The sequence below is a fragment of the Mustela lutreola genome, chromosome 2 (genome assembly GCF_030435805.1).
Source record: "Mustela lutreola isolate mMusLut2 chromosome 2, mMusLut2.pri, whole genome shotgun sequence".
Taxonomy (NCBI): Eukaryota; Metazoa; Chordata; class Mammalia; order Carnivora; family Mustelidae; genus Mustela; species Mustela lutreola.
Genome location: NC_081291.1, coordinates 26458180 through 26673945, shown reverse-complemented (window position 1 = coordinate 26673945; position 215766 = coordinate 26458180). Strand labels below are relative to the sequence as shown.

At 39.3% G+C, this 215766-nt stretch overlaps 1 protein-coding gene, 1 long non-coding RNA gene and 2 pseudogenes across 40 annotated transcripts in view; 1 reads left to right on the top strand and 3 right to left on the bottom strand.

The window, feature by feature from the left end:
* Nucleotides 1–18776, bottom strand: part of LOC131824064 (uncharacterized) — a 19540-nt gene extending 764 nt beyond the window's left edge. Inside the window, exons 1-3 of the long non-coding RNA XR_009350739.1 lie at nucleotides 18317–18776; nucleotides 7244–7305; nucleotides 1–196 (exon numbers count right to left, since the gene is read on the bottom strand). The exon at nucleotides 1–196 is cut by the window's left edge and continues 764 nt beyond it. This is a non-coding gene — a long non-coding RNA (uncharacterized LOC131824064). The remainder of the gene's footprint in view (nucleotides 197–7243; nucleotides 7306–18316) is intronic.
* A 22936-nt stretch (nucleotides 18777–41712) lies between these two features.
* Nucleotides 41713–185900, bottom strand: SLMAP (sarcolemma associated protein). Of its 39 annotated transcripts, none has more exons than XM_059161267.1 (24): nucleotides 185459–185900; nucleotides 123852–124005; nucleotides 107551–107623; nucleotides 103897–103933; nucleotides 102138–102200; nucleotides 98522–98617; nucleotides 98200–98271; nucleotides 96725–96865; nucleotides 95479–95616; nucleotides 94052–94220; nucleotides 93916–93966; nucleotides 93371–93421; nucleotides 88871–88933; nucleotides 74753–74866; nucleotides 69181–69261; nucleotides 68839–68898; nucleotides 57613–57735; nucleotides 56498–56572; nucleotides 54629–54949; nucleotides 54060–54177; nucleotides 51007–51178; nucleotides 47015–47149; nucleotides 44969–45058; nucleotides 41713–43596 (listed from the first exon to the last, which is right to left on the bottom strand). In XM_059161267.1, the coding sequence occupies exons 1-23, from the start codon at nucleotides 185654–185656 to the stop codon at nucleotides 44975–44977; spliced, it is 2589 nt and encodes an 862-aa protein (XP_059017250.1). In that variant the 5' UTR covers nucleotides 185657–185900; the 3' UTR covers nucleotides 41713–43596; nucleotides 44969–44974. The 39 variants fall into 39 exon arrangements, with proteins under 39 accessions (XP_059017250.1, XP_059017257.1, XP_059017248.1 ...); XM_059161274.1 differs by having other exon boundaries at nucleotides 74807–74866; nucleotides 123858–124005; XM_059161265.1 differs by lacking the exon at nucleotides 44969–45058.
* On the bottom strand, nucleotides 118895–123416 carry LOC131826022 (rab GDP dissociation inhibitor beta-like; annotated as a pseudogene).
* LOC131826021 (pyruvate dehydrogenase E1 component subunit alpha, somatic form, mitochondrial-like) lies at nucleotides 144472–148956 on the top strand (annotated as a pseudogene).
* Nucleotides 185901–215766: the final 29866 nt, after the last annotated feature.

Genomic DNA, 215766 nt, shown 5'->3' with positions numbered 1-215766 from the left:
GGAGAACAGAGAGCGTGCTTTCCCCGGCCCTACGGGCCCACAGGGAAGGGAGGCCCTTAATACAAAATCACCCCCAAACCTAAAGAGAGTACCAGAGCCCTCAATATTCAGTTAGTTGGTCACCGTGTGTTCACTGAGCAACATCTATCAGTCAGGACTCTCCCGGTGGCCAGCAGCAGAAACTCAGCTGAAACTCCTAAAGGAAAAAGGAAAATTGACAGGACGCTGTAAGCAGACAGTGCGAGGTGGGGAGGGAGGTTCAGGCATGTCTGGACTCAGGGCCCTAGTGACCCCACCATGATCTGCCTCCCTCTGTGAAGGGCCCCGCTTTTCCCTCTGTCGGCTTTCTTCTCAGGCAGGCCCACCCACATGGTGATAAAGATGCCTCCCAGCCATCCAGGCTGACCTGCTTTCCCAGAACTTCTAGCAAAAGTCCAGGGCTGAAGCTAGCTCACTCTGGTAACTGCATCCCAATCCCGGGATATGGGCCTCACACTGGCCAGCCCTGGACTGCATGCTCTCCCCGCGTGAGCCCTTGATATAAAGAGGTATAAACAGATTTACTGAGCCCTTCCTCTGCGAGGGACACTGTTCCAGGAGCTCCACAGGTATTTAAACCTCCCAGAACCCCTTGAGGTCAGTAATTATGTGTCATCGCCATCAGGCAGGTGAGGAAACTTAGCACAGAGAAGTCAAGTGACTTGCCCTGATCGCACAGCTGGGAGCTAGCAAGGCTGAACGTCACACGTACACATCACAGAGCCGGTTCTCTCGGCCTCTGCACCACACGGTATCTGCCGTTTCTCCCTCCACCCCAGTGCTCTGTCCAGACTGAATCACTTCAGTTCCTCAAATGGCTGAGCCCTCCCCTGCCTCCTGGCCTTCGCACGCACGGCTTCCTCTGTCTGGCCCCATCCTGTCCTTTCCCTCCTGGTGAATTTCTACTCACCCTCCCACCTCTGCTGAAACAGCTTGTGCTTAGGGCGTCGTCCTGACCCCTCACACTGAATAGGGCCCTTCGCCGTCCCCCTCCAGGTGTCCCCTGTGAGAGGTCACTCTCGCCTGCATCTTGACGATGTCCCCTGCCAGGTGACAGCCCCATGAGTGGCTTGGGCACTGCTGTCGCCAGGAATGTGCCACAGCTGGGCAGCAGTGGGAGGTGCGCTGTGTCCCCCAGCGGTTCTAACAATGCCCTCCAAAAGCAGAGGCTTAACAGAACACAAATGTGTTCTCTGTTGGTTCCGGAAGCCAGAAATCCAAAATCAGTTTTGCTGAGCTAAGACCTGGCTCCTTCTGGAGGCTCTAGGGTAGAATCCGTTTCCTTGCCTTTCCCAGAGTCCAGAGGCCACCAGCAGCCCTCGCCTCCCAGGCCTGTCTTCCATCCCCAAAGACAGCAGTGCTGCACTCCGAAGCTCTTTCTGTCCTTCTGTGTCGTCATATCATCTATTCGAAAGGACACCCTCTTATGAGGACTGTTGTAATTGCATCGGGCCCACTTAGATAATCCAGGATAATCTCTCCACTTAGATAATCCAGGATAACCTCTCCATCTCAAGATTCTTCACTTAATTACGTCTGCACAGCCTCTTTTGCCAGAGAAAGTAACAGTCACAGGTTCTCGGTGGTGACGTGGAGAGGGTCTACTATCCGGCCTACCACAGGGATGAAGGGTCAGGTCTCGAGGCCTGGGGGCCCGCTCTTGAACCAGAGGATGGTTCAACCTCCAACTTGCGGTGTGACCAAGGGATTGAACCTCCCTGTGCCCCAGAGGGCAGGGGGCAGGCGGTGAGCACTCTGAGGAACTGAGAGCACTTCAGGCTGGAGGACGGGTCATTTGGCATCAAGCCTCAGCTCTGAGTCAGTTTCTGTGTCTGTGGAATGGAGAGGATACCAGTCCCTTCCACACAGCCCTTCCTCACAGCCCTGGCTGTCACGGGATTAAATGAGTCAAGACACGGGAAGTACTGAGCAGGGTGCTTGGCACAGAGAAAGTGCTGGATAAACACTGGCAGTTAACTGCTGTCTTCATTAGGTTTCCGCAGAAGCAGACTCAGAATTTTTTTTTAAAGATTTTATTTATTTATTTGATAGAGAGGCAGCGAGAGAGGGAACACAAGCATGGGGAGTGGGAGAGGGAGAAGCAGGCTTCCCACTGAGCAGAGAGAGCCCCATGCAGGACTCGATCTCAGGATCCTAGAATCATGACCTGAGCTGAAGGCAGACGCTTAACAACTGAGCCACCCAGGCGCCCCACAGACTCAGAATTCAAACGCAAGGTATTCTTTCAGGAAACTATCCTGGGTTGCACGGGGAGGGGTGAGGGTTGTGGTGAGACAGGTAAGGAAGGAAGCCTCCCCAGGGCATGTTAATGAGGGGGTTGCCCCTGTGAGGGCTGAAGGGGGAGGGGCTGGGGGACAGGCCCTCAGTGTTAGGGGAGCGAGGCTGCTCCACTGTGGCTTCCCCGCCTACCCTGTGTGCAGGCAGAATGTAGGGTTGTCCTGACTAAATTTAGTCCTGACTTCATGATAAGCACTCACCCAGCGACCAGGTGACGGGGGAGCAACTGGGCATCAGGACTGGCTCAGGCTGAAGGGGTATGGGTGGACCCCAGTGTGTGGTACAGACATCACACGAGGTTGTCTCCACCGAGCCTGGGTCCTGACGACTGTCCACAAAGTGGCATTCCCCAGAAGAGTGTGGCTCCTTCTGCATTGGAAGAGGGCAGGCCAGGTCTGAGGCCTGAGCGTTTTGGGCCCCGCAGAGCAGTTAGGAGAGGCTCTTACTCACCATCATTTACTTTCTCCAAAATGCAGGTGTTTTCCAGGGCAGGCTGAAGTGTCAGCGCTAACAGATCTCCACAGTTCTGGGGGAGGTCTTGCCTGCACATGGCTGACAGGTGGGCTGGGCAGCCTGGTGCCCCAGAGGCTGACAGGAGGATGATGTCTGTGGGTGAATTCCCGGGGCACCCCTTGAGGCTGGAACACCAGTCAAGTCAGGCCCGGGTAGGGGTCAAATGGTGAGGGCAGGGAGGAAGATGATCTTCTGAAAGAGTATGGAGTCCTGGGTGGAGGGCAGAACTGTCGTGACTTGCTGAGGTCTCTCAGACATGAATAATGCTCGGGTTACAGGGGTGGACACAGAAAAGAAAGTCGGAGGTGGGGGGGACACGTGGATGGCTCAGAGGGTTAAGCGTCTGCTTTCCGCTCCGGTCAAAGTCCCGGGGTCCTGGGATTGAGTCCCACATTGGGGTCCCTGCTTCTCCCTCTGCCTCTGCCTCTCTCTCTGTCTCTGTCTCTCATGAATAAATAAAATCTTAAAAAAGAAAAAAAGAAAGTGGTGAGAAGTCTTAAGAGACAAGGCAAACCAGCTGATCTGTAGCAGCTGCCCTTTAATGCCCCAAATGCCCCTCCCCCCAGCGGTGAGGGAGGAAGGTCATCTCCCATTTCAGGGAACCAACAGTTACCTCATGGCAGAAGTTGGGCCCACGGGAAGATCGTTGGTGTGGACGTCAGACCCCAAATCTTCCCAGCCCCCTCTCTGCCCTGAGCCCTGCAGGAGCCCAGCACATAGGAGGTGCCCAATGGCTCAGAGCCTGGGACTCAGGACGGACCTTGAGCTCATCTGAGATTCCAAAAAGAGGCTTTTTTTTTTTTTGAGGTGCTTCTGCAACCCTAACACCACACACCCCCACTCTCCAGGCTCCACTGTCTGTAGATATGACCTCATCTGTCCTCTGAAAGGTAGAAGAAGAACATTTAGTGTTACCTGTTAGTCTCCCTGATTTAAGAGAGCCTGTGGTCAAGGGTTGGAACACTTGCATTCTGATTCCAGCTGTGCCATTCACCAGCTATGTGACCTTGGGCAAGTTACCTGACCTCTCTGAGCCCCCACGACCTTTCTCTCAGTGAACAATTGATTTGTTTTTTAAACACTCTTTAAAAAAAAAAAAAAAAGAAGATTTTATTTATTTATTTGAGGGGGGGGGAGGGGCAGACAGAGAGGAAGCAGCAGACACTCCACTGAGTGGGGAACCTGATGTGGGGCTCTATCCTAGGACCCCGAGATCATGACCTGAGCCAAAGGCAGATGGTTAACTGACTGAGCCACCCAGGTGCCCTGTTTTCTTTTTTTAAAGTAAAGTTTATTGGGCTTAAACTCCTCACCCCAAGGTCAAGAGTTGTATGCTCTAACAACTGAGCCAGCCAGGCACCCCCTCAGTAAATGGTTGATTGGAGCAGTTTCCATCTGATAGAATTGTGACGACTAGACAAGTTGGTTCTTGTCCAACACTCAGTAGTGCCCAGCATATAGGAAACCTTCGGCTTCTCTACCTAATATTTAGTTCTGAAGCCCCTCGCTGTTTCTGCCCAGAACCCTGTATGTCCCACCAGAGCAAACCACCTTGCTTTAATGGATGATAACTTCCTGCTAACTTTTCAGACCCCTCCCTAGAAGCTCCCTGAGCCAAGAATTAATTCTATGTTGCTTGCTATTTTTCCCAGCACAGCACACAAATATTTTTAAAATGTTGATTTTGAAAGTATTCCTGTTTTACAGACCAGGAAGCTGCTGGTGGAGGGTTTCAGGGACATAGTCATGATTCCCCAGTAATGGGGGGAATCCAACATACAGAGTCCAGCCCGTGCCATCCTGTTCCATCCACAATTCTTGAGCGCCTTCTGTTTGTCAGGTCGTGGGGTAGGCATCAGAGAAAAAGAGAGAAAAGCAGCTCCCTCAGCCCTGTCCTTGAAGAGCTCACAGTCTCGTGGTGAGAATAAATTCATGAAAGTCTACAGTACACAGGGCATTCATTACCTGTGGGGATTCTCATGTTTAGTTCAAGCTGGGTCCCTACATTCTGGCACGTAGTTGGTGCTCAGGAAATAGTTGCTGAATCAGTGAATAAAATAAGACAAGGAAGTTACCTCAGGGAGTGGAGTAAGAGTCAGTGACAGGTACTGGGCTATGACCTGGTGCAGGCCTCACGGTGAGTGTATCGCAGCCTCATTGGATCCTCACAACACCCTACCTGGTCAGCGCTGCTACCGCGCCCACTTCTGAGACAGGAAGAATAAAGCTCTGGGAGGCGCGGAGACCCCCTGAGGCCAGGCAGCTGTGGAGAAGCGTTTGAACCGGGACTGCCGTTGGAATCTGCAGCTGACATTGGCCTCAACTAAAGGTGAGACTTTTTAAATGGTGCTGAGATGAGTGTGGGCATTTCAGGGAGAGGAAACAGCATGGATGAAGTGTGGAAGGGAGAAAAAAATGGTCAGGGACTCCCGAGGGTTCTTTTTTGAGAGGAATGAGTGAGGAGATCAGCAGAGACTGAAGAAAACAGCTTCAAAGGCCAGGCAGAACAGCGTGGAGATTAAAAGTACAGGTTCTCGGGGGGCCAGGTAGCTCAGTCAACCAAGGTCCGCCGACTGATGACCAGGGAAAGAAAATCTGCATTGGACTATTATTCAGCCACAATAAGGAAAGACACCCTGCCATTTGTGACCTCATGGATGGACCTCGAAGGCATTATGCGATGTGAAATAAGTCAGAGAGAGAGAGAAATACTGTGTGTTCTCGCTTATGCGTGCAGTTGAACACAGCTGAACTCATAGAAATGGAAAGCAGACTGGTGGTTGTCGGGGGCTGGGGCGCGGAGGAAATGGGGAGACACACTTGTAGCTATGAGATGAGTAAGTTTTGGGGATTTGGCGCACAGCATGGTGACTATCATTAACACTGCTGTATTATCTACTTGAAAGTTGTTAAAAGAGTAGATCTTCTAGGGGCGCCTGGATGGCTCAGTGGGTTAAGCCTTTGCCTTCAGCTCAGGTCAAGATCCCAGGGTCCTGGGATCGAGCCCCGCATCAGGCTCTCTGCTCAGCGGGGAGCCTGCTTCCCTCTCTCTCTCTCTGCCTGCCTCTCTGCCTACTTGTGATCTCTCTCTCTCTCTCTGTCAAATAAATACATAAAATCTTAAAAAAAAAAAAAAAAGATTTTCAATGTCATCACCACAAAAAAAGAAAGAAATGGTACTTACGTGAGGGGACGGTAGTATTAAATCACCACAGGGGCGCCTGGGTGGCTCAGTGGGTTAAAGCCTCTGCCTTCCTCTCAGGATCTTGGGATTGAGCCCCACATCAGGCTCTCTGCTCAGCAGGGAGCCTGCTTCCCTCTCTCTCTCTCTGCCTGCCTCTCTGCCTACTTGTGATCTCTGTCTGTCAAATAAATAAGTAAAATCTTAAAAAAAAAAAAAAAAAAATCACCACAGTGTGGTAATCTTTCCCCAGCACATACATGTATCAGATCAACCCATCGTACACTTTAAACTTGCATGTTGTATGTCAATAGCTCCATAAAGGTGTGGAAGAAAATGGTGTTCATAGTACCTCCCTCACAGGGGCTACCGTGGGATGAAATGAGCTCCTGACCACCCAGCAACTGGTGCAAGGCCCAGACAGGCACAAGGGCCTGGTAACCAGATCTGGTCTTGGTCTGTGGGCCTTTTTTTGTCCTCTTTACCTGAAGTGTCCCTTTTCTCCCCTCAGTGCCCCAGGCCTGGCTAACTCCCGCTGAGCTTGGTTGTCCCCACCTCCATGAAACAGCCGGGTGCCCCAGGCTGTCTTGGTCCCCTCTTCTGGGTCCTTGAAATACTCCAGGGTTTAGATGTTAGTTCCCCACACCGGTTCAGTTCCAGGTCAGAACACCGGGTCAGAACAAGGAGGGGCACACGTCCATTCCAGCCCCAGCTGCATCCCCCTCCCTGGCCCAGGGTCAGCCACATAGTAAACGCTGAGCAGATACAGGGAACACATGAGTGGTTAGGTGGATGGCTAGATAAATGGATGAATGGATAGATGGACGGACGAATGAGCGAGCAGGTTCCTGGCTGAAGGGCAACCACGTTTCACCCTGCAGCCTGTGAGTAGTGGTGGGGGTGGGGCATCCCCAAACCTGTGGCCTTGAGCCTGACCATTCAGGCCCAAAGAATCTACATCCTGTCCCTGCCCTGGGCAGGGTGTTTGCTCTACTCTTACTTCCACAATGCAATTAACTGCAACACCCTTAGTCCAGGGAGACAGATTCTAGAAAGTCAAACAGCCCTTCCCTCCCTGACCAGAAAGAGAGTGACGGGGTCTTGCCGTTCCCCTGTGGCTGGCTTCGGGATCCTCGAGATTGTGTTCCCCCAAAGCTCATGGCCGCGTCTTTTTATTTTTTTCTTACATACAGAGCAAAACATCATACTCACAAGTCTTCTATTTTCTCTCAGGGCTTTCTAGCTTCCTGTGACCTCTTCCGAACTTTATCCCCCTGAAAAATAGCATCCACCCAACAGAAATCATATGTACTCTGCACTTGACATATTACTTTTCCGTGATACCAGATACTATTTATTTGTGTAACTGCTGGTGGCCGTGGCCAGGCCCTTGCTATATACAGTAATGCAATTTACTTAGCCATCCGTCACGGTCAGATAAATGGCTGGTTTATGGGGTCTCGGTAGTCCAAGCAACACTGCGGTAGGCTGCAGAACAGTGTGGCTCGTGTGAGACCTTTGTGTACATTGGTGGAGCGAAGTATGTATATTTACTTGTCTGTGCATAAAATACTTCTGGAATGATTCGCAAGAAAATGGACACATTGTTGCTTCGGGGGACAGAGATGGGGAAGAGACTTTGCACCTACAGCCTTTGGCATCTTTTGTATTTTAAACCAGGAGTGTGATAATTTTTTTAAGACAATTAAATTCACATTTTAATAAAAATCAAGGTTTCCTCTTGGAAGCAGAGCCTAGTTCCGGCCCTCTTCCCCTCTAGGGTGGCATAGGTTTATTGATTCACTTCCAAAGAGCAGAGTTTGGAAGGTGAAACACAGCAACTTCACAGTGGAGGAGCCCAACGGACACCACCTTGACCTCAAGTTCAAGGTGAAGCTCACCGATGGTGTCCTGTGCATGTCACAGCCTCTTGATGGGATGTGGTAAGAAGTCAACTCACCTCTGCAGAGTTCTAAAAACCTCTAGTTCTAGCCTAATGAGAAAACCACCAGATGAACCCAGATTGGGGGATATCCAATAGAACACCTGCCTGTCCTTCTCAGGATGATCCAGATATGAAAAGCATGGAGAAACTGACACGGACTAGACCGGAGACATGAGGACTAAGTGCCACGTGCTTCCCTAGACTGAGTCTTGGAACAGAAAGAGAACATTAATGGAAAAACCAGGAAACCCAAATCACGTCTGGATTTTAGTTAACAGCAATGTGCCCACGTCAATTCTTGGTTTTGACAAATACACTACAGCAAAATAAGACATTAATAATGTGAGGGGTGCCTGAGTGGCTTAGTGGGTTAAGCCTCTGCCTTTGGCTCAGGTCATGGTCCCGGGGTTAGCCCCACATTGCATCTGGCTCTCTGCTCAGCGGGGAGCCTGCTTCCCCTCCTCTCTCTGCCTGACTCTCTGCCTATTTGTGATCCCTGTCTGTCAAATAAATAAATTAAATCTTAAAAAAATAAGACATTAATAAATGTGAGGAATAATGCTAATCTGATATTAATGTTATAAGATGTGAATACTGAGGGGGAATAATGGGTAAGAGAACTCTCTGTATTATCTTTGTAACTTTTCTGTAAACCTAAAATGATTCCAAAATATGAAGTTCACTTAAAAAAAATAAAGGTTTCCCACGTTCTCATGAGGAATAAAATAAAACAGGTGGCCCTACCCTAAGCCTTTTGGAAGAAAAGTTTGGGTGCCCTTTTTTCTCTTCTCCGTTTGGTGCAGGAGCTCTTGGTGGGCCGAGTAGGGAGGAATGGGGACACTTCCTGGATGGAGATCCGATTCGGGTCTGGTGTTTGTCTGGGGTTGGGTGAGTCTGTTTTAACAGGAGAAATTGCTGTCACAACAATATAAATAAAATAAATTCCCTTGATGTTGAGGTTTGAATCATTTGTGCATTCAGATGGTGTCCAGGTTCTTTCTTTGGTGGAAATGGCTCCAGAAGGAGGGGGGTCTAGAGGCCAGAGTTTTGGGGTCACAGAGGCTAATGGCCAGCAAGGTGCCAGCCCTGGTGGGGAGTTTCTGAATCTCAGTCTGCCTAGCTATAAAATGGGACAACTTCTCTCTCTCAAAGAACATGTGAAAGCACTTTGCAAGTGGTATGGTAGGTTCAAAAACAAGACCTCAAACCTTTCTACCGTGGGCCTAAGGGCAGGATGGATAATGAGTGGTTGAGGGTCGGGGAGGGTCTAATCCAGAGCAATCATCCTCAAGATCTGCTTCTGGGGTGGGGATAGGACCTCAGATTTCATGACAACCTGACATCTAGCCCATGTGAGGCACGCATGAAGGGTCAGGGTCAGCTTCACGGGCATGCGGCCCATGCAGGTGACCAGGTGACAGGGTTCTGTGCTCAGAAGGGCCCAGGACTTAATTTAATGTTCTGCTGTCACCATCTCGAAATTCTTCGTAATTTCTGGACCAGGAGCCCTGCATTTTCACTTTATACCCAGGTGTTGCAAATTATGTCACCAGTCCTGCTGATGGCACTCACTCAGTGGGTACCTGCGTGTGAGGGCTGCAAGCCACCTGGGGTTTCGAGAGCAAGGAGGGAAGGAGAGGCAGAGGGGCAGAGAGGAAGGAGGCTGAGGCCTCCTGATGTGGGGGGATACAACTCCTAGGGAAAGAGCTGGGAGGGGAGATAGGATTCTGTTAGTTTTCCTCTACCAGGAAACTTGCCTTTTTTTTTTTTTTTTTTAAGATTTATTTGACAGAGAGAGAGAGAGATCACAAGCAGGCCGAGAGGCAGGCAGAGAGAGAGGAAGGGAAGCAGGCTCCCTGCTGAGCAAAGAGCCCGATGTGGGGACTCGATCCCTGGACCCTGAGATCATGACCTGAGCCGAAGGCAGCGGCCCAACCCACTGAGCCACCCAGGCGCCCGGAAACTTGCCTTTTAATTTTCTAAGAAACCTTCAGTAGAACTTCCATTTCTAGTGGTGGGATGGATTTGTTTCTGGAGGGAGAGTGGGTCTGAGTCAGGATTGCGTCCCGCTCCGCGCCATGCAGGGAGAGGAAGGCCAAGAACGTGTATTTGGTGTGCCCTGTGTACCAGCTGCCATATTGGAGGTGTTTATCCTGAGAGAAGAGCAAACCAATAAAGTGAGTTGTAAGGGCCCCCACCCACTCTCCTGTTCCAGGCTGAGTCGGGGTGGGGGGGGCCGGGGGGTGCAAGGTGGGAGGGTGGGGTGGAGGATGGGGGTTGGGGGGGTAGGATCTGTTAGTTCTTCAGGTCTCCCAATTCTGGGATTTGGAGTGGTAGGGACGGTAGTTTCCACTTGAGAACCCAAGTCCTGTGGATCCCTGAGGGAGGAAATCTGGCTAACAGGAAAAGAAGGGGGCATGGATGGAGGCCTGGGCCTCACCCTCTTGCCTTGGGCCTGAATTCCACGTGGAGGCTGGCCAGCCGCTGACCTGCCCCTGACCGTCCCAGCACCGCCTCTAGCCACGCCCACTGGGCCCCGCCCAGACCACAGCGGACCTTTGCCCCCTGCTGAAACCGGCCTTGGCCTCTCCCAAAGCACCGATCCAAATCTTCCCTGGTCCTCAAGGGCCAAGGCCGGACCTTTCCTCTGCAGGCTTTTCCAGCACACAGAGCACAGGGGTGTCTGCCAGCCCACTGTCTCCAGGTCCGATGTATTGGGTTTCCACCTGCCCCCGGCCCCGTGAGAGTTCCGTGATGCCCCATGAGGGCAACGTAGCAAAGGGCTAAGGGTGTGGGCACTGGAGTCAGAGGGACCTGAGTTCCAATGCTGGCTTCATCAGGGTGATCCTGGGCACGGTACCCAGAGCTCCTGAGCCTCAGTTTCCCCTCCTCTAAGGGGAGGATGGTGGCCCGCGTTTTTTGGGAGTACAGTAAACTTGGCTGCTGGTGTGAGTGCTGTGACTGGACGGATGGAGGAGGAAGACCCTGGACAAACACAGTTAACACAGTGGTCAGTAATAGCCAGTGTGGACCTCTCTGCTCTCGGCAGGGGTCTAAGTGCTCTATGTAGGACTCATGTAAACCTTACGAGAATGCCTCGAGGGTGGGATTATCATTTCCCCTGTTATACAGAGGGAAACCAGAGATCCTCAGACGCTTACCCTGTGATTTGCGCACGTTAAGGTGGAGCTGGATTTGCACCTCTTGTACCTGCACCCACTGGCTAGGCCAGCCCTCAGCCCCCATCACACTCCGCCTGCCCCAGAGCCTGGGCCCAACCACTGCCAGCCTCTTCTGACCTGGGGCTGGGAGCCCCCAGTGCCTAAGGAGAAAGGCCTTTGTCTTTAAATACTTTTCGCTTTCCGGGTAGCTAATATTTATTAAGCAAAACCCACACCCCAGGAATTATGCAAAAGATGAAAGTGTTTCATTTAACCCGCAAAAGCAACCCTGAGTTAGGCTCTCATCATTAACCTCCATCTCAACATAGAGACAGCTTTTATGTAAGCTGCTCAGGGTCACGCATTGGACATGGCAGGGTGGGGACTGGAACCCAGATTTGGGTGGCCCTCCTCCCCCAATGGAAGCAAACAAATCCCTTCCAACAGCTGGTCCTTGGGGCCCACTGGACTCTCCTCCTGTCTGGAAGCCGGTTCACAAATCACAGCAGCAGACTCTGGGAGGCTGGACAAGAAATGGTCCACCTTCTCCGTGGCTCCAAGAATGTGATGAGGTCAGGATGAACTGGTCTCCCGCTAGCACCTCCTAGCTCTAGCTCCCCCCCAGGTTTCCAGAAAGGCAGGTTTTCCTAGAAGGCAGGGTGAGGAGGGAGCTGCTTCACTTTCCAGTGACTAGCAGAGGGTGAGTCAGCCCTGGGCCCGCTAGGTGCTGCCCTGCTTGGAATCTGGGGGCTGGACAAGGTGACAAACTTACAACCCCAGATCAAGAGTCTCATGCTCTTCCAGCTGAGCCAGCCAGGTGCCCCCTTTTTAAAAGTATTTTAAGCAAATCCCAGACATGATGTCACTTTACCCCAAAATCAGCATTCATCTCTTACAAAGTGGGGGGACATCTTCATGTGTAACCTCCATTGTACTGATCATACCTAATACAACGAACAATATTCTCTTTTCCTTGGAAGATTTAAAAATTATACCTGCAGGTCCTCGTAACACAGTCATACCCCGTGCTATTTTTCACTTTCTACTCTACTATAAAGGCTATTATGTGTATTGCTTTTCTTCTGTCGGCTTCCATTAGACTATGAATTCTACAGAGGCCGGAGTCTTTGTTCGCTGATGTATCCTTAGGCTTAGAATAGTGCCTGGCCTTATACTGGATGACTCACTAAATCCTGGCTGAACGAATGAGGTTATGAATGATTTAGGGCAATCTGAAAATATACCTGCCAGCAATTGAACAAGATAAAATAAATTAAAAGTAGGCAGGAAAAGAGAAGATGAAATGAAAATCAGAGTAAGCGGAGGCCCGAGAGAGGCTAGATCTGGACTAGTCCACTGAGACTGACTGACTACAGAGGGGTTCCCAGCTTGGCTCTGAGCTGTGATGCATACATTTTTGATTTTTTGGATTTTTCCTGAAATGAAGACTGGGGACACCTTTCCCATCAAAATAAAGAATTATTTCTTGGGGCACCTGGGTGGCTCAGTGGGTTAAGCCTCTGCCTTTGGCTCAGGTCATGGTCTCAGGGTCCTGGGATCGAGCCCCGCATCGGGCTCTCTGCTCAGTGGGGAGCCTGCTTCCCCCTTTCTCTCTGCCTGCCTCTCTGCCTACTTGTGATCTTTCTCTGTCAAATAAATACATAGAATCTTAACAAAACAAAACAAAAAAGGATTATTTCTTCTTAGAGTAACAGAGTTATCTATGTTTCAGAAAGCTGTTCCTTAATTGTCCTGAAGTGGGTGATGGCATCAGGCAAGGAGCCTGATGAGAGGAGCAGGAATGTTCTAGATGAGACTCCAGTGCCTGGTCCTTTGTCCTTTGGCCCTGGAAGCATCCCCTCCCCTCACCCGTAACAACTACCTCTCATATCTTTGCTTCTCTTCTTATTAAAAACCAAGGAGATACACAACTATTGAATTATTATGTTGTATGCCTGAAACTAATATAATGTTATGTCATTTGTATCTTGGTTAAAAACAAAGCCAAACCCAAGGAGGGCTCTTCCTGATGGCCACCACGTTTTCCAATCTAGGTATCAACAGTATGATTTCCGGCGTGAGGTGGGTGTCACATATGGGTAAAAATGGTAGTGAGGACACAGGTTTGGATACCAAGGGGCTGGGATTTCTGGGCCACTGGGAAGATTTATGCAGATGGTGAGAGAGAATATTTGAAATTAGGAGAGTTCCAGAAAAAGGGAGCTGGGCAGCCGCTGGAAGTGTGGGGCATTGCTCTTCCAGATTCTTCTACATGTGATTAGCTTAGCACACGGGTAGAGACCAGCTCAACTCCCTCCTTCCTCCCTTAAGCCATTCTAGTTTCTTACCCACTGAAGAGATGTATGCTTCTGGTGAGCAGACCGTGTTCAAAACTCTAGTCAACTCCCTTCTAACCAGCTGGGCATTGGGCTGGAAGCCAGGCAGGAGGGTGACTTCTCCCACACTGGACTGTTAGGACTTACCAAGGGGCCACCACATGCCCAGCATCGTGGCTACTACTGTTAACTTCTCAGCTCCCCCAGTACCCGAGTGCACAGATGAATCAGCTCGATTGAAAGAGCAGCCAGCAATGGGAGTACTAATGAGTAATAAGAGTAATCATAGTAGAGTAATAACAGCAATAATGATAATAATCCATTGTATCGAGTTCTTCTGTGCAGCTCCTACCTGTTTCATGTGTATTGGCTCATTTAAACCTCACCATAATCCCGTGAGATGGGTACTGTTATGGACCCCGTTTTACATAGGAGGGAACAAGGCATAGACGCTTAAGGACCCTTCTCCCAGCTCCCCCTGTGTCTAGAAGATAGAGGGAGAGCTCAAACCCAAATGTGGCTGATTTTAAAGCATCTGCGCTCTTCGGGGTCACATTAACTACAGCGGTCATTTTCCCCAGCTGCATCCATTGTCCAGCAACCCCTCCTTCACCCCGAAGGCGGCCCCAGCCTCCCTCAGACAGAGCCTTTAAGGAGCCCCAGCATCTGGTGGGATAAGAGCCGTGTTGGGCGGATGCTTAGTGTAAAGCAGTTTCACACAAGAAGCACATGGTGTGTAGGCTGTCCAGGGGCTGGGGACTTCATGAAAACCCTCTCGCCTTGTCTCCTGATGGAAGTGGGCAGAAGGCAGCCCTCTCCCAGTCTGGGACCTGATATGGGGCCCCCAGCTGACCCTAAAGGTCACACATTAAGTCAGACAGAGGAGAGTGGATGCCCACTGGTGGGATGGAGGCAGAAGAGTCTGGAGGGGAGAAGGGAGGAGCATGGGAGTCAGCCAGACTGGTGGTGGTGGGGGTGTGTGTGTAGGGGTTATTGTGCAGCTCAAACAGAAATAGAATGGCAGCCAACATGTCATAGACATCTCCCACGTGCCAGGCACTTCACATGTGATGTGACTGTGTCCTCACTGCCACCAAAGTAATGATGTACTATTACTATCCTAATTTCACAGATGGGAAAGCTGAGGCACACAGGGAGGCTGCAGGTCACTTGCTAGAAACGGGCAGAGTTGGGACTTGAGCCTTGACACGTCTGAGCCTAACCCCTGTGTTCTTATGTACCCCACGGACTCTGCTGCCTTCTGGGGCCGAGAGCTGGGCCCTGGCAGGGTTTAAGAGTCGGGGAGACATCGCCAGGCACTAGACTTTCCTGCCCCTGTGAATAACGGGCTAGCGGACCTGCCTGCTGGTCTACCTAGAGCAACTTTTTCTCCCCAGCATCTCAGACAACAGTGACTGAGAAAGACCTTGGTGCCGGGGCCGGAAACAGGGGTCCACATGCTGGATCCCCACCCCCCGCCCCGGACTTTCTGCTTTACAGCTCCTTCGTCTCTTTGGGGCAGTTCCTGGCACAGTATGTGCTCAGCAAATATTTGTCAAAGCGATGAGTGAGCGAACAAAAGAAGGAAAATATATAGCCTTTTCTCTCAACATCACCCTGGTTTTTTTTTTTCCTCTTGTATTACCGTATTTCCTATTTTGCCCATCATAGGAAGTACATTTTCCACATTTTATCACCTGAAATTGGGTCAGTAAATCTCCCAATTGCTGTCGGCAAGGTGACAGTCATGATAAAGCTGTCATTGCCTGAAAAATGTCTCGATCCGTTTATTTCAACTACACTTTCCTTTTTATGTACACAGAGATGATAGGTCAGGAGATAAAGGAATTCTTCCAGTGAGGAAATAGATAAACATCCTAAGTGAGAATAGCTTTCTGTCAGTTTAAATGGCACAGTTTTTTTTTTTTTCTTCGCGGTACAGGAAATAACGATGAGTTCTTATGATCCAAAACATTTTGGAGTCAACGACACACAGCATGTCAGGAACCTCTCAGTCCTGAGGATGAAAACAGCTCACAAGCACTGAGCTCTTTCCAGGCCTTACATTCACTCTCTAATTATCACCTCGATATTACTAGGTTCCCATCTTACCAGTGGGGAGACTGAGGCACAGAAGAGTCAAGTAACTTCCTCATGGTCACCCAGCCAACGGGAGGCAGAGCCAAGTCTTGGCCAGTAGCAAGTTCCTACCAGAGCCTGGGTGCCAACCATGGGCATCCCCTGCCCCCCCCCCCCACTGCAACAGTGAAGAGAAACAATGGGACTATCATTTTCTATTTTTAACACCTGCTGCAGTAAAGCATCAGTCTGTCAACATTTATGGAGCACGGGTGTGCAGAATGAGCCCTGTGCAGGGGGTTCATGGGGAATCCCAGGGAAAAGACCCCAAGCCTTTCTAAGTGTACCAGGTTGTTCTAGGTGGACAGAACTGTCACACACCATACTAACTTACACACCCAAGTAATGGTCACAGACGATTTCCATGCAAGCTGGGTATTCTAAGTACTAGTAGGAGTAGAATGGAGGGGCCAGCCAGTGGGACAGCCCAGTAATGCTTCGTGGAGGTGGGATCTTAAATCTGTAAACCTCCTCTGGGTTCAACAGTGCAGCCGCCTGCCCATGAGAGGAGGCAGATTTCACAGGGAGGTGGTGCCCTTGCCCACAATCTGCTTTGCCCCTGTGTAGCTGTCCCAGCTGGTACTTCAGCCCAGACCTTGGCCTTGGCTCCTCTGCTGAGCCAAGCAGGCTATGAGTCGGGAACACAATGCCTTGAGCCTCCTAAGGGGCAGAAATCCAGCCCAGCTGCCATGTACTTTCTGGGCAGCGACAGTCACCAAGTCTCCGATCCTGACAGAGAGGGTGGCTTCTCCATGTCAAGGCCACTGGCTCCTCCTTGGCCAGCCCAGATCAAAGACTGGTCAGTTCATGCTGCCTGATGACCGGTGTAGCTCTGGGTTCAAGTCCCAGATCAGTTATTTCACAAGCGTGACATTAGCTTGCCCTGCTGAGCCTGCTTCCGCTTTCTTAGAATGGGATGTTAGTAGAACGGACTTTGCAGTATTTCTGGGAGGATGCAGAGAAAAGGCCCACAGGCCCCGTGCTCAGCACAGTGCCTGGCAACAGGCAACACTTGGGAATGGGAGCTGGCTGATGGTGGGAGATGGCTGCAGGGGCCAGCGTCAGACTCTCAGTTGCCTGGGAGGAGCCCACAGATGACCTGCTCTGAGCCTCAGCTGAGGCCTCCAAAAAACGGTAACAAACTCGCATACCACCAGCCCTTAATCTCAGGTTTTGTGATGATCTTGCTCGGCTCTGGAAAATAACTCCTAATTGTCTCCAATTTGCAGAAAGGAGAAAGCACAGAGAAGTGGAGGACATCCCCTTGAGTCCTGGGAAGGCCTGACTGAGGGTCTTCAGGCTGCACCATTAGTGCCCCTGCCTCCCCCCTCCCCCCAGCTTTGATGAAGAATCAGAGTGTGCACATGATAAAGCTCAGGCTGTGACAATGGTCTCGGGTGCTCCGATCAGCTCACAGCACCCAGGACTTTGGACTCCTCGTCTGCTAACTCAGCCTGTCCTCCCTGAACAGGTCCTTGTGAGCTCTGGTGTGAGTGCCTAGGGGGACAGTTGCCCCCAGGGTCCCTCAGTCACTAATGAGTGGAGGGACAGTGAAACCAGTGTGTGTCCACCATGTTAGTTCTTTTAAGTCTCATAACCCCCTAAAAGCATGTGTCAGGCCCCATTGTATACAAGAGAAATCCAAGCCCCAGAGAAGTTAAGAAATCTGCCTGAGGTCACCCAGCTTGGACACAGCAGGTTCAGGCTTCTAACCGACCGAAAGGGGAAAAGCAAGGGAAGAAGGAGCAGGAAACTCTGGAGTTACTGAGAGTGCCCTACATTGCCTGGCCCCTTACCATTTCAGTGCCCGCTGCCAGCTGCCTGGACCTGACGTGCCCTGGAATTAGCACCCCTCCACCCTGGTGTCCTCAAGGGCGTGGAAGGGAGATGCAGCATAAAAAGTCCAGCTCCCAGGTCCCCCCACCGTACTGCTGAGACTCTACAATGCACAGAACAGTCCCGACAGTGAAGGATTATCTGGTCCCAAATGTCAAGAGTGCTGAGGTTGAAGCTCCCTCACTGTGAACTAAGACACTGAGTGGCCTCTTCCTGGTGATAACCCTCCAGCATCCTAGCCCGACCGGCATGGCCTCCCAGAGGCTGGGTGTGCAACGTCTAGATGGGTAGGGCCAGCCCCTGACACCCCCTGGCTTTGGCGTGGCTTCACCTCTTCCCCTTTGACCTCCCATCCATTCGGGTGGTTCTGCCGCTTTCCCGGCCCCACAACAAGATCCAGTGTCAAGGTGGGCAAGGAAGGCAAGGCCGGTTCAGTCAGGATGCCACGCCCCCAGGTACTGATGCGCTCAGGGAGGCACGTGACTGGAGGTGAGCCAATCAGAGCATTCTCTGGGACGCTTCTGCCAGACACACTCTCTGCAAAAGCCTAGGGCTTTTGGACAGGGGCAGGGGATAGGACAAGGGCCCCGGGGCATCCCGGACACCTGCAGACAGGTGGAGAACCCGCGGACCGCAGACGGAGAGGGAGCAGAGTGCCGACGACAAATGGGTGCTTCAGGGAGTGACTCAGAGCCTTCCCTCTTTTGGAATTGCTTTCTGCCTTGACTAATACGGCCTGTCTCTCCCACTGGGTTGGGAATTTCCTGTTCTTTTATCTCCTCCCCAAGCTCCCCGCCTGGCCTCCTCCCCTTCCATGACCCCACCAGTGGGTCACCCAGCCACTCATTTGTGAACTCAGGTTACTCACCTACTGTCTGGCTGGTGGGGACCGCCTGACCCCGTGTCTCATCCCATCACACGCACGAGAGAAGGGCGGCTGGGACAGAGCCATGTCCACCCCGGGAGGGTCCCCTGGGGCCGTGGTCAGTGGCTGTGGTCTCTTCAGGCTCCTTGGGGGACCTGGGGTCACCTAGAGACAGCTTCATCGGGGTTCATGACACTCCTGATGGCCATCACCTGCCCTTACATGGCTCCCTTTTGGTTTTTCAAGGGAACTGCGGATGAATCTTGGACTGGGCTTAAATCCCGAATCTGTCACTTCCTGGCTGGGTAAATCCCAGCCGGGCACGTCCTCCCTCCGAGCCTCAGTCCTCCTCCTGTGCACAAGGTGAATGCTGAAACCGCACCCCCACCCCCCGCCAGGGGCGGTACCAGGCACCGTTAAAGGAGTCGGTGCAGGCAAAGCCCTTGGTGTTTGGCACTTAGCAGGCAGTCAACACTTTGGGGAAAACCTCATATTCTGGAAATATTTTGTTTGAAAAATAACGAAGAGGTGCCTTGGGCCACCCCTCCCATCCTAAGCTAGCAGGGCATGGAAGCCTCCTCCGGGAGACTGGGCTGGCCGGTCAGGAGTGGGTGTGGAGGCCGGACACACTCCCACCAGGGGCCTCCCTCCCTGGCCAGTCGGTGTTTGGCGGTGCAGGGCCTGGCGCTGGCCACCTCCCCCCATCCCACACCCAGCCCCCCACCCCGTGAGTCAGCCCCACTCCTTAAGCCACAGCAACCCGCAAGTCACTTCCTGGCGGCCCCAAACAAAAGCCTAGAACCCACAGTCCAGGAACTAGCTTCTTATCGCTCCTCAGGCCTGATAAGAAGGGCAGCAGGGTCTGAGTCAGCGGGGAGTAGCTGTTTCAAGACTGGCCTCAGGCCCGCTCCCAGCCCAACCTGGGGGCTCAAGCCCCTCCACTTCGACCCTCTCCCGTCACAGCCAGGCTGCCCAGGGCACATCTCCTGAAGAAACGGACTGCAAAGTCTCTTAGAGCTCGGGGTCTATCAGATAGGCAGGCTCCCTGGGGCCCTGGGAGTGGGGCAGGGGCCAGGAGCAGGGTGAGGAGGGAAGGAGAAGGTAAAGTGAGAGGTGGGCCCATGCCCTTGGGCTGCAGCACTCCACCCGAGGAGGAGCTCCAGCCGCAGTCCCTTCAGTGGCCGCTCAGCTCCCACCCAGCCCCTCTCTGGTCCAACTAGCCTCCACCCAGCAACTGGAACCACCCTTTTTTGAGCCACATCTGCCTGTTCCACCCTTCCTCAGAATCCTGCTATAGCTCCCTACTTCTCCTGGGGGTAGAGGCCAGGTTTTCTTCTGACCTCTAAACCTCACTCTTGGCATGCTCCAGATGGGACTACTCACAAGGTTCCTGGAAAGGAACTTCTCACACACCTGGGTCTCTGCTGCCAGGAGCCAGAAGTGGGGGTTATCTGAACTTTCTAGGTAGGTGGGTGGAGGTATGAGGGAAGGCTTCCTGGAGGAGGTGGCATTTGAGCTGTCCCGGTATATTGGCAAGAATGAGAGAGGCAGAAGGAGAGCAAGGCAGGTGATTCCCAAGTAAGCCAACAACTCCCAACTCACCCAGCTTCCACCTGAGCCTAGAGCCTGGCTTTTGCCCAGGCAGTGGGTTCCAGTGGAAAGAGCAGAAAGCTCAGCGCGTATCAGTTCTGTGATGCTGGGTAAGTGTCCGTCCCTGATCTCCCTGTAAAACTGACTGAGGCCTCCCATCAGGGCCGTGAGGGGAGAGGAAAGCCTGCGAAGTGTATAAAGGCCAGTAAGTGCTCGAGCCTTTTGATCTGTGAGGACATTTTCTCCTGGTTGCTTCTCTGGTCCGGGTCAAGGGAAAGGGCCAGGGTAGGGGAAGCGGGGGCTGGGGCAGGGAACCCAGAAGCCAGGCCAACCCGGATTTTCCAATTGTTCCTGGCTGCTTGTTTGCTCCTTGCTGGGGGTGGGGGGAGGAAATTCTGTGCACAAAGACAGGAAAGCAGAGGTGCTCTGTGGCAAAAGCAAAGCTCAGGGGGGCGCCTGGTATGATCCAAGGCTCTGGGGCACCTAGAGACCAGCCAGGGGAGGGTGTGAGAGTGCGGGCTCCCTCTGCGTCAGCTCCTCCCCCACTGTTTTTCAAGTTCACAAGCATTGACTGAGGATATTCTATAGAGTCTCAGAAGATAGTACTCTCTCACTGATTGTGGTTTTAAAAGAGAGTTCCTTATCTATGTGTGTGTCTCTGTGTGTGTATTGTAACAGCTTCGTCAGAGAGTAATGTACCTGCCACACAGTTCACCCCGGTAAGAACACTGTATGATTAGTGATTTCTATGCAGCAGTCCAGCCACCAACACAAACCAATTTTTGAACACTCCCATCACCTTATGTGCCCATCACCTGCAGCCCCCAGGCAACCACTGGTCTGCTTTCTGTCTCTATAATTTTACCTTTTATAAATCTCTACCTTCTTAAAACAAACAACAACAACAACAAAAAAACCAAAGTAAAACCCCCAAAAGAACCCCCTGTCTCCCAGGCCTCAGGAGGGGAAGACTTTGAGAGCAAGACGGTTGTGTCCACCAGGGGGCCTGGAGATGTGTCCTTGAAGGCAGGGCCTGGCCTCTCCTGGTTGAACTCTGGGAACTCCCGGGGGAACTCCGTGTCAGGGAGGCCTGGGTGGAGCAGGGCCTGCATGGTCCTGCCCATGCCGTCATTCCTCAGATGGTAAGCAAAGTGTCAGCAGCAACGGTTCCTACTCAGGGCCTGGCCTGGCCCCCACCCAGGAAGAAAGGACAGGTCCGGATGTAGACACTCCCCGAGGACCAGCGTGCGAGATGCTCACTCAGCGCAGACGTCCTGTCCCACCCAACTTCAAAGGTGAAGGCCGGGCCCACAGGCCCCTAACCTGACGTGCTGGGCCCTGGGTGGTGGCAGGTGGCGCTGCTCTCTTGGCCTGGCCCATTCTAGTTCTAGCCAGAAAGGTCAAATTCCCGACTTTTGCCTCTGGGCCCCAATCCCCACCCCCAAGCTCACTATGGGTTATGAGTGTGCAGAAAGGAAATCACTAGCTGAACCGCTGTAGAAGTGACCAGGAGACCCAGAGTAAGTAGCCAAAAAAGAGCTCATTCACAAAAGCAGGGCTAAAGTTTGGAAGCAAGGCTAGGGGCTGGCCTGGCTTTTAACTACAAATCACCTGGGTAGATGAAAATCAGGTTGCAGGGGGTGGGGGGGGGCATCTTTGTCCTGATCAGGGACTTACTATGTTTCCTGGAGACTGGAGGCAGCCTATTAATGTTTTCTTTCTGCAGTGACCAGGCCCAGGAAGGAAAGGGAACTTTCCAGGGTCTCCCATAGGGTAGCTGCTCTGATCAAACAGGAGCAAAGCTGTCAGTCTGGGAGCCGGAGTGATTAGATCACGTTGATCACAGGGTGGTGGGTTCAAGCCCCATGTGGGGCTCCACACTGGCTGTGGAGCCTACTTAAAAGAAAATAAATTAAGGGGTGCCTGGGTGGCACAGTTGGTTAAGCAACCGACTCCTGGTTTTTAGCTTAGGTCATGATCTCAGGGTCATGAGATCGAGCCCCACGTTGGTCCCTGTGCTTAGTGCAGAGTCTGCTTAAGACTCCCTCCCTATACCCTCCCCCTCTCAAATAAATAAATTTTAAAAATATATATGGGGCACCTTGGTGGCTTAGTTGCTAAGCATCTGACTTCAGTTCAGGTCATGATCCCAGGATCCTGGGGTCAAGCCCTGTATCAGGCTCCCTGCTCAGTGGGGAGCCTGACTCTCTCTCTCCCTCTGCTGCTCCCCCTTGCTGGCTCTCTGTCAAATAAATGAATAATCTAAAGGTAAAAATTAATTAATCAATTTAAAATAGAATAATAGTGATGATAATAATAGTAAACACTTATCCCAGCTTCATATATACTGTTCTAAGTACTATCTTAAGGGGTACTAAGTATCTTATGGGGTCTGTACCACCGTCACCCCCCCATTCCATGGATCGGAAGACAAAATCAAGGCCCAGGGATATGAAGAGTCACACACGCTTGGAGGAATGTGGAGCTGGGAGCCGAACCCTCGAGCCTGGCTCTATTTTGGCCCTGAGTGGTAACGACTTCTGTCCAGGGAGACACCTGGCCCTCCCCCGAGCCTTGTTAGCAGGTCGACACTCCACCCTAGAACACTCCCTCCTAGAACACCAGAGAGCGGGTGCCGCTGACACCTGTGCTTCTGCTCCTTCCAGCGCCCCTTCCTGCCGCTGTGAAGCCGGGCACCGTGATGCTGACTAATGAGAACTGAATGTGGCAAAGTACCTGTGAGAAGTTGAACTGTGTCCCCCAGGAGGGGATGTGCAAGTCCTAACCCCCAGTACCTGGGAGTGTGACCTTATTTGGAAACAGGCTCTTTGCAGATGCAGTCAAGGGAAGGTGAGGTCATACGGGATGAGAACGGCTCTGAGTCCAATAGCGAGCGTCCTTGTAAGGAGATTCGGAAACTGAAGAAGCACACACAAGGGAAAGGCCGCTTGATCAGAGGCAGAGCGTGGAGGGATGTGTCGACAAGCTAAGGAATAGCAAGGATTGTCAGCAGCTACCAGCATGGAGGAGAGGGGCGGGGGACAGGGTCTCCCACGGAGCCCCCAGGATGAACCAACCCTGCTGACCCCTTGATTTTGGACTTTTGGCCTCATGGACTGGGAGAGAATAAATTTCCGTGGGTGCAAGCTCCCCAGTTGGTGGTCATTTGGCAGGGCCGTCCAAGCCGACTAACAGAGTCACTTTCTCAAACTCTTTTACCCCGGTTTGGCAGGTGGTTGCTCTGCAGGACAATCCCTTGGAAAAGCATACTTTGCCCCAGCAGCCCCTGAGCTGTCATTCACCCGACTCTGCCCACTGTCCGGTGAGCAGTGTTCCCCCAGCTGCCCATCCCCGGGGTTCCAGGCACTGGGAGGATCCCGGCGGAGCCCCCGGCTCCCCACAGATGGTGGGCCACACCTCGACGCAACACTCTGGCTTGGGTCATTTTTAGCAGCTGGAGGACGAGCCAGCCCGGCAACAGAAGGCTGAGAGGTGGAGGACGGTTGACCTTTTCAAATCTAGCTACATCCGAGGAGAGAGGCAGAGAAATCACTTACAAGCCCACGGCAGAGGTGCTGGGGCAGGGGCTCAATGACACAAAACAGACAGCCCACAGCTCGCTGAGGACAGTGAGGTCATTGTGAAGCTGACTCACTCAGATTGGCAGAGAGGAGTGAGCAAGGAGGAAGTCTGCTTCCCCTGCACCAGAAACCAGCGGGTGCACAGAGTGGGCCTGGGAGGGGGTGCGTGGCCCTGGGTCTTCTGGGTGAAGGCATGTGGTGGGAGACGGGCTACCTCGTCTCCCTCATTCACTCACAGTCTGATCAGGAACAAGCATCTGGCCATCGGTTGCCTTTTCTGGAAGATGCCCCACTTTTCCTATCGGTTCCCAGGAGGCCTCCACGGACTCAGGATGAGAAAGCCCCCAGCACAGGGCCTGCCTGGCATCTAATTGATGCATTCAGGCAAAACAAATAAGTTTTAAAAATTAACATTAAGTCATTCTCAAACACAACTCTCTTAGTTTTGGGGGCTAAGTCACTGAGCAGGACTAGACCTGCTAGACCTCCATTTTTTTTTTTTCCAGAAACGGAAAATGTATTTTAGTTTTTAAAAAAACTACTGCATGCCTTCAATTCTAAGATTTTCAAATTGGTTTTTTTTTTTTTTTTTTACACTTTAACATCTCAAAAACGCAGATGTGTCTTACTAATTGGTGACAGGTTAATTGGTAGCAGCTTTCCTTTATGGTACTATATAAAATAATGGTGTCTTTCAATCCGTGGCGTCTCAGGCTTATGAAATGTGGTGTGAAATTGGTATGCGCTCACTGTGTAAAGTTTAGACACACCGAAGTATACACAATAAAGGTTCCCCCCCTCCCCCGCACTGTGTTCTCCAGAAAACACCGGCGCCCCAATACGGCACAACCGTGTGAAAGGGCCCACTGCTGTTTTCATTCCCTTTAATTGCTAGCAAATCTCCCCCGACCAGTCGCCCACACCTCCTCCGGAGCGCCAGAGCCAAATTAAGGCTCGCCTAAAGCCGACAACACGTTACAAATTCGGATTTCGTGATCAGACACCTTCTGGAACCCCAGCCCCACTCGGCATGGCTGGCGCCCTCCCCTGCTGCCCAGCCCCGTCTGCAGCGCGGGGCCCTGCGCCGACCAGAAGGTGTGGGGCTGTGGAACTCCATGACTTCAGCCTTATTTTTTTTAAAGGTATGTGCGGTGCAGCTTGTAATTTTACTACTCGCAAGTGACAAAAATCAGGGAGGTGTGGGGCCTGAAGAGGGAATGCCTTGGCAAATCAGAAACGTGTGTCTTTGGAAAGGGCAAGCTTTTCTACCCATGACATGATTTAGCAAAACCCCCCAGGGGCCCTCGGGCGCAGCAATCCGCCAACGTTAGTAAGCAGACTGGGTAAAAGGAGACACAGAGTGGCACTGAGAAGCACACGTCGACTCTGATGAAAAGGGGGCCGCTGTCAGGAGCCCTGTGCGGGGAGAGAGTCTGAGAACCACGTATTTCAAAGGGGAAGGGAAAGTGGCCAACCCAAGGTCAGTTGGCTGGGGGTCAACAGAACCAGCCAGGTGCCCACTCTAGTCTATCGACAAGCAAATCTAGGGCTCTTCCGGCTGTGCCACGCCGCCCTCCCGACGCCCCCCCACCCCCAATAGTAATGAACAAAATCTGCTTTGGCCTGACTCTAGCTCCGTGGCCTTCCGCAGATTACCACTGCCCTGAAGACTGAAATGAGAGGCGAGGGGAGGGAGGCGGGAAACACAGCAGCCTGGGGGCCCGCTGGCTATGAATGAGACTTCTGTTTGCCTGCCCTGTGCGTCTGGAATTTTGTATGAAAACAATGAACTGGAAGGAGGTGAAAGCATGTTCCCCAAAGCAAGGCTGCCACACACCCCTCCCTCGCTTTATAAAAGACCTGCTTTGTCTCAAGGAAAGCCAAGGAGAAGCTGGGGGATACGCTTAGGTTCGGGGGCGTTCCGGCGTTTGGGGTCGACATGCCAACGCCGAGGAGGAGGCAGCTATCCGAAAAATCAGGAGCCCCACCAGAACCTGGGATTTCAGGCTCTAATGATCTTTGTAAACTGCTCTCGTGTTTGTGTGAGGCTTTATACGAACTTGCAAAATGCTTTCTCAGATGGGTTCTGAACAGAGCAAGGGCTTGGGGAAGGACAAAGAGCTCTTCAGCCTTCTCTCTTGCTGTCTGGTGGTCGTGGCACGCCACGCACTGCGGTGTCGCCTCTCTGTCCACCACTGTCCCCAACCTCAGGAGTCAGGCAGGCTGAGCGGGGGTCGTGGCTCCCGTGCCTGCTAGCTCAGGACCGCGTGTGAGTTACTGGATCATGGTGCCAGCTGCAGAGGGGAGAATGAGAGGGGCTGCTGGTGAGACGGCTATGAGGACTGGGCGAGCTCCTGCGGTACGGGCCTGGCTTACAGCAAGACCTCAAGTGATGGTGGGCCATTCGCTGCACAGCTAGTGAGAGGCTGGTGGTGAGGCTGGGCCTGTGGCTTATCATGAAAGCATCAGGGGATGTTGCCTGGTGTGAGTGCCGTCCAGAGAAACAGGATGTGGGGTGTCATGGGTCAGGGTGGACAGCATCACACCAGGCAGGCTGTGGACTGAGTTGGTGCTCCAGGTTGGGGGGGGGTGTCATAGGGTTGGGAGGCACTGGTTGACAGAGTCCAGGGAGATGTGCCGCTGTTCACATGGACACGACACACGAGCACTGAGGTCTCCTGAGGGGAAGATTATAGCATAACTCCTTTCCCTCAGCTCTCCCTCGGGTCCTCATCTCACTCAAAGGAATAGCTACAATCCTTCCAGGGGCCAACTGTATTGGGACCCACTACCATTCCAACCTCCCCTCCAGCCCCTCTCTTCCTTACTCACCCTCCTGACCACAATGACCTCTTTGCTTGCCCTCAGACCCAGTATCATGCTCCTTCCCCAGGGCTCTTGCACATGCTGTTCTCTCTGCCAGATAATTCACACAGCTTCCTCCTTTCCTTCAGACTTCTGCTCAGATGCTGGCTGTTCCAAGAGGCCTTCTCTGACCACTTGATACGAGATAGCCACCTGCCAATGGTGTCTCCATCTGTAGTACCATGCTGAACTTTCTTCTGGATGGTTTACCAGACCATGACATACTTTATCATATATACAAGTTTGTTAACTCCCCTTCTCCCCACTAAAGCATACGTCCCATGAGGGCAAGGATTTTGTTTGGCTAACTGGCTAGTGCTTAGCACTATGCCTAGCATATAGTGGGTGCTCAGAAGAATATTTGTTGAATGAATAAACCACTATTAAGAGAAAAACGCTGGCTGCCACACAGTGGTATGGCATGAGTCATTTTCGGTTGTCTAGAACGAACATTCGTTGGCAATTGCTTTGTGTCAGGCATTGGACTAAGCCCTTGACCTGCATTCGCTTATTTGACCAGATACTATTACTATCCCATGTCGTGGAAGAGGAAAGTGGCTCTCAGAGTTTGGTCCCCTTCCTCAGGTAGTAATGGTAGAGCCAGAAATAGGTCTAGTTCTGACAAACCCAGGTGGTGGATTTCTAGCTACCCACATTTGTCCCAAGTCACCAGGACTCCGAAAGGACAGACACCAGAACTACAACAGGCTTACAGGGGACCTGTGTCCTTTTTTCCTATTTGTTTACATTTATGATTTTTTTTTTTTTTTTTTTTTTTTTGCAAAAGCAGGTATTACTTTCATAATCAGAAAAAGGTTGATCTGCCTATCCACGGATCTGCCAGGCCTCCCCAAAAACATGGGGCTGCTAAAAATGGAGCGGTTGCCCACAGCTCTCCCAGGAGCCTCTGAATCCTGGAATCTCTGGGAACCTGGTTGAGAGGAGATGACTATGGCAGGAAGGGAGCTTCCAGACCAGCGTGAGGACGGCAGCTACCACAGGAGCCAAGGGCTGAGATGGAAGAGAAACCGGCCTGCACCAGCGCCGCTGAGCCCCTCCTCCTGGCCTCCGGCCCCGCCCAGACAGCAAACACACAGCAAGGGCTGAGGCCCGCTAGCTGAACTGATGCCACCTTCCCTAATCACGCCTGGCTTCGGTGCTGTGCGGAGGCTCATATTTCCACCCAGAAACGACAGGCAGACTTTTCCAAGTCACAAAGATGCTCCGGTCCCACACCTTGGCGTGGGCTTCTGTCACTGCAAAGTCTAGTTGGAAAGGGACCGCTGTGACAACTGTGCAACTAAATTCTTCAAATCCATGAGAACAGCCCCCCCCCCCCCCCCCCGCCATTTCTCAGTAAACACCTGTCAGGGCCAAGAAACTGGTTTACATTCCTGGTAAGGAGTACAAAACCAAGTGAATGTCCTTGTTTTTAGAAAATACACACTAAAGCTTACTGGGGGAAAGAAACACCACACATGAGCTGACTTTCTCAAGCAGTTCAGAAAAAAAAATATGTGTACAAATACACAGAGTGATAATGCAAATGGGGCAGAATGTAAACAACTTGCTGAGCTGGGTGAAGGGTACATGTGAATTCCTTGTGTTAGTTACTCTTGCAATGTTAAGTCTGAAGTCCCATGAAAGTAAAAAGTTACAAAGAAAAGGAAGTACACCTGTGCTTAATTAACGAAGGCTCTCAGCTTGGTGTCTGGAGAAGCCAAGCAAAGGGTGCAATTCCTTTTCTTGTGCAGAACCACCCAGGAACCAGAGAAACTTGTGATCACCTCATTCCTCTTCCCATGGGTCACTCTTGTCCCTCTTAGGCTTCCTGGAATGAAAAACATCCTGCCTGGACAAAGAGCTTTGATTGTAGAGATGCAATAAATGGTCTGCCTGAGTCTGGAATCTTTGCAAGGGACTCTAGGGCATAATACAGAAAGGGAACGTGGATACCTCCCCATGGGGATGCCAAGGCAGGGCCAACATGGAGGAAATCTGAAACTCACAGGATATGCTTCCGGGGCAGTGGGAGCTGGAGAGCAGCGAGGGTGAGTGAGGCACAACCCTGCCATTGGAGGTCACTGATGACCGAGGGAGAGAAGCTACACTCAGGGGACTCCTGCGACCGGAAGTGCTTGGAGGAAGAGGGTCATAGAAAAAGTCCCCCAGGGGCTGAGAGCAGGAATGCTGCCTCAGGACTTTTTCTTTTTCTTTTTTTAAAGTAGGCACCATGCCCAGCGTGCAGCCCAACTCGGAGCTTGAACTCACGACCCTGAGATCAAGACCGGAGCTGACAGCAAGAGTCGGACACTTAAGCAACCGAGCCACCCAGGCGCCTGCCTAGGGAAATTTTGAAGGACACCGGCAGGGACAGAGCGACAGAAGCAGAAATGCCCTGTGGTATGGCTTCGTGATAAATTCTCTTTTCTGCTTAAGCCGGTTCGCCGGCTCCTCACAACCAAATACACGAATCCTCCCCTGCAGCGGGGCGACCTTGGCACCGTTCAGGGGCACACCCAGGTCCCTCTGCTTCAGCCACTTCAGCCACCTGAAAAATCTCCTCCTCCTGGTGTCCTCCCAAACTCAGTTCCTCCAGGGAAGCTCCAGGCTACTGGAACCCACTCATATGCTTTCCTGCCTTCCCCTTGCAATCAGTGCCTTTCTGTTACGGCCCCAATAAAATCTTTCCTGTCCTTCAAGCCCGTCTGCAAAGTCTTGCCCCCCTCCAATTTCTCAAGCTACTCTCCCAGAGAAGTCATTTGTTCCTGCAACAATGTGAGCCATCGGTATGTTCTGGTTGTTCAAACACATAACGTTCCCTCCTGGCGCGTGGACAGGAAGCTATGTGCAACTGACCAATCCCACCATGCTCTACAGTCTTGAAAACCTCTACATTCTTGAAAACCCCGACGGACTACCTTCGCTCCAGAAGGCACTGAGCACATGGAGGGTAACTTTGTCACTTGAGAAAGGAGGGAACCAAGCTCGAGGGGCCTTGTGACAGTTTGGAGAGGTGCGTTCCAGTAACGGAAGTGCCCTCTTGAGAGAAGTGAGCCCTGGGTAGATGGGAACAAGAACCAATGCAGCTGGAGCTAGAAGGACCTAGGATCCCTTAGCAAGGAGCACTTGCCATTATAAAACACTGCCACAGGAGGGAGCCAGACGAAGGTGCTGTCGGCTTCCATCAGAAGCTCCCAAATGTCCAACCAGGAGAGCAGTCTCCAGAGCTCTAGGGTGACCTGAGAGAGAGGTAAGGGCAACATGCTAAGGTTTTTATAAAGCTCGTCCTTTTAAAGGAATTTCCCTTTTTGATACAGGTCCACAGTCCAAAAAGCTCCGAAACCAGGTTTTTCAGTTTGGCCCCAAAACTCATTTGGCAGGAAATCCTGTCCTGAACTGACACGTGGTTATTTATAGCCTTTACTGATTCCACTTCGTCTAGTATTCATACAGCTCGCTGCAGAAATTTTACATTTTATTATGGGTTGTTATGTGTACCATACTACCTTTCAAACATGTAAACAACATTTGATTCCAAAACGCATTTGGCAACCAGAGTTTCAGAAGGAATTGTGGACCACTATTAGGTAGGTGAATCCTACTTTTCAGGTGTGTAATGGACTTTCTTTAATGACATGGTTAAAGTAAATAGTAGCTGGTTTTTTTTTTCTTAAACAAAGCAAAAATGTTTTTGTCCAGTAAAATAAAAAGTTGGCATAAATGTTGCCTAGCTGCAAGATTTCTGGAACATTTTATTGTTCTGTGAAGTCCGACTCTGGCATAAGGTGCTTCTAGCTCTTTATGAATCTAGTCTTGATTAGAACAGAGGTTGCCAGCTGGGAGCCCCACTGGCCCAAGGGAGCCTGCACACGGGTTTTGTTTGCCTCACACACTACTCTTCCCTCCTCTTCAGTCTGGAATGGGACCATGACGTCCAGTGTCCAGTTTCTCCTGAAAATGCAAAGGATTTTTTGCATTTTCCTGCATGGTGTACCATCCGCCGGGCCAAGAGGCGGACAAGACCTGTCTGCTTTCCAGCCAGCCCCGCTCTGCAGACCGCAGGGCGCCCGCAGCCTCACCGCCACTGGACGCACAGGCAGGCAGAGGCTGCTCTTCCTGGTTAGGAGGGCGGGCCACCCCCTGCGTGCAGGACCCGTGTCCCAGCCAACACCTCCCCACAAAACAAGGAGACTGCTGCTCCAGGGAACACCCGGGAGGCCAGAGAACCTCCAGTGGTTTGCCTGGCTCGGTGAACTCCTTGGCTGACACCAAAGAATTCGCTTGATTGGGAATCCGTCTCCTTGATTGGGAACTCCTCCTTTTCAGGGAAACTCCTGAGTAAGCTGCAATTCTCAGGAATATTGTCACAGCCTGCCTGAGGCAAGCTGCTGAAAGAAAGCCTGTGTATAGTATGTCCTTTGTCCATAAGGATGGCAGTATTTTGAAGAAACAGCTTCAAAGGATGGTATAGTGCATTTAAAACACCTCTTTTTTTTTTTTTAAAGGCACAATATCAAACAAAAAAAGAAATAGATAGTGAGCTTTGGTCACTCAGCTGACACCTGCCCGGGCCAGCTAGCTAGCACTTGCACGGGGAAAACAGGCTTCTCTTTCTTAGGGACAGTCTGCTCAAGGGAAATAGCAGAACTCTTCTTCAAATGCAAAGCATGGAAGACAGTACAAGAAACACACATGTACCTGTCATCAAAAATGAACCTTTCTTTTTCTTTAAAGAAATAAAGGACCCATTTCAGTTAGAGCTGGTGTCCTTTCTCTTTCTCCTTCACGTCTCTGAGTCTTATTTCCCTTCCATCACCATCCCAGAAGCAAATATACCAAGTTAGTATTTCTTTCTTTCTTTTAAGATTTTATTTATTTATTTGACACAGAGAGAGATCAGAAGTAGACAGAGAGGCAGGCAGAGAGAGAGAGGGAGAAGCAGGGTCCCCACCAAGCAGAGAGCCCGATGTGGGGCTCAATCCCAGGACCCTGAGATCATGACCTGATCCAAAGGCAGAGGCTTAACCCACTGAGCCATCCAGGTGCCCCAAGTTAGTATTTCTACTGTCACAGTTACATTTTTGCTACTTAGGTGATGGAATGGTGGTTCTCATTCAATATTGTTTGAACCATAGCAGAGTTGATACACAGACCCATTCATTAGTTGTTAACATTTAATGTTGGATAGTGCTCTTTCACACAGCCACAAACCATAATTTATGTTTCCTTATTGATGGACATTTAGGTTCTCAGTTTTTGCTATGATCTATAATGCTTCCATGAACAAGGATCCTTGCACACACACATACACATGAGTTTCCCTAATATATATAATCAGAAGGGGGATTGTTGGTCAGTCTCACACATTTTTTTAAAAAGATTTTAATTACTTATGTGACACACAGAGAGAGAGAGAGCACAAGCAGGGGGAGCGGCAGACCAGGGGAGAGGAAGAAGCAGGCTTCCTACTGAGCAGGGAGTTGGACACAGGGCTTGATCCCAGGACTCTGGGATCCTGACCTGAGGCGAAGGCAGAGGCTTAACCCACTGAGCCACCCAGGTGCCCTCATTGCATAAGTTTTTAATGTTAATATAATTGAATTTATTTTTACCTTTGTAAATTAACCCAACACCAACGTCAAACAATTACTTGTCCCACCCTCTTTTTTTCCCTAATAATGTGTCTTTAATTTACTTGGCATTTAATGTTTTATATAAAGACTGGCTTTTATTTTTTCCATATGGAAACCCAACTGTCCTCCAACTATTTATTGAATTATTTCTCCATGGCTTACGATGTAATGAGATCTATATTACAACGTACCAAGATCCCACAGGTGCTTGATTTCTGAGCTCTTTTGTATGTGGATGTATGTGTCTATCTCTGCTCTAATACTGTGTTCTAAATCATTATAGCTTTGGGGGCACCTGGGTGGCTTAGTTGGCTAAGTGTCTGCCTTCAGCTCAGGTCATGATCTCTGGGTGCTGGGATCAAGTACAGCATGGGGTTTCCTGCCCAACAGGAAGTCTCTGTCATTCCCCTCTTCATGCTCTCTCTCAAATAAGTGAATAAAATCTTAAAAACAAAATAATGATAAGTCATTATAACTTTCCTGAAGCCTTGAAGTTTGATGGAGCAAGTCTGTCCTTTATCTTTTGCAGAAGTTCTTGGCAATTCTTAAAACTTTAAATTTCCTCAGAAATCTATCAGTTCTTTTTATTTATATTGTCAAAGAAAAATCCCACTGGAATTACATTTATAAATTAATTTTGGGAGAATTGACATTTTTAGGATACTGAGCCTTACCCTTCACAACCACAGCATATTTCTCCATTAATTCAAAGCTTTACTCCAGGTAGTTCATAGTTTTTTTTGTTTTTTTTGTTTTTTTTTGTTTTTTTTTTTTTTGGCAGAGAGGCAGGCAGAGAGAGGAGGAAGCAGGCTCCCCACTGAGCAGAGAGCCCAATGTGGGGCTCGATCCCAGAACCCTGGGATCATGACCTGAGCCAAAGGTAGAGGCTTTAACCCACTGAGCCAACCAGGCACCCCGTAGTTCATAGTTTCTGATGCTATCATATGAAGGCTCTTTTTTCCTATTATATTTTAAAACTAACTGTTACTGGTATTTAGAAACACTTTAAAAAATATTTTATTTATTCGACAGAGAGACAGAGAGAGATAGCAAGAGAGGGAATACAAGCAGGGGGAGTGGGAGAGGGAGAAACAGACTTTCCGCTGAGCAGCAAGCCAGATGCGGGGCTCAGTCCCAGGACCCTGACCTGAGCCGAAGGCAGACACTTAACCAACTGAGGCACCCCTAGAAACTCTTGATATTTGTATATTTGTTTTATACTGAGCAACCTTCATTCTACTCCTGTGAGTCCTAATAATTCATAGATGCTTTTGGGTTTTCTGTACGGATCAGTAAAAGATCTGAAAATGACAAATTTTATGTTTTCCTTTCCAGCCCTCTGTTGCATTTCTTATCCTGTATAGCATTAGCTAATACAATACCAAAGATTTGGGGTCAGAATGAATATTAAGTCCAATTCTTGACTTTAATAAAAATGCTACTAAAAAAAATACACTTAAAAAATTATTGTGGGGGGATGCCTGGGTGACTTGGTCATTAGGCATCTGCCTTTGGCTCAGGTCATGATCTCAGGGTCCTGGGATCAAGCACCGCATCAGACTCCCTGCCAGTGGGGAGTCTACTTCTACCTCTCCTTCCTCCCCGGCTTGTGTTTCCTCTCTCACTGTCTCTATCAAATAAATAAATAAATATAATCTTTAAAAAAATTATTGTGGGGGCACCTAGGTGGCATAACTGGTTAAGTGTCTGACTCTTGGTTTCTGTTCAGGTCATGATCTCAGGATCGTAAGATGGAACCCCGAGTCGGGCTCTACTCTCAGTGGGGAGTCAGCTTGAAGGATTCTCTCTCTCTCTCACTGTGTCCCTTCCCCGCTGCTTGCACTCTAAAATAAATAAATAAATAATTCTTAAAAAAAAAAAAAAAAACCACTGTGGGAAATTTCAAACATACATAAAAATAGAGCAAATAGTATAATAAATCTTTGCTGGCCCTTTCCAGTTTTGACAAATGCTGTTAATCTCTTTCATCTACTTTGTATACTTTTTTTTTTTTTTTAAAGATTTTATTTATTTATTTGACAGACAGAGATCACAAGTAGGCAGAGAGGCAAGCAGAGAGAGACAGGGGAAGCAGGTTCCCTGCTGAACAGAGAGCCCGATGTGGGGCTCAATCCCAGGACCCTGGGATCATAACCTGAGCTGAAGGCAAAGGCTTTAACCCACTGAGCCACCCAGGCGCCCCTACTTTGTATACTTTTTAAAAGAAGATACTCAGGACTCCATTGATCATACAGAATACATTTTTTAAAGACTATTTTCTGGGGCAATTTTAGGCTTACAGCAAAATTGAGTGGAACATACCAGGCACTTTTTAAAAAGCCCTGAGAGAAATTCCTATTAAGTTCCCATACATCTCTGTAATTTATTATTAATCTTATGGACATGGACTGTGGTAACTGATTCGGATTTTGTCTTGGTTATTAGAAAGCTTAGAGCCATACGTGCAGGGGAGCATAGAATAGTTTCTCCCCCTTCAGTTTTCACTCTACTTTATATCCTCATTCTTTATTTTGTTCTTTCCCCCTCCCATATTCATTTCAACCATGCTATTCCTTATCTTAGGTATCTGTATAGGCTACTTTAAAACCTCATTGAGACAAAGCAGGGGATAAGTGCATATTCAGTACCTTTCTGGTGACAATAAGGTCCAGCTTTTCTCACTGTAGTGTTTAACTGTACTTTAAAAAAGGCCAGGGATGCCTGGATGGCTCAGTTGGTTAAGCGACTGCTTTTGGCTCAGGTCATGATTCTGGAGTGCCTGCTCAGTGGGGAGTCTGCTTCTCCCTCTGACCTTCCCCCCCTCTTGTGCTCTCTCTCAAATAGATAAAATCTTAAAAAAAAAAAAAAGGCCCCAAATCTGTGAAAACAAGGCCTTCTTCCACAGTCAAATTTACATCCAGGGGAACAGAAGTTTGCTGCGACTAATTGATTTTATTCCATACCAATGAGTACACCATCACACTATCAATCAATGGCTACCAGTAACAACTAGAAAAGTAGTGTTTCAAGTCCACCTGAAGATAGCTTCTACTTCCTTTACCCAACAAATATTTATTGAGTATCTAATATATGCTAGGCACTGTACTAAGCTCTAAGTATACCAAAGTGAGTAAAGACCCAGTAGTAGCCCTTGGGGAGCTTCTAGTCTGGGGGTGGGGGGAGGCAGAGAGAGAACCAGCAGTTAACAGCGTAGGGGAGGGGTAAGCTGTGAGGAGAGGTGCACCTAGCTCAGAGTGTCCAATAGAAACTATTTCCTTAGCTTTTCACATAATGGTTGAAGGACATAGTTTTAAGAGATCTACTTGGAGAAATCTTGATAAAACCTGTTGAACTTAAGTGGTAGGTATGACAGTTACCTTGAGGAAGCACAAGCTTGAAAATTTGTCACCCAAAGAAATGTACTTCCTAAGTGCTCTCATTTTGGACTTTCTACATTAATAATGATACGAGGGAAAGATGTAATTCTTACAAGTCTTTTAAATTTGTCCATTTTGATATTTTTTATAAAATTGAGTCTGCCAATAATTCATGTTTCCTAATGGGTTAGGCGAGGAACCAGTCTCCAAACTGGCTCCCAGTGATCCCTGCTGCCTCTCGGTATCCACACCCTTGTACCTGGGTTAGTCTGTGTAACCAAGAGAATATAGTGGAGTGACAATATGTCACTTTGGAGATTCAAAAGACTTTCATCACTGTTCTGGGGGAAGCCAACTGCTGTGTCTGAGCAGCCCTATGGTGAGAAACTAAAGCCTTAGGCTGACAGCCGCCTCACCGAGCTTGTAAAGGACTCCTCCAACCCCAGCCTAACTGCAACTTCATGCGACTCTGGTCCAGAACCGCCCAGCTTAGCTGCTCCTGGATCTTCAGAAATTGTGATAATAAAGGTTTGCTATTTCAAGTTGACAGCTTTGGGGATAACTTGCTATAGGAAACGGGTAACTAAACAACAGGTTTTAAGGATCTTGCTATAAAACTAGAGCAGAAAAATGAATGTATTTTAAGTATTCAGACAGATCACTTGGACATACAGAAGGTACTGTTTACTCCAGGTGCAGTACTTACTCATTTTCTTACTCATTACTGATAATATGGGCTGTATGTGGACACAGCACATATGTAATTCTACCACCTAATTTAAAATACAAAGCTTTTTCCCTAAAGTTACATCACTGAATAGATTCATGGATTCTCTAAGAAATAGTGGGCCTGTTCATATCGTTTTCTCAGAGCAAGAAGGTCCATTCCTTCAATTATGAGTGGTGCAATGTATCAAGACCAGAAGCATTTAAAGAATCATTCAGGAGATGCTGGCTATGTAGTATTTGGAGTGATACTTTTGCTGTGGAAACTCTTACCACCTTAGTTTATTTCTGCAGAGTTGGAAATGCTACAAATGACCTTTTAAGTAAACCATTATATGTATGCAGAGAGAGATATGGAGAGGGCAGGGAGAAAGAAATGTTCTGAGAAAATAACAGGGTAAACATTTCATGGTTTTGCTTTTTGTGGTTTTTGTTGTTGTTGTTGTTGTTTTTGCATCAAATGTTTATTGAGCTCCCCTTAAGACCCAGAAATGGTGCTGGACACCAGGGATCTACAGATAAACAAAATTCAGCCTCTGCTGTCAAAGAGATTGAGACCCAGCAGGAAAGGCAGTTATGTAAACAGTAAGAGTATGGAGCAAGCCATGGTTCAAAAGGCACAAAGGTGGAACCCAGGAAGAAGTGCCCATCTCTGCCTGGGAGCATCAGGGACAGGCTCCAGGGCAGAGCATACACTTCCAAGGAGCATTGACCCCAAAGTACAATTTTTTAAAAAATATTTATTTACTTGAGAGAGAGAGAGAGAGAACAAGAGCATGAACAGGAGGGGAAGAAGGGAGAGCGAATCTCAAGCAGACTCCACACTGAGTGCAGAGCCTGCCATGGGACTTGATCTCACAACCCTGAGATCATGACCTAAGCTGAAACCAAGAGTCAGACGTTTAACCAACTGCACCACCCAGGCGCCCCCATGAGTACAATTAGAACACCCATCTCAAACTGCATGAAACTTAAGTATGTTGAAAATCAGACCACTATCTGACATTGGGGGTTAAACATTTACCTGGTGTTGTGTGGATTAAAACATGTACATGTTGAAGTATTGAGAAGAAAAACATTTGGTGTGTTAGGATCAACTAAGATGGAAATGGGGCTGTGGGGAGGTGCAGAGGTGGCCCCTCCAATAGGCACTGGCTCCCACAGTTCCAGTCATGGTTTTTTCAAAAATGTGATTTTATAAGTCAATCAGAAAAAGACCATTATCATATGCTCTCTCTGATATGAGGAATTTGAGAGGCAGGGCGGGGGTTCATGGAGGGAAGAGAGGGAAAAAGTGAAACAAGATGGGACCAGGGAGGGAGACAAACCTTAAGAGACTCTTCATCTCAGGAAACAAACTGAGGGTTACTGGAGTGGAGGGGTTGGGAGGGATGGGGTGGCTGAGTGATGGGACACTGAGGAGGGTATGTGTTACAGTGAGTGCTGTGAAGTGTGTAAGCCTGATGACTCACAGACCTGTATCCCTGAAGCAAATGATACATTATATGTTAATAAAAAAATAAAAACTAAAATGTGATTAGCTTTATATATACCGACTTTATAAGGAAATAAAAATTTGGTTTAAAATATCCTATACATGTTAACTCTTTATAGTTATGGAGTACACAGCTGGGGATGGGGAGAGGTGTGCGAGGGGGTGGTTAAATGAGCACCCTAGGCTAATGAGCTCAGAGCAAGTTTTTAGCCACAACTAGAAATGGCATAATTATGCGAAGATTTGATCAACAGTGTAGTAATATACAACAGAAACCTGGGGTTCAAAAAGTGGAAATGGTTGAGGTTTTTAGTGCCTTTGGTGCTCCTTCCTTGGCTGCCTGAAGAGCCCACCACCAAGAAGTGTTCTCAGGCTCTCAGAAATCGATCCCTGCCAACGTAAAAGGGACGGGAATGCTGTTCAAGCAGGCATGCCTGCTTCAAATTCTACGTGGAACAAGATGATGGGACATGCATAAAAATTCAGGATAAAAAACTCCCGTAATCTGTAATTTTATAGAATAGAAGTCTGAATCTCTGCTAAATGAAATCTGGCTACCTAGATGTATTTGGGCCAATTCGAGAGGTCAAAATGAAAAGCATCTGTAGACAGCAGAAGCATAACCAGCAATAATTCCTTTACTCCTCTATCCCCATCCCCCACCCCAGACAATTTTGCTTTTATTTTCAATGTTCTTGTCTTTCTCATAGGCTTGATCTCAGTGTCCTTATATGACGAGGGTAGTAAACGATGTATTACAAGATCTGGGCTGAAACATGCTGAATCTTTTTTTTTTTTTAAGATTTTATTTATTTGTCAGAGAGAGAGCACAAGAGTGCAAAGCAGGGGGAGTGGCAGGCAGAGGGAGAGGGAAAAGCAGGCTCCCCACTGAGTAGGGAGCCCAATGCAGAGCTCATCCCAAGACCCCGAGATCATGACCTGAGCCAAAGGCAGATGTTTAACCAACTGAGCCACCCAGGAGCCCTGAAACATGCTTAATCTCTGGGAAGAAATATGCAGCTGCCTCATCTCCTGAATGAGCAGCACTATAAACACTTGCATTAAGATACAGTGAACACATGACTCCATGCGCAAGGGACTTTTGGCTCCACCCAATCCACAACCCAGCCCATTAATGGGAGAATCCTTTCAAAGAAGCTGTCTGCTTAGGACACTTCACTGGCTTAAAAAAAGAACCCAAAACACCTTAATTTTAACCCGTTACTTGCAAGGTACGGTTCAGACTATTTAATAGGGCAAAACTCCAAGACAGATCATAAAGCCTTAGAAATGCTCTCCAGAGGCACCTGGGTGGCTCAGTCAGTTAGGCATCTGACTCTATTTCAGCTCAGGTCATGACCTTGGGGTTGTGAGAATGAGTCCCAATGGGGCTCTGTGCTCAGCAGTCTGCTTGAGATTCTCTAAGAATAAATAAATAAATCTTTAAAAAATGCTTTCCTTGGGGTGCCTGGGTGGCTCAGTGGGTTAAAGCCTCTGCCTTCAGCTCAGGTCATGATCCCAGGGTCCTGGGATCGAGCCCTGCATCGGGCTCTCTGCTCGGCAGAGAGCCTGCTTCCCCCTCCCTCTCTCTCTGCCTGCCTCTCTGCCTACTTGTGATCTCTGTCTGTCCAATAAATAAATGAAATCTTTAAAAAATATATATATAAAAAAACAAATAAAAAATGCTTTCCAATCATAACGTCTCTTCTAGGAAAATCAATCTCAGATCTTATTGGTTTGCAAAGCCAGGTACTTCGAGAGAAACCAGTCCTGTTACCCTGACCTCCTATAAGGGAAACTTACCTTTGGCCCCACAGCCAGGTGTTTCTGGCTTGGGTGGCTGGGTGGCTGAAAGTGAGAGGAAATGTACCTCTTTTCTATGGTCCCACTGGTTCTTACGTCTTCCTCTCCTACCCAGTATTGTAAATGCCAACTTCCTTGCCTGTATTTCTCCTCTATACAAAAGCTCTATAACGACAGGGACTGAGTAATGTCAGGATCCAGTACAGTGCATCTTACCAGTCACTTCAGTAAGTATTTGTTAAATGAATGGATATAAAACCACTGAAGCCTGGGATACAGTGTGGTGTAGCAAAAGACAAAGTAATCATCGTAATTCTCAACTTTGTAACAATTATTCTTACTCTGAGTCAAAAATTCCCTGGATTTTCTTCCCTGATAGGCAAAAAGGTAAGCATGGATAGTTAAAGGCTCTTCTAGAATTCTACGTACACATATGCACAAAGCATGCTTAAAAGTGTAAGTCCAATTTTGAAATGAACACACTAGAATTCATTAAGGGCAAATGAACATTAGTCCCTTTAAATGTAGGTACTTTGACACGCTACTTACTCATTCAATTATGGAAACCAATTTGGAATTTTGCAGAATACTTTCTGTTTGTAATTTAAAGTAAAACAAAAAAAAACTTTAAAAAATTTACAAAAGCAACATATATTTACTACAAAAAATAAATCAGGAATTATAAAAGGAGAAGATAACCAACCCACAATCATACTGACAGAAGCACTACTTACTTAGCCTGGGTATAAATCTGAGTCCTCCTGCTTTTATAAACATATTCTAGATGTCTACATTTTTTTCTTTAAAACCAGGGTTATTCTATACCAGCAAACTCTTTTACCCTAATATACCTTATGAATATCTTCCCAAATACTTTGTAAGCACAGTCATCTGTAAGGTGTCAATATTAATTTATTTAACCAATGACCCACTGCTGGATATTTAGGTTATTTACCCATCACTATCAAAACAAACAAACAAACAAACAAAACAAACAAAAAAACCCCACCACATTAAATGTCCTGATAGTCAAAATTTAGTGCACATAATTATGTTTTCAAAATTTCTAGAAGTGAATTTTTTGAAACAAGGCTGTACGTTTTTATTAAAGTTATTTTATTAAAGTTATATGTAGTTTATTTAAGTTATTAAAGTTGTATGTGGCAGACTTCCATCCTTTTGACAGCAGATATAATCACTGGAAAAAGCCGAGAAACACTGGGGGTCAAATCTGGTGATAAAAGCGAGAGATCAAGCGAGGTAATACTATTTTTAGTCGCAAGCCTCTGACTGTTCAGCAGTGTGACTGGTTTTCATATGTGACCCAGAGTGACTCTGAAGGCAGTTGCAACAAGAATACCAAACTGTTGTAAGCCTTGGCTCGTTATCAAACTAAGCATATTACTTCCCAAAGACACAGTCATGAAGGGGATGAACAGAGCTAGGTGACGATGCTTTCTCAGGATTCATGATACTCCAGTTACGTCTAATTCACACATGTAGAAGGTCTCAACAGTTGAGTTACCCAATTCATTTTAAATAGCTGCACTGGTTCTCCTGAAACTTAAATATGTGCAGTTTTTCCAGTGTGACATTCTCATAAACATTTATTTACCACTCAAATGACACCCCACGTGTTACTTTTTAATTTTCATACTATGATTAGGCATCTAGATAGTACTCTCTTCATTTTATAAATGAAGAACCGGAGACTCAAAGAAGGTAAGTGATTTGCCCTCAAGGCAAAAGCTGCTAAAAGGCACAGCCAGGAAGCTAGGAAGGATCTGTTTAGCTTCGGTGCCACGTTCCTTTTCTGAGCCAGCCACGCAGTACCTCTGGGTAATTCTTAAATATATCATTATACAGTTGTTCAATCTTAACTACTATGATTAAAATTTCTTAACAAATATTACTACCAGTGAATAATCCTACTCTTTATTTAACCTGGAAGTGAACTGAATGAAACTGGAGGGATTGCTTATGAATAAACTCATTTATATTCTTAAGAAAAACTGGCAGTAACTGCAAAATCCCATTAATTCAATTTGAATAAAGTAAATATTGATACTAGACTCTACATTTAAAGAGACTTGTCTGGCAAGTGAGTCACGTTTTAACAATAACCATCGTAAAAGGGGGAAAAATTAGAGCAGTAAGTTGAATAAAAGGCTAATAAAACTCAAAGGAAACAGCTCAGTGTTTTCTTTTAAACCCTGAAGAACACCAAATATATATTATGTTGCATTAAGAGTCATTTCAAGAAAAGATTATTAACAATCTAATAGTAAACACTAAGAATTTCAATGATATCCAACTCAAAAATGCATAGGGAGAGTAAAGTTATTTTATTAAATCATGCACATCACGTGTGTTAGTGCAAATAGTTTAATCTGTACTCCAGAAATTCTATTGTACTTTATATCTTTACAAAATAGATTTAAAACAATTATTTACTTTAAAAAATGTAATTCTGAAGTTAAGCATTTCAGAACAATATTTGCAATAACCTATATACAAGAGGTACTGGGTACCACTGGCATATTAGCATTCTGTGGTGGAGTGGCTTCCTGCAACAGAAAATGATGAAATGAACTATATGACAGCATTTTCTACAAGTCGTTTGTGACTAATTCCTCCATAAATCTAGTGATCCTCCCAACAGCAAATCCCAAATAGCTTAAAATATAACTTTTAAAGTATAAACAACGACTGCCAAACATCACAAGGCAAATTATATCCTAAACTTCTATTTCAACATTTGGCTAGGCCTGTGGATTGCCACAGAACAATCAAGCCAATTCACTGACATCCCTCCCAGTCTTCATTGACTGAAAAATTTAACTATGTGATACTTTAGGATATTCTATGACCTAAATAAATTTTATTGACATAACTGTGGTGCCGCACAAAACCATAGCTAAACTTTCACTTCTGTGTTTTAAATTTATAACATCAAGCAGTGTTTAGGTGCCTCACTGTGCATGGAACACTATTAATCTTGGGAATAATGCTTCTCATAAACAGAAAGTCCCAATTAACAACAGTAAAAAGAAAATAACCATTTGCATACCCGACCAGGAAATCTGTTGGTAGGTAACAACAGCTCACCTTGAACATGAATTAGCTTTGAAATATCATAACCAAATTAAGTCAGTAAAAGCTTATCTAAAGAGATATTAATTCTTTCTTCAATTAAACATGCTTGGAGGAAGAGATGATAGAAAAAAAAATCATGCTTCCTAAAATGCTGTATATGAGAAAGTAACTTGGCTTTTAAAGAAAATATCTCTTTAAATACATGAGGTTTAATAAATTACATTCCAATTGACTCAACAGTTTGGTTTACTGCACTGAAATTGTAGGATTGTTTTTGCTCCCAGAAATACTTCAGTTTGCTCAAGAAAATACACACTCTCATGGAAAGTTTTTCTAAGTTGATGTCCTCCACATTGTCAAGTCACATTAAGGCTGAACAAGCGTGCACATATTCCCCAAATTATCACTAGAACAGAATATTTTCCAAGTGTATTTCTCTTTAAAAAAAGAAAGAAAGAAAGAAAATCCACACAAATAGTTGTCTCTAAGTCTTGTTCCCAATAGCTCAGTGGTTTTATAACAAGTAAAAATGGCGTAAATATGTAAAAAAAATATATATATGTGTATATATTTCAAACTGATAGGCACTGAGCACACAGGGCCTCTCTTCCCATGTATGTACTGGTTGTTTGGTTTGGGTAGTTATCGAATCAGAAAAATGAATTATCTGGCCATTAGAATTCAGAGTAAAATACCCATAAATTTAATGTTATAAATAATTTGGTGTACCAAGAAGCCTACTTTAGGCCACCATAATATTCAGAATCTCAACATACTAATTTAAAAATTACATGAAAAATTGCAAGCAAATTATTGCTTACAGTAGAATAAAGTCACAATTTTATATCCTCTTTATAGATAGATACATTTTATATAATTTAAAGCAATGACCCTACAGCTGTATTCTTGCACTTCTGCTGTCTTAAGAGGTAAAAAGGAAGAAAATGGTTCTGTTTGTCCCCAGCATGAGTGTGATGCCAGCTTCTAAAGGGAGGACGGTGTACGGACTCAAGAAACGCTCTCATGGAGACGCTCTGGCAAGACCTGGCACGTACAGCACGATGGCTGTCACCGCAACCAGGGCAGCCAACATGGGCATCCAGGGCCAGGGTTTCTGTGTGGAAAGAAACCAAGAGTCAATATCGCATTCTTCCCTCTCTTTTCATACCTATTAACCCCTTGGTTCCAGAGAATCCTGAATACTTAACAGAATATTAGAAAAACCTTATCTTTGCAGGAGAATACATTTTAAAAAGCAAAGGAAAAAGGGTGAGGGAGTACAGGTGTGAGGAGAGCTATGACAGCAGGAACGCTTTTAGAGGACGGTTGTGTGCAAGTCTGATACAGCTCAGGAAAGTCTTAGCCAGTTTTCAATTTCGTTACAGTTGAAACCTAATAGTGACTTCTAAGAAAACCTGTGGGCTCAGCCTGCTTTACTTATTCCAGTATCCATATATTACAACTAACGGATATACACGGATGCCTGGAATACATGTCTGCCTAAATGTTTATTTCTTGATAAAAACCAGATTTGTATGTTGGGGTAGTTTTATACAAGCAGCTAGTGGGTAAGGTGGCAGAAAGAAAATGGTCTAAGCTTTGATTCTCTAATGTGAGACCACAGAAGACAAGCTCAGATGGGGTTCAAGAAAAGGAAGTACTAATAGGACCCTGCCTCTTTGACACTTTTGGTAAAGACCATGTCCAATGTAGTAATGTCATGGATTATCTTGTATGTTCTACTAACACACATGCTTGTTGCAGGTAAGCATGGGTGGGCGACTCCCTATTAACTTTCAGAGGGCCTTATGAAACTAACGTGCTCTGGCAGACAGCTTTTACTTTCACTAGCGTACTGAGAGTCTTAATGACAAAGCTGGCTTTTAAAGAAATATTCTGATTTGCAGATCAAGGCTCAGAGAGATATGGAATAGGTTTAGACTCTCATAAGTATGTACACATTGGGGTTGAGATTGCAAGCCAATGGCTCATTATGCTAATCTTATCCTTTTTCGTCTTCATAGCCACAGTGTAAATACAGGTAAAGAGTTGAAAGGAAGAAACTCTACACTATGGAATAGAAGAGGGAGAGGAGGAAAGCTGGCTGAAAATTTCAAAGAGGCAAACGCTTCATTTCTCATTCAAATCTGATTAAACACTTAATGGGGGGGGGTACCAATATTGCAGCAATTCTTAGTTTACTCCAGTTTGCTAGAGACAAAGACTCAGTTAAAGGCAGCACATTAACAACTGGTTAGGTTGGAATTAATTCATGGTTAGCAGTACTACAAAGGAAACAAGACAAAATGTTATGTGATTAGTTGATTGTTCAAATCATTCGTATGACAAAATACATGGCATACTAAATGAAGGATTTGCTTCAGGTAACGAAATACTTGTGTGGTTTTGCCATGCACTATATTACAAATATGGCACAAACAGGTGACGGGGACAAACAGACAAGGACTCAACAGTAGTGCTTGTACCTTTCTCTACCACAATGGACCGAAACACCAAAACAGGAAAGCCAGGAATAGGCCGATGAATACGGCTGGGACGGGTTGTAATATGGAAGGCTAAAGAAGGGAAGGGATATTAAAATCATTTTATGCTATAAAAAAAATCAGATAAGATGATTTAGACCCATGGTGGGAAGGAGGGTAGGAAGACTGAAGTAATAGAAGTAAAAGCACTCAGGTTTTGTACTGATTCAAACATTTTAAAGACATCTAATACAATCTAGAATGATGGGACTGTGGTACTAACTACCAGTTTAAAAGGGACAGCTGGAGGCAGTGGACAATGTGGGTGCCCCTAATCCCTAATGAAATGTAGCACTTCAAGACAGAGCAATGGCAACACTTCACCAACTAATGCTCTGCTTGACCTTACATTACTTTTGTTCCACAGCTGGAATCCATTATTTGATAATGTAGTCTCTTAGAAATGGCTAAAGTTTATTTTATCCCTCCATTGAAACCTTTTTTTAAACCAAAATTGTCTTCTTCGAGATGGTGCTGCTTTTAAGTTTAAAAATAAAACGCCTTGTGATACATGCTTCCTAAACCACAAGAGATCTGACACAATGTGTGATAAACACTGGATATATAAAGACAGCCAGCTGAGTCTCAGGGTTTTCAGTTATCAGAATATAATACATTTTTAAAATTGGAAAGAGTTACTACAGTGAGTTTTATTTCAGAGAAAAATTTAGTACCTTAAGTCTAATACCACAGAAAAAGGAAATTCACCTTTAAGGTAAATTCTTGGTACAGCTATAAATAATAATAGCCAGGTTACTTTTGAAAGCCTCTAAATAGTACAGAGGCATCCATTCTGATTATGCTAGATGTCTTCATAGGTTAATTTAGTAGAAGGCGGACTGAAATTCCACACTCAGAAAGATATGAATTAACACAAAAGAGAGAAGTAACCAAACCATTATAATCTGATTTCAGAAGAGTTCTGTAATCTACGTTTCCAAAATAAACACAATTTTGCTTATAGCATTAAGCCTCCATACCTAATTTATCAACTTCTGAAGGGCTTCTACCTAAGCAACAAGACTTCTTTTTCTAAAAAGCTAAGACTTTCTTTAGTGAAGGACAGCTGGACACAACTCATGAGCATTCTGTGTGCAACTGTGTAACTGGATGGCCATGCAACGTCACTCTTTCATACTCGTGCGGCAAAGTTAAGCAGAGTGCTTTCCTCTGTAGGAAGGGTGTGGCTTACGCCACTGCAGTGTCCAAGCCATGACAGGAATTTGAAATAAGTCAGAGCGCAACCAACTACACTGAACAGCCATCAGTTAAGGCCCACAAAGGCAATGATCACCAAAACGTAGAACACAACACTTATTTAGTATATGTAACATCTTTTTAAAGACCATCTGCCTTTCTAGTAAATGAAAAACAAACTAACAGTAAGCTCAATTTATATGAAAATGTTCCAATTTCTCACACACACACACACACACACACAGAGCCCTACAGAAACTCAATAAATATTCCCTAATATTTATAGGAGGTTAAAAAGACACTAAGCTTTTTAGGAATATGCTTTAGTGATAACATTATTGGTATAAAATGAAAACTGTAATTAAGTTTCCATTTTTTGATATAGCCAAATGCTAAGGAGTCAGTATGTACTACTCTTTCTTAGGTGGGTCCCTGGTGGTACAGTGCTTCATCTCTCAGCAGGAGAAATGAAGTGCCAGACGATGGCTTGGTGACAGAACTTCAGATTCATCTGGGAAAATCTGACAGTTCTTAGGTAAATTATTTTCTTGTAAAAAAGGCTCTTCCTCCAGGCAGTCCTCAGGCTCTTCTAAGGATACTGGTTAAAGGGGCAAATTCTTACTCAAAAATTTGACAGCACAAAGATTCCATCATGGAATTTCATAATGAAAAGTTTAGTTAATGTACTACAAGCCTTAATTTCTCAAATCAGTAATAAAGTCCTCTGAAAAATCCATTTCAGGGCTCTCACCTGCCTCTCAGTCAAAGCTAAGCCAGTTTGCAAAGACTTACATTATTTCCTTTCTCTCGGAGCAGCTTCAGGTTGTCTTTACATTGTTTGAGCTCATCTGTGATTGATTGTTTTTCCTGCTCAGTCATTTCAAACTTCAACTTCAGTTCTGAGAGTACAGTCTGTGTCTTTTCATACTAAAGGCAAAGAAAAAAGAGTGTGCAGACTCAACTTAAAATGGGTATGAAGTTATGGTTCTAGTCAGGCTTAATACCAGACCTTATTTAGCCACCTGCAACATCAAAGTCAAGCCTTTTTGTTTTCAGGAGGTTAAGAATCATTTGCACTAATAATAGGAAGTCTTTAATGTTAACTTTATTCTACGTAAGAACTTTATGGCCCTGGAGTTAAAAAAATAAATAAATAAAGAGAAATCACCACTGTGCCATCTGTTTCTAATCTAAAGGGTCACTCTTTTTCCATTGAGTGAGTTAGAGGAGAAAAGTAAAATAATTTTCAAACTGACCCAAAGAAAAGCAAGTATAGAAAAAAACTCCGTAGGTTAATTAAATGGCAAAGTTAGGAAGTCTGAGTTTATATCCTGGTAACCAATGTCAGCCAAGCTATTTTAGTCCTAAGTGAGAAGTACTAACTCCCATTATGCTTTCCTTCACCCAGGCATCACTGGGTAGTAAAGTGTTCTGGATAAATGAACTTCTAGGCAAATGATGTAAAGAAATACATATATATACATACATGGTACTAACCACTATGCTTGGGACATTTCTATTTTTTGACCTAGAACTTGTAAGCATTAGTAAATAATTTTTACGAATCTATTCCTTACAAATATTTTTCTAGAGTGAAACATGCCACTTCCTACTCTGACAAACTGTTCATTGAATATAATTTGATGTTCAGACAATATGTTCAGACAGATAAGCTCTCCTCTGAATGCAGGTGACATCAAAGCTGGACAGTATGGCTTGTTTCTATTTAAGTGCCAAGGAGGCAGGAATTCTGACTGGTTCTACTTCTAGATATTGCATTCTATGTGCAAGCTTCCGGTCAAAGAGCAAAACTGTTTTGCTCCTGGCTATGCCTCTGTCTCAGCCTCCGCTGCCCCACTCTGCCATCTCTGAAGGTTTTAGAAGGAAGGAAGAAAGACAAGGGCCGAGTATAATAAAAATGCACCATGGGACCAGCATACCACAGAGGTTTCTCTTCTTTCAGCCTATCTCCTAGAAATTTCTCAAGTGAGGACACCTTTACGTGGTGCTTCTGATAATGAAAATACTCTGGAGTGATTAATTAGGAGCTCATCATTATGCACTCCAAAGAGAAATATTAAGGAGGATGCAAATGTATAAAAACATTAATCAGAAGAGGTGGAGGCAGAGGGATTAGCGTCAACAGAGAGATCACTAGTAAGTGGGAACAAAGACACAGGTACTGAGTGGGAGGTAAAATGTGAAGGAACTCCCTGTTACCTAACAGTGTGCCCAGAACAAGTCCGGGTTCTATGCCAAACAATGAACTACAGAGTAAGATTCATGGACAGTTTTTTTTGTGGGGTCTATGGACTTCCTTCCAGAAGGCAGAAGGTTGCCAGCAGGCTGCCAAAGCAAATTCAGTATACCTAGACTAGTCTCTTAGAACATAATCAGTTCTCAATGATCTGATTCTTAACAATGACTAATAAAGGATAAGTGAAAACTGCTTTGCTGACCTAAATTCTCCCTTACTTTCCTTTCCCGCTATTCTTACATCCAGCCTGCCCTTTATACCAAAGCACTTAATCATTTCTCCATTCCAGGGACTGTGAAGCAGAGTGACAGGAAGGCAGCTCAGTCAGGAAGAGCCTGCTGTTTACCTTCAGCATGTGAGCAGGGTGGGAAGGGCTCTGGCCCCAGAGCTGGGTGGTGAAGCCAGACAACTTTCCTGAGTCGGTCTTTGCACCATGGACTTGTGTACTCAACGTTTTATGAGTTCATAAAGTACAGATATACCTACTAAAGTATAAAGAATCTTTTCTTAAGTCAGATATAAAGATGACATATCATTATTTTTCTCCTAATACTTGAGGACTAAAATTTACTTTCTCATGTACTTTTTTGGTTAAATGTTCAAATACAAGTTGCCATACATATGAAATTTAATTGTTGGAACAAAAGGTCACCTTCTGCAGCCTTAATTTCCAACCTGGCTTGGATAGCATTTTTGCTCCATCTTGCTTTCTAACTCGAAGGTGAGATAGGAGCTCAGTTCTGATTAAGAGGAAAATACCACAAAATATTACCAACACCTTTGGTTCTTCTTCACAAAAATAAGCATATCTGGCTTGCTTAGCTCGTAATATTTTAGCCTGTTACAGTGCTGAAGATACATGATACTGTGCACATTAAGCATGATTCTATGAGAGAAAGGAGAACAAAGGGGAAATGTTGAAAGAGAATGTATGTGCATTAATAAAAGGTAGTAATTCATTTGCAGTGGATTACACAGATACAAGAACATTTTAGTTACAGACTAGTATCCAGTAGTTGACATCAGGACAAACAGAAAGAGAAGCAATTTTACATTACAAAGGAGTGTGATGACCACATCATTTCACAATGGAAAACACTGAACAAGAAAATAGAGAAGAAACATATTGACAAGTTCACACATGTTTTTAAATGTGCTGCATTTAATGCAATCCAAATCAACAATTTAGATGCTGTGACAACATGCCACTGCCATTTGTGGAAGCAGTTAAAGCATTTCTCACTGATTGCTCAGTGACCAAAAACAGGCAAACAAATAATGCAACAAAACGGCCAGTGCATTCAGAGTAACATACAACAGAATCATCTTCCAGCCACAGCATTCTTCCCAGATTTTGAAAGAATTATGGCATATGAACTGGAAGGACACAAAGTGCTTACAGTATCAAATACTAGGATATTTGGCACAAAATGTGTGTTCCAACTAAATAAAATGAGATTGCTCCCAGAACACATATCCTTAGCAAGAAGATAAAAACGAACATATTACAAAATCAATATGGCCACACATAAATAAAAAATGTTACAGGCTTTTTTTCTTTAAGAACAAACATGAAGACAGAAGAACAATAATCATGTCCACGTTCAGGATACTACAAGGAAAGGGAAGTGCAAAGAAAAACTGCATTGACTGAACAGATCTCCGAAAAACAATTTTGAGGAAATTTGTTATTAAAGACAAAGAGTTGTCTTCAACTTCCTTCTACGTATAATGAATCCTTCATTTAAAAGAATCTTCTGGTCGGGGATGGGCCCCGACCAGAAGGTCAAGATGCATCAGCCTTCCCTGTCCCTGAGCTGGCCAGGACTCAATGCAGGAAGGATAAGGTGGCAGGACTGAACGCAGCTCTCCTTGCCCCGTTGTTCACTTTGTTTTCCTCAGAAAGAAGCTGGGTGGGGTTTCCAGTCCAAAACCAGCCCTCACCATTTTTAACGTGATTTTTTTTGAAAGCCACCCAAGTCAAGGTTTTAAGCAAAATGACATGAAAAGTGAGCATGCATATTTGTGAAGAAGGGGAGAAGAAGGGGGATAAAGGGGTGGGAGTGCAGGAGAAGAAAGTAAAAGGTCACAGAACACATGTTTGGCTGGCTGGCTATGAAGTGAATTTTGCTTAACTTTCAGGCCAGTGTTACTGAGGGCTTTAGACAGCATTACGGTGTGGCCCCAGTTTGTTTCCAAAAGTATTCTAAGTTAAATACGATACTGTCTTTGAAAGATAAACAATGAATTGAGTAATCTGGTATACAAAGGGCTTCTCATATAGGTCGACTAACTGGTAGAGAAAAAGTTTTAATGTAATTTTATATATTTATATTTTTGAGACCAAACCCTACTGATGAACCATGATACACAGCTAGAAATCACCAAGTAGAGACGCTCCAAGTATCAACTTTGTGACAGGTAATGTGACTTCTGCTTCCCTTTATTTCTAACTGGCATGAATATCTGATTTGGTTTTGGCTTTAAGTCCAACCATAATTGGGCTCATAATGTCTTTTCGCTTTACCTCTTTCTGTACATCCTTTGCTTGGTTTTCAGCCTTACTGAGAAGCGTTTTTAAATCAGCTGAATCCCGAAGATGCTGTTCTTTCAAGGATCCCACTTGATTCTCAAGCTGCTTCCTAGTCATTTGAAGGATGCTGAGATCACTGGTAAGCTCTAAACTCTGCTTCTGAGAACTGTAACATAAATATCGACAGTTATTCAATTCACAAAGAAACTAGACATAGCAGGAAGTCCAATTTCTTATACATTTCATTAGGAGGGATGGGAAAATATATAAAAGAGAATAAGATATGTTCAATAAATAAAAAATATTAAAATACTTTAAAAATTGCATGTTTAAAAACTGTGTTCTATTTTCAGATTGAAATAATGCCCAGAAGCTGAAATCTTAAAAGTGGAAGTAGGAGGTGGATGACTGTGTATTTTGTTATGTCACATATTAATTGTTTCATAAAAAGAGTCAGAGTGGGTCTTTCCCAGGAAATCAGCACATGTTTCAACTATTTTCTTATTTAAGTTTAAGTACTTGACAGACAGGATGGGGGACAAAAACTTAAAGCTTAGGAGCCACTGTCAATTCAAGTAAAGATAAACTTACTTTAATGAAAAGACACACCAAACTGGGGGAAAAGCATGAAACAAAGATCCAGGAGACGGGGTTCTAGACCCCAGCGCTGCTACTGTTCAGTTGTGGGACACTGAGCAAGTCACTAACCGGTGCAGTTTCCTTCTCTGAGGAACCTTTTCCTGAGCTCTAAGAGCTGTGCCAGGCACCTCATTACACACACAAATAACACAAGGAGAGTCTCAGTGCCCTCCGCTGTCAAGTAAGAAGATTGAACTCAATAATTTCTGAGGCTGTTCTCTGGCTTAAATTCTACAATTACTTTTATATTTGATGTAAATAATCCAATTTACACACTAGGAAAACAGCTTGATAGGCAGGAACAGAAATCTGTGTTCAATCCCCTCTACATCACAAACAACAAAAAACAAAGACCTACATAGTGTAGCTGTTTGAAAGAATGTGGCTCCCATCTACAATAGGAATAGCTAAAGGAGAATAAAATTTTCAAGATGACAGTTTTATGCTTCTCAGAATGGATCATAAGACTCAGACTCAATAATATTAATGAAGGAACTATGGAGTATAAATCCCATTCTGATTGTATGCCAGGCAGATTCTTAAGGGGTATGATGTCAGCCCAATATAGCTAGGAACTAAATGGCATAGAAGACTCTGTGAAGAAAGACTAACTTCTAAATACTACTGAAGTGCTGAGGAGGCTTGCCAAATAAAGTCAGAGTGCCACTAAACCAGAAAAGTTTAGGGAACAGAATTTGTCTTAAATAGTTGATGTGAGTTTAGACAGATAACTGCAACTAATGATATATATTCCACCTTTCTGGGACCTAATTTTTTAAACTGCATACTTCTAACTCATAAGGAGTTTGCTGCTTTTCAACACTTCAACAAATCTGAAATAATTAAAAAAACAGCATTTAACAACCTGCCAGATTCCAATTAATTACATCACAAAAAAGAAGGATTAGCTTAAATCTTTAAAATATCAATAATCCCAAGGTGGAAACAATTTAGGATAATCAGTATTAGTAATCAAAGATTACTATTTCTCACTTAATAGAATATCAAACTAATGGATTCCCTAAGATTCCAAATATGAAGTATTTGAATGTCTGCATCATCTCACACTCATTTTAAACCAATCTACCCAAATGTGCTGTCAACACAGATGATCAGTTGGTACATACATATACACTCACATGTGAATACAGTTCTGTTTGGGCCTTTATTTTGTCCTACTCAGATTTTGGAATTCTTTTTATAAAATTATATGTTATAAACATGTTTACATTTTGTTACTAATTACCTCTAAACATTTAAAAAGTAATACACATAAATGTATGAAAAGACTAAAAAAACAGGACACAACAGATATTGTTAATAAATGGTACTCTAAGAAGGCATTTTAGAGAATAAATCTGCACATCTTGTTCCTTCTAGTTTTTGATTTTTAAAAATGTATAATTTACTACAGTTGCTACTGTTTATAAGGAGATAATGAGGCTAACTGTTTTCTGATGTACCTAGTCCTTTCTTTGTTTTCTCCTAAAGCTTGTTTTTATGGGGAACTGACATTGACCTTGATCACTGAGTTTCTGCTAACCCTGATGCTCTTTAGAAGTATAAACACAGGCTCACAAGAGAGAAAAGACTCCCATATCTGATATACTGTGGGGAGGAAGATGGATTAATTAGGAGTAGCTTCAAAAATAAACACATACTACTTTCATATTCTGAATTAGAACATAAATAGTATTCAAATAAAAATATGGAATGGATCAAATTTTTAAGAAAAAAAATCAATTTTAAACTATACAACAAATGGTGGGGAAACAGGACTCCATTAAATTTGCTGGCATAAATTTATTACATTCATTGGTTTGCTTGTAAGGTATTGGCTATTAGAAAGACATGACTGGTTTTGGAGAGTTCTTGATTTTATATACTTTATATATTACTACTCTTTAAATGATATTATTAATTTATATTAAACTCTTTTATGTGAAATTCAAAAGCTGAATTTCTATCTTTTCAATGGTATAAATTCTTTATTATAGGCATCTCCTGATTACCCTTACTAACAAAAGGAATCATTGGTGTGAAAGAAAAACAACTTATATTTGAAATTTTTATCATTTAGTTTATAGGACAAATTCAATCACTAAGTATAGATCTTTGCTGTTTACTTGTTTAGGGCTTTGGTGGGGAGAGGGGTGCTGTAGTCCCTGAATGTGTATTCTTGAGTGTGCCAAAAGGAAAGGACATGTAGGATGATGATGGAAGTCCAAAAAAGAAAAAACCAAAATCCTGCTGAAGTAGTCAGTTAGTGTGCTTAACCATCAAACGGCCAAAAGGAGTCTGGCTAAATATTTTCCTCCAAAAAGGTATTTAAGTATCAAATTTAAATTTAATTTAGATGAAAATTTAAGATAAAGAAATATTTTGAAGCTAAAAGAGTTCTTGCATACTTGTGCAATTCTTTTTCTTGCCGCTGCAGTTCTGATGATAACAAAACATTTTCCTTTTTTAGAGAATGGCATTCGGTTTCCAATACATTCCATTCCTTTTTCAACTTCTCTAGTTCACCTAAAATAGTCCCAAAACATATTCATTAATAGAGGAACATAACTTCCATAATAATTCAAAGGGTAAGGGAAATATTTCAGAGAAAAACATACTTGCCCCCTCCCCCCAAAACATGTAGATTTTGCATGGCTATTCTTCGGTTACTGTCTATTTTGTCTCTATACCTTAGGTAAGTTCCATCACTTTGAACTTCCTTAATGTTTTCTTCCCACTTCACTTTTATAAGACAAATAATTCAGTAGTATTAAAATAAAATATAAAATTATAAGAAATTCTAATTTATTGTAGAACTTGTGGACCTGAAGAATGTTTATGGACCCAATATAAAAACATTACTTTATGCAACCAAACTGTTACCAAAGAGAGAAACAGCTCAAATGGTTATTTTGTGCAAGTTATAAAGTTATCATTGTCAAGAATTAAGAGCTTTATGTAAAATATGCACACTCACTTTGTAGCCTTGTTGCTTCCTCTCTCTGCTGGTCCTCACACTGCTGACATCGAAGCTGAAAACTACTTTGCAGACTTGTGATTTCTTTCTCATATTCAGACGCTGCTTTCCGCCACCGCTCAAGCTCAGCTCGCACCTTCTTAAGCTCTTCTTGTAACGAGGCAATGTCAGTGTCCCGCTCAGAGGCAGCCTTTTCTGCTGCTTGATGAAGAAGCAAAATTTCATCTCGGGCACTAAGCAGTTCATCTCGAGTGCTTGTGATTTCACTGTCCTTCTCCTCCCGGAGATTCTCAATATTGATGTGTAACCTCTGTAGTTGGGCTAAAAAAGAATATTGATCCATCATTCTCTTTGTCTAAAGCAATTACAAATAAAGGAACTGCCCAAATGGGATTGTAGTTACTGCACAGCCCAGGCTGTCAGAGCTGTTTGCTGCTTTTGATTAAATAGTACAAGCAAGCCATGTTTAATGCAGAATATGTCAAAATATAGAAACACAAAGAGTAAAAAACCAAAGTGATCTTTTTACTTCTCCCACACAGAGAAAGTTGCTTCTAGCATTTGGTATTTATTCTTCTAGATTTTTTTTTTAACATTTTATTTATTTATTTGACAGAGAGAGATCACAAGTAGGCAGAGAGGCAGGCAGAGATTTTAGGCTGTTCAGTTTTTAATTACTATAAAAAATACTGCTTATAATGCAATCCTAGTTTTTTTCTTAGGGTGAATTCCTAGACATACAATTGCTTGGTCAGATGGTATGCATTAGTAAAACCTTTGATGTTCTTTATTCAATTTGCAGTTTAAATGTCAGATCCTTAAAAAAGCTTTCTCTGATGTCTTACTTAAAAATAGCCCTCTCAATCTCTAGCCCATTACTCCGCCTTTATTGGACACCACATTTAATATTTGCTTACGGTTTATCTTTTCCATTGACTGTACATCTCATGCATACTCTATTCTCAACACTAGCAGAGCAAACAACCAAGGATTGCTGGTTGAATTAATGAATTGACAACATTAATGAATAATGCCTAATCAAGGAGGTATATTTTTTTAACAGATCTGATCCTGTGCCCTCAAGGACTGAACTTGAAACAATTTGTATGAAATCCTTGGTTCAGAAGAGAAAAATAGTCTTGGTTACTATAACGTAAGAAAAGTATTGATAGAAAAAGTTCCTTAGGTAAAAAAGAATAATTAAAATAATTAAGAGAATTTCAGGCTGAGAAAGGGGAAACCTGCTTCACAAAAAAGCATTAAAAAATATGAGGACTTTTCAGTTTGCAGGAAGCACTGAGAGGTTAACAAGTTCAGAATCTGAAGACACAACAGTCAGCGCGATTAACACTTGAGGATAAAGTCATAAAACAACATGCTGGCACTAGGGGGCACTCAATGATGCCCAGGTAAGAATGCTTTAAGACAAAAGGAAGCCCTATGTCACAGAATCTTTAGGGAAAATTGCCCATACACACTAGAGAATGCAAATATAGATTGAAATCAGATTTACATAAGCTAATGGATAAAGTTATTAAATTACAAGAGTTTAAAGAATTTTCTCTTCAAAAAGACATACAATCTACCCCAGAAATTCTAACTTGACCATAATTAAACTTAAATTTCTAAAGAACTCAAATGTCTATGGGGGTGGCCTGGGTGGCTCAGTTGGTTAAGTGTCTGACTCTTGATTTTGGCTCTGGTCATGAAATCAAGCAATGCATCGGGTTCCATGCTGGGCACAGAACCTGCTTAATGTTCCCTCTTGCTCTCTCTCCCTCTATCCCTCCCACATTCCGGGGCTTGCTTGCACTCCCTTCCTCCCCAACCCCCCCTCTTAAAAATAAATAACCCTGGGGTGTTTCATACCTTGAAGAACCTGTATTTGTTTACTGGATTCTTCAACTTGATTTCGATAGGCTTTTCTTTCTTCTTCCAAAAGAGCTAAAAACAAAACAGAATATATCTAATTTTGTGAGTTAATGTCAGTATTAAGAATTGAGCAGCTGGAGATTTCTAAGAAATTCTCACCTAAAGCTTATTGAGGGAAACAAAAGCTAAGCAGTAAGTATTATCAGTATTAGCAGTTAGGTAATTTAAAGATTTTAGGAGCACAAAACAGTAGTAAGTAATAAATCTAGTCAATTGAGTAGCAGAGTTTTCTAGACCTTATATTACCAAGATTATCTGCTATTCTTTACATGAGGAGCATTCTTGATAGCTGCTAATCAGCATTTTGAGCTTAAATTTTAAAAATAGACTTAAAAGTCTCATGTTTAGGGCCACGTATACAGTGAGTACTAACAAACAAAAAGCTCCCAGTTCCTCCACGGAATGTGAATCTTCCTCCTGACCAGAATGGTCATCTTAGAGAACATGAGGACTCCATAGGCCACTCACTTTCTCCTTGCTCTAAGACCCTGTGTGGTACCAAGTGATGCAACTAGTTAGTTATTGTGAATGATAAGGAAATGTAAGCTCTAGGGAATAAATATCACCAGCTCCACTGGCCTATGATACTATGGATAAATAAACTATTGGAATAGAAGTGGTTGGGAAACTATAAAATTCTATACCTTTACCTTGTCTGGTTGTTCCAACTTACTAAAGAATACACTCTAAAATCATAGGGAATATAAATTTCCCTTATCTTAAACTGAAGAGTAAGGTTAAGTATAACTAAAACTTAGAAATTCAAATATATTGTGTTTTCTCTCTTTGTTGTACTTAATATGTAATTAACTGTGAAGATCTTTCATTGGTATGGGTCTTTCTTGGTCTTCACTCACATCAATGACGTGAAGGAAGTAGAGCAACTTTAACTCTTTATTGCTTTGAAACATGTTCATAGAGGGTTAAGTCAATGTCCTAGGATCACATAGCTAATAAAGTTGTGGATCTGGAGCAAGTTACTCTGCCTCTGGACTCAGTCATATCACACTGTTTCCACACCCCCTAAAAAATCAATGTAATCTTGATCTCACCTTGAAGTTCAAAGCATTTTTGTTTACTTGCTCTAGCTAGTTCCTGGGCTTCAATCAATTCCTTGCGAAGATGCTGAATTTCTTGTTTTGCCTCAATTTCTGACTGTGCACCCTGTAAGTCATCTGACAAAAATGTTTATTTTAAAAGCAAGAGTTAGTACAATACTATAATCTCTACAACCAACTATTAGTCATCTCTTTCATGTTTAGACATGCATAGTTGACAGCACACCTGAGTTAAATAAAATTTAGAAGCAAATTATATTAAGCATTTTAGTCATTTTACCCTGGAGAAAGAACACAAGTACAGTTAAATATATATTAGTAATTCATGGCAATGGTATTATAAAATGGTATTATAAAATAGTAATGGTATTATAAAATATATATTATATATACTAAATTATACATATCACTCATGTAGAGTTTATGTAAGCCTTGACATTCGGTAAAATGGGCATATGCCATTCTTCTTCATCAATTTTGAAATTGTTTGATAACAAGTCAGAAAAATTCCACTTGGAATTAACTGGAAATGGAAAAACAAAAACAAACTTTTCTTCAAGAAAAAGAAGAAAACAAAATTGTTCTCTTTGTGAGAACAAAATAAAAACCAGGCTGAAATCTCCACCATGCTCACTTTGTCATCAGTATTTTCCCAACACTAAACACATAACAAATATTTGCTAAATTATTAAGTGATATAACCTAAATGGTTTTATCAAAATAAATTAGATCCAACATCATATCTCAAATATGTCCCTTCCCCTAATGTCTTTCTTTCCTCTCTTGTAACTCTCCCCATCTTTCACCATATTAAAATTTTCTACTATTGAACACTGCCTGGAAAAAATACATCATCATTAGGTAATATTCTTCTAGTGCATTCTATTTGATAATTACTTTGGTTTACAAGTAGCCCAGGCACAGCCCAGGCATAACAACTTTATTACAAAAGAGCTAAGAGGGGTTTCCGGATGGTTCAGTTGGTAGAGCATATAACTCTTGATCTTAGGGTTGTAAATTTAAGCCCCATGTTGGGTATAGAGGTTACTTAAAAATAAAATCTTTAGTTGTGCCACCTGAGTGGCACAACCGGTTAAGCACCCAACTCTTCATTTTGGCTCAGGTCGTGATCTTAGGGTTGTGAGACTGAGCCCTGCAGTGGGCTCCAGGCTCAGTGAGGAGTCTGCTTGAGATACTCTCCCTCTCCCTCTGCCCTTCTCCCCAGTCATGCTCATTCTTCCTCTCTCTCTCAAATAAAAATAAATAAATAAATAAAATCTTAAAAAATATTTTTTTAAAAAGAGCTAACAATAAAATTTCACAGTATGATCACAGAAGGTTTTAGATGTTATACACACATATTTTCATACTCAGATTATATCTTTTTCATGCAGGAAAAAGTAAATTTGACTCTGGTTTCATCTATTATAGTCAGCATATCAATTCTCCCTTCAAATAATCTCTTGGTAAGGGGGGAAGCATGTAAAAAGACAGACAGATTTTCCAGTGGTAGGAGCGCTGTCACAGTAACTATAAAACTTCTCTTCTTCCAACACTACACACTGGAATCTGCGAAGTCCTAGCTGCCCTCACCTCTGGATCTGTCATTATGTAGGACAGTGTCCTTATTAACAGGGGTATTTAGGAAATAAGTGTCATGATGTCTACATCTTATTTAAAAAAAAAAAAAATTAAACCAAAACATACATAAAGTCTTTCATTAGGTACTTCCTTTGTTGTATGTTTGTGCTTTTTTGACCTTGACACTTTTGACATTTGGGGCTGAATAATTCTTTGTTCTGTGGGCTGTCCTGTGGGTTGTAGCACGTTTACAAGTTTCCCTGGTTCCTATCCACTAGATGCTAACAACACTCCCTCTGAGTTGTAACAACCAAAATGTTTCCATATATTATCAAATGTCCCTTTGGAGGTGAAACTGCTCCATGTTGAGAACTACTTATTTCAGGCTAATAATTTGATAACCAAGAAAAAATATCAAATCTATATGTAGACTTCTTTTTCATATAAGCACTGGTTAGTAACTGTGAAACTGCTTTTTGTGTATTCTAAAAGGGATCAAAAAAATATACTGTGGATACAGACAGCCAGGTTTTTTACTGTTGGAAAACAGAATTAACAACATGGATATAGGGAAAACAGAATTAATCCTGTGGTGTAGGGTAGGATTAGAGTATGAACTCTAATAGATCTGAAACATATAAACATATGCAGATGCAGAAATAAATATAGGTATGCGAGACTGCATATAGATACACACATATGTATGGGCATTAAGTATATGCATACATTTATTCTTCACTGCCTACTGAGTGGGCCTAGAAGCAATAAGCACACCAAATATTCAGATCTTGGTTTCTAAACACTATACTCCACTAAAAAAGAACTAAAAAGAACTAAAGCTCTTTGGAGAAATTGTTGATTTCAGTACTAACTAGGGTGGGAAAGTACAAAATGAATGTAGACATCTTTTGTGTCAGAAAGTAACTAAGGGCTCAAAGAATGCCGGTTCATGTTGAAAAGATACAAGGGGCTCCCACTGTCCAAATATGGGAGAATGCGTCAGAATAAATAATGATAATAAAGGTTATAACCCACTGAACAACACATAAATGCATGAATTCACAATGATATAGAGAAAGGAAAGGAAGGAAAGAAAGAAGGAAGGGAATGAGGGAGGGAGCGGACAAGGGAACTCTTCTTATGGAAATGCAGAAAGCCAACTAACAAATGTAGAAAGAATTATAGATTAGCACATCACTATTTGGCAACTATTATAACAATAACTGACTCAGGCAAGAATCCTTAGTAGAAGCTAAAACTAAGTAGATTAAAGTTGAGGAGGAACAGGGTGTTTATACAGAGTTAACATCACCAGTCACAAAACAATTCAATATCAGTTTCCTCCTAATATGACACCCAATATTATTACTGAGGGACAATTTACAAAGTAACTGTGCTCTTCAGAAATGTCAATATCTTATAAACAAAGAACTGAGAAACTGTCCCTGATTAAAGGAGACCAAAGACATGTGACAAGTGAATACACTGTATGACTCAAGATTTTCTCTTATGATGACATAATTTTTCTTTTATAAAAGACTTTATTGAGACAAGTGACAAGATGTGAATACACTCTATGGATGTGATAATGTAATACATCATTGTAACTTTACTAACCAGGAGAGTCGTATGGTGGCTGTGTAAAAGAAACAGAAAATATTCATTTAAGTATTTAGGAGTAAAGGCTATCAGGTCTGTAATTTACTCTCAATGGCTTGGGGAGAGGGAGGAAGGTGCATGGAGGAGGGAGAGGGAGATGGATAAATCAAATCCATAAAATGGTAACAGCAAATGGAATGAAAGGTTAACATTTAGAGAATCTGGATGAAGAGCATATTCTTGAAATATGCTTTGTTCTATTCTTTGAAACTTTTCTTTAAGTCTGAAATTGTATCAAAATAAAAACTTAAAAGAAAAATCTCTACATACATACACATATAAATAAAGGAAATACGGCAAAATACTAACGACTGTTGAATCTAGGTGGAGGGCATGTATGAGTGTTTTTGGTACTCTTCAACTTTTCTTGTGCTTCAAATTTTTCATAATTAAAAAAGGTTTTTGGAAATTACCAATCCCAATGTCACAATCTCAGAATAAGCCCCAATCATTTCTGTCTAAATTCTTGCCCTTAACCTAGCCTGCCCTTCTGCATTCTATCCTATATTGGAATACTAAAGCAAATCTCTTACTTAAATGAAGAAATGATTTAAATGAGCACTAGGTATTATATGCAACTGATGAATTATTGAATACTACACCTGAAACTAATGATGTACTATATATTGGATAATTTAATTAAAAAAAGAACCTGTCTTGGGACGCCTGGGTGGCTCAGTTGGTTGAGCGGCTGCTTTCGGCTCGGGTCATGATCCCAGCGTCCTGGGATCGAGTCCCACATCCGGCTCCTTGCTCTGCAGGGAGCCTGCTTCTCCCTCTGCCTCTGCCTGCCATTCTGTCTGCCTGTGCTCGCTCTCTCCCCCTCTCTCTCTCTGATAAATAAATAAAATCTTTGCAAATTAGTTCTTCGTACCATATAATAAAAAGGGTTAGCATTTTAATTAGAGCAAATAAGATGCCATATATCAAATAATGGGCACATACAAACTCTATATAGTGTTTGATCATAGAAGTGAAGACATTGACCAAATTCTTTACAAATTAAATTTAATATACAATTACTATTCAAACTGATCAAGTTTGAAAAGACCCTCTTTTCAGAACACCAAGTGCTAATTTCTTTTAAAATTTATTTATTTGAGATAGGGCGAAAGTGAGAGAGAGCACAGCAGGTGGAGCAGCAGCAGAGGGAGAAGCATGCTCTCCACTGAGCAGGGAGCCAGATGCAGGGCTCAATCCCAGGACTCTGGGATTAGGACCTGAGTTGAAGGCAGATGCTTAACCGACTGAGCCACCCAGGCGCTCCCCAAGTGCTAATTTTTTATCCAAGACTGATTAGCAAATCTTTTTGTGCTAAGGTTAACCAAAGGCTTGTTGTATTTCATAATGTGGGAAAATGCATTAGTTTACTATGGCTTGGGTCTACTCTCATGGTACTCACTTTTGTCATGGGAAGGGACTCTGTATCAATCCACTTCACAATCTTGGGAAAAGTGTTGTGATAAGTATGGGTGGAAAGTGTTTAGATGAAGATAAGTGAAAGCCTTTCTGAGCCAAATCATTTTATTTAGAAATGCAAGTCAAACAGAAATAAACGATTTTTAGGAACCATGATGAGGTGTTAAGATTAACAGAATCTCTTTTCTCCTTAACATAAATGATATATCCTCAGAACTGCCTGGTGTATACAGTCTGGGCCATGGGCCAGCTTTTCTCAGAATAAAGCTAAATTCTATAGAGATCCATGCCATACAAGAACCCACTAAAATGTGGGGTGCCTGGGTGGCTCAGTTAGTTAAGTGCCTGCCTTCGGCTCAGGTCATGATCCTGAAGTCCTGGAGTGGAGTCCAGCATTGGGCTCCCTGCTTGGCAGGGAGTCTGCTTCTCCCTCTGACCCTCCCCCTTCTCATGCTCTCTCTTTCTCTCTCTCTAATAAATTAAAAAAAAAAAAAAAAAAAAAAAAAGAACCCATTAAATGAACCAGCCCTGGCACACAGAATACCTACAAGATACCTTTTTTTTTTTTTTTAAGATTTTATTTATTTATTTGATAGGCAGAGAGGCAGGCAGAGAGAGAGAGAGAGAGAGAGAGAGGAGGAAGCAGGCTCCCCGAGGAGCAGAGAGCCCGATGCGGTGCTCTATCCCAGGACTCTGGGATCAAGACCTGAGCCGAAGGCAGAGGCTTTAACCCACTGAGCCACCCAGGTACCTCCCTACAAGATATCCTAAATTGAATTTTGTGTCATTACTTCTTCAGAAAAGTGACTGGAGGTTTAACTTAAATTCTGACCTTTGCTCTAAACATGGTTGAGATACTCTGAACCATCTGGGAAAGGGCCAAATCAAAGTACTTCTTCCTGCTTTATTTTGCACGTGCATGTTTGTTGAAGGTTGATGTAGCCATCTGTTACCTCATCATCTAACAGAAGTGATCTGAGGGCATGTGATGTGATCAGCACTGGGTGTTATATGCAACTGATGAATTACTGAACTTTATTATTTTATTTTATTTTTTTAAAGCTTTTATTTATTAATTTGACAGAGAGAAATCACAAGTAGAGGGAGAGGCAGCCAGAGAGAGAGAGATAGGGAAGCAGGCTCCCTGCTGAGCAGAGAGCCCGATGCGGGACTCGATCCCAGGACCCTGAGATCATGACCTGAGCCGAAGGCAGTGGCTTAACCCACTGAGCCACCCAGGCGCCCCAAATTACTGAACTTTACATTTGACATTGATGATGAACTATATGTTGGCTAACTGAATTTAAATTTTTTTTTTTTTTTTTTTAAAGTGATCTGTCTGAGGCAGGTGGCCTGGTGGGTGCACTCTCTTTCTACTATGACCACTCCTCCCTTTGGAAGGTCTGGTAGTTGCAGGCTTGGTTGATGAGAACAACTTTCACAGAAAAGGACCATTTTTCCATCATGGGTATGTGCAGTCATGTGAAATAGTCCTAGGTGGCACCCCAACTATGAATTTAACTTTGGCAGCAGGCTTTAACCATCGATTCTCACCCTTGTGCCATTCCTTCTGACCAGCCGGGTTCTTAACGATTTGTTCTTTTGTTGGCTCCTCTGCCTATCCCATTGTCCTTTTCTTTCTCCATAAATTGCCCCTGCTATCATGGTTACCCTTATGCACAGAATTCCCAAACATGTTACTGCCTTCTGTCTGACCAAGTCTTACCTTTCATCACATTTGTCCCACACAGTCTGTGCTCCATCGCACTTGTGTTCTTGTACAATTCCTCCCTCACAGATGCTATTCTGACTTAAACATTATTCTTACTTGTAAATGTAAATAATATTTTAAAGAGCTGCATGGCTCCCTTTCCCTTCTTGGCATACTCTCATTTATCTTGAACCACCTCATTTGGGAAGCCATCCTGACTACTGCCCTACTTCATCCCTGCCCTTAGCCAGGAAGTTAGCTGTGCTCTTCAAAGTTTCTACCACACCCATTAAAACACTTACTGCACTACCCACATATCTTTTTCCCCCAGAAGACTACAGCCTCCTCCTGTGTCTTATCTCTGTATCTCCTGGGTCAATAAATGAAAATTACTTCATAGTCCTACTTTCTGTCTTGCACTTCCAACTGCATCTCTGGTCCCTAGGATGACAAATACAACCAGGACACCTTTGAATGTGAAAGGAAGCACTTTTAATAACTGTGCTGGGACAATGGACATAAATGGTTCCAGGCAAAACAGAACCTGGGTCAAGTCACCTTTCCTGTTCAAGAATGTGCCAAACTTAAACCATCACTTGTCCCACCAGGACACCCATTCTTCCAGAAATACTATTTTTTGTTAATAACACTACCATCCTTTTAGTAACTCCATGTCAAATGCTGGATTTGTATCAAACTTCTATTTATCTCTCATATTCAGTTCCTTAGGCCTACAGATTTGAGAAAAGCAAACCAAAGGAAAGATGATAAAGAACTGAAGAACAGGGATCCAAATTGGATTCTGTTCTTCTGTTTAAATTTCCATAGCAATCGTCCTAGCTCAGAGTCTCAATGACTACCAAAGCCTCCTAACTGGTTGCCTTACTTCCAGCCTCTACCTATTCCAGTTCATTCAAAAATTCCCCCAAAATACATGTCTGACCATATCATTTCTGTACTCAGAAGCTACAGAATTCTGCCAAGTCACCCCAATAAAACACTCAAATGATTATGTGAACAGTTTAATTATACTTGTCAAACTCAACCCAATATTATCTAAGCTTGTGGTTTTTATTTCCTTTTTCTAAGAATATATCTTGATCATCTTATAACCCGCTTAAAAAAAACCCATCTATACATATCTAGATCATCTCTAAAAGATAAGAAAAACAAAAAATGATAACTGTAATGCTATGCTATTATCCCACTGCAAATCATGAACAATTCCTTAATATCAAGTATCTAATCAGTATTAGATACTTTGTATCATTCCCACTGCCTCAAACTCTTAGAGTTGCATTGTGTGAATGAAGTTCCAAACAAGGTTCACACATTGCATTTAGTTGACACATCTTTTAAATCCCTTTTAACTGGAAGGTTTCCCCATTCTTCTACCTTTTTTCTCACAAACTTAGCGATTTACTTTTGTGTGCTCTACAGAATTCTCTACTTTCTGGATTTTGTTGTTGTAACCCCACCACTTTCATTTAGAATATGTGTCTAGTTCTTTACACATCCTGCAAGTTGGCAGTTGGATCTAGAATCTCAACCAGATTTGGGGTTATCACTAAATAGACTTTAGGTGGCATGACACACTTTCAGGGTCATCTCAAATGATAACTTCTTTCATAAGGCTCAAATTGCCTTTCCTGCCCTTTTCCAAAATAAACAAAAGAAACACAAAAACTGGACATTTTTTTTCTTTCTTGAACTCCTCATGGCAACAAACACAAGAAGCAGTTTACTATCTATACCTCTCCTATCACCAATTTGACTAGAAACTCCTCAAACCCCAAGGACAGTCTTATCAGAGTTTGAAACCTTTGGAGTCCCTGGCACAGTTCCTTAAATAGAGCAAACTTGCAAATAGCTACTACTTGGACTGAACTCCAGCTTTCTTTTTACCTTTTTTGGGGAAGTGATTAAGCATACAAAAACCTGTGGTTCAACTGTACAATTCCTCCCTGACAGATGCTATTCTGACATTAAACATTATTCTTACTTATAAATGTGCATAATATTTTAAACAGATGCATGGCTAAAGGTGGTTCAAGCACACCTTTATTTCCCTCTCAAAAATAGCATAAATAGAACATAATTAATATTTCAGGAAAAAGATACTATTGCTATCATCATTTTATTTATATCTCATGGTGAATGTTAATCTATTTCAGATTCTTTTCCTAATCCTAGATGACTAACATGAAAAGTAGCACATTGTAATTCTAAATAAAGACGTTATTTTTTAAAAGGGAAAATAAAATTTTAAAATAGTGGTTCAAGAAGTCAGGCACAGGGGTTTCAAGGAGGAAAATAAAGAGGCTACTTTCTATAACTCTCAAGGTTAACACCGTAGCAAATAATTGATACTCTTCATTTAAGAGAAAAGTTCTATCAGCCTACTAAACCTAATTATAGAGATTATAATGTATAACCATACACAATCAACCACAACCCAAGTGTTTCTAGTAAGTGCCAGTGAATATATTATTTTTAAGAAGTTATACAATTCTTTTTTTTTTTTTAAAGATTTTATTTATTTATTTGACAGAGAGAGATCACAGTAGGAGAGAGGAAGGGAAGAGATCACAGAGAGAGGAAGGGAAGCAGGCCCCCCGCTGAGCAGAAAGTCCGATGCGGGACTCGATCCCAGGACCCTGAGATCCCGACCCGAGCCGAAGGCAGCGGCCCAACCCAGGCGCCCCAGAATTTATACAATTCTTACAAAAGAAAAACAGGGCGCCTGAGTGGCTCAGTCAGTTAAGTGTCTGCCTTTAGCTCAGGTCATGATCCCAGGGTCCTAGGATAGAGCTCCCCATCAGGCTCCCTGCTCAGCGGGGAGCCTGCTTCCCCCTCTCCCTCTGCCTCCTCCCCACTGCTCATGCCCATACTCTCTCTTTCTCTCTCAAATAAATAAATAAATCTTTTTAAAAGGGGGGGGGGACACAATAGAAAAACAACCATTTAGGGCTATGTGACTGTTTCTTAGAGACTCTTCTAAAATATGCCCCCCACCTTTTAAAAGATTTTATTTATTTGAGAGAGAGAGAGATTACAGAGGGAGAAGAAGAGGAGAAGCAGATTTCAAGCTGAGCAGGGAGCCCGATGTGGGGCTTGATCTCAGGACCCCAGGAGTATGACCTGAGCCAGAGGCAGACACATAACCCACTGAACCACCCAGGTGCCCCTCAAATATGCCTCGTTTCTAACAAGTGATTTTTCTTTATATCTAATCACTGACTGACTTAGCAGCCTGTTCTTAAGATCAAGCTGCAAAATCTTCTAAGGGGTGTTGGTAAAGACATTACTTCACTAACAAAAGTTGCAATCACATAGAAACATAAGGAAAGTTTGGGGGTTCCATTTTTGTTTTTGTCACCTCAACTTCAAGGAAGGTTAGGAAAACTCTGAGCAATCTTTACCAATGGCACACAAGCAATCACTAGCAGCATCCGTCCACCCACCCTCCTTCCATAGGCACTTCATATTTTCTAGTCTTCGTCCCTCCCACAACTCCCCTTCTCATTCCCTTTTCCTTGAGTCTGACTCTTCAGCCTATAGCATGGGCACTTTTACAGATTTAGCCTTCCTGTGGGACTCAAGCCTTAAAAAAAGTTTTCTCCAATATCTGGTACAGTAAACAAGTACATTAGTAATTGGAAAAGATCCACCACAACCAACTGCTTTTCCCTAAAAGATACAGTAGGAAATATACAAAGATACAGTTTATAAAATATAAACCCCACAATTTTACTTTATTAATGAAAAGCTATCCTTTAACAAATAGGTATGCTTTTATCAATCATTAACATCATTATTATTAGCAGGGTCTTCATTATGATGTTTAAGTGGTCTACATGCATTATTTTATTTAATCCTCACAATAAGCCCCAATATGACAAATGAAGAAAAAACTGAAGCGCAGAGGGGTTAGGTAATTTGCTGAAGGGAAAATGACAAATAGATGGCAGAGCTAGGATTGAACCTAGAGTTCTCTGACTTTCAGCTTCTTGCTAGAGTGTGTTACTTTTCTAATTCTCTTATAGTTTTATAACTTTGATGTAAAAGGTCTATTATTAATTCATTCAATAATTGAATTTTACTGAACATCTGGCATTATGGTAGGCAATGAGATAAAAATAAAATCCAAAACAGACTGATATTATAAAATCACAAGAGCACTATTAACAGTTGAATATAATTAACACAAGCATCAATGTTACTTATAAATCAGTCTGAACTTGGTGGCTGAAAAGTTTTCTATAGTAAAAAAGACCATAAAAACAGTTACTTTTGAAAGAGAGGTGCTTATTACTCATTCACCTCCCTCTTGTTTCTCTATGTTCCCACAAAGGCTTAAGGGTTCTGACAGTTTTTCAGCATCAGTAACATTTTAAACAGTAACAGCAGTGTATTTCTGAGAAGAATCAGAAATGCTCCTAGATGAGATTTCTGGACTATGCAAACATTAACTTAGATTTATTATTATAATACTAGAAAAAAAAGCATGCCTCATCAACATGAATGGTCACCTGGGAAGAGTGCAGATCAGAAAGAGTGCTATAAAAGTGCTGGGAACTATGATTGTACTTAAAGACGGTACGATCATGTTCTACCACTTACCACTTTGCCCTTCTAAACCTTGACTGATGCAAATTATTTTACAATTTAAATATTTTTGTTTGAAGCACTGGCACAAACACAAACACCAACATTTTAAATTTTAGTTCTTGCTACTTTCGACAACCTGTCTTAATCTCTTAACTACATTTAAAACTTCATATTATACATGTAGCAAAGGGTGATTCTGATGCCTTGGTTTAAAATGTCATAAAAACATCTTAAAGTACCTTTTAATAGAGACACTTTAGCAAGAGGTTCATTTAAGTCTTGCTCATCCATTTGGGCGTCTGCACGGGACAAAAAAGATAATTACAAATAGTAATCAGCTCCATCCTCAAGCTATCACTATCAAAATAAATAAATGAAACTTACACAATGATCGTATCTGGATAGTTGAAATTAATTTAAACAATATACCCAAGATTCAAGGGAGAAACTTCAAAAATGGAGATTGCTTTCCCCTCTAAACATAAACTTTGAAATCTCAATCTATATTAACCTGCACCCCTAAACTGCTCAGCTAGTAACAATAGCATCTGTAGATTTGCAAACATTAGGTTATAACTCACCTGTAGTGTCGTCACTACTTTTTTCCTTGCTCGGACTCAGAGTATCTGACAAATCAGATTCTTTTGCTTTTGCCTGGTTTTCTACCAAGAAAAAAATGAAAGTAGAATCTCATTACCACTGTATCAGTAAAATTGCTTTAGGCTTTGAGTGCTCTAAGTCTACTGATATGCAAAATACTTTTAAAATTAACTGAGGTCACTTAATCTCTTACTTCTTCACCACTCTAGTCCAAAATGGAATGCTGGTTATTACACATGGCTCATATTAAATTATAATGTGGATCATGTCTGCTGTGCAGAGGGTCGGGGCTTTTGTCAAGGCTGTACACTGGCCAACTAGAAACAAAAATGAAGCAAGCTTTGCTAAAATATTCAGAGAACTGCAACAAATATAGCAAATTTCCAAGACAATGTGGACATTGTATGAAGATGATGCAAGGAAATGGCTCTTTTATATAAAAACACTAGTTAGGTTGCCTTAGCAACAGTTATACTCAGTAATATTTATATTTATATAAGACTCTAAAATCAAAACTATTATAAAAATGACATTTAAAACAAGAAAAGCAACAGCCTTTTATATCTTAAAAAAATATAACTGTACCTGAACCACACTGAGAAAGACTTAAAAAAAAATTTTTGTGATTATTTGCAAGTGGTACGCTGCCTGAGCCAATGAAGGAATCCTAGGCCTCGTTTGTAACAAGTTGCTCTCAAAACTCTTAACTATAAGCCCAACAATTTATTAAAGATGACTGGCGGGCGCCTGGGTGGCTCAGTGGGTTAAGCCGCTGCCATCAGCTCAGGTCATGATCTCAGGGTCCTGGGATCGAGTCCCGCATCGGGCTCTCTGCTCAGCAGGGAGCCTGCTTCCCTCTCTCTCTCTCTCTGCCTGCCTCTCCATCTACTTGTGATTTCTCTCTGTCAAATAAATAAATAAAATCTTTGAAGAAGGAAAAAAAAAAAAGATGACTGGCAATTAATTAGGCTGTAGATCCTTATCTATAATTGCACACCTGCATGTATTATGGCATGCATTAGAATAGCGTTTAGAGTGATGGTCGTTTCTCTCACCAAATCTTATAGCATCTCCCCATTCTCCACTAGGTCTAAGCCAAACTTTACATGCCAGTATTTAGCTGTAATTTGGTCCCTACATTAATTCACACACGAGCTCTGTTTCAGTCAGGCTAGCCTCTTTACAGGGCTGAGATATGCTGGCTCACTATCATCTCCAATTCTTTGAGTTGATTCACTAAATTCAATGACCATTCTCTCTGCTTGGCCTATTCATTCTGTGAGATACAGCTTAAGCCCCACCACCTTTAAGGGAGTCTTCATTTCTCCAGCAAGCTGCTCCTTTTTACTGTATATTCTCTGTGTCCTATGATTTTATAATTAATAATGTTCTATTTTATATCATTCTATGTGTATTTATGTATCTTATTTCTTTAGTTAGATTATAAATTCTCTGAGCATATGATTTTTTTTATAATGTTATAGCTGTTGTTTGAGGTAACACACGTCAAAAACTTAAATTATATAAGAATGTTCACTGCAGCGTTGTTCATTATGGAATGGAAAATACTCAAGATATATTCCTTACTATTAAGTAAAAATAAAGGCTGTTAAAGAACAGTATGTATAGTATGACTCCAGATTGAAAAGAGCTATATATTTAGCTATGAATTTTCAGCTGCACATATTTATTCAAGCCTAGAAGGATCCGCAACAGAGATACTCACTGTCATTTCTGGATGTTAGGACATGGCAGATATTTACTAACTTCATACTGTCATACATTATTTGAAAAATTTTGTTAATATATATTGCTTTATAACCAATTAAATCAAGAGATATCTTCCAGGAGCACCTGGGTGGCTTAGTGGGTTAAAGCCTCTGCCTTTGGCTCAGGTCATGATCTCAGGGTCCCGGGATCGAGCCCCACATCAGGCTCTCTGCTCAGCAGGCAGCCTGCTTCCTGCCCCCTCTGACTGCCTCTCTGCCTACTTGTGATCTTTCTCTCTGTCAAATAAATAAATAAAATCTTAAAAAAAAAAAAAAAAGAGAGAGAGAGAGATATCTTCCATTTTAAAAGTGATCAGAAACTATCTAAAACCATTAATTAATATTAAAATATATTTAATACAATATTAAAATATAACTTCTTATGGCTATTCCATTAAGAACATCCCTAGAATGTGTGGCTTAATTTGTAAAATAGGTGATAGATTACAAGAAGCCTTTTGCTTCTTTTCTCACTGCCATTTCTAGTTGAAGTCCAGGCCAACTGCTGAGAGACACACAGCTTAGATTAGAAGTGGAGTCACTGACCATGGAGACCCATGGGAATCCAATCTATGACCTCTGGTGCATTCAGTGTGCTGTAATCAGACATTTCTGAATGTTCCAGTTTTAATCACAAAGTTAGAGTCTCAAAGATTAGTCTCATCTAATCTTATACATAGATGGGAAAGGAACCACTCTGGGAGAATTAAAAAATGACTCTCTTCTGATTTTAATATTTTTGGAAATTTTATGATCAAGATATTAAGGTAAACCAAGAAGAACATATTTTCAAAAGTATTCTTCTGGCTTTGAAGGAACTTTAATTTTATATAGAGAGTATTAGCCATGAAGGTAAAATTATAGGTGGGACCAAATCTTCCATCAAGATCTTACTATAATATAAGTCCCATGAGAGCAGGGATTTTTTCTGTTTTGTTAACTGCTATATCCCCATTGCAGAGAACAGTGTACAGCACATAGTAAGTGCTCTAAAAAAGAAGATGTTTGAAGGCACAAATCTATTTTGAGTAAAAAGACAAGTCAAATCATGTTCTATCATTGGTATGTCCTGATAATAGATTATTATATAGAGGCAAACCAAATCTATTCAAGAATGAAACAGGACAAAACAAATGAGAGACAGAGTATCTCTTTTCAAAATATCCATTCTTTAGCTATGAAGTGGCACCCAACTTTCTTGTATCAAAAAATCCTTGCTGGTTGATTTTCTATGCAGTACTTAATCACTAAGATATATACCAATAGCATATAGAAGGAAACAGAACAATAGCTACCAACATTCATACCAAAACTGTTCCCAAACTGGAAAGTTTACAACAAGGTGACTATTTTCACTAGGTCTCTGAGAACACATAATGATGGATGGGCAAAACAAACATTCTAGCCACAGACCACTTCCTACACCACTGGAACCATTAGTTGGAAAGAAAGCAAGAAGGGTCATGAGAATTAACATTTGTCAAATACCAGAATGCTGCTTCTTGCTTTATAAGCAACATTCATTAAATCCCTACAAATTCCGACAGTTAAATATTGTCGATTCCACTTTACAAATGAGGAACTGAAGTTTAAAGAATAAGTTGCCCGAGGGCATATAGCTAGCTAGTTAGTGGTGGAACCTAGAGTTGAAACCATGTTTTCCATGGTATTCTTTCTACTTCTACCCTAAGGCTTCAGTAAACACACCAATGACTGTTAGTTGAGTTAGGGTTTAAAAAGAAAGTATACGCAACCTATGATTACATTTTGCATTAGGTGAGCTAGAGAAAGAAATACGAAGACTTATAATACCTAGTAATTGGCAATCTCTAGCAACTGTTATTTTCAATTACATAAAAAAAAAATTCTATCAAAAACATCATCCAGGAAAGCCTTTTAAAAATAAAACAACTTAGCCAAATCCTAAAGAAGTACCTGATAGCCACATATAAAGCATTTAAAATGTAATGTATCTCAGGCATCTAATTTCTTACAAGGATTAGTATACCTCTCTGTACATTAACTGTGAGAAATGCTTGTAAAATGTTGATTGCTGACAGAGAAATCTCTGGGTATATAAAACTTAGATCTGTATTATCATTCTTTTTTTTTTTTTTTTTTTTTTTTTTTTTTAAAGATTTTATTTATTTATTTGACAGAGAGAAATCACAAGTAGATGGAGAGGCAGGCAGAGAGAGAGAGGGAAACAGGCTCCCTGCTGAGCAGAGAGCCCGATGCGGGACTCGATCCCAGGACCCTGAGATCATGACCTGAGCCGAAGGCAGCGGCTTAACCCACTGAGCCACCCAGGCGCCCTGTATTATCATTCTTAAAGGATGTATTTTATTCACTTGCATGGACTTACTTGCTGTAATTTATTTAATAAATGCCTTCATTACTGGCATTTATTATGTTTCATTATGTTTTCTTCTTTTTGCTTTTAAAGCATTAAAGCAAATACCCTTGCATATTTGTCCAATTTGTTTCTTAATATAAAAACCCAGAAGTGGAATTGCTGGATCAAAATGCAGGCTCTTTAAAGCTTTCAACACATATTTTATAGCCAGGTTTCAAAAGCAAATCAGTAAAGATGGCACAAATATTTTTCAATATTGACATCACATAATTTCAAGCAAATATATTTTAATTCAGAATGCATTAAATAGAAGAATTAAAGTAGCAAGATATTTTTCTTAAAGGACTGATTTTTTTCCTAAGGCTCTACTTTCACTTTAGTGTGCTGGCTATTCAACTCATCTGAATAGGTATTTGGGTGGTGAAGTAAAAGCTATGTTAAAATCTGTTCTCATCTCACTTTAATTAGATGAAATAAATTGCCACATGTACTAAAAATAGTTCACTGCTCTGAAACCCAATGCCTGTTTGCCAGAACAATATTAGTGATGCATATTCTATGCATTCTTTCCCCAAATATGGCATCTGCCATGCACAAAATTCAGAATGGAAGCCACCGGATACTTGAAATAACATTCTCCTTTTAAATATTTTTAAAAGCCAAAATGATTCCAGTTGCTTTCATAAAACAGAATGTACTGAAATCAAGTATTCCAAACTTTTATTACTCATTGTTTTAACTGACCAAAAAGATTGTGAATCTACTTATCAACTTTATACTGGTAGGTTCGGCTGAAAGTCCTAAAATGATAATGAGCATATCACACCAAACTTATTTGCCCGATTTCCCTAATGCATAACAGTGACTTGGCAATATAATGCTTTAAAACACACTTTTCTTCTCTGACAACTGTAACAGAAGAGAATTAATAGAATAAACTGTTTCAGACAATTTTAAGACTACCCATTATAAATATAAGAAGACGCTACATAATCACTTTTGTTTAAATCAAACTGATAAGCCCAAAATTAAGAAAATGTTAAATTTCATAAGGAATATTAAAGGTATGACAATCACAGAAGTAGAAGTAAAAGCATTTTTCACCTGTTGTTTCAAAAAAGATTTACACTGTATTAATTAAAATTTTATATCAAATATAACAAACAGTAAATATCAAAGCTGAAAATAATGCTAGAAGTGAGAAAGACTGAAACACATCTTTTAAAACCTAACGAAACCAATTTAAAGCACTTAAAAAAATACATGTATATACCCATTTAAAAAGAAACTTTCTAACTAAGATATCCTTCTTAAGACAGAACTCCAACTATTTCATATTATATGATACTGTTACTGGATTGCCATCTGGTGAGCTATAAGAAATAAATTGATGGTTAAAATACTATGACCTTGGAAATGTACACTAACCTCCATTATCCAAAAGAGTGGTCAAAACCCACAGAAAACCCATAGAAAACAAACCTTTTGAAAGCTTTGTTTCTTCTACCACTTTGGTTAGATGCCCCTCGACGATCAGCTTCTCTGCCAAAGAAAACAAACGTTACTATCCAAGCCCAAACCGAGTAGCATTTCCCTGAGCGGGGCAGTGTAACACATTCCATGACCAAATTTAAAGATGATAATATTACTCCCATGACTAGGCTTGTACAAAAACCTGAAGCTGGAAGGAGAACTAAGAAAACTCAAACTGTAATAGAGCAATGAGATTAATGAAGAAATTTGGAGGTATGGGGACTATTTGTCTGTTTTCATTAGTTTTTACCTTATCTAAAAAGCCTAGACCTTAAAAAAAAAAAAAAAAAAAAAAAGGACTCAGAACAAAAATCCTCTTTAAATCAAGGACATGAAGTTGAAATAAAGGAATTCTGAGAAAGTATTTATTTAAATAAAGAAGCAATACAAATTATGTTATACCAATAGTTTACTTTCCCCATTGATACAATTTAGAAGAGATGCATATATGACGTGCTTCAGTAAGATGATTCATTTTTAAAGATATTAAAACAAATACTGTTTTGTTTTATAGGGGATTCTCTATAAATGTATAATGTAGCTTCTTCATAATTTATTTAAACTGAGATCTCCATATTCTACATTTCATTGAGAAGGATATCTATTCTGTATATCCCCCTATTTAATCCTGTATGTCAGTTGGTCTCCTTGAATTTATACTTTTGTTGTAAGTGAAGTCCTTTCTCTATTCCTTCACTCTTCAAGACAGTGCAGCTTGGTTTATGCCCACCACTCAACTACTGAAAACTGTTCCAAGATCACTATAACCTTCTCTCTGCCAAAGGTCATGGCTCCTTTTAATAACTTTCATTTCGTATAAGCTCTTTGTGGAATGTGGCACTGTTTGCCCCTGCTCCTTAAAATCTTTTTTTAAACGTCAAAGTAATAAATTTAGATAATTTTAAAAGGCAGTCCTACAAGATATATAATGTAAGCTGTACTTTCCATCTTCTGTCCTACTTTACTCCATTCTTTAAATTCACTTCCTAGAAGCAACAATTTTTTTTTTTTTTAAAAGAAACAACTTTTAACTTCAAACCGTTTCTTCTGGTATTTCCATTTCCATTTCTTTCTTTCTTTTTTTTTTTTTTAAGATTTTATTTTATTTATTTGTCAGAGTAAGCACAGGCAGACAGAGTGGCAGGCAGAGCAGAGGGAGAAGCAGGCTCCCGCCCAGCAAGGAGCTGGATGTGGGACTCGATCCCAGGACGCCGGGATCACGACCCAAGCCGAAGGCAGCGGCCCAACCAACTGAGCCACCCAGGCGTCCCTCCATTTATATTTCTAAATAAAATACTGCTGTTTCTTCACTTTTCCATTTTAGACACTATTTATTGACAATCTCTTACTGATGACTAAAAAAGAACTCATAGTCCTTTTTTACTATCATCCTTCTAAGAGAGTTACATTTTGTCCATCTATACTCAGTATGTGTATTATGATTATTACTTATATTTGAATCATAATATGCTCCAATTATATTTTTCTGCTTCTACCTTCTTATACAACATGTAGTGATTTTTGGAGCTTGCAATATCTTGTTTTATTTTGCTAACTTTTTATATATCTACCTCAAACACAGCCCAAGTTCTTTTTTTTTTTCTTTTGCCCAAGTTCTTACAGAACCATAAAAACTTTCAATACTGTCAAATGTATCAAGTAATCCATTATATTATATATCCCTGTCTGTCCCTTCCCCCAACCCTTTAATCTTCCTGTTCCAGTCTGGGCTATATCCAAAATTCCATACCCCCAGAATCCAAATGTTTCTCATCCTGTTTTATTTCCTTGTTTTAGTGTAACATATCCTGCTAGTTTCCTGAAAGGGAGATGACAGAATGTTGACTTTGACTTTGACTCTTTTGACTTTCTCTTTGTTCCTCTGAAAATGTTAGTGTTCTACTCTCACCTTTGACTGACGGTTTGACTAGATACACAATTCTATAGGAAATAATTTTCCTTCAAAATTTTGAAGCATTTTTCCACTGTCTTTCAGTTTCAAATGATGTTGAGTCCTGTTCCTCAGTATGCATGGTAGATACCTCTTGTGCTCAGCAAAGCCTGTTGTGCTTGTCCTTTCTGGGCACCTGGGGGACTGCATGTTCCAAACACCCTAGCAGTAAGGACAGTCCACATAACTGGTTCTAGCCAGGGCCAAGGCATTTAAGAAAGAGTAGTAGTTTTCTATACTTCTATCCTCCCCCCATTCTAGAAACCATGTGCTGAGATGGCATAATTCTTTATCTTAAGATGGTAAAGGCTCCATGAACTTAAAGCTCTGAATAACAATACGGAACAGTGTTCTCTCCTTTACCATGGACATGTAGCATGAGTGCAAAAAAATATTTCTTTAATTAAGCCATTTAGATTTCAGAATTTTATTTATTGCTATATTATAATTTAGTTTATTATGACTATTAGAGTATGAGATCCTTTGTTTCTCTTTGGCAATTTTCAGAATCTTGTCTTTACCCCTGGTGTTTCTAAATTTCATATATTCAGAACATGGTTTCTTTCTTTCTTTCTTTCTTTCTTTCTTTGAGGTGAAATTCATATAACAGAAAATAATCATTTTAAAGAGAACAATTCAGTGGCATTTAGTACCTTCACAATGTTATGCAACCACAACCTCCATCCAGTTCCCAAACATTTTTGCCACCCCAAAAGGAAACCTCATGCTCATTAAGAATTTACTTCCCATCCTCCCTTCCCAAGCCCCAGCCATCACTCGTCCGCTTTCTCTCTGTGATTTCCTATTCTGTATATTTCATATATATATACAACATCACACAATATGTGAATTACTGTGTCTGGCTTAGTGTGTGTATTCTAAAATATACTGTTGCATGTTCAGTGTATCCTTTCAGTTTAGAAGCTCATTATCTTCAATTCTGGGGAATTATCTTCTGTTTCACTGATAAATTCTTCTCTTTTTCATTCCTCCTCTTTTCCCCCTCTCTCCCTTCCCATACTCTGGAAATCTTATTATTCAGATGTTAGATCTCCAGGATCAATTCCTTAATTTTCTTAAATTTCCTCCCCTTTTTTCCTTAAATAAAACCTGAAGCCAACTCTTGTCTTTTGTGTTGTATTTTCTGGAACATTTCCTCTACTTCCTCTTCTAACACCAACTCAAAAAAGATATATGCACCCCCATGTTCACTGCAGCATTATTTACAGCAGCCAAGATCTGGAAACAACCTAGGTGTCCAATGATACATGAATGGATAAAGGAATTATATATATTAATCAGCAATAAAAAAGAATGAAATCTTGCCTTTTGGGACAACATGGATGGACCCTGAGGGTATTATACTAAGTGAAAAAAAAGTCAGACAGAGAAAGACAAATACTATATGATCCCACTTACATGTGGAATTAAAAAACAACAAACTCATACATACAGAGAACAGATTGGTAGTTGCCACAGGCAGGAGGCGTGGGGTGAGAGAATTGAGGGGAGGGCATCAAAAGGTATTTTTTAAAAAAGGCCTTAGGTATAATACAGACCACAAAAGCCATATGTGAAAGGACAAATAGATTTGACCTCAAAGAAATTAAAATTTTCTGATCAAACTCGCTATAAATACAGGTAAAGGGCCAATGACAGATACGGAGAAAATATTTGAAAAATAAAGAACACATAAAAGGTTATTATTCATTCATTCATTGAACAATTAATTAGGGGGTACTACTACGTGCCAGATACTCTCCTAGGTGCTAAAAACATTAGAATGAACAAATGACAAAATTCCTGCCCTATTGGTTCTTACATTCTAATGGGGTGAGGAGGGAGAGATGATAAATAAACAAGTAGTACGTCAGATGGAGGTTATGAAGAAAAATAAAGCACAGAAGAAGGAAAGGGAGTATGGGGATGGCAAAGATGTCAGGCCCTCCAAAAATGAATAAGAAAAAGTCAAACAACACAGACAAAAAGGGGCAAAGAATAACAACACTGAATTGACAGGCCAAGAAAAGAAAATGTCCAGTAAATTTGAAATTTGTGGATTACCCACTGAAACAATGCCGTGGCATTATTCACTCATCAGTTTGGCAAACATTCAGTACCTGGAGGGGTGAGTGAGTAATCTTGTGTCCTTTTGGTGTTGAGTGTAAACTGGTATCATTTTTTTTTAAAGGGCAGTATTGACAGAATTTATCCAAATGCTGAAAGCACATGTCCTCTGACCCATCGTCCCTACTCCGTGTATTACTCAGGAAAGAGACAACTGTACAAAGATTTTCAATGCAGCATTGTCTGTATTTAGTGGAACACAAAATTTATATAGTTCTACCAAGAAGAAAAAAGCATTAATCTTCAATATCTCTGTCAACAACAACAAAAATTCATTTTAGATAGTATTAATTACTTGTCTAACTACTTCCCAAACATCTTCATCCAGAAATCCCTCAGGAACTTCATTTCACCATGTGTAATATGGAACTTCTCTTCCTTTATCTTGGATGGATTTGGTATCTCTCCTTGTCCACAGTCTATCATTCCTATCTCTAACAAGCTATACTGCAGCTATCTTTTTTTGTCTACCTTTCCCAACATACTATGAACTCTTTGATGGATACACTCATTCCTTCAAATATTTACTCTGTACGAGGTACAATACTAGGTACTCTTCAAGGATTATTACCAAGACAAACGTGATAAATAAAGAATTTAGTCTAGTGCAAGCTAGATTTAAGCGTCCACTTTAATTCCCAACACAATTTAATTCCCAACACAATTCTGGCACATAAAACAGGTTCCACAAATGTTGCTCATGAATATAGCAAATAATAATATAAATGCAGACTTTGAAAGCCATTACAATCTTTACCTAGTATGCTGAAGAGCTAAGCATCACCTTGTTTAAAAAATTCTAAACACACCTTAGGAGTAACTTACAGCTCAAAATGCTTACCCTTGGAACAAAAGCTGAAGTCCCCTACCATGACCTGTAAAGTGTACATGATCTAGCCCAGGGGCCAGTCATCTTCAGTGCCATAGTGCCACATGCAGCATGCTCCCTGATGGGTAAACAAGGTTTTATAGGAACATAGTAGCTAGATCCATATGTACATACATATGTACATATTGTCACAGTCGCTTTCCTCTGCAATGGCAGAGTTTAGTAGTTGCAACAGAGACTTTACAGCCTGCAAAGCCTAAAATACTTACTATCTGGCCCGTCATTTAAAAAAAAAAAAAAAAAAAAAAAAAGAACTCCAATTTGAGACCAGTTCCTGTTTTCATAGTTTCTATCTCACACACTCCTTTCCAAGACACATGTACACCTCACTCAGCTTAGCTCCAAATCAGTTCAAATCCCACATGCTACCTTTTAGCTACCTATGGTCTTGCATTCTTTTATTTTTCTTCAGTGGACTTATTACTACCTGACATGTTATTAGTTCATTAGTTTTTGTTTCCTCCAAAGAACGTGAACTCCATGAAGGCAGAGCTTTCCTTGTCTTGTTCATTTCTGTTACCTCCACAGCTATAAAAAGGCCTGGTAAATACAATGTTGATGCTTAATAAATATTTGTGGAATGAATGAATTAAACATCTATTTTTAAAAGGGTCAAATTTGGAAAAATTACTTGAATGTTTTCCTCACTCTAAAAAGCTAAGAATTAAATATGCAAAATGTTTTTGCACAGGACTAATATCAAAGTGCTAAATAATAATTACCTGTTGCTATCATCACTATTGGAATTATTATTATTATTATTATTTAAGGTTACATTCTTAAATCTAGTGGCCTGTAATTAAGTAATTGAGGAAAAGGGGCACCTGGGTAGCTCAGTCAATTAAGCATCTGCTTTCGGTTCAGGTCAGAATCTCAGGGTCCTGGGACCCAGCCCTGTGTCAGGCTCCTTGCTTAGTGGTGAGTCTACTTCTCCCCTCCCTCTGCCTGAGGAGTGGGAGACTCTGAGTGGGAGACTCATGCTCTCTCTCTCTCTCCCTCAAATAAATAAAATCTTTAAAAAATTTAAAAAAAAAGTAATTGAGGAAAAGAACACTTAAAAAAACATTTCTGGGGGACCTGGGTGGCTCAGTCAGTTAGGTACCCAACTTTTGATCTCAGCTCAGGACTTGAGCTCAGGGTTGTAGGTTTGAGTCCTGCACTGAGATCCACGCTAGGCATGGAGTCTTCTTAAAAAAAGTTTCTAACCACTGGTTCTCAACTTGGAGTAGACACCTCAATTCTTTGGGAGCACTAAAAGTCAGAGGCTATTCTGTGACTCAGAAGAGAACCTCTGTGTAATCATAAATGCAGGTCTTCAAAGAACCATTTGACTTTGTACAACTGAAAGATAAAATAAAGGATTTTCTTTCTTTTTAAAAACTCCCTTTTTGAGGGATATTCTAGAGAGATAATTGTTCATTTTGTATTTTAAAACTGTACCTTAGAAAAAATTTTATTCATTTATTAGAGAGGGAGAGAGAAAGTGCACATGCACAGCGTGAGGGGAGGCAGAGCAGGGAGCATGATGCAGGGCTCACTCCCAGGACCCTGAGATTACCACCCCAGCTGAGGGCAGACACTTAATTGACTGAGCCACCCAGGGGCCCTAAAGCATACTTATTTATTGTGAAAAATAATAAACAGAAAGGGACACAAAACACAAAGGTACAGGCTATTATATGGCTACATCTCAAATCAAGAAACAGAACCTAACCACAACCCCCTAAAGCTTCCCACAATTCCCTTTCCAATCAAAACCCCATAAAGGTAACTACCATCTTGACTTCATGGTATTTAATTACTTGCATTTCTTTATAGTCACACTACCCAAATGTGCATGATTAAATAATATAATTGTAAGGGTTTTGAACTTCACACAAGTGGAATATTACAGTGAGTATTCTTTTGCGTCAGGCTTCTTTTATCGAATATGCCTCAGTGTGTATTTCTCCATTTGCCTACTAAAGGACTTTTGGGTCATTTCCAGTTTTGAGCTGTGAATAATGCTGCCGTGAACATTCTTGCATTTGCATACGTTATGCATAGGCATTTCTATAGGGAACCTCCCAAGGGGTAGAACTGATGGGCACAGTAAGTTTGACATTGGAGAACCATCACCTAAGCATTTAGTTTAGTCAGAAAACATTTGATAGAGTTGCAGAAACTGCCAAATGTGGTCAAAGAACGAATAGAACAGAACCAAATTTATTTCTTGGGTGATAAAAATAAATTATGTACTAATTATATTACTACATGGCACAAAATAAAAATAAAAAACAACGCATTCAAAAGAAGTAGAAGCAGCACAGGTATACCTATACTGGATTTAATTCTTTATGCTAAAGAGTTACTTTCCTCACATGACAGCTACAACCAGTTGAAAGCAGAACATAAACTCAAACAGCACTACCAGATACTTATGTCAGCTGCATAGGGGTCTTAACTGACAGAAGAGAAGAGCAGATGAATATAAAAGAACTACATAATGTGTTATTTGTAACAGCCAAACTGGAAAACATCTTTAAAGTCTCAAAGTTAGGTTTCATTACAAAAATAATGTTATCACTTGGGCATCAAAATTATGTGCTGGGGAACAAATTTTTCTAAATGGCCTGTGTACTAGTAATTAAAAAGTTAAACAATCTTTAGAATGTCATGAATATATTACTTTAACAAGAACGATAAACCTCTATCAGTCAGCTTTTACTGCCTTGTGACTGGAGCTAAAAAGGGGAGAAAACAAGTTACTTAAGCAAGAAAGCTCCTACTAACACCCTTTCTAACTTCCCACTATAACTTTTGGACCTACTTATGAGCATGTATTTTTCTGAGTAATTGCAGGCATTATTCAGAGTGCTTAGTAAATATTAACTCATTTAATGCTCACAATAATCCTATGAAGTAGGTACTACCATCCCATTCTACAAATGAGGTTTAAAGAGGTTATACTGTACAAAGTCCCACTGCCAGTGAGGGACCAAACGAGAATTTATATCAAGGATCCTCTGATCCAATTCTAAACATCATAGATAAAAATGAGCTATAGTCACCCAAAAGGTCATTAAAGGGAAATACAGCAAAGAAACTGAGATTAGAATTAACATCAAATACAATCAAAGTAAAAATGAACAATCAGCATTCAACATCAAGCAAACCATTTACTTCCTTCACAAAGTAGCAGTTAACAAAGTAGAAAAAGAACTTTAGAACCTCACAGGGGAGGCCTTACTTTAATAATACATACTTTCACAAGGCTTTATTTCTGCAATAATTTAAATAAATTAGTTAAAGCAATTCCTGCTATAGGAATTATAGTGCTATAGTCTGCCTTGTTATAAAAAGTTTCAGAAGCTATGTGTTCTAAAACCCTGAGAATAAGGAAGAACAAAAAAGAAAAAAAAATGAGAATTTTTTTAGAGCAACAGGCAGATTTTATTTTTTAATTTAACTTCAATCAATTAACATATAGAGTTATTATATTATATTAGTTTCAGAGGCAGAGTTCAGTAATTCATCAGTCTTATATGATATCCAGTGCTCATTACATCACGTGCCCTCCCTAATGTCCATATTGGTTAGCATGGGGGTATTTCTACAAACACAACTGAGAATTAAGGACAGACTGAAATTACAGGTTTCAAGAATACAGAAACAGATCTTTTTTAAAGAAAGGACCAATCTACATGTCAAAACACTGTTGGCGGGGCGCCTGTGTGGCTCAGTGGGTTAAAGCCTCTGCCTTCAGCTCAGGTTGTGATCCCAGGGTCCTGGGATTGAGCCCCATGCTGGGCTTTCTGCTGGCCAGGGAGTCTGCTTCCCATCTCTCTCTCTGCCTGCCTCTCTGCCTACTTGTAATCTCTGTCTGTCAAATAAATAAATAAATAAAAATCTTTTAGAAACAAAACAAAACAAAAAACCCCCAAAACCACTGTTGGCATAAATTTAAGACTATCTTCCATGCACTTATACTGGGAGAAAACCTGGTAGAAATGCTGGGAAGTTGGGGCGCCTGGGTGGCTCAGTGGGTTAGGCTGCTGCCTTCGGCTTAGGTCATGATCTCGGGGTCCTGGGATCGAGTCCCGCATCGGGCTCTTTGCTCGGTGGGGAGCCTGCTTCCCTCTCTCTCTCTCTGCTTGCCTCTCCATCTACTTGTGATTTCTTTCTGTCAAATAAATAAATAAAATCTTAAAAAAAAAAAAAAAAAAAAGAAAGAAATGCTGGGAAGTTAGCCAACTGGGAAAATGATTGGCATAAGCACACACAGAACAAAAATCCTCCCATAGGTCCTAGATTGGACAATCACTCTGAATACAAAGAAATAAAGAATTTAGCAACATCTAGTTTAAATTCAAGAATTTTCCTATGGGGTGCCTGGGTGGCTCAGTTGGTTAAGTGTCTACCCTCAGCTCAGGTCTGATCCCCAGGGTCCAGGGACTGAGCCCTGCATCAGGTTCCCTGCTTAGTGGGGAGCCTTGCTTTTCCTTCTCCCTGTTGCTTTGTCTACTTTTGCTCTTTCTCTCTCTGTCAAAAAAATAAATAAAATCTTAAAAAAAAAAAAAAAAAAGGATTTTCCTATAATGGGGACATAAGAGCAGGGAACTGCCTTCTATTCTTTGTCATAAATAAACTGTTCTGGTTTAGAGAAATAAAAGTTTAAAAAATGAAAATTTAAAAATCTGTTTAGGCTTATTCCTGAGATTGTTCAGAGGTTGATCTCATAGGGTGATGAAAAGTAAATAGTCACAAAGCAACACTGATTCAATGCATTACTCTAAATAAGGCAATTTTTATGTGAGCAAGGCCTTAAAAGAAAAGAGGGAATAAGACAAACATACATATAATGACTGTAATTTCAAAAGGGGAGTTTGAGGTGGGAAGAGAATTTTTTTTTTTAAATCAGGAAAAAGAAATAGCAGCACATGATATATTAAGAGAATTAGATTTTTGCCTAATAATAAAAACCATTAAGTCTCCTAGTAACCATGGATTAAGATTACAAAGACATGAAGTTTATTTCAGGGCACTTGTTAACTTAATCATCAAAAGGAAGATGCCTTCTGGGGTGGAGACAGTTTGTTTGTACAAAGCACACCTCAGAAGAAAGTTTCTTTGGTACCGGACTGTGATGCTTCTGCCCTCACCAAACAGTGGCAAAAGGAATTAAAAGTGTAGGCAGTAGTCCCGTGAAGGGAGTCTTTCACTCTGCCCATGAAGTGAATCTCTAAGTCCTGAGATTCTCCACCTTTTACCATTTATCTTTGCACTCAGCATATAAATTAATCAAGTGACAGAGTTCACAGGATACTTATGAAACAGATTTAGAGGTCCACAATTTGTTAATTCAAAAAGCATCTTTAGCAGAATACAACAGTCTCAACGTATTTGTTAAGTTTACATGGTAAACCTTGAGTAACTGCAATTTGCAGGGAACATGGATTGTGGACTTCTGCTTAAATCAAATTTCATGCCCAAATCCCCGAAGAGAAAATATTGCTAGAGCTTTTTAGCAAATTTTATTAAAGTTACTTGTTAATTCTAGATTTCATGTGGTATATTTTTACACAGAAAATTTACTTCACAGCCCTGGAATTATGCAAAAGGTTATATTTAAAACTGTTAAAATCCAATCTCTCTGCCAGGATTAAAAGCTTTTCTCCTAAAAGAGAATTAAAAAGAAACACAGTTTCTTTTACCATAAAAGGAAAACAAATTGAAATGTGTTCCAACTCATTTAATTTCGTCAAAATCACCTTATAAATGGAGATAGCCAACAACTAAATCGTTCTCTTATGGATTCACATATGCAAACTGGAAAAAAAATCTGTTAATATATTAAAAATAGACATGATGAATCCTATGTAAGTGAATTGCTTTTTTTTTTCTTTTCCAGAGAGAGAGAGAGAGAGAGGGGGAGAGGGAGAGGGAGGGGAGGGGGAGGGGCAGAGAAAGAGGGACAGAGAGAATCTGATGCAGACTCCACACCCCAGCACAGAGCACAACATGGGGCTCAATCTCATAGCCCTGCAATCATGACCTGAGCTGAAATCAAGAATTGGCCGCTTAATCGTCTGAGTTATCCAGGCACCCCTGCTTTCTAATTTTTAAAACACAAGGTGAATTGGATTATATAACAAGCATGGTAAAATAATGAAATCTAGGTACTTAACATGTGCTTTTTAAAAGACTGGAAATAAGGGGCACCTAGCTGGCTCAGTTGGTAGAGCATGCAGCTCTTGATCTCAGGGTTTTAAGTTTGAGCCTCATATTGGGTGTAGAAATTAATTAAAAATTTAAAAAATCTTGAAAAAAAAATAGAGACTGATAATAAGAATATGAAGTGTCACTTCTCACTGAGTATAAACTTCATGTTCAAAATCATAAATCAACTCAAGATGGCTATCAATGAATGGCAAAAAAGTTTGTGTGAGATTATAAAAAAATAATCCAAAATTTTTCAAAAGTTCACTTGAGAATGGTTTTTGCTGAATTTGCTTTACTCGCCATAATACTTATTAAACAAAACAATTTCTATACTGGCAGCTTGTTACAAAGTAATGAAAACATCCTTTCTGACAAATCAAACCGGAGTTAACTCTTAGTATGCAACCCTGACTATCCAAATTTAAGAAGCCAACATATTTGGAAATTTCTGAGATAGAGCCTTATCAAACCCTTGCTACTGGTTATCAAACCTCAGGAACTGAACAGATTCAGGTAATGGACTATATTCCTAGCTATGAGAACTTACAGTCCAAACTCCCTCTGTGTGCACTTTGGGACCCAATGGATTCAGACATCTAGGAATACTTGTATTTTATTTTTTTGTTCTTTGGTTCACTCTCTGTCCATATGAAAAGGATTTTATATTATCATTTTCCCCTCTGTGCCACATTTAACATTTTCCCTATGCTATTACATAGTTCTTATAATTTTATTAGCTAATATCCCCATTGAGAGGCTTGCTGTAATTTACATAACTTCTGCTGTATATCTAAATGTTTACTGGTCCATTTGCCTCTCCTATGACACAATAAAAATCTCCAAACACCTTTTCTTAAAGATTTTATTTATTTGTCTGACAGAGAGAGCAAGCAAGGGAGAGCAAGCACAAGCAGTGGGAGCAGCAGGCAGAGAGAGAGGGAGAAGCAGGCTCCCTGACAAGTAGGGAGCCCAGTGTGGGGCTCGATCCCATGACCCTGGGATTATGACCTGAGCTTAAGGTATATGCTTAACTGACTGAGTCACCCAGGAGACCCTCCAAATATCTTTTCTTTTTCTTTTTTAAGACTTTATTTATTTGGCAGAGAGAGACACAGCAGGAGAGGGAAGAAGCAGGGGGAATGGAAAAGAAGAAGCAGGCTCCCTGCTGAGCAGGGAGCCCAATGTGGGACTTGATCCCAGGACTGTGGGATCATGACCTGAGCCGACAAGTCAGTCTTTAATGACTGATCCACCCAAGCACCCCCAAATATTTTTTTCTTAATGTAAGACAAACAGCATTCTGTATTACAACTACGGCTAAATATTTTACAATAATATTTTTAAAGATTTTTGCAAATTGTAACTTAGTAAGTCTTTTTTTTAATAGTTCTCTGTTTTTATTTCTTTGGGCTCAAAATACAAATCACAAAAATTTAAAATAAAACTAACTTATCAAAAAATGGTCATATGCAATAAAACAAGTACAAAATCCTTCTAAAGATTTGTATTTTAGACTATATTCTGCTTTTAGTTGGTTTCAGTGGATACCAATTATTTTGCCCCCAATCCCTGTGCCAATGTCCCATAAAAGTGAAATTTCATGATCAGAAGATAACAAAAACACGGACTAATCTTTGCGTTACGGAAAAGTTTTAAAGGACAAAGAAATATGCTATTAAATAATTTCCCTCAAAATATATACTTTTATTTATTAAATAATTATTAAAGTATTTCCTTCAAAATAGTATTAAACTAACATTCAACATCATAATCTCTAAAATGGACAAAAAAGAAGCTCTTCTAAAACTATTAAATGAAATTCCAGGTTTCCTTAAGGCATTTCCGAGGAGTATAACATCTGATCCACTGATTTTGTCTGCTATAATTACCAGGTGTGACCCTTACGAAGCTCAAGTGCTCCTGAGACTGTGTGTGTGAAGAGGAGAGAGAACCATATACGTTTGCACATCCACAAGATGAGCTCATGAGCATAAAAACACGGGAAGTCATTCAATTCAAAAACAGAGCGAACAGGAAGAGGAAAATGCTCGAAAGTATATTTTATATCTGGTAGGGAAAAGGATAGATGTCATCAATAAATCTTTATTACACATAGTGATCTTTAATTATCACTAAGACGAAAAGAACATCACAACCTCAGGAGTTAAGCAGCCATGTCATTTTCAAATAAGAGGGAATTCATGAAACTTTCGCTCAGAATTCAGCAGAGGTCCAAATCGCCTCAAAAGCCAACCTATCCATCTCTATTAGTAAAGACAGCCTTCCCAAGGGTGGGCGGTTGATGTCAGACTGTAGGACAATCTATTGCTACTCCTCTGCTAGAAAGATCCTGCTATCTTAAGGGCCATCTTCAGCTCTGAGTGCCCAAACAAAATCACTGTTTTCATGGCTTTATTTTAATCATTTAGGAAATTTATTTAAAAACTTCAAATGCAAACCTGTGATAGAACTACAACTTAAATAAAACAGGCTAATGTTAATACTACCTCTTAAGTGTCCACACATAAAGTTTAGGTGCTTGACATTCCATTTTATTCCCTGATCAACAATAATTTTTTTGGGTAAAAACTGAAACTTCCTCTTTTTTTTTTTTTTTTTTTTTTTTTGTGGGCAATATGAAATCTCTTTGAAGGCAAATGCCACAAAAATAATATTCTCAAAAGAGAGAAGCCAAAACAATGTAAAAAGTACTGCTGCTGTCTGAAGATGGCCCTCTGTGCACTTCTTCGATAACAAACACATTGAGATCTTAATTTTTCCTCTCATTTTTCAATTTCTGCCCCTGACTGCATTAAAATCAATGTGAAAAATACTCTGTACTCACTCTGGCATTCTATGAATTGATGAATAAAAGTGCAGTCCCCGCCACTCTTTGAAAGCAAGTGCTCTAATAAAGAAAGAAACACCTTTAAGGATATAGTTTGTTGCTGTTCTTGAAAACCAACAGCAAACGTAGGAAAACGGAAATGTATTAACATGAATGACTCTGAATAAGATTCATGAAAGTTTAATATATTTTTAATATTAACAGCAGAGATACTCTGGAGTTAAATAAAACTAAATGACTGAAAATTATAACTATATAATCATTGACTTGTACCCTGAATAGTTAGCTTTTAAAGGTACAGTTTCTATCCAAAGAGATCAAGAAAACCATAGATAAATTGCTTTAAAAAGCTTTTCCTACTTTTAAAATATACCTTTCTCCATGAGTGCTTAATAAAAACCTGTAAATAATTTTGAAATTTTATTATTTGTTCTTACTGAATTTTCAAGTAACTGTTTTCTAACAGTCCCTCTTCAAAGCTATTCTTAGTTAAGAGGCAAAAGATAAATATTTTAAGAATACCATAAAATAATGCCTTAAAATTTTTAAGAAAATGATGCAACTTTTCAATATTCAGACTTTTATTTCACAGACAACCTTTCCCTCTGAGTTATTTAATCTGCTCTTTATATACTCTCAAAATATTACATTGTTTATCTCTACCCAAATGACTAAAGTCAATACCTATACATTTTAAAATAAGAGCCTGTTAAATGGTTTTGCTCAGGTCAAACAGAATTTGTTTTGTTTTAATGAGTTGAGAGAACCAGAACCTAACAGGAGTTTAAGAAAAGTATCAACCCTTTTCTTACAATAATCTTTACTTATATTGATTCAAAGAGTTAACTTCTGAATCTGGATAACATCCTTCAATTTTATCTCTGGATCTTTCAAAACTTCTAAGGAGACTGTGGAAGTTCAAGTGTTAAAAATATACCCCAGTATGATGACTATCTGGAAGGTACGCAAGCACTAACAGCTGTCAAAGAGGACACGAGTTAGTACCACTCAGACTGTGAAAGCCTCTTTTCTTTTCTCATTTCAACCAACCAACCACCTGCTCATCATCTCAACTTTGCTTGAGAGGCAGGGAGGCATCTCTTACTCTGATCACATTACAACTTCTCTTGACATCCTTACTAATGCCACCTCCTTCTCCTACTGAAATCTTTCACTCTCCTTTACCTATTTACATGGTGTACAGAGCCTCCAGTCAAGAGTTATATATACATATATATCATTTATATATGATATGTGTGTGTATAGTTGTATATAATTGTACAGTTATATAGTTACGCTACATAGAGATACAATATAGCCCCCAAAAAAGAAAAAAAAAAAAAGGCTAGCTGTAACAGAAATTTGAAAAAAAATCTAATAAATAGCATTTGCTCATTGGAGCCAAGAAATCCAAAGCAGGAGTCCTCAGTTAAATGGTAATCAACATGATCAAAAGTTGTTTGACATAAATCCTAACTGAGCTATGATAACATTTTCAGAACTCCAACTATACAACATCATGCTCAAGTAAGAAAACTCATCTGAAACCAAATTTTAACCTAAAGGACTTATCAGAACTTTCTTGAGAAAATTCTGACTATCATCACAGGACTTTAGATGACATTTAAGGCAGTACATCCCCTATTACTCACTAAGCCACTAATCACCCTTTTATGTACTCTGATTTTAATTATCTAGACTCTAGATTAAAAGATTTATCATACTAGTTTAGATAAAATGCAAGACTAATATAAAATATATCTGTATGACTTCTACAAAGGCATTTTTCTAAGATATGAGAGAAAAGTCTTTCAGATAGTATATGTAAAAGATTTGGATGATGACACTTTTAAATACTTCATTACTTGAATTCAGCCCCTTAGGAATTCACTTTGCCAAAACTATAAAAGATATTACTGATAATGCAAAAAGAATCAGATACATGAGCCTGGGGGAGGGGGGGAGCCATGTCTAAGATCCCAAACAGGGATGCAGAAATATAAAGAAAAGACAGATACAGAAACAAAAGAGAGAGCTGTGATACTTAAAATGTGTTTCATTTATACATGAGTTTTCTATAAATTTTTATTTTCTATACTACCTGTGCTGTCCAATGCACATGCTCAATACACATGTGGACTGAGCCCTGAAAAAATGGCTAGTTTGAATTGAGATATGTTGTAAGTGTAAAATAAATATATGCTGGTTTCAAAGATTTACCAAGGAAAAAATGTGAAATACTTCATTTATAATATTTTAATACTGATTACATGTTGAAATATTTTTGATATAGTGAGTTAAAGTAAATGTTATTAAACATTATTAAAATACATTAGCAACACTTTACCTGTTTCTTTTTATATTTTTAATGTGGTTATCAGAAATTTTTAAATTATGTATGTGGTTCTCATAATATTTCTATTAGACAGTGCTTTTCTAAGATATATTTGAATTATGCTTACCAGATAAGATACAAAAAATTTATAGTATAAAACTTGTGCTTATAGCAGCTACTTTAGATTTAAGTAATTTCAAAAGACAGAGTTTACTAGAGAATGGCATTAATTTTAACATCCCCAGATATTTTTAAAACATTCTCTTAAAACTATACTTGGTTCTTGCTCTACTATTTAAAGAGCAATTTTAGATAAAGTCATATCTGATAGCATATTGTCGTTATGGACTTTTGGTAATACTGGAATGCTTGATAATTGGTTTGTAATAACAAATGACTCAGAACAGACTCATTCCAAAATCCACTCTGTATTAAATCTGGTATAATGATGCTTTTGTGCATATCAAGATATTTACTATTCCATTTCATTAAGGATACTTTGTAGGTCACTCTCACACCACTCAATTTATCACCACTAAAAAACAATGATGGTAAGAAGTACCCTAAAGTATCCAAAATATCTTATTCAGTCTTAAATCAGGAGTTGTCTATAACTAGCCTCATCTCAGCAAAAAATTTTAAGCAGTAATCTGACAACTCTAAAATAGTATAAAGATGATTTACTGTATATAAAGGGATTCTCTTAACTGAAGAAAGAGTATGTTCCCAGCCTAAGTTAACACTAACATTATTAATAAATAACATTTAAGTCAAAATAGTGATGAACTGGACTAAAAAGTATTCATGCCAAAAAGAGGAAAAAATAAAAGCAAATAATGACAACAAAAAATAAAAATTCATTTAACAGTGATAAGCTTTTAGAAAGTGAGGATTAAGTTATTTTATATATATATTTGTTAAATATAATTAATAGAGAAATTAGTACTATCAGTAATGAATATAAACTATACCTTTAAAAAATTCTCAAACTGAAACTCAAACTGGAATTCTAAAATGTAGATGTATTTTATAAAACACATACAGAATAGTCAAATGACTGATTAATGGCAATAACTTTTAATTTAGAGTTTTAAGATTTGTTATAGAATATATGTAATATTAGATCTTGAGATTACAGCTCATATATACATGATAACTTGAGCCTATTGTGCTGGTTCCTGATTAAAAGCCAACCACACAAAAACAAAAACAAAAAAGTACCTCCTAAATTTATCAGAGTTGGCTGTGCCCCAAGGACTTCAAAAATATCCCCTGACACATGAAAAAAATATTTAATAAGTTCTGAGTATTACCCTTGATATCTTGCACTAACTTCTATATAAAAACTTAAGATGAGAGGTACATAGTTTTATAAATGTGGAAAGTAATTTTATTCATTCTGTGCTTCAAGCATCTAACTCAGGATCTGGCACATAGCTGGTGCTCAGTTAAAGCTGGATGGGTGGAAATGGAGAAGGATGAATGGGAATCTTCTCAAATGAAAGAATGTACAAGCCATATGGTAAAAAGTACCTCATGCAGTAACAGAAAAACCAAGAGCAGCCATACATTTTTGGCAAGAGATAATGCAAGCTATCTAGAAAGAAGGGTTGGAGTAAACTAATCATTAACTAATAAATGATTTTTCAGATAGCAGAAATGACTGACTCTGTTTTTTCTAATTAAAGAAACAGATATACAGTATAAAGAAAGCAGTTTCTATGACATATCCAAGAGCTCAATGGATAAACTGTTAAATAAGCTCTTGGCCAGGTATGGGGCAGGGCACAAACATTAAAAATGGAAGCCCAGTATCCTCAGGAAATAGTACTTGATGAAAGAAAATCAAAGTAGAATTTTTTGAAAAATATACTGGGGGAGAAAGCTATACTGCGTATATAAACCAATGCTAAAGTTGAACTTTGTCACTTTTGTTATTTGAATAATTAAAATTTCCATATAACAAGGGATATCTAACCAAAAATCATAGCATTAAGAATTACAAAATAAAGGGAAGCTTTTTTTAATGCTGGGACTCAATGGTCTATGAACTGCATGCTTTTCGTTCTAAACACTTAAAACCTTAAAACACTGATCTCTCTATCCTGCTTAAATAGTAAAAGGATATCATGAAAGAAAAACATTTAAGTTTTTTACACTACCTTTTTCTGTGCTCCCATTTATTTTAGGTAAGAAGTCATCAACTTGTATCCCTAGGATTAAGACAGTGTATCATTGCCTTATCAAAGAAAGCATTACTTTAAAACTGGTCTCAACTGTAACCATGGCATTTTGTATTCCTACTTACATTAACACAGTAAAGCACACTTTAAATTTGTTTTTACAAGAAGGGTTCAACGGGCCATGTTCTATTGACCTAGAGAAAAAGCTACAACTGTCCAGTTGCTTACCAATGAACCTCAAAAAAATAAAAAAAAAAGGGTCCTGCTGTGCATGTATTTTCTTATTTAAATATCTCTAAGTAGAGTGTCTCAGATGCAGAAATTTCATTTATCTCAAAGACTAAACAATGGTGCCCACTGGTGGTAATCAAGCATATTTTTAAGGAAATTTTCTGAAAGACTGGAGATACGTTATACCTAAAACATGAAATACCCTCTTAAAATAAGTAACCCATGAGAAAGTAAACATCAAAACTTCAATGATAAAATTCAGCTTTAAGTAAGAAACTGGGGGACACACCTACCTAAACTGCTGCATTCTTTAAGAGTTTTCTCCTGAAGATGTTCTAACCGTACTGTAAATAAAAGTCCAAGAAAAAGATATTTCACAGATAAAAAAAAATAAATAAATAAAATCAACTTCTGGATTGGGTAACTTACCTTGTAAAGCTGTTAGCCTTTCATTGGTGAAGTCATTATCAGCTTGCAAAGCTTCTATTTTTGCCTGGAGCTCCTGTTCCTTTTCTTCCATTTCATCTATTTTATGTTGTAATTCTTTTTTCTCAGCTTGTCCCTTCTGTTGGATTTCTTCTTGTTTTCCCTCTGCTACCTGTTGAGAAAGAAAAAAAAAAAATTAATTTATTTCATAAAGTCTGAACTTGCTTTCAAAGGCCTAAAGCAGGACTGCTTTTATTCACCACTAACTTTTAAGGAGAATATTCAATATTATAGAAAATATTTGTAAATGTCAAAATAATGTCATGCTTCCCTATCACCTAGGAAAGAAAAACTTGTAGCAAGCAAACAGGCCTAATACATACAAGTAAGGGGGTCAAAATGAAAAACTCCAAAGTTTTCAAGAGGGAAATATGTAAGGTTTCCCCCTGAAATTACTATTGTTTAAATTACTTTGTAAGTTCTAAAATGTAATTTACTCTGATATTTTAAACAAAACTGCATTTAGTTGAAAGAATGATGATCATAAGCATTTTTCAAAATGACCTCCGTTTAACAATCTTTAAAACTATTATAGGTTCACCAACCACACAGAGGGGAGGTATGCCCTAGTCTTCTCTAACAAATATATGTTTTCTAGCCACTCATTCCATGGTTTCAATTATTTAAAGATGGGTCTTTAAAACTCAGTTATAACATTTAAGGGACCAACTTGACATTACTTATGGCCTCATCTGTCCTTATCCTAAATGCCCTATAGCTACAGGGAGCTGCCACCGAAGCAGTTAATAGCATCCCTGGAGGCTACAAGAGTCGATACAGATGACTCCAAGTTACTTCTGGGCTTGTTTCAGCACTAACATAGTTAGGCTCTATCCTTGGGGCTCCCCAAGGATAAACTGATTCAAGCTTTTAAAAAGTCTAAGTATCTTGGGGTTTGCTGATTTACATCTACTTCCTGTTATGTATTAAAAGATACCTGTTGTGAAATACTACTTATTTCCATCCAGAGGAAATATGTCAGCTCTTATAGACTTTCAATTATCTGTGGGCAGTGGGGTTTGGGCTAAATGGCACCTTTTTTTTACTGCATATTTCAACCATTATTAATTTTTTTTTTTTAAGATTTATTTATTTATTTGACAGACAGAGATCACAAGTAGGCAGAGAGGCAGACAGAGAGAGAGGAGGAAGCAGGCTCCCTGCTGAGCAGAGAGCCCGATGAGGGGCTCGATCCCAGGACCCTGAGACCATGACCTGAGCTGAAGGCAGAGGCTTAACCCACTGAGCCACCCAGGCGCCCCATCCATTACTAATTTTTATATCAACAGCTATTCAGCAATATCTAACCTCTTAATCTACCCAGTATGTTGGGGACAATTAACAAACTTTCAGGTTGAGTAAATACATACCTTTAATTTATCAGATAAATCTTTAATCTCATTAACTGCTCCATTATATTTATTGGCTAATTCTCTTAATTCTTCCTGAGTCCGTTCATTCATTTCTTTAAGATGTGTACATTCATCTTCAGTATTACTCAGACTTCGCTGTAATTCAAGTTTACAGATAACTGATTTAGAATAAATGCACATTGTAAATTCAACTTATAAAAAGTGTTAATTCTATGGGCTGTTCTAAATTATTATCTTCCCTGGCCTTTATGTAAAGGTTAAACAACCTAACAATTTTAGTTTACTTTAGGTACATGCTAAAACAGAAAATACAACAAAAAAACTTAAAAACAAAACAAAACAACAGAAAGGGGGCAAGGGAGGAAAGAATGTTCCTTTTATATAACTACTCTTTTAAAAGGCCACCGGTTATGACTTTTAGACTTGAAAATATTTTAAGCTTATAAATTCTTGAAAGCAAGTTTAATACTATGCATAATCAACTTAATAAGAAAATTAGAAGACTGCTAGCAATTTTCTTTCCTTGCATATCAAATCAATGAAACGACAGTGAATTAGTTATGATGGGATAAGGCTATTATAGAAACTATTACTATAACATATTCTACAGTATATACTATATATAGTAATTTTACTGTTCAGTTTACAATGGGCATTTTAACTAAATCCAGTAACAAATAACTTCTGTGGTAATTTAGCAGCGGTTCAAAGGAATAACCTACATTATCAATTAGGTTATTTTTAAAGCAACGAGAATCACATTTTGATTGTTCCTAAAAGACCAAGAAAGGACCTCAGAGATATTTTCCCTTTGACCTCTAAAGTTAGACACAGTTTTCTTCTTCAGAGGGTGGGTAAATAAGAACAGTGGTAAGGTTCTCCACCTTCCACTAACTACCCTCCACTGGAAGAAAAGCAAAACTAGGTGACAGGAGATCAATTCCCTCCACATATCACAGTCCACTGTGTGAGAGGCCGAATCCTAAACAGAATGCCCACAGTAAGACTCCCTGATGAGGCTGTTATTTGCTCAATCACTGAGTAGGAACCACAAGCACCAAAATCACATGGTTATGTTGAAAATTCCTAACAAGGAAAACAGCACATTACCCTTTCTCACTTCACAGACAGGAAATATTTCTTAGCTATATAATACTAAAGTTTAAAATGTCCTACAATATTAGCAATTTTAGGCTAAAAATTTTAAACATATTACCATTTTATATTTGTTAAAATGAAATACCTCAACTTCTGAAAGTTTTCTAACCACTTCAATTTTCTCCTGAAGAACCCGCCTCAGGGACTCTTTGGCTGTCGTCTCATAGTTGTGTTTATCCTCCTGTAATGCTATAAGCTCCTTCCGTAAACTATCTTCTGTTTGATTCTAGGATTAGAAGACATTTATAATTATAGCCAAGTAATTTTTGTAAGTATTTACCATTTGGAAAAATAACACATTATAATGCTCTTTGAATTCTATACTGATGTAATCTCCAAATAGAAATAATGTTGGCCCTGTATTAACTGAAGCTGTATTTAAAAGTTGCACTGTAAATTATGCCTTCACAAATATATTAATCCATACTTCCGATAGAAAAAAAAGTCTAAGAAAATGGAGAATTTCTCTCAAATGTACAAAATGAATTAAGTCACCTATCTGTCATATTCTCTTTAAGCCACAATATTTACATTTGTGGGTAAAAAATATTACTTTCATAGGGGCCAAGCATTTTAAAATAATGGTTAAACCATTAGGAATAAAGAATAAGGAATAAGAGCACCCTGAAGAAAAAGCTGAGTCCAGTTCTGAGGCAGGAAATGTACAAGATGGGTCTGAAATACCTTGTCTAAAATGACAGCAGGAAGCTATCAGTTTGCTGGGGTTCTATGAAAAGGTCTCAGGCACCAAAGATGGGAAAATTTGAGCATCAATAAGAACAACAAGTGGAATAGGCTGAAACACATGAAATATAGTCAAATCTACGTTTGGGGAAAAAAAACACTTCATGGTCATTCTTTGGTGGATGAGAAGGAATCAATTTTAAAATCTAGTAAATAAATGGAGAAAATGACTTATCCTTCTTTTCCTAAGAAAATGACTTCAGGGTAACCAAATGGTTTATGAGGAGGAAAAGAAGTATTTATAGAAGTAATCCAGATAATAAATGAAGGAATAACAGAACTATATTACCACCATTTTTGCAAGCCCAAATAATGGATCTAGCCAAGAATCATCAAAGATTGCTAATATCTCAAAAGAAAGACAACTAGATAGTATGGTGCTTTCTGGTGAAAGTACATAATACTACTCATGAAGTATTGCTGGCAAAAAAAAGACTTGAATCTAAATTAGATCAAATCTCTAGATCAAACTACCAATTCATGGTGTGGGAGGAAAGCTAGAAGAAATGTTTAAATAACAATCCAGACTGAGGGAAATTATAGAAAACAAATGACCCAGTTTCTCCAGCACATACCAACTGTGATAGAAAACAAAGAAAGAGTTGTATATGGGTATTCAATACACAATTCTTTCTTCTTACATGTATGTTTGAAATTTCCTATAATGAAAAAAGATTTGAAAGAATGGTGAAAACGTATACATGTTTTAGCATGTACACAAATGACAAAGAAACAAGCTACATAAAAAACTATGCATTTTTCGTGCACAGTTTATGCATTTTTCTTTAAGGATCTTTACTTGAGATTAATACTTACTTTGGAGCATGCCTGTAATTGGTTTCCCATAACTTCTAACCGTGATAAGAGTCTATCTTCATCTATTAAAGCCTGTTGAAAAATTAATTTAAATCCCAGAGTAATTAAAAAATTACACATATCAAAAAGGTTGCTACTGCCCAAAAAAGATATAAAATCATAAAACTGACCAACACCCATGGTAAAATGCTACATTTTCAATATTTGGTCATTCAGAAATAACTTTGCCTTTGCCTGCTAAAAAAATTTCACTTTTAATCAACATCTAAGGGATATTAAACTATACTTAAATGCTTCTTGAATATAAAGGCAAATGGAATACCTGCCAACTGGTATCTGAAGCCTCTTGGGTGATGGCTAGTAGCCGCTGAAGTGTGGCTAACTTCTGTTCCAACATCTGTTCCCGATGTAAGGCCTCCTAATAGTACAAATCACAAAAGAGATTTTTATAAACTCAGCATGATCCTTGAAGAAAAATCAAAGTACATTCTGAAAATATTCTCATTTTACATCCCACTTTGTATCTTACTTTCAAACCTGAAAAATCTACCTTGTAAAATATATATAAGCCACATCATTTTAGTCCTATTTCCAGGACTGTTAGGGGTACTGAGCTGCACCTTCCCCTATTAACAGAAAATAAGTGCCCTATTTTTATTTTTCTTTCACTCATAATTCACAAGCATTAAAAAAAGAGGAAACCCAGATTAGAAGAATTCAACAAATGTTATTAACCCTCCATTTTACATATATCTATATACATAGGTATTTTTGTATATATCTATATATGTATGTGTATATATAACACACACACAAACATTTTAAAATATATATACATATCTTTCAGAACAAACTAATTTCAAACTATGCCAAACAATCTGGTCAGTAGCAAAGATATTTCTTAATGGCTTAGCTGTATGTGTATGACATCTAAAATAGAAATGTCTTTTAATTTTCCCTTTTAAGAATGTTATATATGTAAATATATATAAGGAGAGACACTACTTTGCAATCTCTTGTATTTTCAGGTTTCCTGAATCTTTGTGACTAAATACTAACTCAGCATCAATCAAATATGGCAAAAATAAGTAAGAGTCCACAAATGTAATTAAGGGGTCAAGGAGTTATATAACTATTTGGCAACTCCAAAGGGATATTTTTACAGAGAAGGACGTTGGCAAGCAAATCCTTATCTCTAGGTCACTTGTTAACATTTGACAGCTGTTAAGAGGGTCTCCTTCATTAGAAGTCAAGGTGAAAATGCTCACACAGCATTCAGCTGTGGTTATGGCACATCTTTAAATTTCACTTTCTTCTATTCCTGTCATTAGCCAAAGAAGAACACACTTACTACTCTAATACCTCTGGAGCCACTTCAAAAAAAAAAGGGATATGCTTCAAAGACAGTTCTTGAGGTTTAAAGTATGCATTTATTTTTTCCCACATCCTTGATAAATAATGATAAAAGAAAATCTGATCTAATTAGTTACTGGTACCATTTTTTAAAATATAACTCTAAAAGTATAGATTAAGAAATCTAACAAAAGTTAGAATCTAACACTTAGACTAGTTGCCAAGTTTATTTTAAGCTCTTTAAACATTCTTAATATCCAGGAAATTACATTAAATGCTGCAAAAAGTTTTACTTAAAAACAAACCCCCCAAACAATCACTACTTCCACTAGATGGTGTAATTTCACCTTTTTAAACTCAATTCCATTTAGAGTTTCATTATTCCATGAACCACATCCTAACAAAAATCTAATACTTTCAGGAATGGCTTTTAGTGCTAAGGTGTGAAATTTATCTATTCTAGTTTCTGCTCAAAAGTTTTACAATTTACATTAGAACTTTGGCAATTGAAAAAAATGTATACAGAAAAGATAACACAGTATAATCTTCTCTCAAAAACCAGAAAAGGGACAGTGAAAGATTATGCCCATTATGAATATTCAAAGAATGGACAAAATTGGAAAAAGTACTGCAGTGAGTTAGGGCATTAGACTCACAGTCCATGATGACTAGTTACTATATAGTGTACAGCCTCAGGAAATCCATTTTACCTATATGAGCCTCATATTTCCCATGGGAAAATGGAGATTTTATATATATAGATTCATTTTTTCTTCACAATTCTGTGAGGTACATGCTATTATACCCACATCATAGATGAAGAAAACAAGGCTCACGAAAGGGTTAAACAACCTTCCCCAAACTTCTGAAGTTAAAGCCACAGGCCAAGTCCAGGGAATTCTGGCTAGAGTCTATGCTTTCAGACACTCTACCAAACTGCAAATGTGTAAAACAGCTTTTCTATGCCCCATTACATAATGCCCAGTGGAAGGTAAGATCTGATTAATACTCTGACAATTTTCAGACTTGTAAATTCTTAACGGAGGGAGAACTGCTCTTAGTGATTGATTCTTATAAAGGAATGTAGGAACCAGGACACTGGTTTGAGCCTATCCGTTTTAAAAAGCAAGTGGAGACGTACACATGTAGAATGATTCACCCAAAGTCAGAGAACTCAGTAGCAGAGCCAGGATAAAAAGTTTAATCTCTTAATTTCTGATCTAGAGCTTTCTTCCACCATGCTCTCTCACCAGAATAATAAGAACAATAATCCAGCCCAAATGTCCCAAAATCAAGAGGGGAAAAAAAAAAGCCACGTATTTCCTTTATGGAAATTTCTATGGCTCTTTAAATCCATTATTAACTTCAGGAGCCCATTCCATGTATCTGCCCCATCAAAATATCCTTCTACAGATCCAGCAGCATAGCACAATGTTCAAGGGTGGACACTCTGAGGTCTGACTGTCTGGGTTCAAATCCCAGCTCTACCACAGAGTAGGTGCGTAACACTGTGTAAATTATTTAACTTTCCAGGATCTCAGTTACTCCATCTATAAAAATGGGAATAAAATAAGTACCTTACAGGATTATTCTGAGGAATAAATGAATAGAGGTAAACTGCAAGAGTCTGGCATATAGTTAATATATATTACATTATATTATATATATTATAATAATCTAATTTAATATATTATAATAAAATTATATAGTGTATTATATTAATGTGTATATTATATTATTTATTATATTATAAACTATCATTTATAATAAATGTACTATTTATTATTTATTATATATTTATATTATATTAGTTATATATTATATTACATTATATAGATAGATACATATATAATCATTTGCTATTAATATCATACTGAGCAACCAAGATCTCTCCAGGTTTAATTTTATTTAAAAGTCATCTACAAACTATTTTGAAACTTCCCCATATCCGAATGAAAAAAATACTTTTCTTGTACGGAACCCTATCTTTTTTGGACTTAATAATCCTGATTCTTTTTTTTTTTTTCTCCCCAGATTTTATTTAGTGCACAAGCATGAGTAGCGGCAGGCAGAGGGAGAAGCAGGCTCCCTGCTAAGCAAGGAGCCCAATGCGGGACTCGATCCCCGGACCCTAGGATTGTGACCTTAGCCAAAGGCAGATGCTTAACTGACTGAGCCACCCAGGCACCCCAATAATCCTGATTCTCTTTATCCTCTCTTCATAAGACCTAGTTTTAATCCTTTTTTTTTAAAGATTTTATTTATTTATTTGACAGAGATCACAAGCAGGCAGAGAAGCAGGTAGAGAGAAGGGGTGGGGAGCAGGCTCCCCGCTGAGCAGAGAGCCTGATGTGGGGCTTGATCCTAGGACCCTGAGATCATGACCTGAGCTGAAGACAGAGGCTTTAACCCACTGAGCCACCCTGGCGCCCCATTTTAATCCTTTTTTTAACTTTGAGAAATATTTCTTTTATATTTGTATCCAGTCAATATTTCTTTAGCCTATATTTGTGAACTAGCAAAATCAAATCTAAGTTGTTTAATTCTACTTTTAAAAACTAAGAATTTTCAAGATTTACTTTTACCTGTAGATACTGAGAAAGCTGGAATAGTTCCTGAGAGTACATACTTGGAGTGTTAGCAGCAACCTAGAAACAAATAACATAAGTACCAATAGTCACACAAAACATTTATAAAAGACATTAAAGTCAAACCAAGTCCCTGAAATGTCCATTTAGCAAAATATGCAAAATAAAAAATATTTTTCAGCTTAAAATATTCCTTCTGTTTTCAAAATGTATCTGTCTCATGCCTAGAATTTGTAAATGGTATTATTTTTTGCTGACTAGTCTGAAATTTATAAGCAGAATGGTGGAACAAGTACTACTCGTGAAAACATTCCTTGATAAACCAAATCACAAACACAGCACAACAGCAATATTGCTCTTTCTTAATTCAGAAATAATACCTCCTGAATCAATAGATATATAACTTATCCCCTTTACAATTCATTGTTAGATAGTTTTTCAATACAACAAGAAGTCATAATTCTTTTAGAAGTAGCCATCTTCAAAATGGGAATTGTATTTTGGGGTGCAAGGACAGACAGGACATGAAATTTAACACTTTTCATGGCCAGGACAATGAAAATAGATTTGTTTTGTAAGGAAGGATGGATGGAAGGAAGGAAGGAGAAGGGAGAGAGAGAGCAACAGAGGGAGGGAAGAGGGAATAGTTTTGTCTTTTTCATTCTTTAAACTACAGGTAAGTTTAAGAAGAAAAAGATGGAAAATAATGGTATTTAAATTACAAATGACAGAAAAAATACTTAGAACTCAAGAGTATTAGATGAAATACCTTCAATAAGGGGTTCTTCCCAAGTGTGGAACATAGAACCGTGGCATTATTCACCCCCCACAAAAAGAAGATACTATTAGGTTGCTGTAACATTTACCCATATCCTCAATATTACCAAGCCCTTTGTATCAACTTATTAATGATGTTAAATAGCACTATTTCTGATTAGGTTCAGAAAGAATATTTTTATTAATATGCTAATTAGAATTTAGAGAAGTGGCATTATTTTTAAAAGTTAGTACTAAACTGGCAATGCCATTATTTACTTCTGAAATAATTCTTGGTATTACTAAGGTTGATGATCAACCACTTTTACTTCTAAAAAAGGAATCTCACAGAGAACTTCAGTTTCAGGCAGGCTTTCAGTCTTTAACCAAATGGAAGAAAAAATGTGAACTATTTTACAACAGTTTTAGTACACTAAGAAAAAACACCCACATTCATGCCAAGAGATACAGATTTTTTTTTGGTATTTAGCAATGATATCTACAGTTTATTACACAATTATTTCTGAACAAAAGGAAAAACACTAACAAGTAATTATTGCAAATTTTCTGACCAAATAAAGTTAAAACTAATTTTCAAGGACGATAAAAGAGCAATTTCTGTAAATCCATATTTCCATTTTTCCATGTGTAAGTATATGTTGGGTGAACTATTTGGGCAGAAAACTTAAATAGATATTTCTAGAGAGAACTGTATTCCAGAATAAAAAGTAGTAATTAACACTTTGTATCTCTGGCTAGAGCTCCTAGTCTATACTATTGGCCATTTAGTTGAGATAACAAAGGTTTTTTTCCTAAGAAACATCCATCCTAAATTTTCCAGATCAGAAGAATGCAATAACCAAATACCTGCATACACTGTATATCATTTGTTACAGAAGAAAAAAAAATTCCTAGGTAAAGCATATTAAAAACAAATAAAAACATTTTCCAAAGCAATATAGCTGAGTTAGTTTAGAGAAAATAATCATTCGTAACTTACTTTGTCAACAGGACTTGGTAATGGAGCATGGATGACACTGAAAAGTAAAATTTAGAATTTTTTATCTAATTTCCTGACACAGAGGAAACAGTATGACAGTACCAGAATATCTTAAACCCTAAAGTTGATACACTCAGTGTCATATAATTAAAACAATGTGAATTATTCTCTAATCCTTCATAAATCCATAGAATTCTTGGAAAAAAAGGTAATAAATACACAAATTTACCTTTTACACATGATATACTTCTAATCACAAATCCAAAATTCAAAATTCAAAATGTATTAAATGCCCTTTGAGGATCCACTATTTAATGAGGGCTCTGGTGAATTCCATGACTATAGAACTTCTACATAGAAAAGAAGCAATCCTTAAATTACCTATTTTTAGTTCTGGAATATGTAAATTATGTCCTTTTAAAATTAAGTAATTCCTATAAACAAAGTCTTAAAAAACAAAGTTCTACTAGAAAGAAAGCTATGATTTGGAAACTTGTTCTAGTGGAGAACAACTTTAGCCAACCAAACAGTATTACTGTTCTCTACGTCACATGCAAACAACTAAAAGCTTAGATGTAGGTATGAAACTAAACTCGGTACATTCCTATAAAACTAAGCAGTAAACAGACAGTATAATTGGTACTAATTGCCTTTTGGGCCTTATAAAGTACTAACAACAGACAGGCAGTATTACAGTATAGCAGTTCAGCATGCAGGCTCAGATGCCACACTGACTGGGCCCACATTCTGGTTCTACTTACTAGGTGTGTAATCTTGGGCAAGCTTACCTAAGCACTATATAGGTCTCAGGTTCCTCATCCATAAAATGGGGATAATAATAAAAATAACCCCATGGGATAACTGTAAGCATTAAATGTGTTACTATAAATAAAGAGCTTTCAACAGTAACTAAGACATAATAACACTTGATCCTACTACCACTCCCATGAGATAAGAGCAGATAAGGAAGCCAGGCACTATGACCAATTTACCTCTGGATCCCCAGAACCTATCACCAGGCCCTAGCAAAGCTGGCGTCTAATGAAGGTTTAAAAAATTATGCCAACTTTAGTTTTTCTCTCTACCCTATAAACATGGGATAGACAGTTTAAACATAACCTTCTTTTTCTTGACTATACAAGCAATATATACTGACTATGGTAAATGAAAGTATGAGGAAATAAGTAAAAATTACCTAATGCCAGCACCTAGAGACAACCATTTGGGGTATATATATTTTTCTCCATAGCCAACGCACATTCGGGCAAATGAACTTTAAATAGAAGCAAACAGTATTCATGTTTTGTTTTTTTTTAATCTAGTTTTCTTAGTGACCCAAGTACAAAATTGTTCCTGTGAAAATTTGGTTAACAAAAGGCTAAAAATCCAGCTAAACATGTATCTTACAGAAACTATCCTGGATATAAGTGTATTTTGTTTGAATTATAGAAAAAGTTCATATGCAACAAGGGAATACAGAAAAGGGAACCAATTATTTAGTGTTAAGGTGGTGGGATTATAGGCAATTTTTCTCTGTTATCATTTTTAAAAAAGATTTTACTTATTTATTTGAGAGAGAGAGAGAGCATGAAAGGGGAGAGGTCAGAGTGAGAAGCAGACTCCCCGCCGAGCAGGGAGCCCAATATGGGACTTGATCTCAGGACTCCAGGATCATGGCCTGAGCTGAAGGCAGTTGCCTAACCAAATGAGCCACCCAGGTGCCTATGTTTGTTATCATTTAAAAATTATCTGTGCAGGGGTACTTGACTGGCTTAGTCAGTACAGCATGTGACTCTTGATCTCACAGCCATGTGTTTGAGCCCATGTTGGGTACACAGATAACTGAAAAAACAAATCCTTCGTGCAATATAATAAAAATCAAAGAAGAAGAAAATAGTTAGCTTTTTGAGAACTAGCTAGTGAGTATCTTAAAAGCATTAGATGCTTTAAATGTACCTAAAATTCTAAGCATTCTGGCATACCCAAATGTATCTTGATTGCTAAAAAAGATGACAGTAACAGAAACAGTCAATGATCATTGTGTCCTTGATGTATGCCAGCTATTATACAAAAGTCTTTAAGTGCATAACCTTGCTTAATTTGCCCCATAAAATTCCTGCTCAGTAGGTACTATTGTTATCTTCATTTTTCAAATAAGAAAAGGGAGGCCTGATCAAGACATAGAGTCAGTGGAGTTGGGCTTTGAATGAGACTATCCACCTCTAAAGACCATCCTGATCTACCAGCTCTAAAGAGCTGCCTGTCCAAAATTCCTCTTCTCCAGAAAGTCAGCCAGTCTATGCACTATGAAATTGGCAGCAAAATTTTAAATGACACTAATATTTAACCACATAAGAAAAACCAAATAATGAGAAGGAAATGGCGCAAAGATGAAAAGCACTGGGGAAACAAGAAGGAGAGGGACACAATTCACTAACATAGACTGAAAAATTCACATGTCCTCCTAGATGGAACCCGAGATCACAGATAACCCTTTATATAACTGCTCAAATCGTTTAACTCCATGAAGGGAAAATCTCCTCACACACAAACAACAATGTTCTTAAGAAACCACATATCACTAGTTGATTAATAGTTACTCTTATTTTTAAAAACTTAACCCTTGAGTCCTGAGTCACATTAGAGTTCTCAAAGTTAACTGTATTTTTTTAAATAATTAAACTGTAATAGAGAATAGGAAGCAGATTGTTTTACATTTAGATGTTTAAAATTTTTTACTTTGTTTCAGATATGATTAAAGCTAAAAAAAATTTGATAGCATCTAACTAAAGCAAAATATATAATAATCCTAATGAAAGCACAGACAATCATACCAATAGGAGGGTCTCTCTCTGCTTTCTTTTTCTTTCTTTCTTTTCTACTCACTATTCTACTTTGCCTTAAACTTATTATTGCTTATCTTAACCTCCCACCCTCAGGTCTTTGTCTTTGCTTTTGAAGGATAAAAAATATTATGTTGGGTATAGAAACAAGCTTATTGCCCCCCAAATAAAAATGCTTAAATTTAATTAATAATTACTACATAATGATAATCTGTGAAAAGCACAAAATTAAAATGTACTTATATTTAGATTTTAACATTTACATTTTATGAGTAATTCTTCCTTTTCAAGTTTCTTCTCCTCTAAGTGATCTTTCCACTTCTTAAGGGGGAAAAAAAAAAAACAGCCTTGGAAAATCCCTCCAAAACTCCCACCAAAATAGGCTATTAACTATATCAACATCCTCAAGGTCCTAAAAGATCATGACATGGGCATTAACTTCAGAGGGAATCACAGTTTAAGAAGTCCTATATTAAATGCAGATCAAAATACAGTTATCATTCATCACTGAGTAGTTATTACTCACCAATAATTTGCATACCCTAAATATTCTGAAAAACACCTAATTATCAATCAAAATATAAACTGTAAAGTTAAATTTGGAAACAAAATAACCTGTGCCTCAGTATACATTATTATTTATTAGAATTGTAGCTAATGTGAAAATTAAAGTATATTATATTCTAAAAGTAGTGCATTAATTTTCTACCATTATAAGAATAATCCTGAAGTGTTAACAGTATACCATCACCTAGAATATTGTTAATCAAGTAATTAATACAAAAACTTCATGGCACTAAATTATACTCACTCTGAGCGGAGTCGGGCTTCCATACCATCTGGTAGAAAAAGTTTTATTGTGGAAACAATACACCCATGGGTAACTGGTTAAAACAAACAAATAAGATGGATTAAATAATTGTTTAAAAATACAAGCCTTCATACCTCTCATTTCCAAACATATACTTTGTTCCTAAATGTAGGAACTTGGAGGAAAGAAATCTGGTGGTTTAATGACAATATTCATTTCCCTGGAGAAAGTCATTCCTCTTCATACTGAATCACAGTTGCAAGGCAAAATTACAGACAGAATTGTTTTTCAAAAGTGTCCTAACCTCCAATGCTGTAATAGTTAATAAAAGGCCAGTGGAATATATAGAAATACAATTGAGAGGAAATGCATTTTCTCCCCTATCTGCTGGCATCAAAACTTAACTCCAACTATTCCCCAATTTAGCATTTAGCCTTAATTCCTAATTCTGTCCTCAACCTGTAACACGCTTCACAAAACCTAGTTCTGTATAATACAGCTTAGAATATGCTGTTTGAGTCCCCCACTGATGAGTGAGAAAACCAAGACCTCAGAAAAGTGAAACTGCTTCTGGAACTCTTTAAGTGTCAAAGCTGTTTGCTAGAACTCAAGTCTGAGATTTCCAGTTCAGTATTTAAAATGTGGTTTTATGTTCTCGGTACTTTTTCTCCCTCCACCCTCAAACATTTTTACATAACATTACACCACTCTACAGACAACTTCTTAGTGTTGCTTCTTACTTCCTCCTTTTCCTTCTGAAGATTTCAAGAGACAAAACCCCCCAAAAGCAGCATTTATACAGAGCTTCTCTTTGTGACTGGGTTTTATGGGGGAAAAAATTTCTTGCTAGTTTAAGGTTGCTGGCTTTTTATTTCTCTGTTCTTCCAAGATTACATCTTCCAGGGTTAGGGTTCAAAGAGTTAATTTATTTAGTTTACCAAAATCTAATTAATGCAGGGTGATGAAAATATACCATCTCATGATTAGAAGACTGGTGGTTATGTGACCAAATACATTTGTCAAAACTCAGTAAGTTTTATAAAACTGGTGTTGCAAGGAAATTATATCTCAATAAAACTGATTAAAAATAAAGCTAATGCTGGGGCACCTGGGTAGCTCAATCGGTTAAGCATCTGACTTCAGCTCAGGTCATGATCTCAGGACCCTGGGATCACCAACGCTGAGCTCTGTGTTCAGGGAGGAGTCTGCTTCTTCCTCTCCCTCTGCCCCTCTCCACTCTTGTGCTCTCTTTCTCTCTTTCCTTTCTTTCTTTCTCTCAAATTAAAAATAAATAAAATCTAGGGGCACCTGGGTGGCTCAGTTGGTTAAAGCCTCTGTCTTCAGCTCAGGTCATGATTCCAGGGTCCTGGGATCGAGCCCCGCATCGGGCTCTCTGCTCAGTGGGGAGCCTGCTTCTCCCTCTTTCTCTGCCTGCCTCTCTGCCTACTTGTGATCACTGTCTGTCAAATAAACAAATAAATAAATCTTTAAAAATAAATAAATTAAATAAAATCTTAAAAAAAAAGAATAGCACTAATGCATTTATGCAAGAATAACTTGTTAAGTGATCAGGTCCATGAATCATAAAAAATTATAAACATAAAGTACTATTATCCTGTCATCTGGAAATATACAGTAAATTTAAGAAATTTAGTGCAGTTTACTCAATTTTCATTAACTTATTATTTGAAAACTGCTAACACGGATCACGAACCACTTATGGGTCAGTCTTCTAAACTTTGCCTAACATAGCAATTACAGCCATCAGCCACTGGGCTCCTTCCTTCCATTCAGGCCTCATCCTCCAGCCTGCTACCATAAATATCCTATGCAAGACCACGCTACCTGCACTTCCAAATTCTACAACTCCGTGCATTTTATGAGTTGTTCTGTCACTGATGTCCTTTATCCTCTTGCCTGCATGACCAAATGCTACTTATCCTCTAGGCTCAGACTTTCTAGTTACTTCACCAAACTCATTATCTAACTGAGGGGTCCCCAGAGCTTCCTATTATCTACTTCTTATAATAGTAAGCATACTGCATTATGAATATTTATCATTTACACAACCATTTTCTCACCAGATACAGTCAACTCTGTGAGAGGGACAGGATTGGTTGCTTTTTACTTTTTAAATCCCACACTTGGCAGAGTTATCTGGTACAAACTAGGTCTTTAATGAATGATTACTGAATGTGCAAAAAAAAATATATCTAGTTAATATTCTACAGTTTTCATTACCCAGGACGAAGATGTCTCTTACTTTGAGGACAGTAGGGTTCACCTACACTTATAAGAACTGCCTAACTCCCACCTTTCCCTGGTACAACACACAGAAGAGACAGATTTACCCCATCTCTATGACTCCCCCAGAGGTTTACTGTAGACAGGCTATAATAAATACAGGAGAACAGTACAAGAAGATCCAGCAGTACTGACACTTGGCCAATATCTTTAAGTTGGTAATAAAGTCTAAAAAAGTAGGTATAGTGAGTTACGGAATAAAGCACTGCCGGAACTGACAAGCTGTGATATATTACATCAGAATTTCCATTTTTCAGATATATCACCTCAAAGTCCAGCAACTGGACTGATGTACAAATCTGTGAAATGAATCAAGAGCTAATACTTAATACTGACAGGGCAGCACAGGGTTGCTGTACTACTGTAGGCAGTTAAAGACCACGTCTGACTAAGCTAGCCAGCCCTGCCTTTGAAAAGGTTCTTGTGACAACTAGATACACAGAGGCATGGAATTATTAGTTGTCTTTTTTAATCTGCAATGGGCAAGTATTTAAAATAACCTGATAAAAATATTTTGCCCTAATACTCATTATATTAACTAATTTTACATGGCAGTATTTTCCAAAATGGAGTGCTAGCAGGTGTTGACAAAAAAGGATTTGGGGGTCAGAAGAGTTTGGAAAATACTTGGTTAAAAGTGATTGAAAGGGTTTCAATTTTTTAAACCAGTCTTTCTCAGAGATTAATCAGCTTTTTATCCACCATGAGACTCTGAAAGTAAGATGCATTTTCCAAACTTATTTAACCATTGAGCTTCTCCCCTGTTTTCAGAACACTTACATAGGAACTGATACAGTATTATATGTATGATATACATGATATTATGAAAAAATACTTTGGAAAATACTGCTCTCAAATATTCTATGAATCGCTTTGTAAACAAATTTTGCTCTCAAAATTTACCCAGAAACATTATTTACCATATTTCCAAGACTCAAAGACAAAACTGATTATAAAACACAACTTAAAATGTTTCTCAGGCAGGGTAAGAAGGCTGCACGGTCAGTGCCACATTAAATACAGATAGCTTCACTTTTTTTTTTTTTTTTTTTTTTAAGAGAGACAGCATGTGGGTGGGAGGAGTAAAAGGAGGGGAAGAGAGAGAATCTTAAGCAGGCTCCACACCCAGTATGGATATGGGGCTCAATCTCAAGACCTTGAGATCATGACCTAAGCTGAAATCAAGTCAGAGGCTTAACCAACTGAGCTACCCAGCTGCCTCCCATTTTGCTTTTTAAAAGTTTGTTACATTACTTCACTTTTATGAAAGACCTACATTAGTACCTGTTTTTCTAACCAAAAGAAATCCAAAGAGGATTTTTGCTTATTATGAAAAAAGGTGAAAAGCACAAATAGCATTCAGTGTGGGTTTTGCAGCGAGCTGTTACAAAGACATTAAGAGTGGCTCAGCCAAGTTCCTCCCCCACAAATTGCACTCAGCATCAAAGTATCCAGCCACCACAGCTTTGAACTGTGTCTGTGAGCATCTGTGCTTTATCTTGATTTATTTTGTGTATCCATTAGCAAGGTATGTCCTTAGGTATCAGAAAAGCCTAAGAGAGGTGACTTTTTGGGTCTGGGAACTCTAAAAAAATTTTCCATATAAATTAATGGTAATTGTTTCTTCACTTTATACCAATTCTAAAAGGCTGCATAGGGGACACCTGGGAGATTCAGTCGATTAAGCACCGGACTCTTGATTTCAGCTCAGGTCTCAGTCTCATGGTCGTGAATTTGAGCCACTGCACTACTTTAGGGGGAAAAAAAAAAGGTTTCATAAGAATGATATACTTTCTGACAGCAAGAAACCTATACATATGCACTGTAAGCTACATGCAAATTTCAGAAATGTTTGAATATGAAAAACAAGTATGTCTGAATCGGAAAAAAAAAAAAAACCCAACGTATTTATGGAGAAAAATCTGTAATTACTTGTAGTTATGAGACTTTATTAAAAATCAAAATGAAGACTATCCCAAGCTGTCATTTGTGGGGTTTTCCCTCTATTCTATTATATTGGTTATTTATTTTGTTTTTGAGTTAATTTATGTACTCTATGGTATGAAGTCGGCTTTTTTTTTTAAGTGTTTACTTGGGGGTGGCCGGAGTGGGGGTGGGGTGTGATCCCAGGACCCTGAGATCATGACTTGAGCCAAAGGCAGAGGCTTAACCCTCTAAGCCCACCCAGGTGCCCCTGAAGTCAGCTTTTTATATTGCCTCTTCACATAGACGTTACTTAAGAGACCCATGTTAACTGTGATTAGCTTAAAAGCTATTTAAGGCCCTGGATTGGGAGACTGAAACTTCAGGGATATGTTGTAGTCCGGGCTCTAGCTCTGTTCTTGCACTGAGTGGGAAGGTCAACACTATATCTGAGTAGTCTGAAGGATCCCTTGAAATGACTGGCAGTAATAGGTACGAGTGAGATCATAAAAGCACAAGAAACATCAAAAAAAAAACCCAAGACCTAAATGAGAGGAGGTAACATTTTCAAACTGGGGAATTATTAGCTTAATTGTCTTTTGACTGCAATCTAAGATAAAAGAGTTACCAAACTTTCATCCTTGAATTTTTTGTCTCATAAAGCTTTTGATCCAAAGATTTTATTTTAAAGAATTCATTTATTTATGAGTGAGTGAGAACAAGAACGTGAGCAAGGCAAGAGGCTGAGGGAGAAGCAGTGGGACAAGCACACTCTCCACTGAGCAGGAGGCCCGCCTCGGGCTCCATCCAAGGACCTTGAGATCATGACCTGAACCAAATGCAGATGCTTAACCGACTGATCTACCCAACTGCCCTGATTTTTTTAAGTAGGCTCCTCACTGAGCATGGAGTCCTATGTGGGGCTTGAACTCGGGACCCTTGAGATCTAGATCTGAGCTGAAATCAAGAGAGGAACACTTAATGGACTGAGCCATCCAGGCGTTCCACAAAGACATTATCTTTTTTTAAATTCAGAAAAGAAGCAGGAAAAGTTAGCTGAATAGACAACTAACATTTTAATTCTAAAAAAAAAAATGTTTCTGTATTGATAGTCTATCATTGTCTTCATTTATGAGCTGGAGTTCAGTAATAAAAAGCTTTCCCTCCTCGACTACTTGTTTATGTCAGGAATAATTCCCTCCAGGAAAGGTAGCATCAACAATTTATTCTTTCCCTTTAATTACATGTTTTCAGAATGGTTTCTCTAGATTCTAGGTTCTTCTAAGGCTGATCAATTCATTTTGCTTTCCTTTTAGTATCACTTAAGTTCATGAATTTGAACACAAGTTGACATTTCAATTCACTGATGTTATCTTTATTGATCCTCAAACTGTCCCATCTTCGATCAATTAGAACTTCATGTTAATTCTTGAGTTTTCTGACAGAAGCCTAGCAGTCTTAGATAGCTTTATATATAATATGACAAAATCTTCTAGGCTCAACCTGTACATTTCCTGACTTATTTTCTAGCTGTTTCTTCCAGGAATCCTGTTTCTAGCTATTTATTTGGTGGGAGGATTCCTCCCACCAAATATAGGTATGTGAATTCATTTGCTACTTTATTTCTCTAGCATATAATGGAGCAATACTGCTTGTTAGCTTATTTTTCCATTTATGCACAAGTGGTTCTTTGGTTTTAGCTGTTTGCTAAGTACTCACTGAGAACTTGTTGGCTACAAAGCAATATGCTGGTAAAGATGAAGAAAACAAGATGATTATGACTAGATCCTTGTCCTTGAGGAGGTTTTGGTTTATTTTGTAGAGAGAACAAGAAATATCTAACATAACAACAAAAGAGGAAATTTTTCACAAATACTACAAAAGGTACAAAACACTATGGGAATTTAGAATGGACAAGGGCAGGGGAAAGATTTATAAAAAGGGTAAAAAAAAAAAAGAGAGCGAATATGATTCAAAAGCTGGAAAAGGAAGGAAAGGCTGAGAGAATGGCATGGGCAAAGAAACAGAAAGCGAAGAGTCTAAGAGAGTGCACATCTTAGAAGGGCAGCTGGAGAAAGACTGGAGGGCCTCTAGGTGCCAGGCCCATGCTAATTACACTACACATGTTAACTAACTGCTTATGACAAACCATGTAAATAGTTATTATGTCTTATTTTACAGATGTGACACATAAGACAAGGTCAAAGAAGCTAAAGTAACTTGCTTGGGATAGTATGTTTGGTAAGTGGCAGTGCTAGGATTCAAAACAATCTTTTCTATATGCCATCTTACCTCTAATCTAGTTTAACAGCTTAACATTTATAAAGGAAAGGAGTGGGAAACAAAAGTTTGAATTGAGCCCACATTTTTGAGGGCCTCAAGTGTACAATTAAAGCATTTCAGAATTTATTCTGCAGTATGGTACAGCCTTCTAAAGCAGGAGAATAACAAAGTTGTAACAAGAATATTCTGGAGGCAGTGGGTTGGGAGTGTATAGTGGCCACAAGTAGAGAGCTAGTGTGATGTTCTAGGCTGACAATAGGAGAAACAAGCAGGAGCAGGGGAAGGAAAGAAATGACCTGAATGACTAGAAGTAAAGAGACAAGATTCAGAAACAATACCACTATTCTGAGCTAGTGTATGGGAAAATGATGGAGCAATAAAAAGAAACTGGTAAGTCAGGAGAATGCTCTGGTTTGAAGGGGAAATTAAGCTTTGTACAGAGTAATTTTAAGGGGTTTGAGGACAGGGGAAAGCATATAAAACAGGTGCTGCCAGGAACTTAATTGAATAGGGTTTTTAAGCCTAATTTCCAAAAGAACAACCAAGACTTTAAGAAAAATAGTTATACTCAGTTCCCACAACTTGCAAATCCCCTTTTTAGGACTGAAGAGTGGGATCCAGACATCTGAAGTTTCAAAAGTTCTGCAGATAATTGCGGTGCCAGGTAATTTCTGGGTCAAGAACCCACTTTTTAAAAGAACAAAAGTAGACTGCCATGCTATCAGAAAGATTCTCTTAGTCACCCCAGCAAATTAGGCACAGCCTGTGCTGAATCAGCTTTGTGATTTTCCCTAGCAAGCTAGAAAGTGGAAGAAAGTAAAGCTTCTGGTGAAAGTTACCAAAAGCTAGGAATGAGCAAGGACAGCAAAGCCTAAAGTCAAGGGGTGGTCTAGCAGTTAGTGAGAGTACTTTTGAAAAGGCCAATGATAAGTTCCAAAGGACAGACAGGTAAAGGAGCTTGGGGCTGAAGCTACTGTGAAAGAGGGGCAAACTTACAGGCAAGAAAGATGATACAAATGACTGGCAAAGGTTTTAGTAATAATAGAAGGACCTGGCCTTGAGATGGGAACTCCATATACACTCTATCCATGTTCACACAGAACATCATGCTGCAATGCAAACACTGAACATCATACCATAAACCTTGAAGCAGGTAATAGTATCATGAGTTCCATCCTATTAGATGAGCAAATTAAAGTTTAGATAGGTTAAGGAGAGGTAACTGAGTCATGATAAAATAAAAACAGCGGTGGAAAATAAGAAGGTTACCAGTTTCCAATCGTCATATGAAGCTTCTGGATTAGGAGGAAGGTTGTCAAAATCTTAATTGAGATAAGGCGGTAGAAAGAACTTTCGTAACATCGTGGAGGAAGATTCATGACATTTTGAAATTTATTCAACCAGTGTGTACCAGTTTGAGTGCGGAGATTCTACAATGAAGACATGCACTCTGGCTGCTCTTGCATAGCTGATAGTTAGTGAGGGAGGCAAACACGTAAGGGGGAGTGCCATGTGCAACAGGGACATGGAAAGGCACCTTTTCGAGCCTAGAAAAGTTTCTAGGCAAAGGAAAAAGCATGTGCAAGGGCTTGAAGACCAGAAAACACAAGATCTATTGTGGGAAACAAAAGTAACTAAGGGCAGTTACTGAGGAAGATAGCACTGACTGCTCGTAATAGGCCCCTTGTTCACAGCAGCTTACCTAGGATCAGATACTGGTGAAGTGGACTTCAATGATGAACTGACTGGAGTTATACATTAAGTGACTGCAATTATATGTCAAGTTTATAGAGCTAATGGTCCCAAGCTTTGCAGCAGAGGATTACTGTAATATTATGTGACCCAGGAAACTCATGCCCTGTCTGAGCAGTTTGTGGATTGGGGAACAAGGAGTAGATAGCCTTAGGTTCCTAAAGCCCCCATTCCAGAAGGATCTGATAGGTTGGCTTTCTGTCTTCCTCATTTCCTTAAAAAGAAAAATCTGTTAGAAGATCATCCTATTTGTTTACCATGATATTTTACATCTATAGGGCAGGTTATTTGTACAGTGAGTTTTCTCACTGGGGTCACACTATATGAAAAGCCAAACATCAAAATCAGCTTGTTTTGGAGAGGTTAGAGTAGTAAGAGTCACTAATATGAATGGATATACTCTATGACATCATGTGTCTATCACCTTTTTAACAAAATCATGATTTTATACACACATACAAAAAGCCTTTTTTATATATTATATATTCTTTTTTGAAATTTCCTTTTATAGATAATTTCATATAAATTAAAAATATATAAATGACACAGATAGTGGAAGGTTTTTAACAACTGTCTTACTAACCCCCACCCTTTTTAATTTGGCTGTCCCTTCTTTATTCTTCTCCTCTACCCTACTCCAAGATGATTCACAATAATGACCTAGTTTGCACTCCTCCATGCTTTTCCCCATGGTCATATAATCAAATACAAACATATACATGTATGTGTATATTTACAGGGATTGGTGAGACTTTTTAAAATAATGAAATTAGGGTGCCTGGGTGGCTCAGTGGGTTAAGCTGCTGCCTTCGGCTCAGGTCATGGTCTCAGGGTCCTGGGATCGAGTCCCACATTGGGCTCTCTGCTCAGCAGGGAGCCTGCTTTTCTCTTTAAAAAATAAATAAATAAATAAATAAATAACAAAATTATTAATAGTAATTCTTTCAACAGTATATCTTCTAGAAATCTCTGCAATTGATATAAATCTAATTTACTCTTTTTAATAGCTACACAATGGGCAATTTTAAAATTATGCTTCGTTTTTTGTTCCATATACAGTGATGCAAAAAAAAAAATCCTTTTATACATCCTCAAACCATTTTTGTCATTTCTAGTGTCTAATTTTATATTCTTACTATAAATGTATTCAAAACCACTATGTAGTAGTTTTGCATTAATTCATGCTTGATGTAAATAGTATTACACCACGCACATCCATCTGTAATTTACTTGAGATGTTTTGAGATTTGTCCTTACTGATACATGTAAATTTAGTTCATACACTTTTATACCTGTATAGTATTTGTGCTTTTATTCTATTTTTATTTTTACTTATTTATTTATATTTTTAGAGAGAGAGTGCAGGTTTGGGGGGGGATGGGAGAGAGAGAAAAATCTTTTTTTTTTTTTAATTTTTTTTTAAGATTGTATTTATTTGTCAGAGAGAGAGGGAACACAAGCAGGCGGAACAGCAGGCAGAGGGAAAAGGAGCTCCCTGCTGAGCAAGGAGCCTCAAGTGGAACTCAGTCCCAGGACCCTTGAACCACCACCTGAGCCGAAGGCAGACACTTAACCGACTGAGCCACCCAGGCATCACAAGAGAATCTTAAGGGTCCCTGCCCAGCGTGGAGCCTGACACAGCTCTTGATCTCATGATCCTGAGGTCATGACCTGAGTCAAAATCAAGAGTCAGACACCAAAGTGAGCGTCCCAGGTGCCCTCCTTTTTATTCTAATTAGACTTATTTTACTTAGTTTTTTCTATTCATTCTATTTATTTAGAATTTTTATTAGGAAACTCCTAAACTTCATCAAATGCCTTTTCTTTTCCTCTCTCTTTTTCTTTTCTTTCCTTTCTCTTTCTTTCTTTCGTTCGTTTGTTTGTTTGTTTCCAGAGTACGGCTTTATTTTGCAGTACAGAAATATTCTGGAGCCATTTTGAGGCAGACATCATTAAAGTGGAGGCTCTGTCAAATCAATACTGCAATATAGCTTGGTCCATTGAAGAATCCACATCTAGAATACAAAAGAAGCTTCTACATTTACCTGGTTTATGACAGATTTCTTTCCCCTTCTTCTCATGAATTTTATGAGGTTAAAACACTGTTCACAGGTTTCCTCCAAAATGAGTCTCAGAGCCTGGAGTTGGGTTAGAATTTCAGGCCCATGTAACCCCAACTTGTGGCTGTTATTATATGGGTAATCATAATATCTGACAGGACACAAAATATAAAGGTGCAGGGAAAATTGAGGGATTCTTCCCCAAATTGTGGAATATTCAATTCCTAATTTCTTTAATGTCAAGAAGACATAAGGCACGAAAAATTGTACTGATCCAGCTCTTGAGCAGCAGAGGCGCACAACTGCAAAGGCTACATTGACTAAAAGATACAAATACTGTATCAAGTGCTCTGTATCAGCGTCACAATGTTTTTTTTACAACTGCTCCTTCACTGGGAAAAAAAAGCCAGTACTGGTTAAACTGAACAGAATATGGTAATCTGCCAATTCTGAATAGCCACTCCATGAAAACAAATACATACATGATATTAAAAAGGGAAGGAATATTTAGTGGTACAGTGCTTGGCAATCTCAGCTTTGATTACAAAAGCAGGTCTTACAATATTTATTTCAAAAATATTATTTATTTATTTGAGAGAGAGTAAGCAAGAGAGAACACAAGCCAAGGGAGGGGCAGAGGGACTCCCTGCTGAACAGGCAGCCCAATGTGGGACTTGATCCCAGGATCCTGGTATCATGACCTGAACTGAAGGAAGATGCTTAACTGACTGAGCCACCCAGGTGCCCCCCTTTTATTAAAATACCACTTATTTATTTGAGAGAGAAAGTAAGTGAGAAAGACCACCAACTGGGGGAGGGGCAGAGGGAGATGGAACAAACTCCCCACTGAGCAGGGAGCCCAATGTGGGACTTGATCCTAAGACCCTACGATCGAGTCGGTGGTATAGTGGTGAGCATAGCTGCCTTCCAAGACCCTAGGATCAATAATATTGATTTTTTACAGTATACATCATTTGCCAAAAGTTAAGTTTGTCCCAACTAGATAATAAATTGTACTATTGTTAGTCTTCCCCATAGATGTCATTTTTCTTATGTTCATTTCCTCAAAGTCAAACTCAGATTCGATCATCTTCTTACAGATGACTTTAACGTCATCAAAAGTTGTTCTAAAGTGAGTTGTGGCATTGTATGTGCAGGAAATAAAGATCTGGCTTTCTGTTTCCAAGCCTTCTAGCACAAGGTCACCAATGCTAAGAAATTTCTCTTCAGTCAGTTCCAAAAGCTGCAAAACTGGTCTGATTTCTTTCTCTGGTTCACTGGTCTCCACAGTTGTACTAACTATGGTGATATACTTCCCTTGTCCTGCCACATTGTATACGAAGGAGATCATACAGACATAGATATCTGACTTCCAACTGTTAGTTCTGGGGAATGATGATCTGGCAGGAGTTGGCACCACTGGTGTTCTTGATGGGGTGGCTGAGGATTCGGATAACTCTAATCATCTGGCTCACTTTTTCTACCTGATCTTTGACACAGCTGGGATCACAAATGAGCTGCTTACAGAAAGGAACTTCTCCTGTAATTTCAGACCAATCACTCTTGGCATGATTTCACACCAATCACTCTTCCATTCTGCACAATGATTCTTCAGTTCGTTTATTGAGCATGTAGGTACCACTATAAATAGCACTTAGCCCTGCAGATTCCAGACTAAGTTCTCCAAGACCATGGAGAGGATAAAGGTATGGGCTTTTGCCGTATCTTGCCAGAGACTTGTTATAAAGTTTAATCCTCTTAATGGTTTCACAACATAGTTCATCTAAATAGTCATCCATTCTTTTTCTTTTTTTATTTAAGATTTTTTTATTTATTCGTTTTGAAAAAGAGCAAGAAAGAGCATGAGCAGGGTAGAGGGTCAGAAGGAAGAGAAGCAGACTCCCTGCTGAGCAGGATGCCCAACAAGAGGCTGGATCCCAGGAGCCCAAGATCATGACCTATGCCAAAGGCAGATGCTTAAGCAACTGAGCCCCCCAGCCAGCCACCCCAAACAGTCATCGGTTCTATAAAATGCCAGGGCATGGCCAGTAAAATCCATGATCTTATCCCAAGTCAAATTTCTGTACACCTCCCAAACTACAGTCTTCTTAGGATCAATGCCTTCTAAATTTCTGGGAACTTTTTCATCAAAGCTGGCAACACACACTAGGAATTTTCTGAAGCGACGTTTTTCAGTTCCACTAAGCTAGATGCCAGGGCTTCTGTTTCAATGGAAGTAACCTTGTAGATATTTCCTCCCTTACAGACAAAGCTCCCTTCAGTCACTTTGAAAACCAGAGAGCAACAGACCTCTGTATAAAGCAGCATCTTAACCAGCTGACCAATGACCATAAGGAACTTGGGAATTAAGTCAACATTCCAGTCTCTTCTCCCCATTGATGGTAGTGGTATTCCTGGTATTTTAAATCTTTTGTATAAATCTTTCAGAGGTATTAGAGATGAATTTCTCCTCCACAGTACAAATTTCTATCCATGGGAAGAACCTTCTTTCCATGTATTGACATTATACCTGACAGGATATATCCAATCAGGCTGGTGCCCAGCAGGAGTACCTTGTACTCCTCTTCATAGCGGGGGAGGGTAAGGACTTAAGACCCAAGAAAGGAGAAAGCGCAGGAGCCAGAAGCTATAGGGCCAACCTCAAGAACAGGGGAAGCGCTCAGGCTAGCCTGATGGAAAAGGGAAGTCAGGGCTAGAGGTACAAGGGAGCTGGAGAGGAGGGAGGCTGGCTGCCATGCCAGATGAGAAGAGAGAAATCAAATGCTTTTTCAATACTTATTCGTTATAAAGTAACGTGTTTTTCATGTAACATTTTTAGGTTGTGGATGACGTTAGTATATATCCCCAATACTGAATCATTTTTGCATTCTTAGAATAAAACCTACTTCGTTTATTCTAGCATTATTTCTGAAGTTAATTTACTAATACCTTAATCAGAATTGTTCATCTATTGTCACAAATGAAAATAGTGCTAGTTTTCTGTTTTTGAACTGTATCTTTATCAGAATTTGACATTAATGATATGCTGCTGGCTTCCCTAAAGTAGATTTTAACAGCTTTCCATCTTTATACATGTTTGAATTATTTAAATAACTGGATTTATCTGCTTTTAAAAATATGATCATATTCAGCTATGAATGCCTCTGTTTCTGGTCAATCTTTAATAACTTCTTAGTCTCTTTTAAGGAAAACAATTTACTCAAGTTTTCTACATCTTGGGATAATTTTGCTAGGATAATTTATTGTAGCTTTTTTCTTTGTCATAGATTGGCATGTACTAGTTTCTCAAAATTCTTTTAGCATATCCTGTATCTGTATTTATGTTTCCTTTCTCATTCCTTATCGTGTATATTTTTGCTAGTATTTTTTTAATGTAATAAGGGATTTAAGGGTTCTGAATTACCTGTTTAGTGTTTGCTGGTTGGTTGGATGATTTTCAAAGAACCGGCATTTGGTTTGTTCATCCCTTCTATAGTTTTTTGCTTATTTCATTAATTTCTGCTTTTCTTTTTCTTGTTCTTTTTCTAATATCTCCTAAATGCCAAGTTCCTTCATTGTCCTTTTTCTTTAGTACAGAAGGAATTTAAGATTTTAAATTTTATTTGAGTAAAGTATTTACGCATTTTGGTATAAAAGTCCTTTCCATATAGTTTAAAATTTCCCTTTTGATTTCTTCTTTGAACCAGAGGTTAACCCATAGTGCTATATAACTTCAGGAGGATTTTCTAAGTGATATAAAGCTTATCACAGTACTGTTTAGCAAAGGACAAAGTCTTTTTCCCTGGTATACGCTTAAACAGGTAGCCCTCAGCTAGTGATAGAACTGTATTCCAAGAGCCCAGGCATACATCAACCTTTTGAAGATAATAAATACTGAAAGAAACAACATTTTAAATGAAGAAATTTTTCTTTAATTAATTTCCTTAAAGTTGGCATAAAAGATAGTTAAATGCTCAAAGAAGCCTGCAAGAATCTAACGTTTCTAAAATAATAGTGCACTAATAATAACCCTGAATTTCAGGATTGTCCTCTTAGCTTCCTACAGCATGTTCTAAAGAGTGTCTCTCACAGCTGATGGGAAAGAGTGGGCAGGAGTTTGGAAAGAGCTGTGTTCTAGAACAGTCACCTCCCTGGAGATGTGCATATATGTTAGCATATTAAGGACTGTGAGAGGTCCTGTTTACTTTTGGTTAACTAAGCATTTTCTAAGTGCATTTGACAACCTCATTCTTTTATTAATTAACACCTATTAATTCTCTTTGGGAAATGCAAGCCAAGAAGACATTCCTTGGAGAAAATATGTAATCAAATTCTCTGTCTTCTCTGTGGGTTATTCACAGCTGGGACTCAGTAAGTGTTTGTTGAATGACTTGGTACCAGAGATGGTGTGATGCACAAATGCTACAGTGTCCAACATGGCTGCTCTTAGTACGGTCATATATAAGGTGAGCTCTCTTTGTAAGGAGTACTCAGTATTTTGCATCAAAATACAAACTTTCTATTTTACCACTGTAAAGGGAAATCACTAAGAATATGACACTACCTGAATTCAAATACCAAAATCTAACTCCCTAAGAAGGCCATTAAAACATGGTAAAAATAGGGGCTCAGTGGGTTAAAGCCTCTGCCTTTGGCTCAGGTCATGATCTCAGGGTCCTGGGATTGAGCCCCGCATCGGGCTCTCTGCTCAGCAGGGAGCCTGCTTCCCCCTTCCCTCTCTGCCTGCCTCTCTGCCTACTTGTGATCTCTGTCAAATAAATTAATAAAAAATCTTTAAAAAAACACAAAAAACAAAAAAAATCTGGTAAAAATATACTGCAGTTGCAACACCCAGTGAAAAGTATATAAACATACATGCACATGCACACACACGGTAGCAGCAGCACCACCCATCCACCCTCATTTCCATGTCCACTGTGCAAAATGTCACATACTGATGACTTAGGGCATCACCAGATCAAAGTAAGTTCAGAGAAGCAAAAGGAGAAACCTGTCAACTGGTTCCATTGTCCATAAGACAACAAAATTGCATACTTTCGGTTCGTATTGATTTAGTTTTATGATCCAGCCATATAATTTCATGGCCATAAAGTAGACAGTGAAGCAGGTAAAGCCAGGAAGCTTCAGAACTGTAAAATTGACAATCCACATTTATTTAGCTAAAGAACTTCTAGTTTCAAAAACTGAGATGTGAAATCTTGTATCTTGATGGGTACTATTAACTACCTACAGAACTCTGATTTTGTTTCAGACAATGTACACACAACTGGAAGGGATAAATCATAATTGATATATGACAATCATGGAGATCCTGATCCCTTCTGCCAGGTAAGTAACTTCCTAGGCTTCCTTGTAGCCATAGATAGGTATGTATGTGGCCACTGGGACAAGAGGAGTGTAAATTTGCTGAAAGAATTCTACAAAAGACTGTGTTTTCAACATAAAAAAAGAGCCATACAAGAAGATACTTTGTCCCCGCCTTGCAGTTTTTGCTTGACATTTGGGGCTTTGGGCTGTAGCCATCCCTCGTTAACCATGAGGCAACAAGCAAAAACCTACAGCAAAAGCGTAAGAAACCAACATGTTAAAAACAGTAAGACCCAGATTCCTGGTAACACCACTGAATCAAGTGAACAAAGTTGGACCTTCCCTCCTGCATTCTTGTTAACAATAAATATCCTTAAGTTTAAGGTCCTGTTGGTCAGGACCTTAAACTGTTTCCCAAACTAGCAGAGGAGTGTCCTATATTTTCATATTGTGATGAAAACTATAAATTCACTTATTAACATTTCAGAATTTAAAACTTCAGAAAACCAATAGGGAAAGTAAGAGATTTTTAGTTTTTCACTGCATATAATGCTGTATTTAAATACTTTTACAAACATGAAATGGTTTATAACATTAAACAGAATTTTTTTTAACTTAAAAAGACAAATAATAGGAAAAATTGATCCATACCCGTACCTTTCCGTGTGTTCTCCGTTACATCTACCCCAAACTGGATAATGTCACCAGAAAGAATTTCACATGGTGGACTTTCTTCAGAGCCTCGACTCAATCTCTGGCTATTTATAAAGGTACCGTTACTACTTTTAGTGTCTTGGAGATAAAACTGCAAAAAAAAAGGGGGGGGGACAAAGATTAATACTAATCCTTCCAAACCTACTTTAAGAAAAAGGACTTCCACCTTTGCAAACTACTACAGGTGGATTTCTTCCCCCATCAATTCAAACCACTTGTTCCAGCTAAGACTTTCCTTTAATATATAGGAAATTAGAACCTGGAAACCAAGTGATTTAAAATCCAGCTAGACAAAATGGTGCAATCACTTTAGAAAACAGTTAAAGTCCTCAAAATGTTAAACAAGAAGTTAGCATATGACCTAGGAATTCTACTCTGAGGTATATATGCAAGGGAACTGAAAAACTATGTGCTCACAAAAACTTGTACATTAACTTCATAGCAGCATTATTTGTAATAGCTCCAAAGTGAAAACAACCTGAAATGAATGTCCATCAACTGATGAACAGGTAAACAAAATTCAATGTATTTGTATTATATTACATTATTTAGCAATATAAAGTAATGAAGTACTTACTGATTCATGCTACAGCATGGATGAACTTTAAAAATAAAATAGTTGCAAAAGACCATGTATTATATAATTTCATTTATATGAAATATCCAGAATAAGCAAACCCATAGAGACAAAAAGCACATTTGTGGTTGCAAGGGGTTGAGATACGAGGGAAAGAAGGGTAAAGGGGCAGGAGACTGGTGATGGAGAGTGATGGTGGAAAATGATTGTTAATGGGTACAAGGTTTCTTTTGTGGGTGACTAAAATGTTCTAAAAACTAAATAACAGTGATGGTTACATAGCTTTGTGAATATACTAAAAACCAGTGAATTGTATATTTTAAAAAGGGAATTTTTAAAAAAAATATTTTTATTTATTTGACAGAGAGAAAGCACACGCAAGCACACAAACAGAGGGAGGGGCAGAGAGAGAAGCAGACTGCTGGCTGAGCAAGGAGCCCAATCCCGGGCTGGATCCCAGAACCCAGGGATCATGATCTGAGCCAAAGGCAGACACTTAACAGGCTGAGCCACCCAGGCGCCCATGGGTGTTAAGGGTGAATTTTATAGTATGTGCATTATATCTCAATAAAGCTGTTATTTTTAAGAAAATCCAGCTAGACAAAATTCTAATTCTACCTTTCCATCTCATTCTTTTTAATCTTGTTCCTAGGATATCTGAGTTAAAACAAAGGAAGTGTTTTATTCCACAGGCAAGGACAATTGGTTTTAGGTAACACCTATAATTAATAGCTATTAATATTAATAGCTTTAATAGCTAACTAATATACTTGGTATCACAAATGGCCTATCTTCAGCAAATTCTTTGTAATAAAGCAGATTAGAGACACTAGGAACTACAATACTGGAATCAGCTACGAAGCTACTGTTTCCTGGTCTCCTAAACCTGCCTTTCAACACTCGGGTAACTTCCCTCTTTAAAAAGAGAAGGTGGGGGGCACCTAGGTGGCTCAGTGGGCTAAGCCTCTGCCTTCAGCTCAGGTCATGATCTCAGGGTCCTGAGATCAAGCCCCGCATTGGGCTCTCTGCTAGGCGGGGAGCCTGCTTCCCCCTCTCTCTCTGCCTGACTCTCTGCCTACTTGTGATCTCTCTCTGTCAAATAAATAAAATCTTAAAAAAAAAAAAAAGAGAGAGAGAGAGAGAAGGGGTAGAAAGAGGCATAGAAAACCTACTTATGTATCACCTACCTATTCTAAAAGAAGTCAGGAACAGTTGGGATCATGCACAACAGACTTACTAGAAAGAGAACCACCAATAAAAAGTGATGTACCTTTCTTTTTGCATTTTTCTACACTCTCCAGCCCTACTTATTCTAGCAACAGATTTTCACTGAATTCCTAAGGAAGAATGTAAAGAAGAAAACTAGTATTTATTAAAATATATGTTACGCTACCAGACCCTCATTTAATCTTAACATTAAAGCTATGATACAAATATTATTTCCGTTTGTAAATGAGGAAAATGAGGCACAGGCAGATATCTGTGGTCAGGAGGTCACAGAGGTAAGAGCAAGGATTCACGTAATAGAATTGAAAGGGCCATTATTCCCCGATTACTTCACACTGACCTTTATGTTTCATTTATCCTTCACTCTTCCCACAAACTCTTTTCCAAAAGAAACAGAGCAAAAGAATATACATCTTGAAGAAAATATGAAAATGGCATTTCTTTTCATTAGTTCCTAGATGACAATTTAAAGGCCACCAGGCTGTCCATAAAGGACTTATTCTCTGTTTATAATTCAGAAGAAACCAACTGTTACTTTGGCTAGCAGTTTGTATAATTAAAGACCATTAATGATGAAAATTGTGTTGATATTTTACAAGTCCATTTGAAATTTACAGGTCTTACCATTTCACACCAAGAAGGAGAGGCACAGGTAATAAATACACTCAAGTAGGAACACTTACTCTCACAATTTTTTCCTACCCTGGAACCTACTGTTATACTGTATAGGGGAATTTGGTTTTTATTTCTTAATGAACATATTCATGGGAAATGTGGCAATATCTGGATTCTGGCTTGGTCATTTGTAGTACTACATGCCTTGACAAGACAAATAAAGGGGTTATACTAAATTTACAGTGTTTTTCCAACTTCACATTCTATCTAATCCATTAGTGAGTTATGAAGTCATTTCGTAGTCTGTGGCTAGCATTTTGATTTTAAACTTTAAAAAGAATAGAATATAAATAAGACTAGGGATGCCTGGGTGGCTCAATGGGTTAAGCCTCTGCCTTTGGCTCAGGTCATGATCCCAGTGTCCCGGGATCAAGTCTGGCATTGGGCTCCCTGCTCAGTGGGGAGCTCTGCCAATCCTCCAGCTTGTGTGCTCTCGCTTTCTGTCTGACAAATAAATAAATAAAATCTTAAAAAAAATAAGAATATATGAAATGAGTTTCAGTACTGTTAGCCAACTCTGGAAAACAAAAAGGTGTGTATGTATGTGTGCATGTGTTTCAACACCTCTTACATAGCTCTTACATAACCACAAATTTTCAAATTAAAAAAATACAAAGTCCATAGTAACCCACATTCTTTTCATTCTGACACATCTGTATCACTGTCCAAAGCATGGCCTCCATTTAGCATGAACCTAACATTTATGGTACTTGCTCACCCTTTCTCTACTCTCAACCTGCTAATGGCTTCCAAACACCTTAGAATAAAACCTAAAGTTTTCATGATTATAGCCTATAAGGCTCTACATGACCTTGCTTTTGATTCCCCCTTCAAATTCATTAATTTCCACTACCTTCTACCCTTATTTCTCTCAGCCACACTAACCACTTCTCATGTGCCTGAGCCTCTGCACTTGTGTATAGCTGGACCACACTAGTCCTCTTCTCTGCAAAACTATTTTCAATTGATATGATTTGACTTTCTGTCCATGGCTGTCTTGAAAGATATTAAAAGTCATGTTTCTGCATCTTCTATGAAACAATCTGCTATTATTCAGTATAAACTGTACAGAAGCTAGTCTATCTACAGGTTAGGTTCCTGAAGGTATAAAGAAGTCAATTTGTTTGCAAGGGACTGTGCTTGCAGTCACTGGATGCATTTCCCAATAAGTAGATATGTTAGCTGGTCCTTCAACACTTTTAAATCAGATATATTTTTCTCCTCTATGATGATAAATCTTCTTCTATAAGGCTGCTACTACTGCTTCTTTTCCTTAAAAGAGTTTTGGCTACTCTAAAATTTCTTTTCAAATACTGTTGAAGTTTTTTTTGTTGTTTTTTTGGGGGGGGAGGGGAGAGATTTTATTAATTTATTTGACAGAGAGAGGGAGAGAGAGAACACACACAGGAGGAGTGCGAGAGGAGTGGGAGAGTGAGCAGGCAGCCTGATGTTGGGCTCAATCCCAGGACCCTGGGATCATGACCTGAGCTGAAGCCAGATGCTTAACAAATGAGCCAACCCAGAAGCCCCTCTTGTTGAAGTTTTAACTATCTTTATTTCCTAGTAGAGTAAGGAATGGCCAAGTAGCTCTAGTGTTTGCCCTGGCCAACAGGCATTCACTTTAAGCAGGTCTTTTAAGTAGCCCTGAATTTATAAAACCCTCTGTAACCCTCTGTGACCAAAGCTCAATTTACACTGTTTTCAGACTTAATCTCTGATTAACCCCTTGTTTTTCCCTAAATAAATGTTAAGCTCCCAGAAATCTGACTCTGATGGTTGTCCCTGAACTAAAAGGTTCTCCCTGCCCCATCACTTTCCCCATCTCTTGTTGATTCTGATTACCTTCAATGACACTGGCACTACGCTCCACATGTTACATAATTTGCTCTTTGGCCTTCAGAAAGTTCTGGTTGTTCATTCCATAAACAAATACATTTTGCATCACTTTCAACTTTGCTAAAATCTGTAAATACTTTCATTTCCACTATAATGATAGACTTTAAAAAAAATATTTTATTTATTTGACAGACAGAGATCACAAGCAGACAAAGAGGCAAGCAGAGAGAGAGGAGGAAGCAGGCTCCCTGCAGAGCAGAGAGCCCGATGCAGGGCTTGAAACCAGAACTCTGAGACCATGACCTGAGCCAAAGGCCTAGGCTTTAACCCACTGAGCCACCCAGGAGCCCCGATAGACTTTTTAACAAAGATTTTATTTATTTATTTGAGATAGAAGGCGAGTAAGAGTGAGAGAGAGAGAGCACAAACATGAGGAACATCAGGCAGAGGGAGAAGCAGACTCCCTGCCGAGCAGGAAGCCTGATGTGAGGCTTGATCCCAGGACTCTGGGATCTTGACGTGAGCCGAAGGCCGATGCTTAATGCACTGAGCCACTCAAGCGCCCCAATAAACTATTTCCTTCTAACCTTTTCCACACTCATAGGTTTTGTAATATCCAAACACATTTGAACTAAAACTTCAGAACAAAGCACTATATAGTTGACAAGCCATAGCCCAGGGGCCAGAAACTCTAAGCCCACACAGAGGAGTTTTTAAAATGTGAACACAGAATGGATTATGGCTTCTAGATGGCAGATGCTATATCACAGAGTTTTAATCTGCCTGAATAACCACCTAAAATCAAGCAGACTGACTAAAATAGCAAAATCAAAATCCCACAGATAGTATTTGTAACAAAAGTGGGTTACAAGGTATCTACGTGAACCTCAAAATAAAAGTGAGTGAAGAAAACATCAACAGCCACCAGACATACACGAAACCAGCACCTGCACAGGAGGGTGTGTAGAGAAGCAATGGCGCATTTTAGGGACTCAAAGAGAACATCAAAATAGTCATTAGGTATTCACTGGACAGTGTGATGGCCAATTTGAGAAGAGAAGTTGAAAACGGAAAAAGTTTAGCTCAATGCAGTAATAAGTGAGCATAAGTTAAGTTCTGAAAAAGATTGGAGCAGTCGGAGTCATAGAAATTCTTAGACTCAATCTATCAGCAAAAACTGCCTTCCAAGATAGGGCTACACAGTGAGGGAAGTTGTTGGATGTGGAACCAAAACTGACCAAGGCAAGGACAACAGAGACAAAGAAAAGATCCAGATAAAAATGGAGAAGGGAAAAGGAAATTATATGTTTGAATATTTTACAAAACAACAGGAGAGGGAGCTCTGTGACATTAGCAAAGTTCTCCTGAACTATGACCCTCTTTTCTAAAAGTTCAGGGAAACAAATTTCACATAAAAATGAGTAACAAAAAAAAAAAAAGTCCCATCCCATAGTTATTTTAAGGAAAATGAGACTGAAGAACAGAATAACATCCTACAGATAATGAAAGGCAGACCTTGAAAGGAGATCAAAATTATAACATACTATTTCAAAACAAGCTTAGAGATATTAAGAAAATAATTCAAGACATGAAAAAGAAATATAAATCACAATTACAAAACTCCAGAAAATATGAAAGAACTCAAAAGAAAACAAAAAGAATCATTTCAGAAATGAACACAAAATTAGAAGGACACAAGTGACTATAACAATCCATTAAGATAAATAAAAGGTGAAAAGGAAGACATTTTTAAAAATTAAAAAGAAATGAAGTGACATCAGCAAAATGGCTGAGTAGGCAGCTCTAAGCTCCCACTCCCCCACTTCAGAAACATTGAAAAACAAGTAGAAACTGTCAGAACCAACTTTGTTAGAATTAGAACTTTGGAAAATAGTCTTACAGCAACCAATTGAACACTGAATCAGGAAAAACACATTTAAAAACGGTAGGACATCTTTGTGGCATTATTTACCCTTTTTTCATTCCCTTCCCCAGAACAAAAGAAGTCTTGAAGACGTTAGCCTACATTCCTAGTGTGAGATCCTGGTACCTGGTTCCAGAGAGAGCAGAGTAGGCCTAAGTCACAAATTATCTTGTCTAACTGTCCTAATTTGTCTGGGGCTACCTAACAGACTGACCTTTACCTCTATTCAGCCTAACTTGCAATTCACCCAAGCTGGAAAAGCAGAGACTGGCTGAAAAAATGGAACTTATTCCAAGTGGTTCAACATAAGAAAGTCAATCAGTGTATCATACTACATTAATAGAAAAACAAAACCTCACACGATCATATCAAGTGATGCAGAAAAAGCACATGAAAAAACCAACACCCTTTTATGATAACAACAACAAAAAAAAACACTCAGCCAGGATTAGAAAGAAGCTTCCAACATGATAAAGGAAACCCCACAGCTAACTTAATACTCAATGGTGAAAGAGTAAAAGCTTTCTTCCTAAGATCAGGAACATGAAAAGGAAGCCTGCTTTCACCACTGCTATGCAATGCTGTACTGGAAGTTCTAAGAAAAAGAAACAAAAGGCATCCAAATTGGAAAGGAGGAAGTAAGGAGGAAGTATATGTATTCACAGATGACATGATTCTATACATGGAAAAATCCCAAAGAACCCACAAGAAAGCTACTAGAATTAATAAATACAGCAAAGCTGCAGCTTAAAAGACAAACACACACAAACCAGTTATGTTTCTACACATCAGCAATGCACAATCCAGGAAGGAAGTTAAGACAGCAATTCCATTTATAAGAGCACCTAAATAAAACACGTAGGGAGGACACCTGGGTGGCTCAGTCAGTTAGGCGTCTGCCTTTGGCTCATGTCATGATCCCAGGGTGCTGGGATCAAGTCCCGTATCAAACGCCTTGCTCAGTGGGGAGCCTGCCTCTCCTCTGCCTGCCACTCCCACTACTTATGTTCTCTCTCTCTGACAAATAAATAAATAAAATCTTAAATTTTTTTTTTTAAAGCACCTAGGAATAAATTTAACTAAAGAGGTAAAAGACTTACACATTGAGAACTACAAAATATTAAAGAAATACAAAGGCATCCCATGTTCATGGACTGAAAGAGTATTGTTAAGGTGTCAATATTCACCAGTGATCTACAGGTTTAATGCAACCCCTATTAAGATTCAAATCAGCCTTGGGAGCCTGGGTGGCTCAGTTGTCAAAGCTGCCTTCAGCTCAGGTCATGATCCCAGTGTGGTGGTACTGAAGCCCACATCAGGCTCCCTGCTTAGTGGGAAGCCTGCTTCTCTCTCTCCCACTCCCCCTGCTTGTGTTCCCTCTCTCACTGTGTCTCTCTCTATCAAATAAATAAATAAAATCTTGGTGCGCCTGGGTGGCTCAGTGGGTTAAAGCATCTGCCTTTGGCTCTGGTCATGATCCCAGGGTTCTGGGATCGAGCCCCGCATCGGGCTCTCTGCCCGGCAGGGAGCCTGCTTCCCTTCCTCTCTCTCTCTGCCTGCCTCTCTGCCTACTTGTGATCTCTATCAAATAAATTAAAAATAAATAAATAAATACATAAATAAAATCTTTAAAAAAACCCCTCAAATCAGCTTTTTTGCAGAAATGGAAAAGTCAACCCTCAAATTCGTATGGAATCACAAGGGACCCTGAATAGGCAAACAATCTTGAAAGAACAAAGTTGGAGGATCCACATGCTCTGAATTCAAAACTTACTACAAAACTACTGTAATCAAGGAAGTGTCGTACAGGCAAAAGTATAGATGTATTTAAGTAAAAGTAAAATTAAGAGTTCATAAAAAAACACTGTACATCTACATCCAACTGAATATCAACAAAGGTGCCAAAACCATCCAATGGAAAAAGTATAGTTTTTAAATGGACTTGGGACAACTGGATAACCACACATGCAAAAAAAAAAAAAAAAAAAAAGTTACTTTACTATCCCATATACAAAAACTAACTCAAAATGGATCAAAGACTTAAATATAAGAGCTAAAACCATTAAATTCTCTTCATCCTTTATTTCTTCAAAAATTTTTTCATGTTCCATTCTCTCCCTCTCTTTGCCTTCTGGTATTTTCATAATGTGCATGTTGGTACACTTCATGATGTCCTTTAGGTACTGTTTATTTTTCTTCATCTTTTTCTTCTTCTTCTCAGGGTATTTCAATGGCCCTATCTTCAAGTTTTTTTATTCTTTCCTTTGCCTGCTCAAATATGCCACCAAACCTTCCACTGATTTTTATTTTAGCCCTTGTACTTTTTAAAATTTTTATCTTTCTATTGATATTCCCCACTTTTTTACACATAGTTTCCCTAAATTCCTTTATTTCTTTGTCCATGTTTTCCTTCAGCACTCTGCGCATATTTAAAGTAGTTAAACTTTTTGTCTAATAAGTCCATTGTCTGAGCTTCCTCAGAGATTTCTTTTTTCTCTTGTGAATGGGCCATAATTTCTATTTCTCCATATGTTTTGTAATTTTTTTGAAAATTGGACATCTTGAATATTGTAATGTGGTAATTCTAGAAATTAGGTTCTCTCCTCTTTCTAGGGATTGCTATTAATTTGATGAAGGTTACAGCTATCTGTTTAGTAACTTCCAAACTTTTTTGAGTGGGGGCGGGGAACGCAAAGTCTATATTCCTTGTTGTGTGTTGTCGTGGCAGTCTCTGTTCTGTTATTCTGTGGTCAGCCAGAATCCTGACAGAGATTTCCTTAAATGCCAGAATTCAATCAGAAAAAAAAGGGTATTTTGTCTCTTTAAATTCCCTTGGTAGATGCCAGAGAAACCACTTTAGCTGGTGGGGTTTGGAACAATGGCCAGTCTTTGTGCTGGCCCCTCAGTAATCAAAAGCAGCGTCAAAACATATAACCACAATTTCTGAAGGACAAGGAAGTCACATCAGGAACCAGGGTCACCCTACCACTAGCTGCTTGCCACAAGGCTGGAGGATAGAAAATGGTAATCAAACACCAAAATTGTGCAAAACACCAAAATTCTCAAAATATACTAGCCTCTTTCTTTATTAAGTACTCCGCTGGCTGCTGCAAGTGCTTGACTGGGCTGAAAAATTCTAAAATAATTGCTTTGGACAGTTCATGCTAGCTTAATAGCTGTCTTGGTGAAAAAGCAATTTTTGGAGCTCCCTTCTCTGCCATTTTCCATGACATCATTCCCATTAGTTCTACTTCAATCTACAGATCTTTTCTAGGGCCAATTCAAACAAATCCCTAATCTATAATAATAGTTACCATTTATTGACTGTCTGCTATGTGCAGGTACTTCTGATCCTCACAACAATCCTACCAAGTAGATATTACCATTTCCATTTTATAGACTAAGAAACTGAGGCTCAGGTATATTGAGTAGCTTGCCATGGTCTCACAGCTATTGCGGATTTGACATTCTTACTTCTTTAAAATCTTCATGATGTCTTCCTCCTTTCCTACTTAAACACTCTCTGGTCTTTGAGTACAAACTTACGAAATATCACTTTGTTTATGAAGTTTTCCTGAAGCAATTAGAATAATAAGAGAGGAGGGTTGGGAGAAGGAGGGTGGGGTTATGGACATTGGGGAGGGTATGTGCTTTGGTGAGTGCTGTGAAGTGTATAAACCTGGCGATTCACAGACCTATACCCCTGGGGATAAAAATATATGTTTATAAAAAATAAAAAAATTTTAAAAAAGAATAATAAGAATTTATTATTATTATTTATTATTTCATAATTATTATAAATTTCAACTCCACCATTAAGGCAAATCATTTACTTGGCACCTGTCTTGGAGAGAATGCACACCCATAAAATCAAATTAGAACACCTCTACACTGAGAATAAGTTAGCAAAATATGAATTAAGTACCCAAATCCTGAGAGGCTGCTGAAAAGAACAGTTAGGCACAGTTAGTTGCTAAGAAGGCACTTATAAGTAAGGGTGGTGATCTAAAAGAAAGGCAAGGAAAATGAGGAGGTGGAGGAGGAACAGGTATTGCAGTACATTTATATCTAGTTAATGCCCAGCCCCAGAGGGTAAAAAAACCAAACAACGGAATTAGTGGGGAAATATAAGATAAAGTGAAGCTGTAAGAGAGGGCCTTCCATACTGTACAAATAGTTGAGGTTTCTTAAGAGAAGCCACTACTAAAGGATTTGATGCAAATATTGTTTTAGGAAGATTATTCTAACAGCTCTGATAACTTAGCAGCTGTGTGTAGGATGATCTGCAGTGGGAGTAACTAGAAATAGGGAGATCCATGGCACATATTTTTTGTCACCAATAATTTAGTTATTTCTTAGAATACATCATGTATGTTTTATATGAATTTGTTTGTTTCTGTATTTTATATATTTTTTGTTTATATAACCTTTTTGGCTTCCTAATTAGCAAAGAACCACATGTTTCAGAGGCTGAATTTTTTAAGTTGTGCCACTGAAGGGGGAAATAAAAAGTTTTATGTTTTATTTATATACTATAGGAAAACCTATACAAAAGGGGAAAATGTTCTCCAACAAAATGAAATCTCACATGTAAATCAGAATGAACTTGTCCACCCAAAGGTCTTGCAATGTTATGAATCTGCCAAGACTTTTTCCATCTTAAAGTGATATTCCAGACACACACATTGTACAATTTCTTACAGAGACAGCTCACAAAAGAGAAAAAGGAGAAAGAAAAAATATTTCTATCTCTCTACATAGGAACAGAGATAAGACTATGAAGAATAAACATAGAGAAGGTAGGAAGGAAAAAAAAATTTTAATTAAATGAGAACATTATAAAACATATACAAAACGAAGCTAGAATGACTACACCCTTAAATATGCAAATTGTGACAATCCTTCACTGAGAATTCAGGACAAAGCAAATTAGATTTCTGAAGCTCAGCAAGATACAAAATAAATATATCATCATATTAGTTCTGAGAGGTGAGGCTATTGAAAGCCTACACCAAGTTCTAATCCAAAGGAGATTAACCTATTTCCCGAATCCTAAAACTGATAGGTTAACAAGCAAATCCTGATTATTTCCCCCTCTCATGGTTTGTTAATCCCATCAAGACGCATTCAACTTTAAGGTCTCTACTTAAGGTTACTGATATTAAAGAACAGATACTGATCCCAAACTCAATTTTTTAGACCCTAAGAAGCCTCCAATTACTTCATAGAGTATAAAATTTTTTATTTCAATGTTTAAAATAAGTGGGTCTTGGGGCATCTGGGTGGTGCCGCTGGTTAAGCATTAACTCTTGCTTTCACCTCAGGTTATGGTCTCAGGGTCATGAGACTGAGCCCCACATTGGGCTCCGCTGAGCACCGAGTCTGCTTGTCCCTCTCCCTCTGCCCTTCCCTCATGCCAGCTCTCTCTCTAAAATAAATAAATAAAATCTTTAAAAATATATAAAAGTAGGTATTTATAAAAATTACCATGGGTGCCTGGGTGGCTCAGTCAGGTTAGCATCTGCCTTTAGTTCAGGTCCTGATCCCAGGGTCCTGAGATCAAGCCCCACATCCTCCAGTTCCCTGCTCAGTGGGGAGTCTGCTTTTCCCTTACCCTCTGCCCCTCCCGCAACTCCTGCTCATGGTCTCTCTCCTTCTCTCAAATAAATAAAATCTTTTAAAAAAACCCAACATGTATTTTAGCATAGTAGAGATAGAACAATGGGATATTGTGATATTTTAAATATACAATACTCTGACTATACTTTTTAGGTCATTATTTTCCTCAAAAATGTTACTTTAAACATCCTGAGATCAGTTGAAACAACAAAATAATTGCACTCCCACTCTATCTCTAAGAGTTAAAAACCTCCTCATAGAATAACAGCCACAAAAGTAAACCATTGTGATCACATTTGTGGGAAATAATGAACAAGGTCACTAGGTTTAAAAGATGGAGGCTTACATTATTTAATAATGCACACAATAGGCTCAGTCTAAGGACAGCTCACATAATTTATATAGTCACTAAGAGGTTGGGGAGAGGAAGAAACTAAAAAAAGGTTTCCATTAAAGACTGGCAAAATTGGCAAAATACAGGAATCTAGATCTTACTTAGAAATTTAAAAAAAAAAAAAACTGCCCACATAAAACACTTCATTTGGCAAACAAATTAAATGGAAATGTTAAAAGATAAAATAGCGTATCTACTCCCCAAAAGAACATTCCTAGCTTTTTATTTAGATTTTTATCTTATTTAAAGATTTTATTTATTTGTCAGAGAGAGAGAGCACACAAGCAGGGGAGCAACAGAAACCAGATGCAGGATGCCATCCCAGGACCCTGGGATCATGACCTGACCAGAAGGCTGATGCCTAACTGAGTTAGCCACCCAGGCACCCCCATTTATAGCTTTTTTAAATGCTTAATAAGGTAATGAACATAACCACAATGGCTTTTTCCATCCTTTAGGCACAACCACTCAGACTGGCATATAATTTTTTTAAAGATTTGATTTTTAAGTAATCTCTACACCCATTATGGGGTTCAAACTCAAAACCCCAAGATCAAAAGTCACATGCTCTTCCAACTGAGCAGGTGCCTCAGCATAGAATTATAATGTTTAGAACACCTTGGTCTTTAATCATGTCTCTTCATTCTCTTTAAAGATTGTATTTATTTAAGACAGTGCAGAGAGGGAGAGAGAGAGGGAATGTTTGTGAGTGTGAAGTTTACTTTGAAAAGGATCATTGATTTCTTCCACTACATGAAAGGTAACATGTTTATATTCAGAATTCAGCTATATAGAAATTTCAACTACAGAGCAAGGCCAAATAAAGGAGAGTTCACTGCTCAATAGTATCAAAAGAATACCACATATTATAAAATAATCACAAGTTTTTGAGTGCTTACAATGTGCTTGGATAAACTACTTTCCATGCATTCTTTCACTTAATCTTTACAACAATCTTAAGACACATGTTTTATTATTCCGATAGTACAGAATAAATAGAACTTTACACTGATGCTAGAGTTTTTTCCTAAAATGCAAACCTGATCCCTGTTTACAAAAGGGCTGCTGAACCTCTACTGCCTTCAAAATCAAATCCAAGAGCTGTAGTAAGTTTCAAAAAAACATCAATCACTTTAATCTGAACTTCCACTCTCCCTAAAAGTATCAACCATTCCAGGGGCACCTGGCTGGCTTGGTAGAGCATGTGACTTTGATCTAAGAGTAATGAGTTCAAGCCCCACATTAGATGTTGAGCCTACTTTAAAAAAAAAAAAAAGTGTTACCCATTCCAGCCTTGCTTAACTACTAGCAATTCCCCACCCAAGCCCCAAGCCTCCATGTGTTTGCTAATGCTGTTCTTGGACCTCAAGAGCCCTTGCTTCCACCCACTCACACTCTTCACTTGTTAAAAGCCTCCTTTTCTTTCTGATACCCAGTTTAAACACTTTAACAAATAAGATTTCTCTCCCAGATAACATTTCTCACTAAATAAACACCTAGAGACTTAAGGCTTTATTCTAAGTTAAGCAGCTAACTCCCAAAACTTCATGTCCAAATCACACTTGGAATAACACCATTATTCCATCTTTTCTAATCTATAACATTCATTGCCTTTCAGAAAGCTCCCACAGGCAAAAGTCACAAATGGTTTTTTAAAATGTAGAACAAATACATTAAATAATTCATACTCTACATGGAGGCTAAAAAGTTTTGATTTTACACAGGACAGGCCAAACAGTATTACATCCAAATAACAACACGCTATATAAAAGAGAGCATACATTAAAGGTTTGAATTCCACCTCTATCACCTAACTTACTGTGTGACCTTGAGTATTACTTAGTGTTACTTAACCTTTCTGAGCCACCCTTTAGTTATAAAAAGGTACTTATAAAAAATCCTTATTTATATATTGAGGATAATAGAAGTACCTAGCTCAGAGTGTTTGCTGTAAAAGTTAAATTATACTAAGCATGTAAAGTACCAGGCACAGTCCTTTTACATACTAAATGAATGGGAGGAAAAAAATATATATCTATAAAACATTCTCAACCAGCCAGATCAGTTCTGATAATTATAGTTTAATATACAACATTAAATCATATTAAAGCTATAAAAAATAAACAAATAGCAACTATTACGATTTAATTCACAGACTATGCATAAATATGTAGTCATTTTTACTTTCTTTAGCCAAAGGAACTTACACAAGACTTTCCTTTATTGGTTAAAGTTCTTAAAAATAAAGTTCTTTGGGGCACCTGGGAGGCTCAGTGGGGTAAAGCTTCTGCCTTTGGCTCAGGTCATGATCCCAGGGTCCTGGGATGGAGCCCCACGTTGGGCTCTCTGCTCAGCAGGGAGCCTGCTTCCCTTCCTCTCTCTCTGCCTGCTTCTCTGCCTGCTTGTGATTTCTGTCTGTCAAATAAATAAATAAAATCTTTAAAATAAATAAATAAAGTTCTTTGCCAATTAACCAAATAGTAAACAGCTGATAGAGATATAAACAGATCAGTAACAGCTGAACTCTAACACATACAGGTGTTAAAAATAGAATGTCACTGCCTTATTACATGTGAATATTACCATAAATAACCACAACCTGTGCAGAGAAGGAAAGCAGCTAAACCTTTGTCTCACAGCACAAGGTAAAAACATTTTATGAAAAATGCAAAACATATATCACAATATGCATCAGGGAATTTCCTAATCTAAGTTAAATCTAAAGAAAATTACTACTCTCAGGTATACATAAATACATGTAGAAAATATTATATACATTGCAATCTACATATAGTCCAATTAACATTGTGAACTAACTTATGAATAAATCAGTTCCATTTCTAAATACAAGCCCTACTGACTCCTGGCGTTGAGTAACAGGGCTGGAAACACAGTCAAGTCATAGAGTAATGCAAATAAAAGGCTGTAATTCACTCATTTCAAAACTCAAAACTACCAGGGCAGAGAGGTCAGTCTCCCCATTACACCTTTCTATACTATTTTAATTTTCTGTTTAAAAAGAGAGAGGGGAGGTGTCTCAGTCAGTTGAGAGTCTGACTCCTGATCTCAGGGTCATGGGATTGAGCGCCACATTCGGCTCTACGCTCAAGTCGGGAGTCTGCTTGGGAGTCTCTCTCTCTCCCTCTCACTCTGCCCCTCTCCCTGGCATCCCCACCCCACTGCCTCACATTCACTCTCTCAAATAAATAAAAATCTCTTTAAAAAAATAAAATAAAGAGAGAGAGAGAGAAACATGTATAGGAAGGGGTAAATAAGCATGAAACTCCAAAATTCTCAAAGACCTAAAAATCTCAGGAAGATGGGGAATTAACAGAGTGGTCAATATCAGTTTGACAAAAATTAAAACTAGTGTTTTGTTTGACTCTGGCAAGAATGTGGAGAAATAGCAGTCTCAAATACTGGGCATGAGAATATAAACTGCTACAACCTTTTTGGAAAATGATTTAGCAATACCTATGAAGATTTTTAATGCTTATACTCAATTCTACATCCAGAAATCTAACCTATAGAAGCACTGAAATATTCACACACACACTTACAATAGCAAATGCATAAGCATGTTCACTAAGCAAGGTTAATAGAAATTAAAAACTGGAAACAGCTAAAGCCTAACCAAACTACATTATGCTGATCTGATAAAATATCAGACATCACAATCACAATATCACAATCATCAAAAAATGAAGTAGAGTTATTGGTACTGAAATTAAAATATATCAAGATATATACAGTGATCCCTTTTTAGAAAAATGATATATACTTTCACAAAAATAATTATGTATACTAATTAAATATAATTAGATACATTCTAATGGTAGCATACCATTAGAAAACAAAAATTTGAAAGAATGTATATAAAATGTTCAAGTGCTTATCTCCACAAAAAGAAATCCTAAATACTTAAACTTTAAAATTAAGAAAGATATAAAATTTTATTAAATTAGCCTAGCAAATTTTCAATTCCACATTATAGTCAGTGGAAGAGAGTGAAAGGAAGATGAAAAGGAAAAAAAACAAACAAACCCAGGGATACACACTTAACTACATGAGACAAAAACATACAAAAACAGAATCTGCCAGAAAGAAAACAATCAAGGGAGATCAAAGGGAATGAAGTTCAGTAAATTCAAAAGGAAATTCAAGAGGGTTAGTAAACTAGTCATCATCTTGCACATGTGAAAAAGAGACGTCGGAGGTAAAATCACTGACTTCTGAACTGTACTTAAGAGTTTTTGCAGGAACGCCTGGGTGGCTCAGTTGGTTGGACGACTGCCTTCGGCTCAGGTCATGATCCCGGAGTCCTGGGATCGAGTCCCACATCAGGCTCCCAGCTCCATGGGGAGTCTGCTTCTCCCTCTGATTTCTCCTTGCTCATGCCCTCTCTCACTACCTCTCTCTCAATAAATAAATAAAAATCTTTAAAAAAATGTCTTTAAAAAGAAAAAAAAAGAGTTTTTGCAGCTTACTTCCTTTTTGTTCTTTCATATTAAAGGATTCAGTTCTGAATGGAATAGCTTTAGCAGCCCACCAGAATTCTTTACCTGGGGTAATTCAAACTAAGAGACCTGGTAAAACCACGGTTTTCAGGATTCCTATCCTTAAAATAAAAGTGTTGCAAAACTGAAAAACATAACATTAACCTTTTATACAATACAGCACTTACATGAAATGCAATTTGTAGAGCATAAGATTTCCTAACCGATTGGGTATACAATATGAAAAGGGTCAAGGGCAATACCAAAGTTTTTAACCCAAGCAATTTATGAGGATGCAGTTGCCTCTATGAAAGCCTGAAAGGCTGAAGGTGAGACATTTTGTTTTTTATTTCTTGTTTTGTTTTCAAATGGGGTTGAAGGAGGGGTTAGGACTTGGACTTTGGACATATTAAATTTGAGGTATCTGTTAGACATCAGGTGGAAATGTCAAAAGAACAGTTGGATATGAGCTTACAGTTTGGGTAAGAAGTCTGGGCTTGAGAAAAAAATTTGACTGTCATCAGCAAATACAAAGAATATGAAGTCAAGAGACAGGATGATATCACCAAGACAAGAAGTCAGACAAGAAGACCAGCGACAGAGCTTTGGAGTAATCCAAAATTTACAGGTCAGGAAGAAAAAGACCAACTGAAAGAAATTTAAAAGTTGGCCAGTGAAATATGAGAAGAACCAAGGGAAAGTGGTGTGCCCCCAAGGCTATGGGAATGATGTCTTCCAAGAATGTCAGAGAAATCAACTTCGTCAAATAATGCTTAAAAATCAGGTAAGAGAAAATAAAAATGAAAACAAAAACTGACCACTAGAAGAGCAACCAGGAAGCCAGTGATGACCTTGACAATAACTATACGGAAGTAGCAGTGAATGAAAGCTTGGGTGGCTCCGTAGGTTAAGCGCCTCCGTAGGTTAAGTGCCTGACTCCTGAGTTCAGTTCAGGTCATGATCTCAGCGTTATGAGACTGAGCCTCACTGAGCTCCGTGCTGGGCGTGCAGCCTGCTTATGATTCTCTCTCTTCCTCTTCCTCTGCCCCTCCCCCCTCAACCTCTCTCTTTCCCTCTCTTAAAAAAAAAAAAAGAAAAGAAAGCTGACCAGAATGATTCAAGAGAAAATGAATGAGAGGAATAAGAAACCACACATATAGACAAGTCTTTTAAGAAGTTTTGCTGTAGGGGTGCCTGGGTAGCTCAGATGGTTAAGCTAAGCCTTCGGCTCAGGTCATGATCTCTGGGTCTTGGGATGGAGCCCTGTGTCAGACTCCTGCCTCAGTGGGGAGTCTGCTTCTCCCTCTCCCTCAACCTTCTGCTCATGCTCTCTCTCTCTCTCTCAAATGAGTAAAATCTTAAAAAAAAAAAAAAAAGTTGTGCTCTAGAGAGAAGCAAAGAAATGAACATGCACAGCCAAGAAAACCATCAACAAAAAAGGCAACCTACTGAATGAGAGAAAATATTTGCAAATCATTTAGCTAATAAGTGGTAAATATCCAAAATACATAAAGAACTCATTCAACACAAGACAAAAAAGAAAAGAAAAGAAACAATCTGATTAAAAAAAGGGCAGAGGATCTCAACAGACATTTTTCCAAAGAAGACATATAGATGTCTAACGGGTGCATGAGAAGATGTTCAACATCACCAATCATCAGAGAAATATAAATCAAAACCACAAAGAGGTATTTACCTCATACCTGTTGAAATAACTATTATCAAAAAGACAAGAAATAATGTGTTGAGGAGGATGCAGAGAAAACAGATCCCTGTGAACCACTGGTGGGAATGTGAATTGGTACAGCCACTACAGAAACTGGTATGGAAGTTCCTCAAAAAAACTAAAAAATAGAACTACCATATGATCCAGGAATTCCACTTCTGGGTATTTACCTGAGGAAAATGAAAACATTAACTCAAAAGGATATATATACCCCCATGTTCACTGCAGCATTATTTACAATAGCCAAGATATGGAGACAACCTAAGTGTCCACTGACGGATGAATGGATAAAGAAAATGTCACACACACACACACACACACACACACACACACACACACCATGGAGTATTATTCAGCCATTAAAGAATGAAATTTTGCCAATGATGACAACATAGATTGATTTTTTTTAAAGATTGTATTTATTTATTTGACAGAGAGATCACAAGTAGGCAGAGAGGCAGGCAGAGAGATAGGAGGGAGCAGGCTCCCTGCCGAGCAGAGAGCCCAATGTGGGGCTCGATCCCAGGACCCTGGGATCATGACCTGAGCCAAAAGCCGAGGCTTTAACCCACTGAGCCACCCAGGTGCCCCAACATATATTGATCTTGAGGGTATTATGCTAAGTGAAATAAATCAGAGAAAGACAAAAACCACATGATCTCACTTCCATGTGGGATCTAAAAAAACAAACTCATAGATAGAACAGACTGGTGGTTGCTGGGACAGGGACTGGGGGTCAGGAGAAATGGGTGAAGGGTATCAAAACATACAAAATTCTGGTTATGAAATAAATATGTCACAGGGATGTAATGTACAGCATAATGACTATGGTTGTAATACTATATTGCATATGTGAATGTTGGTAGAAGAGCAGGTCGTAAGAGTTCTCATTAAAAGAAAAAAATTCTGTTACTATATATGATGATGGATGTTAACTGGACTTATTGTGGTGATCACTTCCCAACATATATAAATACTGACTCATCATGTTGCATACCTGAAACTAATGTTGTATGTCAATTATACCTCAATTAAAAAAACTTACCAAAAAAATGAGTAATAGGTAGAAGGGAAAGTGAAGAAATTTTTTCTTTAAGAGCAAAACTGCAGTTTCATATACTAACAAGAATAATCCAGTAGGCAGGAAAGGCACCCTGAGGATTCAGAAGTGGCTTTCTAAGGGAGCTGTCCATCCTGAGTCATGAAGACGAGTGAGTCAAGATGAGTAGAGAGGGGACTGAAACAAAGTAAGCAAAGAGAAGACGTAAGAAACATGGGGTGGGGTTGGGGGAGGGAGCCTGGCATGTGAAGCACAGGACTGAGGCAGGAGAGGTAAGCAGTCACCAAGCCTTTTAAGACATACATAACAGAACAAACTTTATTGTATAATGATAGGCAACTTGCCACTATAGGGTTTAAAAAGGAAAGTACTGGGGCACCTGGGTGGCTCAGTGGGTTAAAGCCTCTGCTTTCAGCTCAGGTCATGATCCCAGGGTCCTGGGATCGAGCCCTGCATTGGGCTCTCTGCTCAGCAGGGAGCCTGCTTCCTCCTCTCTCTCTGCCTGCCTCTCTGCCTACTTGTGATCTCTCTCTGTCAAATGAATAAATAAAATCTTAAAAAAAAAAAGAAAAGTACTGAGATCAAACTGACTATGCACATGGGAAGAGGATGGCTTGAGGGGTACAAGACTGGAGGCAGGAAGCCCAATTATGAGGCTACCAAAATAAAGAAATAACAAGGTTCTAAACTAGGGCAGCATTAGTAGTATAAGGGGGGTAGTGATAGATCCTATGGGCTCAGTGTTGAAGGTAGCAGTTTCTAGTGTGGGTTACTGGGCAGATGATAATACCATTATCTATATTTGGAAATAACTGAGGTGGGGGGTGAGTGAACGATTCATTTCAGTTTGGGGTCTACTGCTTTTGGAGTCTCTGTAAGACATCCAAGTGAGTAAATGTAAGCAGGCAGAAGATAGAAAACTCGGACCTTCAGGCTCAAGATATTTGAAAGGCATCAGCATTTGAGTGGTTATTAAAATTACAGTGATGTATGAGATGATCCAAAACAATTACAGGGAAAAGCATGAATGAACTTTTAGGGACACAAGCATTTACAGAGAAATTAGTGAAGATAATGCTTGAAGAAATATCAGATAGGACAGTCAGAAAAGTACAAGAAAAATCAGGGAAAGAAACATCCAAGAGGCCAGAGAAATATACCTCTCCCATTGCAACAAGAGACGCTGTAAGTGACCTAAATAAGCTGGCAGAAATCAGAGATCAAGAAGTCAAATCACATAACAGTCTGAATTTTTTGATCCTGTTGCATTAATTTTTCAAAAATTAATAGAACCTACAAGGCCCTCTCTTTCTGAGATCCTTAAGCAGTCAAGCCAATTTGAATGGAAGTGCCTAAAGAGACTAAACAGCTACACCACTACCTACAGGAAAAGACTATTTCCAGTTGTAGTAGAAGAGTATTTATGGTTGTTCTATATACAGAAAATTGGTAATATATTTCTTAATAAACCAAAATTACTGTCAAGCATAATAAAACAATTAAGAATTTTTGTTTTGTTTTTTATCATTCCTAACTTCTTGACTGTTACATATTTTACTTATGACTTCACATAAATTCAACTAACAATATAAAAATCTTATGACCTTATATAACATGGAAAAGTATTTATAAGCACAGATGATGGGACACCTATAATGTTAGTAATTAGGGGAAAATATTATCAGTGCAATAAAAACATCAGAAATGGAAAGAATTTTTGATGTGGGAAGAAAAAAAATAACTTGAAAGATGCAGGGGGGAAAATAAATAGAGCAAGGAGCAATTTCCATTTCTTGATTTTATCACTTTTAGGGAGACAATTTGTCAAACTAAAAAATCACTTATTGTTGGATAACTGTACTATAGTGTACTAACTGGGAGTGACACAACTGTTTGGTCCCACCCATACAGAAGAACTCCACAGGAACTAAAATAAATAAATAAATAAATAAAAATAACCAGAAGTACATTTGCATATGAGTGCCTAAAGCAAAATCGGTAGAACGTGACAGATTTACTACTAACGGGAAAGTTTATAGCATTTTTCTCTTGGAGTGGGGTGGAGAACTCCCAAGGTGTGAGTCATTGGATTAAAGAACAACTGGATCCAGGATTTAGCCAAAGCTGTAAAAGCAGGATCCAGATACAGCAGAGCAAACATGCGCTCTCTTGGCCAGAAAGAAAAAAAGCTGCATTGGGTTAGTGCCTCCAGAGTTAGAATGAGTCACAGACACCAAGTGGCGAGGAAAGCACAACCGGACTCAACTTCAGCACATGGGAAAAATCTGCAGCTGTTTTTTTATCTTTTGATTTATTCCCTCTCTTAGTAATTTACTATTAAAAACTTTTAATTACATTCAAGGAAGCTAAAATGAAAATTACCTCAGAATCCTAATATTCCAAAGATATAGACAGATAGGCTTGCCACGGTGCTTTGCATGTGAATTAGACCAACATATGAAGCAACATCACTACCATACCCTTTCTAGCACTATCAATTTTGCTAACTTAATATAATCTATTTGTAAAATATTTATTTCTGTGATCACTAGCAAGAATGAATGTTTATTTGCTAATTATATTTATCTTGAATGAAAGAACTGCTTGTTTTGTTGGTCTGTTTATCTAGAATAGTCTTGATGGCCTTCTTTTATATTAAAAAAGGCATTTTATGTGTGACATATTCTCATTTTTCTCTCATAATGAATGTAAATGATGCTCCATTTCCATTTTTCCCATTTTTCATGGAACCAAAGTTTTCAATGTTTATTTAGATGCCCATTGATTTTATTTGCCTTCACTTGGCTTTAGGTTCTGGTAGTTGCTCATCTACCAAAAAATCCTGAAGTGGTTTCCATTATTACAAAGTCATACTACAGGTCTTGAACTTTTCATTTACCTCTGCCAATCATTCCACTTTAATTCTTTAATATCATATAACTGTGTTTCTTCTCAAATCTAGTGCTACTATTAAAAACAATTTTCTGTGGCAAAATAATGATGTGAAATTTAATGGGTTCTTAGGTCTCTACCCAAGAAAAGTGAAAGACACAGAGAAACCTATACAAATAAATGTTCCTAGTAGCACTGTTTATAATAACCAAAAGTTGGAAACAAACCAAATGCCTATCAATTACTGAATATATAAGATGTATCAGCAATAAAAATAAAATGAACTACTAATATATTCTATAACATAGATGTAGCTCAAAAACACAATGCTAAGTGAAAGAAGCCATTCACAAAGGACTGCATATGACTTTGGTTTCTTGATATTTCTAGAGTATGCAAATTTACAGAGATAGAAAGTGGTTGCCTAAAGCTGGGTGTAGGACCAAAGACTGAAAGCAAATAGGCCAAAGAGAAACTTTTAGGTGATGAAAATGTTTCACAGCTAGATTATGGTGATGGCTGCAAAACTACAGATTTACTAAAAATCTTTAACTTAAGGTAGACTTAACTTACATTTAAAATGGCAGAATTTTATGGAGTGTAAACCATACTTTAATAAGACTGTTTTTGAAAAGTCAATGAACAAAGGAAGGATAAGAAGAATAAATATACATATATACATATTCAATAACTCTGAAATATAAAAATTTAAGGGATTCAATTTGTTACTGATAAAAATAACAGGAAGTATCCTAATAAATATTCGGTGCCTCCGAGAGTGACATAGAGAAACATTTCCACAAGTTGATCATGGGAGTATTAATTGGCACAACCTGTCTGGAAAGCAGTTTGGCAAAGTATATCAAGGGAGCTCTTAAAATGTGCCTTTTTTTTTTTTTTAAAGATTTCATTTATTTATTTATTTGAGAGAAAGAGAGGGAAAGAGAGAGCAAGCACATGAGCAGGGGGAGGGGCAGAAGGAGAGGGAAAAGTGACACGGGGTTCATTCCCTGGGCCCCAGAATCATGACCCAAGCCGAAGGCAGATGCTTAGCCAACTAGCCACCAAGGAGCCCCTTAAAATCTGCCTTGTGATTTACTTCTAAAAATTCAGTCTAAAGAAGAAAGATGAATAAAGATTTAAGTGTAAAAGATATTCAGCAAAGCAAAAATTATAATACTTTTAAAAAATGGAAACTATGTAGTTACATAATTATTCACCAGTGGAAGAATGGTTAAGAAAATTACAGCCCATAGGCGCCTGGGTGGCTCAGTGGGTTAAGCCGCTGCCTTCGGCTCAGGTCATGATTTCAGGGTCCTGGGATCGAGTCCTGCATCGGGCTCTCTGCTCAGCAGGGAGCCTGCTTCCTCCTCTCTCTCTCTCTCTCTCTGCCTGCCTCTCTGCCTACTTGTGATCTCTCTCTGTCAAATAAATAAATAAAAAATCTTTAAAAAAAAAAAAAAAGAAGAAAATTACAGCCCATTCACAAATATTATTTCCCTTAAAAAAGTGTTTGTGGGCCTATGGTCCAGAATAGAGAAGGACATCATCACCAACAGCTACCACCACAGCCTGCACTCAAGAGGAAGATACTCACCATTTCCTGTCAGTCATAGCTAGCAGAGTGCTTACTAGTGGCATATCCTGTTACTTTGAAAATGATGCTACATTTGAAATCAAGAAATGTGATCTTCATGGGTTAAAAGAGGTCCCTCCTATCACAACAGTGTTCAGCAGGGAAGAGGGAGTCAGATAATATAGGATGATACAGACTATTTACCAAGAGCATTAACAGAACACTATTCTTGGTTTTTGTCACTTGTGAAATGTCAGGAAGGTTGTGGGGAACTTGAGATTGGATAAATATCACGGACCATCTCATCTCACTTTTACTGGGCTCATTGCTTCAACTTTACTTGTGGACCTTCTGTCCCAGACATCTGTAGAGTTTATAGTACAAAGAGAAGGTTGTACTGAAGAAAAAGAAGGATCGATGCACATATACACTAAGAACTGCTCCTGGGGCAATGGCATCATCAGAGATCTGGTTCCCTGAGTGCTGGTATTGGTCTAGCCTATAAACACAATGGAAAAGAGGAGTTCTGCTTGACTTTATATTTGAAAATTACGATATGGCAGTTTTGTGGAAATCACTGTTTATTTTCATCCGTAAGAATAACTGCTATGGAATGGGAGCATCTGCTGAGAGAGCAGCAGCCAGCACTGATTACTACAAGAGAGACAATTTTATTCCTGGGCTAAGAGCAGATGGAATGTATGTTTTATGTGTCCAGGAAGCAACAAAGATTGCAGCTGCTTATTATAGATCTGTACAGGGGGCCATGCTGACGGAGCTGCAGACTCACCAATATCAAAGGACACAGTATGAGTGATCCTGGAGTCAGTTGTCATACACAAGAAGAAATTCAAGAAGAGTGACCTCATTATGCTTCTCAAAGATAGAATAGTAGACACCAATACTGTCAGTGTAGAAGAATTAAAGGAAACTGATGTTGAGGTGGGTAAAGAAATTGAAAATACAGTCTAGTTGCAACAGCTGATTATGAACAAACTTTAAAAGAATCAAGACATCATACCTGCAGCAACAATCCACCTTTTAAATTTTTATTAATTTATTTTTTATTTGTGAGAGAGAGAATGCACACACAAGCACACAAGCTGGGGGAGGGTCAAACAGAGAGAGAGAGAAATTCTCAAGCAAACACCATACTTAGTGTGGAGCCTGACTTGGGGCTCAATCCCACAACCCTGAGATCATGATCTGAGCCAAAACCAGAGTCTGATGCTTAAGTGACTAAGCCACCCAGGTGCCCCAATAATCCACCTTTTAAAGTTTATGGTGCAAGGGGTGCCTGGGTGGCTCAGTTGGTTAAGCATCTGCCTTTGGCTCAGGTCATGATCCCGGGGTCCTGGGATCGAGTCCCACATCAGGCTCCCTGATCAGCAGGGAATCTGCCTCTCCCTCTCCATCTGCTTCTCCCTGCCCTTGCTCATGCTTGCTTTCTCTCTCTCTCAAATACATAAATAAAAATCTTAAAAAAAGAAAAAAGGTTGGGGCGCCTGGGTGGCTCAGTGGGTTAAGCCTCTACCTTCGGCTCAGGTCATGATCCCAGGGGCCTGGGATCGAGTCCCACATAGGGCTCTCTGCTCAGCAGGGAGCCTGCTTCTCCTCATCTCTCTCTCTGTCTGTCTCTCTGCCTATTTGTGATCTCTCTCTCTGTCAAATAAATAAATAAAATCTTTAAAAAAAAAAAAAGGTTTATGGTGCAAATCAGTGAATCAAGTTTAAGGGGATCATTTAAAGGAAGACTGTAAAGGAAGACTATAAAAAATCACTATGCCTTCAATGGAACATTCATGGTCAACTTTAAGAAATTTGTGGTCTCAACTTTAAAGGAATAAACCCCATAAAACAAACAAAAATTTTATGAATATTTATACCATGCAATAAAATTAGGGTTAAAATTTTGGGAAGAAATGTAATGATTCCAAAGGTCCAGTGGTGCAGTGAAAAGTACAACTTCTTTCCTATGTCCCACAGATTTACCAGTCCCTTCTATATGAAAAAATTGATTTTTTAACTGAAACAAATCTAAACACAAAAACATAGCTCAAAATGTTTAAAGGAAAAGTTCACAAGTTCTTGCACTCAGGAAGAGAAATATGGAGGGATAAATATAAACACTATGTAATAATAAGAACCAAGTAGCAGAAGTTATAAAAGTATACACTTGGGGAATTTGAAGGGATTGAGTTAAATCTCAGGGAAGACAGAATAAGATATTTGACATGTAGGGTGGGAACTGTCTCATATCTGTGCTTAGACAAAGAACTCATCTTAAAATAAAATCCAATCCCTAAGCAAAAAGAACTCTCCCCTCTTCCGTTAGTGAGTCACAAAGCTGTCTTGAGCTGATTTTGTCTATCAAGACACAGCACTTTTCTCCTGCTATGGGAATTAGCTAGGTATGTTTTATAAATAAAAATTATTATAATTAGAGGAAAATATCCTCTAATACCTGTTTTAAGTAACAGACAATATCCCTTAACTGTGGAAGTCAAACTCTTGCCTTTCGCTTCCTGGCAATATCACTCAACTAATTTTTCTCTAACACTGAAATAATGACTTCTGTAAGTGGACTGTCTACTATAGCTACAACCCTGCAGAGTAGGGGAGAGTTTCTTAAGATCTAAGAATAAATGTATCAAAATACAACTTTCATTCTTATCCCCTTATTCTTCTGAATATAAAGTACTTATGTTGAAGGTAGAAGAGTTCAATAAAGTATGGAGGGAAATTAAATTCACTCCTCTCAGGTTCCAAAAATAACCACTACAACGGCTTAACATATTTCTTTATATATAATGTAAGACCAACACTCTGCCTCCCTGACTCATATTTTCAAAGAAGTTTAGAGATATCCTTTATATACAGCTGTATATGTAACTGTCTTTTTCACTTACATCATTATTTTTCATGGCATTAAATATTTTTTGAAAATATGACTAAATACCAAATGACATTTCATAAATTTCATTAATTTAGACTATATATGGTAAATTCCTGCAATTAATTTCTGTGATAAAACTGTTACACCTACATCTTTATGCAACATCTCTGATAATGTTCTTAGATTAAGTCCCTAGAAATGACACTACTAAAGCTTAAAGGGTATGACAATATCTAACATGTATGTGGTTAACACTATTGCCAAATTCACTAGGCCCTTTGCAGATATTTGCTTGTTTAATCCTTGCAAAAGCAAGAGAGAGCAAAAGGCCCAATAAGAGAGGGAATGAATATCCAGAGAGAACAAGTGACTTGCCCAAGATCATGCAGCTAGAAAGTGACAGCCAGGATTCACACCCAGGTAGTCAGGTTCCAGGACCCAAACTCTTAATTACTATGCTGGTCTATTTTAATTCTACTCTTTTTCAACATAATGAAGTCACCTAGAAGTTTACTACAAATGTACAAAAACCCTCTGAGAAACCTGTAGTTCTAGGTAAGCATCCCAGGAGATGCTAAAATCTGAAACCCACTATCTTTATCTAGACATTTTATTCTATTCTATTCTACTTTTTTTTAAAGATTATTTACTTATTTATTTGACACAGAGAGAGTGAGATCACAAGCAGGCAGAGAAGCAGGCAGAGAGAGAGGGAAGCAGGCTCCCCGCCAAGCAGAGAGCCCAACACGGGGCTCGATCCTAGGACCCTGAGACCATGACCCGAACCGAAAGCAGAGGCTTAACCCACTGAGCCATCCAGGCGCCCCATATTCTATTCTATTTTAAAGTAGGTTCAGTGCCCATTGTGGAGCCCAACATGGGGCTTGAATTCATGATGCTGAGATCAAGACCTGAGCTGAGATCAAGAGTTAGACACTTAACCAAGTGAGCCACCCAGGAGCCCCTAATCTAAATATTTTAAAAGAGACTATTTAATAAGCCCTTCTCATAAAACCTGATGCAACTGATCAGGTTTTTTGGGGTTTTTTTATTTTTTGTTTTTTTAAAGATTTTATTTATTTATTTGACAGAGATCACTAATAGGCAGAGAGGCAGGCAGAGAGAGAGAGAGAGAGGAGGAAGCAGGCTCCCTGCAGAACAGAGAGCCTGATATGGGGCTCGATCCCAGGACCCTGCGATCATAACCTGAGCCGAAGGCAGAGGCTTTAACCCACTGAGCCACTCAGGCACCCCACCAACTGATCAGGTTTTATTATCAGTTGTTTTACTGATGTTCTGAATATGGATGAAAGAGCCAATTAAGAGAGTACTTAAAAATGATTAAAATAATCATGACCTTGGATTAGGCAATAGCATCTTAGATGTGACATCAAAAGCATAAATGACAATATAAATGAAGAATTTTAGGATTTTAAGAATTTTAAGATTAAAAATTACTTCAAATATAAAAAGTTAAGTTGAACTTCATCAAAATTAAAAACTTCTGTGCTATAAAAGACACCGTGAGGACAAAAATTACATCATTCCACTTACATGAGGCACCTAGAATAGGCAAATTCATAGAGCTACAAAGAAGAAACAGCAATTATCAGGGGCTGGGGGAGATGAAGAAGGGGAGATATTGTTTAATAGGTACAGAGTTTCCATGTGGGATGATAGAAAAATTCTGGAAATGAATAAAGGTGATGGTTGCACAACATTGTGAATGTATTTAATTCCACTGAATTCTGAACTGTACACTGAAAATGCTAAAAAATATAGTAAATTTTATGTAATACATATTTTACTGTAATAACAAAAAAGGGCACCAGCTAAACAATCTATAGAATGGGGAAAATATTTGCAAATCACTCAACTAATAAGGGAATTATATCTAGAATATACGACTCAGCAATAAAAAGATAAATAACCTAATTTTTTAAGTGGGAAAGGATATGAACATTTCTCAAAAAAAAAAAAGTAATACATGAAAAGATGCACACAATATCATTAGTATTAGAGATATGCAAATCAAAATCACAGTGAGCTATCACTTCACACTAGATGGCTATAATAAAAAAGACCATAAAAAATGTTGACCAACAACTAATCTTCGACAAAGCAGGAAAGAATGTCCAATGGAAAAAAGACAGCCTCTTCAATAAATGGTGTTGGGAAAATTGGACAGCCACATGCAGAAAAATGAAATTGGACCATTTCCTTACACCACACACAAAAATAGACTCAAAATGGATGAAGGACCTCAATGTGAGAAAGGAATCCATCAAAATCCTCGAGGAGAACACAGGCAGCAACCTCTTCGACCTCAGCCACAGCAACATCTTCCTAGGAACATCGCCAAAGGCAAGAGAAGCAAGAGCAAAAATGAACTATTGGGATTTCATCAAGATCAAAAGCTTTTGTGCAGCAAAGGAAACAGTTAACAAAATCAAAAGACAACTGACAGAATGGGAGAAGATATTTGCAAACGACATATCAGAAAAAGGACTAGTGTCCAAAATCTATAAAGAACTTAGTAAACTCAACACCCAAAGAACAAATAATCCTATCAAGAAATGGGCAGAGGACATGAACAGACATTTCTGCAAAAAAGATATCCAGATGGCTAACAGACACATGAAAAAGTGTTCCATATCACTCGGCATCAGGGAAATACAAATCAAAACCACAATGAGATATCACCTCACACCAGTCAGAATGGCTAAAATCAACAAGTCAGGAAATGACAGATGCTGGTGAGGATGCAGAGAAAGGGAAACCCTCCTAAACTGTTGGTGGGAATGCAAGCTGGTGCAACCACTCTGGAAAACAGCATGGAGGTTCCTCAAAATATTGAACTAATTCCTATTCTCCTGAAACTGTTCCAAAAAATAGAAATGGAAGGAAAACTTCCAAACTCATTTTATGAAGCCAGCATCACCTTGATCCCAAAACCAGACAAGGATCCCACCAAAAAAGAGAGCTATAGACCGATATCCTTGATGAACACAGATGCGAAAATACTCAACAAAATACTAGCCAATAGGATTCAACAGTACATTAAAAAGATTATTCACCACGACCAAGTGGGATTTATTCCAGGGCTGCAAGGTTGGTTCAACATCCGCAAATCAGTCAATGTGATACAACACATCAATAAAAGAAAGAACAAGAACCATATGATACTCTCAATAGATGCTGAAAAAGCATTTGACAAAGTACAACATCCCTTCCTGATCAAAACTCTTCAAAGTGTAGGGATAGAGGGCACATACCTCAATATCATCAAAGCCATCTATGAAAAACCCACCGCAAATATCATTCTCAATGGAGAAAAACTGAAAGCTTTTCCGCTAAGGTCAGGAACACGGCAGGGATGTCCATTATCACCACTGCTATTCAACTTCGTACTAGAGGTCCTAGCCTCAGCAATCAGACAACAAAAGGAAATTAAAGGCATCCAAATCGGCAAAGAAGAAGTCAAATTATCACTCTTCGCAGATGATATGATACTATATGTGGAAAACCCAAAAGACTCCACTCCAAAACTGCTAGAACTTATACAGGAATTCAGTAAAGTGTCAGGATATAAAATCAATGCACAGAAATCAGTTGCATTTCTCTACACCAACAGCAAGACAGAAGAAAGAGATATTAAGGAGTCAATCCCATTTACAATTGCATCCAAAACCATAAGATACCTAGGAATAAACCTAACCAAAGAGACACAGAATTTATACTCAGAAAACTATAAAGTACTCATGAAAGAAATTGAGGAAGACACAAAGAAATGGAAAAATGTTCCATGCTCCTGGATTGGAAGAATAAATATTGTGAAAATGTCTATGCTACCTAAAGCAATCTACACATTTAATGCAATTCCTATCAAAGTACCATCCATCTTTTTCAAAGAAATGGAACAAATAATGCTAAAATTTATATGGAACCAGAAAAGACCTCGAATAGCCAAAGGGATATTGAAAAAGAAAGCCAACGTTGGTGGCATCACAATTCCGGACTTCAAGCTCTATTACAAAGCTGTCATCATCAAGACAGCATGGTACTGGCACAAAAACAGACACATACATCAATGGAACAGAGTAGAGAGCCCAGAAATAGACCCTCAACTCTATGGTCAACTAATCTTCGACAAAGCAGGAAAGAATGTCCAATGGAAAAAAGACAGCCTTTTCAATAAATGGTGCTGGGAAAATTGGACAGCCACATGCAGAAAAATGAAATTGGACCATTTCCTTACACCACACACAAAAATCAGACTCAAAATGGATGAAGGACCTCAATGTACGAAAGGAATCCATCAAAATCCTTGAGGAGAACACGGGCAGCAACCTCTTTGACCTCTGCCGCAGCAACATCTTCCTAGGAACAACGCAAAAGGCAAGGGAAGCAAGGGAAAAAATGAACTACTGGGATTTCATCAAGATCAAAAGCTTTTGTACAGCAAAGGAAACAGTTAACAAAATCAAAAGACAACTGACAGAATGGGAGAAGATATTTGCAAACGACATATCAGATAAAGGACTAGTGTCCAGAATCTATAAAGAACTTAGCAAACTCAACACCCAAAGAACAAATAATCCAATCAAGAAATGGGCAGAGGACATGAACAGACATTTCTGCAAAGAAGACATCCAGATGGCGAACAGACACATGAAAAAGTGCTCCATATCACTCGGCATCAGGGAAATACAAATCAAAACCACAATGAGATATTACCTCACACCAGTCAGAATGGCTAAAATCAACAAGTCAGGAAATGACAGATGCTGGCGAGGATGCGGAGAAAGGGGAACCCTCCTACACTGTTGGTGGGAATGCAAGCTGGTGCAGCCACTCTGGAAAACAGCATGGAGGTTCCTCAAAATGTTGAAAATAGAACTGCCCTATGACCCAGCAATTGCACTATTGGGTATTTACCCTAAAGATACAAATGTAGTGATCCAAAGGGGCACGTGCACCCGAATGTTTATAGCAGCAATGTCCACAATAGCCAAACTATGGAAAGAACCTAGATGTCCATCAACAGATGAATGGATCAAGAAGATGTGGTATATATACACAATGGAATACTATGCAGCCATCAAAAGAAATGAAATCTTGCCATTTGCAACAACATGGATGGAACTAGAGCGTATCATGCTTAGCGAAATAAGTCAAGCAGAGAAAGACAACTATCATATGATCTCCCTGATATGAGGAAGTGGTGATACAACATGGAGGCTTAAGTGGGTAGAAGAAGAATAAATGAAACAAGATGGGATTGGGAGGGAGACAAACCATAAGTGACTCTTAATCTCACAAAACAAACTAAGGGTTGCCGGGGGGAGGGGGTTTGGGAGAAGGGGTTGGGATTATGGACATTGGGGAGGGTATGTGATTTGGTGAGTGCTGTGAAGTGTGTAAACCTGGTGATTCACAGACCTGTACCCCTGGGGATAAAAATATATGTTTATAAAAAATTTAAAAAAAAATAAAAAAATTAAAAAAAAAAAATGTTGAAAATAGAACTGCCCTATGACCCAGCAATTGCACTACTGGGTATTTACCCTAAAGATACAAACATAGTGATCCGAAGGGGCACGTGCACCCGAATGTTTATAGCAGCAATGTCCACAATAGCCAAACTATGGAAAGAACGTAGATGTCCATCAACAGATGAATGGATAAAGAAGATGTGGTGTATATACACAATGGAATACTATGCAGCCATCAAAAGAAATGAAATCTTGCCATTTGCGACAACATGGATGGAACTAGAGCGTATCATGCTTAGTGAAATAAGTCAAGCGGAGAAAGACAACTATCATATGATCTCCCTGATATGAGGAAGTGGTGATGCAACATGGGGGCTTAAGTGGGTAGGAGAAGAATAAATGAAACAAGATGGGATTGGGAGTGAGACAAACTGTAAGTGACTCTTAATCTCACAAAACAAACTGAGGGTTGCTGGGGGGAGGGGGGTTATGGACATTGCGGGGGGGGGGTGTGCTTTGGTGAGTGCCGTGGGGTGTGTGGACCTGGTGATTCACGGACCTGTACCTCTGGGGATAAAAATATATGTTTATAAAAAATAAAAAATTTTAAAAAAGAAAAATAAAATGTTGACCAAGTAGAGAAACTGAACGTTCATACACTGCTGATGGAAATGTAAAACAGTGCAGCTGCTTTGGAAAACAGTTTGGTGATTTCTTTAAAACATTAAATATGGAGTTACAATATGACCCAGAAATTCTATTCCTAGATATATAACCAAGAGAACTAAAAACACATGTCCACACAAAACCTTGTACATATAAGTTCACAGTGGTATTACTCATAATAACCAAAAAATAGGAACAACCCAAATGTCCATCAACTGCGTATGTAGTATATGTCATAAATGAAATGTGGTATGTCCCTACAATGGAATATTATTTGACACAAAAGGTACAGAGTATGGATACATACTACGACACGGATGAACCCTGAAAACACTATGCTGAAAGAAGCCATATACGCAAGTCCACATTATATGATTCCATTTACATGAAGTATGTTCCAGATAGGCAAATCTATAGAGGAAGAAAGTAAATTAATGGTTGCCATTGGCTGGGAGAGGAGGAAATGAAGACTGATTGCTAAATAGGTACAGAGTTTCTTTGGAGGGCAACAAAAATGTTCTGGAAATAAATAGTGCTAACAGCTGTATACTATAAACCACTAAAGTGTACACATTAAAAAATTAAAATTAAAAATATGGTTACAAAATTGATGATAAATAAATAAATTTTGAAATAAAGTTCTTAGAAGTGGTCTTTAAGACTATAAATATTTGAATTTTGAGAAAATTGGTAGGGAAATTGAAAGAATAAAGACAAAGTCTATGGAAACCACAGACAACAGAAATAAAGATAGAAATATAAAAACTATAAAAAAAATAAGAACTAGAAAAGTACAAAGTCATGCAAACAAAAGTTTAAAAAGTTCTATTAAAAATCAAATTGAGGGAGGTGCCTGGGTGGCACAATCATTAAGTGTCTGACTCTTAGTTTTGGCTCAGGTCCTGAGATAGAGCCTTGAGTTGGGCTCCACACTTAGCATTGAGATTCTCTTTCCCTCTCCCTTTGCCCCTCCCACTCTCTCTCTCTCAAATAAATAAATCTTTTTTAAAAAATCACACTGAGGAAAATGGAAAAGTGAGTTTTAGAGTAGAAATAAAATAACAAAACAAGGGCGCCTGGGTGGCTCAGTGGGTTAAGCCTCTGCCTTCGGCTCAGGTCATGATCTCAGGGTCCTGGGATCGAGTCCCGCATCGGGCTCTCTGCTCGTCAGGAAGCCTGCTTCCCCCCTTCTCTCTCTCTGTCTGCCTCTCTGCCTACTTGTGATCTTTCTCTGTCAAATAAATAAATAAAATCTTTAAAAAAGAAAATAATAAAAAAATAACAAAACAAAAAAATAACCACCAAAACAAAATCATTCAATGACTCATCTAAGCAGTTTCCTGATGACTTTCAAAAATAATAAGGTTGGGGTGCCTGGGTGGCTTAGTGGATTAAAGCCTCTGCCTTTCGGCTCAGGTCATGATCTCAGGGTCCCGGAATCGAGCCCACATCGGGCTCTCGACTTGGTGGAGAGCCTGCTCCCCCTCTCTCTCTGCCTGCCTCTCTGCCTACTAGTGATCTGTCAAATAAATAAATAAATAAAATATTTTTTTTAAAAGATTTACCTGGTAGTACGGAAGAGGTCAAGAACATACATATGTGATATAAATTTATAAAATTAAAGAATATATGTACAGATTTCACCAAATGCAGAGCACTAGTAATTGAAGACAAAATTCAAATTAAACCAGAATACTCTGGGGCCATATGATAACATTGCTCTCACACAGCAAATTAACAGGACAAGATGAACTGAACTATATTGAATTCCCTGTCAATAAGCCAGATTCACTCCCATTTGTCCTAAATAAACTGAATTTATAATGAAAGATGGATGATGGTATCCGCATGCTAGAATGTCTGTTTCATGGAGCCAGGGACTTTACCTTGTTTAGACTAGTGCTCAGCACATAGGAAGTTCTCAATAATGATAGCTAAATGAATCAACAGGATTTTGAAATCTGTAGAATACTATGCATATTGTTTTAGGAATTCACATCTAGATTAGGGAATTCTACACATCTAGAAATGGAATTGTAATGGATGAAAAGCCAGAGATATATGAGATGTAAAACTAGAGTTTCAGGGAAGGAAAGAATTTCTCGTTAAATATCACAATGGAGGCAGATAGGAAGTCTATATAACTTCCTTGTTGTTGTTAAATGTTTGGTTTTTTCATTGTTAAATGTTTAAACAGTCATAAATTTCCTTTATTTTTTACATCATCAGTATGATGGAAAATATACATGGCTCCATAGACTTCTAAAGAATTAACTATTTAAATGGTAAAAAAAAAAAAAAAAAAAAAAAGACACTTAGAATTCATCACAGTCAAGTTAAAGAAACACATGATACAGAAAATAAAACCCTCTAAAAACAAAAGATATGATTTAAGTAAAATCAAACACAAAAAAAAATCATTATCTACAAGATCTAAGGAAAAATAAACCCTAACTGTTAAAACCTATTCAATACTAGCTAAACCTAGATCGTCGAGCAGAGAAGACAAAGCTCCCCACCTTTAAAGACTTCAATTCAAGATAATAGACAAGAAGAAAACTACAACAATAAAGTCCTAAGAAATGAGGACAATTTCTAACAATTACCAATTCAGCTGTTTTACTTACAAGTTTACATGGAGAATAAAATAAGCCACATTCTATTGTAAAGCATTAATGTCTTATAGCAAGTTTCTAGGTTTGTCAAATAAAGACTAAAATCAATACCCACAAAAGGTATTTTGTATAAAAATATCACTAGCAAGTTGCATTTAAATATTTAATTAATACAATTATAACAAACTTCGTTTCTTAAAGTACTCCACGGTTAAAATTACAAATGTCACTAGTTTACTTTGCTTTTCTTTTTAAAACAAGATACCTGCAGGCAACAGATGTGCAATTAAAGCTGTAGTTCATGTCCAAACAATTCCCTCTGAACACACAAAAAGATAATCCACTAAAAAGTCCTGTTATACTTCTTACATTTGAATACTACTTTGGATTTACCTCAATTAAGTACTTTTATTTACAATCTAAAGTATCAAGCAAAATTTGAGATGAAATGTCTCTACAGAGTTTCAACTCTCAAGTTTAGTAAAGAATGAAAATTGGTTCAAGTATGAGATATCTACATTACCAACTAAAATTACAATTTGGGGGTATTGATCTGAGTAAATTTAAATGCTATGCCAAAAAACTTAAGCAGTTTTTGGAGTTTCCCATTGATACAGGAGTTCATTTCATGGTTCTTTGAAAATATTGAAATGAAATTTTAAATAGCCATAACTTAGGAAATCAGTCATACCTTGACTTTTATTTCGCTCTCAAACTGTTTTTCAAGACACTAAGAAATTTTGTCTTACTAGTAGAATCAAGTTTACAACAAGGAAGTGACAGTGCAGATTCTGGGTTTTGACATACATACTCTACATTGTGCAAGTAAAAGAGTACTAAGGTTTAGAACTGCAACACATGCTAAATAAAATGGTACTTTTTTTTTTTTTTAAGTAAGACTGCTGCTATATCCTTGCACTGTCCCAAAACTCCCCAAAAAAGCCATTCTTCCAAAGTCGTTTTTCCTATCTTCCCACTCAAAATAATTTTTCCCAACCTAGAACTCTTATAAAATGTATTTTTAAAATTATCTTAGTACATCTTTATTATCTTTAAATTCATGGATAAAACTCTCTGAAACTGAAAATATTTCATTTGACCTCTCTGCTCCAGACTAACTTAATTATGTTTTTCTATTAAATTTAGAGTGAATTTTAAATATTTCTCCTGTATTCAAAATTAGCCACTTAATTTCTAACTACCTAGTTTATAAAAACATTTCCACATACATGACCTCATTTTATATAGCATAAATTCAGAGCAATTATTAGTCTTACATGTTTAATTAATAATTGCTTGATATCTTCATTTTTACTGAATGTTAAAACTACGTTTTAAGTTACATATTGGGACACCTGGGTGGTTCTGTTGGTTAAACAATCAACTCTTGATTTCAGCTCACGTCATGATTTTCACACTGGGCATGGAGCCTGCTTCAGATTCCCTCTCTCTCTCTCTTTGCCCCTCCCTACCCCCTGGTCTCCCTCTCTCTCAAAAAAAATAAAAGTTCTTTCTTTCTCTCTCTCCCGCACATGTATGTCACACTAGCTCTCTCTCTCTCTCTCAAAGACTAAAAAATAAAAGTCAAATATTCAGCACCTACCACAAAAACAACAATGCAAAATTTAAAAACTATTATAAAATTATATGAATAGAAAATAAGTGACCAGGGGAATCTGGGTGGCTCAGTCAGTTAAGTGTACAACTCTTGGTTTTGGCTCAGGTCATGATCTCAAGTTTGTAAGATCAAGCCCCATGTCAGACTCCACACTCAGTGGGGAGTCTGCTTGAGATTCTCTCCCTCTGCCCCTTTCTCTGCACATGTGCACTCTCTCTAAATAAATAAATAATTAAAAAAAGAAAAAAGAAAAGAACTGACCAAAGCAACATAAAATTAGGTAATAGAATTTGAAAATTCATAAAATATATATCTCATGGCAAAAATATCCAAATTTCATCAATGTTCCATTTTTTATTTTTATTTTTTTTTAAACAGACTTTTTTTTTTTTTAAGATTTTATTTATTTGTCAGAGAGAGAATACACACAAGCAGGCAGAGGCAGCAAGAGAAGCAGGCTCCCTGCTGAGCAAGGAGCCCGATGTGGGACTCGATCCCAGGACTCTGGGATCATGACCTGAGCTGAAGGCAGCGGCTTAACCAACTGAGCCACCCAGGCGTCCCCCGTGTTCCATTTTGTAAAATCTTGGTTTATAAGTTCCTATAACTGTTCTTTAATAGTTAAGTATTCATCAGGGTAGATACAAAAACATTTAATCCTTTTGTTAAATATTATAGGGTTTATGCTAAAAATTTAATTTTGGCCAAATATAAAGTAAATATCAATCATCCCCAGCTTAAGCAGTCCAAAGAGTCTCTCATTTATATACTTTGGACACAGTAAGAGCTGGATATATATCCAGCTACACACATACACACACTTTGTAGAAAAAGACTTTTTTTGTACCAAGATAAATGGAAAGATAAATTCCTAGCTTTAAAAATTCAGAATATCAAAAAAATAGAGAATATCATCTATGCTACTGAATTTCTAATGTGTGGAATTATAACATTTTAACATTCTGATACATTTTTGACATCTGTGATTCATGCTCCTTTTGCACAAATTATATTCAACTCGATAAGATCTCAACTTACATTTAAGTCTATTGAAAAATTATCTGGATAGGGAATGCTTAACCTATAAGGCTCTTCTTATACCACATCACCTGCCCCACCCAAGTAGGAAACCAACATAATCTCCATGGAATTAGCAACAACTAAAACTGCAGGGGAAAAAATTATCATCACAGAAGTATACATATACTTCTAGAAATGCTCTTACTACCCTCTGCATCCACTTATACAAGCACTTTCAGAGCCGTAACACTCACAAATTTACAGCCCTTTACCCATTTCTAGAAAGCTTCCACACTCACTATTCTGGTGAATAGCCCAGTTTTAACTACTTTGACTTCTTATAAAGTAATATTTGAGTGCTGTTAACAATAATCTTCTCAAAAACTCTCCCCTGCCTTGTTCCTCACAAATCCAGTCTTTCCTAGTCTTCCTACTTCTCTGGCTGTTCTTCCAACTCTGTTTCCTTTTTCTTCACCAGCTGTTCAAACGTTGATCATCCCCAGGGTTCTTTTCTAGACTCTACTGTTGTAGAAATGTACATACCTCCCTGGGAGTATATTTCCTACAGCCTTGACTACTTCAGTTGATGACTCCCAATCTGTCCCCCTCCATGCAGATTTTTTTTTTTTTTTGCATTCCAGTCTGTTTCCAACTGTTGTTTCTACTAAATCACTCTACCAGGTCTCCTTGACTCTAGGTACAGTTCCAATGTCTTCCACGTTATCACTGAGACTGGTCCTCTAAAACAAAAGATCTAACCATGGTGATTCTTTTAAATATCATTTGGAACTCCTCAACACCAGTTCTAAAGTAAAAAGCAGTACGACATTAAAATCCTTCATGATTTGGGGCACCTGGGTGGCTCAGTTAAGCATCTGACTCTTGGTTTCGGCTCAGGTCATGATCTCGGGGTTGTTTATTTAAGGTGACAGGCGAATGTTTAATCACTTCAGGAAAATTTCCATCCAAAAATGATTTGGTGGTAAAAGGTCTACTCTTTCAACTCATCAGAAAATCCCATTTTCTAAATTGACTTATTCCCCCAGGGTATCAGGAAAAAATGGCATAATTTCAATTGGTATAATCCTTAATCTATTACAATATATTTGAGTTGTAAATTTGATTTAGGTTGATATATACTTCAAATTCCCCAAAATCAACTAAACACTTATGTTTGCTAAATATAGTTAGCATTTTATTCTATACTGGAGTACATGTATTAAAAACCACGTACAGAGGCACCTGGGTTAAGCATCTGACTCTTGGTTTCAGCTCAAGTCATGATCTCCCCGTCTTGAGATTTAGGGCTCCACGCTCAGGGTGGAGTCAGCTTGAGAGTCTCTCTCTCTCCCTCTGCCCCTCCCCGCTCTGTCTCTTTCTCAAAACAAAACAAAACAAAACAAACAAAAAAACCCTACAGTGATAGGAATAGGAATTTTAACATTAAGTTGATACTACAGAGAGGCACCTGGGTGGTTCAGTCAGTTAAACTTCTGCCTTCGGCTCAGGTCATGATCCCGAGTATTGTAATCAAGCCCCAGTGTCCAGCTCCCTGCTCAGCTGAGGAGTCTGCTTCTCCCTCTGCCCCTCCCCTGATCACATTTTTTTTTTCCTCTCTCTCAAATAAATAAATAAAATCTCCAAAAAAACTGATACTACAGAGTCTCAATCTTTGTGATTTTCCTAAACATCGGTACTATTTTTTTTTTTTAAAGATTTTATTTATTTGATAGAGAGAAATCACAAGTAGACGGAGAGGCAGACAGAGAGAGAGAGGGGAAGCAGGCTCCCTGCTGAGCAGAGAGCCCGATGCGGGACTCAACCCCAGGACCCTGAGATCATGACCTGAGCCGAAGGCAGCGGCTTAACCCACTGAGCCACCCAGGTGCCCCACATCGGTACTATTTTTATTTTAAAGAATCTAGAACTATGTAACAGCAATTCAAATGAGTTATACACTCATATTACAAGTAAACTTCACAATAACATTATACAGGCAATTTATAAACATCATTAACCAAAAGTCACACAGGATCTTTTGTATATGGTTTCTTTTTTCTTTCTTTCTTTTTTTTAAGTAGGGGCTTTTGCTGTTATCAGCAGGCTGAAAAGGAAAATAAATGCCAATGACAAAAACTGTCACCTTATTCCACATAATACTGAAGTATATGATTAAGTTAATGTATTTCTGCTTCTCAATACTACATCAAAATAGCAAAGTCATGCAGCCAACATGATCTTCATAGACATTAACAATTTATAGATTTTTTAAAATATGAATAATTTATAAGTATTAAATCATAATCTCTGGGGGACTAGGCCAAGCATCAGTGTCTTTTAAAAGCTCCAGATGATTCTAATATGTAGCTGAGGTTGTGTATTTAATATATTTTCTTTCACTGTCCCTAAAAAAAATTAAGTAACAACTTTTTTCTTTCAATTTAATTCTACACCAGATTTTTTTTTTTTTAAAAGATTTTATTTATTTATTTGACAGACAGAAATCACAAGTAGACGGAGAGGCAGGCAGAGAGAGAGGAGGAAGCAGGCTCCCTGCCGAGCAGAGAGCCCGATGCGGGGCTCGATCCCAGGACGCTGGGATCATGACCTGAGCCGAAGGCAGCGGCTTAACCCACTGAGCCACCCAGGCGTCCCTCTACACCAGATTTTAAGGGAGTAGCTTTAAACATTTCCTTAAAATGTTATAGATTTATACTCTTAATCTCTATTTCAACTTCTGGGATTTTGATTTAAACAGTAATTTTTGTCATGCTTATAAAATGTGTCTTAATAAGTGAAGCTTTAAAAGAAAAAAAGGGAGACTTTGGCCATTTAAACACTAACTTTTCCTATATTTTGCTTTAAATTAAATAATGTCAGATAGCTCAAAGTCACAGTACAAAAGTACTTTTTTAAATTACAAAACTGTTTAAATATAAGGTCTTATTATTAACAAAAAGCTTTATCATTATGAGAAAAGATCTGCCGGGCAGCTGATAGTTTCAGTTGGAAGAGCATGGGACTGTTGATCTCAGGGTCAAGAGTTCAAGCCCCACGCTGAATACAGAGATTACTATGCAAATAAATAATTTAAAAGAAAGAAAGAAAAAAGTTCTGCTATAGATGTACAACATCCAAAAAAGGCAGAAGATAGAAAAGAATTGAAGTAACATTGGAAAAGGAGGAACTCTGAAAAGATTTTAGAAATTTAACTGAAAAAGTCCTCTTTGAACATAACCCCTTATTGATGGTATAGTATTCCCCAAATTTCTCTATTTCAAGAGATACAAGACCAAGTCTCCTGAAAATGGAAACATTCTATAGCCAACAAATAAATGAGTCTCAAAAGGACATAAACCTGAATCTACCTAAAAGAGCTACGCTGAATACACTTTCTTTTTAAATTAATAAGTTAATGTTTAGAATAGGAGGTATAGTTTCAAGGTTCAGGAAGCACGAAAAAGGTCTTTCAGTATCCTTATCTCATAGTGACCCAGTTTCTACTCTACCCACTCCCAGATAACCAGGTTACAAACACCTTATATAACCTTCCTGATTTCTTCATGTATAAATAACAAATACAAATTATTTTCCCTCTTTTGCATAAAAGGTAGATTATTGTATATATTGTGCTATACCTTGTTTTGTTACCTGACAATATATCTCACCTTTTTTATAGACTTTTCAATGAAGCAGAATCTCAAAAATAAGACCTTTTACTTTATAACGCATCTTAAAATCCCCTTATGATCATCCCAAAAAATGTACCTGCAATAGGAAATCTCTGGAATTTAAAAAATCTTAACGGACACGTTTATTATAAAGAGTTTACTGAAGCATGGAATGCCCACAAAGAAGTGAACTAATCAAAGGTGTATAGCTTTGTGAATCACCACTGAGTGAACACACCAGTAAAAATACCACCCGTGTCAAGATACAAAACATTAGTAACACATCATCTATCTGATTTTTTAATATTTTAAGATCTATTAGTATCTAGGACATATGTTAGAAAAAATTAATAATACTGACTGCCTAAACTTCCATTTGGGATATATTTTAGGGGATTATGTTCTTACATTCATTTTCAGTTTGTTTGAACTGTTATTTTTCTTTTAAAATTTTAATGAAGTATCTTATATACAAAAATAAACAGGGGGGGCACCTGGGGTGGCTCAGTCGTTAAGCGTCTGCCTTCGGCTCAGGTCATGTTCCCAGCATCCTGGGATCGAGCCCCAGGTGCCCCACATCGGGCTCCCTGCTCCACAGGAAGCCTGCTTCTTCCTCCCACTTTCCCTGCTTGTATTCCCTCTCTCACTATCTCTCTCTGTCAAATAAATAAAATCTTTAAAAGAAATAAACAGAAACGTAGAAATAAGAACTAAAGAGTATTAAAATAAGCTTCTATACCTAGCAGCCAGTCTAAGAAGACCCCTACCCCATCACAAGGGCAAGTAGTATGGCTTAATGGTTAAGAGTACAGACTTTGGAGCCAGACTGCCTCAGTTTGATTACAGGATTTACCTCTTACTAGCAGAGTGATCTAGAGTGGTTAAGATTTTCTTCACTCATTTATAAGCTCCTTTATTCATAAATGAGAATAATAACAGTGCCTGCTTCATAGGAGGTATTCACTTAATTATGAGAATTAAATAAATATACATTTGTAAAGTATTCAAAACACTTTCCAGCATATATTATGTAAAATTTAGCTATTTTTGTATTCATTCTCTGCTTCCCTCTCAGAGAAATACTTTATTATTCTATTACTATGCATGAAGTAACACACATATATGAATAAGTATCATGATTTCTAAGTTTTATATTAACTGGCATCATAACTGAAGTACTCCTTTGCAACTTGCTTTTTTCATTCAACATTTGGGAGATTCATCTGCATTGATATTCACAGCTGTTGTTTATTCATGTTCATCTCTGTACTGTATTCTATTATATAAATTAACAGAAGTATTTATTTACATATTCCTGTTGAGGGACGTTTAGATTACTTGCAGTTTTTTGGCATTATGGAAAGTAGTACTAAAAACTGCTTGAACATATCTCCTGATGCAGATATAAAAGTGTTTTTCTAGAGTATACACTTAGGTGAAGAACTTCTATGTCCTTAGGTATACACAGTTTAGCATATTAACAATGTCAACTTGTTTATCAAAATGGTTATATTAGAGCATTACATGCTTTCATTAAAAAAGAGAGGTCTTGGGGTACCCAGCTGGCTTAGTTGATGGAACATGTGATCTCTGATCTTGAGGTTGTGGATTCAAGCCCCATGTTTGGTGCAAAGAGTACTTAAATAAATAAATAAAATTTAAAAAAAAAAAAAGAAGGAGGAGAAGAGAGGTCTTAAATCAATAATCTAAGCTTCCAATTTAAGGAAGTGGAAAACAGATGAGGAGGATGTCTGGATGGCTCAGTCAATTAAGTGTCTGCCTTTGGCTCAGGTCATGATCCCAAGAGCCCTGGGATTGAGCCCTGCTCAGCAGGGGAGTCTGTTTCTCCATCTCCTCCCCCCCCCCTTCCTTTCTCTTGTTCATTCTCTCTCTCAAATAAATAAAATCTTTAAAAAAGAGAAGGAAGGAAGGAAGGAAGGAGAAAGAAAGAAAGAAAGAAAACAGAAGAGGAAATTAAACCCAAAATTATGTGCAGAAAGAAGCACATAATAGGGGTGCCTGGATGCCTCAGTTGGTTAAGTATCTGCCTTCAGTCCAGGTCATATGTCAGGGTCCCAGGATCAAGCCCTACACCAGGCTCTGTGCTCAACGGGGAGTGTGTTTAGGGATTCCCTCTCCCCCTCTCCCTCTGCCCTTCCCCCTTCTCATGTTTTCTCTCTCTCTCTCTCTCAAATAAAAAATCTTTTTTAAAAATCTATTTAAAAAAATAAGGTAATGTTATGAATAATTTTATGCCAATAAACTCAAAAACTTAGATGAAACAAGCAAATTACTTGAAAGATACAAACTAGTAAAGTTAACTCTAGAAGAAATAAGTACCTTGAAAAGTCCTGTAGCTATCAAAGAAACTGAACTGATAGTTTAAAACTTTCCACACAAAAATTAATAAAATGCAAACAGACCTAAGTGGCTTCATTAGTGAAATCTACCAAGTATTTAAAACTTAATCCTTCATAAAACACATGTGCAAAAATCCTTGGCAAAATATAAACAAATCAAATCTAGCAGTACATTAAAAAAAAATACTGTGTAGGGGCACCTGGGTGGCTTAGTGGGTTAAGCCTCTGCCTTCAGCTCAGGTCATGGTCTCAGGGTCCTGGGATTGAGCCCTGCATCAGGCTCTCTGCTCAGCAGGGAGCCTACTTCCCCCTCTCTCTTGGCCTGCTGCTCTGCCTACTTGTGATCTCTCTGTCAAATAAATAAATAAAATCTTAAAAAAAAAAAATACAGTGTAATCAAGTGGAGTTTATCCCAGGAATGTAAAGTTGGTTTAATATGCAAAAATCAATCACTGTAATTCATTAAAAAAAAAAAAGCATGTGAGTTCCTATTGCTCTACTGTATCATCTACACTTGATATTAACCAACTTTTTAATGTTTATTTTTTTCAGTTATCTCCACACACAGCGTGGAGCTCCAACTCAAGACTGTGAGATCAAGAGTCTCTTGCCCTACAGACTGCGCCAGCCAGGCACTCAATATTATTCAACCTTTTTTTTTTTTTTTTTTTAAGAGAGAGAGATTGAGAGAGAGCAAGCCAGCCCACATGAGGAGGGGGTGTGCAGGGGCAAAGGGAGAGAGAGAATCTTAAGCAGGCCCTATGCCCAGCACACAGAGCCTGACTCGGGGCTCTGTCTCACAACCCTGACATCATGACCTGAGCCAAAATTGAGAGTCAGATACTTTACTGACTGAGCCACCCAGGTGCCTCTATTCAATTTTTTAAATGAGCATAAATGCTATCTGAAACTGCAAGTTTACAGTTTCCCAGTTATGTTGAACATCTGGTATTAGTTTACTGGCCATTCTTCCTTCTTCTGTGAAATTCTTTTTTGCATCTTTTAGCCAATTTTTCCCCTTGGGTTGTATTTTTTATTAATTTGAACAAATCCTTTCTATATTCTGGACACTAATCCTTTGCAAGTCGTATGTTTTACAAATATCTTCCTCTAGTTGTTTTTCTTTTTTCATTTTTTCATTTCTTTTTTCTTTTTTCATTAATGAAAAAAGTAATTTTAACATATTTGAATTTACTAATCTTTTACTCCAATATGCACTTTTTGTGAATTCTTTATGTCCTTCCTTACCCCAAGGTCATAAAGAGATTCCATACTCTAAGAAGCTTAAAAAAAAAAAAAAGACAAATTTCTTAAGTTACTACTTCTATAATTCCTTTGGAGAAAAGCATTGTGTTGTCAGTTAGTTTAACTACCTCCTAAATATTAGGCTTTATATAGTTCTATGCTTCATATACTTTATATAGAAACAGGCCTATAACAAAATGCTCATTTCAGAAAACAATTCTCAAAATTTATAATTTACTAGCATACCTAAGCCTCCATACTGTTACAACGACAAGGCAGTAATAATAAAAATTAGTAAAAGTAGGAAGAAATATTTACTAATTTCTATAACACAAACACTTAATATTTGAAAGTGCTTTTTAATCACTTTTTCACACATGAACAGTTTACCTATTGTTATATCAGCTTTCAAAATAGTTGCAGCTAAAACAAGGATAAAATTTTGATACAATTCTCAAATCAGGTCACTGGTGAGGGAAGTGGGAGGAAAGAATTATTAAAACCAAGTACAGTCCCAATAAACTTGTCTGATGCTTATCTGAAAACTGCCTCCACACAACTGGCAATTACCAAAACTCAGATTATGGTATCAATTTAAAATGCAAGGGACGCCTGGGTGGCTCAGTAGGTTAAACATCTGACTCTTGTTTTGGCTCAGGTCATGATCTCAGGATTGTGAGATGGAGCCCCATACTGGGCTCCAAGCTCAGCACACAGTCTGCTTGAGATTCTTTCCATCTCCCTTTCCCTCTGCTCCTTTCCCCACTCACACCCTCTCCCAAATTAATTAATTAATTAATTAACTCTTTAAAACTAGTAGTTCCACATAAGTTTTATGCTTTAAAACACATTTCTACTGAAATTCTGATATAGGGTCTATGATTTAACACCTGCCTCTGACTTAGATATTCATACGCCTTATTTTTTCTTTTTAACTTCCTTCACTGTTCATTCAAAATATTAAATCTATACTTCTGGCAATATCAGAAATGGTATTTAAATGAATTTATTCCAGAATTTAAAGTGACTGACAAGGGGCGCCTGGGTGGCTGAGTGGGTTAAGCCGCTGCCTTCGGCTCGGGTCATGATCTCAGGGTCCTGGGATCGAGTCCCGCATCGGGCTCTCTGCTCAGCGGAGAGCCTGCTTCCTCCTCTTTCTCTCTGCCCGCCTCTCTGCCTACTTGTGATCTCTGTCTGTCAAATAAATAAATAAAATCTTTAAAAAAAAATAAAAAAAAAAGTGACTGACAAAAGAAATATGCCTTAAAATGATGCCACAGCACAATCTTCTCATGTGCTAAGAGAGAAACAATCTGGAAAATAAAACCCATACCTTGGAACCTTTAAATCTTGCCTACTCACTACATCCATGAATCCAATTTTCACTACTTTCTAATCACCCTATTATGAAGTCAGCATATTAAAGCACATGAGCATTTTATAATCCACTGTAAAACATATCAGTTTAGTTATTAGGATTATATGGATGGATTAAGGAAAAGTATGGCTTTTTCCAAAGTTACAAATCCAAGATTCTTAGCCCCCAGGTTTATGCTTCAATTTTTTTGTCCTATTGCCCCACCAACCTTTGTACCTCCACAGCCTTCCTGAAATAGAACCTCAGGTTCATCTCTATCATTTCATTTAAACTATCTGGTCAATCCAGTAGTAAGGCTCCTTAACATTCAACTCTCTTGGGACACCTGGGGGCTCATGTCTCCTGGGATCGAGTACCTCATCAGGCTCCTTGCTCAACTGAGAGCTTGCTTCTCCCTCTCTCCCTCTGCCTGCTGCTCCTCCTGCTTATGTGCTCTTTTGCTCACTCTCTCTCTCTCTCTCCCTGACAAATAAATAAATAAAATAAAATATAAAAAAAAAAAAAACCACCATACCACCTGTCTCCTATCTTTCTGAGCTTATGCCTTTTTATGTAGACCTTTATGCACCCAGGACATCTGTTATTTTCTACCTTAAATCTTTAAGATCTAGTTCAAGTCCCCCTTCCTTTTCCTTTATTTTTTTTTTTTTAAGATTTTATTCATTTATCTTACATAGAGTTGAGGGACAGAGAGCATGAGCAGGGAGGCGAAGGGACAGGGAGAAGCAGACTCCCTGCTGAGGAGAGATCCTGATTTGGGGCTTGATCCCAGAACCCTGGGATTATGACCTAAGGCAAGAGCAGATGCTTAACCAACTGAGCCACCCAGGTGCCCCCAAATCCCCCTTTCTAAACAAGCCTTCTCTACCTTAATCACATAGAGCTCTTAATTCCATTTAGAACTTAATTCTTCCCAAATTGTTTATGGAAGTCAGTTTTGGCTTCCCAATTAAACTCTAAGCTCTTTGAAGACTGAAGTAACATCTTAATACCTTCATTATGTCCCAAGTTGCCTAATACAGGACATGCACTCTTTTACATATTCCCTGATGACTGACTAGATTCTCATCATATTACTTAACTCAGCTCCTTCCATTTCAAATCTACAAGTAAGGCAAACCAAGTATGCTACTGATTTTTATTGTTTTTTTTTTTTTTTAATTTTTATTGTTTTTAACAGGGAAACTCTACAAACATGGTAGTACTGGATAATGGACATTAATTATAAGACTATTTAACTATTTTTTTAAAATATTTTATTTATTTGACAGAGAAAGACAGCAAGAGAGCACAAGCAGGGGGAGTGGCAGAGGGAGAGGGAGAAGCAGGTTCCCTGCTGAGCAGGGATTTTTTTTCCCACATCAGGTACAATCCCAGGACCCCAGGATTCTGACCTGAGCCAAAGGCAGACGCTTAACCAGCTGAGCCACCCAGGCACCCCTATTTGAACTACTTTTATGCACAACAATTCTGACACTAAGTGCACGGTATCTTCCAACACCACTTCTCCAACTCTCCAATACAAGTTGGATGTCCTACAATTCCATCCTTACACTATCTACCTGGAATTAATGTCAGATTCCACAAGTTAAGGGCTTGGGCCAACAAGATTGTATCCACTTGAGATGCCAGTCAAAAACCCCAAGCTGTCACTGATACTTCCAACTAACTAGCTATAAATTCAGAGGATTCCTAATTCATGCCTCACTAAAACTCACTAAAATGACTCGAACTCAGAGAAGTGCTTTACTTACTATTATTGGTTTATTATGGAGGACACAACTCAGAACAGCCAAATGGAAGAGATGAACAGGACAAGGTCTGGTGGAAGGTGCTTCCATGCCCTCTCCCAGTGAACCAGCCCCCCGCACCTCATACTGTTCACCAAACCCAAAGGTCCCTGAATTTCAATGGTTAAGAGCTTTTACAGAGCTTAATCTGCAGCCCACACCCCCTTTCCTGGAGATTGTTAAGTGGGGCTGAAAGTTCTAATACTCTAATCACATGGTCTTTCTGGTGACCAGCCCCATCCTACTAGGACTCCCCCGCCACCAGTCATCTTATCAGCATACAAAAGACATTCATCATTCTGGAGATTGCAAGAGTGTTAGGAGTAGTACAGCAATAACCTGGGATAAAAAACGAATTTTTTTAAATTATATCACACTATTTCTTTAACACCTTAAAAAGAGTTCCAAGGTTTCAAATAATTTAGTTACTTCAGGAGATTCTAAAGACAGACATTTAAAGGAGAAAACTTCTTAACAATGAAAAAGCCCACTTACGGGAAAAAAGGCATACAGTCTTATTGTGCAAACATACCAAAGAAAATAAAGAAAAATTACAATAGTGACAAATTATTGAGTACTCATTCTGTGCCAGGCATTCTGATAACTGCTTTACATGAATCCTCATTCAATCTCTACAACAGTTCTATAAGGTGAACCCCACTATTAGCCTATTTTCACAGATGGGGGAAAGTGAAGCACAGAGACTCCCAAGGTCGCAAATCTGGCAAGCAGTGGAGCTACGATTCCAACTCAGGTAGTCCAGCTCCAGAATCTTTAACCTTTAGCCACAGGGCCTCCCCAACCCCTCTTGCCAACAGTACTCAACTACCTCAAAGATTTGATAGTTCTATTTTTCCCTCCCCAACTCCACTAACTTTGGGTTTGCATTTCCCAGAATACACCATTCTCTTAAAGGCTTTTCTGCCTCAAATACATACTGTTTGTTGCCTTGGGCTGGAATGTCCTGCGCACCAACCCTCAGCCCCCCTGTTTTTTAAGATTTTATTTTTAAGTAATCTGCCTCCAACATACAGCTCCAACTTACAACCCCAAGACTAATGCTCCACAAAATAAGCCAGCCTGGCACTCCTAGAATGCCCTGGTCTTTTTTTAATGCAGCTAGTAAAACCCTAATGACTCTTCAAACAGCAGCATTTTTTTAAAAAACAACTTTCTCTGTGAAGCCCTTTTCCTTCCTTCCACATTTTCTGTCCCCAATCCTGGGGGAAGGAATACTTCATTCCCTTAGCTACTTCGAAACAGCGATTCACAGATACTTCTATTGTCGGACTTATTTGTGTTATAATTCTATTTTTCAGTACTACCTATTAGGCATTATACCACAATGCAAGCATATGACACTCAGACACTTGTTAAAGAGTAGGAATGCATAATGGTCCAAGTTTAAGTTCAACTTTTTTTGTTTGTTTGTTTGTTTTTGTATTTCCTGGGTTTATTTCTCTTTGTTCCAAGCCCTAAGCATCATCCTACTTCATTCTACCTCCATGGCCTGCACAGTTTCCTCAAGCGGTTACAGGGTCAGTGGCTTCACTGTCCAGGACAGGATAGCTGTGGTCCCAGGGGCAAAGCGGTACTGGCTGGGCCTTCATGTTTGCCTGGAACCAGTCCTCCAGTACCGCCAGGGCAGTGTCCTGGCCGGAACCCAGGGCTGCGAAGGGCAGAGGGCTGTAAGAGCCGTGAGGGTGCACGCTGTAGATCCGCAGTCTGGTTAAGTCTACTCCGCCCACTATCAGCCTTAAGTTCAACTTTTAAGTGAACACATTTTTCTAGTCAACACAACATGATTCGTTCTAATAATATTTTACTACCCTCTATGTGCCTACATACCCAAAAGAGTCACTGGTGACACCCCCCATGTTTATTACACCATTATTTATATTTATAGCCAAGATACAGAAGCAACCCAAGTGTCCACTGACAGACGAATGGATAAAGAAGATGTAGTGCATATATGCGTGTGTGTGTGCATGTGTGTATATACATATGCACATCACACAGGGATATTACTCAGCCATTAAAAAAAAGAACGAGTTTTTGCCATCTGTGACAACATGGATAGGTCTAGAGGGTATTCTGCTAAGTGAAATAAGCCAGATAGAAAAAGACAAATACTCTATGATTCCACTTACTTGTGGAATCTAAAAAACAAATGAATAAACATACAAAAAGCAGAAACAGACCCATAAATACAGAGAATAAACTGATGCTGCCAGAGAGGAGGAATGTGGAGGGACGGACAAAATGTTGAAGAGGAGTGGTAGATACATACAGCCTTCCAGTTACGGAATCAAGAAGTCATGTGGCTAAAAGACATAGCAAAGGGAACATAGTCAACAGTACTATAATAGTACTGCATGGTGACAGATGGTAGCTACACTTGTGGTGAGTATAACATGATGCATAAAGCGGTACAATTACTATGTTGTACACCGGAAACTAATGTAACACTGTGTGTCAACTATACTCCAATTAAAAAATAAAAGATTCACTCCTGAATAAAATTATTATCTTAAACTCCCCGGGTTTAGATTGGGGCTTTTCAAATGTATCTTTCCATAATTTCCCAACTCCCACATTAAGTCCTTGGCACTACAGCTTCTCAGTAGTATCAAAATTGTGCCTGTTAACAAACATTTCAATATTAGGAACACACTCTCCATCTACTAGTTTTTAGAACAAACATCTAACAAATAAGATACACTAAGCAAGTAGTGACAAATATTAAGATACATGGTACTTCAAAAGTGGCTCTGCTAATCTCACTCACATTTGAACAGTTGTTCTGCACTCTTCTACTTCCTACACCCTAATCTGCTTTCACTAAGCTATTACTCCATCTAACATTCTTTTTTTTAGAAAAGCTTTTTTAAGATATAATTGACATGCCATACAATTCACTGATTTAAAGTGTACATTTCAGACTGGTGCAACCATCACAATCAATTTTATAACATTTTCATCACCTCAAAAAGAAACCATACCTATTTACCAGTCACTCCTTATATTAGTCAAGGTTCTTCAGAGAAGCAGGACCAATAGGATATGTGTATATATACAAAGAGAGATTTATTTTAAGGAATTGGTTCACATGACTGTGTAGACTGTCAGGTCTGAAATCTGCAGGGCAGAACAGCAGGTTAGAGACACAGTTTAGAGGTACTCTTGCAGTCTTGAGTATGATGGTTCTATAACGATAGAATTCCTTCAGAGGAACCTCAGTTTTTTCTCTTAAGGGCTTCAACTAACAGAATGAGGCCCACCCACATTCTGAAGGGTAATCTGCCTTTTCAATGTCTACTGATTTAAATGTTAATCACGTTTTACTTTATTTTATTTATTTATTGTAAGAGAGAGAGAGGTAGAGATAGAGCACAAGCGGGGGTGTAGGGGATGTGCAGAGGGAGAGGGAGAAGCAGACTCCCCACTGAGCAGGGAGCCAGCCCAGGGGCTTGATCCAAGGATCCTGAGATCATGACCTGAGATGAAGGCAGCTGCTTAACTCACTGAGGCACTCAAGCACTCCAATGTTAATCGCATTTAAAAATTCCTTCAAAGCAACATCTAAACTGGCATTTGACCAAAAACTGGCTACTATAGCCTAGCCAAATTGTCATACAAAATTAACCATCACACTCCCTGTTACTCCCAAACCCTGGAAACCACTAATCTACTTATTCTCTATGGATTTGCTTATCCTACACATTTCATACAAACAGAATTATACAACATGTGGCTTCTTTCACTTAGCATAGTGCTGCCAAGGTTCATCCATGCTGTAGTATATATAAGTACTTAATTCCTTTTTATTGCTGAAAAATATTCCATTATAAGGTAAACCACAATTTATCCATTCATTAGTTGATGGTAAATTTGGGTTCTTTCCACTTTTTTTTTATTATTATAAATAATGCTACCATTAACATTAAAACATCTAGGTTTTTGTATGGACATATGCTTTCATTTCTCTTGGGTATATATCTAGAATTGCTAGGTTATATAATAACTCTGTAACATTCCTTTTCACCAAGCAAACTGAAACAATTCAGAACTACAAATTCTGTCTTTCTACAAGCATAACTGCCATAGCTATACTGGTAACATATAAGCATGATCTTATTTTCTATCCCTGGATTTTTGAAATGTAAGGAACTTTATAACTAGTATCTAATAGCATTAAATTCAGTTAGTATTTCAATAAACAATTAAAAAAACAAAATAGTCATTTTTTTTCTACATTAGATTTACATATGGGGGGGGTCATACATACATAAATATACATTCTACTTAAAACAGAACCTCCAAACATACTAAACTCAGAAATTATCAGAAATATATGAATTTTTCATATATTATAGTATCTGAAGGGTGATCCTCCGATATCTTTTCATGTAAAGAGCTGTTTTTATTCTACTTGTAAAATGTTAAGTGACTAATAAATACAGTTTCAGGAACTAATCTTCAATTAAAACTCTAAAATATCTTAGAGTTAATAGATAATAAATAAATTTTTTCTATTTCTTTTTCTTTCTTTTTTTTTTTTAAGATTTTATTCCTTTATTTGACAGACAGAGATCACAAGTAGGCAGAGAGACAGGCAGAGAGAGGGAGGAAGCAGGCTCCCTGCTGAGCAGAGAGCCTGATGCGGGGCTCAATCCCAGAACCCTGCGATCATGACCTGAGCCTCCGAAGGCAGAGGCTTAATCCACTGAGCCACCCAGGCGCCCCACAAGGTTTCTATTTCAATGCATTTTTTCTTCTGATACACTTTTCAGTAACAGGTTAGTGATTAGATTAATAATGACTAAGAATGCTTAGGTAGCAAAAAAAGAGTGGTCAAAAGTGTGCATTCTGCAATTAGATGACTGGAATTTGAATCCTGACTCCACCACCATCTTTGTTATGCTGAAATTCCTTCACCTCTCTGAACTCAGTCTTCTTACCTGTAAACAGGACAATAACTATCTACTTCAAAAATTTGTTGTGATGATTAAATGAGATAATTTTAGAGCAGTCTGAATACTGGTCAGAACTCAAATATTGACATATTTCAGAGAAGCTTACCACAATTCACTTGGTATCATCAGCTAAAAAGTTCATTTTAAATTATGATCCAATCACTTACCAAAAAAAGTAACAACAAAACACTATGTTTCTTGATCTACACACCCAAGTAAGGAAACAGAAAAATTTTTGAAAATTACTTACCAAATTAATAACAACAGTTACTTCTGGAATAGGGGAAGAGAAAGAGAGGTAACTATGTTCAGGAGAACATACATATTCTCTATATAATTCCTTATTGCTTGAATTTTTGAGAATGTATTCCTACTATTTGTGTAAATAAAAAATAACAGCTTAAAGGTCCATATTGGAAATTCATTTCTGCTTGGCTCACATCTAGAACAAGTCAGTAGTTATAAATGCAGATAAAACTATAAACCTATAAGTACTGACATATCCTTAACACAAATAAATAAGGAAACATTTCTTACATCTTTAAATTCAAATCTAACCCAAACTGTATTTGACAAAGGATCAGTATTAATCACCAAAAACATCCACGTTTTCAAGTGCCTACAAAAACTTTTTAAACTTTTCAAATTACACCTATCTGCTATTCTCTTTATTTTTTTTATTTTTTTTTTAATTTTTTTAAAGATTTTTTTTTTTTTTTTATTTGTCAGAGAGAGCGAGCGAGAGCGAGCACAGGCAGACAGAGTGGAAGGCAGAGTCAGACGGAGAAGCAGGCTCCCTGCAGAGCAAGGAGCCCAATATGGGACTCGATCCCAGGACGCTGGGATCATGACCTGAGCCGAAGGCAGCTGCTTAACCAACTGAGCCACCCAGGCGTCCCATATTCTCTTTATTTTTTTAAAACAGATTTTATTTATGAATCCATTTGAGAGAGAAAGAGAGAGGGAGCACATAGGATGAGGAGCAGAGGAGAGGGACACGAGGACTCCACACCAAGCTTAGAATCCAATGCAGGACTCAAGGCTCAATCTCACCACCTGGAGATCATGACCTAAGGGGAAACCAAGAGCCTGAGGCTTAACCAAAGGAGCCACCGAGGCGCCTCACAGGTATTCTCTTTGAAGGATAAAAAATTTACATGGGAGGCTAGTTTTTCCAAGGCTGTTTCATTCATTTGCATAAACACCCAAATCTGAATCAGTTGCATGAATGCAAGCCTAAGGAAAAATATATTTATTGCTGGAAGTATTAGAAGTATGTTTTTAAAAATGCTAGTTGACTCAGAGAAATAATTAACTCAGGTTCTTACAGAATTTGGAAGTCTGTCATATGATAAGCATTTTAGTTATGCACCCAGAAAATAATAGCTTAGATTATCTTTCAAGAGAGCAAAAGACAGATTTTCATTACAGTAACTGTTCAGTCCATACTAAGATAGTTTAGAATAAAAGTCTAACAGTGGCTTTCATTTCAAGGGGGAAAAAATCTAGATTTTGGTCCCAACTCCACTGTTACTAATAGATGACCCTGTACAAATAACCTCTAAACATCCAACTCCTTTTGGATAAAAGGCATCCAGCCTTTAGCTGCTTTATGTACCTCCTAAGAGTGTTATACAGATCAAGTGAAATAAGAAAGTACTCTGACTGTAAAACCATTAAAAGTATTATTTTGCATGAGAATGGATATATATATGTAATGGCTCAAAATTAATGTCACCAAACACAAGATTTTCTACTGTCCCAAAATGCTTAGCAAACTGTCATGCACACTGCAAATTCTCAGTAAGTAATGATTTTTACAAAGACTACCTATTGGTAATTGAGTCCATGATCTCAAATTAAGGACTAACTCAAATGACCTTCTGCCCTTTGACCCTAATCAGGGTTGTAGAAGTACAGACAGCTCTATTGTTCACATTTCACTCATTCAAACATTTATGTAGTGCCTATCCTCTTGTTCTCAAGAGCTCACATCTGGCAGGGCAAGCACATTTGCATTATAGTTATTTTGTTGTCTGTGTCCCATAATGAAATTATATACAAAGTTCTATGGGAGTATAAAGGAAGAAGCTATTAATTCTTTAGTTAGTAGGAGTTAAGGAAGGCTTCACATTGAAACTGGGCCTCAAGGGATGAAGGGGAAAGGTCATTGTGGAAGACAAAACAGCAAAAAAGGCACTTGTTCTAGGAACAGAGAGCACTGTCACACAGCTACTGCATAGTTTGGGGCAAAGGAAAAAAAAAGAGTAATAGAAGATGGAGCTGGAAAAAAGGGAAATAAGAGACAGATTTTGAAGGTGTTTGTACATCGTGTTAAAAATTAATGGGGAAATAACCAAGATTTCTGGGCAAACAGGTAAACTGTTCATTTACTCATAGTGGCAACGAGAGAAGTTTGCACAGAAGACTCCTTAGAATATTTCCATAGCTAACAAATGCCATCATTTTTCTTGATTCAAGTAAGTGACATACATAAAGAACCAATCTCACAGTCTTTTCACTTAAAAGTCTAAATGACAGACACTCTCCTTCCTATTTGCCGCAGAGAATAGATATTAAGCTCTAACATAAATACCACTTGAGAAAACCAAATAGAAGCCTAAGAAGGCAAAGAGTAAATTCAACCTAAGGAGAAAAGTCAAATATCTAAGTGGGAAAAAAAAGGTTTTAAGTATATACACCACCTACATTTTTTAACTTGAATAGGTAAAATATTTCATTAATCTTCCACTATTGTGAAAAATATGAAATAAATCTGTGCTTTGGATATACAATCTGGCTTTCTGAACATGTTTATATCAATGTGCCTCAAACATAACATTTTTCAATTATATTACTTTGTCACAAAAACCAACACCTCTTAATGACATTTTTACTTCTATCAACAACAACAAAAAATTGGTAAAACAATACACAAATAAATAAAATCAATGATCTGCTATTCTCCCAAAAGCTGAGGCCAGGATCTTTGTTGTCTTGTTTAGATATGGAGAAGAAGAAAAAAGAAACTATCTTGACTGACAAATTCTGAAGATTCTTCCTTTGCAATGACTTCCTTGCAATGTGACATATCATTCCTGCTTTCATGCCTTTAGTTCAGGAACTCTTCCCACCAAAACTCCTTCCCCTGACTAACTCTATTTACTTCTGCCTTATTTTAAAAGTCCTAAGATCTAGCTTAAATTGTATCCTATCTATGAATCATCCCTAAAATCTCCAATACTTACAGAATCTCTCTTTTTGCTGAAGTCCTAATTAGCAAGTTAATATACTTGTAATTTTTACCTTCTAGCATTTAATCATTTTTATTTCTACTGTGAATATGGTCAATGCCCTGACAAAACCATATCAGATCTAAACTGTTACAAAGCCTTGCTATAGCAGAGTAGTTAAGAGCTTCGGTTCTAGACTCTAGAGTCAAAAGTCAGAATACCGACATTCAAATCCCAACTCTACCATTTATTAGCTATGTGAACTTGGGCAAGTTAATCTAATCTTTCTGTGCCTTAATTTCCTTATGGGTTAATGTGGGGAAAATAAGCAGTTATCTTAAATAGTTATTTAAGGATTAATTAACATGTAAAGCATTTAGAACTGAGTATGGTACATAGTTAGCGTACAAGTATTAATTAAGCTGTTCCCATTTGTCCTTGCTCCAGGCCTCCCTACATATTGTTGTCATATCACTTTTAATTGGTGGTTCTGTTATGTCAGTGCCCTGCAGAGAACTTTCCCTGGCCTTCCACAGTACATGGGTCGATGCCCTTAGTTTGTTAATCAAGGCACTCCACACTATCTCCTCAGCTTTAGCTACTCAGAAACAGACAAATAAGGCAGACACCCTCTCTTCCATGATCTGACAACTACTTATAAAAGAGAAACAAACATAAAAATGTCACACAAAATGGATGTTCACACATAGCTACTCTCCAAAAAACTTTTCCAATCCAACAAAATCAATTTCATGAGTGACTAGAAGATGTCAAACTCATTCAAAATTACCTGCTTTGGTCTGTTTTATTCTACTTTCATCCACCCAAAACACACAAAAACCATGCCAAAATGACAGCTTTTCTTAAGATGTACCTATCCACCCCTGTTGTAAAGTCTAATTCAAACACCATCACCCTTGCCGTTTAAACTTAATACTATCTTATCTTAATCACTTGTTTTTATAAATATATAAATATATATATATGTGTATATATATATATATATATTTTTTTTTTTTTAAGAGGTTGAGAGAGAGCATGAGCTGGGGGAGAAGCAGGTGGAGAGAGAGAAGCAGACTCCCCACTGAGCAGGGAGCCCGCAACAGGGCTCTAACCTCAGACCCTAGTATCACAGAAGGCAGACACTTAACAGACAGGCACCCTTCTCAATGAACTGTTATTAAGGTGTACAGTCACCCTCTGTATCCAAAATATAAGCTTCTACAAAGAATAACAATTTCTAACCAGTTCTTGTTTTCTTCCCTCTCACCACTGTGCCCTCCACTAAAACAGATCATGATAGAACAGGTGCTCAAAAATATGCATTGAATTTAAGTAAGAAAAAGTGAAACTGGAAGTAGAATACTACTATCACTTATTACTAAGTAAACTACAGTAAGAGTGCAAATAGACTACTGTATCAACCATTAGACTATCTATCACCTGTCCAGAGACTCAAATCAAGTGGGACCATCCAAATCAGAAGGAGGCAGTCCACTCACTACCCCTTCTATGAAACCACCATATGGGTAGATTTGCTTGTTCAGTGGTAACTTGGTCAAAAGAAGGATTAATAACCATTCTATTATATGCCATCTAATTTGAAGAGCTTGACTTCCAAGAGAAGTGAAGGATGATACACAGGGTCAGCACCCAAGTGGGGCAGTAACAGACTGCTAAAATCCTGAGTAGATGATTTGGGAAAGTTTATTAAATTCCACTTTATGGCAAACCTGTCACCCTCCAACCTGCAGGTTTTTAGTACCCATAAGGCATTCCACAAACTTAGCATTAAAAAGTGTCACCTAGACTCCATGAGCCTATGTTTTGCAGATTTTCTACAATGAATATGTATTACTTGGATAATCAGAAAGTTTCAAGTGTTTATTACCTCTTCTAGCTTTTAATGGGTCACCTATAATGGCCAGTGCAGAATGAAAAAAATCACAAGGTAAAAGTCAACCAAAGGTTATATATCACTCTAATTATCCACCTCCCAGAGAAAGTGCCAATTTGAACAAAGTTCTCAGTTTTGTATGTTCAATTTAAAAGATTACTTCTACATATGCCCTCACATGAAAGAAAAAACAATTCTCATTACCTTCCTAGGATTCCATAGCATACAGAAATTGCAAAGAGCTGCCTAGATGGTTTGATTTTCCCCCCACCTCAAACACCCTCCACACTAAGGACTAGACCCTTAATAAGGGCCACAAACAGGGTGTGAAGTAATGATCATATCAATCCACAAAACAATAGTAGGTGGCACTATTATTCCCAGAAGAGAAAACTAAGGCTTAGAGATGAGATGTTTGAAAAATAAAAACCTGCCTGAGGTGATGCTTATAGAAGGAGGGGATTATGGTATTGTATAAAGGAATTTGCTGGGAATATATATTAGGCTCAGTGACTTAATTGTTATGAGATAATTATAGCAGAAATCCTCAAACTAGAAATTTCACACATAGAAAACAGTAAGTGATATTTGGTCAAACTGTGGGTTTTCTTTGGAATTGTGTACCTCAGGGTATCTGGCACATAAGAGGTGCTCAATAAAACCCTGTCTGTTCAAACCTAAGTTTTTAAACAATTTTATTCCTAAAATAATTTGATCACATGGCAAAATCTGACAGGTTATTTGTTTTAACTAAATTAGGCTGTGCAGTAATCAATAATTATATCTATACCTAAAGTAATGGCCTCATACCCTGTTCTTAGCTAAAGCAGGAAAAAAGTGAAAGTGGTGGAAATAAGCTGTGTCTCTTTTAAAGATAAGTTTTTCTAATTACAAATTCCACTCAATTTTAACATGTCTGCTCAATTTACACAATACTCACTATGGATCTAGACTTAGCCATCTCAAAATAATCTACTGTGGGGGTTTTAGTATAGCCATGAAAAGCACTGCTCATGTAATCACTATTTTTTAAATAAGTAAAAAAACCTGAGTCTCTTTTGAGTAGCGTACCAAAGTAAAGCAGGTGCCTTTGCGGATTATGTACTTTAAGCAAACCTGTTATTTGATTAAGTTGGACCTTAGCTTAGACAAAAAGGTCAAAGCTGGTTGAATTAAGGCACTGGCAGTTAACTGATGTTTGAATTTGATAGCTGGAAAGATGAGTTCCATGAATATTCACTTTAAATGATTATGGGTAATCTATGAAGTCTTTCAGACACCCAAACTTCAGTTTCTACAGAGAAAGAAAAAGGGTCTGTTCCATAGGTAAATGAACATCTGGTGTTATACAGAAAAATTAACATCTTTTTCAGTTCACATCCTACACACAGAGTAAGACATAGGTATTATGCAAGCACAATCTCGTCCTCCTTTCTTTGAAAAATGATTTATATAATAATTCCTTAATTCTGTAGCAACAGAGTATTGCTTTCTCCTTTTTTTTGAAGCTCAAGTGTCTTTCATTTCAAAATACTACCATTGGAAACTTAAATTCTTCTTTTAAAAAAGATTTCATCATTTAAAAGTCAGGAGGTGAAGCCCAAGGTATTTCTATTAGTCTTACATAACTTAATCTAAGTCGGAACCGATTCAGTATCTCAAAAGCACAAAAATGAGTTCTTCAGTATATTCTTCACACAGATTAAGTATTAAAAATTGAAAGGGCCTTATTTGACTTTTTCTTGTATTCTTAAAATATAAGCACCCACAAGTATAGTAAATTAGGGTGCCAACATAAAAATGCAAAAAGGATCACACTTAAAGAGCATTAAATTCATCCTATCACATCTATAGAGGTAATGCAATATTTGATAGAACTGGATATAATTTCAGAAAGTAAATTAATTTCATAACACTGATTTTTAAATATCACCTTTACAAGTATGCATTAAGTACTTTTAGTAAGTTCTTGCAAGGAACACCAAGAATGATTTTCAAAAGCAATACATGTCTACGGCCATACCACCCTGAACGCGCCCGATTTCGTCTGATCTCAAAAGCAATACATGTATGTTCACCCAACTTGCAAACAAAACTCTCAAAATGTAAAGCTACAGTTGTTCATGATTAATGAAACTGGCTTTGAAAATTGCAAATTACTCCTTATCAAATATTTCAAAAATGTTAATTTACACAAACAACCGTCCTTACTAGAAAGACCATGATCTGAACTCAGCTAAAAGCTGTACTAACTCCATTTCACCCCTGAGACACCTGAGCCCCAGTGTAATACTGGCCACAGATTCCCTGCATTGCTTTGGGAACTGCCGCTTGCTTATTCAAACACTGAACGGCAAATTCACCTTTCTAAAAAGATTGAAGCAAAAAGCCAAGTTTCACTATCTAGTTTTCTGAAATGAATGAGAGTTTGTGATTTCACTGGGAATGACCACATTATCAAGATGCCATCGCCCTCCCCAGGCATTTAATTACAATACCTTCTCTGTTTTCCATTCAACCACCTCAACTAAACTTCCAGTAAAACCAAATACCCAAAAAGTTGGTTCCATGGCCTTGCTCAAAGTCTCCTCTGGGTGCAAAAGCTGGGATCCTGCATACATTATGCAAAAAGGGCAAAGGGAAATGAGAAGTAAAGATTGTTAGATAATGTGGTGACATTACCTTGCCCGTCTTGTGATCAAACCAGACGAGAGCATGATTCCTTGACAGCACTTTGCAATCAAAGGTAGCATTATTCTGCGCTGGTCGACAGCGGGCCACGGAGCGGCCGATTTTAATGGGTTCGTCCAGGTAGACATGGCGCTCCTGAAATGGGTGCGAGTTCGGGCGGCAAGTGAAGATGGCCAAGGCTGACGGCATCGAGGACAGACTGGAGGTGTCTCTCCTACCAAAGGACAAAGAGGAGTTCCACCGGATCCGGACTGCCCTTCACAAGCCTATGCCCCTATCCCCCCCAAAATTTTAAATTAAAACAAACTGCGCATTGTCCAAGCATAACCAGTGAACATCAACAACTCTTCACTTGAGTGGGAAGACAAGCCAGCGCAATCCCCATCACCTCCTTTAAAACCCAGCAGCGCCCTGATCGCAAAAAGTCCCCAACTGGCAGCTTTCAGTCCATCTTCTTCCCTGGGAAGAAAAGCCTCAAACATCGGACAGCTTCGGCTAAGAAAACTCCTGGAAGACAGTTTGGGGGCTGGAGGTATCCAAGCAGATGAGTCACACACCAATTCTTGTGTTTTGTTTGGGATCGCGGCCGCTTTCCCCCCTCGGTGGCGGAAATGTTGCAGCACTGCAGCATGAAGGAAGGGTCGGTTCGGTGCGGCCAGGAAGGTCCTTTCGGGCCGAAGGAAGGTGTCGCCGAGCACCTCTGGGCACCCACCGCCCGTCTTTGAGGGCCTCGGGAGTGGAAGGGCAGAGTCGTGGGGGTCTAGACCGCCAGCGGGACAGTCTGCATTGCTCTTGCTGCGCGGAGGCCGCCCGGGAGGTGGCACGGGGTCCCTGGCACGAGCCGAGACGGCGGTGGCTGGGGTCCTTGGCGCGAGGAGTAGGGGGACAGGCAGAGGCGCGGGCAGCGGCCGAGGCGGGACTCCCGGGCACCTGGCGGGCGTCCCCGCGCCCAGGGCGGAGATCCGGCTCGGCAGGCCGGTGCGGACAGAGCGAGGCGCAACCCCGCGGAGGCTCAGGGGTCTCGGCCCGCAGGAAGTTGGTCCCTGAACGCCTCAGCTCCTGGCTGCTGCTCAGCACACCGGCCGCCTTCTTTCAGGGTCGCCCCCGCGAGGGTCGCATCTCAGGGACGACAGCCGCAGCTCCCAGCGGACGAGGAGGTGGGGGAGGGAGGCTGGCCCGGAGATTAGGGGAGAGGCCTGGAGGCCCCGGGCTGGGTCCGCCGCAGCCTCCACCACTCGCGGCTGGTGGGACACGCTCAGGCTGTGCCCGACAAGGCAGGAAACTTTCCGACCTGGTGGGGAAAACATCAAAACAAACGGCCGTCAGGCGCCGGTGCCCGCCCGCCTCAGCCCGCACCCCTTCAACCCGCCCCCCGCTAGTCCCCGCGACTGGCCACGACCTCGGCCGACCTCTCCGCGGACGAGCTGCGGGGATTTAGAACCCGGACGCCACAACCGGTCCCAGCCTCCCTCGTTGCTGCCGCCGCCTCAGCTTACCTTGCCAGCGCCGGCCGCCATAGTGACTCTGACTGAAACCTACCCGGTGCACCGCCACGGGAACGCGCACCCTTCAAGGGCCCTCCTACCCCCTCTCCCGCGCCGTAGTCCGGGGTCGTCACGTGTTCGACGCCGTGGAGGCCATGATGGTCAAGGGCAAAAAAGAGGGCAAGCTAATTTTTAAGGAGCTCTAGACGCCATGTTAGTTAAGGGCTTGAAGCTTCAAACCGTGGGACAACCTTTACGACCATTTTGGTTAAGGGCAAGAGAAAATTTGACCTGTTGAAGGTTTTCCAAACAAAACGTGCCAACTTCCTACGTTACGGTCTTGGTAAGAAGACACCAACTTTTACTAAATTTTATTTACTTTACTTCTCACTGAAAATACCAATGAACGAAGAGAACAGACCCATCCGAAGGAGAGGTTCATTTGCAGTCATCTTAGCTGTGGGCAGCACAGTCCCCTAACTGCCGCCTTAGGTGTGACCAACCAGATTCCCACAAGTCTTGGGATTTGTGCATCAAAATTGAGACCTATCCTCCCCGTGCTAAAGTCTTCCGTGAATCCTGCCCAGGGTAAAACCCTCAGTCCCTGCATTCCATTTCGAATGACCCTTCCCAGGGGACCTATCACATCCTCCCCAGGACTCCAGTGCAGATTCTACCCCGGAAAGAATGTGAGTTCAGAAAGTTTAAAATCAAGTTGCTTCCAGAGAGAGGGCAAACAATTTTCAGTATTAAAAAAATGGGCGTATTGTCCCCAGGAGTCATTGGTCTATAGAAGGAAAGAATACAAAATCTAAACGAAATTTTCAAGAAACATAGTGGGAAGGAGTTTTATTCATTTAGAACCAATGATGGTTTCATTCTTCAAATTCCTTTCAGAACAGGCTCTACTACTGTGTGACCTTGGGCTTTTCTAATTTTCTAAACCCTTTCAAGTCTCCTTTTCTCATCTATAACTTGGAGATAATACATAACTCACTTTTATTGTGGGAATTCATTTCAGTACTTACATATAGGGTTTTCACCCTATCCTACCTGTCCTAAATTCTGTGCTGGACCCTGGGGACACATACGTGAACAAAACCTCCAACCCTGGGTGCCTAGGTGGCTCAATGGGTTAAGCCTTGGGCTCAGGTCATGGTCTCAGGGTCTTGGGATCCAGCCCCACATCAGGCGCTCTGCTCAGCAGGGAGCCTGCTTCCCCCTCATCCCCCGCCCCCACTTCTCTGCCTACTTGTGATCTCTCTGTCAAATAAATAAATAAATAATCTTTGGGGGGGGGGGGCAATTCAATAGTTAAACAAAAACAAACCAAAAAACCCTCCATCCCTGCCCTCTGAAAGCAATTCCTCGATATTGTGGGATGTGGTAACAAACATAGACAGAGGGCTAAGATGGAAGCAAGCACTGAGTACTGAAGATGACAGGGACAGTACTTCTGCAGGAGGTAACTAACTGAACTGAAGGAATGAAAGTAGGAAAACCACAACAAATGAGGTATTTGCTGAATGACTTCTTAAATTTCCAGGAAGAAAGAATAGCAAAAAAGGAACAAAACTATTTCAAACAGTGGACCAATGTGCCTGGCACATAATAGTGACAATAAATTATTTGATGCATGAATGAAAATTACATACTGTTACTCATTACTACAGGATAAAGTAGAACTGGCACAGAGTGAGTGTGGACCGAAGAATATATGTTAGATTATAAAGACCTTGTATATTTGTGTACTTTCCTAGGACTCTTCACTAACTCAGCAAATATGTATTTAACTACTACTGTGTTCCAGATACTTTATTCCTGAAAAAAAAAAAAAAAAAAGATATGTTGAAAAGTTTTAATATAAGAAGATGAAAAGTTTTCATTTACTTTTAGGCTTATGTGGAATAAAGTAACACAGGTCCCTCCACAAATCCTTAATGAGTTCTGTGAATGAATTCATAAGTTATTTGTGCATACTTTCATTTGTTCATTCTATAAATATTTAATTGAATGCCAACTGGGAAACAGCTCCTTTGAAAAGCCCTGCAACAATGAAAAAACCCCGACTCCCTCAAGCTGCTCACAATTTAGTTGATGACACAGTAAGATACTTGCCCTTACGAGTATAACAAGAGTAACAGGAGCAAGGCAGAGTAGTTTATTTTTTAAATTTTAATTCCAGTATAGTTAACATAGATTGTTATATTAGTTTTAGGTGTACAATATAGTGATTCAATAATTCTATATGTTATTCAGTGCTCATTGAGATAAGTGTATTCCTAATCCCCTTGCACCCCTTCCCCTTTGGTTCTTTATAGTTAAGAGTCTGTTTTTTAGTTTGTCTCTCTTTTTTTTTTTACTTTATTTGTTTTATTAAATTCCACATGTGTGTGAAATATATGATATTTGTCTTTCTCTGACATTTTGCTCCGCATTATACTCTCTAGATTCATCCATGTTATTGCAAATGGCAAGATTTCATTCTTTTTATGGCTGAATAATATTCCAGTGTGTGTGTGTGTGTGTGTACGTCTTCTTTATCCATTCATCAGTCAGTGGATACTTTGGCTGCTTTCATAATTTGGCTATTGTAAATAATTCTGCAATAAACATAGGGGTGCATATATCCCTTTGAATTAGTGTTTTCATATTCTTTTGGTAAATACTATTGGTATATCCCAGTAGTAGGATTACTGGATTATAGGGTAATTCCATTTTAACTTTTTGAAGAATACCCATTCTGTTTTCCACAATGGCTGCACCAGTTTGTATTCCTATCAGTAGTGTACAAGGATTCCTTTCTCTCCTCATCCTGGCCAACACTTGTTTCTAGTATTTTTTATTTTAGCCATTCTGACAAGTATGAGGTGATATTTCATTGTGGTTTCAATTTGCATTTCCCTGATGATGAGTGATACTGAGCATCTTTTCATGTCCATTGGCCATCTGTATATCTTTTTTGTAAAAATGTCTGTTCCTGTCTTCTGCACGTTTTTTAAATTGGATTATTTGTGTTTGTGGTGTTGAGTTGTATAAGTCCTTTATATATTTTAAATACTAATCTTTTATCAGATATGTCATTTGCAAATATTTTCTCTCATTCAGTAGGTTGTCTTTTAGTTTTGTTGATTGTTTCCTTTGCTGTACAGAAGCTTTTTATTCTGATGTGGCCCCAATAGTTTATGTTTGCTTTTGTCTCCCTTGTCTCAGGAGACATATCTAGAGTAATGTTGCTATGGCTGATGTTGGGGAAATTAATGCCTGTTCTTTCTTTTAGGATTTTTATGAGTTCAGGTCTCACATTTAGGTCCTTTATCCATTTTTGAGGTGTTTTCTTTTTTTTTTTTTTTTTAATGCTGTAAGAGAGTGGTCCAATTTCATTCTTTTGGTATGGAAACTGGCTGTCCAGTTTTCCAACAGCATTTTTTGAAGAGACTGTCTTTTCCCTATTGCATATTCTTGCCTCCTTTGTTGAAGATTAATTGACCATATAACAGCATGCAGCAGATTAAACTGAGACTTGAAAAATGAGTAGGAGTAGGGCAGCTACTCTGGTAGTAGTGAGATAATGAAATTTTAGGCCAAGAAAACATCATAAACAAAGACCCAGAAACTTGAGAGGACAGGACTTTATGGGAATTACAGGTAGGCCTATATTACTGAAGCTTAGGGGCGGGAGTTGGTCAAGGAGAGGCTCACAGAAGTGGGTTTCAATTGCTGAAGGACTGGAGGCCAAAACAAAGGACTTCAGAACATTTTCATCTTTCTCCTAAGTTAGAGTAATGAAAATCAAGGTTTCTGAATCAGACCTTGCATCATCATTTACCAGCACTGTAAACCATAAATTATTTAGCTCCTCTAACTCTGTTTTCTTATTTGAAAAAAAGCAGATAATAACTCACAGAGTTTTGGGACGCCTGGGTGGCTTGGTTAGTTAAGTGTCTGCCTTCAGCTCAGGTCATGATCCCAGGGTCCTTGGATTGAGTCCCACGTTTTGCTCCTTGCTCGGCAGGGACCTGCCTCTCCCTCTGCCTTTGCGGCTCCCCCTGCTTGTGCTTTCTCTCTCTCAAATAATTAAATAAAATCTTAAAACGAAAGAAAAAAAAACCTCATAGAGTTTTGTTAGCATCAAGGAAGATAATGCAAGACAAAGTCATTGTCTTCATTCCATGATGTCTTGAAAATAGTAGATATTTATACAATGTTATTTTTTTTATTCTTCCTACTAGCCTTTCCATACAGTAAGGAGCAAGTTGTATTATCCTAATTCATATATGGAGAAACTTGTTCATAAATGTAGAAATAAAAAGTATCTCCTTAAGTTTTACTACAGTATCTCTTTAATATTAAACAAACAGAAGAGGGTTTTTGTTTTGTTTTGTTTTTTCTGTTAGAAAAGCTGGGATGCTGTAACCTGGAAGGGTAAAGAATCCTACCAAGATATGCAGGGTGCAAGAAATGCCAAATGACATTGAAGACATTCTTCACCCACTGGTATTCAGCAGGCACAGAAAAGTCTTAAATTAAGAAATCTCATACATGAGATATTTTGAATTCTAAGCCATGTGGGTGTTCCTCTCTTGGATTCTGTATCCATACAAGATTTTAATTAAATAAAAAATAGGTCATGTTTTGGGGTGCCTGACTGGCTCAGTCAGTAGAGCATGCTACTCTTGATCTCAGGGTTGTGAGTTCAAGCCCCATGTTGGGTATGGAGCCTACATAAAATATATATGTCATGTTTTGAGAAATTTGGAATAGTAGTACTTTCCAATGTTGTAGCTTTCTCTCTTTTTAAAATGTTTACCTTTTTAATAGACTGATAACTATTACCACTGCTATGATCCATAATCCATGATAGTTTTCCATCTTAGAAAAGCAAAGACAAAATTGTAAAATCATTACCCCAGTACCATGAGAGATAGGCCATTATTAGCATTTCAGACGTGTAGGAGACAACTCTGTAAACTCACTTAATATACAACCCCCCAAGTGCTAATGATCTAATTAGACTTTAACCAATGACACATGATAAATGAATTATGGAAAATTTGCATAACTAAAAAAAAGAAAATTTGCATAACTGCTTAAACAGAGTATCTAGATTGCAAATATCAGTAGACAAACTAATTAAAGAGGAGCCTTGGAGTAGTCAAAAATTAAAATTGAGAGTATATAATATTTTTTATGGTACACAATGGGTTATTAAAACTAAAATTTCATCCTCTTTTTAATAAGGAAGTCTCCCTCATTAGGGAGATGCTAATGAATGGAAATACCCTGTCATTTCCCAGGTGTCCGGGGTGAAGTGGCCCAGACATTCCAGAGGTACTGCTCATCTGTTTTTTGTTTCTTGGTTCTTCAGGAAATAGAAGAAAAATAATTTCCTAATGACAAATAAAGGCTTTTATTTGTCATTTAGCAATCTTTTTCTGTGAACATAGAGAGAATCAGATTAACTCTCGAAAGGCTCATGGACCACTTATCCAGCTCCCTAATTTGGCAGGCAAGGAAACTGGGGCTCAGAAAAGAGACTTTTATTGAATGTGTATTTTACCATGTGGTAAGGCATTTTCCTCAGGACATCTTTATGTACCATTAATCCCATTTTATAAATAGGGAAACTGAGGCTCAAAAAGATTAAATTACTGAATTAATTAATTAAATAAATGAATTAAAAGACTAAATGCTAAGTGTAAAGTACATGCTGGGGTTTTTTTTTTTTCTTTTTACAATATCCTTACTCACTTTTTGGATTGATAAAATACATATTCATTGCATATATTCAAATAAGCAAAGTAAGGAAAATAAAAGTCCTCTCTAGCTTCATCACATATCCTCAGTCTAGAGCCAAATACTGTTAACAGTTTGTTAACTATATCTTTCCAGATATTTTTCTAAGCCACAGAACACATGCTCCCCTCCTTTTTTAGAGAGAGAGAGAAAGTAAGCGCCCAAGTTGGGGTGGAAGGGCACAGGGAGAGGGATGATCCCAAGCAGGCTTCAAACCCAGCGCGGAGCCTGAGGTGGGGCTCAATCTCGTTAACCTGAGATCATAACCTGACCCGAAATGGAGTTAGACATTTAGCTCATGGAACCACCCAGGAGCCCCTGCATGCCCTTTTAAGAGTACCATATAATAGGAGTGAGATGGAGCCCCGCATCGGTAGTGGGCGTGGAGCCTGCTTAAGATTCTCTCTCTCCCTTCCTCTCCTTCTGAACCCCCACCTCCCCATTCGTGCTCTGTGTTTCTCTCTAGAAGAAATAAAATCTTAGGGACTCCTGGTGGCTCAGTCAGTTAAGAATCTGGCTTCACTCAGGTCATGATCATAGGGTTCTGGGGTCAGATCCTGCATCTGGCTCCTTGGTCCTTGCTCAGCGGGAAGCCTGCTTCACCCTCTGCCACTCCCCCTGCCCCCCCCTCCCCGCTTGATCAGTCTTTCTCTCTGGCTCTCTGACAAATAAATATAATTTTTAAAAAAGAAAATCTTTTTTTAAAAATTTTTTTAAAATGTTATTTATTTATTTGAAACAGAAAGAAAGACCACAAGTGGGGGGGCGGCGGGGGGAGCAGGCTCCCAGCTGAGCAAGGAGTCCGATACGTGGCTGATCCCAGGACCCTGAGATCACGACCGAAGGCAGAGGCTTAACCCACTGAGACACCCAGGTGACCCAAAAGAAATAAAATCTTAAGAAAAGAAAAAAAGGAAATGGGAATATCAATATTAGGAGCCTTATTCCTAAAGGTAATAAACACTTTAAATCAATAGTAAAAAGTCAGTATGGGAGGGGGTGGGGGAAGGAAGGAAAAAAATTGTTGATTTTGTCAGTCTGTGTAAGTCCCCTTTTGATTACTCGAAGTGTTCTCTTGCTTTGTATTATCAATTTAAGATGTTACTGCAGGGAAGGTGGTGTGCCTCGATGGTACAGTTGGTTAAAGTGACTGACTCTTGGTTTTGGCTCAGGTCATGATCTCAGGGTGGTGAGATCCAGCCCCTCAGTGGGCTCTAGGGTCAGTATAGAATCTGCTTAAGACTCTCTCTCTCCCTCTCCTTCTGCCCCTCTCCCTCTAACATAAATAAATAAACCTTTTTTTTTTTTTTAAGATTTTATTTTTTGACAGAGACACAGTGAGAGAGGGAACATGAGCAGGGGGAATGGGAGAGGGAGAGAAGCAGGCTTCCCGCAGAGCGGGGAGCCCAATGCGGGGCTCAATCCCAGGACTCTGGGATCAGGACCCAAGCCAAAGGCAGATGCCTAACAACTGAGCCACCCAGGCACCCCTAAATAAATAAATCTTAAAAAAAAGGGGGGGGGGCGCCTGGGTGGCTCAGCGGGTTAAAGCCTCTGCCTTCAGCCGGGGTCATGATCCCAGGGTCCTGGGATCGAGCCCCGCATCGGGCTCTCTGCTCAGTGCAGAGCCTGCTTCTCTCTCTCTCTCTCTCTCTCTCTCTCTCTGCCTGCCTCTCTGCCTACTTGTGTTCTCTGTCAAATAAATAAATAAAATCTTTAAAAAAAAAAAAAGAGAGAGAGAGAGAGAGAATGTTATTTGGAATGCAACAAATCCTTAAGAACAAAAGAAAGCCACATAAGTTATTTTTTTGACTTTTTATTGGTATATTTGGGTTTGTTTTTAAATAGCTTAGTTACCAATTAAAATATCAAAGATTGTTTATAGGGGCGCCTGGGTGGCTCAGTGGGTTAAAGCCTCTGCCTATAGCTCAGGTCATGATCTCAGGGTCCTGGGATCAAGCCCTGCATCGGGCTCTCTGCTTAGCAGGGAGCCTGCTTCCTCCTCTCTCTCTCTCTGCCTACTCCTGATCTCTCTGTCAAATAAATAAATAAAATCTTTAAAAAAAAAAAAAAAAAGCCAAGATTGTTTATAGTGGTGTTTTTGTTCATCTGGTGATTTTTAAAAAAAATATTTTAAGAATCGGGGTGCCTGGGTGGCTCAGTGGGTGAAAGCCTCTGCCTTCAGCTCAGGTCATGATCCCAGAGTCCTGGGATCCAGCCCCGCATCGGGCTCTCTGCTTAGCAGGGAGCCTGCTTCCTCCTCTCTCTCTCTCTCTGCCTACTTGTGATCTCTGTCTGTCAAATAAGTAAATAAAATCTTTAAAAAAATATATGACTTCTGAATCATCGTTTTTTAATATAATTGTGTTTCCTTTTAATAAGTTTCATTAGAGCTTTTGTTTCAGACAAATGCATTGTTCCTACTACTGTACAACAGATAATGATCAACAGTATCTTACCAAATTGTTGTAATTTGGGGGATTGATAGATTCTTCAGAGACCTTTGGTCATAAGCAGCCCTGAGAAGACTGTTTGAAATGGAGTGAAGAGACCCAGGCAGTAAGAGGAGTCTAGAGTGCTAGACTCCTCCTCCACTCCCATTCCCACCAAGCATGCCCACAGCTTGTGGAGTCGGCTGAGCTTTGTGCAGGGCTAATTTCATGGGTGTGTGACCTTACACAGGGACTGCACTTAGAAGGACTCCGCTGTCTTGAAGTTCTTAATATATATATTTTTTTTTTAAACAAAGGGGACCCTCGTTTTCCTCTTTCACTAGGTCCTTCAAATTATGGAGCTGGTCCTGCCCCCAGTCTCCTCTCTACAAGGCTAGCATGCTGACTAGCACAACACATGAAATGCTATAAGAGAAATTAGTGAAGAAGCATCCCTATAGAAATGAGTGAGACCTTTTTAAGTGAAACCAGACAGGTCCATCTCCCCATTTCCTGAAATCTAACTGTATAACTTGGTATCAGTGGTGAAGATGGTTGCAGAGGGAAGCTTGCCTTGATTTTATAATTTATCCTCTCACTCTAGATTAGATTCTGAATTTATTCTTGGAAATGATAATGAGAATAATACAGAATCAATATAGAATCTCTGCCCATTAAAATGTTGTACTTTATTATAACTTTTTATTACAGAAAGTTTCAAATGTACAGGAAAATTGAAATAAAATTACAATGAACACACATATATACCCCTCCTTGATTCAAAGTTGTTACCATTTAGTCAAATATGCCTTATTTATCTGTTTTTCTCAACTTTTTGACAAGAAGTTGCAAACACCAATACACTTTACTCCAAAATGCATACTGATCTCAGCATGCATTTCCTAACAATACAGACATTATCCTAAATAATCACAATATATGAATTGGGGTTTTTTAATTATCTTATTTTTAATGTAGAAAACATAAGCATAAAGAAAAGCCACCCATAATTCCAGAGCCCAGAGATAACCCCTATAAACAGTTTGGTGCTACCCAGAAAAAATGGCATCATCTTGTAGCCATTGCTTTGTCCACATAGAATGAAGCACCACTCCTTTTTTTCACCCTTCACAAGAACATTTTTCATGCTTTTTGTGGTAGGCAGTATAATGGTCCTTCAAAGATATCCATGCCCTAATCCCTAGAATTTATTATGTTCAGGACATGGCATAGGACACTTTGCAGGTATGTTTAAGGGTACAAAACTTGAGCTGGGAGATTATTCTGGATTATCTGGGTGGATCTACTTTTAATCACGTGAGTCCTTAGAATTAGAAGAGGGAGGCAAAGAGTAGGTCAGAGAGATGTGATGTGAGGACTCACCCTCTTGCTGACTTTGAAGATGGAGGAAGGGGGGCCATGAAGTAAGGAATGAAGGAAGCCTCAAGAAGCTGGGAAAAGGCTAGGAAACTGATACTCACTTTCCTAGAGCTTCCAGAAGGGAACTCAGTTCTGCCAACACTGCAATTTTAGCCTAGGGAGACCCAGTTGGAATTCTGACCTACAGAATTTTAAGATAATAACTTTGTGTTGTTTTAAGCGACTGAATGTATGGTAATTCATTATAGCATCAATAGAAAATGAATATACTTCCCCATTTGTATTTGCCTTTGAAATAATAATCTTTTATTATTTAGGAAATTTTTGTCTGAGTGATTTTCCTCTTCCATTTGGCTTTGGAAATGATAATGATTAATGCAATGGAAAAAATAAAGACAGGACCCCTTGGTTTTGCTCTGAGAGGACAACTAGATCTCCTATGGTGTTTCTCATCAGGGCTGCACTGGTACATTTACAGAGTAATGTAAAAGGTGGAGAGATTTCTCTATAGTCCTAAGAAGTTCATTTGGAGGGGAGGGGTACCTGGCTGGCTCAATTGGTAGAGCATGGAACTCTTGATCTCAGGCTTGTGAACATGTTGTTATAGAGTTTACTTAAAAAATTCCTTTTCACTTGGAATTATGGAAACTGACTTGTTTTGAGGAAAATAGTTTACTCTTAATCTCTTTCACGGATCTTTGTACTTGCCTTCCATAGCACTTGTAACAATTTGTAAGGGGATACGAGCCTAACATCTTCACAAGTGTTTGCTTTCCCTCTGGACTGTAAGCATTTTAAGAGTAAGGAGCCTGTCAGATTTTGCTTTCTGTTTTTTTTCAGCATCTAGCACAGTGGCTGGCACAAAAGAAACAAAGATATTTGTGAAATGATTGGATCTTTGGCTTGGAAAGATCTGGTTCTTGAGTAGCTAATGTGAAGCTAAACTGCTCTGCATAATAGTATTTAAAATAATGTTAAATTATATATAACATTAAAATAACTCTTTTTTTTTTTTTTAAGAAAAAAAAAAAAGCCATGTTTCAGCATGAACTTGGGAACCTCTTTGCCAATGATTACGCTTTTATGGAGATTTCTTTCCTGGATACAGATTCAGACTGCACTGTCTGAGTGTCTTTCTGGAGACATCGATGTGTTCTTGTATACGTGTGAGTTCCTTCCAAAAGTCCTCTGAGGAGGTCAGGAACAGACTGTCAGGCAAGACAAACAGTGGTGTCTTCACTTCCGGCTGGCAGCAGGCCCTAGAGTCCATCAGGCAGGGAGCCTGCCCTGGGCTACTGTGCTCAAGTCAGATTATATTTCACCACACTGAACACCCAGGTGGAGCAGTCTGGGGGCAGTGGAGTTAAAATAACTGCTAAGTGGGGTCCCCTTGCTAGAGACATTTCTAAGAGCCACAGCTAACAGAAAGGTTGCTCTGTTTTTCCAGGAACAGTCACTTCCGCGGGGGTGAAAGTGGAGCGTCATTAGTGAGACTGAACAGCAGTGGGATGAGCCTGGAAAGTACTTCCATGCTAGGCTTTAAGGAAGGAAGGGTGTACCCGGGCACCACTTTTTTTTTTTTTTTTTTTTAAATATACAACCTACGTCACTGTTCTGTTTGGGCAAGTAGAAACACTTTTTTTTTTCTTTCCTAGTCAGCTGTTACTGGTTAGGCAGGCAACAGAAACTAACCCTGGCCAACCTAAGCCTGTAGAAATTATTGGAAAGACGTGGGAGAAGCTCAGAGAATGGAACGAAATGCTAAAGAAGCAAATCTCAGGAAGGATGGGAAGCAAAGTTAATCAGCAACAAGAGCCAATAAGGCAGCCTATCCTTAGGAGGCCTCTTCAACACCAACTTTAGGAGAAATCAACTTGCCCTCTTTCATTCCTTGAGTTCCTCTCCTTGAGATTCAAATGCCACAGAGACCCCTGATCCAGGTTGGGTTACGACCCCATCTCATGGCCAGAAGGGAGGGGGACTTTGAAGGACCATCCAACTAACTCTGTATCCAATGAAAGAGGGATGGTTTTCCAAAGCTGTTGTCAGGAGAAGAGGAGGGATTGCTGGGCAGGCAAAAGTTCTTGATGTCGACTTACCAGTTTACTCACTGAGTGTGCATTCAGGAAAATTAGTCTTCTCTTTGAGCCCCTTAGCAAAGAGGTTTAGCTGCCTATGGAATCCAGGCCAATAACCTCCTATGTGACCTTAGACAAATCATAAACCATCTCTGAGCCATAGTTTTCATTTTTTCAGTTTATTTTTCATTTATAAAATTTATTGAACAGTTTGGACCAGATGATTCCTAATGGCTTGTAGAGTGGAAAGAGCCAGAAGAGATGGTGTCATCCCAGATACTGGCAATGTGACCTTGGCTGACTCATTTGCCAATTTTGGGTTTTCCCATGTAAAATAAAGTAGACCCCTTTAGGTTCCTTATAGCTCATAGATGGGAGTAGCCAGGTTAATCCTTCTCCCCACAAAATCAGTGGGATACCCTTGTTTTCAGAAAACACACACTGGAGTATTAAGGGGTAAAGGAGCAGTATGTATGCAACCTACTCTTTTATTATTATTATTATTAACATATAATGTATTATTAGCCCCAGGGAGGGGTACAGGTCTGTGAATTGCCAGGTTATGCAAACTACTCTTAGATAATTCAGGAAAAAAACCACATATATTTATATATAGAGAGAGACAGAGACAGAGAGAGAAGAATATGACCAAAGTTTTTTAAAGTAATGGATTTGAAGGGTGCCTAGGTGGCTCACTTGGTTAAGCATCTGCCTTCAGCTCAGTTTGTGATCCTAGCCAGGGTCCTGGGATCGATCCCTGCATCTGGCTCCCTGCTCATGGGGAGTCTGCTTCTCCCTCTCCCTCTGTGTCTCCACTGTTTACGCTCTCTCTCACAGGCACACACACTCTCTCTCAAATAAATACATAAAATCTTTTTTTAAAGTAATGAATTTGAATAAAATGGGAGTTCTTTGTGCTAGTCTTAAAACTTTTCTCTAACTGTAATTATTTCAAAGTGAAGTTAAATAAAAGTCAATAGGGAGGGCAAAAGGAAATCTGCTCCTCCACTTGCATATCCAAAGGACTTTTGATGAATTATTTGTATGACAAATGAATATTTGTATGTCCATACTGCTAGATCCAAACTCTCTAGGGGAAGTTGTTAGTGCCAAGGCATGAATTCCACAGGGAGTTCCCACTGTTAGTGGGACAAAGCTCCACTGTGGGCCTGGAAGACACTGGGTAAAATCTATCTATTTACTCCTCCTGAGGAGTCTCACTAAGTGGGTAGGGATTTCCTGTCAGTTTTTATGCTTTTCTGTTGTTTCAACAGTTGTTTGGGGGAACATATTTCAGATACAGCGTATCTTTAATGCTTTGTTCTTTTTTTTTTTTTTAAGATTTTATTTATTTATTTGACAGACAGAAATCACAAGTAGACAGAGAGGCAGGCAGAGAGAGAGGAGGAAGCAGGCTCCCCGCTGAGCAGAGAGCCCGATGCGGGACTCGATCCCAGGACCCTGAGATCATGACCTGAGTCGAAGGCAGCGGCTTAACCCACTGAGCCACCCAGGCGCCCCAATGCTTTGTTCTTTTAATGCTCATTATAATCCAACAAATGTCTCTACTAAGCATTTATCAATTTTATTTGAAGCCAAATATTACTACCTTCACACCGTCATTTTTTAAAAATTTTTCAAATTTTATTTTGAGTGATCTCCATGCCCAACATGGGGCTTCCACTTATGACCTTGAGATCAAGAGTCTCATGCTCTACTGACTGAGCCAGCCAGGCACCCCCCACACAGTCGTTTCTTATTCCAAAATGATTTCAGTATCTAGAGGGGATATTCACTGAGGGATTATATTAGCAAAATGTTGAGAGCGACCTAGTGGTCCATTAATTAGAGTACGGGTTAAATATATTCATGCAATGAAAAATTGTGTTGATGGTAAAGAAGAATGAAGCATCTGCCTAAAATGACTATGGAACAATCTTCAGGTTAAAAATAAATGAAGCAATTCTGTATGCATGAATATGGACAATCCCCAAGGTATAATTTTAAAAGCAACATGTAAAATCATGTGTGAGTATAATATTATCATATTAAAAATCTTACTTGAATGAGTAAGCGATGAGTGGACAATTAATGTTCTTGCCTTCTCAGCATATTCCTGTATATAAATGCAGAGCATTTTCTGGGAAGATATACAGGAGGAAATTAGTAACAACGGTAACCTCCAAAGAAAAGAGCAATGGGCGAAGGTATAGAACTGGGGAATAAGAATGGGAGAGAGACTTGCTTTTCACTTAACATCTTTTGAGTTTTGTACCAAATTTAATGTAGGCATCATTGCCCCTTTAAGAGTAAATACTTAGGGCCCATTCTTATCATATAGGCCTAAGTGAAGATAAATGGCCAAGGAATTTGTGCTATTAGGGTGTGAACATTCTGAATACTGAGTTCATGCCTTCTCATCTTTTTGCTCCCACAAAAGTTAGCCCTTGTCTTTGCATGTAGTAGTCACTTAAAAATCTTTTTTTATTTTTTAAAGTTTATTTATTTATTTTTTATAGTAATCTCTACACCCATTGTGGGGCTTGAACCCACAACCCGAGATCAAGAGCCACATGTTCCCCTGACTGAGTTAGCCAGGTGCCTCAATAATCTTTTTATTGAATTGAGTTCAATTGCATTGATTTGCAGGCTTTTAGGGGCACTTCTATGTACATTTTTACTTGCTGGTTTAATCTAGGTGTATTAGCCCTTCATGTGTTTTTTTCTTTTCTATCCTAAAGGAAAAAAGATAAAAATATTCATTTTGCATTCTTAAGAATTTAAAGATTAGCCTGTCTGTGGATATAAATTTCTGCCACCTTTCTGGAGGGCATTTTGGTGTTATAAGCCAGCATGTAAAACATGTTCGAGTTGTAACCCCAGTAATCCCATCCTTAGCATTTTATCCTAAGGAAATAATTACACAGTTCAGAAAAAGATGTATGCACAAGAATGTTTATTGCTGTGTTGCTAATAGTACTGAAAATCTAGAAACAATCTTAAATTTTCATGGGTAGATAAATGGTTAATGAAAGAATGGTATGTCCATCTAGACAGCCCATTAAAAATGATGATCCATTTTCAACATTCTGAGGAACCTCCATGCTGTTTTCCAGTGTGGTTGCACCAGCTTGCATTCCCACCAACAGTGTAGGAGGGTTTCCCCTTTCTCCACATCCTCACCAGCATCTGTCATTTCCTGACTTGTTAATTTTAGCCATTCTGACTGGTGTGAGGTGATATCTCATTGTGGTTTTGATTTGTATTTCCCTGATGCCGAGTGATGTGGAGCACTTTTTCATGTGTCTGTTGGATATCTGGATGTCTTCTTTGCAGAAATGTCTGTTCATGTCTTCTGCCCATTTCTTGATTGGATTATTTGTTCTTTGGGTGTTGAGTTTGCTAAGTTCTTTATAGATTTTGGACACTAGCCCTTTATCTGATATGTTGTTTGCAAATATCTTCTCCCATTCTGTCAGTTATCTTTTGATTTTGTTAACTGTTTCCTTTGCTGTGCAAAAATTTTTGATCTTGATAAAATCCCAATAGTTCATTTTTGCCCTTGCTTCCCTTGCCTTTGGCGATGTTCCTAGGAAGAAGCTGCTGCAGCTGAGGTCGAAGAGGTTGCTGCCTGTGTTCTCCTCAAGGATTTTGATGGATTCCTGTCTCACATTGAGGTCCTTTATCCATTTTGAGTCTATTTTCGTGTGTGGTGTAAGGAAATGGTCCAATTTCATTTTTCTGCATGTGGCTGTCCAATTTTCCCAACACCATTTATTGAAGAGGCTGTCTTTTTTCCATTGGACATTCTTTCCTGCTTTGTCGAAGATTAGTTGACCATAGAGTTGAGGGTCTATTTCTGGGCTCTCTACTCTGTTCCATTGATGTATGTGTCTGTTTTTGTGCCAGTACCATGCTGTCTTGATGATGACAGCTTTGTAATAGAGCTTGAAGTTCAGAATTGTGATGCCATCAACTTTGGCTTTCTTTTTCAATATTCCTTTGGCTATTCGAGGTCTTTTCTGGTTCCATATAAACTTTAGGATTATTTGTTCCATTTCTTTGAAAAAAATGGATGGTATTTTGATAGGAATTGCATTAAATGCGTAGATTGCTTTAGGTAGCATAGACATTTTCACAGTGTTTGTTCTTCCAATCCAGGAGCATGGAACTTTTTTCCATTTCTTTGTGTCTTCCTCAATTTCATTCATGAGTACTTTATAGTTTTCTGAGTATAGATTCGTAGCCTCTTTGGTTAGGTTTGTTCCTAGGTATCTTATAGTTTTGGGTGCAATTGTAAATGGGATTGACTCCTTAATTTCTCTTTCTTCTGTCTTGTTGGTGTAGAGAAATGCAACTGATTTCTGTGCATTGATTTTATATCCTGACACTTTTCTGAATTCCTGTACAAGTTCTAGCGTTTTGGAGTGGAGTCTTTTGGGTTTTCCACATATAGTATCATATCATCTGCAAAGAGTGATAGTTTGACTTCTTCTTTGCCGATTTGGATGCCTTTAATTTCCTTTTGTTGTCTGATTGCTGAGGCTAGGACTTCTAGTACTATGTTCAATAGCAGTGGTGATAATGGACATCCCTGCCATGTTCCTGACCCAGCAATTGCACTACTGGGTATTTACCCTAAAGATACAAACATAGTTCTACGAAGGGGCACATTCACCTGAATGTTTATAGCAGCAATGTCTACAATAGCCAAACTATGGAAAGAACCTAGATGTCCATCAACAGATGAATGGATCAAGAAGATGTGGTATATATACACAATGGAATACTATGCAGCCATCAAAAGAAATGAAATCTTGTTATTTTCGATGACGTGGATGGAACTAGAGGGTATCATGCCTAGCGAAATAAGTCAGTTGGAGAAAGACAGCTATCATATGATCTCCCTGATATGAGGAAGTGGAGATGCAACATGGGGGGTTAAGGCGGTTGGAGAAGAATAAATGAAACAAGATGGGATTGGGAGGGAGACAAACCATAAGTGACTCAATCTCACAAAACAAACTGAGGGTTGCTGTGGGGAGGGGGGTTGGGAGAAGGGGGGTGGGGTTATGGACATTGGGGAGGGTATGTGCTATGGTGAGTGCTGTGAAGTGTGTAAACCTGGCAATTCACAGACCTGTACCCCTGGGGATAAAAATATATGTTTATAAAAAATAAAAAATTTTTAAAAAATGATGATCCACTGTATATTCCTCTTTTTAAAGATTTTATTTATTTATTTGACAGAGAGAGAGAGATAGAGAACAAGCAGGGGGAGCAGCAGGAGAGGGAGAGGGAGAAGCAGGCTCTGCTGAGCAGGGAGCCTGTATCCCAAGTCCCTGTGATCATGATCTGAGCCAAAAGCAGAAGCTTAACCAACTGAGGTTCCCAGGTGCCCCTCCACTGTATATTTCTTGATGAGGGAAGATATCTATAGCATATTGTTAAGTGAGAGACTGTACATGTATATAATCCCATTTTTGATCAAATCTCATAATAGACCATTTCACTATATATAAATGTATACCTGGGAGAAATTCTATCGAAAATTCTATCAAAAATCAAAATTCTATCAAGATTAAAAATGTTTATCCCTCTATGATGAGTGATTTTTAAAAATTTCTCTCTGTATTTTTTTCATATTATTTACATTTTCTTCTGGAGCACACGTTTTAACACTTTTACCAAAAACTGAAACTATTAAAAAACAAAAAGCATTCAAATGATTTCTCTAGTTTTATTCTTTTTTAAAATTTTTTAAATTTATTTTCAGTGTAACAGTATCGTTTTACTCTTTGATTCAATAAGTATTTGTTGAGTATGCCCAAGTATCCTAGACTTATCTTTCCTATTTTACAGTCTGCAGTATTTTCTATGTGCCCAATTGAGAAGATACTGAAATTAAATAGTTATTAAAAGCTTTAAGGGGCACCTGGGTGGCTCAGTCTTTAAGCCTTCAGCTCAGGTCATGATCCCAGGGTCCTGGAGTGGAGCTCCGCATCGGGCTCTCTGCTCAGCAGGAAGCCTGCTTCTCCCTCTCCCACTTCCCCTGCTTGTGTTCCCTCTCTCACTGTGTCTTTCTCTGTCAAATAAATAAATAAAATATTAAAAAAAAATAAATGTAGCTTTAAGTTTTAAAATCTTAAGCATCAGGAAAAAAATCAGAGTAATAGTTTTCTCTGGGAGAGGTTGGGATAGAGATTACTCGGGAGGGGGTATGAAGGGACATGTTAGGGTGATGGTATGTTTTGGAGTTTGGGGCTACAGAGATAATATGCATTTGTCAAAACTCAGTAAATTCACTCTTAAGGTATGTGCATTCCTACTAACATTGAGGGAAGAAAAGATTTGAGATTTGTGCATTCCTACTAACATTGAGGGGAAAAAAGAGGTTTGTGCATTCCTCCATATATCAATTTTACAACAAAAGAAAATAAATAAATAAATTGGATTTCAGTTATGATATTGATATCTGGAATTTACTTTAAAATGAACAAAAAATAAGATAGATTAAAGATGGTTTGAAGAATGGATAGATACCTAATAACATAACTATAATAAACCGTCAGTTGTAGACTCTAATGGGGTGTATACATGTGTTCATAATAAAATTTTTAAACACCAATCATCTATTAATATATTGAATAGGTATATATTTTATCTTTGTAAAGTGAATTCAGCAGATTGAGTTCTAGAGGTTGCCCCCAAGAGAATAGATAAGCTGTATAAATACATATACGTACATATGACATAATTAGTGACATGGCTAGCTTCATGAGTGCATTCACCATACAGTGAATTTCACCAAATTCATCAAATAGCACAACACTGTGCTGTTGCTGTATTGAAATTCTTAAAAATTTCTTAACGTGGGGCCTTTCATTTTCATTTTTGCTGGGCCCTGTAAATTATGTAGCTGGTCTTGACTAATGGAATAATAATATCACTAACATATTATTTTCTCCCTATGTCAAGCAGTATGTTAATCACTTTACATACATTATCTCATTGAATCCTCAAAGAAAGAACTAAAGTGGTAGGTGCTATTAATATCCCCATTTTACAGATGAACACACTGAAGCTCAAAGAAATTAAGTTATTTGCTGAAGTTCGCAGATTTATTGTACCCTCACTATACATAGCAGTGCAGTACACAAGCTAGATACTCAATAAATGTTTGTTGGATAAATAATAATAATGGTTTCCATTTATTGAGCCTAGAATGATCTTATTGAAACCTGAGATTATCTTCCCTAATCCACACTCCCCGCCTTTGGCACTACTACCTCAAGGTCACATTCCCTGACACCCTAATTTAGGTCAGGTCTCCTTTTATGATACCCTAGGCTTCTTCTTTACAGCACTCATCGCACATGTAATTAGGTAGTTCTTTGTTTAATGACTGTCTTCCCTTGTAACTGGAATCTAAGTGAGGACAGTGGTTTGCTTTTATCTCACCACTCTATTCCCAGCACCCAGTGTTGTACCTGGAGCACAGCCTGGACGCCTGCCAAGGTTTGATTATATATTTTCTTTTTGTTGTTGCTTTTGATTATATATATTCTCACTTAATCTTCAACTCTGGGAGGTATAGATTGTTACCATCATTTTCCAGGTGAAGAAACCAAGGCTTAGAGACATTAAGTCTGAGTTACCCCCACCATAGGGGAAGCATCATCACTGTAATGTGGTCCTACATTTGCCCTACTCCAAAATCTCTTATCATTTCACTGAAGCCCACTGTTTCCACATGATAATCCGCTTGACATTATTTTCTGTCTCTAGGCACCACTTACTCCTGTAGTATCTCTTTCAGCTCCTATTTTTGTTGTCTGACCTCCGGGCTCTCTAATGAGAGGAGCACGCTTTCCAAGAAGTAATTACAGCAGGTGACATAACCAGGCTGGCTGTAGCCAGGGTTTTATTTTTTAACCTTGATGAGTAAAGTAGCTAGAAACACTGCCCTCTAAAAGCAAAAGATCCAGTTTCCCTTTGGTACTAATTCTTCTTTAGTTCTGGGAGACACCTTGGAGTGATCTCTTGGGCTATGTAAATTTAAAGCAATCAACCATGTCTAGTTCTTGGGTAAGGCCCCAAAATAATTAAGGTAAAGCAGATGGTAAAGTAGATGCCTTGAGCTGTTAATAAAACATCTCTTAGTAGTTCTCTGCCACTACAGATTATTATTTCTGTAAGTGTGAATGTAGACTGTCCTAGGCTTATGCATCACTGAGTATCTTTGCAGAGTTGAGAGAATTATTCTTTGGGCAATTGTTTGTGAGGGTCATGGAGGTGGGATGAAAAAGAATGCTGGGATAGGGCACAGGCTTATTTCCTTTAGCCAGTGCTGGAAGAGAGACAGTGAACAAAAAAATAAAGAGTACTCAGCCCAGCATGCCATGGTGTGGATTGTTGAACTCCACCTGTGGTGTTATTTAAAGACTGAAAATCCAGGACCTTAGGAATTGGACTGGTGCCATATTATGTTGTCCTTTGTCTTTTGTAGGACATAGGGCAAAAGAACATCATCTGGCAGCATTAGAGTTTCAGAGGACCTGGGTTTGTGCTATTTGAGGGTAAGTTTAGACAGTGGACCTCTCAGAGTAACCCCTGCTAATAGCAGTGTGAGTTACTCAATTACATTTCTTTTCAAGTATTTCCCAAGCCTTCTGAACAGACTTGTTAACATCATGGCCAGCTCTTAGTTGTGCCCTAGAGCTTGTCCCACTTTCTCTGAGGAATAGCAAGAGTTTTCCAAAGTTGGTGGTAGAAGCAATGGTGACAGTCATCTGTACAAGCCAGTGGTGCCCAGCGGGGCTGCATCCTTATGGGGTGATAGATGTCAGGGCTATAGCAGGTCCAAAAACTTGGGTATAAGAACAGAAAGGATTGATCCTGAGGACACAGGAACTAAATCATAGAAATGCAGAAGAGGAACAGGTTTCTATGAAGGCTTATGCCATCATAATTTGAACACTAAAAGTATGTATGGTAATTTGTCATCCTTGGCTAGTGAGATAGGATGTTTATTTGTTACTCTGTACACCTTAGCCAGTCTCCAAGACGGCTCCCATATTGTTGTATTCATGTCCTTCTGTAGTCTTCTCCCACAGTGAATCAGAGCTAGTCTATGTGAACAACAGACTATGGCAGAGGTCATAGCTGGTGACTTCCAAGATTGGCTTGTGAAGGACTTGTAACTTCTGCTTTGGTCTCTTGGACAGTCTGCTTTGGGGAAGGCCAGCAATCATATGAAGACTATTTATTTATTTATTTATTTTCTTTTTTAACTTTAAGTGCCTTTTTTTCAGTCATATGAAGACTCTTAATCAGTTCTGTGGAGAGGCCCACAAGAGGAGAAACTGAGGCCTCCAACAACATCCAGCACCAACTTGCCAGCAATGTGAGTAGGCCATTGGAAGTGGATCTTCCAGTCCCATTCAAGCCCTCAGGTGACTGTAGCCCCAGCTGACATCTGACTGAACCTCATGAGAAACCCCTAGCCAGGGCTTTCCAGCCAAGTGGCTCCCACATTCCAGACCCATAAAAACTATGAGAGATAATAAATGTTCATTATTATTTTAAGCCACTAAGTTTTAGAATAATTTGTTATGCAACAATAAATAAAACAATATTCTAAAGATGTCATAGAACAAATGTCTATATGAAACTCTGCTTAAATAGGTCAGAAAAGTCTTCAGAAAAAGGGACATGAGTTGAATCTTTAAGCATAAGTAGGAGCTTGCCAGGTGGAGGTAAGGTAAAGGGGAGTCATTTAAGGCAGAAGGAATAGCCTAGCCATAGGGCCAGACATAAGAGGGCATGACTCGTTTGAAAAACAGTAATCAGGGGCGCCTGGGTGGCTCAGTGGGTTAAAGCCTCTGCCTTTGGCTCAGGTCATGATCCCAGCGTCCTGGGATCAAGCCCCACATCGGGCTCTCTGCTCAGTGCGGAGCCTGCTTCCTCCTCTCTCTCTGCCTGCCTCTGCCTACTTGTGATCTCTGTCTGTCAAATAAATAAATAAAATCTTAAAAAAAAAAAACAGTAATCAGTTCAGCATGACTGGGGTGCAGTATGTTTAAAGAATGAGATAGAAAGAGATTAGAAGAGTAAATAGGAACCAGTTCACAAAGAACCTTATATGCTAGGCCCAGGTGTCTGTCTTTTTATCCTGAAGGCAATGAAGAGCCATTGAAGAATTTTTTAGCAGGCAACTGACATGATCACGTTCAAATTTACAATTCTAAATTGTACATTCTAGAGTGGTGGCCGAATGGAAGGTGGATTGGAGGCAGAAAGGCCATGGAAAAAGCTATTGCGGGATGCCTGGGTGGCTCAGTTTGTTACGCGGCTGCCTTCGGCTCAGGTCAAGATCCCAGAGTCCTGGGATCGAGTCCCACATCGGGCTCCTTGCTCAGCCGGGAGCCTGCTTCTCCCTCTGCCTCTGCCTGCCACTCTGTCTGCCTGTGCTCACTCTCTGACAAATAAATAAATAAATAAAATCTTTAAAAAAAAAAAAAAAGCTATTGCAAGTCCAGGAACTAAGCCATTAATGTTTGAACTAAAGCCTTAGCATTGTGAACAGAGAAGGGGGAATTGATTAGAGGGATTTTAGGAGGTATATTTTTTAGAGTGTGAGGGATGGGGGCACCAGGTGGCTCAGTGAGTTAAGCCTCTGCCTTCAGCTCAGGTCATGATCCCAGGGTCCTGGGATCGAGCCCCACATTGGGCTCTCTGCTCAGCAGGGAGCCTGCTTCCCCCTCTCTCTCTGCCTGCCTCTTGCCTACTTGTGATCTCTCTGTCAAGTATATGAATAAATAAAATCTTACAAAAAAAAAAAAAAAAGAATGTGAGGGATGAAGGAAGATGTGGAATCTAGGAGGAGAAGCAAGTTTTGAGGCAGTGAGTTTAAGTGGTCTGTGGTCCAGTTAAGTATGAACAGTGGGCCACTGGGAACACTGGTTTGTCGTGGAACCCAAAAGAAGGCAAGGTCAGGCTGAAGAGGGACACTTAAATTTTGAAGGCTTTTTCATGCAAGTATCCCTTAATAAAAATGTAAATAAGCCCATGGGTAGAATAAAATCTCAATAAAATTTAGGGTGTTAGGTTTATCTTTCACTGATAGCAAAGCCATCTAGAAATAAGATTTATAACAAGAACCCAGGAGAGGATTGAAGGAAGAGAATTAAAACCAGGTGTAAGTAGTGAGAGTTAACTCAAGGACCATTTTTTTTTTTAAAGATTTTATTTATTTATTTGACAGAGATCACAAGTAGGCAGAGAGGCAGACAGGGAGGTTAGGGGGGTGGGGAGTAGGCTCCCCACTGAGCAGAGAGCAGGATGCGGGGCTCGATCCGGGACCAGAAGATCGTGACCTGAGCCGAAGGCAGAGGCATAACACAGAGACACCTAGGTGCCCCTCAAGGACCATTATTTTTAAGTGAACTATTCACCCAATGTGGGACTCAAACTCACAACCCCGAGATCAGGAGTTGCATGCTCTACTGGCTGAGCCAGCCAGGTGCCCCTTGAAGACCATTTTTTAAATATCTTCCAGTTTTGCTGGGGATTCAACCTCAGCAGACCCTGGTAACTGATTAGATATAGAGATTGAAGGATAGGGCAAAGTCTAAAAAATTATTATTTGCCCTTCCAAATAAGTTTTCTTTTTATTTAGATCCATTTCTTTCATCACCTCAAATATCTTATGGTCTATGGACCATCTATTTCACTGTTGTAATTTTTTTTCAAATTTAATTATGTTTCTGTTTACTTTGCTTATATTCTAGTAAGTTTGTATCAGTTTCATAATTTTCTACTTCCTTTTTGTTTTTCCTTTTTCCTCTTCCTGCTTTTTGTGAACAACAAAAAAATAAAATGTCTCCTTTATTAAATGTATAATAGGTGTGACTTGATTTCTTTTATTGAGTATTTTCCAGGCAAGGTACAGGTCTTGATTTCATTGTCAATTGCCTTCTGATTCTTTGAAATTGTTTTTCAACTAGTATAGTGATTTTCATCCGTAATACCTAATTATGGTCTTGAACCTAACACTTTTATTAGAGTTGGATTTCAACCAGTTCACCTGATTTGACCTGATCTACTTATCCAAGAACCATGTATTTATAAACATCATGTAGATAAATGCAGTGTCCATATTCTTAGCATTTTAGGGATCATAGAAAAATAACTTACAGGTCAAATAGTCTTGTGATCAGCGTAGGAAGAAGAATTATTGTGAAAATGTGATAAAATCTCAGACCTTGAACAGTCCTTTTTTCATTGGTTGTTTCAAAAAATATTTCTGCCTCAGTAAAAAAATTAGTACCAGTGGAATTCATGTCATCTTATTGGTGGAAATAACTGTGGTTTAAAAAAAATAACCACTTAATTTTTGCTAGCAAGGAAGCCTGAGGAAAGTAATGCTAAAAATGAGTAAATGGAGCTGAGTGTTTTTACCAAAGTGCTTAGTGGTTAGCGTAAGAGACACCACTTAATGTACCTAACTTTTCAACATTTAATTGATAAAAATGGAGGCTTAGTAGAAATTATTCAAGGAACAAAATATCTAGTTAATATTTTAAATTTAGCTTTATTTTAAACTGTTTTACAGCACATTTAAAGGTAATATTGCAGAATCTTAATAGATTTTTTCTAAGATAAAAACATTTTTCTGATTACATAATTGACACAGGCTCATTTCAAAAATTTGGTTAATCCAGAAAAGCAGGAAATAAGTTAAATTACATAAACCTCACTAGCCACAGATAAGCATTATTAACATTTTGTGAACTTGCTTCCAACTGTCTCTTCATATATTTATTTTTATATGCATATGTGTGCACATGGTTTGACTTGCACAGAATCATACTCTACATTCTGTTCTGTAAACTGATCCTTTCATTCTGTAACACATTGTGGACACCTTTCCACATATATAAATATAGATCTGTTCCAGCTCTCTAAATAGATACATAGTATTACACTTTATATAAATACCATAATTTAATCAACTATTTTCACATTGTTGAACGTTTCTTTTGTTCCCAAGCTCTTCTTTAGTTAGTAATGCCATAATGAACATCCCTATTATATTTCTTTATTTCCTTTCTTCCTTCCATCCTTCAAATAAAACATGGCTCAGAGTCCCCACTCATCAAGGTAGGCAAAGTTTATTTTTGGTATTCTTTTCCCCATTGCAGTGAACTGTACAAGACCTCTTGGGTGTGAGTGGCCCTGGGACACTGAACTGGGGATATGCTATTAATTCTCCTCTTTCTGGCCTGAGACAGCCCTCCCCCAGAGGTCTCTTCCACTCTGGGTGGCAAAGCAGCCCAGCACTGAGGGTCTTAGTGCTTTGTAACCTGTTTCCAGGACATCCTGTAGCCATCCCAACCTGCGTACTGTGCTTCGCTGGGCGCTCTGAGAGAGGGAGACGCTTGGACATCATAAAATGCGACAACCTCTTCCTAGATTCAGTGCCGTTTCTAGACTAAGAAGTCTATTTTCTTGAAGAGATGGGAAAATGGGGGAACTTCCACTCAATCTTTCCAGATAAACCTATAACAAACAACTAGACAGTTGATGTTGGAGGAGTTACTGAACCGCCTTAAACCTCAAACTCTTTATCTGTAAGACAGCAACAAATAGCAACTCCATCCCACCAACTGTAGAGGCCAAAACACTAAGCTTTCTTTAGCCCCTTTCATTCTCTCACTGCCACTCATATTCTGCCTCCCCAAACTCCTAAATAATTCAGAATCTGACCACGCCTCCCACCTCCACCGCTTCTACCTTGGGCTATGCCTCCGTCATGCCTCACCTGGATCTTTGTGGTAGGCTCCCAGCAGATTTCCCTGATTCTGCCCTTGTTCCCCTGTGATCAGTTTTCCAGGCAACAGCCCCTAATTCCTTGAAAAAGGTTATGACTTTATATCTAGCTTAGAGGAAAAGGCAAAAATTTTAGACTAACCCATAAAGCCCTCCTACAGGTATAGCCCCACCTCCCTTCAACTCCAACCATTTTCTTCTTCAGTCACTCTCTCCTTGCCAAGTCATGTCAAGCAGACCTTTCACATTTGCTTTTTTCTCTCTCTCCAGTTATCCTCAAGGTTGTCAGTTGTTTCTATTCAGGCACTTGCTCAAACCATTCCCTTTGCCAGTATCCCCATATCCTGCTTCATTTTTTCCTTTCTTTTTAGGCAGAATTCACCACTGACATACTGTATGTTTATTATTTGTCTTTTTAAACTGCCATGTAAACCTGTTGAAGGAAGGGAGTTGTCTAATTAGTTTTTAAATGCCTAGAGGAGTGCCCGGCACACCTTAAGAGCACAATAAATATTTGCTGAATGAATGAATGGACAATCATAATAATCATTACCTTTCAGAGTCATAGTAGGAATTCATTCTGATATAAAGTGCCTACCAAACAGTAAAGACTAAGTAAATATAGATTGTTGAAATATCATCATCATCAAGTTTAAACTTGGCTTTGAAGAACAGATTAGGAAAAAGGCATTCCAGCAAAGAACTGACTAGCAAGAGGCCTACAAATAGGAAATACTCTAGAGGTAGGTGTAACCTGCACTAAAAATACATGAGAAAACTGAATATTGGTGAGAGATAAGACTGGAAATGCAGGGTTGGGGCAGAATGCAGAGAAAATGAAACTTAAACCTCAGAAGGCTAGATTTGTCCCTAACAGTGGGGAACCATCCAAGATTTTCAGCAAAGAACAATGTAAGGAATTGGTTTATGAAACCTTTGGCCATGATCAGTTATCCTTTGTTGCAAAGTTGCATGTTCTAGCTTGTGCAAGGTGGGTTTGTTAATCAGAGACAACAATGATTTTCTTTAAGAAACTCGGCTGAAGGGGCGCCTGGGTGGCTCAGTGGGTTGAGCCACTGCCTTCGGCTCGGGTCATGATCTCAGAGTCCTGGGATCGAGTCCCGCATCGGGCTCTCTGCTCAGCAGGGAGCCTGCTTCCTCCTCTCTCCCTCTGCCTGCCTCTCTGCCTACTTGTGATCTCTCTCTGTCAAACAAATAAATAAAATCTTTAAAAAAAAAAATAAAGAAACTCGGCTGAGGGGCACCTGGGTTAAAGCCTCTGCCTTCGGCTCAGGTCGTGGTCCCAGGGTCCTGGGACCCTCTCTGCTCAGCTGGGAGCCTGCTTCCCTTCCCCTCTCTCTGCCTGCCTCTCTGCCTACTTGTGATCTCTGTCAAATAAAAAAATAAAATCTTAAAAAGAAGAAGAAGAAGAAACAACTCAGTTGAATTTTTGAGGGGTATAGGCTGATAAGAACTGGCCTGCGACCCTATCAAAGACCACCCTCTTTTCATGTACACATAAAACATGTTCCATGTGGCAAAAAAAACCTTGGTGAGTCACTCAGTTGCCAGCTCCCTCCTCTTTCATGATTCTAATTTGTTTAACCTTTGGATTAAGTTCTCTTCAGACCTTGGCTGTGTTTCATGTCTTACTTTTTCACTTCACATACAATTTCTGACCAGGTCTCTCTCTATTACATAACCTCACTTCCAGTTAAAATGGGAAAGGGCAGTCCTGGGACCATCAATATTGGCATTACCTGGGTGCTCATTAGAAGTACAGAATCCTCAGGACCTACCCAGCCCCAGTGAATTAGAATTCACATTTTAACAAGATCTCTGCTGATCTGTGTGCACATTAAAGTTTAAGAAGCACTATCCTTAAGCATTCCTTAAGTAACGCCTGCATCAGCATCTTTTAAAAATCCCCCATCGCCTTAAATAAACATACAGGAGGGATGTCTGAGGGGCTCAGTCGTTAAGTGTCTACCTTTGGCTCAGGCCATGATCCCAGGGTCCTGGGATTGAGTCCCACATGGGCTCCTTGCTCAGTAGGGATCCTGCTTCTCCCTCTGCCTGCCTCTCCCCTTGCTTGGGCTTGCGCACACGCTCTCTCTCGGACAAATAAATAAATTAAAACATACGGGGTGTTTGTTTTCTTTCTTTCTTTTTTATTTTAAAGATTTTTATGTATTTACTTGACAGAGAGAGAAAGCAAGAGAGGGAACACAAGGAGGAGTGGGAGAGGGAGAAGCAGACTTCCTGCTGAGCAGGGAGCCCAACACAGGACCCTGGGATCATGGCCTGAGCTGAAGGCAGACACTTAAGGACAGAACCACCTACGTGTCCCAGGTGTCTGTTTTCTATTGTTGTTGTTGTTGTTGTTTGTTTTGTTTCTAAACAAACTTTCTGGATGGGTCTCTCTAACCACTCTCTCCAACTAGAGAGCTGTCCACACTTGACTTTCTGTATAGAAGATCTGAAGCACAGACTGTTCTGAATGTGCGGTGTTTCTCAAGGTAAAATTCTCAGATCACCTACATTTCAATAACCAAGAGCCTTTGTTAAAAATGCAGATTCCCATCTTACATCTGTTAAATCTGACTTTTTAGCGGAAGTGCAAATCACTTTTTCTACTAACATCTGATATATAGCAACCATCAAAGAACAATCAGAGAACTCTCAGTGGCAGAAATAAATGCAGTTTCCAACTATACTAGCTCCCCTTCTCCACACTGAATTCTCTTTCTAGCTTTGACTCCAACCTCTCATCCAGTTCTGCAGTGGGTTATTTGAAATGCAGTAATGACCCTATTGTTAGTGCTATTCTGTAAGAGATCTCACACAAATGCTATTCTGGTACCTCTTTTTTGAAGTATGCAAATAGCATTCCAGAATTTCATTTTTTTGTTAAAGATTTTATTTATTTGTCAGAGAGAGAGCGAGAGTGAGCACAGGCAGACAGAGTGGAAGGGAGAGTCAGAGGGAGAAGCAGGCTCCCCGCGGAGCAAGGAGCCGGATGTGGGACTCCATCCCAGGATGCCAGGATCATGACCTGAGCCGAAGGCAGCTGCTTAACCAACTGAGCCACCCAGGCGTCCCTAGAATTTCATTTTTTATTGGTTATCAGTTATTAGTAGTCAAAAGAAATGTGGATGTTCCTATCAAACAACTTAAAGTTTATTTCTCTGCTCCTTGGTATTTTCTTATGTAATAAAATAGAATGCTTTTCTTGTGTCTGATGCTTTAAGTCACCATGTTTCTCTTCACCAATATCTTATATCAAGCCAGTTAGT

What these genes read in the sequence shown, in the direction of transcription:
- SLMAP (XM_059161265.1), bottom strand. Translation starts at nt 185,656, where the DNA reads ATGCCGTCAGCCTTGGCCATCTTCACTTGCCGCCCGAACTCGCACCCA. An exon ending in AAGGCTAACAGCTTTACAAG is followed by an intron (nt 93,967 to 94,051) that starts GTAAGTTACCCA and finishes TTTTATTTACAG; the next exon opens with TACGGTTAGAACATCTTCAG. An exon ending in TAAAGTGTCTCTATTAAAAG is followed by an intron (nt 57,736 to 68,838) that starts GTACTTTAAGAT and finishes CATTTTTGTCAG; the next exon opens with ATGACTTACAGGGTGCACAG.